We start from the raw sequence: 245,036 nt of genomic DNA on the forward strand, positions 1-245,036 counted from the left end.
TACTGTGTTTGACCCCATTTCGCCTTCAGAACTGCCTTAATTCTACGTGGCATTGATTCAACAAGGTGCTGAAAGCATTCTTTAGAAATGTTGGCCCATATTGATAGGATAGCATCTTGCAGTTGATGGAGATTTGTGGGATGCACATCCAGGGCACGAAGCTCCCGTTCCACCACATCCCAAAGATGCTCTATTGGGTTGAGATCTGGTGACTGTGGGGGCCATTTTAGTACAGTGAACTCATTGTCATGTTCAAGAAACCAATTTGAAATGATTCGAGCTTTGTGACATGGTGCATTATCCTGCTGGAAGTAGCCATCAGAGGATGGGTACATGGTGGCCATAAAGGGATGGACATGGTCAGAAACAATGCTCAGGTAGGCCATGGCATTTAAACGATGCACAATTGGCACTAAGGGGCCTAAAGTGTGCCAAGAAAACATCCCCCACACCATTACACCACCACCACCAGCCTGCACAGTGGTAACAAGGCATGATGGATCCATGTTCTCATTCTGTTTACGCCAAATTCTGACTCTACCATCTGAATGTCTCAACAGAAATCGAGACTCATCAGACCAGGCAACATTTTTCCAGTCTTCAACTGTCCAATTTTGGTGAGCTCTTGCAAATTGTAGCCTCTTTTTCCTATCTGTAGTGGAGATGAGTGGTACCCGGTGGGGTCTTCTGCTGTTGTAGCCCATCCGCCTCAAGGTTGTGCGTGTTGTGTCTTCACAAATGCTTTGCTGCATACCTCGGTTGTAACGAGTGGTTATTTCAGGCAAAGTTGCTCTTCTATCAGCTTGAATCAGTCGGCCCATTCTCCTCTGACCTCTAGCATCAACAAGGCATTTTCAGCCCACAGGACTGCCGCATACTGGATATTTTTCCTTTTCACACCATTCTTTGTAAACCCTAGAAATGGTTGTGCGTGAAAATCCCAGTAACTGAGCAGATTGTGAAATACTCAGACCGGCCCGTCTGGCACCAACAACCATGCCACGCTCAAAATTGCTTAAATCACCTTTCTTTCCCATTCTGACATTCAGTTTGGAGTTCAGGAGATTGTCTTGACCAGGACCACACCCCTAAATGCATTGAAGCAACTGCCATGTGATTGGTTGATTAGATAATTGCATTAATGAGAAATTGAACAGGTGTTCCTAATAATCCTTTAGGTGAGTGTATATATATATATATATATATATATATATATACATATATAAATATTTTTTTTATATTTAAAGATAACTATGTATAATTATTTCATCATTATGTATTGAATTATTGTTATATGAGGGGCTTTCTCAGCAAATATTTATATATGTGATTAATCGCAATTAATTAATCGAGACACCATGTAATTAATTAGATTAAAAATATGAATAGATTGATAGCCCTAATATATATATATATATATATTTTTTTTTTTGGTAATCAACATATTGCCACAAATGCTGTCAATTATATTTTAAGTTTTAATTTTCAGCCTCTAGTTTTAGCATATATATATATATATATATATATATATATATATATATATATATATATATATATGAGCACCTTTTAGCAATTTAGAACAAAGTGTTTCACAAAATATAAAATAAAAAAACACACATTAAAACACAAGGTAAAAACAAAAATGTACAAAGTAGTAAAATCAAGTTTATACAAATGAGTTTTGTAATGAGAATTAAAAAAATAAACAGATTCCGCAGATCTAACATCACAGGGGATCCATAATTGTGGGGCCTTCACTACAAATGCCCTGTCACCTTTAATTTTCTATCTGGATATTGGAACAGCCAACAGTTTATGACAAGAAGTAACAAGAAATAACTGTTTAATAAGGTCTTAAAAGTTCTACCAAATAATCTGGCACCAACCTATGTAATGCCTTATATGCAATTCATAACATCTTAAAATCATCCATAAAATGAATTGGTAACAAATGCAAAGAAGCTAAAACTGGAGTAATATGATTCAAATATCTATAACTGGGCTAAACAAAGCAAACACTGAACTTTTGTACACTCAGACAGACAGTTCACACAATCTACACATGTAAACCCAGTCAGCATACAGAGGAAATACAGACAGACAGACAGACAGAGAGACTGACAGACAGACTGTATACACAGAGAACAGAGCAAACACAGAGAACACACTCTGTATGCACAGAAGTATGTTACAAACCGGTGTGAGAAGCTTCAACACTTCTCTCCTGTAAACTTTGCAACCTATGGAACTGGCACAGAGCCCAGCGGCACAAATCACTTCACTGCTATACTGGAACACACTGCGCGCGCGTGTGTGTGTGTGTGTGTGTGGGGATGCAGAGCTGTGTTTTTAAACCCGCCCTCGAGAGGAATCTCCTCTAAAACCTCCCATTCTCCCCCCCGATCATCTCTCTCCGTCTGTACCTCTATCCCTGCTACACTATCCCAATCATGGACCTCGCAGCGAGGTGTGCGTTCCTGCTCTCCAGCTTGGCCGTGCTCGCGGCGCTCGATTTGGACGCGATCGATCCCGGCTATTATGTGGAGACCAGCGCTTCCTCAGAAGTGATCGACTATAAAGATCCCTGCAAAGCTGGTGAGCACTGAGAGAGATTTATTTACTCTGCTTTTAAGGATGCAAGCATTCGCGCAAGCCACGTAAAACTGCTGTGATACTGTGCGGAACTATAAAGTGTGCAACTGGAGATGACAGCGGAGACATGTAAAATAAACGGCGATAATGAACGCGAATTTACTTGACGCAAAGTAGAAATGTTGTTGACACAACGATGTCTTGAAGAGTTCGCGAATTTTTGACACGCGACAGGAAAATATCTACCAGGTGTTTTTTTTCTCTCTCTTTTGTCATAATCGCAGCCGGAAAATTTCTCTTTGTTTTTTGTTTCTGTTTTGTTTGCGAAAAAGTTTTCGCGAAAGTCTCAAACATTTCATTTTCGCACGATAACGAATAATTTGTGTTTATTTGAACTGTAGCGCAAGTGTATTCACATGAAAAAGTACAGTAAAACTTTTTATTTTTGCTTTTGAAATGCTTTTCTGAAAAAAATTCAGAAAAATCAGGGTGTTTTCAGCTTTGAAGATGTCACTGACCCCCTTTGCCATGTCACTGTGCTGAATGACGTAATGACCGGCCGGCTCGGTTTTCCTGCTCGCGGTGCGCTACGTCATCAAGAACATTGGATGACGTAGTTTCCCTATGACGTACGGCAACGTCATAAAGTACAGTGACGCAACCGTAAACTGTTATGTTTAGAAGGTTATGGGAGTGTGCTGCTAACTGCAAAGTGCACAGTAAACACTGAAATCTGCGTACTATTTTTAAATAGTACATTAAAGAATATGCATTGTGCTATAAAGGTTTAAAATAGTATGCTATGTTGTTGTCACGTGACCTAAGCAGGAGCGGAGCCAGGAGTTTTTCATAGTAGTGACCGGGCAGGGTCCAGCGATTAATCTGTAGTTACACATCGTCGGACGGGGGTTGCTAGTGGGATGGCCAATGGGGTGGCCAGGCTACTGTCCATGGTTACCAAGGCAACCTCCTAGCTCCCTCCCTGGACCTTAGTATATTCATATTCATATTTGATTTAGCGTGTGACATCCTGTTGTCATCTCGGAAATAAATAGGCTATGGTCATTTTGCATTTTTCATACAAATTTGTGTAAAAACTCTTGAAAAAGACTTGTGTGTAACAAAATTGCTGTCTGTTATACTTTTTGGTTCATTTGTCACATTAGAAATGTAAATTGAAGTTGGGAGATTTAGTATTGCATGTTGGAAACTACATATTGTGGTAACATTTCTACGCATACTGTACATTTGCATACCGGTTGCACAGTACACATTCTGTAAACATTAATACATTTTATGGCAAGGGGAAATGCTCAGCACGGTGGCCACGATATCATGGCTAGACCGGACTTGGACTGCCTATCCACATGTTCTAGGGGATAACTGTGCGCTGCTTGACCTGAATTTAGCAACTGATATCATTATGGTTTAGTAGCTCTAGGGAAGTAATTAATTCTTTGGGTCCCTAGAGAACCACTGACTATTTTCACATTTCGTGATGTCAGAACAGGTGCCCTTATTTTGTAGTTAATCAAGGAGAGGTTATTGAGTTTCACAGATTCAATGTTTACTATGAAGTAATGGCCTCACAAATCTGTGTTTAATACTTCTGTTATTTGTAACCTTATAGCTTTACATAAAAAGATGGCACTCCAAACATAAAGGTGAAGTGTAATTTTTCTATGTTAAAATACTATCCCAATTATATCTGCAGAGACAACTAAGGGTGTGTTCACACGTGGCAGGTTTGGGTCGATTAAAACAAATTCTATTGCGATTGTTCTGTTAGTGCGGTTCATTTAAACAAGTGTGAACGCTGCCATCCGAACCTTAGTGTGCACCAAACAAGTGGACCGAGACTGCCTGAATAGTGGGTTTGTTTTAGCAACACAAAATGTTTGAAACAGTTTATCATTATTTTTGCTATTCCATTTTGTGACACTAGGGGCACTGAAATCGTACAAATCAACTTTAACTTTATAGTTAGAACTATGATCAATAACTATACATTTTAGGTCGCAATGGGTTAGGCCTGTCTATAAATCTCTATTGTATGTAAGTTTTTAAAAGATTAAGCATATAAATATGCAATTGATGTACAGAATCTACTGTGAAATTAAGGATTATAACTTTAAAGTAGTGCTGCACGATTTGGACAAAAAGTAATTTTGCGTTTATTCCTTTATTGGATTCCTTTTCACCACAATTTGGTAATGTTTTGCCCATGTTCTTCAGTACAGCCAATAAAAGACTTGGACTAGTCATTAAGGGTTCACACTTGAGTCCTCTGAAAATAACTAAACTCTTCAGCTATCAAATAAATAAATAAAATAGTGAAACAAATAGAGACAAAGAGAAAAAATACGGTCTTTTTAGGATTAAAATAGTGATAGGGTCTCGGCCCACTATCAGTCATCATTATTTTTTGGAACCCAGCCAACTTGATTATTATATTATTGTAATAGCATAATATTAGATTGATTATTGTCATTATTATTTTTCAATAGTAATATATTTCTGTAATAAAATCTTAACTTGCACAGGGTATTACTATTCAGTATTCATTATATTGAAAAGAGTGTGTTCTACAGAAGAAAATCAGACAGGATTGGAGCGTCACAAGGTGAGTAGATAATGACAGAATTAACATTTTTGGGTGACCCGTTCCTTTAAATGGACGGAATGAAATTGAAGCTCACTTCATTCTTTCTCTCGGGGGTCACTCAGGAGACGTGTATAATCTCAGTGATCTTGGTCTCTATTAACTTGTCTGCTGCTCCTCTCCTCCTCCTCTCTCTTTCATCTACTCTTTTTCACTCTTTAAGGACTGGCTTTTTTCCTTGTCCTCATTTGCAGCTGAATAGGGCCCTTGGCTGTTCATTTTTACATTTTCACCCCTCTGAGATACAGACTTTTCTCTTAACAAATGGCTATAGGAAAATAACACTGCCCACCAGCTGAAATTGGTATTCCAGGCAGATTATTAGGCTGGTTGACCTGCAAAGACTCAGGGGGCGTCGATCTCATACTAGGATTAACTTCCTGGATTGTTCTGTCACTCTCTGTGATTCAGGATCTACAGCAATGTTAAGCCACAGCGAGTCTGTTTTATGTGCGATTTCTCACTATCACATTTAATGCGTCATTCAAGTTAGCTTAGCTAAGAGAAGTGTTTTTCTTTGCTGTCCCATACTTGTTTTATTTGGTACATTTTCTTTTTGTCAATTATTTTGAGTCAGAGTTTTATTGGCCGTTATGATGCGGTACTCAGAGCGTATCTTAGCGTTCACAGCTGTTCCCCCATGATCATTTCCTCTTATTGTAAACAAACACGATTAGTACATCAGTATTAAACAGTTTATCCTCTGTTTCAGAACAAAATGATTTTTATGAGGTGATGCCTTTAAAGGAATAATTCACCAAAAATGTGTCATCACAAAAATCTGTACTCACCCTCCTGTCGTTACGAAACCGTGTGACTTTCTTCTATGAAATGCAAGCAGAGATACTGTGAAAAATGTACTGTACGCTCTTATCCATGACATTATAATGTAGGGGGACCGAAGCTTTAAGGCCTGATAAAGGATGCAAAAGCATCATAAAAGTATCATAATAGTGGTCCATATGACTTGCGTGCTATATTCCAAGTTTTCTGAAGCCAGATGATAGCTTTGTGTAAAAAACGGACTGAAATTTAAGTTGTTATTCCCTCTTAATTCAAGAGCCGCTTCGACGGGATCATAAGGTCAGTGAACAAATCTTTCAGACTTGTTTTGTGAACCAGATCAACTGATTCATTGAAAAGATCCTGCGAATATCAATACATTGCTGCTTTTGTGAACTCTCATGAGTGTGCCAAGAATAGCTAGAACAAATATCAAGATTTTCAAGGAAATAATGACTTAAATTTCAGTCTGTTCGTAACACTAAGCTATCATATTGCTTCAGAAGACTTGGAATATACACTGCTTTTGCATCCATTCCGAACTTGAAATCTCCTGTCCCCATACACTATTAGAAAAATTATGTTTTTAGTGTTTCTAAGACAAAAGAAGGTCATACAGGTCTGGAACAATGCAAAAGTGAGTAAACAATGGCAGATCTTTCATTTTCCATTGATTTAATCCTTAAATTTCAAGAAAAATTGTGGGAAAGTTTCTCAACAATAATGAAAAATACTGAGGTTTGTGCTGCTCTTGATGGAGTATTGCCCAATCTTTCATTACCCCTAATATCTTAACCATGATGTCTCTCTGACCTGGTTGTATTTCAGTAAACATGTCAATAACCCTGGAGAAAGTGTCCCTCTCCTCCATCGGTCGTAGATCTAAGAGAGTTTTAGACAAGGACAGGGTTTTGGATTGTTTTGGACGGGGTCCAAGTGCCCCAGCTGTAGCAGAGATTATGTGAGCGGAGAGGTCTGTGTGTATAAGAGACGAGTAGGAACACAGATGTATGGTGCCTTGTTTACACATCATCCAAGCGCACAGAGACACAGTACAGTGTTCAAACTCAATCAGACTTTGGGTTAAAACATACAAATTGATCTGTTTGTTTTATTAGGTCCATATGAGCTCAAAGAATAAATGTGCCGATTTCTGTAAGAACAAATGTACAAATGAATCACGATTAGATGTATGTTCATCTTGTTAGTTCAGAATTCATTCAGTACTGAATCAGGGATTTGCCATTTTTTTAGGGCTGTCTAAATTAGTAATCTAATTAATTACATGATGTGCTGATTAATTAATCAAATTAATTGCAATTATTCACAAATACCAAGATTCACTGAGAAAGACCCCAAATAAAGATGACATAGTACATAATAATTAAAATAAATATAAATACAATATACACCAATCAGCCACGATAAAACCACCTGTCACCTGACAATATTGTGTATGTTCCCCCTTGCGCTGCCAAAACAGCACCAACCCGCATCTCAGAATAGCATTCTGAGATTCTATTCTTCTCACCAGAATTGTACAGGGTGGTTATCTGAGTTATCGTAGACTTTTTCAGTCTGGCCATTCTTCGTTGACCTCTCTCGTCATCAAGACATTTCCATCCACAGAACTGCTGCTCATTGGATGTTTTTTTGGCACCATTCTGGGTAATTCAGGAGATTGTTGTTTGTGAAAAATCCCAGGAGATCAACGGTTACAGAAATACTCAATCCAGCCCATTTGGCACCAACAAACCTCCATGCGATTATCTAATCAGCCAATTGTGTGGCAGCAGTGCAGTGAATAAAAATCATGCAGATACAGGTCAGGAGCTTCAGTTAATGTTCACATCAACCATCAAAATGGGGAAAACATTTGATCTCAGTGATTTGGACCATGGCATGATTGTTGGTGCCAGATGGGCCAGATACATAAAGTGGCTTTAGAAGTCAAAATATAGTTTGTTTTATTTCCATCATTGAACTTATCCCTATTATTGGCCAACTTTCGTCTATGCAATTTTTAATTGTTGTTCTATTTACTCTTTTATTTTCTTTTGGAGCATCTGTGTTTTCAGGAAGCTGTGTTAAATGTAGTTTGAGAGGTATTGAAACCCCTGGATTCTGTTGTCCTTGGTCCAGCAGTTTTTAAGCGTAAGAGCACATCATCTGTGGAAGACTGAGCTGCCTGATTTCATTGGTTTGACAAGGCGCCTGTACAGCTGGAGTCGTGTCCCCTACTGCCAAAGATTGGTAAAAATATCAAGGTGGTACATAAATCTTGAATTGCTCAGATGGTAGCAGCTTTCCTTTTTTACAGAATTTATAGTCATTTATAGTAACTGATCACAATAAATTAACAAGTTAAATCGACAGCCCTATTTTAATATTTTCATTAAAGGTGCACTCAGTAATTTCTTTGCATTAAAAAAGTTTAACTCCTAAAAGCATGAATTGTAATTTTACAATATATGTAGGAAATCATGAGCACTCCAATCATATCAGTAACCTTATAAAAGCTGTTTTATTCTACATGGAGAGGGTCCACACATGGGGGCTGCCATGTTAGTATCACATGACCAGCTGAATACTACTCACTTAATCTCAGTAACCGTCCTGTTATTTGACGCTTTCACTCACTGATTAAAGTAATCCTGGCTGACTGTGAATACTACATTTCTACAATGACATTTTAAACTGAAAACCTTTGATTTTATATGATGCTGCATTCAAGCCGTTAGGTGTCAGTGTAAGTCCAAGATGACACAAAGACAAAAGTTACTAAGTGCACCTTTAAGTTAAAGTCAACATGAAATGGCATTTGCAGTCCATTTTACTTCCATAATGTGACACATTTATTTATCAGTATATTCAATGAGGAAAAAAATGGCGGTATCTGATTTTATACATCTGGAATGTATTGAATCATGAGACGTGGTCGTTCGGTACCAGAATGCGAGTTCTCTAAAACAGTGCCTGAATAGCTATTTGGCTATAGGTTAACGTTACAGCTTGCGTGGCCTAGATGACATCAGTTGACAAAGAAAGTCACTTCAGTGGCAGAGCAAGTTATTATATTTTGATTAGGGCTGGTTATTTAATGTTGTAATTTAGTGCGATTTTAATTATTTAAAAAAGAATGCATTAAAAACATCAATTAATCCTGCCACCTTACCCAAACGTAAATGCAATAATGAAAGTACCTATTTTTCTACCATCGGAGCATGGTACATTTTTAAAAGTTTCAACTTAAAATTCTTTTAACTTGACAGAGCATCTTAAAAATTAGGGATGTGCTATGGTGGTCGAGAAATTGGCTAGTCTTCCAACAACTGACTAACTAGTCGTTTTTGTCGGTGTAGTCAGTTTTAGAATTTTATTGAATTATTTATATTGAAAAATCTTATTTGGGGACTTTCTCAGCAAGTATTAATATATGTGAATGTGATTAATTCAGGTAATAAATCGGCATGTGATGTAATTAATTAAATTAAACAAATGTATCGATTGGCAGCCCTAATTTGGATGAAAAAAGGACAAACATTTTTTTCTTTAGAATAATGTACACTGGCGGACAAAAGTTTTTGTCACCAAAGTGGCACTGAACTGATCACAAAGTATAGTCAGGACACCAAACAACACCATCTAACCTAGACAGGCCCCCATTTCCAGCAGCCATCACTCCAAAATCTTATCCTTGAATAAGCGAAATTGCTAATTTGGTACTAGAAAATCTCTTTCCATTATATCAAACACAGTTGAACGCTATTTGTTTTGTTAAATGAAGCTTAACATTGTCTTTGTGTTTGTTTTTGAGTTGCCACAGATGCAATAGACTGGCATGTCTAAAGGTCAATATTAGGTCAAAAATGGCAAAAAAAAAGAAATAGCTTTCTCTAGAAACTCGTCAGTCAATTATTGTTTTGAGGAATGAAGGCTATACAATGCTTGTAACTGCCAAAAAACTGAAGATTTCATTCAAAAGTGTACCCTACAGTCTTCAAAGACAAATGACAACTGGCTCTAACAAGGACAGAAAGAGATGTGGAAGGCCCAGATGTACAACTAAACAAGAGGATAAGTACATCAGAGTCTCTAGTTAGAGAAATTGACGCCTCACATGTCCTCAGCTGACAGCTTCATTGAATTCTACCCGCTCAACAACAGTTTCATATACAACAGTAAAGAGAAGACTCAGGGGTGCAGACCTTATGTGAAGAATTGCAAATAAAAAGCCATTTTTGAAACAGAAAAACAAAAAGAAATGGTTAGAGTGGGCAAAGAAACACAGACATTGGACAGCAGATAATTGGAAACGAGTGTTATGGATCTTATTGAGTTTTTGTAGGATCTAGACTGTAAGGTGTGCGAGAAATGCCCGACAAGACAGCCACATCTATGGCAAGTGCTACAGGAAGTGTGGGGTGAAATGTCACTTATTTTTCACGTTATTGGTGTCCTGACTATACATTGTGATCAGTTGAATACCACTTTTTGGGAAGAAAAGTACCAATTTCTTTCCATAAGAGCAAAATCTGTATATTATTCCAAACTTTTGGTCGCCAGTGTACATTGATGAATCATGCAATACAAGACCAGGGATTTGAAAGAAGGAAGTAAATAGGGTCTATTTTTATTTCATGTTGACATTCATTTTGAGAAATCGGAGTTGTGAAAAGACTTCTGTGCTTTATTTGGAGTTGTCTTCATCTGATACAAACACCTTATCTTAGTGCTTAATACACCAGACACCAAATATACAGTACAGACAAGCACTCAGCACAAACGTGCACACACCCGAAACTCTCACATGGCAACCGTTGTCCCCCGTTTCTTTCCCCAGCATGGTTTTAATAAAGCACTCTTTGACCTAATTCACTGGTGCACTACTCACCCTGAAATGTGGTGCTGCTTGGATTCCTTATATTTTCCTCTTTGGAGTCTGTCTCAAAGCTCTGCATGGAAAACCACAAGCGCTGACAGTTCAGCTGGAGCAACCAGCAGAGCCCAGGGACGGGGTCATGCACGCACGCCTGGTATCATCATACTCTCCCATAGTTCATAGTCACAGAGACACATTATTTAGGGGTGGAATCGAGAGTTATTTTGATTTTTTACTTTTCAAGGATTCCACATAATTTCTCACTTTGAAGCCTTTTTAAAAATTAAAACCATTTAGTGATTTTTAGGTGTGTGTGTGTGTGTGTGTTAAAGTATTAAACACTAATGCTGAAGTATGCTTTGTGATTCCAGTGTGCTGGATTGCATCGTGATTTTTCAGAGAGTTGTAATTGCGTGTCTTAGAGGTGATGTCATTTTTGGACAATAAAATACTTTCTACTTTCCCAGTTTAATATACAGATGCGACTATAAGTAATTCTTAGGTTGATTTCCTCAAAATGTGTAAACAATGTGGCTCTGTGGTGCTATCAAAACATTACTGTGTTTTTTTGAGCATCTAAACCAGCCCAACACTGTCTCAACCAATGGTGTGAGTTTGGAGCAGTGAAAGGGATACATGTTTGAATTTGGTGAAGTGTGTAATTTTTGTTTGGTGAATGGTGAAGTGTGTAATTTTTTTCTATATTAAAATATGTTCTCCTATCCCAGTTTCAAATGTGGTTGGGGGGTAAGGAGTTATGACTATTAAAAAAAACACTTCTTTTAGCTAATTAAGTTAGTGTTAATTCATGTTTTGCAGCACACCATGATGAATGTACTTGGCCTGGTTGTTGGGGAAAATCTCACGTAGTGTAATAGGAATCTCAGGATCGTGAATACTGAGGTGGCTGTATTTTTTTATAAAATGTGGATTTTTAGAAGTAACTAACCTGGAAATCCTCCCAGGAACATTGTGTGATCATCCATCTAGATAAATTCCCATTTATGAAATGAAATATGAATGACTACCAGTCACGCACAATTACTGTACGCTTCTCCAACTGAAATGTCTATTTCCTAAAAGGATTAGAGAGCAGTGTTGCGTAACATTGGTCTGTAAACATCATTTCAATAATCCAGCTTTAGGACAATAAATAAATACGTTTAATTTGTTAGACCTCATTTCCCTAAGCTTCAGGATTTACCCAATCTCTCGAAGTGTGGTTTTCTGTCTGTTCTTATTGTTTTATTGAGCCCATCACTGCTGTTGTGCAGTAGACATTTAGAAATGTAACAGTGCCATAGATTTATCCTTTGTTCTCTCCCTTCTTGCCCCCTAGGTAAGGATTAGGGTTAGGAATCAAGAACTGCTTGTTCCTCAGAACAGGTTCCATTTAAAAACATTAAGCATAATACTTGAACCAAATAATTTGTATTATGTATGAAATTTATGTAGCCTATATATGAAATGGTGGGGGGTTTCTCCCCAATTTGGCATGCCCAATTCCCAATGCTCTCTAAGTCTTCATGGTGGTGTATTGACTCACCTAAATCCAGGTGGCGGAGGTCAAATCTCAGTTGCCTCCACGTCTGAGAACGTCAATTCGCGCATCTTATCATATGGCTTGTTGCGCGCGTTACTGCAGAGACCTAGTGCGTGTGGAGGCCTCATGCTATTCTCTGCGGCATCCATGCACAACTCACCACATGCCCCACCAAGAGCGAACCACATTATAGTGACCGCGAGGAGGTTAACCCAACGTGACTCTACCCACCCTAGCAACCGGGCCAATTGATTGCTTAGGAAGCCTGACTGGATTCACTCAGCATGCCCTGGATGTAAAATGGTTCTTGAATTCCTGCATCATTTTGTGAGATTGTAGTGTAAATTTAATGTGATGAGAGAGAAAGAGCAGGCTTTTCGAAATAAGATAAAAAAAAGAAAACATATATCCAGTTAGAGAGAGAGCGCGAGACGGACGTCGCTGCATTGCACGTGTTTTATATTGTTTTAAATTAACTTACATTAAATCATCAAGTTTATGTTGACCCTTCAGCTGGTTCCTGCCTCCTCCTTGCCCGTCCTTTTAACGGTTACACATGGAAACGTCTAGGTTACGTATGTAACCTCCGTTCCCCGATGGAGGGAACGAGACGTAGTGTTGGAGAAGTGACACTAGGGGTCTCTCTTGAGCGCCAATATATGCCTCTGATCTATGAAAAAAGGCCAATGAGAAGTTGGCAGACGGTATTTGCATACCGTTGCGCGCTCTGCCGTCGAGGGTAGCGAGAGCGGATGAGCAAGTGGCGGTGTGACTAGTGGAGAGGGGTGCTCTCCACGATGACGTCAGCTCATCATGCACTTCCAGGAAAAACGGAACGAGGCTGTGAGCGGCGCCCGGACCCCAGGAACCAGTCGTCCAGCCGTGTTGGCTGTGGGGAGGATGGAAGGTTCCAATCCAAGCCCACGCTAGCGGCGGCCCGGGAAAGCATGTCGGTCATCTGCGCGTCAGCCTCAGCCTGGGCGTGCTGGCCCGAAAGTGGCAGCCCAGGGGAGTCCTCAGCGTCAGATACCGTGCTCTCCGATGCAGCGGCGAGCACATCCACTTCGTGCTCGAGAGGATAGGCAGACTGGCTCTGAGGCGAGCCGCTGTTTCCTCAAGCACGGACGGGAGTCAACGAGCGTGCCGGGGGGCGGGTGCTTTCTGTTGAAAGCAAGCCGCGACCGCAACGTTTTCATGGTCATGTTCTCGCAGTGAGAAAATGAACCATCCACAAAAGAAGCCTCTGTGTGATCGCTGCCCAAACACACGAGACAACGCCTGTGGCCGTCTGAAGCGGAGAGCACTCTACCACATCCAGGAACAACACAGGGGCGGAAAGGCATCTTGAGAAAGACGTGTCCTGAAAAGGACGTTCAACGCCGTTGTGTTTTGCTCTTTTAGAGGAAATTACTCTTTTAATAAAATCACTCTTTTGTGCAGAACTCTTTTCGAGTTTGTCTGCACTGTCGAAGCACCCAGGGGCAAAAATGCACAGCCGTGCAAGAAGGAGAAAGCCGCTGTTGTGCGCCGTCAGATCCAACAGCATGCAGAGCGTCAGAGGAATAGCACTTGGTGTGTGACTCGCAGAGGAATAGGAACTGGTGTGTGACTCGCAGCAAAATGCATACACGACCATCGGCTCCAAAGAAATTTTCTGAAGGTATTTTACGGGAGGTATTTGCCCACTTAAATACCCTTATGTCCGGGGGCGGGGTATGCAAATACCATCTGGCAACTTGTGATATCATATTAGCCATTTTGCCAACTTGTGATATCATAACACAATGATATCATATTAGCCATTTTCATTTTTGTGTTACCAAAAGTATTGTTTTTGTTTCATATCTGCAGTTTGTATATACTGTAATTAAGACTAATTATTGGATGAGTCGTAGCTAAATATAATTAGAATTGGATCTAGAATCTCTAAACGCCCGCAGACCATCTTATAGATATTGCATTATTGGGGCGCCTGTGGCTCAGTTGGTAGAGTGGGTTGGCCACTAACCGCAGGGTTGGTGGTTCGAATCCCGGCCCACATGACTCCACATGTCCTTGGGCAAGACACTGAACCCCAAGTTGCTCACAATGGCAGGCTAGCACTGCTGCCATTGGTGTGTGAATGTGTGTGAATGTGTGTGAATGTGTGTGAATGTGTGTGAATGTGTGAATGAGTCACAGTGTAAAGTGCTTTGAATACTGTTAATGTTAAAAAGGCACTATGTATGTGTTGACCATTTGCACACAAAACCGGAAAGTGCTTTCTTGATTTAGTAAGCTTTAATCTGTTAAGATGGCTTTACGCAACTTCAGAGAGTAAGGCCACATTGTTTCATTCCTCAAAATGGCATGTTAAAACAACACAAACACACATTCTGCAAATTGTGCAAAATAATAAGTACAGCTGTCAAATAAAATTCCTGTTGGTCAATGCTGCGAATTCGCCTGTTAAAGTTCACCAAACTTAAACTTCACGCGAAATCCGCAAGGGGAAATTCTTCGCCACCAGATGTTTAGCGCATAATCGCGCATGAAGATTCCCATTGAAATAACTGTATTTTGCCTGCAGGATTTTGCCGTACAAGGTAAATGTGAACGTGCCTTAAATCCAAGTACATACTGACACGTTTTCATTTGAAAACACACCGATTTCACTACATTTACATCTTTCTTCCACACTGGAACTTTTTTTCCTCCACCGAAAATGGAGCATTTCAAAAACGCTTGCTGATGATGGCATTAGGAAGCTGAAAAATGAGTTATCAAATGAAAACAAATTAGTGTGGATTTGTTCTCATGGGCAGTTCTTGGCCAGAATAACCTGCAATGTGGGCCAGACCTTTTGGTGTTTAGTCAAAGGTCTGGCTACACAAGACTATTTGAGAAGAGCGCAGTTTGCCAGCAGACTGTAGGTCATTCAGTGCATGCCAGTATGGGCCAGTCCTGCAGGTTTCTGCGTCTGTCTGCCAGCTGATGTGACTTCGGCTCATTTAGATCCCTCTGGCAACTCAACCCTCAATCATACATCACTCTGCTGCACGTCTGAAATCTGTTAAAACGGATGTGGAACCAGCACACAGTGAACTCTCACTTCCAGCTGTGCTTGCAGTGCATTTCAGACCTGATCTGCTGGGCTATCAGCTGAGTGTTTGCACACAGCTTGTGTTCAACTTTTGACTCTGATAAGAGAAGGTCAAGGGAGGTAAAAGAGTGTGGAAACTCAGGAGTAAAACATCTGTTTTATATGCATCTCCCATTCTAATCTTTATTCTGTTTTCTGTCAAGGAGGTTACTTCCTGTGTCTTGTATATTTTTCAAGATGGGATATATTGTACTCTAACGCTGCTCAATGCGTTAAAACTATCAAAATCCACAGTTTGACAGGAAACACTCTTCCTCTTCCAAGTACAGTGAGGTTCAAAAGTTTGATAATGCTTTTATATACAGTATATTTCATATATATACAGTGTGACAATATTACATATCTCTGGTGACCAACAACCCTCTCCACTTTTGATAATAAAGCAATTTGAAAAAAAGACATCATATTTATTGTTATACTATTCATAATAGAAAGTTTGAGGAATACGTAAGACATGAGGCTGGATGAGGCAAAGGGGATGGAATGAGTTCCTGGGTTACTAAAGCTCCGAGATATGCATTTAAGGGTTAAAAAGCATGTGCCGACTTCTTAGAAATGTTGTCTTTGTATTTTTGTATTTTTATTTCTTGAACAGATTTATAAAACAATGCCATATCAAATTTCTCTTCTTGTTCTTATTTAATATTTTGTTTTATATTACATACCCTTAATGTCAAAAGTTTGGACACACCAATCCTTCTTTTGAGGCAAGTTTTTTCAAAACTATAATATGCACATTCTGGGCATTATGGGTGTTCTCTCAACTAACTCTCAACATTCTATCAACCAACTTATTCTCAACCAAGGATGCTTTTTAAACAGTATTTAAGGAGTTCCCAAGTATGCTGGACATTTGTTGCCTGCATTTCCTCCACTATCCGCACCAATACATCCATTAAATATATATATATATATATTTGCTTACATTTTATATATATTCTCTACAAAGCTTCAAGCATTTAGATCAAAATTTAGGTAGTGTCTTTTTGTATTAATTGCCCAATAAGCACCTTCTCGTCCAACTTCCTTTTAAAGCAAATGACTAGAATAGAGCGAGAAAATTCACTCAAGGCACTCTTCACATAATTCACTAGTACGAGCCTGTTCGTCACCTCCGGCTTTACACCCCATTTGTTCAAGTAATGACACAGCCGGATCCAAAACAACATGAGTCTTCTAGATGTCTTCAGCATGTGTGTGTTTGTGAGTGAGAGAGGGAAATGTGTGTATACGGATGTTTATATACGTGAGAAGAGTGGATCGTAATCCGTTATGAAGTGATTTTGTCGAGGATGAAAGCATTGCTTCCTGAGGGAGATTTTTAAGCAGACTTGAGTGTTTTGATTCTGTGGGTGTTAGTATATGTGCAGACAGCTACTTTCATTCTGACCTGTGCTTGGCGATCTGTAACACAGGGTCACGGATTAGCCTTTATTTCTGTTACAGCGTATTTTAGCACTCAGAACTTTACCCTAGAGAATTGTTTGTTTTCATGCCTAGCAGATATCTTCCCACACATTTGTGTTGTTACATGCATTAATTACAGTATGCTACCGTTGCAGTCTATTGTAGTATGCACTTTGTTTCTACACATTCTAAAAGAGCTTACACAGTATTTTCAGGAACTTTACTAATGAGGAAAACTAGAAACTAAAGTGACCCCACAGATAGAAGTAGGCTGCTCTGAATTTGATAAATGCTTCCATTCTGTCTAATATTGGGGTGAGAAGGTACATTTAAAAAAAAAAAATGCAGTTACATTTACAGTAAAGTAATGGCAGCTGTGGTTGCCAGAAATTTACCATTAAAAAATATGGTGTTAATGGTTCAGGCTTTACGGGATGTCATTTTGATGCCCGTATATTTTACGGTTCACTACCGTTTATATTATTTAATTAAATAACCTTAAAATACTAACCTTCTGGAAACTTTCAAATGTATTGTTAATTACCATAGTAATTACAAAAGGCCACACTCTGCTTTGTAATTTTACCAGAGGGGGAAATTTTTGGTGTTTGTTTGTAATTTGTCATTTGATTGATAGAGTCACTGATCCATTGTCAATCTCTATTGTACTGTTTTCAGTCTGTTGTCACTACTTCCATTACCATAAAGGCAAGCATTTTAGAGAACAATTGAGTATTAAAATATGTTTCTATTTGATTCTAATGGAAAAGAAAAGTGACTACAGAGCATCAGAAATGTTTTTTTTTTATTTAATTTATTTTTAACGATTTTGACATTATGATCTGAGAGTAGGTTTTCATTGCCGAATCACTTTGTTTTTGAGAATTCAGAAACTTTTTATTTTTCTGAATTGAAAGTTAACTGATTGCTAGCAAACATGTTGTGTTACCAATTCCAAGCCTTATCCAACTTTTCCAAAAAAAACTAAAACAAAAAGAGAGAAATATAATTACCATCACATATCATTACATCACACACAATATCAAAACTACAATTGAAGGTTGAAGTTTAGTTTCTCAAGGTTTCATGTTGTTAAAGCTCCCTTGAAGAATCATCCTCAACTAGCGAATCAGTGCAGAGTAATTCTACTATGTTTAAATATGCAAATGTAATGAGTAACATTGTAATGAGTAAGTGTTTGGTTAGCTGTCCTCAAAGCAACCATTCACACAATATTCACACCTCTAGACTGCGAGCAAAATAACACAAAACAGATTCTACTTTAGTCAAACCCATGACCTGTATGACTAATAATGCAAAAGAGAAATTTGTACAAAACTTGGTCACACACTTGGTCTTTCCATTCATCAGGTGATTTGATCAGTAGCTTTTTGATTGACACATTAATTGGTTTGCTGTTGGTAGACTGACCGCAGCCACTGTTCTGACCCCCTGCTACCCTTCAGCAACTGTTTCCATTTAACACAGACATGCACATTTTTGTCTGCGTGTACTTTTATTTAATTGTGCACGTGCAGTTGTGCTTTCCCAACTTGCCGAAAATGTTTACAATGGCTTTTACAAAGCATTATTCATAAGATTTATGTTCTTAAGGGTCATTTTTTTATCCAGATTTAGATAAACAGTTTGCAGCCATTTAAACTTTGTTTTGATATATTTACTTTACTTACTTCATCTCTTTGTATTTGGAACTTTATGGACACCAATCCCAAAGATATGACTATTCATTACAAATAATTAAGCCTGACATCACTGCAAAAACAGCATAACGTTACATCTTGACTTTAAGTTTGAGAAGACTCTTATCCTCGCCTTGAGTTAAATGACACATACAGCTTGGTAGTGATAAAGATTTGCAGATTAGATTACATTCTGATTCACAAGCTTTCGATGTATGTATGTGAGTTAAACACTACTGGCATGAAGGAAAGATGGAATTTCTGATTTAACCAGAAAGAATGTGATAACATTTTTTATACAAATGTAAAATCTAGCATCACTTGGTAATGTTCGACCTCCAGCGTGAAGGCTACTTTCGCTTTCTGTGTTCACACTCCCTATTATTGAGTTAAGCTTGTGGTAAATCTAGACTTAAATATGCTCGTTTCTCATCTTTTCATTTCTAAATCAACTGACGTATATTGAAAATAAATGATGGGACGGCGAAGGAAAACACGAGTGGGGAGATCACTGCCACGATCAAAGGTTTGTTGTGAAATCCTAAAAGATGTGTCCAGAAAAAACGATGATAATCTATTTACATGTGGAGAGAAAATCTAAAGGTCAGTAATACATCTACTGTTTATATATATATATACACTGTATATCTCTCCCCTATTAAATATTTTGAATAATCATACCATTATTCTAATCTAATGCAACGCAATCTTAACTGTAGGCTATTATGTCCCATATTAAATTGAATTGAACATTTAACGACCTAAACCACCAACTGAACTTATCAACATGCTAATATTGCGTAGTTTGACTTACATCGATTGCCATCTAAATGTGTTTTAGGGCTGTAGGCTAATATATGCCTTAAACATTTGCAGATGAAGAAGCTCAGCAAACATGAACAGAGAGATGTAGATTTAAAATCTTAAAAAAATTCAAAAGCTAATATTTCTAAAAGTGAACTCTGCATTAGACATGTACACTCACCTAAAGGATTATTAGGAACACCTGTTCAATATCTCATTAATGCAATTATCTAATCAACCAATCACATGGCAGTTGCTTCAATGCATTTAGGGGTGTGGTCCTGGTCAAGACAATCTCCTGAACTCCAAACTGAATGTCAGAATGGGAAAGAAAGGTGATTTAAGCAATTTTGAGCGTGGCATGGTTGTTGGTGCCAGACGGGCAGGTCTGAGTATTTCACAATTTGCTCAGTTACTGGGATTTTCACGCACAACCATTTCTAGGGTTTACAAAGAATGGTGTGAAAAGGAAAAACATCCAGTATGCGGCAGTCCTGTGGACTGAAAATGCCTTGTTGATGCTAGAGGTCAGAGGAGAATGGGCCGACTGATTCAAGCTGATAGAAGAGCAACTTTGCCTGAAATAACCACTCGTTACAACCGAGGTATGCAGCAAAGCATTTGTGAAGCCACAACACGCACAACCTTGAGGCGGATGGGCTACAACAGCAGAAGACCCCACCGGGTACCACTCATCTCCACTACAAATAGGAAAAAGAGGCTACAATTTGCAAGAGCTCACCAAAATTGGACAGTTGAAGACTGGAAAAATGTTGCCTGGTCTGATGAGTCTCGATTTCTGTTGAGACATTCAGATGTAGAGTCAGAATTTGGCGTAAACAGAATGAGAACATGGATCCATCATGCCTTGTTACCACTGTGCAGGCTGGTGGTGGTGGTGTAATCTTGTGGGGGATGTTTTCTTGGCACACTTTAGGCCCCTTAGTGCCAATTGGGCATCGTTTAAATGCCACGGCCTACCTGAGCATTGTTTCTGACCATGTACCCATCCTCTGATGACTACGTCCAGCAGGATAATGCACCATGTCACAAAGCTCGAATCATTTCAGATTGGTTTCTTGAACATGACAATGAGTTCACTGTACTAAAATGGCCCCCACAGTCACCAGATCTCAACCCAATAGAGCATCTTTGGGATGTGGTGGAACGGGAGCTTCGTGCCCTGGATGTGCATCCCACAAATCTCCATCAACTGCAAGATGCTATCCTATCAATATGGGCCAACATTTCTAAAGAATGCTTTCAGCACCTTGCCACGTAGAATTAAGGCAGTTCTGAAGGCGAAAGGGGGTCAAACACAGTATTAGTATGGTGTTCCTAATAATCCTTTAGGTGAGTGTAGTTTTGATAGTCTTATATAGTTTTGATTAAAAAAAGATACATTAAAAAAGATACATTCTGAAATGTAATTTTTTCATTCACAGAATTATAGGGCAAGGTTCATTAAAAGAAGTGTAATAATTAATATTAATTATATTAATATTTAATTAATACTTTTTTGGTAATTTATTAATTTGATATAAAGGCATGTATTTTTTTCATTCTGGTAAAAAAATGTTTTGGTAATTTATATTTTTAATTTTATGTTTTTTTTTTTTTTTGTCTAGTAATTTATTTAACTGATCAAACCTAGAATAGGCTGCCGACATGTTTCATAAAAATAATTTAATTTAGTCTTTCTCTATTGTTATTATTACAATAAAGCTCATTGTAGCTTTTCCTCTTGTATTTTGTGTTTATTGTTCATTTAATACATCTTCTGCATAGAAGGTTGTGATATTTAAAAGCATACTGAAATAACTTTACAGTGAATAGGTAGTTAGGTGCTAATCTTTGCCATGGAGTGAACATGGAGTGGGATTTATCTAATCCAGAAGCACAGAGCGAGCAAGGAGTGGGAAGTGGACAACCCGAAGTAGAGCTGGAGCGGAGTGAGTAAAGAATGCTTTGAGTGTGGAGGGGAAATTGTTGGCTGTCCACTCTACTCGCATACTCTGTTCTGTAGTTAGTAGTTTAACTCTATTCCTCAGCTGTAGTGAGATAATTATCCATTCCGATCTTGGAGCGATGCTACCATACGTGCTTTCTGAATTATCCTACGTGCTTTCTGAATTATCCTACAAGTATTTTGTTGTCAGACAGAAAACACTGAGGGGGCCAGTTTCATTCTTTTATATTTCTTGGGAAACTCTTATTTTGAAACAGAACCCAGACTCTCCTATGCCATGTTAAAAATGTACATCTTCACACAACTTGGAAACTTGTATCAGATAGCAGCCCCGAGCGTGTTTGATTACGCCATCTGTCACGACTCTCATCTGTGATTGGTAGTAATGCTGAAGCTGTTTGTTTAACTCTATTTCTCAGCTATAATGTATTAGTAATCTGGGCGATCATGGAGTGAGAGACAATTACGGATGACGCATTACTGCGGATGACACAATTTGTCATCGTCAGCTCATCTAGCTCATAGCACTCACAAGGTAGTCCTTTATCGCCACCTGCTGGCTCAAATCTTTAATGTCAGTGGTATGAATAAAAATTCACACATCTAGCTGCTCTTTCACATTTAGAAACACTCTTGAAACACCTCTCGTCCAATCAGATTTGAGGACCGGAACTACTTAACTGTTGTATAACAAGTGCTAAAGTGGTACTGTCTCTTAATAATATTCATATTAATTAAATTTGAATAATATTAACTTACAAATGGATTGCATGGATCTCAGTCTTTGACCACACATTACACGAAACGAACCAAACCGAAGAGTAAAAATTTGGTGATCTCGGTGATGAACTTCTTCACCAATACACCACTAAATCATTTTCAGGATCATTCAAAGGAAGATCGCTATTTATCAGATAATCTATATTTTTATGCAGTCCTAATGACACATCCCAATCTGATATAATATAACTCCATGTTTCTTTATCAGTGTCCCATGTAAATAGCATAAAGCATTACTGCCCACTGATATGCGTGGATTTTTAATGCATTATAATGCATTCTGTACAGCAAACTCCCTAATAGTTTACAAATTTCTAAGGTTGCATGTTATATACCGCCCAGCCCTAATTTTTACTATATTTTCATCTGTGACTTTATACCCCAAAATAAGGCAATACGTTGCAGTCTTTGACAAACCAAACAAACATTAAGTAAAAAATAGTCATTCAAGTTTTAAAGGATAGATTATTATAGATTTAAAAAAATGTATGCTCTCTTGAATAATTTTTTCCTAATTAAATCTCTGTAATGCAAATATTCTCTGAATGTTTGACGGCTACTATAAAAAAAGCATCTGCTCCCCGAATAGATGTGCCAATCAAGCACAACGAATGACTTGTTTGTTTTCCAAATGGCAGCCGCCTTTTTGGTCCTGTGCCTTCTGAAGTTAATGCTCACTCAATCCCCCAGGCCGTCTATGGATCCATAACACTTTCTTCATCCCTGGCCTGGCCTCCCTCTGACAGTCCCTGAAGGCAACACAGCTTATTAAGGAATAAACACCATTCCCCAGTCCATGCCAGCAGTCTAGTCTGGAACACAAACTATGATTAGCCCTTTGAAAAGAAGTAGTCGTGTGAGCTTGTAGCTTCTGTCGCCCAAGGTTCAAATTGCAGAGTCAGGAAATGTCAAGGTAAGTACTCGCTAAGGCAGAACAGCTGTAAATGTTTTTACAGCAGAGAAGAGTAAAGGGGCTGCTGTGTTTATGAGAATCACCTATCCGCCCGATCCTAACACGAACAATACCACCATCTGGGTCTGTCCAGAGATTAAATTTGTTTGTGTTTTAAGAAAAGCGATGACATTTCCCACATGGAAATGTCCGTTTATTATTGTATATATATATATTTGATTATCTGGGTGAATCTCATGAAAACATGTCCACATGTCCAGGTCACATTTCTCCCCAAAAAATCTAAAGAAAAAGAAGCCTGTTTTTAGGATCATTCATAATGTTACTATTTAATGTGACATTACTTTTATAATTAAGCATAATAAATTCGAATTTCCAAATTCTCATTATGTCACGAACCCCGCTCCTCTGCCCCATCCCCGCTTCGTCGCACACACACTCACTCCTCGAGCTCGCACGCTCATTCCGCCCCCCTCGAGCTCTCACGCTCGTTTTGCTCCCTCGAGCTCTCACGCTTGTTTTGCTCCCTCGAGCTCTCACGCTCGTTTTGCTCCCTCGAGATCTCCTGCTCGTTAGCAGGTCTCTCTCCTCGAGCTCACATGCACGCTCCTATGGCCAGAACATTATGACCACCTGCACTCGTCTCAATCACCCCTTTATTCGTTAAACCTGTACTAGTCCCATCACCTGTCATTCGTTTCACCTGCACCACTCGTTTGTTCCTCTATAAATATCACAGCACATTCGTCTCCCGCTTGTTGGTTATTGTTCTAGTTTACCCCGCATCTTCGCCCCCCGCTAGTCTCGTCTAGTTTTGTACTCCTCTCGTTTACCCCTTAGCTTGCCAGCCCCCCTTGTTCCCCTGTCTTTTCCTCTTGCTTGTCTTGTTTGTATATTGATTCCCCGGCTTCGACCTCATGCTCCCTTTGACTACTCTCTCCCGGATTTGCCCCCTTGTTTATATCTTGATTCCCCGGCTTTTGACCTAACGCTCACCCTGACCATTCTTCTCTGGATTTGCCCTTGTTTTGTACTGTTGCCTGCTTTTATTTTAATAAAGCAGTTTTTACACCTACATTGTGACTGTCTCTACTTGTATTCGCTACACATTACTGTAATGCGTCCAGACATACTTGTAAAATGTAAAATGTTCACTTTACTTACAAAAAAAACCACAAAAGTCATTTTTACTATTTTAATAAAAATAAATAAAAAATAATTAATTGCTCCACATATCTGAAAATCTCAGCTCTGTCCGTCCTTTCAAAGCTAGTGAATGGTTTTCCAGAATTTTTAAGGTCCAAAAGCACATTAAGGCAGCATAAAAGTAATCCATAAGACCCCAGTGGTTAAATCCATGTCTTCTGAAGTGGTATGACAGGTGTGGGTGAGAAACAGATCAATATTTAAGTCCTTATTTACTATAAATCTCCACTTTTAACTTTCACTTTTACATCTGAAAATGAAAGTGGAGATTTAAATATATATTTAAATTAAAAGGAGATTTAAAGTAAATACGTTTTTTTTTTTTTTTTAATGTTTGTTGTTATGTATTATGTACCATAATTTAATTGTGATTAATCACAGAAAACTCAATTGATTCACAGCCCTAATATTTAAATAGTCATCATTTGTTTTAATTATTAACACATTTCTTGCAAGTTCTTTAAGACAAAGTATAAAGTAAATATATAGTAAAAAAATAAGTAAAAAAAAAGTTAATTCTGGCATTATTTTCATGACAATTATGCACATTTCCCCTCAAATGCTCATTATTTGAATGTGTAGTAGGATCAGTTCTTTTGGGCAATGGAGGAGTCAGGAGACACCAAAGTAAATGGAAATACTTAGAGATGTGGAAGGCCCAGATGTACAACTAAACAAGCGGATATGTACATCAGAGTCTCTAGTTAGAGAAATAGACACCTCACATGTGCTCAGCTGACAGCTTCATTGAATTCTACCCGCTCAACACCAGTTTCATGTACAACAGTAAAGAGAAGACTCAGGGGTGCAGGCCTTATGGGAAGAATTGCATAGAAAAAGCCACTTTTGAAACAGAAAATCAAAAAGAAATGGTTAGAGTGGGCAAAGAAACACATTGGACAACAGATAATTGGAAAAGAGTGTTACGGATCTTAACCCCATTGAGCTTTTGTGGGATCAGCTAGACTGTAATGTGTGTGAGAAGTGTCCGACAAGACATCCACATCTATGGCAAGGGCTACAGGAAGTGTGGGGTGAAATGTAACCTGAATATCTGGACAAACTGACAGCTAGAATGCCAAGGATCTGCAAAGCTGTCATTACTGCATGTGGAGGATTTTTAAATGAGAACCCTTTGAGGTTTTTTCAAATTGTAATTGTAATTGTAATTTTTCTCGTTATTAATGTCCTGACTATACATTGTGATCAGTTGAATGCCACTTTGGTGAATACAAGTACCAATGACTTTCCAGAAGAATAATCTGTATATTATTCCAAACTTTTGGCCACGAGTGTATATATTTTACTGTATTATAGTAAAAGCATACTTTAGTGAATTTGTATTTGAATAAGCATAAATTAAATGCAGCACAATGAATACTACTGTAAGTTATAAATAGTTTACAATTCAAATAAAATGTAATTGTTTTTTTGCATTAGGCCTAATGTGATAAGAATTTATTACTGAAACTGGGGTGTGCTTGATTATAATAAGAATCGTCACTTATAAGAAATAAGAAAATAGGCTTCATTTTCTTTACGATTAAAATATAATACAATAAATATAATATGACCAGGACATGTTCTCAACAGTGCAGATATACTATCTACTCTTTAGAATTAGAAAAATAAACTTAATGAGCATGCTTTGAAAGGCAATTAAATTTAACCAATATCAACAAGTTCCAAAGATTGAATTGAACACGGATTTAGACAAAGTGAAACTACAAACTCGAGCACCAACCAGCCTTCTACATAGACCACCTAAATAGACATCTCTTTATGAATGTGAATGGTGCATTTACATTTAAGGAGGTAGCACAGTTGTGGCCGTGACTGGTATTATTATGCACAGCAGGCCTGTAGTCTAAGGTTCATCTGCATTAATAACCCTATAAGCCACGCTATCCCACTCTTTACCTCAAAGATGCTGAAGGCAGAGAAATCTCTGATTTTGTGGGTGGTAGTTTTAAGACCTGTCTAGACCTCACGTGTAATACTCTCAGGTCATTGAATAGAAACCAGTCTAAGTAAAGTAGTTGCCAAACTGGCTTTTGTTAGTGAAAGTGCTGTTTGGAGCCAAAGCGGTGATTTGTCGAGAAGGGACAAGCAATGAAAAAGTCACAAGAACAAAAAGAAGCTGGAACTGGTGCTGCAGTACAATTAAAGATCCTCTTAAAGGGATAGTTCACCCAAAAATGAAAATTCTCTCAGCATTTACTACCCCCATGCCATCCCAGATGTGTATCACTTTCTTTCTTCTGCTGAAGATAAACAAAGATTTTTAAAAGAGAATCTCTGCTCTGTTGTTCCTTTCAATGCAAGTAAATGGTGACCAAATCTTTGAAGGTCCAAAAGACCTGTTGATACGCAATCCCCCCGCATGCAGTAGTGACGTCACTCTGTTTACATTTAATATATAATTTACCGTCTATAAATTTAATAACTTTTAACAAATTATACATCTTTTCAAAGGTCTAAGGGTTCAACATTGATATCCGATCTCTGTTTCACAATAGCAATGCTCCAGAAACAGCAATTTACTTATTTGTGCAGGAGTACAAATGAAAACATGCAATATCAAAACGGGACTTCATACATTTGTTATGAAAACACGATCGCCAGATGAATCCAGTTCAACACACTTGGGTCAACTGTCCATGACAAGCGTTCATTGAAAAACATCCAATAGCACTTCTTGTTTTAATGTATACCAAGTTTTGTGAGAATCGGGCAAACAGCCTAGGACGAGTTTGAAAAAGTAGCTTTTTCAAATAAATTGAAATTGGAGAAAACATTTCTTGTGAAATGGAAAATCAAGTGACCATATGATTGTGGATTCAGAGAAGGTGTACATTTTTATTGTATCCCATATGGTTCTGGAGTTATTAGAAAAAACATGAATTAGCTAATTATTGTGCCACCATGTGGCCAATTGCCACAAAAATGTATATGCGGCTTCATGTAGATACCCTGCTTGTGTATAGTAATTTCGATAACCCTCGGCCATTCCCAATATGAATTATAAGGTGCTGAAATTTGATTGGCCGTTGGTGGCCATTTTTGTTAATTTGTCGAATAAATTTTTTAAGAATATGTTAGCATTTGAACCAAAGAAGATTTAAACTTTGTCGCTTAAATGTCTGCTAAGTTATCACAATTGTTTAGTTGTAGTGCCCCCTAGGGGTGGAATTCTTAAAAACTTCGCTGATATTCTAAACGTTCTTGTGACGGAGTTTGCGTTGAGTAGATATTTATTAATTACTCAAATCACGTTAAACCGCAGGATCTTGTTAATATCTTCGGAAAGATTTGATGTATCAAAATGTGGTCTGTAGATGATCTATACCAAATTTTGTGCTGATCAGACAAACAATCTAGAAAAAGTTTGTTTTTAAAAATACTCTAAATGGTGGAAAATAGACCATCCTGCTAAGTTTGTTGTCTCCACAACTTACTGTCTCTGACTCCCAGACACTTTTACAGCAGAAAGAAAAAGAATTAAAAAAAGATGAAAATCAGTACAAATACAATAGGGTTCCAGCAGTTTCGGTTCCAGAATGTTTCCTTTTTTAACCACCACTATTACAGCCATACACATTCAGATGGATGCGTCCTGAGTGTTGCGTTTTTAAAACACCATTTCAAATTAACTTAAAAATGCATCTCAGTCTAGACCCCTGAATTCTGTTCCATTACGTTGCACACCGTTTAGGTGTTTTTGAATAGTAGACGCCCCCTAAGAAACAAATCCAATCAGGATCAGGTAAACCTGAAACCAGCTAAGATAAACAGGGCTTCAGTAATCCCCAAGTATACCCGTTCACAACCATTCTAGATTTGTAAGGTGAAGGCTTTTAGGCATTGTTTGATGAGATTCTGTTGTGCTTTATCTGTGGCCTAGTGCTCCGTTAAGCTCTTTTTCATCCCGTTTTTTAGAAAGTGTCAGGATTGTGATTTGCTAGTGAGGAATTTGATCTAGGGATACAGAGCGGATTTAAAAGGGAATCCCTCGGGAAGACATGGATGTACATACAACTTGACGAAGAAATCAATCAAGGGAGGTCAGCTGCCCATTTTTTGAATTGTTCTCACTGGTCTTGGCTTCTGATATAGCACTATTACACGCTAGATTAAGGGGTTTATATGAAGGATTGTTTCCATCTCTCGGGAGGGTGGAATTTAGAGTTTCTAGCAGACTGGAGGAGAACGCGTCTGTCTCGTCTGTTTGTGCCATGTGTCACTGGCATTCTCCCTTGAGATTGCGACCTTGCTGCTGGCCCTGGCACTAGCAGTATTGGTGCCTTTGGATTCCAGGTTTGTTAGATTAAAAAGGGTTGTGGCCTGGAAACTGTTTGTTTGTGTTTTCAGTCGCCAGCATTAAAGGGGGACTTTTCTTGTATGGTTGTTTTGAGTTCCTTTACATGCTCTGAAATACTCCAAAGCCCTTCAGCATTGTATTCTTAATGTATTTTATTTTTTTAAGAATTGATGTTTAGTTTCAGTTGTTAGTGGTGCTTGCTGAGGCAAGTTTAAGGTTAAGGATTTGAACATATATTGCCCTACATGTTGGTGCAACAGACATGAATAAAATGGGTGGGGCAGTGGTGGCTCAGTGGTTGAGGCTCAGGGTTACTGACCAGAAGGTCAGGGGTTCAAGCCCCAGCACCACCAAGATGCCACTGTTGGGCCCTTGAGCAAGGCACTTAACTCCAAGTTGCTCCGGGGGATTGTCCCTGTAATAAGTGCACTGTAAGTCGCATCTGCCAAATGCATAAATGCGTAAATGTAAATGAAAAAGTCCCATACGTTTACATTGAAATAAGGACCCGAGCCATATCTAGGGACCAGAATATCTCTATTCTCTATCACCTAGTACACAAACTGTGCACAAATTCAGCTGTATAGTCAACATTCACAACTTTTTATGATCAGTGGTTAACTTTCAAGATAATTCTTGCCTCCAGTAGTTTCCTAATAGTAGTTACGACATTATGATGGTATTCAGGTTCACTCATCTCATAAATACAATCAATCATACGACTTGAGAGCAGCGTAGCTCTCCACTATGTATTTTTGTATTAAATTGCTGTTAAAGTTTCCCAGTGTCATAAATCAGGTGTTAATTATTCTTAAAACAGCTGTTAAAGCAGTAGTAGAAGGCACTCACACATGGGATCAGTTACTTTTCTCAGTATTGGTGAGGATGGACCAATCACAGGGGTTTGTGATTACTGGATGAGGCATTTATTTCATGATCTTTTAGAGAGTGAAATGTGTCCTTGCGAGTCCACTTTCACTGGAGTTTCTTCATATAATCACTTACATCTGGTATCTGGCTCTTATGAGAATACATCTTTTGGAGATCTTTTGGATACATTTCATCCCCTGTTAGTGCTCACTTTCTTTCCCAATTCCATCTTTTCTTTCATTAGTTCATCTAGCTCATTCATAGGTATGGGAATTGTAAGGAATGTAACTACTTCTGTCCAAAGGCCCAATCAAAAGGCTACTACTGTCACGTTAATTTTCTATTTGAAATGGCTGAAAGCTTTCAGAGAAATTGGTGGTAACTTTCAGTGTCGGAACACCATAGATTGACTGGGTCACTGTGGTGGGCCATGACCTCAAGTTCTAGGGCAGTGGTTCTCAACCCTCTTCCTGGAGCCCACTCAAGGCTGCACATTTCTCCTCTTTTTCTCCCAATTTGGAATGTCCAATTCCTAATGCGCTCTAAGTTGCGTAGTGACTCACCTCAATCCTGGTGGCAGAGGACGAATCCCAGCTGCCTGCGCGTCCTAGACTGTCAACCCGTGCATCTTATCACGTGGCTCATTGAGGGCATTAACACGGAGACATAGCACGTGTGGAGGCCCACGCCATCCACTGCGGTATCTTTCGCACAACTCACCACATGCCCCACCAAGAGCAAACCACATTATAGCGATCACAAGGAGGTTACCCCGTTTGACTCTACCCTCCCTAGCAACCGGGCCAATTTGGTTGCTTAGAAGACCTGGCTGGAACTTTTCACTTCCTTAACCATTCTTATATTTTTGAGGAAATATCCTCGAAGCACCTTACTTCATTAAAGATAAACACTACTACTTTTAGGAACTTTTTTGTTTTGGTAGCTAGTCACTACTCATGCGTCACTACTTTTCAAATCAAAACAATCAGTCCTGTTAATGCAGCACAATTAACAATGTGATCAAACTCCATTCTTCTTCTGTCTATTTTCTTTGGAGTTTCTTGTCAAGATAGATGCTCTCTGCCTCTCATGGCTGTGGTTATCTGTGTGGATGGAAACCCTATCATTTCAGCTCTGTCAGCTTTTTTTAGATCAGTCTGTTTTTAGAGTTCAGTGATGTTTGTCTAAAGACCTAGATGGCTGCCCAGATATTTAGCTGTGATCTTTTTGAGAGATAGAAATAAGATTATTGAAGCTTAGTAACAAGTAATTGTTTTCCAACAAGTAGTAGTGTAATGTGACAAAACGCTATATTGCTACAAATACAAAATACAAATAAGTGAATTTTATGTGGTTTGCCGTACGTATCGCATCAGTTTCCTAGAGGCGCTACAACAACAATTACTTTTATTCCCTTACAAATCACAAGTAAAATGGCAGATTTCTGTTCGTAAAATTTCTGTTCAATTTTACTATAGCGCATGACTTGGAGGGCTATACATTTTAGCATTTGCATTACATAACCAACTACATTTGCAAGCTTGTTCAAAGATGACATATTGTGAAGTAGCTCAACTGTTAGAGCATTGCATTTGTGATGCAAAGGACTGGACTACGAGTCCTGAAGAGCAAGCAAGTGGACACATGAGCCGAAAGTGTCATAGAAACACCACAAAATGATGTGGTTGCTTCAGAAATTGCTTTTTAATCTCACGTTTCCTTTATGACGCTATTAGCTACGTTCATGTTTCATGGTAGTGAGATTAACCTTCAAAACAACCTTGTCTGTTTTTGTTCTCACATTTGCTTTTTATGACACAATTGGTTAGGTTTAGGTTTAAAGTTTATGATAGGGAGGATGTTTTTATATTAAAACCCTATTGAGCATTTACCTTAAAAACATCAACGTGTCATGAACCACGCAATATAATTCTGCCAAAATGTTTCCACAGACACGTAATTTTCATGAGATCCGGCAATGCTGTTTTTACGTCAAGCTATTAATTGTTTTCCTCTCTCTTAAGGAGCATTTGGGCGGTCTGATTCATTTTAGTGGTTTGTTTGGATAGTTTACTTCAATTAACAGTTTCAAACAACATTTTACACATTTCTGCAGTTGGATGTTTGTCAGTCACTTGGTTGCTACTAAGGAAATCTGTAATATCTGGAGAAAGCTATCCATTAGCATTAGCATTCCCAATTTTGTAATGGCAGTTCAACTGGTGCATGTCCTATGTGATTGATAACTCTTCAATAGTTGGGTGTCGATCCATGTATTTTGATGTGAATTTTGGGTTGTAGCATAAAAAAATGCTGGATGGAAAACCAAGATGCAAATAAAATCTCCATAACGTGCATAAAAACGTAATAATTTATTACATTCAATAATAGAGCCACAGTGCTTCAAGTGCCAATTTCATTTCTATTTCACACCAGTTTCCCCAGAAGTGACAATTTTGTTCTCTTAATTGCATGGTTTAAGAGAACTGCTGTATTTTTTTAATGGCCAACAATGGAGAAAGAATGGTATAATTCCGACATCTACTAGCTAAGGGGGTGACACTAACCAGGCAACTCATTTTTGCACCTGGTAGCTCTACCCACAGTGAAATTGCATTGGTCTAAAGTCCCGAAGTTCAAAGACGCTCTCTCAAGTGGATACATTTGAAAATGGAGATATTTGAAAACGATGACTTATTTGATGGGGCAGTCATGTAATTCCTTTAACCCCCAAAAAATCAAGATGGTGACCTATGTTGTAGCGGTGTTGTTGTTCCTGATATTCACTTTTGATACTTTGTAGTACCTTCAAATTGCATTCGTTCAAAGGCGATGGGACGTTTACTCGGAATTGCTGTTTGGCGACGGAACATGAGGACAACTGCGTTTCAGACCGTACATGGAATGGCGATGTTTTGCACGTTTCAATGTTTTCAAACATTTCAGTGTAGTCAAGCAACTTTTTGAAAGCGTTTCGAAGCGTATCAGGATCAATGTGGACGTAGCCTAAAACTTTTGTTTTAGCTAGCGGTTGATGGACTAGTGAGGGGTGGCGATTCACTTTACCGGAACATATTCAGGATGGATTACCATTCCAACGTGGTCACATGTGTGTGGTGTTTTAGTGATCTGATCACAAAATGTTTTAGACCCCATTTCCACCTTTAGCGCTGACCATTTGTGTTCGGATCACCAAAAACGCAAGCGGACATACAAATGTAAATAATTCATTTTTTAAATATGTTAAACATAATAACAATACTTTTTGAAGTTAGTGTAACCCAAGTAATGTACTTAAAAGTAATTAAATTCAATAAATGTTGTCTGATTACAATAATATAAAATGCAATCCATTACCCTACTTTTTCGCTGGAAACTTGTTGCATTGTGCCTGTTTAGAACACAATTCTGAACAGTTTCATAGTAGCTTCCCCTGCACTGGAATAATCATGAGTGCTATGTGCGTCACAACAATACCAATCTAAGTATCAGAATACTCAGACACAACACAGAGGTAGCAGACTGCTTAGAGAAAGAATAAAAGGCTGCATTGTCCTGTGCAGGAAGCTACAGGTCTCTGCCCTACTGCCTCAGGCAGGATTATGAGGTGGCTGTAGCTCTGTTTGATCTCTCTCTCACACACACACACACACAATTTATTTGCCCCACCTCTTACTCACTGCCTTCTGGCACTGACAATAAATCTGGTAAATGCATTAATTTTCATAGGCTTTTAAAAATCCCAAGCTTCAGGCCTCACACTTACACACACACACACACACACACACACACACACACACACACACACACAGTCATTGCCACAGGACATTTCATAATGAAGCAAATAACCCTGTGTTATGAGTCTTGTAAAGACAAAGAACGTGTGCTATTTTCCAGGTGTTTGCTGACTAATCAGTGTTTTTTTACCCAAGCAAGATACAGTACACAGAAGTATTTGAATGTCCATTACTGAAAGCGTTTACTACTAAAATGCAGTTCCCCGTCTGTCGCTCACTTCAGCGTTGTGTCGAAGAAGCGACACTAGGGGTCTCTCTTGAGCGCCAAATATGCATCTGATCTATGAAAAAAGGCCAATGGGAATTAGGCAGACAGTATTTGCATACCCCGTCCCTAACATACGGGTTTAAAAACGGAGAAATACGTAGAATTCATTCAGAAATTTTCTTCGGAGCCGCGTTGCAGTCAGCTGCGATTTACACACTTGTTCCTGTTCCTCTGATGCTTGCCTGCTGTTGGATCTACGGCGCATTTCAGCAGCTTTCTCCTTCCCTGCACGGCAGTGCAGTTTGCCCCAGGGCGCTTCAACAGTGCAAAAAACTAAAAGAGTTTTGTAAATGAGTGATTTTCTCTGAAAGAGCAATACGCAGCTGGCGTTGAACCTCCTTTTCAGGACGCGTCTTTGTAAAGATGCCCTTCCGCCCCTGTGTAGTTCCTGGATGCGGTCTAGTTTCGCTCCACCTGTGTCCCGAAAATCCTACCACCTGGCGGGGTCACCCTGTACTCCCCTCCAAGGCCTGTAGGACAACGTCTTCTTTGATGGCCAAAGCCTACAGCGCCGCTGGACACGCCGCTTCCTCCCTGCATGTCATGGCCCTCCTGCAAGTGCACCAGGCCAAGGCACTCAAAGATCTGCACGGGGGTAACCCTGATCCCGACGTGCTGCAGGAACTGCGCTCAGCGACCGTCCTCGCTCTCAGAGCCACGAAGGTCACAGCACAGTCACTCGGGCAGGCGATGGCCACACTCGTGGTCCAGGAACGTCATCTGTGGCTGAACTTGATCCTCCGCGGCGGTCACGCCGCTGGGGTTGATGCACATGAGACCACTTCAGCACTGGCTTCAGACTCGAGTCCCGAGACAAGCGTCGCGCTTTACGGTTCCTGATTGAGGGAATGAGACATTGTGTCCTCCTGGCCACGTCGCTGAGCCGAGCCACTGTAGTGGCCAGACCATTTCCGGCTCCTCAGAAAACTCCTGAATGAACTTGACGTATTTCTATGCTTTTATACCCGTATGTCGGAGGCGGGGTATGCAAATACTGTCTGCCTAATTCCCATTGGCCTTTTTTCATAGATCAGAGGCATATTCGGTGCTCAAGAGAGACCCCTAGTGTCGCTTCTTCGACACAACGTCTCATTCCCTCCATCAGGGAACGGAGGTTACATACATAACCTAGAAGTTTGTGGGGGCTATGAAACAGTCACGTTGCAAAATTTCTGCAAACACGTTTACTATGGTATTCTTTGAAGTACCTTGATTTGTCATTTAAATAGCCTACTATGATGCACGAATTTCATGGATACCAAGCTACAAAATTCGCCTCTTATTGGTACAGTGGCAAAAACAGACTAAAGGTCAGAGAGAGAGGGTGGAAAATGTTATACTAAATTGGTAAATGGTCTGCACTTATATAGCACCTTTTTAAGCCTTAACGGTATTCAAAGCGCTTTACACTGTGACTCATTCACCCATTCACACACATTCATACACCAATGGCAGCAGAGCTGCTATGTAAGGTGCTAGTCTGCCATTGGGAGCAACTTGGGGTTCAGTGTCTTGCCCAGGGACACTTCGGCATGTGGAGTCATGTGGGCCAGGATTTGAACCACCAACCCTGTGATTAGTGGCTGACCCGCTCTACCAACTGAGCCACAGCCGCCCAAATTATGTCTTTGGTGCAAGAAAATGTGTAGAAAGTGTAGAAAATGGCCCCATCTGTTCCATACAATTATAATTTGTTAATTCCGTCATTTCATACTTGTGATAATGAATTAGCTGCCCTTGAATTCTGTTGATTCTCCCATTCAAAATCACCACTCTTCTAGAAATGCAATTAGTCCTTGACGAGCCAATTAAACTCTACAAATTGCATGCATTTCCATGTGGGTCACCATTATCCTGTTTTGTAGATTGTTAAAAGTGCTGTAGTTATCATCAGAGCATGCTTTACTCCCTACAGCTATACAGCTTCCCTCTCTTCTGGTTGATTTATTCATCAGGGCATGAGTGATGACCCCAGCTTTAAATGGCATCGTAGATGATCATTAAAATATTATGAGTTGTCTATCAGCGAGCTGGACCCTGCAAGCTCCCAGGGGGTTGTTTTTAAATATCTGTTTGAAGATCCTGTTAATTGAGAGCAAGGAAAAGGTTAATGAGAGGGTATTTCAAACTATCTGCTACAAACATTCACGAATGCACCATTAAACAGTATTTAACGATGGTGTATGTAATATATATATATATATATATATGTTATCCTGAAATTAACAAATTACCTCTTTTGCATTTGTTTCAGTTGCCTATCTTGGAGACATTGCACTGGATGAGGAAGATATGCGCATGTTTATAGTGGACCGCATTGTGAATTTAGCCCAGAGAACGGTCATAATTCTTAATCACACCGATACGGGTAAGTCTCTCTGTATGTGCGAGTGTGTGACTGCATGTGTGTGACTGGTTTGCATAAATGTTGTGTCAGGCATAATTGGTATGAAGAGCCTTAAGTTATTAAAACAGCATAAACAGTCTGTATTTTGTATTGAAACACTCACTACAAACGAGCTGGGAGCTGACAAGATGACAAAACTGAAAGATCATTATGAAAGAAGTGTTTATCATGTTTTCACCCCAGAAAAGGAGGGAGGAAGGGAAAGAAAGAAATTAAGAATTGTAAAATATATTACTAATATATATTATAGTGGTATATATATAATATATATATATATATATATATATATATATATATATATATATATATATACCACAGTTAGTTCCAGTCCTCGAATCTGATTGGACAAGAGACGTTTCATGAGCATTGATGGTGTGACAGCATCAGCTCATGGACATTGTTTACATAGAACTGCGCTCCATGATCGCTGTATTACTAATACATTACCAATACTAGGAAATAGCTTTAAATAGCTTTAAACGGACAACTTCAGGATTAAGGCTCATGCTGAGAGACACAACATACTGATTTAATACAGAACCCAAGTTCTTACCTTTTATCAGAGTTTCCACATTGGATACATACTGTTTAAAATGTTAGTAATAAAATTACTAACGGAGGCTTGGACGCATCATTTACCAGCAACGGCAGATTCTGATTTGTCGCGTAAGAAAGTAGTTCCATGCGCAAATGCGTTTTTATGACCGTACTCGTGTTTTCCAAATTTTTTACAATGTACTTGTTCGTTGAACTGTTGTATATAAGCAATATCACACTCGCAATCGTGATATATTGTGATGTAATTACATACAGCACTCTGCCTGCAGCCGAATCACAGCAGTGCTGATGTAGGGCCATATTGCACTCTTGCTCGTGTGATATTGCTTAAATACACACACACACACCAATCAGCCACAACATTAAAACCACCTGCCTAATGTTGTGTAGGTCCCCCGAGTGCCACCAAAACATCGCCAACCCGCATCTCAGAATAGCATTCTGATTTTATATTCTTCTCACCACAATTGTTCAGAGTGGTTATCGTAGACTTTGTCAGTTCGATCCAGTCTGGCCATTCTCCGTTGACCTCTCTCATCAACAAGGAGTTTCCATCCACAGAACTGCTGCTCACTGGATGTTTTTTGCTTTTTGCACCATTCGGAGTAAATTCTAGAGACTGTTGTGTGTGAAAATTCCAGGAGATCAGCAGTTACAGAAATACTCAAACCAGCCTATCTGGCACCAACATTCATCCATGCAATTATCTAATAAGCCAATCATGTTGCAGCAGTGCAGTGCATAAAATCATCCAGATACGGGTCAGGAGCTTCAGTTAATGTTCACATAAACCATCAGAATGGGGAAAAAATTTGATCTCAGTGATTTGGACCGTGGCGCGATTGGTGCCAGATGGTACAGTGAGGAAAATAAGTATTTGAACACCCTGCTATTTTGCAAGTTCTCCCACTTAGAAATCATGGAGGGGTCTGAAATTGTCATCGTAGGTGCATGTCCACTGTGAGAGACATAATCTAAAAAAAAAAATCCAGAAATCACAATGTATGATTTTTTAACTATTTATTTGTATGATACAGCTGCAAATAAGTATTTGAACACCTGAGAAAATCAATGTTAATATTTGGTACAGTAGCCTTTGTTTGCAATTACAGAGGTCAAACGTTTCCTGTAGTTTTTCACCAGGTTTGCACACACTGCAGGAGGGATTTTGGCCCACTCCTCCACACAGATCTTCTCTAGATCAGTCAGGTTTCTGGGCTGTCGCTGAGAAACACGGAGTTTGAGCTCCCTCCAAAGATTCTCTATTGGGTTTAGGTCTGGAGACTGGCTAGGCCACGCCAGAACCTTGATATGCTTCTTACAGAGCCACTCCTTGGTTATCCTGGCTGTGTGCTTCGGGTCATTGTCATGTTGGAAGACCCAGCCTCCACCCATCTTCAATGCTCTAACTGAGGGAAGGAGGTTGTTCCCCAAAATCTCGCAATACATGGCCCCGGTCATCCTCTCCTTAATGCAGTGCAGTCAGCCTTGTCCCATGTGCAGAAAAACACCCCCAAAGCATGATGCTACCACCCCCATGCTTCACAGTAGGGATGGTGTTCTTGGGATGGTACTCATCATTCTTCTTCCTCCAAACACGGTTAGTGGAATTATGACCAAAAAGTTCTATTTTGGTCTCATCTGACCACGTGACTTTCTCCCATGACTCCTCTGGATCATCCAAATGGTCATTGGCAAACTTAAGACGGGCCTTGACATGTGCTGGTTTAAGCAGGGGAACCTTCCGTGCCATGCATGATTTCAAACCATGACGTCTTAGTGTATTACCAACAGTAACCTTGGAAACGGTGGTCCCAGCTCTTTTCAGGTCATTGACCAGCTCCTCCCGTGTAGTTCTGGGCTGATTTCTCCCCTTTCTTAGGATCATTGAGACCCCACGAGGTGAGATCTTGCATGGAGCCCCAGTCCGAGGGAGATTGACAGTCATGTTTAGCTTCTTCCATTTTCTAATGATTGCTCCAACAGTGGACCTTTTTTCACCAAGCTGCTTGGCGATTTCCTGTAGCCCTTTCCAGCCTTGTGGAGGTGTACAATTTTGTCTCTAGTGTCTTTGGACAGCTCTTTGGTCTTGGCCATGTTAGTAGTTGGATTCTTACTGATTGTATGGGGTGGACAGGTGTCTTTATGCACCTAACGACCTCAAATAGGTGCATCTAATTTAGGATAATAAATGGAGTGGAGGTGGACATTTTAAAGGCAGACTAACAGGCCTTTGAGGGTCAGAATTCTAGCTGATAGACAGGTGTTCAAATACTTATTTGCAGCTGTATCATACAAATAAATAGTTAAAAAATCATACATTGTGATTTCTGGATTTTTTTTTTTAGATTATGTCTCTCACAGTGGACATGCACCTACGATGACAATTTCAGACCCCTCCATGATTTCTAAGTTGGAGAACTTGCAAAATAGCAGGGTGTTCAAATACTTATTTTCCTCACTGTATATGTATATGTATATGCAGGGCTTATTTTTTTTCCCAATTTTCACTGTATTGTCTATTTCTATGCTAGGTTACAAAGTATTAAATGTTATTTTCCCCTTTCTCTTTTACATGATTCCTGATTTTATTTGAAGTGTGTAAAATAATAGACAAAACAGCATATATTTGATTTTACTGACCATCATAGTGGTTATTTGCCAATAATGGCCAACAATGAATATTGGCTTTTGTTGTCTATGAAAATCTGTTAAATCATAATTAAACATCAGTGTTTATTTGATGTTGGGAATGTTAGGTTCACTTTCCAATGAGACGAGTCAAAATAATATAGTGTCGGGTCAGTCGGGGTCCCATCGCAGGAGGAGGGCAGCGACATCCAGAGCTGAGAGGGTGTGGCCTGAAGGGGTCATTCCTTATGTCATCAGCGGCAACTTCAGTGGTAAGTCATGTACACACATCTGATTATCTCTCCATTTCACATAAAGAGATTAGATTTTGTGTCTGTAGCCCTAATCTCATTATGTCTGAGAGTGATATTTCTATGTACTTTATGTGTTTTACTTGATTTTTTAACCAGAACTGTGTTTATGTGTTTGTTATTGACCTCAATCTTACATGAATGAGCTTTTTATTGCGTAAAACTATTCTTCAGATTTTTGTTATTAGTTGCATTTGTTGACAGAAGTGTACCGGTACATGGATGCAGTTTGTGTGTATTTCGGGTTTCAGTCAGATTAGTCTAGAGATAATTTTCCTAGAACAGTGGCTCTAACCCCCCCAAACACTACACATATTGGATATCTCCCTAATCAAACACACCTGATTCAAGCTTGTTAGTGGAGACTCCAAGACCTGAATTGAGTGTGTCAGAAAAGGGAAATAAATCGCTCCACTTTGAATGATGCTTTCTATAATGATGCTTTCTAAACTTGAAGCGTATGTTGTGGATTGAACCGCATTAGCAGCCGGTCAAATGAGGGGTGCTTGTCAGAGCCAGTTGCGTTTCCACCGTGACTTCTGGGGCTTCATCGTGTCTCCTCCGGGCTTATTTGGGGCTTCCTTGGAGCTTCCTTGGAGCCAACAGCCAAATGCCAAGGCCAATTGGGGAAGTGTCAAAGGTGGAGTTTTGCTGAGTCAGTTCTTGCTTTCTATATGCAAAGACCAAAATAAGGAAACAAATGACAGTTTCAGTTTCCACCATGTTAATTTTCGAGGGCTACCTAGTCTTCATAGTCTGATACCTCAGCTTGAGCTTCCCTCTTACTTGTGAAATGGGTGGGATGTGTGCTGTTGGCACCAGGGCGGCGTATTAAGGGCGGATTTTAGGGCAATACTGTGGGGCTATTGGCCCAATGTTGGGAATGCAAATCGATTTTGGTCTAGCGGCTCAAGGTCTGCGGCCCGAGACTAGATAGCCCTGGCTAGCACTGGCCTGATAGTGGAAACTTGGCTATTGAGAGCCATATATCTCTGGGATTTAACCATATATGGCTTAAAAATGACGATACCAAAAGGGAAGTTTATTCTGAACTAAAATCAAAAGGATATTAAGATGTATTTTATAATTCTGTAGTTATATGCACTCCAACTTTGGGAAAAATAAAACAAAAAAGAGCTTTTCCCATTTGTGGACTCTCGCCATTGGCATATAATGCAACAGTGGTGCTGAAGTCAGCTGATTTTAGTAATAGACCTGCCTGTCTCTTTGTAAAAATAAAATGATGATGCTGCCACCTTTCTATGGTTATTGTTTTCCCTGTAGTTTTGCTCCAAAATCAGAGGTGAAAGTGTTTTATTTTGAGCCACCTCTAATAAATAATGGATTTGTCAGTAAAAAGGTATTTGTGGCATTTAATATTCAGAGTAACTATTTGCACCCAGGTGAACACCTGCCACACAGTGCGGCTATTTGCACCCCAGTAGTCTAGTTGAAACAGAAATTTATCAATACAAGATAAATGAAATATCCAATGAAAAATTTTTTGTTTACGATAAACGAGCCGCGGGCCGTAAGTTGCCCATGTCTGGTGGAGGGTGTCTGTGGGACTCTAAATAAACACAATAAACATGCTGCAGTGATGCCCCTGTACTGTGTGTTAGTATTTAATTAGGGGTATCCGGGGTGTAAATAACAACTACCTTTTAACATGTTGGCTTTCTTATCATTTATCTTTATCTTTCCTCAAAAAACATACAGGTAGCCAGAGAGCTATTTTCAGACAGGCTATGAGACACTGGGAGAAACACACATGTGTCACGTTCATTGAGAGAACATCTGAAGACAGCTACATCGTCTTCACCTACCGGCCGTGTGGGTAAGTGTGTGTGTGTTTGTGTCGTAACAGGCTTGTTACAGGATATGTGCAAGTTCATAGGGGTGATCATGAGTTGGTGTGTGTCAGTGTGTGAGAGAGTTTTCACAGCAGGAGAAGGAAACCTTTGACTCTTCCAGGAAGAAGTCATGCTTGCGTCTCTCGCTCATGTGGAGCGTGTGCTTTTTTCTTAAACTTCTCTTTCTTTCTTTCTTTCTTTCTTTCTTTCTTTCTGTTCTTTTCAGTCTCCTCCTGATTTATCGCCCAAGTGGTTTTCCTTCCTCTTCCTCTGATTTATTCCTCTATTCCCGATTATTTTCTTTGTATGCCAGCAGAAGGTTTTGTGTGTGTATATGTGTGTGTGTGTGTGTGTGTGTGTGGGCCCTCGTGTCTCGACCTAACAATTACTTTATTCTTCACTGAGGAAATAGCAGGCGATTTTGTGACACAGCACACCACAGGACTGTTACCTGAACGTTTGTGTTTTGTACTTACACAATGGCTCCTTGATGCTTCAATAGCATGTCAGAAGGTCAAACCCAGCTTGTCACTCACATCATTTTAGAGAACATTCAGACCCCTGGTTACAATGGTGTCACGTTAATTTCCTCATATCTGATTTTATCCCACAACCTTAAAAGGGCCATATTATGGAAAGCTAGATTCTTTTTGCTCTTTTGAAATAAAAAAATGTGTCTTACCTGAATACAGGTATCTATTCCATGTAATCATAATTTTTGTCCTAACCAGTCGTGAGCATGAAAAGTGGCAAGCGACAGGACATTTTGATGGTCACTTGGTTTCTATTTTTGCAGTGCCCCTCTGCACTCATGTAGGTCCCAAATTCTGCACCTCATAACTGTATATTTAAACATCACATACATTTTGATTGGCTGGGATTGTGCCATTTACATGTTCAGTGTGGAGAAACAAATTGCTTGTCACTGTAATCTTAGTGCATCACGTCTGGTTAAGACACAATGAAAGACATTTGTTGACATATTCTAACATTTAAAGCACAAAGCTCACTCCACAGTCCACCCATACCATATATGAAAATTAAGCTGAAAATATAGGTTCTTCAAAAAATTTAAGGTATTGACTAGGCATGGGCATTTAGAGTAATTGTGTAGTCAAGTAATCTAACACATAAAAAAAATATTAATCGAATATTCAAAATTTAGAATTTACGTTCAGCCATCATCTGCCTTCCAACCTTCATCTTATGACAAAAAATACCTCTATAATTAAACAAGATCTAGATTAAAAAAGTTACACATAGAAACATACTTTCCAAGTCTTCTGAAGTGATTCGAGTTGTGTTTTTACATGTCGAATATTTAAAGCTGAACGAGTACTCGATTAATCGGCAAAATTTAGGTGAGATAAGCAGTTTCTATATTGCTCAGAACAGGCAAAGGCACAAAGAAAAACCAAATAGCATTATTTGAGTGTTTTTACTAACTAAACTAAATAAATACTTTTAAAAGAGTACTCAATTAATCAGCAAAATTTAGGTGACGTAAGCAGTTTCTATATTGCTCAGAACAGGCAAAGGCACAAAGAAAAATCAAATTGCATTATTTGAGTGTTTTTACTAACTAAACAAAATAATTACTTTTAAAAGAGTACTCGATTAATCGGCAACATTTTGGTGAGATAAGCAGTTTCTATATTGCTCAGAACAGGTAAAGGCACAAATAAAAACCAAATTGCATTATTTGAGTGTTTTTACTAACTAAACTAAATAATTACTTTTAAAAGAGTACTCGATTAATCGGCAAAATTTTGGTGAGGTAAGCAGTTTCTATATTGCTCAGAACAGGCAAAGGCACAAAGAAAAATCAAATTGCATTATTTGAGTGTTTTTACTAACTGAATAATTACTCGATTAATCGATTACATGTGCACATCCCTAGTATTGACTAGTGATTGACAAATATTCGTTTTTTAATGGCCTATGCCGATTTCTAGAGCAAGGTGGCCGATAGGCTGATATGATGGTAACATATATGATATAAAATAATTTAACATGACAGTAAATTACATGTACTCCATTAAATGGCTGGATGAGCACAGTTTTCTTTCCTGTTTTGACATATTTCCAATTGAAAGAGTGAGTAACAACAGTCCTCTTCCCTTTTCATTAAAAAGTGAATAGCCTTTAGTTTATTTCACAACCTGGTAAACCATGATTTACTACTTGCTATTGCTAGTCTGAGTCAGGTGGTATTTATAATTTATGGAGATGGCACATTCCAATTCTAGAGAGAATTATCGGACCAGAATTTGAATACACCCCTGCGGACAAAAGACTACATTTTGAATGTGTTATATCTGCTAAAAGTTTATATAGTCAACTTATAGGAGTAAACTAGCACATATATATATATATATATATATATGTTTATACTGTATATGTATATGTCCTCAAAGCTAGATTAAAAGCCACAAAACTGCACAAAACAAGGTCTGAAAGAAAAAGCAATATTGACAGAGACAAATGTTACATGGACAGTTAGACTTGCAATTGCAGCCGAGCAGCGAGAGGAAACTGCATAAAAATATACCTCTGTGCATGCTGTGCCAGTCATTTTTAGTTCTGTGGAAGTACAGGGGGTCTTTATGTCCCACTGCAGACCATATGGCCACACAAATACTACTGTATATCTGTGTGTGTGAGCACTTGGGTTAGGATGGCGATACATTAAGCATTTTCCCCTTTGCAGGCAGCGGTACTTGCCAATGGGGTGCCCATGCATTGATGAACTCAGATGTATGTGTGTGTATTGGCAATCCCTGTCTGTGCTGTGCAAAGTTCAAGGCAGAGTTTCTGGAGCGATCCGCTGGGTGCTTCGTAATTAAAGAGTGTTCCATTGCACCCACACAGGCTGTACATGTGGGTCTCTGTGTGTGCGAACCGATCACAAGCAAGCAAGCTCTTGGCAGCTTTTCTCCCACATATCCCGTGCTCTTTCTGAAAGGAATTGTTTGATTGTGTATTTTTTGTACAAGACGTTTTGCTGCTGTGATGCACACACCCTGTTTCTACAGTATCTGGACTTTACAACACGTTTGCTCTGAGCAAACATACAAAGCAAACGATGCATGATATTTGTTTCATGAAAGTGTCCTGTATAAGTCCCATTTGGTTGATTCCCCCATGACAGGCCATCTGACTGTCAGTGGGCAGGGCAAAGGGTGCAATGACGGGAAAAAAGGCATTGAAGAGGGAGTCACATGCAAATGTATTTGGTCCTTGTGACAGGAGGTCAAAAATTCTTCAACTGAAATCAGTCTGTGCTACAAAATTTGAACCATTGCCCCCAGTGGCCGACTGTAGAAATGTTTTTAACAAATGTCCACAAAGAGGCACCAAAAGCGAGTTGTATTTTAAGTTGTTAATGAAATACAGTGAAGAGGAATCATATTTTACTAACTCTGCAACCTAACCCCAACCCTAAAGCTAACATTTAGTTGAGTTAAATTTTAACTTTAAAGGGAATATGCAACCTCTGAATCGTGCTTACCATTGTTTATGTGAACTCGATGGTGGACACGAAGTGGCCACAATCCTGGAGCCGGATTTAGTTCTTAAGAAGAAATTTCTTCATAACTACCATTTTCGTCTTCATTTGTAACTTAAGAGAAAAGTTACGAATATTTTGATTTCCTGAATAAAATTCGTAAGAAAGTTTGTATCTTTTCTTAAGATTGTTCTTAAGAAAAAATCTTAAGAAGCATTCAAATTCTCACATTTGTTTTCTTAAATATCGTCGTAAATAACGTGTTAAAGTTAGGATAGCCTCACAGTTTTCTTAAATTCTAAAAGTTAAGACTTTTTAAGAATTTTTCAAGAATTGTACTTAGGAACATTCTTAAGAACTTCTTATAATTTAATTTGTGAATCCGGCCCCTGGTTCCCCCGTGTCTCTGAGGTTGTTCGCACGGTAGCGCTAGACGTAAATGTGTTCGTGTTTGAATTGATGCAAAAATATATGATGGAGATGCCGCTTGTCAGTAATTCAGTAGAATTTGTTTGATTTCAGGGTACATGAACTTTCGGTAGCAACATGTCAATTTCTATGTGGTCATGCTGCAAAAATAATAAAATCACATTGAATCATTCTAACGTAGATTGAATGTTTTTAACCTTTTTATGTCTTTGTGATCAATAAAATAAAATGATCAGTCTGATCAACTGGAGGATATTAATTATGATGTTGATGAACCTCTACAGGTGCTGTTCGTATGTCGGCCGGAGGGGAGGGGGTCCACAAGCTATATCCATCGGCAAGAACTGTGATAAGTTTGGAATTGTGGTGCACGAGCTCGGGCACGTGATCGGATTCTGGCATGAGCACACGCGACCTGATAGAGATGATCACGTCAGCATCGTACGGGACAATATTCAGCCAGGTAGGACAGAAAGAAATTTAAAAACACTCACACACATTTAAAATATCTACAGTGGCCACAAAAAGTGTTTGGACAAAAAGTGTCTGAATGCCACTTTGTTTTCAAAGCTCAATTGTAATGCCAATGGCTTGTCAATAGATAACATAACATGTATTGATTTAGAACTGAAACTATCATGATGATATCTAGCAGATAGAGTCAATTGAGGCCAACGCTCCAACAACATGTGCAAAAGATGATTCGTGCCAACATTCAGAGAACGTAACCAGCTGTTACACCACATGCTTGGACCAACATGGCCCACTTTACTAAGCAAAACCTTTTCTGCTGAGTTCAGCACAAATACACCTGTGCACTGTATGTCTCTCATCAAGAATTTTGGCCAAAGTATTTGATGTGAAACCTTTGTTCCCCTTCTGTCGCTCTCTCCACGTTGTGTCGGAGAAGCGACACTAGGGGTCTCTCTTGAGCCACCGAATATACCTCTGATCTATGAAAAAAGGCCAATGAGAAGTTGGCAGTCAGTATTTGAATACCCCGCCCCCGGACATACGGGTATAAAGGCGAGGCAAATACGAGTTCATTCAGAAATTTTCTTCGGAGCCGATGGTCTTGTATGCTGTCTGCTACGAGTTACACACACCTGTGTATTCCTCTGACGATCTGCATGCTGTTGGATTTGACGGTGCATAACAGCGGCTTTCTCCTATCCTGTGCACGGCTGTGCATTGTTGCCCCTGGGCGCTTCGACAGCGCAGATAAAAACTCGAAAGAGTTTCTTAAAAGAGTGATTTTATTTAAAAGAGTAATTTCCTCTAAAAGAGCAAACACAGCGAGCGTGAACGTCCTTTTCAGGACGCGTCTTTATAAAGATGCCATTCGCCGCTGTGTAGTTCCTGGATCGCGATAGAGTGCTCTCCGTTTCAGACGGCCACAGGCGTTGTCTCGTGTGTCTGGGTAGCGATCACACCGAGGTTGCGTTTGTGGATGGTTCATGTTCTCACTGTGAGAGCATGACCATGACAACGTTGCGGTCGCGACTTGTTTTCAACCGAGAACAAGCCACTCCAGCTGCACCTCGCATTGGTCCTTCTTCCCACGGGATTGAGGACGGTGCGAGTGGCGCTGGAGGTGATTTGGGGGCGGCAGCGGGTGCGGCTCCGGCGGCAGCGGGTGCGGCTCCGGATTGGAACCCTCCATCCTCCCCACAGCCATCGCGGTTGGATGACTGGTTCCTGGGGTCTGGGCGCCGCCCACGGCCACACCCCCCCAGTCCCGTTCTTCCCGGAAGTGCATGATGAGCTGACGTCGCTGTGGAGAGCGCTTTTCACCTCTCGCAAAGCCACTCGCTCATCCGCTCTCGCTACCCTTGACGGCGGAGCGGTCCACAGATACACGGCGATTCCCCCGGTGGATAGGGCTGTTGTGCTTCACCTATGCCCCGGAAACCCTACCACCTGGCGGGGTCACCCTGTACTCCCCTCCAAGGCCTGTAGGACAACATCCTCGCTGACAGCGAAGGCCTACAGCGCCGCTGGACAGGCCACTTCCACCCAGCACGCCATGGCCCTCCTACAAGTCCACCAGGCCAAGGCGCTCAAAGAATTGCACGTGGGTAGCCCTGATCTCGATGTGCTGCAGGAACTGCGCTCAGCGACCGACCTCGCCCTCAGAGCCACGAAGGTCACGGCAGCAGTCACTCGGGCAGGCAATGGCCACCCTCGTGGTCCAGGAACGACACCTGTGGCTGAACTTGGTTGAGATGCGTGAGACCGACAAGACTCGCTTTCTCGATGCCCCAGTCTCCCAGTTCGGCCTCTTCGGCGACACTGTCGAGGACGTTACCCAGCAGTTCTCAGCGGTGAGGAAACAGACGGAGGTGATCTCCCAGATCCTGCCCCGCCGCAAGTCTGTCGCCTCGGGCCATGCCCCGTCTGCTCGCCGAGGGCGTCCCCCTGCGAAGAAACAAGCTTCTCCGCCTCAACCTGGGCCCAGCTCTCAGCCCACGCGTCGAGCGCCCCGCAGGAAGTCGACGGACCCCCTCGAGGACCCGGAAGGCTCCCAGTCGCTCCTGAGATGGACGACCCAGAGCCCAAGACATTAGCTCCAGAGATGGTAAGACTGCTCCGTCCCCCGGTGGAGGGCCGGGAGGAGAATTTTGTTTTGAATACATTTCATTTGCCACTCCCCTTAACCGGGGCAGCGGTACCCAAATTCTCAATAAAAGAGCTATTTCCTTTGCCTCTGGGTCATCTGGCCCGCAAATGCTGTTCTCACGGCACTCTGCCCCCAGATCTCAACAGTCCCGGCATGCTGGATGCGGCCACAGGTCCGCCTTCAGCCCCACGACTGACCCCCGGCCGGCCGGTTCTGACGGGTCCAGAGGACGCCACCATAAGACCTCCTCCTCAGTCACTAACCCACCCCCTGCCGGGTGCGCGGAGCACGGTAAGTGCTTCGAGTCTTTCTCAGCACCGAAGCCTCGGACGCACCCTTGCCTCCCGACGGCACTTTACCTGCTCCGCCACGGCTCACGGTATGTCAAAAATACTCGCCCCTTGGTGCCCCTAGCACGGAGATTGGATGCGTGGCTTTCACTTCCCAACCCGCCACGCTGGCTGGCCCGACCATCCGACTCGGTTATGCAATTCAGTTTGCCAGGCCCCTCGCCCTTCGCGGGCGTCCGCTTTACCGCAGTGCACGGCGAACATGCCCAATCCCTGGCGCTGAGATCGCTACTCTTCTACTCAAAGACGCGATCGAGCCTGTCCCTCCAACCTGAAATGAAGAAGGGTTTCTACAGCCCTTACGTTGTACTCAAGAAAGGTGGCGGCTTACTGACCAATCTTGGACCTGCGAAGTTTTAAACCGAGCACTGCTCAAACTCCCGCTCAAAATGCTCACGCTAAAGTCTATCTTAACAAGCGTCCGGCACCTAGATTGGTTCTCAGCGGTAGACCTGAAGGACGCCGTACTTCCACGCCTCAATTCTGCCGCGACACCGACCCTTCCTACGGTTCGCGCTCGACGGCCAGGCGTTTCAGTACAAAGTCCTCCCCTTTGGCATGTCTCTGTCCCCTGCGTCTTCACGAAAGTCGCAGAGGCAGCTCTTGCCCCGCCCAGAAGCCGCATCCGCGATACTCAACTACCTCGACGACTGGCTCATACTGGCCCACTCCCAGAGTTACTATGCGTTCACAGAGACCAGGTGCTCAAACACCTCAGCCGCTTGGGGCTTCAGGTCAACCGAGAAAAGAGCAAGCTCACTCCGTTCAGAGCATCTCCTTTCTCGGCATGGAGTTAGACTCAGTCTCAATGTCCGCGACGCCTCACCAACGAGCGTGCACAGTCGGTGCTGAAATGCCTTGCAAAGTTCAAGCCAGGCACAACGGTCCTCTAAAACTCTTCCAGAGGCTCCTGGGGCATATAGCATCCTCCGCCGCAGTCACGCCGCTGGGGTTGATGCATATGAGACCGCTTCAGCACTGGCTTCAGACTCGAGTCCCGAGACGAGCATGGCGCCACGGCACGCACCGTGTGATAATCACCCCGCGATGCCACCAAACACTCAAACCCTGGACAGACCTCTGCTTTCTACGGGCAGGGGTGCCCCTGCAGCAGGTGTCCCGACGCGTCCTGGTCACTACCGACGCATCCAGATCGGGTTGGGCGCCGCTTGTAACGGGCACGCAGCCGCGGGCCTTTGGAGAGGGCCCCGCGCTGGCATATCAATTGCCTAGAGTTGTTGACTGTTTTCTTTGCCCTGCGACAGTTCCTCCCGTTAATTCGAGACAAACATGTCCTAATCAGGTCAGACAGCACCACTGCAGTAGCGCATATAATCGCCAAGGCGGCGACACTCCGCCACATGTCACGACTCGCCCGTCGTCTCCTCCTTGGAGCCAGCAGTGACTCAGGTCGCTAGTGCCACTCACATCCCCGCAAACTCAATGTGGTAGTGGACGCGCTGTCACGACAACGCTTGCCCAGTGGAGAGTGGAGGCTTCACCCCAGTCGGTTCAGCTGATTTGGGAACGATTCGGCAAGGCCCAGGTAGACCTGCTTGCCTCCCGAGAGACCTCCCACTGCCCGCTCTGGTATGGCCGAACAGAGGCCCCCTCGGGCAGACGCAGCTGGCACACAGCTGGCCCACGGGTTGCTCAAGCACGCATTTCTCCCAGTGAGCCTTCTTGCACAGGTGCTGTGCAAGGTCAGGGAGGACGAGGAGCAAGTCACACTAGTGGCTCCATACTGGCCCACCCGGCCTGGTTCTCGGACCTTGTACTCCTCACTACAGCCCCTCCCTGGCGAATTCCCCTGAGGAAGGACCTTCTTTCTCAGGGGCAGGGCACGCTCTGGCATCCGCATCCAGACCTCTGGAAACTCCACGCCTGGTCCCTGGACGGGACGCGGAAGATCTAGCTGGCCTACCACCCACTGTCGTAGACACGATCAACCAAGCCAGAGCCCCTTCCACCAGGCAGCTCTACGCCCTGAAGTGGCGCTTGTTCACAAATTGGTGTTCTTCCCGGGCTGAAGACCCACAGAGGTGCACAGTTAGGTCAGTACTCCTATTCCTGCAGGAAAGGTTGGAGGGGAGGCTGTCCCCGTCCACCTTGAAGGTGTATGTTGCTGCTATCGCGGCCCACCACGACGCAGTAGACAGCAAGTCCCTTGGTAAGCACGACTTAATCATCAGGTTCCTAAGAGGTGCCCGGAGGTTAAATCCCTCCCGGCCAAGCCTGTTCCCCTCCTGGGACCTCTCGGTAGTCCTCGCGGGCCTCCAGAGACCTCCCTTTGAGCCACTAGAATCAGTTGGATTCAGGGCCTTCTCTCTCAAGACCGCCCTGCTGATCGTGCTCGCCTCCATCAAGAGGGTCGTGGACCTGCAAGCGTTCTCTGTCAGCGACACTTGCCTGGAGTTCGGTCCGGCAGACACTCATGTGATCGTAAGACCGCGACGGGCTACGTGCCCAAGGTTCCTACCACGCCTTTCAGAGACCAGGTAGTGAACCTGCAAGCGCTGCCCCGGGAGGAGGCAGACCCAGCCCCGTCGTTGCTGTGTTCGGTATGTGCTCTGCATACCTATCTGGACCGCACGCAGAGCTTTAGACACTCTGAGCAGCTCTTTGTATGCTTTGGGGGACAGCGGAAAGGAAACGCTGTCTCCAAACAGAGGCTTTCCCACTGGGTAGTAGATGCCATTTCACTGGCTTATCACACTCAGGCCGTGCCCCCCCCTTTGCGGGTCCGAGCTCACTCGACAAGGAGTGTTGCGTCCTCGTGGGCACTGGCCAGGGGTACCTCCCTGGCAGACATTTGTAGAGCAGCGGGCCACCCAACACCTTTACGAGATTCTACAATCTCAGGGTTGAGTCAGTTTCATCCTGTGTTTTCTCAGGTCCGAGCCAGTAGAGCTCGGTAACACGCTGATGGGCTGACCGGGTGAATCGCTTGCATATACGCCCTTTCCCTCGCTTGAGGTAAAACTGTGCGTCTTTTTTTCCCAGGAGATTCCACTCAGCTCGAATCCCTGGTCGATTCCTCCCTCATGGGTCCGCAGTTCGGCGGAGGAACTTGCCGACCCAATCCACTGCGGGTATTCAAATCTACCCTGTACTGGAATAGGTGCTCCACAGGGTGAGGACTCCTACGCGGACTCCCCTGTGTGTATTTTTCCGCGATACGGTCCCCTTACGAGCGGACCCGCGCTTTCCTTGGGTAGTTTCGCTGCCCTCCGGTCGCCGTGTGTAGCAACTCCCCGCTGAGGCTGGATCTACCACCGCCACTTCCACGTGTCGCCTAAAAACACATGTGATGTATTCACCACCTTACCTCCCCAGCTGGGTAGGGGTGGTCTCCGCAGGGTCTGTTCCCCCTGAAAGAATAGGAAATTGGGTAAGACCCCCTTCCCTCAGTGTGTGTAAGGGCCCCGGCTGTCTATTGCTCTATGCGAGAAACATAGAGAGAAAAGAGGCCCAGCCAGGCTTGGCCCATTCCAGGGTAACCAAAAGGATTCCGACGACTTTGGTGGGGCATTGGGGAAGGGTACGTGTAGTCTGATACAGCTGGTCGTCTGGCACGTAAAAAACACCTGCCCGCTCCTGTGTCAGACCACGTACACGGCTCAGCGCATGGCGTGATTTAAATATGACCCCTAGTGTCGCTTCTCCGACACAACGTGGAGAGAGCGACAGAAGGGGAACGCCTAGGTTACGAATGTAACCTCCGCTCCCCGATGGAGGGAACGAGACGTTAGTGTCCTTCCCGCCACGTCGCTGAGCCGAGCCGCTGTAGTGGCCGGACCATTTCCGCTCCTCAGAAAAATCCTGAATGAACTCTAGTATTTGCCTCGCCTTTATACCCGGTATGTCCGGGGCGGGTATGCAAATACTGACTGCCAACTTCTCATTGGCCTTTTTTCATAGATCAGAGGTATATTCGGTGGCTCAAGAGAGACCCCTAGTGTCGCTTCTCTGACACAACGTCTCGTTCCCTCCATCGGGGAACGGAGGTTACATTCGTAACCTAGACGTTACCTAACGACCCTAAAACTTTATGGTTGCAACAATATAATTAATTTACAGTTTATAGGTGCACTCAGTAATTCTTTCCTCATTAAAAAAGTTTTACTCCTTAAGGAATGAATTGTAATTTTGATGTATATTTGTGGCAGCGGGGGCGTGGTCAAGTGTCCATCTGGAGGGAGGGAGCGGTAAGGGTGCATACGCCTGAGCCAAATTATGACCAACATCTGTCTCTAATTGTAGTGAGATTACTGTGAAGCTGATATATTGTGTTTTGAAGAAACCAGCTCCCGGTGTCCTTCTTTGTTACACTGGTGCAGACTGGCGAGGGACTGGAAGATCTCAGTTAGCTGGGAAGTTTGTCAAATTTATTCCTGGGTTTCGGCACCAGTGTAACAAAGGACACGGGGAGCTGGTGTCTTCAAAACACAATATATCAGCTTCACAGTAAGGCTCTCGACCCAGTCTCTCTCTCTCTCTCGATCTGGCGCTGGCGTGGTCCTTTTATGCTGCTCTCCCCAATCTCACTACAATTAGAGACAGGTGTTAGTCATAATTTGGTTCAGGTGTATGCACCCTTACCGCTCCCTCTCTCCCGACGGACACTTGACCACACCCCCACTGCCACAATATTAAATCAGGAATTTCAGTAACCTCTTAAAAGCTGTTTAAATCTACATGGAGAGGCCTCCATGATATGATCACATGATGCGGCCCCCCTCACTCCCCCTTTGTTTTTTTGTTTTGTATTCATTAATTTCATCCTTTACAGGAGTTACATGCTCAGCAACTGACGTTATGCACTCATAGCAAAATCTGTGAGTGCGGTAAAGTTAGTTTGATGTTCAACATTCATTGGACATTCAGTTTTGCAGATGTAAGGGACCGTCTGAAAACTCCACTACGCTAAAACATAGGAGATGTCCACTCATTCATTCAATTCACATGCAAGTTATACATGGAAAATACAGGATATATTATTACAGTATCATCAATTATATAAATACAGTAATACATTATTTTATGGAAACAAATTACTACAATTCACCAAAGTCATATTTTCTCATTTTAAAGGCTGTAGTTATTTTTTATTACATTTTTTTAGTGATTAAGTGCATCAAAAAGCGTGCTCATTAAGATACCAGCAGACAAGATAATCCAGCACAAATTAGTGCATAAAAAGTCACCAAAATAAAGTATTTGAACCTCATAATTAAATACAAAATGAGGGGAAAAACTGCAAAAATGTCCACTTTTTGAAAAAAGCCTGTGACCAGCTATATACTACTCGCTTAATCTCAGTTACTGCCATGTTATTGGACACTTTCACTCATGAATTAAAGTAATCATGGCTGACTATGACGAGTGAATTTCTAAAATAGCATTGGTAACCAAAAACGTTTTTGTTTGAATGATGTGTCCTCCATGCCCATAGGTGTCAGTGTAAGTCCAAGATGACGTACATACAAAATTACAGAGTGCACCTTTAACGCTTAAGATGCTCATTAGATATCTAAATATCAAACTGAGTGACCTGTTCAAAATGAAGATAAGAAGTAGAAGGACACTTTTGGATGGTCAAGCATTAGTGGAACATGTTCATAGTTATAGTGGTGAACTACACATGGGGTTACTCTGCTAGGGTACATGTGTAAACCTGAGGGGAACTGACCTCTTACATCAACTGATTCATTGATATTGACTGATGATAGAATGGTGATAGACACAGATATAAGACTCATCATATTGCATATATTATTGTGCTTAACCCTTGTGAAAATGTCAATGACTGCCTTATTGTTTATAAAAAATGATATAATATTGTATTTTGTGACTGGCTTCTAAAAAAATGCCTGCAAACAGGAAATATGTTTCAGCTTTTGTGATTTATTGCCATGCTAACCACCCAAGAATACTTGGGAACACTTCCAGAGTGCATGATGGGTACACAATGTTCTGAATTTATTGAACGTTCCCTGAAACAGAATAATTTGTGAAAGCAGCCTTTTTGTTACAAATAAGCTTTTACGCTTCACTTCCTGTTCCTTTAAGATCTCATTCTTGGTTTGATCTCATAGGACAGGAGTACAACTTCCTGAAGATGGAGCCTGGTGAGGTGGACTCGCTCGGAGAGGTCTATGACTTTGACAGTATCATGCACTATGCAAGAAACACATTTTCCAGGTATGAGCCTGCTCTCAAGAGTATTTCACCCCACGATTCACTCTAATTTTATCCACAGGCAAGATTACTTTAGCATCTGCTATGCAGAAAATCACAACAAATGAAAATTCTGTCATCATTCACTCACCTCGTGTAATTCCAAACCTTTTTTTCTGTGGAAATATTTAGTAGAATGTTGTTGCTGCTCTTTTCCTTACAATTACTTAATATGATGACCACAGAGGGCTATGAATCTTCAAACAGGACACAAAGCACCATAAAAGTGGTCCATATGACCTGTGCAGGGCCGTAACCACCATAGATATTGAGGGGAGACAACAATTTTTTTGTTACATTGTTGTTTCTTCTGTTCTGCCTAATAGTTGTAGTTCAGCCACAGGTATTCATATTATATTGTGTTGAGTTATAACTTATGTCTATCAGTTTGGTTCTGTGACAATAGAATCTCTCCTACACACATGTCTTCTCTTCAGTTGTCTCAGGGTGACCTCTTAATGTGTCATCAGCAGTTTTGGGATGGTCATGGCTATCTGAGCATCTCTCTCCTCTTACATTTATCCTGCTGAGCTTTTACAACACAGCTATTGTGCTTCTCACTTGACAATCAGTTCTTCATAGAGAAGTCTGAGCAACTGTGTGCATGTGTGCATTTTGTACATTTTATAGGTTACAAACTGGTAATTACAAGGGTATCATGCTATAAATGTGTTTTATGAGGACATTTCTAGTGCCCCCATAATTCAAATTGCTTAAAAAACATACAAAATCAAATGTAAAAATGCAGAAAGTTTTTTGTGAGGGTTAGGTTTAGGGGATAGAATCTATAGTTTGTATACTATAAAAATCATTATGTCTGTGGAGAATCCTTATAAGGATAGCTGCACCAACGTGTGTGTGTGTGTGTGTGTGTGAGAGAGAGAGAGAGAGAGAGAGAGAGAGAGATGAAAAGTGTCAACACCGACTCTATCTACACTAAACAATTTCATAATTTTAAATGTAAAAGACTGAAAAATTGCTACAGTATAAAAACATTAATTTGTTAACGGGTAGTTACCTCAAAATATATGGTAACATTTTTAAATATATAACAATACATGTAGTTTTTAATTTTTTTTATGCAAAAACTAGATTTTCTCTATACTTAACAGTAAAAATATATATTATGTTTAACAAGAGAGTACATGTTCTTTTTACAGTAAATTATTGTTAAAATTACGATTAAAAAATAATAATCGTGTGTTCCCAGAATTCCCTGCATGACCTAGATCATTTCATTATATTTTATGGGAATAGTTTCTTCTTATTTTTAATATCAGTTATGCACATTGGGGTGTTCTATGTTATATTTTATGTAGTTTAGTTATTGTTTATTGTATTAGATAATTTTCACATGTGTTACCCTGATGGTGTTTAGTCACACTGAGCACTGTCTCTACATGTTTATTGGTCATTGCTCCTGGAAGAGACACTATTGATGAACTTCATGTCATCATGTGCCCTTTTGTAATTACTACGGTGAATACATTATAAAGTGAAAAGCAGATTTTTACAGTTTCAGAAGTTTAATATATAGTTTGTTATTTAATAATATAAATGAAGGTAATGCACTGTAAAATATACAGCCATCAAAATTACACTCCGTGTAGCCTGAAACGTGGTTACCGTATTTTTACGGGGAATTTCTGGCAATCAGAGCTGCAAGTTTTTTTTACCATTTACCAAATTTAACAGGATTTATTTTACAGTGTAGTTTCAAATCTATAGGATGATCCATTGGCTCGGTGTCAGCTTGTTTAATTTCCCCATATCTTTCTCTACATGGCTTTGTGCCACTAGTGGTGGGTGTTATGAGTCATTTTAGCCGTAATGGTATTTATCGTGATATAGTGATTTTAATTGGAAATGTAACAAAAAATGAACAAAATACATAAATAAATAAAAATATTAAATATTAATGTGGTAATGCCTATTAAAGCATTAAGCCTTGAGAAGCTATATATTACAGTGATTTTCAAATTGGTAAGGGTTGTTCTTACGCATGACGTGATGCCCCATTAATGTGGTCAAATAACTGTAATGCGTGGCATCATGTGGCTTATTGCTTCAATAAAATGTCAGAAACAGCAATATGCTAAAAGTCACAAATGCTTACTAAACAGGCCAATTTATTAGTAATAATAATCAGAATAAACAATTCTTTCAACAAGTAATATAGTTAATTAGCCTAAATGTACGCTGTTTAGAGTCGGATCTATGTATTTTTTAATTTGTGGATCTTGATGGTCACAACCCAAGAGAAAAGATAATTCACAACAAATCAATTTTAAAAATAATTTAACATTTGTAATACCTGAGTTAAAAGTATAAGGCTTGAAAAGAAAACGAATAATATGCCTAGTTCAGACACTAATTTCTGATTGGATGAGCCACATTTAACGCCTTTGTAAAATAGCTGATATACACACACCAAGTCCACACATCAGATGAATTCCAATGTGTTTTCCAAATTCTGATGTAGCAAGTTGTGACATTGCTTGGCAACCATAAATACATGTTTATTGTCTAACCTGGTTTTAAAAAGGTATGTGTAAAAGGGCTAAAAATAGCCTTTTAGCTTAGCATAAAGCTAGCTGTTGACATGCCGGCTATTACTGTTTCTGCTCCTCCAAATTCAAAACTCCTTTAGAGTGTACACAACAATTCTGATCGGATGTGGATTATCTCTGTTAAGCTTCCAAAAGGGAAAGTTCTTCAAAGACGTCATATCCACCTTTTCATAACATTGTCTGTCTGCTCTTATGAATTTAACACATCATTAGAAAGTGTTTCACCGCTGTTCAAATGCTTCTCGGATTGCATCATTTACATGGATAAATGTTTTCCCAAATATTAAATGAAGGAAATGACAAATTAAAAGCAAAGTAATCTCTTCAGTAATCAAAATACTTTTTGAAACTGTATTCTGATTACCAAAGATTTACACTGCATAACACAGAAAGGAAAAGCCTTCAAAATAAATGTTTGATTTAAAATAAAAGCTTGATGAGAGAACTGAACACACATTATAGCGACCATGAGTAGGTTACCCCATGTGACTCTACCCTCCCTTGCAACCGGGGCCAATTTGGTTGCTTAGGAGACCTAACTGGAGTCACTCAGCACGACCTGCATTCAAACTCACGACACCAGGGGTGATAGTCAGTGTCGATACTCGCTGAGCTACCCAGGCCCAACCTATTTATTTATATATATATATATTTTTTTTGTATCGAAATTAGTATCAACAATCGTGAAATTTTACTGGTATTGGTACCGACTTATATTTTATCTGACAACACTAGAGCCAATAAACCTGGGCAGGGTTTAAAGGATAGGGTTTATTATTTTATAAGAGCTATTACCAGCTTGACTTTTACCATACTACAGGCTCTTCTAAAAAGGAATAAATAAAAAAAAAAGAGAAACATCCTTTCATTCTGGCCCTGTGATGGACTGGCGACCTGTCCAGGGTGTCCCCTGCCTTTCGCCCAATGTTAGCTGGGATAGGCTCCAGCCCCCCGCGACCCTGTACACAGGATAAGCGGTTGATGATGGATGGATGGATGGATGGATGGATGGATGGATCCTTTCATTCTTAACATGTAGTTTATCTTTGAGGCTTGTCTTTCAAAGATAAAACTTTTCTAAACAGAAAAGTAATGTCTCTCTTTGGCGTAGGCTCCGTCTGGCGGTCCGAAGAAGTTGTACACGGAACCGTCATATCCTGCCGGAGATAGGAGGCAGGGGCGAGGAGCCTACCCCTGTGCAGGACGGGACTCAACTGGTGATGGTGGGGTGGTGGAGGTTGCAGTGTTAGTGTTGCACTGAAACAGCAATGTGATAGATTGTGAGCAGACTTACAGTATAAATCAATGGCTTACATGTGATTGGCTAGGAATTACCCAGCTAATGGTGCGATGATGTACAGCTGATAGTCTTCCAGCTGAACTTACATTTATATGGGACCGCATTTAAGATCATCTGTTTTTTCTCCAGTCTCGAAGTCCAACCATGAACAGACATGTAAAAAACTCATTCACATTTTGAATAAGCTGACAGAATGCTGATAAATGTGTTTACATGCAAACAGAAATAAGGGTAACGGGCAAACAATTGACAATAGGTTTGTGATGCTGTAGTGACAAGTTGTAGGCATTTAACTGAAACCTTAAACCTAGAGTATGTCATCCATTTGGCTTAAAATTACACTAACGCTAAATTTTTTATTTTTGTGCCCCAACGGACTGACTGACCTCTTTTCTCATACACAGACTCACACACACTTGCATACCCACTAAAACAATTTGTTTCTGCCAATGACGTCTGTGAAACCACACAGAGAATTATCCTGTCATTTGGCAAAGTACTGTATTATCACAGTGACTCCAGCTTTGAGCAAGGAACGTTGGTTAGCTTTATTCTAGAAACTATTTGAGATCAGTTTTGTTCTTCTGCATTTCACCTGGGTAGGGTTGCACCAGCTGTGCATAAGGTCTCATGATAGTTGGGATGTGAAGTTCACACTAAAGGCTTAGTAACTACTAGTTAGTTTGTAACGAAGTCAGTGTTTCATTTGGTTGTGCCACTTGTTCTTAAGGCAAGACTTAACTAGTAGGTCATAAGCTCTCTGTTAAGTAATGCGTTGTCATATAATATGACATTTACCTGTATTGATCCAATAAGCAGCCTGCAAATTTGAACACAGAAGTGTTAAAAAGCCAGTCTTTCAGTCTTATCTTGTTACAGTCTGCTCACACAAATGTCAGTTGCATTGAATTATGAATTATGTAACAAAAGTAGATTTCCACGCTAAACTAAATTTGCAGCAACTGCCCGCTCACATGACACACTGAATGATGCAATCAAGTCCCTACACTCTTATATGTTTGTATTTATCTGAATATTTTGCAATAAACTTAAAATATATCGTTTCTATACTTCTAATCAACAACTTTAAATCAATAGTTTTATGTTTCCATCATTTTTTATTTGATTACGAAACCTTCCCCAGCTATTGTTTACATCACTATTGGCTCTGCTAATGCTAATAGCTATGCTGCGTTCCATTCAGAATTTCAGACTTTGTTCTTGGAAAAGTGCCAATTGAAGTCTGACTTTTATTTTGGAAGCTCATGAGTTTTAGGGATGGGAATCATCAGGGATCTGGGAATATGATATTACCGTATATGGATAGCTGGGTATCAATATAATACTATTGAGATTCATTATATTTAGTGTATTGCGATTCAAAATAGTGATATATTGCAATCTTTTTCTCATTCTTATTATTTTTCTTTGGACTTTGGTGCTTTGCACAAATGCTGAACTTCCTGCTTTGACTTCATCGTAAAACCATAGAAGTAGCACATCCTTACAAATGAAATAAATGAAGGACTTTTATTCTTAGCTGTTATTTTCCTGAATGTCCTTAGCTCAATGTCAAGGTAACATGAGTCCAGGCACACGCCAACGTGGAGACGGCGATCAACCTCTATTTGAGAACCATCTGTTTCCTCTCCTTTTGTTCTCCTTTTCCCACTTTCTCTCTCTCTCTCTCTCTCTCTCTCTCTCTCTCCAGTTCTCTTGCCATCTGTTTCACTAAAATATTTAAACAAATTGCCATTTGTTCGTGGCTGCAGGATTCTTGGAAGAGAGTGAATACCTGGATAATACTTCAGTTAAGTGGATCCTATCATCAAACAACTTCAACAACTATGCTGCCATCCAGTGAGACATAGATGTAGAGAGAGAGAGGGATAGACTATTACTGGATAGTTTGTAAGCACCCATTATGATTTTAATAATAATTTCCTGACTTATCAGAGTACTGATGGTGTCTAGAGATTTGTTTACAACAAGATGAATCTCTAGAGATTCTTTAAATGAGAGATGGTCAAAGTGTCATGAGGGTTGTTATTAAGGTTTGGCTCTATATATATATATATATATATATATACACACACTGATGAACCAACATTTTCAAACTACGTGCCTTATATGCTGTTGGTCCTCCACGTGCCACCAAAACAGCATCGACCCCGCCAAGGCATGGACTCTGCAAGACCCTTTAAGGTGTCCTGTGTTATCTGGTACCAAGACATTAGAAGCAGGACTCCTTCAAGTCCTTTTAAGTTGCAAGGTGGAGCCACCATGGATAGGACTTGTTGGTCCAACACATCCTACAGATGATTAATCAGATTGAGATCTGGGGAATTTGGAGGCCAGGGCAACACCTTGAACTGTTCATTATGTTCTGCTAGCATTTCCCGAACAATGTGTGCAATGTGGCAGGGCGCATTATCCTGCTGAAAGAGGCCACTGCCATCAGCGAATACCATTGCTATGAAGGGGTGCTATGTGACCTGGTCTGCAATGGTGTTTAGGTAGTTGGCATTTGTCAAATTGACGTCCACATGAATGGCAGAATGCAGTGTTTACCAGCAAAACATTGCCCATAGCAACACACTCCCTCTACCGCCTTGTCGTCTTCCCACAGTGCATTCTGTTGCCATTACTTCCCCAGGTAAATGGTGCACTTATACATGGCTCTCCAGGTGATGTAAAAGAAAACAGGACTCATCGAACCAGGCGGCCTTCTTCCACTGCTCCAAGGTCCAGTTGCGACACTCACATGCCCATTATAGGTGCTTTCGATGATGGACAGGGATCATCATGGGCACTCTGACCTGTCTGTGGCTGCGCAGCCCCATATGCAGCAGGGTGCGATGCACTGTGCATTTTGACACATTCCTCCCGTAACCATCATTAATATTTTCTGTGACTTTTGCCACTTGTGTCAGACCAGACGGGATAGGCTTCGTTGCTCTCATGCGTCTATGAGCCTTGGGCACCCAACTCCCTGGTTTGTCCCTCCTCGGACCCCTGTCGGTAAGTACTCACCACTGATAACTGGGAGCACCCCACAAGCCTTGCAGTTTCAGAGATGCTCTGACCCAGCCGTCTGGCCATAACAATTTGTCCCTTGTCAAAGTCGCTAAGGTCTTCACTCCTGCCCATTTCACCTTGACTACGAAAACTGACTGTTCTCTTACCATCTAATCTACCCAGACCATGACATGTGGCCTTGTTAGGAGATGATCAACGTTATTCGCTTTACCTGTGTGTGGTCATAATGTTTTGGCTCATCTGTGTATATAGTATATGTTCTCAATATATTTGCTACGCTTCTGCTGCTAACATAAAATATGGAATGCTAAGGAACGTCGCCTTGTTGTACCAGCACAAAGAGGCACCAAAACACTTTCCCGGACTTTCGGTTTCATTGTACCACATTGGTGGAATGACCTTCCCAAATCCCTCCGATTTAGATAGAATATAGCTATTTAGCTATATTGTCCAGCCCTAGTTGTATTTACACATTCAAGATATTTGCTTAAGAGGCAAAGTGAGAGTGGTTCTGGTTTATTGCATGGCCACTACTAAGGACTGGTTTCTTTCTCTGATTATTCTAAAACCATCTTCTGGGAGTGTTCTGGAAAACTCAAACCCAGAGTTAATTATAGCACAGGGCAGATATAGAGCACAGTGAGATCTCATCCAGTGCTTCCTCCCAGGTCATTTCATAGCCGTCCATAATTTAAAAAATGGTTACAACATACTGTATGCTTAAAGACTTTAGAGTTCATCTTAAACGGCTTCTGTCATCTTTCAATCTTTTACTGATATATTTTAAATGAAAAGAGATGTCACTTGTTTCTATAATTCTATATTAGAACAAGGCTTTACTTTGCAAGAAGGTGATAACCTTGCAGCAACTTCTGATTAGTTGCTGTATCTGTCCACTGTCCTGTTGTTGTTTTTCCCCATCGTCCCTGTGTGTTTGGAGAGTGCTCATATTGTAAATCTCAGTGGGAAGGCAGGCTCTTTGATTTCACTTTTTACACAGTTTTTATTCTAAAGTTTTCACTGTGAGAAGTGGTTGAGCCTTCCTGGCTTTTTGCCTAGGGCATGTTTTCTGACCCCCTCCATTGCCCCCCACGAGCCCCCAACCCACCCCATTTTACCCACACTATTCAGGGTGTTTTTTTCCTTCTTCTTCAAACTGGTACTGGCAAGTTGCGCTAAAAGCAAATAAAAAACCAGCTCTATGTCCTCAGTGTGATATGAGACAGAGCTGAGTGCTCGTGCTCAATCTCACAGCTTCTGTTCAGGGGTGCGTTTCTATAGTAAGATGCATCGTTGGAGAAATAAACTTGCTAGCGACAACCGTTTCCCAAAACCATAGTAACTATATTCTATGGTTCTATATATTCTATAACTATACACATCCGTCGTTTGAACCATGTTGATTCAACAATATAGTGCATGCCATTAATGACATTAAGCAGGGGGTGGAGGACTAACTTCTGCAAAGATCAAATTATAACAGCTCATTTACATGTAGCTTCCCCAGAAAGCTGTTTAATGTGTGAAAGCTGCTGAAGACACGAATGTAAATGTGAAAGATAAATTGCTATAATAGTTGGGCTTCCCCTTACTTCAGACTTCGGGGTTCCCCCAGCGCACTTGAGCACATATGCACATGCACACTCTTCAAAAACATGTAAGAGCTTCATGTACGCATTAACATGGACACATAAACCGTGTTTTCTTACAAAAGCGTGTGTTAAATCGCTTTCTCTTAACAGCCCTTAAATGGCTGCATTCTTGTCTGTGTGACGGTTCACAATACTGCTATCTGCAAAACCCCAGAATAAGCAGGTTTTTTAAATGCATGTAAATGTGGTCAATGTGTTGATAGAATGAACGATTGTGGAGATGGGGGCATGGCCGAGCGATGTCTGTGGAGAGCGAGGTTGGGAGAGGAAGAGCAGTAAGGATTGACTTCTGTGGGGAATTATTTCTAACAGCTGTTTTGTGTTGCAGTGAAAGCTAGAGAGGGATATAATGGCAGTCCAGACTGCCGGAGGGGGGATAGATATGCAAACAGCAGTGTTTATGTGTGTGCTTTTGCTATACTGAAAAGCTAACCATTTTGTGTTACACTGAAAAGTGTTTAGAATATAGAGACCTACGTGTACAGTTTACCCGGCCTCACTTCCTCCTTCACAATCAAGCTAGAGATCTGTCACAACGATATAACTGGAATAAAAGATATAGAAGCCTCGGCCAATGATAGTCACACAGCAAACTAACAAGGAACTATGCTTCTAACCACAGGTGGAGAGCTGTAGTTCTAACAATCAACTTTGCGATGCTGTTTCTGAATAGTCATTGGAAAAATGGTTTCGAGAATTATGTTGGTAATAATGGAACTTGCAACCATAGTTGGCTAACGATACTTTTGGTAAACGCTCCCCAACTCAGTACACACAGACTTTCTCGAAAACCCATTCATGTCACTTTTTAAATAGGCTTCATCATATTTATGCAAAATATAGTTTCTGTTTTTCTTTTGATTTGGTGTGAAATATACACAAATCATGTTCTTGAAACACTCATAAACCCATGTCTGGTAGTCTGTAGGGTTCTATCGAAATGAGCGTGTCTCTTGTATTTGAAAATGTCTTTGTTGTGACTTGAAACATGAAAAAATACTTAATTAAATCACTAAGCCAGACTTTATCTTGAACTTATGGGGCTTATCTTGAACTGCAAAGCTTAGTGAAAATGTTTACTGTGAAATACGGGTTGTATATCTGTACTGATTTCTTCTCTATAAAACTTGTAGTTGAGCTCTGGAAAGGCCATCATTCCCTTATTTGAACATGCCTGCATTTGACTGGAAGGTTCCCATGGGAACAAACAAATGATCTGACCCTCCCTGGACAACACAGAGTGAAAAGCAAAGACGATAAACTAGCAAAAATTGCCAAAGTACGAAAAAAGAAGGGTGAGAAAAGAGACAGTTTTTTGATACTGAATCATTCTTTGTTGCACTGTGCAAACGCTTTTTTGCAGCCTTCGTTTGTAGAACTGGAGAATGAGACTTTTTGCAAAGCTCAAGCTACTGAAGTTTAATATTTAATATTAATATACAAGCTACTCAAGTTTCATATTTACTCTTGTACAGCTCATTTATGACCACATATTCTCATGATGATACGATTGACTTTTAAAGGAATGTTTTGCCCTCAAAACAAAAATTCTGTCCTATTCAAAATCTATTTGACAAATTAAATAATTTTCAACACATCGTTTACATTTATGTTTTTAGATACTTATTTGATGTTTTTTTCTTTTTGGAGCTTGACAACCATGATAACTGTGAACGATGTATGGCAAGAGCTGCAAAACAGTTCTTCTACTTTTGTGTTCTACAGAACAAATAACAGCATATGGGTTTGCACAACAAGAGTGAGTAAATGATGACAGAATTTTCAATTTTGGATGAACTATTGCTTTATGGAAGCCACAGTCCTGGAGTGTGTAAGCAAGAGTGCAGTGATGTCACATAGGAAGTTATTGTGGGTGCCAACTAAAACATTGAATTCAGGTCATGTTTTGGCTGCCAGCGTGGTGGTCACTGTCTTATAGCTCACAAAACGTCTTCTTAAGCGATCAAATCAATTTGGGGTGAGAACAGATCAAAATATAACAAAGTTTTCACTGTACATCTTGCCATTGCAGTCTCTAGGCACAATGATGATTTCAAGGTTGATTACATTTACTAGTGCTTGATGCATGCACAGAGCTCTAGATGGCACCATAGGAAGTGTGATGTCAAGATTTATAATGAATTGGTCTGGTCTCATCCAAAACCGACATGGATTAAACCACTGGAGTCTTATGTATTACTTTTATGCTTCCTATATGTGCTTTTTTGGAGCTAAAAAGTTTTGGTCACCATTCGCTTGCATTGTGTGGACCTACAGAGCTGACATATTCTTCTATAAATCTTTGTTTGTGTTCAGCATAAAAAAGAAAGTCACACATCTGAGTGTCATGAGGGTGAGTAAATGATGAGAGAATTTTCATTTTTGGGTGAACGCTCCTTTTAACACTACTTAGACAGGAAGGCGGATGTGTGAACACAACTTTGTTTAAAAGCCTTACAAACCTCTAAGGTTGATTGGCTTATCAGCATTCAGTAAGTACCTTCCTTGTTCCTCCTAAAAACTGTATAAAACAGTAAATTGCTTTCAGAAACCTCTTGACATTTTTGTGTGTGGTATGCATTTGCCAATCTGTATATGTTTCATTGGTGGTACAAGAGTGTGTCAAATGAGGCTGAGGATGATTCCAATCAACTTATCATCCATTATTTATTCTTATGTCTATTACAACTAGGCCTGTTTACACCTGGTGTCAATATCCATCTTGGGTGGTCCAATCACCTAAATACAGATGCAAACAGGATTTTGCGATCCAATCACCCAAACCACATTCAGAAGTGCTCACAAGATTGTTTTTCAACTTTGCACGCTAGCATTTGATCTACATGCACATTTTCAATATGCCTAACAACGTGCAGTAACACACTAGTCAGAAAATTATAAACCCTCTCCTCAACAAAATCCCATTACAAGTGGTCACTGTGTGGTCAAAGACTCATTTGAGACATACATTTATAGTAGGTGTAAACGGCAATCCGTCTCGACTTTGCTGACCACTTGTAATTGGATCACCCAAGGTGGATGTTAATACAATACCAGGTATAAACGGGGCTCTTGCTTTTCAGAAATTGTAATATAGTTTGTAGGTGTAGTGCTCTCTAGTTAAACTCAATGCCGTGTTACTATAACAGAAAAGAGTAGACGAACAATAGAAAGAAACTACAGTGAATGTGTCTATGGATAACACTGCTTTGCTTGAATCCCATTTGGCATGATGTATGCTCCATACAAATTATTTTGCAGCCTGTTGAATTATAACCACCATTGACATTCTTTACATCTGCAAAAACTTGTCACAGCAATACTTTAAAGCATTACCTGTGAGATAAAATCTCTGTTTACACTCAGAGACATTGAATGGACAAGAGGCAAGATGAATGATATAAAAGGATTATCATATCACTTGGTTTTTCCAGAAATATGTCTTTTGTGTTCGCATAAATTCTGATTAAAGTGATTTTTTTTTTTGTCTGCTAGAGGGATTTTCTTGGACACCATTCTGCCAAGATATGATGTGAACGGAGTTCGGCCTCCCATCGGTCAGAGGACAAGATTAAGCAAAGGAGACATCGCACAGGCACGCAAACTTTACAAGTGTCCAAGTAAGAGAATCCAAGTTATGTAAGCTTAGCAATTGTACAGAATTAAAGAAATGTAAACTTTTCCAAATGTCAACATCCGTCTGTACGACTACCAAAGGAGAAGCTACTGTGAGACTCACAATGGAGAAATGGTGGAGATAAAAATCGAAGTCATCAATCAAAAGGCATATAATAAAATATTACTCTCTGCCTCTTCATTAGGGCTTGCTGGAACACTCAAATTTAACTAGTTGTCCTAAAAAGTAGTCGACGGGTCAATGTTTACCTATGCATACTCTTTGTGGCTCTTTATTTCTTTGTTGGCAAAGAAAGAAGTTTGTCATCTGTCTTCGTTCCCAGATAAATCAAGAGGAGAGAACACTTGTTTTCTAGGATACTGCAACCAAATGGAGTACAAGGGGTCCACACAGTTGAGATGATGTGTGTGAAAAACTAAATTGTGCAAATCTCCATTGCTAGACTCATGCTGCTTCCCACATGTTAATAGTTTCTTTCAGCTTCTGGGTAATATATGATTAGTTTCTGGGCAGTTCGTAACAAATTTGGCTTTTACGTGAACACTTTAAATTAACTATCCCATATTTTTGCCCCCTCCAAATTCCACATTTGCCCAGTACAGGATATTTTCCAGAGCTAATCACACATAGTTACACTGGGATGCAGATTGTGGACAGATCAACTTTCCTCCTGCTGTCGCCATGAACACAGCAAATGCAGCTAAAGTCCTGTGATCCCATCGTGTTGACTGTTTTACTAATCAACTAGTTGCCCCTACTCTGCATTATGCATTTGTATTATGCACTACACTTGTAGTAAGGTCTGGGCAGCACTATCATGCAGCTTTTACAAGCTTCCATAATGAAGACGTGCAGTGATCTGTTTATTGGTGGAGCACATGACAGATCATTTGGGGGGAGCATTTCAAGGGTTCTCAGATTTATCTACAATTGATATGGTGCAGTATCTTGGCGACGGCCACTGTGATTCCCAGTTCGGGGGAAGGTAAACACTGGGCAAGCACAGGAAGTTTGTCATCTGTCTTCGTTCCCAGATAAATCAAGAGAGAACACTTGCTTTCTAGGATAATGCAACCAAATGGAGTACAAGGGGTCAAGACATTTTCCATGTAAACTCTACAGAGATGTTCAAACAGACACCACCAGAGAGTGAATGAGTTTAAGCTTAAATGCGGTGTCCAAACTGATCGTTAGAACTGTGAAAGGATTTTTTTTCCCAATTGAAAAAAAAACAAAAAGCAATTTTTAGTCAACATGAAATCCAAAATTGACCCTCTATAAACATTCCTTTACAAATCTGGAAAATAATGTTTAGCAATAGGTAAACTGCTTAGGCAATGATTTAGGCTACTGTTGGAGGTAATGCAGGCTTTCTAAAATGTTGCAGATAGTAAATTCAATCATTTAACACCAGTTCATTTCTGGGTTTCTACACTACAATTTTTATTTTTACTTATTTATTAAAAACAGTATATTTTAACTGTTAAAGTTAAAATACTCCCTGGAAAAAGGAAGGTGGGAATGAATGGAGAACTAAAGTAACCCTACAATTTTTATGCAAGTTTTAAATTATCACTTAAGAATACCTGAATGGAAATGCTGGATATGCTCATAAACTCTCAAAATTCCCTTAAAAGCATATGTGCTATGCAGAGGTGGATTCCCTAGAGTTTTGCATAATTCAAAATGTGCACTGAGGTAATGGATGTGCATTAAACCCATGATGTGTTTTGACCATTTGTGCACAAGTTATGGATTTTATGGATAGATTTTTGCACAAGTCAAAATGTGCATTAAGGTAATGTAAACAGTATATTTGCAAACCCCTGATGTGTTTTGAACATTTGTGCACAAGTTATGGATTTGTGATAGCTTGATGTGACTGACCCCACCAAAGGTTCAACCGTGTCAAATCATTTTTCGAACATAGCCCTTGACATTCTGAAGTGTCAAACCCACAGCTGGTCATTAAACTGGGTCCTCACAATCCACCAGAACATTATTAAGTTCGGGTGCTCCCAGGAATACAGACTCTGGTGGAGTATGGGCATAACAGACGTTTTGGCCTTAATTACATGAGATATCACACTCATTCTGCAGCGTCTCCTGGCAGCATTTAATAAAATAATGTAATATTGCTCCAATACCACAAATACAACCTTCCACGAAACAAGGAGTTCATTCAGCTGCTTCATCGTGGCAAGGCGGCCTCCCTCAAGATAATATGCACGATGTAGTGGATGGAAATGTGCAGAAACGATTTTTAGAAATGCACTTTAAAATGTGAAACATTTGGATAGAAAAACAGCTATAATTGATATAATAATCATTAATAACAAGGAAAAATAGATTTGAATAAGACGCCTCAGCAAATGTGAGTGACAAAAAGAGTAGTCCTCCACAATCCAGCGCAAACTCGTATTTAGGTCTTTCTCTGTTCTCTTTCTCTTTGCTCTTTCTTGGCCAATTTTCACAGCAGTTGAATTCCAATTAAATCACAATGGATTAAATTAAAATTACCATGCTACATGAATTTTCATTGACCACCCGATTTAATTGAATTTTAATGATCACATTGCAGAAAATGGGTAAATTGCAAATGCTGTTTCATGTTTCAAGTTTCAAGATGTAATAGAGAGCATACTCAAAGCATTGGTTCAAGAATGCATCACATGCAATCAGTGAATCTGAGATTTGAGTTCCTTACCACTTGAAAAAATCAGGAACCCATAAATAATCACAGTTGGGACAGTTGCTCATATAAGTTCTGGCTGAAGCATATTGGAGGAACCTTTATCACATTATGCTGTATCAATGCAGTGGTCATGGGTGGATAATCTGGCCACGCAGGATAGTATGCAGAAAATCACATGTTGGAAAAAATGGTGGAAGTGTGGCAGATAGCTTGCATAGCATTCCTTATGGTGTCTGTCACTTGCTGTGGCTTGCCAGACTGCTTGTTAATGGTTTCAAACATTGAACACACTCCACACTCGGCCTTCACTCTTTGCTCCATTTTTACATTGCTAAAAACCCATACATGAATTATAAAACTGCTGGTATTTTACCATTGCAATGTAATAAAAATACAAAAAAACTTTACACATACGTTTATAATTTATCTAAAGTGACTTTCAGCACATCCAAGTTATATAGTTGAAGTCAGAAGTTTACATACACCTTTGACAAATACATTTAAACTCAGTTTTTCACAATTCCTGACATTTAATTGTAGAAAATATTCCCTGTCTTAGGTCAGTTAGGATCACTACTTTATTTTAAGATTGTGAAATGTCAGAATAATTCTAGAGAGAATGATTTGTTTCAGCTTCTATTCCTTTCGTCACATTTTCCAGTCAGAAGTTTACATACACTTTGTTAGTATTTGGTAGCATTGCCTTTAAATTGTATAACTTGGGTCAAATGTTTTGGGTAGCTTCTCACAAGTTTCTCACAATAAGTTGCTGGAATTTTGGCCCATTCCTCCAGACAGAACTGGTGTAACGGAGTCAGGTTTGTAGGCCTCCTTGCTCGCACACACTTTTTCAGTTCTGCCCACAAATTTTCTGTTACATTGAGGTCAGGGCTTTGTGATGGCCACTCCAAAACCTTGAATTTGTTGTCCTTAAGCCATTTTGCCACAAATTTGGAGGTATGCTTGGGGTCATTGTCCATTTGGAACACCTTTTTGCAACCGAGCATTAACTTCCTGGCTGATGTCTTGAGATGTTGCTTCAATATATCCACATATTATTCCTTCCTCATGATGCCACCTATTTTGTGAAGTGCACCAGTCACTCCTGCAGCAAATCACCCCCACAACATGATGCTGCCACCCCCATGCTTCACGGTTGAGATGGTGTTCTTCTGCTTGCAAGCCTCACACTTTTTCCTACAAACATAGTGATGGTCATTATGGCCAAACAGTTCCATTTCAGTTTCAATAGACCAGGGGATTTCTCCAGAAAAAAAATATCTTTGTCCTCATTTGCACTTGCAAACTGTTGTCTGGCTTTTTTATGGTGGTTTTGGAGCAGTGGATTCTTCCTTGCTGAGCAGCATTTCAGGTTATGTTGATATAGGACTTGTTTGACTGTGGATATAGATACTTGTCTATCTATTTTCTCCAGCATCTTCACAAGGTCCTTTGCTGTTGTTCTGTGATTGATTTGCATTTTTCACACAAACTATGCTCATCTCTAGGAGTCAGAATTCATCTTCTTCCTGAGTGGTATGATGGCTGCTTGGTCCCATGGTGTTTATTCTTGCATACTATTTTTTGTACAGAGTAATGTTGTACCGTCAAGCATTTTTGAAATTGCTCCCAAGGAAGAACCAGACTGTGGAGGTCCGAAGTTGTTTTCTGAGGTCTTGGCTGATTTCTTTTGATTTTCCCATGATGTCAAGCAAAGAGTCACTGAGTTTGAAGGTGGCCCTTAAAATACATCCACAGGTACACCTCCAATTCAGTACACCGCCTATCAGAAGATAATTGGCTAATTGTCTAAAGGCTTGACCTCATTTTCTGGAATTTTCCAAGCTGCTTAAAGGCACAGTCAAATTAGTGTACGTAAACTTCTGACCCACTGGAATTGTGATATAGTTAACTAAAAGTGAAACAATCTGTTTGTAAACAGTAAAAACTTTTGCACAAAGTAGATGTCCTAAACGACTTAGTTGCCAAAACTATAGTTTGCTAATATGAAATCTGTGGAGTGGTTAAAAAAATGAGTTTTAATGGCTTCAACCTAAGTGTATATAAACTTTTGACCTTAACTATACATTATATTAGTTTGTGTGTTCTTTTAGAATCGAACCCATGATCTTGAGGTATTGCTAGTGCCATGCTCTACAAGTTGAGCTACAGGAACTACATACTGTAAATTACTAATATTGCCATTATATTCATGCTGTATAGCCAGATGAGAACTGGTTCCCTCAGCTGAGCCTGGTTACTCCCAAGGTTTTTTTCTCAACTAACTAATATTTTATGGAGTTTTGGCTTGCTCATTGGGGACCTTATAACAAATCATTTTTTAAAACATGATTTTCAGTCAAGGTTTTCATTTCAACTACTCAATGATGACTTTAAGACATCACAGATGTACATTAAATTAAATTAGAAATTACAGTATATTTTATATCTACTCTAATATATTTGATTTACACTTTATACCATAGCTCTCTGGAATAATTGATTCTGATCAGTCAATTGCAGCTAAATTATATATTTGACTGTTGTCCCATGCAACAGATTTTTCTGATTTTTATATCTTTTGTATGACGCCAGTCTTTTTTCGATCGCATGATAAAATAAACCCAAATCCATATTTCCTGTTCATTTATTTGGTAAGTAGCCAAGTAATATCTGTAAGGAGAGTGTATGTGTGCTTGCCATTACCTTATTTTTGCTATAATGACAAGCTAACTGAACAATATTCTTATATTAGAATATATTATATTATTTAAACTACTATTATTTAGGCCTTATATAAAGAAATGGCACAATTAATAAATGCTAAATTGCCATGTGTATTTATTTCGATCAAGTCATTTTTGTTGGTATAGTGCTTTTACAACACAAATCATTTCAAAGGAGCTTAACAGAAAATGACACTGTAATGTCTGAAAGTCCTGATTGAGCAGTTTAAATGAAAACATGATTGAAAATTATGCTTTAGAAATTATGCCTTTTTAGGTCCCCAGTATGCAAGCCGAAGGCGACTGTGGCAAGTAACCAATGCTCAATAAAATGGTAAAATTTCAGCTCTCAGCTGGGAGAGCCAGTTCCCTGGCTTTACTGCATGAATATAATGCCAATATTAGTAAGCTATGTGTAAATACAAGTCATGTATTATTTGAGGAAACTGAGTAGATGTTGGTGAGCAATGCTTAAAACTAAAGGATATTGATTGAACTGTAAGATCCATTCCGAATTTACTGTGGAGGTGCACATAGATCCAGCGTCCCTTTTTATTTGGCTGATGAAGGCTATAGTTGGCATTCATTTAATGCAGAGGTTTTCCATTTTAAGAGAGTGTAGTCCATTCTGTGACCAAGACGCTGCAAGCAGGGGTCAGTGAGGTGTGCCTCGCAGTCCGGCTGGAATCTTTTGGCAGTTCATATCCAGTGAAATCCGAGGTGCAAGCAGTGCATCCCTTGTTGTACGGTTGGAGTTGGCAGTAGAAGTCCATAATAATAGACTGAAGTGATGCAGACAGTGATGTATTTAATGGCTGGAATATTTGGTGCAGTATGCTGCTTGTGGATTGTTTTATTTAAAATGTATGTAGTGGCTTTTTATGAGATTTTCGTCCTTTGTTGTCTTTATGACTCACAGCAATGCTAAATTAAGGAATATAAAACTTCCATGGGTGTTTGTGTAGAGCTAATCACACATGTATAATGCGCACTTGCTAACTCCTTTTGAATGTTGACAGCTAATGATCTTTCCTTTCTTCTTTCATTTTTTCTTTCTTTCTTATTTTCTTTCCTTCCTTCTTATTTTCTTTCTTATTTTATTTCCTTCCTTCTTTCCTTCCTTCTTTCTTCTTTCCTTCTTTCTTTTTCTTTCATCTCTTTCTCTTTCTTTCCCTTTTTCTTCTTTCCTTCTTTCTTCTTTCCTTCTTTCTTATTTTCTTTCTTTCCTTCTTTCTTTTTCTTTCATCTCTTTCTCTTTCTTTCCTTTTTCTTCTTTCCTTCCTTCTTTCTTATTTTCTTTCTTTCCTTCTTTCTTTTTCTGTCATCTCTTTCTCTTTCTTTCCCTTTTTCCTCTTTCCTTCTTTCTCAATTCTTTTGTTCTTCTTTCTTTTCCTTTCCTTTTTCTTCTTGTTCTCTCTTTCTTTCTTATTCTTTCCTTCTTTCTTTATTTCCTTCTTTCTTATTTTCTTTTTTCTTTCTTTCTTATTTTCTTTCCTTCTTTCTTTCTTTTTATTTCTTTCCTTCTTTCTTTTTCTTTCATCTCTTTCTCTTTCTTTCCCTTTTTCTTCTTTCCTTCTTTCTCAATTCTTTTGTTCTTCTTTCTTTTCCTTTCCTTTTTCTTCTTGTTCTCTCCTTCTTTCTTATTCTTTCCTTCTTTCTTTATTTCCTTCTTTCTTTTTCTTTCATCTCTTTCTTTCCCTTTTTCTTCTTTATTTCTTTCTCAATTCTTTCATTCTTCTTTCTTTCTTTCTTCCTTTCTTTCCTGTTTTCTTGTTTCCTTCCTTGCTTTCTTTTAATTCTTCATAGGATGTGGAGACAGTTTGCAGGAGAGCAGTGGGAACTTGTCTTCTCCTGGTTTTCCGAATGGTTATTCAGCATATATGAACTGCATCTGGAGAATTTCAGTCACACCTGGAGAAAAGGTGAAGACACCAGAAGCTCTGATGAATCAGCTGAGTGAAACTGTTACAAAGGACGTATTTTGTGCCATTCAGTAAAAAGTGGTATTGGTCTCACATAGAGTTTCACAAAACTGATTCACAAATTCTTTGAGTCATCACTAAAATCCATTTTCAGATGTCTCGGTGTGGTATTTTACATGTTGTAATGCATATATTGAAATATTTAGTTAAATACAACTATATACTGTAACTGTTACTATTCTTTACTATTATAATTATATTAGAGTTATTTTAGTGTTTTTTTTAAGTATTTAATATTAATTTATATATACAAATTTGTCACCCTAACCGAGATCCTGATTTTATTTGTTCCAGATAAATAAAAATTGTAAGGCTTGTTTGATGAAAATATTCTGTCCTATGTTGTGTTATGATGTTTTATTCCCTAGATCATTCTGAACTTCACCTCTATGGATTTATACCGAAGTCATTTATGCTGGTACGATCATGTAGAGATCAGAGACGGATATTGGAGGAAAGCTCCATTGAAAGGTTTGAAAGAACCGTTGACACTTCAAATGAACAAAACATACAAATGAAAGTGAAGCTATGATGTTGAATTATTGTATTGTGCCTCTCTGTTCAGGTCGATTCTGTGGAGATAAATTACCTGAACCGATCATATCAACAGACAGTCGCTTGTGGATTGAGTTCCGCAGCAGCAGCAACTGGGTTGGAAAGGGCTTCTCTGCTGTTTATGAAGGTACTCTTAGTAGTGAGGTCCAAGAACTGACCAAACAACAATCAAATATTCTAAAATAAGTCATATTTGACATTTTTAACTGACATTAAAAAAAAATAAGTTTGGTGTGTTTTTGTTTCAGTTTTGAAATCATTAACTCTCAAACAATCGCTGCATCCTAATTTGCATACTTAAATGAACCATGTATTACATTGTTGATGGCAAATAATTTTTTTTGATGTAATAAGAACCCAATATTAAGATGCAGTACAATGACCCCATTTACATTCAATTAAGAAAACGGTTTATTCCAGGGTTTGTGCAGAAAGTGGCATTTCCTTATGTCATTTAAGGGGTTAAGAGAAACCAGTTTAACACACTTAGGTTCCTCTTGGAGAATGCGGCTCATGTGGCCATGTAAACACAGTGTTATTTTGATGGGTGTCGGAAGAGTGCGTGGAACAGATGTGAAAACTAACATCATAGGATGGAGCACAACGTTCAACATTTCTGGGAGTGCAATGCAAAAAGAGAAAATCGCATACACACTACAGTGGCAAGAAAAAGTATGTGAACCCTTTCTGATGCACCCCCATATTATGATGCTACCTCCACCATACTTCACCAGTAGGATGACTTGTTGGTATACGGTGCCCTTTATACTCCATATGTAGTGCTGCGTGTTCTTCCCAAACAATGCAGCAATGTTTTTGTTTGGAAAGCAGTGGCTTCCTTTGTGGCATCCTGCAATGGACACCATGCCCGTTTATTGTTTTCAGTATAGTAGACTCATGAACACAGATGTTAACTAGTCCCAATGATTCCTTTATTAAGTCTTTAGCTGTCACTCTAGGGTTATATTTGACATCACTGAACATTCTGCGGTGTGCCCTTTTAGGCATCTTGGCTGGACGGCCACTTCTAGGGAGAGTAGCCACAGTACTAAATCGTATCCATTTATAGACAATTTGTCTAACTGTGGACAGATGAATATCTAAGCTCTTCGAGAAAAATTTGTAACCATTTCCAGCTTTAAGCAAAGCAGTAATTCTTGATCGTAGGTCATCTGAGATCTCTTTTTTTGCTAGGCAAGGTCAACATCAGTAAAATAGAAAACTCAAAATGTTTAAGTGCTTTTTATAAGTCTAAGTAGCACTAACCCACACCTAAAAAAGATTGTGTTTGTTCATTATTTTAACTTAGATAACAATCAAACCAGATTTTAAGACAAATTTATGCAAATGCAGGTAATTCCAAATGGTTCACATACTTTTTCTTGCCTCTCTATAAGTTATACCAATTTATACACACCAAATTAAAGTATCAACTACTGTCCCTCACGTTCTTGTATGTGCGCTCAAGTATATTGGGGGAATCCCGCATTTTGACATAAGAGGAAACCCCACTGTTGCAGAGCAATTGTGCTGCAGGTCGTGATTGAAAGTTAAGGATACAAACACAGCAAATACTCTGGAATATCTGGAAATGAAGCCAAGCAACAGATAATAAAATAGTGAAGTCTTTCTTGAATGCCATATTTGTTATTTACACAAGTGTTGTGGGAAATTACGTTGCTGTGGAGAAAGCTGCTTACTGACTGAGCTGCATGTAAATGGGAGTTAAGAGAAAGCTGCGAACACTGTGCATGTAAACACATACACAGAGCGGTTTTCTAGCAACAAATGGATTTCTGGTGTCCATGTAAATGAGGCCAGTGTCATAAAATTGTCTTGAGACAGTTTTCAGATACCATTTGCTCTTGTGTGTAAATGCTAGGATATGGCTAAATTCAATAACTTTGTTTTTTTTACTTAAAAGTTAAATGAAAGATTTATGTGATCCCTAGCAACACCAAACAAAACTGAAAAATGTCCAGTTTTCAAAAAAGTTTTAAACATCCCTCTGTCTTCCATTAATCGAAAAACAGGTAACCTTGCCCGAGCTCACATTGATTGAGCCTATGTTAGTTTGTCCGGTCATGTCGGGGTACTAAAACAAGCCGATTACATTTTTGTTTGATGCCTCTATAGTGGCACCTTGAGCTTTTGATTAATTTGGGTAATGATATAGTACTATATAGGGTAACTACTCTATATATTATGAATAGTATGCAAATTAGGATGCAGCCAGTGAGATGCCAAACTGATAAAGCCATTGTGCAATCTTACAATCTAGGCTTTGTTATTCAGGCAGTAAGCAGACATTACGGGGTCACTGTCTGGGCTGAGAGGACTCCAAAATGTTGGAAAGTTCATTGTCAAATTCATTCATTATGAGTATTTTGCCCCTCAAACCTAGATCCATCCCTCATTGACATATGAATAACAGTGTTTCCATTAGGTGAACATTGCCGTTTCCAGATGTTTCTGTTGTAATACAATGTCCTTGCATATTTGTCTTGACTCTCAAACTCTACTTACTTTTTTGCTGAAAACATCTTAAACCAGCCTATGATGGTTTGCCAGTCTTGGCTGGTCTATCAGCCTGGGAAAGCTGGCCGGTTTTCTGGTTTTAGAGGGGTTTTGGCCACTTTTCAGCTGGATTCAGCATTTCAGAAGAGCAAACCAACTTATTCTGGTCTAATATGTGTTTTTCCAGCAGGGTTATGGTATATCAAGGTCAGTTTTACCAAAAAAAAAAGGATTGTGATGTTGAAGACGATGAAGACACTGTTGTCTTATTTCCTTGCAGCTATATGTGGTGGGGAAGTGAAGAAGGACAATGGTCAAATTCAGTCTCCAAACTACCCAGATGACTACAGACCCAACAAAGTGTGTGTGTGGAAGATTACAGTGGCTCAGGGCTACCATGTAGGCTTAACCTTCCAGTCTTTTGAGGTATGATTGAAAAGGTTATTACTGCTTTATAATCATGTAATTAATTGCTTATACACATATTATGTATATATCAGTGGAAAAAAAATGACTTCAAAGCGTAGTTTAGCTTCTGTCCCATTTGTCTGGCTGATTCCGATATGCCGTGTTGTTGTACTCGCCCTGAGTTTGGTTTAGATTGGCTGCTGTCGCTAGCCAGCTGGTGTAAATAAACACAAATCTGCCCATAATCCTTGCATTTGGAACAAAAGGCTTTTGTAGATCTGTTAGTTTAAATGAACAGGGAACATCATTCAGCGTCTGTGCCTATTCATTACCCCATTGCTTGCAGTCACAATTAGTTGCATATTTAAAAATGTTATGAGATAATTCATCAAAAAATACACATTCTGTCATCATTTACTAATCCTTGTGTCATTTCAAACACAAATGTTTATTTCGTGGAACATAAAAGCAGAATTTTTGAAGAATATTGTGGCCACTCCAACACAGTCTCATGGCAACTCGTAATAATTCATATGAGATGGCAAAATCACGTTCGATAACGTTGGACTTGGCTCATCATACAATAGTTTTGTTTGAGGAAGAGACAGAAATCGAAGCTCTTATTTACTCACAGTCTCCCGCTCTGCTGAAGCTCTCAAATATGGCGGTATTAGACTTTTGTCAATGAGATTGTGGTTTGACGTCAGTGTTGTTTGGTCATGAGACACATGAAAATCAATGGCTTCTGCCATCAATGGATTCCTTGCACAACTGCGTCTGCACTCTACGTAGTGCGGCTTAGGCGTTTCTGGGTAACAATGTTCAGCACACCTTAATGTGGAGATCTATTCATGGGAAGTCTAATTATTTGTACGTTTTAGGGTTATAAGTTGATTAAAACTATTTTTAACGTTATTGTGACTGATTTCGATTGTCTCTAAATATATTTTTCCCTTTATAAATGTGCACTTGGCTCTTGAATTTTGAAGACTATGTACACATTAATGTTAAGAATATTTCATCTCCTGTCTCTGTAAATATCTGGACTTTAAAATATTCTTCCAAACACTTATTTTAAGTGGAGTTTCGCAAACTAGGCAACTATGGCACATTGTAAATGCATATAACCGGAAACTAGAGAGCGGAAGTACGTTATGAAGCTCGGTGCAAGCAAGTCCATTGCGTTGCTGGTTTGTAGTCCATTTCAGAGCTTTGGTGTTAGTGAATAATGACTTAAATTTAGAATTAAAGGGGCATTGTTATTTTGAAGCTTGACAGCCTCCGTCCCCATTCCCTTTCATTATGGAAAAGAGTGTCGGGATATTCTTAAAAAAAATAATCTTTTGTGTTCCACAGAAAGAGAAGTGTAGAATATATGTATGGAGGAATTTAAAAATTTTTTGGTGAACAATACCTTTAATGTTATGTCTGGTACATTTCCTTTTTTACTGTAATCGTTTGTCTTTTCAATTGCAGATTGAGAGGCATGACAACTGTGCATACGACTACTTGGAAGTTCGTGATGGGAATTCGGAAAGCAGCCCTCTGCTGGGCAGATTCTGTGGTTATGACAAACCCGATGACATCAAATCCAGCTCCAACCAGATCTGGATGAAGTTTGTGTCTGACGGTTCTGTCAACAAGGCTGGATTTGCAGCTAATTTTTTCAAAGGTGGGATTTTGCTGTATGGTTGTTTGATATTTTTTTTTAATACTGTATATATTTATTATGGCTGTCTATCGGTTATTTTCACGGTGTTCCGATTAATTATTCGAATTAATAGCAATTAATCGCATACATAAATATTTGATGAGAAAGCCCCTCAAATAACAATAATTCAATATATAATTATTAAATAATTATAAATAGTTATATTTATATAAGTTTAAATTAAATATATATATTATACAAAAATAATAATACAGATAATTAAAATGCATTACATTATATTGGCACACAAATGAAGCATTAAAAAAGACAATAGAAAAAGTGGCTTTAGAATGCAATAAATTATATTTAAAATATATATATATATATATATATATATATATATATATATATATATATATATATATATATATATATATATATAATTTTTCTTCATATTATTGAACATAAGCCAATCATTGGCCTACAGGTCAAAGCAATCCATTTATCAACTGAATTTGTAAATAAGTCAGAGATTTATCATAAGGGCTTGTCTAAGGAGATGTCAATGTACACCTGCATCAGACGGATGCTTTTGGAGCATCTCGGTTGTGTTGCGTCATAAACGTAGCATTTTTAGGTCGTTATGTCAAGTTAAATGAAGTTTGAAACATAGAAATACATGTCTTGTGATCCCTGCCTTCGGATTTGCACTCCATCAAGCTGTTTGAATGTAAGAACATGTTCTCATCTTGTGTTTTCTGCTCTCGGTAAGTGTGGTTTGTTCTCTGGATAAGCTGCACGTTGCCTATACAGCAAGTTTTGCTTACTGCCCCCTGGAAAAACAGGTGGTACTCCATGCTTGACTTGCTCAGTTGGAAGGAATATTCCTTATTATGGTCCAGTGACATGATTAATTGTGTTTTTTAATGCATTATTTTTTATATAATGAATCACTCTTTAAATCGACAGCCCTAATATTGATATATATCTTTGGAATTTTTAGAAGGGTTATGATTGAACAAAATTATTTTAAAAATTCCATTACTAGTAATCAGAAACAGCTGAAAAAGTGCATTGGTGAAAAATGGCAGGAAACCGAAGCTCTTTATTATTAGTATCTAATATCAGCCAAATCCAAAATAATAATAAAATTAAATAGCTAATATTTGCTGATACCAATATAGTAACCAATATATAGTGCATCCGTAGTAAAATTCAATTAAAAACCAATTTCATTCTTACATGTATATGTTGTTTTATTTTTTCATTATTATTTGAGTGAAATAGCTCTTTCAATGGTTCTTCCACGGTGCTTTGAGACCACGTAATTAATTGAGGTCTGATGCTCTTGTTGTTGCAGAAATGGATGAGTGCTCTAGACCTGACAATGGTCGCTGTGAGCAGCGCTGTGTCAACACGCTTGGTAGTTACAAGTGCGCTTGTGACCCTGGTTACTGAGCTGGCCGCGGACAAACGGAGCTGCGAAGGTGAGTATGTGAATGGATGCATTGCTGGACACAGGCCAGATCCATACATAAAACGTTTTCAGTGGTAACAACACATGAAAAGTCTAGTTTAAAGAAGTGCTCAGCTTTATGGCACAAAAAGATCTGTTTTCATATTTCAGGATCTTAGGGAGACATATTAAGAGAACTTGTGATATATATATATATATATATACGTATATACTCTTGCTTGCTCTCTTGACATACCACCAACATCTGTGTTGTGCTTTTGGCTTGGGGCTGCCAACAGGTTATGAGCATTTCCCTCACATTGACATCACGCTTGCCAGGGTTTCCTCACCCTCCATACAGCAACTACAAAGAGATGTCTGTTTTCTGAAATAATTGTTGGTACTTTTTCAGAGCCAAGGTCCCTTTAAGGCAAGTCGGTTCACTGTGCGACCATTTGGTATATGGGGAAAGACAGAAATCTCCAAAATTTCGTTTTAAGTTTCAGTAACATTTTGAATCTCAGTTGCCTCTGCGTCTGAGACCGTCAACCCATGCATCTTATCATGTGGCTTGTTGAGCGTGTTGCCACAGAGACATAGCGCACGTGGAGGCCCACGCCATCCACTGCGGCATCTACGCACAATTCACCTCGTGCCCCACTGAGAGAGAACCACATTATAGCGACAACGAGGAAGTTACCCCATGTGACTCTACCCTCACTAGCAACCAGGCCAATTTGTTTGCTTAGGAGACCTGGCTGGAGTCACTCAGCACGCCCTGGGATTCGAACTCTCGAACTCGCGAACTCCAGGGGTGGTACCCAGCGTCTTTTACCACTGAGCTACCCAGGCCCCCCCGTCTAGATGTCTAATGCTAGGAAACATGTCTGATCAGGATCAAGTGAACCCGAAACAAGCCTAATTATACAGAGCTTCCATAAAGCCGAAGTTTGTAATTTTCTGCGCCGCTAGCGACAACAAACGGAATTGCAAAAATAATCGCTGTTTTCAAACAGATTCCAGAATACTCCTCCGTTGCCTATTGGTTGAACAAACAGATAGTCCTGCCCAAAACTCTTGCTAATGTTGCTGTGTTGGGCAAACAAGCAAAGGAATGTTTTGATAGCGCCACAGTGCTACATTTTTAGGTGAAATCAACCTACTAAACGGCTTACTAACAGTTGACTCTTCATATTAAGATGGGATATGAAAATTACATCAGTTTAAGACCAAATTATAAACTAGTTCTTTAAGCAACCCCCTTACTAGTCGATTTAGAAAATATGTTGTTGTGCATATATTAACTTCTAGAGTAAATCTGACTCAATAAAAAAGGCAATTGGCGATCTCCCATTCCCTTTTGTACAATTGGCCTGTCTCTATCATGTCTTCCAGGCAAAGGAAAGAAATATACAGTGAAAGTTTTGTGTCAAAGCATTGATTTCTTGTTAGAACTTAGATAAAGTGTTGAATAACAGCTAATGTCTCTTATTATGGTCTAGAGTCTAGGTTTAATATCTGGAAACGTGAGGCAGTTGCATGAACAGCACGTACCCTGCAGCTGCTATATTGAGCAAAAATCTGTTTGTGTTCAGACATGCACTGAGATGACTCAATGGCAAAATTGTGACAGACTGGAGTGCTTGCAAAATTATTCTCCATTAGATAAAAGGAGTGGTGCTGGCGTAGTGGCTAAAGCACAGGGCTTTTAATCAGAAGGTCACAGGTTCTAACCCCACGGCCACCACCATTGTGTCCTTGAGCAAGGTTGTTCCGGGGGGATTGTCCCTGTAATAATTGCACTGTAAGTCGCTTTGGATAAAAGTGTCTGCCAAATGCATAAATGTAAATGTAAAAGAAAGACTTGCCAAACACACCTTCCCAATGGCTGTAAAATCAGCAGTAAATCAGACATTATGATAGTGACTGTGTCTCTCATTCTCAAGGAAACAAATTAATGGCCGACAGTCCAGTGCAAATAGACAAAGATAGTTTTTACATGTACACAAATCTGAAACTTCAATGCATTGGCTGTCAAAAGGCATTTAAGTAGCATGGTGGTAACCATGGATACGGTCCTCCCCAAGCACATGTGTTTAGTTTGAAATCGCTATAGGTGATACGTTGGTTAATTTGGATCATACTGCACCAGACCAAACTCCTCTACCTGATATACTCCAGCCACAACATTAAACCACCTGCCTAATATTGTGTAGGTCCCCCTCATGCCGTCAAAACAGCACCAACCTGCATCTCAGAATAGCATTCTGATTTTATATTCTTCTCATCATAATTGTATAGAGTGGTTATCTGAGTTACTGTAGACTTTGTCAGTTCGAACCAGTCTGACCATTCTCTATTGACTCCTCTCATCAACAAGGCGTTCCAGTCCACAGAACTGGCACTCACTTGGTGTTTTTTGTTTTGGGAACCATTCTGAGTAAATTCTAGAGACTGTTGTGTGTGAAAATTCCAGGAGATCAGCAGTTACAGAAATACTCAAACCAGCCTGCCTGGCACCAACAACCATCCATGTGATTATCTAATCAGCCAATCATGTGGCAGCAGTTGCAGTATATAAATCATGCATATACAGGTCAGGAGTTCAGTTAATGTTCACATGAACCATCAGAATGGGAAATTGATTTGATCTCAGAAACTTGGACGTGGCATGATTGTTGGTGCCAGATGGGCTGGTTTGAAAATTTCTGTAACTACTATTGGTAAGGATTAGACTATTGTCTATTGAATACTGTGGATCACAAATCATTATACTTTCACCATAAACATCATTTGTCTTATTGTTTTTCCCATTTTCTTTTCATAATAGCTGCCTGTGGTGGTTTCATCACCAAGCTTAATGGATCCATCACCAGTCCGGGCTGGCCCAAGGAGTATCCACCCAACAAGAACTGCATCTGGCAGCTGGTGGCCCCCACACAGTACCGCATCACCCTTCTCTTCGATGTCTTCGAGACTGAGGGCAATGATGTAAGCACTAGGTTTTTGCCTGAGCTTGTGGTGGGTTTGTCTGGTTCATTTTAGCTGAATCAGTGTAAATCACTGCAGGGCTTTAGGGACTGACATCTCCAAATTACATTCATGTTTTTTCACTTGTACAGTGCTGATTGCTTATGGCACTGTTGCCCAGTACAGTTCAAATGATGAATGAACTGGCGACATATTTTTTTGGTAACCTTGTTAGTGTGTCTATTAAGATGAAGCTGTTTTCTGCTTTCATTTGTATTTATTAGCTCTTAAAAAATCCATTTATATTTGCTCTATGTTGTTGTTTGCTTAATGACTACAACAAAGGCTAGTATCTGTCTTTCTTGACTATCCTTTAATATTCATCATCCTTAATAATACGAAGCGAGTTTCCATGCCCTTTTTGAAGCATTTGCAATACATTGTTATGTAGGTTGTTTCCATCACTTCAATAGTACCAGTTTGATCATTTTTTTTTTTTTTTACTGAACACGTTCTTTTTTGTGCTGTAGACTTACATTTTTAAGTGCATAACTGTCTGTCAAAAATAGAGTCTATCTTGTAACAAATGCTTTAGGCCTGCCTACTGGCCTGCAGGAAGTTTTTTAGTTTTTTTTGTTTTAATATTCCTAACTGCAGTATTGACCAAAACAAAATAGGTATCATTTTAAAGCTTAGTAGCTGTACTTTACAATGCATGTAGGCTTTATGACCAAAACTGAACAAGTGCTTTGAAATTTACAGACAACTCAGAAGTATTCCGTTTTGATAATTGATTAAGAAATTGCACTGCACATATTATTTTAATCGGTAAAAACATCAAACTGATCAAATAGCCATGTGTCATATGTCGTTGGAAAGCTCTCAAATGTAGAATACAAGTAGCTCATATTTTCTACCATTACTTAGAGGAGGTGATTATCTTAAAACAAGCCCACACACAATGTAATCGGATGCATATATAATTCAATAATCCACACGAAGCACAATGTGCACACAGCACATAATGTGCTTTCTGGCTTACATTAGCTTTCCTGTAAAAGATGATTTTATAGGAAATTATGTAGTACATTGTACAGCTTCATGGAACGCTAAACTATTTGTATTAGGATTCAGATCGCTGCAACCAGAGGTGGAAGTTATCCAAATATGGGCTTAGATGATCGTTCACTCTAATTACATGTGGCAACCAGAAAATGGCAGCAAGTAATTGACACATACACAATGATGGCTCAAATGACACAGAATGAAACTGAATGAGATCTTGTTACTCATGCTTGCATGCTTTGGAAAGAGAGCATATCTTTAGTCATTGTTGTATTTGCATGTGTTTTGACACAACTAGTTTTCATGTACAGTTATTGTGTTTTTTGTTTTTTTCTATCATCGATAGTCACGTTTAGGTGACATGATTGGGAACAAAACAACGTTTTTCAGAGCTACTTTATTTACACCCTGAGATATGTTATGTCAAATCATTTTTTTTATTATTATTATTTTTACAGAAGTTTCTTAGGCTGAGAGTCTCGGGATTGATCATAATCTATATAATTTTTTCTTTACAATAATACCAAACACTTGACACTCCTTTTTTAAAATAAGTTATAAGCCTTTAAGTTTGTGTATGCCACTGAAACAGGAAATATTTAAAAACACGTTCAGAGCTTAAAGGGTTAACTTAATTTTGTGTAACAGCAGCTCAAGATGGTGCCGCGGATAGCTGCTTCGGTGTGGAGCTCTGTAGCGTTTTTGTTACTTTTGTTTGTTTGTCATGTTTTTATGTCACTCCCAATCAGTTTTACCAGGGATGAACTGCTGAATATTCGGCAGAGCAAACCTTATAATTATTCAAGCGTTTTATTTGACATCTTAGTTGGATGTGCAGCGGTGTTCTACAAGTGCGTCAAGTGCCGAAAAAGAGGGAAGCGCGCCGTTGTGATTGTGAAGCTTCGTCAACACGGCATTAGGACTCCCGCTCCCTTGCCAACAAAACGGATGAACTGCTTCTGCTCACTCAAACAAATAAGGACTTTTCAAACTGCGCTGCTCTGTGTTTCACAGAAACCTGGCTGAATGAAGCCATCCCGGACAGCTTGCTTCATCTGCTGTGCTTTTCAGTGTGGATCACTTTGCTGAATTATTGGGAAAACGAGAGATGGTGAAACATGCTTTTAAATCAGTAATAGTTGGTGCACATATGTAACAGCATTGAAGAAGATGTGCTGCTCCTAAATTTGAAGCACTCTTCATCCACTGTAAGCCTTTCCACTTGCTGCGGGAGTTTTCCTTGTTTATTCTGGTGAGTGTTTACATCTCGCCACAAGCATGTGTGAATGCAGTGCTGCAACAGCTGGTTGATCACATCACAGACACGGAGCAACAACACCCAGACTCTCTTATCATAGCATCTCAGATTTTAATAAAGCTAACCTCACCTGTGAACTGCCAAAATACAAACAACACATCACATGCCCCACCAGAGTAAGAAATATACCGGACCAATGCAACACCACTACAGGATGCATATAGCTCTGTCCCACGTGCAGCTTTAGGACTCTCTGATCACTGTCTGGTTAATCTTCTCCAAAACTACAAGCAAAAACTAAAATCAGCTAATCCTGTAGTAAGGACTGTAAATAATCGTTCAATAACGATAAACTTGGTTATGCCAAAGAGGATGCTTACAGAAGTGGGGATAAAATATTGCACAACAAGGCCAGAAACACACTGACTAAGGAAATTAGAGTGACTTCACACAGATCTTTAATAGATCACTGGAGCAGTATGAAGTTCCCTGCTGCTTCAAATGTTCCACCACCATTCCAGGCCCCCACCCCCAAAAAAATAATGACTACATAATGACTACACACCTGCCGCTCTCATGTCTGTGGTCATGCAGTCATTTCAGAGACTGGTTTTGGCCTACCTGAAGGACATAACTAGACCCCCTTCAGACCCCCTTCAGTTTTCTTACCGAGCAAACAGGTCTGTGGATGAATACCTCGACAGACCTGGGACTTATGCAAGGATGCTATGTGTGGACTTCAGTTCAGCCTTCAATACCATGTGCCAACCACAATCTTTCTGTGGATCAATAGCTTTCTGACTGATAGCCAGCAGCTAATGATACTGGGAAAAAATCACATCCGGGACTCACTATTAGCACTGGTACTCCTCAGGGATGTGTTCTCTCTTCCCTGTACATGAATGACTGCACTGCAAATGACCCCTCTGTCAAGTTCCTGAAGTTTGCAGATGACACCATGGTCATTGACCTCATCATGACGGTGACGAGTCTGCATACAGATAGGAGGTTGAACAGCTGGTACGGTCAAAACAACCTTGAGCTGAACACACTGAAATCAGTGGAGATGAAAGTGGACTTTAGGAGAAATCCACTCCCTCTTTGAACTGTTGCCCTCTGGCTGGTACTACAGAGCATTCAGCGCCAGGACATCCAGGCACAAGAACAGTTTTTACCATCAGGCCATTTTCCACATGAACAATTAAACTGCCTTCAGGACTCCCATAGTGTATTAATGCATAAATATGTAATGTACATACAGTATGTAAATTCACTCATATTTAATTTAATAACTGTACATATGCCTACATTGCACATATATTACCAATTGCACATGTACATACGCCATTCTATGTTATATGTTATTATTTTATTTATTTATAAAAAAAATGGTATGTCTATTTATACTCCTGCCTTGTATTATATTCTGTGTCATTCTGATTGTGATTCTGAAATAAGACAGAATTGTAAAATAAATGAATGCAGTAATCATGAATATTTAATCAGCATTTTACAACCGCTATTAGTCTGTCGAATTAGAGAATTTACCAAGCTGCAGGTTTTTCTGAGCATTTAATAGATTGTCTTCCCATTACACAACCTCATATAATTGCTTGGTAATTAAATTACCTGTCAGTTAATGTACTGGCACTGGTTTAATAGTGAAAGGCCCTTAGCATCATTCATTGCCTTGCCAACATTCGTTCCGAGAAACTATAACTTGTATTGAATGTGCACCATTATTACTGAAAGTTCTGCCAAGATTTGAATTGTGTTGCGATAAACCGAAATGAGATGATGTACTTGTTCATCCTGAAAGCTTTGAGCATTAATGGAACATTTTGAAAATGCTATTAGCTACTCAAATGAAAGTTCCATTCAGTTTCCTATTAAAACAATGGTCTTTATCCCTCTCTGTTTTTTTTTTTTTTGCATATTAGACTACAATTATTTTTTTGTCAAAAACAGAAGTTGATAGAACTTTCCTTTAACTAGCTTAACCAGCAAAGCAACCTTGATCCACCCAGATTTACCAGGAAGATTATGCTGGTTGACTGGCATTACCAATTAAACATGGCTAGACCAGAACCAAACAAGTACTAACCACCATAAACCAGCACTAACCAGCATAACTGCTGAAAACAAAAAGCCTGTTTAGACGTGTCTGGTTTGCTGATGTTTGAGGTAGGTTTGGGACACTTTTCACCTGGTCAGGCTGGAAGACCAGCTGACCGATCAAGTAAACCAGCTGAACATCAGCTAGGCCAGGCTGGGAGAGCAGCTAGACCAGCTCAGGCCACTTTCATCTGCTTTAGCAGGGTTATAAATTGATGCTAGGCTTATCTGGTCTTTTCAGAATGGTATATACATATATAGTTGAGGCTGCTCTAGATTCTGGCCTATGACTCAGGTTTACTCTATTCTGTGTAGGTGTGCAAGTATGACTTTGTTGAGGTAAGGAGCGGTCTGTCTGCGGACTCCAGGCTGCACGGAAAGTTCTGTGGTGCTGAGAAACCAGAGGCCATCACCTCGCAATACAACAACATGCGAATTGAGTTCAAATCTGACAACACTGTCTCCAAGAAGGGCTTCAAGGCCCAGTTCTTCTCAGGTGAGTGTGTGCATGATTAATTGTGTTTCGAGTCAGAGCGAGGACGATGTGTGTGTGTGTGTGTGTGTGTGTGTGTGTGTGTGTGTGTGTGTGTGTGTGTGTGTGTGTGTGTGTTTAACTGAGATTTGGTGCTGTCTCTTCACAGATAAAGATGAGTGCTCAAAGGAGAATGGCGGATGTCAACATGAATGTGTGAACACGTTTGGCAGCTACAGTTGCCAGTGCAGAAGTGGCTTCATACTGCACGAGAATAAACATGACTGCAAGGAGGGTAAGAAACACATGCTCATATTGAAATAGGCTGCATGTTTTACCTTGGTTATGGGGTTAATAATGTTAATTCCATTACTGGAGGGCCACTGTTCTGCAGAGGTAAGTTCTAACCCTGCTCAAAGCTGTTTTTTAGGTGTCTTCTGTGGAGCTCAAAAGAGATGTTTTGAAGAATGTACATGTTGCTTTTTCCATACAATGACACTTCATATTGACCACAGCAGCCCAGCTTCAAAAATGACAAAACTACCTTTTAAATCCCCATACAAATCGTCCATACAACTCTTGCAGTGTATTCCAAGTCTTCTGGAGCCATACAATAACTTCAAATGAACAAACTGAAATAAAAAATGTTAATAGCAACATTTTTTCCCTCCATAGCTCTTGAAAGTCATTCTCCATTCTGCATATTCAAACTGGTGTGTGTTATGACCTGTGACGGTATAGGATGAGACGGGTCACTGGTATACTTATAAAGTCCCTCCTTATAGTTAAAAGAGCCAATTGCATTTTTGATAGCGACATTACCTGTGTGTTTACTCGAGAACATGCATAAGCTGGAAACATATTGTGTTTTTTAGTATGATTTGAGCTAAAGAAGCACAATTTATGATACCATTACTATCACATTTTATTGCCAACTTAAAAGTATAGATAGTTGATCAAATCTATGAGTTGATCTTTGAACATGGGTTAAAGGAATGTTCTGGGTTCAATAAAAGTTAAGCTCAATCGAATGCATCAATAAATAAGCATCAATAATCAAAACAGATCAATATTGAAGTCCTTTTTACTATTAAACTCCACTTTCAAAGAGTTCTTCTTCTTTTGTTTTTCTGATTCACATTCTTCGTGCATATCGCCACCTACTGGGCTAGCAGGAGAATTTATATAAAAAAGGATTGAATATTGATCTGTTTCTCACTAGGGTTGTGCCGATGGACGATATCATCGTCCATCGTGATGGTTGACCAACATCACGATGTAGAGCCACCATCGTGATGCCACGGCCCCTTTTGCGAGTCTTGCTAGTGTGACTCACTAATCCTAGTCTCTTCTAACCTAAAAACTTTGCAGGGATTGCTCTGTAAATTAAATTGAGAATATAACTAATGCATATATGCTATTTTAAATACTGTAGTATATGCCAGAGACGTGACGTGTTAGTCTGTGAAAATACCGTGTCAGGCAGTTACACAAATATTGATCTTGACATTGTTAGCTTCTTGTCTTTTTTTTACATGTCTTACACTGTGTACATTTAGATTAAAATATTTTATGTTGAAGGCTACAAGAAAATAGCCTTTATGAATTAATTATTAGTAGTTGTAGTGTCTCAGAAAATCTTGCTCATTGTCACATAGCTCTTGGCAGTTTAAGATAAACCCAGACCAGCGAACGTCAAATAACTTTTGTCTGGTTAATACTTTTAAAGAAAAATTTCCTTGGCCATAAATCCATAATGTCAAATCAAATGAAAGAAACACGGTGAATATGAATAACACACATTTATTAAAACATAGAAGAACAAGAAATAAAGAACAAGAAAACGGGAACAACACTCCGACCGAAACTCGGCATTAACATTTCACTTATAATTAGCAGCACAATTAACTTCAGCACAGGCTACAAAATAAATTATGTTATTGAAATATTGTAAAGTGGTCATATGAACTACACAAATGAACGTTTAAAAAAATAATAAACGTTCAATACAAAATCGAATAGCTCCGCAACGGATGGCGAAAAATGCGTAAAGAAGTCTACTATCTTTCACCATAGACCATGTTTAAATTTCGATGTTTCTGGCCAGAAATACCAACATATTGACTTTATCTGGTTTTAATAAGCTGCGGATTGGAGTAACTACACTACCCGCTGTGCTGAAGACCCGCTCTGATGGAGTACTGGTAGCACACAGATATTTCCGTGCTAATCTTGCAATGAACGGAAACCTTTTGTCGTTCGTTTTCCACCAAGTCAGCGGATCCTCTTCCCCATCAATGGCCATTTCCTGCAGGTACATGGTCATTTCTGCCTCGACCTTTTGCTCATCAGTGAGCGTGGCTGTGGCTGCTCTCTTCGCAAGAAGGCTGCCCAAAGACGACTTTTTTTCTTAGGCGCAATATATTAAAAAGCCCGGATGAGTAGGCTACTAATTAGTTGGGCTAGTAAAATAACGAAATTATAGTTTTTCAGTAGAAAAAAATATCTATGTAAAGAGATATATTAAAATAAAAAGTGCTTAAAAGTGCACAACTCTTCTTAAGTGGAAGAAATATTTTTCCCCTTACGTGCAACCTATTGGAAAGCCGGATGAGTCAGTTGGGATAGTAAAATAACGAAATTATAGTTTTTAAGTGGAAAATAGTATTTATGTAAAGAGATGTATTAAAATAAAAAGTGCACAACTCTTCTTAAGTGAAAGCTAAGAAGAAAATGCTTCACGTGTCGTGCAACCTACTGATAAAGCGCCGACGAGTCGTTAGTTGGGTTAGTAAAATAACGAAATTATAATTTGTCATATCATTTTTGAAAATTATATGAAATTATATAACCCCCCCCCCGCCCCGCCCCACCGACGATATCATCGTCCATCGCGATGTTTTACTGTCAACATCGTCAACTGCCAATTTAGGGGACATCGCCCAACCCTATTTCTCACCCACACATATCATATCGCTTCTGAAGATATGGTGTAGAGCGGAGGAGGGCGGGGCCAGGCTGGAACAAGGCATGCCCGGTCCCCAATCAGCCTGTTGGGGGCGCGCAAGGTATAAAGGCGGCCAGTGACGACTGTTCGAGAGAGAGAGAGAATTACAGGCAGCTGCTCTGTGTTTTTGTTTGTGTGTTTTTAGTTTATTTCTTCATTAAACTATTATTTATATTGTCAAGTCGGTTCTCGCCTCCTTCTTTCCATTGAACTGCTTTACATTGGCCTGATTGGGGACCAGCCCGGCCCCGCCCTCATCCGCTCTACATATAGATTTAACTACTTTTGGACTCCATAGACTTGCATTCACAGAAGAAAGAAGGTCTTGCGGGTCTGGGATGAGAGTGAGAAAGTGGGTAAATGAAAATAGAACTTGGCTGCCAAATACTGGAGATGGAAAAAAGTGTTGAAATTTCAGACGGTGACATAATCCTTTGGAAATTGGTTTAGATATTTTTTTTTTAGCTGTTTCATGAAATCCTGCCGAATTACCTGTGTGTCTGGAGGGTCATTGTGCAGACTGCTGCTGTCTGAGTACATTTCAGCAGTCTGATTGTATTATATCAGCCATTAGCTCAAGACTGCTCAAAAATCTTCTCCATCGATTCCTGCTCACTGACACTAACTGGTGTTTGGATATTTTTAGAAAATGCCTTCTTGCTGTGTGCAGAATTAGAAAGATACAGAGAAAATGAGAGAGAAAGTGTATGACACAACTACAGTAAACTTTATCTAAACAGTTGTGCAAGTTTTATGCATAATATTTCAGCATAAAAACCTGCGTCTTATTCACTAATTACCAAAAAATCAGTTAAACAAGACGCTAACCAGCACAGTTATTATTGTTATTGTTAATTAGTATCATATTTTTCAGTGCAAACACACCTGCTGTCTACGTTAATAAGGCTTATTATAGGTTGCACCTTATCAGCACTAAATTTGAAACCTGATTTGCATAATTCTTTAAGTGAACCTGGTGCTAAAACAACACTATCAGCAGGTGCAATTCATTCTCAGTACATTTCCTCTCTCGTTGTTTGGAGTTGTGATGAGCAAGAGGGTGAATTAATATTTGTGTGTGCTTTCGAGTGTTGGAAGTCACATGTTATTGATCGTCAGAGGTGTCTCTTGCAGCCGGCTGTGATCACGCTGTGAACAGTGTGAGCGGGACCATCACCAGCCCCAACTGGCCAGATAAATACCCCAGTAAGAAGGCCTGCACCTGGGCCCTCTCTACCACTCCAGGACATCGGATCAAAATAGTATGTAATACCCACTTAGTACAATATCACTTCCTTCATAATTACTAAGTAAGGAATACTATATAGTCAGCCGGTCATTAGTGCAGTATAAAGCCTGACAGGGTGATCAGGATGCTGACGCAAATTGGAAAGATTACCAAAAAGGGGTTTATTTTGGCTGTACATTATCCTTCTTAATACATGACTACTTAACAAAAACAAAGGAATGGACTTCTGATATTGATTTGAGTTTAAATAATTCACTTTAGTGATCCAACAACAATATGAGAAACATGAAACTTGCTATTTAGGAATCGGTTGCCTGTGAGAGCAGTTACAGTGTTTTGCCGTCATTATATAAAGATATCTGACTGCGGAATGTCACAAATGACCAGTCAAAAACCGAGTAATAAAAATCATACTTGCATACTTGTGCACATATATTTTCTCCATATCATAGTGTATTTTCTTCCTTAACACATAGATGTATCATGACTGGACTAGAAAAAGTCCAGTTCCTGACAACGCTCTGTTCCAAAACCTAGTGAGCTGCCTTGACAGCCTTTTGCAAGCATCAGAGCCACTGTCCTGATGCAAAGGTTGCTCTAAACAGTAGGTAGCAAAGCTATGCTGCCTTCAAAGGCACCTCATTTGACTAAACTCTGGTGTTGCATGTATCCTTTACAAAGAAGTCAATCCCAGGGCTCAGTTAGTTAAAAATGTCTGTTATAAATATTCCAATATTTAATTCAGTTCTGAAAAGTTTCTATTTCACCCAATATTTGTGTGTGCAATGTATTTTCTATGCTTGTGTTATGCTTGAGTAACGAGGCAGACGAGGAAATGCGGATCCAAACGCAGCTTGAACTTTATTAGACGAACCAAAACAGGAAAACACAAAGGAACAACCCACGATGGGGAAATTAAACATAAAATAGTAAACTACACACGACGTGAGCAAAACAGGGGACTCGAGGAGGAAACACACACCGGGTTGACATCAAACAACGATCGACAAAGACTGAACAAAGACACGGGGTATAAATACACAAACAAGGGAAAAAGGGGCCAATGAACGAACAGAACTCAAACAAGATAAACAGGTGATTAACAGAAGCAAACGGCAAACTAATGAGGGCAGGTGAAAACAATAACAGGGAACACGAACGCTAACAGAGGACTATGGAGTTACATAAGGGACTAAAGTGAAAACTAAGAAGTGCAAAAGTGACAAGATGGAAAACAAGAGGGCAACAGTGAAACAAGACAGGGTAACCATAACAGAGCCCCCCCCTAAAGGATCGGCTTCCAGACGATCCTTAACAACAAATAACAAAAGACAAAAACCCACAAGAACAACATGAGGGCACCAGGGGCAAACAAACAGTACAAGTGGGCACATGGGCAGACAGGCAGACCAGGGGGGCACACTGGGCAGGCAGGAAGTCCGGGGGGGCACAGAGGGCAAGACAGGCAGGTCCGGGAGGTGCCAGGTGCAGACAGGAAGTCCGGGGGGGAAATGAGACAGTCCACAAGGGCACGAATGAAGGTGAGACAGTCCACGGGGGCACAAGTGGAGATGAGAGTTAGGGGGCCAGGGAGGTATCGACCGGGCAGGGACAGGTTTTGATGGTCTGGGAGCTGGCCACCGGGCAAGGACAGGTTTGGGGAACCTGGGAGGAGGCCACTGGACGGGGACTGGGTCAGGAGGCCAGGAGGGAGGACTCAGGACAGGAGCAGGGTCAGGAGGCCTGGGTGGAGGCCACAGGTCAGGGACTGGATCAGGGGGCCTGGGGAGAGGCCACGGGACTGGGGCTGGGTCAGGAGGTCTGGGGAGAAGCCACAGGACAGGGACTGGGTCAGGGGGCCTGGGAGGAGGCCACAGGACGGGAACAGGGTCAGAAGCCCCGGGAGGAGGCCACAAGACAGAGACCGGGTCAGGAGGCCTGGGAGGAGGCCACAGGATAGAGGCCGACTTTGGTGGCCTGGGAGGCGGTCGTGGGCCAAGGGCAGGTTCAGGGGACCTGGGAGATGACCACAGGACAGAGGCCGGTTTTGGTGGCCTAGGAGATGGAGTGGCCACAGGGGAGGCCGGCGGAGCCGCGTGAGGCGGAGCCAAGGAGGACCTCTGAGGCGGTGCCGAGGGAGGTGATGGCTCAGAAGGCCCAGAAGGCGGAGCTGAGGGAGGCTCAGGAGGTGGAACCGAAGGAGGCTCAGGAGGAGGAGCCGGGGTAGGCGGCGCCGTGGGAGGCTCTAGGAGCGGAGACCAGGAAGACTCTGGAGTCTCTGGGGACAGAGACGTAGGAGGCTCTGAGGGTGGAGCCGTCGAAGGCTTGAGTGGCTTGAGAAGCGGTGCCGGAGGAGGCTCGGGAGGCGGAGCCATAGGAGGCTCGGGAGGCTCTGAGGGCAGAGCCGTCGAAGGCTTGAGTGGCTCGAGCGGCGGAGCCATAGGAGGCTCGGGAGGCTCGGCGGGCGGTGCCGTCGAAGGCTTGAGTGGCTCGAGTGGCGGAGCCGTAGGAGGCTCGGGAGGCTCTGAGGGCGGAGCCGTCGAAGGCTTGAGTGGATTGAGAGGCGGAGCCATAGGAGGCTCTGGAGGCGGAGCCGCAGGAGGCCCCGGGGGCGGAGCTGCAGGAGGCTCGAGAGGCGGAGCTGCAGGAGGCTCGGGAGGCTCTGGGGACGGAGCCCTGGAAGGCTCGAGAGGCGGAGCCCTGGGTGGCTCGAGAGGCCTGGAAGGCGGAGCCCTGGAAGGCTCGAGAGGTTCGAGAGGCGGAGCCCTGGTAGGCTCGAGAGGCTTGAGAGACGGAGCCCTGGAAGACTCGAGAGACTTGAGAGGCGGAGTCCTGGGAGGCTCGAGAGGCTTGAGGGGCGGAGCCCTGGCAGGCTCGAGAGGCTTGAGGGGCGGAGCCCTGGCAGGCTCGAGAGGCTTGAGAGGCGGAGCTCTGGGAAGCTTGGGAGGCTTGAGAGACGGAGCCCTGGAAGACTCGAGAGACTTGAGAGGCGGAGCCCTGGAAGGCTCGAGGGGCTTGAGGGGCGGAGCCCTGGTAAGATCGGAGGGCGGAGCTCTGGAAAGCTCGGGAAACTCGGATGGCGGAGCTCTGGAAAGCTCGGGAAACTCGGAAGGCGGGGCTCTGGAAAGCTCGGGAAACTCGGATGGCGGAGCTCTGGAAAGCTCAGGAAACTCGGATGGCGGAGCTCTGGAAAGCTCGGGAAACTCGGATGGCGGAGCTCTGGAAAGCTCGGGAAACTTGGATGGCGGAGCTCTGGAAAGCTCGGGAAACTCGGATGGCGGAGCTCTGGAAAGCTCGGGAGGAGGAGCCCTGGAAGACTCGAGAGACTTGAGAGACTTGGGAGGCGGAGCCCTGGTAGGCTCGAGAGGAGGAGCCCTGGAAGGCTCGGGAGGTGCTGGCTCTAGGATGGGCACGACCACTGGCGCTGGCTCTTGGACGGTCACGGTTACTGGCGCTGGCTCTTTGACGGTCATGACTACTGGCACTGGCTCTTGGACGGTCATGGCTTCAGGCTCTGGCTCTTGGACGATCGAGGCTTCTGGTACTGGCTCTTGGACGGTCACGGCTACTGGCACTGGCTCTTGGACGGTCATGGCTACTGGCACTGGCTCTTGGACGGTCATGGCTTTAGGCACTGGCTCTTGGACGGTCGAGGCCGCAGGCGCTGGCTCAGGGACGGTCGAGGCTACAGGCGCTGGCTCAGGGACGGTCGAGGCTACAGGCGCTGGCTCAGGGACGGTCGAGGCTACAGGCGCTGGCTCAGGGACGGTCGAGGCTACAGGCGCTGGCTGGGTTACCGTGGTATGTGCCGGCTTAGGTTCGCCGGGTGCTGAGGGCAGAGTCAAGGGGGGTTTAGGGCATGGGGCTGCGGCAGGCGGAGGCTGGAGCACAGAGACCACTCCCTTTCTCCTCTTCCTCCGGGCTGATGCGACTGGCGTGGCTGGGATGCTGTTCCTGGTCAGCGTGGGTTCAGGCTCGCTGGCCGTGGTTGACGACGACTCAGGCTTGCTGATGGTAGAGGCCGTAGGTGCTGGTTCGCTCACTGTGACATACGTGGCCGCTGGCTCGCTCACTGTGACATACGTGGCCGCTGGCTCGCTCACTGTGACATGCGTGGCCGCTGGCTCGCTCACTGTGACATGCGTGGCTTCTGGCTCGCTCACTGTGACATGCGTGGACGCTGGCTCGCTCACTGTGACAGGCGTGGGCCCTGGCTTGCAGACCGGGGCAGGCGTGGGTTCTGGCTCGCAGACCGGGGCAGGCGTGGGCCCTGGCTTGCAGACCGGGGTAGGTGTGACAGGGGGGGCCCCGGACAGCTGAAGGGTCTCCACAGTGGGTGGAGGGGTAGGGTCCTCCTCCACGACGCCCACGGTGAGCTGTGAGCCGCAAACTAGTAGGGTCGCCTCCAGGAAGTCGCAGAGCGTCCAGCCGTGCGTTGCCTGTGGCAACCGCTCCCTCAGCGCCGTGTTCAGATTGCCCCGAAAGAAGGCCACCAAGGCTGAGTCCGGGAAGTCTGAGACACTCGCCAGGTTCAGGAAATCGTGGATGTGGTCTTCAATGGGGCGGTCCTCTTGCTTTAAGCAGAGCAGATGGTAGTTCGCAAGTTGGACTGCTGGATCCATGGGTGGGTCGATCGTTCTGTTATGCTTGAGTAACGAGGCAGACGAGGAAATGCGGATCCAAACGCAGCTTGAACTTTATTAGACAAACCAAAACAGGAAAACACAAAGGAACAAACCACGATGGGGAAATTAAACATAAAATAGTAAACTACACACGACGTGAGCAAAACAGTGGACTCGAGGAGGAAACACACACCTGGTTGACATCAAACAAGGATCGACAAAGACTGAACAAAGACACGGGGTATAAATACACAAACAAGGGAAAAAGGGGCCAATGAACGAACAGAACTCAAACAAGATAATAAGGTGATTAACAGAAGCAAACGGCAAACTAATGAGGGCAGGTGAAAACAATAACAGGGAACACGAACGCTAACAGAGGACTATGGAGTTACATAAGGGACTAAAGTGAAAAATAAGAAGTGCAAAAGTGACAAGATGGAAAACAAGAGGGCAACAGTGAAACAAGACAGGGTAACCATAACAGAGGGCAAACTAATGAGGGCAGGTGAAAACAATAACAGGGAACACGAACGCTAACAGAGGACTATGGAGTTACATAAGGGACTAAAGTGAAAACTAAGAAGTGCAAAAGTGACAAGATGGAAAACAAGAGGGCAACAGTGAAACAAGACAGGGTAACCATAACAGCTTGTTTAGCTTAGCTTAGTAACGTATTAACATTAGACTCTGCTGGAATCAGCTACAATATGAGCATTAGTTAAGTTAGTTGAGCACTATTTGTATGACAAGCGTTAGTAGAGCATTCCAAATCGGTCACTTCCATATGAGGTTAATATGTTGCCTAAGAAGATTGCTGCCTATGTAAACTGCAGACAGGAAGGCAGCTTGTCTAATGACTGAGCTTTTGACTCAGTTGTGTATATAGTACGTCTTGCGCTACAAAATTTTCATTCTTGAAATTGTTTCTCTGTTTAACATTAAGGCCGTGTCGCCATGCAATAACGTAATTTGCTGTTCAAAAATTAACGTGAGCAATTTGTTTCAGGCTTTCAACGAAATCGATATGGAGCCTCATTTGGAATGTGCTTATGACCACATAGAGATTTACGATGGTCGGGACGGGAAAGCATCCAGCCTTGGCCGCTACTGCGGCGCCAAGAAACCTCCACCGATCATATCCAGCAGCAATAAGATGTTCATCCGTTTCTTCTCCGATAACTCAGTGCAGAAGAAAGGCTTCGAGGCTTCCCATACTGCAGGTGAGCAATGACATCTTAAATAAATGAATGTGCCAGTAAGTATTGTGACTACAAGAGAATAGAGAAAAAGCACACAAGCAATAAGCCATCAGAGGCAATGAATGTGTCAAGAACATAGTACTGTAAATGTATGTAATTCACAACACAAGCTGCTTTTATTAAACAGGGATAACAGCATAAAAATACATTAATCAAATTATTGCATTATTAAAAATGTTAATAAATATTAACATTAACATTAATTAACATTAATAATGTTAATAAATTAAGATAATTCTTCCTCCAACTAATATAGTTAATTCGCATAAGTGTAGACTGTTTATGGTATATCAAAATATACTCTATAAATCTGCCAAACAACTGGGCAATCAAAAATCATACTATGAATGGTTCAGCTTTGTACAGATCAGGATGATTGTTGATGTTATTGATTGAGCATTGTTAATATCATTGTCTGGACATTTTTATTGATGATAAATGGTTTTAATGATTTGTAATGGTTTGCTACAGCAACTTGGCATATTAAACAGGTGCACAGGTACCTGTAATAACCTGCTGGGAATTATTGCCTGCCGCATCACCACTAGTGCCTTCAGCCCAGCTGCTGGGTCATCAGCTGGGAGCCACCTATCTTCAGTGTTTCACCCCATTAATCCCGGAACATCTCCTGATGGTGGGGCAGCAGTCAGTGGTCTCCCTGCCACCCCCCGCAGCTGGACACCGGATCCCCTCCAAATCCTCTCATCCTTGGCTTCCCATCCAGACATCCTTCCTTCACAAATTACTTCCAACCAGGGTTCAATATATCATAATACCTCGACACGACCATACACGCTAGCCCGTAGGCCAACTGGCATGAGAGGCGTACTCATTGCCCTACTGGCACTGGCAACGTATCTCTCTGTAACTCAGTGCCACTGGATCCGTATGGCATACTACCTTAGCACAAGCCCTCAACACATATCACCCAGGATCGCTATTCCTCAGTTTCCTACTTCTGAACCCCCTATGTCCTTCCTTCTTAAACATAGCCAGAAACTCAATTTCTCAGCATCCTCTCATCCTCTGCCAATTGCTTCAAATACTTTTTTAAAGATGCTACTATGATGTCATTGTCTCTAAATAGGTGCTGCATCGATGTTCCCAAATATCCTCAGCACTCAACCTCCACAGGGTAGGTGGCAGTCCTCCATCCATTTTCCCTGCACTCTGCAGCCAGATCAGAATTCTTCCTATCATAGGCTGTAACCAGACCCTCTTCCCATAAAACAGTAAGCTCAATCATTACTATTTCCCTAGCTGAAGTCGACCACAACACAACATCCGGCCTCAAGGGGTGTAATGGCAACCTCGGTTGGAAACTTTAGCTGCTGGCCAAAGTCGACCATCATTGACAATCATTTCCAGGCGCCAAGCTTGATCTGGCTTCCCTCTGTGCTGTGCCGTGTGTGGCACCTCCCTTTTTAACAAAATCAACACCCTGCCTCTTGGGATCATGGTTGCCTTTGTTTGTCTTTACTCTATGCACCTCTAGGATCTCTGCCAGCTTCCGCAGGACCTGATCATGCCACCACCTGTACTGCCCTTGTGCCAGGGCAGTCTTGCATCCAACCAATACGGGACCTCACAGTGGGGCCAACTCTCTTTTCTTCCAGCAGGTTTCTGGCAAATGTAAAAGGGACCTTGATGAATTTTGTCCTTTCATGCTGTGTATTTCTTCTCCACTGTCAGAGGCCTCCTCAAGGCCGTTAATCTAGCCCTTTTGCCATCCTACAATACATTGAAGCACTCCTTTTCCTGCTCCTCTGCCTTCCTCCAAGCCTTATGAAGCTGCCTCCACTCTTTCACAAGCTGAAGTATCTCCTTCTCTCTCTGACCCATCACTCTTGGACCACTCTTCCTTACTACTGTTTCAAGTCAAGTCAAGTCAAGTCAAGTGGTTTTTATTGTCGTTTCAACCATATACAGTTAGTACAGTACACAGCAAAACGAGACAACGTTCCTCCAGGACCATGGTGCTACATAAAAACAACAAAGGACCAACATAGGACCACATGAGACTACACAATGAAATAAAATACCTATATAAACTACCTATATATACCTATATAAAGTGCACGTGCAAACATGTGCAAAAAGTACAGGACAGTACAACAAATTACTGACAATGAACAGGACAATAGACAGTGCAGCGCCGACCAGTACTCAGTAGTGCAAAAAGATGACAGTTTCTAAAATGTAAACATAACATACTATGAGATAGTGTTCTATGCACATAGCAGTTATTGAGGTAGCAGACAGTTATAAAGTGACAGTAATTAAAGTGCAACTCAGGACACGTGTGTGTCAAACCAGTCTCTGAGTATTGAGGAGTCTGATGGCTTGGGGGAAGAAGCTGTTACACGGTCTGGCCGTGAGGGCCCGAATGCTTCGGTACCTCTTGCCAGACAGGAGGAGGGTAAAGAGTTTGTGTGAGGGGTGTGTGGGGTCGTCCACAATGCTGGTTGCTTTGTGGATACAGTGTTTTTTGTAAATGTCTTTGATGGAGGGAAGAGAGACCCCAATGATCTTCTCAGCTGTCCTCACTATCCTCTGCAGGGCTTTGCGGTCCGAAACCGATTTGTTTCACCAAATCTACCACAATATCGAAACTGATTTGTTTCACCAAATCTACCACAATATCGCTAAACATATTAGGCTTGGCCTCCACCATTCCAGTAAGGGCATTCTCCAAGGTGGAGCACAGGTCCTCATCTAGTCTGCTCCATGCATCCTTATCATTAGATCTCAGCCACTGGATTAGCCTCCTTCTCCCTGGTTTCTTCTCATTGTCATGAATTCCCTGTCTTGTCTATGGATTGAAGGTCATCTCTTCATGTGGCTCACCTTGTAGGATTGACCTGTCCTGCTGGCGGTACTGGTCTTCTTGGTGCCCCTCCACAACAGTGGATTCAGTAGTGCTGTGGTGCTCAACCAGGCTCTGTATCCTTCTTGTCTGATCTGATGCTGCAGTGCAAGTTTGTGTCTGGCATCTCCAACCACACTTCATCCTTCCTTGATGAATTCACAGGCCTTTATAAGTTGTTACATTCAACCACCCGTGGATCTAAGGATCCTTTGCTCATTATCGTTCCAGTCATATCCATATTGTCTGTCCTAATTGGTCCATCTTCCTTCTCACCTCTCGGAGGACTACTGGGCTGTTTTCCTTTAATTGTGCTCTTAGTTGGTAAGGGTGTCCCATGTGTACGGACCTGTGAGTAAGGTAACTAGCCTGCCCATGCCTGTACAGACTTTCCTGCTGTCAGCCAGTCTTTTCTGATCATCGTCCAGTCTTCCCTGGACTCCAACTGCCCTATTCACAATAGTCACTGGTTTCCCTGAAAACAGATACACAGGTAGCTGTAATAACCTGTAGGGCATTATTGCCTGCCACACCTCCACCAGTGCCTTCAGCCCAGCTGTGGGGTCATCTTCAATGTTTCGCCCTATTAATCCCGGAACAACTCCTGGTGATGGGGCAGTGGTCAGGGACATCTCCCTGCCACCCCCCGTAGAATATAATGTACAATTCAAGTAAAAAACTACATTTATATATATATATACTGTATATATTTTTTATTACAGGTGTGCGTACAAAGGCCCCAATTTTTTTTAAATACTTAAACATTTCTGAATTCCATTGCATTGGATAAAATATCCAAACCAAGTGCCATTTATTTGAACCCTTTAAGCTCTGAGCATGTTTTTAAAGATTCCCTGTTTCAGTGGCATGCCCTAAATCAGGGGTTCTCAACCTTTTACAAGCTGGGCCCCCCCATAGCCCCCCGCCCCGCCCCATGCTTTATTGTTGTTATTATTATTATTATTATTATTATTATTATAATTGGCAGTAGCACCAGACTTCTAATGTGAGCTTGCAGGCATTATTATTATTATTATGAGTAGTAGTAGGCCTATCATCATTACTAGGCTATTGCTATAGAATTATATGAGGTTACATGCTTTATTGTTGTTATTATTATTATTATTATTATTATCATCATCAGTAGGCCTATTATCATTACTAGGCTATTGCTATAATTGGGAATTGGCACCAGACCTCTGATATTAATTTATGCTTTATTATTGTTATTATTACTAGGCCTAATAGTAGGCATCATCTGCATTTTTACAGAAGCTTGCTGGTAGGTGATGTTAATGTGAGACCTGAGCCTGCTTTGCCTCAAGAAGATCCTCAATTCTTGGCTCAATGTTTGATAAACATAGCCTCAAATCACCCTCGATTTGTGCCCGATTGCGGTATTTCGTTTTGAGTACAGTCATTTTTGAGAATCCTGCCTCACACAAATATGTCGACGTGAAAGGAAGGAGAATCTTCAAGGCGACGTCACAGAGTTCAGGGTATTCCTGCATCAATGCTGCCCAGAATGACGAAAGAGGGCAGGAGCTAAAGAGTTCCTTCAGTCTACTGTCACTCTTCAGTTCAATAAGCTGTTCCTGCATATAAATTGATAGCTCGTTTGCTGTGCACACAAACGGATCTCGAACCCACGCAAAAGAGCGACAATCCTCTTTAAAGTACGTCGCAAATTGTTTTCTCATTGCTGACAGGTGCTCAAATATGGGAAGCCAAACAAACCAAAAGTGGCACGCGCCGCGCTGCCCATTGGGTGTCGCTAGGAAACACGTCCGCGCTGACGAATCGGCCGCGCGGCTCGGACCCTTGAACCGCGCAGATGACATGTCAGCGCGCCGCGAGCTCTGTAAACCCTGCTGTCTCGTCCCACTTTTGGTATGTTTGGCTTCCCATAGGTCTAGTTTTTGTGTGAAGGCGTGCACTTTGTCTGCAAGGAGCAAAATATGATTTTCGCGACCTTGCAAAGACAGGTTGAAATCAAACAAATGAGCGCCGTTTTCTAAAGTCTATGAGCGCAGCACACACAAATAAACTAAATTTACATACTGCAGTTAAATTTCAAAATGTGGTGTTTTTATATTTATAACATTTGAATACAGTTCAGCAACATACATCACACCGACCTGATCGACCAAGAGAGCTGACAATTGACCATCACTTAATTTACCATCACCTCACGATTGAAAATGTGACACTGATTTCATATGACAGTTCAACAAACAAGTTAATAATATTAAGTCACTTACATTTTAGACGAAATAATGACTGTTTTGGTCTATTTTAGCAGCGAAAATATATCCGATGAATCCAAACAAAGATCACAGCATAGCCATAGCGCATCTCACAGCAATACTCAATCGTGTTTTGAATGATTCAGTGTTGTGAATGAATCGGTTGAGTCAAAGATTCAATGACCCATTCACAAACATCTGTCTCATTCTTGATGAATCGGCCGTTTGAACGAATCGTTTGAATGAACGACTCAATGACTCGCTTAATGAAACCGCTTATCACCTGCATTTGCGCTCACTATCGACAAACCAATAACATTTGTTCAAAACTTTTTTTTTTTTATCAGTCCAAACACATTTTAATTTTTATTCAGGAGTTATGTATATACAAAACTATAACTTTTTATGACAGTAGTTTAGTGTGCCCCAATTTTTTTTTTTTCCAGTTTTTTCCCCTTCCATCGTAGCCTACTCGCGCCCCCCCGGTTGAGAACCACTGCCCTAAATTAAAGGTTTATAACTCGACAAACAAGAAAAAAAGATGGTCAAGTGTTTGGTATCATTTAAAAAAAAAATAATTTATATAGATTATAATAAATTCTGAGACTCTGGGCCTAGGAAACTGCTGAAAGGTCACAAAAAACTTGAGACAAAAATTCAAATGTATTCAAAAAAATTCTGATTTGACATTATATATATCAGGGTGTAAATGAGATAATTATGAAAAACTGCTTTTGTTTTGTTCTCAATCATCTCACCTGTAACTGAATAGAATTTTGTGTTGATACAACAAAGCAATCAAAAGAATTACAAAAATAATTGTAATCCTAGTGTCCAAAAACGTCTCCAAGGCTTTGATCACACTGCAGGAAAAATCAGATTTTTTTGAGTGTCTGTTCAATCTGCAAGTTATATGTGACCAGATCAGATTTTTTCTGCTCAGATGTGTTACATATACTTTGTCTTATTTCTCTGTTGCCCTTTGTCTGCCATTTTTGTCACCTTTGCATTCCTTAGTTTTCACTTTTGTCCCTTGTGTAGCTCCTTAGTCTCTTTGTTAGCTTTCTTGTTCACTTGTCATTGTTTAAGAACTACACTTCCCAGCATCCACCTGCCATCATCACTGCCATTTTGTTCATTGTTCTCACCTGTGTCTTATTCAGTCATCACACACTGTGTATTTAAGCCCTGCTTTTTGTTCACTCCTTGTCGTTCGTTGTTTGTTGTTAGCCTGGTTTGTGTTCCCTGCCCGAGTTCTCTGTCTTGTTCCGTCGTGTTTAGTTTTCAGTTTTCAGTTCTATTTTCCCCATTGAGGGTTGTTCCTTTGTGTTTTTCTTGCTTGTTTATTTAATAAAGTGAAACTGCATTTAGATCCGCATCTCCTCGTCTACCTTGCTGCTCAAGCGTTACAGAACGAACGACCCACACATGGATCTAGCAGCCTATTCGGCGAATTACCGGCTCCTTAGCCTCCAGCAGGGGGACCGCCCTTTGGAGGACCACGTCCACGAGTTTCTGAAGCTGGCAAACATCTCTGACTTCCCCGACTACACTCTGGTGGCATTCTTCCGGGGTAACTTGAACAACTCCCTGAGGGAACTGTTGCCGCCGGCGAAGCGTGGCTGGACACTCTTCAGTTTCGTGGAGGAGACCCTGCGAGTCAGCGGATCGCCACTGACGGTGGAAGTTCTGGAGGATGATGCTACCGCTCCTCCCACAAGGATACTTCCCCTCTCCGCCACGATTCGTCTCTCCACGGCCGTCCTGACCTACACGCTGCCAACTTCGTTCGCTTCAGAGCCGGCGCGCTCAACTTCGTCCGCCCGGAGGAGGAGGAGAAGACAGGCTTCTGCCTCCCGGTCCACGCCTACCCCGGTCTTCGAGCCAGGGCCCACGCCTGCCACGGTCAGCGAGCCAGGGCCCACGCCTGCCACGGTCAGCGAGCCAGGGCCCACGCCTGCCACGGTCAGCGAGCCAGCGCCTGTAGCCCCTGCCGTCCCAGAGCCAGCGCCTGTAGCCCCTGCCGTCCCAGAGCCAGCGCCTGTAGCCCCTGCCGTCCCAGAGCCAGCGCCTGTAGCCCCTACCGTCCCAGAGCCAGCGCCTGTGGCCTCTACCGTCCAAGACCCAACGCCTTCCGAGCTTCCTGAGCCTTCCAGAGCTCCGCCTCCCGAGCTTTCCAGAGCTCTGCCTTCCGAGCCTCCCGAGCTTTCCAGAGCTCCGCCTCCCGAGCTTTCTAGAGCTCCGCCTTCTGAGCTTTCCAGAGCTCTGCCTTCCGAGCTTCCTGAGCTTTCCAGAGCTCCGCCTCCCGAGCTTTCCAGAGCTCTGCCTTCCGAGCTTCCTGAGCTTTCCAGAGCTCCGCCCTCCGAGCTTTCCAGAGCTCCGCCCTCCGAGCTTTCCAGAGCTCTGCCTTCCGAGCTTTCCAGAGCTCCGCCTCTTGAGATTTCTAGAGCTCCGCCTTCTGAGCTTTCCAGAGCTCTGCCTTCCGAGCTTCCCGAGCTTTCCAGAGCTCCGCCTCCCGAGCTTTCCAGAGCTCCGCCTCCCGAGCTTTCCAGAGCTCACGCCTCCCGAGCTTCCCAGAGCTACGCCCTTCGAGCTTTCCAGAGCGCCGCCTCCTGAGCTTTCCAGAGCTCCGCCTTTTGAGCTTCCTGAGCTTCCCAGAGCTCCGCCTCCCGAGCTTCCCAGAGCTCCGCCTCCCGAGATTTCCAGAGCTCCGCCCTCCGAGCTTTCCAGAGCTCCGCCCTCCGAGCTTTCCAGAGCTCCGCCTTCCGAGCTTCCCGGGCTCGCTAGGGCTGCGCCCCTCAAGTCACTCGAGCCTTCCAGGGCTCCGCCTCTCAAGCCTTTCAGGGCTCCGCCTCTCAAGCCTCTCGAGCCTTCCAGGGCTCCGCCTCTCGAGCTTCCCGAGCCTCCCAGGGCTCTGCCTCTCAAGCTTCTCGAGCCTTTCATAACTCTGCCTCTCGAGCCTTCCAGGGCTCCGCCTCTCAAGCCTCTCAAGCCTTTCAGGGCTCCGCCTCTCAAGCCTCTCGAGCCTTCCAGGGCTCCGCCTCTCGAGCTTCCCAAGCCTCCCAGGGCTCTGCCTCTCAAGCTTCTCGAGCCTTTCATAACTCTGCCTCTCGAGCCTTCCAGGGCTCCGCCTCTCAAGTCTCTCGAGCCTCCCAGAACTCCGCCCCTCAAGTCACTCGAGTCTTCTAGGGCTCCGCCCCTCAAGCCTCTCGAGCCTTCCTGGGCTCCGCCTCCCAAGCCTCTCGAGCCTTCCACGGCTCCACCTCCCGAGCCTCCTACGGCTCTGCTTCCAGAGACTCTCGAGCCTCCTATGGCTCCGCCTCTCGAGCCTCCTACGGCTCCGCCTCTCGAGCCTCCTACGGCTCCGCCTCCCGAGCCTCCTACGGCTCTGCTCCCAGAGACTCCAGAGCTTTCTAGGGCTCCGCCCCTCGAGCCTCCTACGGCTCCGCCTCGTTTGACTCCGCCTCCTGAGCCTCCTACGGCTCTGCCTCCCGAGCTTTCCAGAGCTCCGCCTTCCGAGCCTCCTAAACTCTGCTCCCAGAGACTCCAGAGATTTCTAGGGCTCCGCCTCTCGAGCCTCCTACGGCTCCGCCTCCCGAGCCTCCTACGGCTCTGCTCCCAGAGACTCCAGAGCTTTCTAGGGCTCCGCCCCTCGATCCTCCTACGGCTCCGCCTCCTATGGCTCCGCCTCCTGAGCCTCCTACGGCTCCGCCTCCCGAGCCTCCTACGGCTCTACCCCCAGAGACTACAGAGCCTGCCAGGCCTTCGCCTCTGAAACCTCCCAGGCCTCCTGACCCGGCCCCTGTCCTGTGGCCTCCTCCCAGGCCTCCTGACCCGGTTCCTGTCCTGTGGCCTCCTCCCAGGCCTCCTGACCCAGTTCCTGCCCTGTGGCCTCCTCCCAGGCCTCCTGACCCAGTCCCTGCCCTGTGGCCTCCTCCCAGGCCTCCTGACCCTGTTCCCCTCCTGTGGCCTCCCCCCAGACCTCCTGACCCGGTCCCTGTCCTGTGGCCTCTTCCCAGGCCCCCCAAACCTGTCCTTGCCCGGTGGCCAGCTCCCAGACCACCTGAACCTGTCCTTGCCCTTTGTGCCCCCTTGAACTTCCTGCCTGCCCACTGTGCCCCCTTGGACTTCCTGCCTGCCCACTGTGCCCCCTTGGACTTCCTGCCTGCCTTCTGTGCCCCTTTGGACTTCCTGTCTGCCCTTCGTTGCCCCCTGGACTGCCTATCTGCCCTTCGTTGCCCCCCTTGGTCTGTCTGCCCACCACAAGCTTCCCCCCCAGTCAATGGACATTTTTTGTTTTGTTTTATGTTTCTGTATCGTCTGGTATCCGATCCTTGAGGGGGGGCTATGTTACATATACCTTGTCTTGTTTCTCTGTTGCCCTTTGTCTGCCATTTTTGTCACCTTTGCATTCCTTAGTTTTCACTTTTGTCCCTTGTGTAGCTCCTTAGTCTCTTTGTTAGCTTTCTTGTTCACTTGTCATTGTTTAAGTACTACACTTCCCAGCATCCACCTGCCATCATCACTGCCATTTTGTTCATTGTTCTCACCTGTGTCTTATTCAGTCATCACTCACTGTGTATTTAAGCCCTGCTTTTTGTTCACTCCTTGTCGTTCGTTGTTTGTTGTTAGCCTGGTTTGTGTTCCCTGCCCGAGTTCTCTGTCTTGTTCCTTTGTGTTTAGTTTTCAGTTCTATTTTCCCCATTGAGGGTTGTTCCTTTGTGTTTATCTTGCTTGTTTATTTAATAAAGTGAAACTGCATTTAGATCCGCATCTCCTCGTCTGCCTTGCTGCTCAAGCGTTACAAGATGACAGTCACATCTGCAATCGCATACACATTAGTTGTCATGGTAACTCAGCAATCTTGCCTATATTCAACATGCATGAGATTTTTGCGATGGATATTTTACCATTGATTATACTGTGTATAATCAATTTATTTAATATATATATTTAATTTGTTTTGGTTCCTGGGTAGTGTTATTTCCTAATTGCTTATGCCTCAAAAGTATAGAAAATGGCTATTATTCCACCACAAACTTTGCTTTTGTGACCAGGACAGTGATATTTTGAAAATTATTTATTTTCCAGAATATTCCAGATAGATTCAGTGCGTAGTAAACTTGGAGTAACTTCTAGAACTTTCCAGTGATATAAATAGTAGTATAAATACAGGGGCCTTAAGATTAAACTTTATCATCATTGTGCAGAGTACAGGTATAGAGCCAATGAAATGCAATTGTTTTTGCATATCCCAACTTGCTGGGGTCAGAGCACAGGGTCAGCCATGAAACAGCACCCCTGGAGCAGCAGATAGGGTCAAGGCCTTGCTCAAGGGCCTGTGCACTGCAAAAATCTCTTGTAATTTAAGTTATAAAATGTGTTAATTTTTAAAACTGTAAAAGTTTTTAATTTGCAATGTTATTGAAAATAATATACCATATATGAAATATGTTAGTCAAATACTAATTAGTCATGGGTGAAATACATTTATTTTTGTAGGATGGTACAGAGGGGAAAATAGAGCCATGAAATACACTATCCCAAGAATTTGGTGGGAACACACTGACCACACAAGCAAACTGCTACTTCTGCATGGTGGACCTTTCCAAATGTTGGACTGGCAAGAATGCCAGTGGACCTTCCTTCATCCATCACCATGGAGCCACACAGCCATGAGCTCCCTGTACCCCGGAGAGAGAGCAGCCGTCTTTAGAAGAGAGCAGCAAGTCAGAGAACGAGGAAGAGCTTTTGACATCTAGGCTCAAGCAGTGGAACTTTTTGGATGAAAGTGTGCAAGTTGCAAATCAGAGGAAGCATCACCAACCTTTTTCCAGCTTTATGGGCACTGCTTCTGCCAGAATGTGACCAGTCTGTTCGAGGCAATTGGAATCGCCTTTAACCAAAATGAGTGGCACCTCTTCATTGACAGCTCATCCATGAGCCTTAAAGACGTGCTGCTCCATAATGGTAAGTGCCCATCTCTTCCCCTAGCTCACTCGGTGCACCTCAAGAGGATTACAACAGCATCAAGACCTTGCTGGAAGCCTTGAAGTATGATGAGTATGGCTGAGAGGTCATAGGAGACTTCAAAATGGTGGCATTCCTGATGGGTCTCCAAGGTGGTTTAAACAAGTTTCCATGCTATCTTTGCCTTTGGGACAGCAGGGACACCAAGACACACTACCACGGGCGGGACTGGCCACAGCGGACCAAGTTCTCTATGGGGAGGAACAGTGTCAAATGGGAGCCACTGGTGGACCCCCAGAAGGTGCTGATGCCACCACTGCACATCAAATTGGGCCTTATGAAACAATTTGTCAGAGCTCTAGATAAGGAGTCGGCAGCCTTAAAGTATCTTCAAGACTTCTTTCCTAAGCTGTCTGAGGCAAATGTCAAAGCTGGTGTCTTTGTCAGACCACAGATAAAGAAGATACTGGAGTGCAATGAATTCCCCAACAAGCTCACTAGTCGCAGTGGTTCGGGGCTTCCTGGGCAATTACAAGGCTGAAAACTATGTGGAGCTGGTTGAGACTCTAGTGAAGAACTATGGCACAATGGGCTGTAGAATGTCTCTCAAAGTCCATATCCTTGATGCTCATCTTGATAAATTTAAGGAGAACATGGGAGCGTACTCTGAGGAGCAAGGCTAGCACTTCCATCAGGATATACTGAACTTTGAATGCCACTACCAAGGACATTATAACATGAATATGATGGGAGACTACATTTGGGGGCTGATTCGTGAAATCGATTTACATTATAATCATAAAACTACTCACATCTAAATCTTTTGTAGTCATTTTTGTATTACTTTAGTATAAATACATTAGTATGTTGTTTGTTTCTGACTTTATGTGAACGAAGACACATCCGCCGTTTTCTCATTGGAAATAGGTACATTTCAAAATATCACTATCTTGGTCTCAAAAGCAAAGTTTGTGGGGAATAATAGCCATTTTCTATACTCTTGAGGCATAAGCAATTAGGGAAAAACTCTTACTACCCAGGAACAAAAATGTTGTTACATTTTGTTCATGAGGGCATTGTACGAATATGAACATTTTTCAAAGACAACTGCTTAAAAATGGGAGAGGTGGTATATGCTTTGTTTGCTGCTGCTAGTGTTGTTGCTGCCTGTTTTAGTGGTGACATCCTGTATTTTGGCTGAAATTACAATGTCCCATACAGGACGCCTTTTATTTTTGGGTCCTGTATTTTAGCAGAGAGCGAAACATACCATATTGAAGGCTTTGTGTCCCATATTAAAGTACAAAAAGGTTGGACGGTGAGACGAGGACTTGCGTCCTGTGATGAAATGCTAAAAAAAAAAAAATTATGAATCAGAATTGATGAAAAAATATAAAAACTGGATAAAATGTTATATACAAAACAGAATAAAAACTTTGTCAAAGAAACAGTGTCCAGTGTTCACTTGCAATGGTAGTCCCAAAAGCAGTTCCTTTCATCTTAAAAGCAGAGACAGAGATTGCACTTCCTGCAGAACGTATTAGAATATCCTTTTTTGCAGTGTCTACAGCGTCCTCTTGTTGTCTTCACCGGGAAATGTGCAACCATGTCCCGGCGCACATCCGTTGGTGGTTCACATGCCCTCTTGGCTGGGACCCCATTTGGTGGACCCCCATAAGCTGAGGATGGTCTCTTCTGAGCAGTCACAGGTCTCTGAGGTGTCACTGTTATGGACATCAAAGGGCTCCCACTGGCTGAAGATGGCAACCCTCTCCTTGGTATGTTGACAGCCGTTTTTGTCAGGATGAGAGAGGATGCTAGTTGTGCCTGAAACATCTTTTTCTTGGGAATATTGAGAGCTTTGCAGTCCCGTTTGTAGAGGAGCCAGGCATTGATCACAGCAAGGATAATGGTGTGCCAGAAGATCTAACTGTACCAGTGGCGTGATTTCATGGGGAACTTGTATTTGGCTGCAAATCTACACTGCCCATATATTTGTTGTAAGCACCCACTATGCAAGGTCTCTCAACTTCAGTGTAGGATTTGGTGGCTTTGTTCCAGCATTGAATCTTTTGCACAGGTTCAGTGCCAGCAAAGGATGACACAAGTGTGACTGCACTGTTGTCATACCATTTGAAAGCACAGATGTTGTGGTTTGCCTCCACTCTGATGTCAAAGCTTCCTCTTCCCTTTTTCTTCAAGATCTTCTCATCTTCAAGGTTACAGTTGGGTAAGAGCATTTGCCTGGCTGTTCCCACATAATGAATTCCACGAGCAAGGAGCTGAACTACTAATGGGACACAGGTGAAGTAGTTGTCTGCGTAGAACTTGTAGTTCTGACCTTCTGGAAGCGTGGAGGCAAGCTTCATCACAACGTCACCTGACATTCCAAGTTCAGATTTGGCTCGTTTTCCATCGGCACTGCCTTGGTTCACATCAAAGTCACAGAGCATGCCAGAGATGCCATTTCTTACCCACAATTTGAAGCCCCATGGGTGAGATTTGCCTCGCATATACTGCTTAATTCCACTGAATTTCCCCTTGAATGGAATCATCATCTCATCCACAGTGTTGTTCTCTTTGGGTACCACCTGCAGGCATTTTTCTCTGAATGAATCAAGCCATGGTCTGAGTTTCCACAGTTTGTCTTTCTTCATGCTCTCTGGCATTGTTAGGATGTTGACAAAATGTAATGATGTCAGCAGAGATTGGAACCTGTGGCGTGACATCACATCAGAAACAGGGGTGTACCGCGTGTCTGACTCCCAGTACATACGGACACCAGGCATTTGCATCATCTGTTCAATTTCCTTGGTGTTTGTGTTTATAGTTGTTCCAGTCTTTTGAAAGCTGTACTGAATAGTGTGTTCTGTCAGAGCCTGAATCATGTCTTCTGACACAAACATCTGGAAGAACTCTAGTGTGGAGGGAAACATCATCACTGGTCTCGTCCGGACCAGAGAAATCAATATTAGGACTGATGAAATCATTTTTCAGCCAGCGATACTGGTCCCGGGCATAATTTGTTTAGTTGGTTGGCTTGGTTTGGTTGGCTTGATGTCTTCATCATCATCATCATCATCATCAGCTGGACAATCAGTGGGTCTCTGATTCTCTTTGTCCACTTCCTCGACATTTTCAACCACCTCCTCATCACTTGAATCACTGGTGTATGATTCAATGTCAACATCACTCTCTCCGTTTTGGATAGCATCAATGACATCTTGCACAGTGCAGTACACAACTCTCCTTGCTGGTGTCATTCTGAAATGGAAATAATAGTTAGAGTATGTTCAAATATAACTAATTCCAATGCAAATGAGTCCTATTTATGCAATACATTCCACTGAAGTCACACAATACTGTCTGGCTAGCCTAATGTGCTCTCTACTTAATAATCTAAAAGGAATATACAAACCTCCAGACCTCATAAATCCCCACTTTCCAGAACATTCACACCTGTCCCTGAACAATGCACCAAACATGCAACCCCCACATTCCAAAACATTTGCACTTGTCCCTGAACAACCATTCTCCAAAGCATTCCACAAACAGTATCTGCCTTGGGCAACAAGCAGATATTTGGGCAAACAAACAAAGTCCAGATAAAAAACAGTTAACTATATTTGACTGCTTACAGAAATAACATTGATTTAGAATTATTCAAATCTAGTCTAAACTGAAAATTATTACAAATAACACATTTATAAAGAGTGAATCATCAAATACATTGTATTTCTGTAAGTATTTATCCTATATCTGAACATTTGAGAAGTGTAATGTCTCCATGTAATGTGCATGGTGCACATGCTATTTTGACTACCATTTTCACCCAACGTTGTAAAGTTACAACAAAGAAAAATCAAAACTGAAAATCAAATTTGATGCATGCATTCCACAATAACTTAGAATATGTAGCTCATGTAATTACTAACAATCACAAAAAAAAATATTTCTGAGATTTTACTTACTCTAGTCGAATGAAACAAGGAGATGTGCTTTCAGGAAAGTTTGCTGGTGAAATGAGTTCAAAGCCTTATGGCCAAACCTATTTACACATTTACTATCCAATGGCATTGAGATGCAAGACAATAGGACCCATTGGCTATGTAAATGTGGTCTTTAAAAAAAAAACATTTGCAAAGGTGTTTTTGGAGAGCTAAAAGTGATGTTGTGATTTTACAACAACGGCTCTTACAGGGTTAAAGGGTTAAAGTAAGACAGCACAAGCTCACTTTACGTTACAGAGTTAACTTCTTTGTTCTCTCTTCTTCAGAGTGTGGAGGCCGTCTGAAAGCTGAGGTCAAAACGAAAGAACTCTACTCCCATGCTCAGTTTGGTGATAACAACTACCCCGGAGCATCAGACTGCCAGTGGGTGATCTCAGCAGAGAAGGGTTATGGCGTGGAGCTCATCTTCCAGACCTTTGAAATTGAGGAAGAGGCCGACTGCGGCTATGATTACATGGAGCTGTTTGACGGGGTGGACACCAAATCACCCAGACTAGGCCGCTACTGTGGATCAGGGGTAAAGCACAGATTTTTTGCACAATTGCCATGCCTAATACCATCACACCAGGCATTTTAGAGAAATAAGTTGAGAATACATAAATGATACCTAAAATTGTGCAGCTTCTATACTTTTAATTTTATACTGACTGAAGGACCTGTGGCATATTTAGGGACCAGAATATCATAGAGACATGGTGTTGGGCCCTTTTAACATGGGCCAGTAACCAACTACCTAGCAACCATCCAGAACACCCTAGCAACAACTTAACAATGTGCTAACCTTAGCACATTGTACACCTTAGCAACTGCATAGCAGTGTCTTGCAACCACCCAAAACACCATAGCATTGTGGTGGCATCTCTTACATTGTATTATCTTCAAAAAAAGATCATTTGGGCTGTATGTGTGATACCCAGTGTTAGAATCAATAAGCAGTCAAAGAGAGTGGGTGTATGAGAGTGTTTGCTCAGTATGCCACAAAACAGCATTTCATTTACTTTGTAAAATAAGTTGCTTAAGCAGGTTTCATCAGATGTTGTTCTGATACTGGCTTAGCCATTGGGCACAGCTTGCTTATTGAAAAGAGATTCGTTTGAGAGCATCTCAGACACTACACATTTGTCTCAATTATGTTTTGATTGCCTACCATTAAGGTCATGCTTTGAATACAAAGCAAATGATAATTCACTAACAGCAGGGAAAATCTCCCTCGAGCTACTCTGGCTTAAGTGTCCTGCCACATTAGGGTGTCACAGCCCAAATAACCCATTTAGACTTGGTTGGGAAATAGTCACACACTCTGTCGCAGGCGAATTTCATTTTTCTTTCAGGCCTTTCACATCAGCTCACAAGGCTCTGTAGGCTCTGTTCTAAACTCTTAGTGAGCAGCCTTGCTGTTTACTTTAAAGCTAGGGCTGGGGAATGTATTGATTATTTGAGATGATTTTGCTGCCGAAAAAATTACTCTACATTGTAAATATAATCATTAGCAATAATCACTTGTGAACGGGGAAAATATCTGAGTTTACATTTTCTGCTATTTCTTGTGTTTTTAGAACACCTGGTTGTGGAGACTGTCGCACCATTATTTGAAATATTTGAGTCTATTATTGTGGTCTGTTTCAGGCCACCTCCACTCTTACCCATTGTCTCTGTTTTCAATTTCCTAACATCCTCGTTTTACAAAATGTGTCTTTTCGGTGACTCTACATTTTTAGTCGAGGAAAACACAATTCTAGTGTGGATGAGAGGTGTAAACGTAGCTGAATTTATTTCTAAACAAATACATATTAGTGTGGACGTGGCCTCAGATAATGTCGCTCTCTGACTAAGGCCACATTCACACTAATCCGTTTTAGTTTCAACACTACATTTTCAGTTTCCTAATGTCATAATTTTTCAAAGTATGGAGACTGTTTCGAAATGCTTCATTTTTGGTGGAGGATAACACCAAACTTAGTGAAATTAATGTGTTTTCAAACAAAGCAAGGCCACATCCACACCAATCCATTTTTGTTTAAAGGTTTTCTGATTTCTAAGGTTTTCCAAAGTATGCGGCAATGGAGAGCTTTTTTGAAACAGTCTGTTTTTGGTGGAGGAAAATGCAGTTCTAGTGTGGATGAGAAGGGTACACTTAGTGAAATTCATGCGTTTAAAAAAATTACATTCGTTAGTGTGGATGTGGCCTAAGTAAGCAGTTCTTGGTCAGAAAATGCTGCAGTGTGGACCAGACTTGATGCCATTAGTCAAAAGTCTGGCTAAGTGAGGCTACAAGCTTCAATCATGAACCATAAACAGAACGAATGTCTGTATAAATTGTTAATAATTTCATTTTGACATAAATTGTTCCATTGACTTAAAAGCGCAATGTTATGGAAGAATAATTTTTTTTAATGATTTCCACAGATTTAGTTCTGGTTTTCTTTCATGAATAAGGCCCTATGAGTGTACTGACATATGTAAATGAATCACACTGGGGAAAATTAAAAGTCTGCTGGGACAAACATAAATGCACTGAAGTGGACAAAAATTTCAATCTGAATAATTAATATGAAAGTATTCTTATTTATGCTAACATTTTAATGCACAAGGTAATGAGGTTGGTTTAATGAATCAGGAGATTATGGGTTTCTATACAGTGTGTACAGCGGATTTTATACATATGTCGAGAGTGGTGGTGGCATATTGGGCTAAAGCACATAACTGTTAATCAGAAGGTCGCTGGTTCGATCCCCACAGCCACCACCATTGTGTCCTTGAGCAAGGCACGTTGCTCCGGGTGAATTGTTCCTGTAATAAGTACACTCGCTGTAAGTCGCTTTGGATAAAAGCGTCTGTCAAATGCATAAATGTAAATGTAAATGTGTGTGTACATGTTCACATCTGCCTTTATCTTCTTTTTGAATTCCAGCCTCCCGAGGAGATCTATTCCACCAGCGACTCCATTGTCATCAAATTCCATTCAGATGACACTATCAATAAGAAGGGCTTTCACGTGCGTTACACCAGTACCAAATTTCAGGACACACTCCACTCCCGTAAGAAGTGACCCTTAGTGGCCGGGAGGGGCCATGCAGGGCCTTGGGGTAGGCGAAGGGGCCCCAGGGGGAGGGCCTCGCCCATCGCTCGGAGCCCACCGGCCGCCAAGAACACCCAAACTCGACGGATCAGCCGCAAGAATGCCAACCGCACCTCAGTAGTTCACAGGGGCTCTGGCATCCCCTACTGACTGTGAGGAGTAAAGCCATTCTGCAGTAGACCTTGTTGTTTTTTACCTGTTTTCTATTTGTATTATTACTTTTGGGGCAAGATGTGAAAGGGGGGACGAGGGGGAACGTATTCAGTTGATGGATACTTAAGGGATCATGAGCAAAAACAAAGAGATTATGGTATGGGAGGGTGGGTGGGTAAGGTGTGTGTAGTTGACTTGATGCTGATCACCCCATGGAACCCACCCCTTTATTTGTATTTTTTGTCATGAGCCGAGAGTGTGCATTTGGAAAATATAAACCTTCGGAGGACCTCCTGCAGGAGAACTGAGCAGTCAACCCTCACCGAACCATTCATCAATACAAGAGTGGAAAGGAGAGATAAGTGGAAGAGTGGAGTAGGGCATTCCAGACAGGTTCCTCAAAGGATTTCCAACCTTGAAACATGGGCTGTTTTATGTTCGTTACTTGAACGAATGACATTGTATGTCAAAGAAATGCATTTAGTACAGTTAGCAGGACTTTTTCTCTTTATTCTCTCACTTTTTCTTCCATTCCAAGAATAAGGTCCTCTGTGTTAAAGCCTACACACTGAGTGTGTGGCAGTCCCAAACTCACCCAATGTGAGGCCCATCCTTAAAATGTTGTCTTGGTCACTGGCAAATTTAAGCGACGGCCCTAGAAGTACAGTCTTGTCAATGGGTTGCATTGTTTTCGATTGTTCAGCCAACAAAACACTGGAAACACGTTTTTCCATACATTTCAAGTGGATAAAAAACTAGACATAGGACCGTAAACTGGGCTGGACTGGTAATCTGGCATACCGGGCATTTTCCAGGGGCGGACTGGCCATCGGGAGAACCAAGCAGGCCGGTGGGTTGGCCGCGAAACGGGCCATATGATCCGACGAATTATGCAGAACGGACCCCACAACGGCATAGCAATATGCAGAAAAGGACAGAGAACACCCCCACCCCCTGCTCAACTTTGGGCCAGTTGCTATGTAAAATCCCTGGCCAAATTCTCTTCCCAGTCCAGCCCTGAACGTAAGACCTATTGAACTTCCTGTAAGTGTATCGTTCGTTTTAGGTCTAAGCTTGTTTTCATTCATTTCAAATTAAAGATGGCGTCTACTCTGACTAAAGCCCTAGGTATAATTCCATTTTAATGCGAACGCGAGCCTGTCAAAGTAAACTCCATTTAACTATGCACGCATACGCAGGCGGTTGGCGCATGCACGCTAGGACTGCTATGAGATACTGGACTATTTCTCCTCAGGAGTTAAGACCCATAAAGATGTCTTTTATATTCATTCAGACTCGAGTTATACAAATGCAGGTATCTCCAGACCTCCTCACACACACGTTCTTGACTTGCACACACAATGTGGTTGATTTTATTTACATTTCACAATGTTTAGCGGTGATTAGATCTTCTTTGAGCGCTTCTTTGTGAAAGAAACGGCTCAAATGTGAGTGCTGCCACCTTGTGGAACCACTAGTTTGTGCAAGTAACTTCAGCTGCATGCACATTGTGTGCGTTTAAAGATGCATTAAATGGTAAATGGTCTGCACTTATATAGCGCCTTTTTAGCCTTAGTGTTATTCATAGCGCTTTAGAATGCGTCTCATTCACACACACACACACACACACACACACCATTGACTTCAGAGCTGCCATGCAAGGCGCTAGCCTGCTATTGGGAGCAACTTGGGGTTCAGTGTCTTGCCCAAGGACACTTCGGCATGTGAGTCATGTGGGCCAGGATTCAAACCACTAACCCTGTGATTAGCAGACAACCCGCTCTACCACCTGAGCCACAGCCGCCCACCTAAGTGCTCGCACACTGCTGATTACGAGATTTGTGTCACCCGTCTGACCGAAGTATACTTTGGACTTAAGGTTCATTGTCTTCAGTACCTTGTTGTGTAACAACTTAGCCAATAAGTTTGTGTTGAATGTAGAAGGAATTTCATGTTTAGTGGTCTTTTGGTCTCCAAATGCCTTTGGATATTTGCTAGGTAGATGTTGCCTGCCCCTTTTACACTGATTATAAGTGCTCCCAATGGCGAAACTGTTGGCAAAACTGATAAGACTGAAAAGTGTAAAAAGGTCATTTCTACCAATACTGTGCCTCACATTGTGACAGTGAGTGTGAAGGAATGGTGCTATTACAAAGAAGCCTAACATTTGTTGTTGGACACTTGAAATCACTATATCAATATCTAATGACAAGTGAGGAAAAGAGAAGGGTATTTTGTTCAAAATATCTGTACTCTCCAAGCTGGTTTACCTAAGGAAGTTTTTCCATGCTCAAATCCAAAAGCCGTACCAAGTTTCACAGCTAGAATCCTTGCAGAATACTGCTGAATAGTGTGAGGTGTTCGTGCACGTCTCGCCAGTAAAGGTCCACAGGGGTTAGTTATTTGATCTGAAGTGTTACCGCACTCCAAGATTGTCCTGGTGAAATATGCAGTATACATCACTGCTGTCCTACCTCTCTCTCTCTCTCTCTTTATCCAGGCCTCCTTTTCATTTTATGACATCATTTCGCACACATTTGCCTTTGTGGATTTACCTAAAGCCCTTTTTAATCTCAGGTTCATAATATTTTCTTGTTCTTACCCTCTGAATCAATTAAAGAAACAAGATTTTATTTGTTTCAAAACTTTATTAGTGTTTGGCTTAAATGTGTCAAATCCAGGATGGCAAATAATCAGGATTCATGTTTTAAATGGAAATGTTTTAGGCTTGAACATGTTTTAGGCAATTGATGATCTGGTTTCTGTCAAAAGTTTTCAATGTCAACTTCCGTTTACGTTAAGCCACAGGTACTGTGCTTGGGACCAAACAAGTTGCTCAAAATAGTCTTGCAAGCTAAGGATAGTTAGCTGTCATGGTCTACCACTTTTCCTAATGCTCACATGATCAACCAACTTAAACTGGATTTTTTGTTTGTTTTCTGTCAAAAAAATATCTATAGCCAATTTAGCATCTCTGTGTTTGAATATGCTTTCTAGCATAGCTTTTTAGAGTAGAGGAGCACTTGTACATTAAAGCGCATCCTCCTAAGCATTATTAATGTTTTAATTGCATCTGTTATTTCCTGCTAGAAGTGTATTGTGTTAAGAGGGTAAAGTTGGAGACGCAAGCTTAAAATGATCTGTTGCACCACGTTTTCTGAAATGTTACCTCAGCATAACAGTGTATGCTTGATTTATTCACCCTGACCGGCCTTCCCTTGTTAGACTTGGTACATGTTTATGCATTTTATCATATGTATGTATGTAAATATGTATTAATGTATTCAAAGTACACTAAACCATAGATAACCGGATGAGAATTAAGGCTATGTGTAATTGCAGATAAAAGATGCAATTTGTTTATATTGTATAGCTAATTTTCACCTATGTATTGCACATAGTGTTAACAAGTGCATCTATTTCATAAAATGTTATTTTCATTTTCCAATGCTTCATGTCACATTTTGTCTTGTAGACTCAGGAATTATGGACTTACCATTTCATTAACTGAATAAAAGCCCAAATATACCAATTGAATTAACAATTAGCACTTTGTAAGAAAGTTGAGCTATGTTAGAAGCAAAAAGGTCTGACAATTCAGTGCTTTGCAAAAGTATTCAGACCACTGACCATTTCTCTCATATTACCGAATTACAAATGGTACACTGAAATTTCATTCTGATTGATATTTTATTTTAAAACACTGAAAGTCAAAATCAATTATTGTAAGGTAACATTGTTTTTTTTTGTTTGGAAATATTTTTATAAAAAACAAAAAACTGAAAATCTTGCTTGCGTAAGTATTCGACCCCCTTGAGGCATAGGAAGTGTTAGGTTTGCGCCACACAATGCGCTTTGAGTTTAGGTCAAAAAGCTCTATCTTGGTCTCATCTGACCACAAAACCTTCTCCCACATCGCAGATATGTCACTCACGTGCTTTCTGGCAAACTCCAGACATGTTTTCAGATGGTACTTTTTGAGTAATGGCTTCTTTCGTGCCACTCTCCCATACAGGCTAGCGTTATGCAGTGCTCTTGATATGGTTGACTGGAGCACCATTACTCCACTTCCAGCTACTGAACTCTGTAGCTCCTTCAAAGTGATGGTTGGCCTCTCTTTGGCTTCTCTCACAAGTCTCCTTTTTGTTAGAGCGTTGAGTTTTGAGGGACGGCCTTTTCTTGGCAGTGCCTGGGTGGTGTGGTGCAGCTTCCACTTCCTGATTATTGATCCAACTGTGCTCACTGGGAAATCCAAACTTTTGTATATTATATTGTACCCTTTACTTAATCTATGCATTTTTTTAACTTCTGTGGAATGCTCTTTGTCTTCATTTTCTTTCAGAATAACAGCCTGGCCAATGATCCTTCAACAATGGGTTTTTTATCAAGAAAATTTGAACTTTACCATTGGCATCCACCTGTGAATCATTAAAGTAATTGTGTCCTCGTTTGGGCAATTTCTTTCATCGGTGTAACCTGGCAACTTCAAAAGCACAGGGGTTGAATACTTATGCAAGCAAGATATTTCATTATTTTATTTTTTTGTATTTCCCAACAGAAAACCAATGTCACCTAACAATAATTGATTTTGAGTTACATTGTTTTTAAATAAAATATCAAACAGAATTAAATTCCATTGCACATTTGTAATTCAGTAATATGCGATAATTGGTCAGGGGTCTGAATACTTTTGCAAGGCACTGTATATATATATATATTTATATACAGTATATATATTACTGTTGATTTTTGAACTGAATACATAATGAGTACAGATGCTCTGAACATCTTGATGACCATGTAGATTTGCAAATACACCACATATCAGCACTGCTTTTGCTATATATCACACATCATCAATTAAGAATGGTCAACACAGTGCATTATTAATGCCTATCTACCGTTTCCAGCATTAAAAATTAAACAGAATCGATGGGAAGAGCTAAAGAAAGTCAAACAAGTTTTTTAGTAAGTGTGAAGTTGGTTAGAGATCTCCTAAGATGAAAGGGTTCACCTTATGCTGTAGAGTGGAAAACAGCGGAAGGATAAGATGGCCGTAGTTTTTGGTCTAAATTTATGTGAGAGACTCAAAGTGTAGATTGTGTAGTGTAGATGTCTATGTATTTTGAAATTATTGATTTAATATGAATATAATCTTCCTTTTACACCCATAAGGAATCATGTTGCTATCAATTAGAATGACTTTTTCATGCTATAATCTTATGAACAGCGTCATTTAGTTAATTTATGAACACATCTTTCTGACAGTTTTCTTGACCGTGCATTTGCAGACATTGCAGCTCTGTCATTCCTTACTGCCTTTACTTATTACTTCATTGAGTAATCAGATTACAAATTACTAAATAAGTTTTTGTTTTTGCTCTATTTCAAAATTATAGCTATTTTTCCTTGTTCATTGTCACACATAACTCACATTCAGCACCAAACGTTTCTCTCTAATAGTGACCGGTGTTGGATAAGATAAAGTAATGCACTGCCAATTACTAATAACTTCTCTAAATATTGTAATCAGATTATTATACTGATTACGTCATTGAAAAGTAATCACATTGCTAATTACTTTTAAGTTATGTTACTTTCTAAAGCACTTTTCCACTAATCAAATTTAAAACAATGTCACTTCAAATGTCAGAGAAATGCAAATATCTAATTTACTAAATAATTTGTAATCAGATTACACGCAACACTGATAATGACTAATAACTCTTTTTTTTTTTTTTCAAATAAAAAATTATTTTTTCAAAAATGTTTGTGTATCCCAATTAATGTATTTAAATGAACTTAATAGAAAGTCAGTGACTGTAATCTGATAACAAGAATATAAGATGCAATGTGTTAGTACTTTTAATACAAAAAATTGTGTAAGATTACAGTAATTCATTACTGTGTAATTAGATTACATCCAACACTGCTAATGAGATAATTTACACAAAGATACCTTTGAGGGTGAACTTGCCCTTCAGGCTCCACGCCCCGGTCCAAAAGCCTCTTCAAAAGTGTGTGTTGTTGGCGTTTCAGGAGGTGAGTAGTCTTTAAGAGATTAGTTCACCGAAAAATGAAAATGCACTCGTCGTTTACTCGCATGCCATCCCAGATGTGCATGACTGACTTTCTTCTGTTGAACACAAATGAAAATTTTTAGAAGAATATCTCAGTTCTGTAGGTCCACACAATGCAAGTGAATGGTGACCTAAACTTTGAAGCTCCAAAATCACTTCAGAAGACATGGATTAAACCACTGATATTTTATGGATTACATTTATGCTTTCTTTATGTGCTGTTCTCTAAACTTCATTCTGGTATGGAACACCCACTTTCCTTTATTGAATTTATTCCCAGTGAAATTGATTCAATAGATTCAAGTCCAATCAAATACATTTTCCCTTTTTAAAATCATGTTTCAGGTTCACATGCATACGTAAAATGTGTTGCAAAAGTCATGTCATGTTGTCTTGAATGCTATAACATGAATGGTTACTATGACTTTTGGTTACTTTTTAGTTTTACCACAAGCACTCACTTTGATCAGAGGAACCACCTAACCACATCAAGTCATAATGTTTGTGTGCAGAAAATTTTGTGTGCACTCTTTGTGCATCTTCTAATTTCCTGCATACAGAGGTTGTTCAGTGGAGAGCTTTTAGAAGCAAAATGAGTGTCAGTGGTTGAAAATGTAATGCAGCTGGTGTATTATTTCCAGAGTGCTAGTTAAGAGGTCACACTGAACAAGCCAACTGAAGGACGGCTTATCATCATTTTTGCATTGAGCCTGTGTGTCTCTGTATGTGTTTTTCAAAATAAAATCAATGGAAACAATAAAAAATGACATATGGTTAAGTGGATCCATTTGATGCACAAAAACACAAATGCAAGCAATGGTTTCACGTTTTTTTTATTTTGTTATCAAACCACATTAGAAGGACAACATTACTCTGTAGAACTCAAATGCCTTTTTTTTTTTTTTCACAAGAATCTTTAAAAAAGCCACCTTGTAGTTCATGATTTTAGTTTCATCATACAAAAGTCCTGGCAATGCCATTAACATTTCACATACAAACAAACAAAAGCTTTTCTGATGATGTTTACATTGAAACACAGCTAAGTGCCCTAAGGTAGTAAGACACTGTAATCAATTTAGACTGAAATTCATGGTTACATTACAACAAAACAATGCAATCTCATTTCTTTCATTACTGTAAAAAAATGTTGGCCGATGTCATACGTTAAGAACACTCTTCATGTTTTACAGGCCATGCTTCTTTTGCTTAAAGTCAACATGATATCAAAATTAAGCCTATTTACTTTCTTAATACACATTCCTGGTCTTGCCGTGCACAAGAAAAATAATCTTTCTTTAAAATGTAATAACTTGCTTCTCCTGAAACAACCTTTTTGGCTGACATCACCAATGCCGCCCAGGCAGGCAACATAATGTCAACCAATAGCCAAAAATCTATTTAGGTATTAGGGTTTTAGGCTGCTGTTTTAGGTAATGCAGTCTTTCTAAATTCTTACCAATAGTTAACACAATACTTTAATGGCAGTTAATGTTAAAGGGATAGTTCACCTAAAAATGAAAATTATCTTGTCATTTACTCAACCTCATGCCATCCCAGATGAGCTTGACTTTCTTTCTTCTGCTGAAAATAAATAAAACAATTTAGAAAAACGTCTCAGCTCTGAAGGTCCTTACAATACAAGTGAATGGTGACCAGACCTTTGAAGCTCCAAAAATCACATAAAGGCATCATAAATGAAATCCTTATGATTCCAGTGGTTTAATTCATTTCTTCCAAGGTAATATGAGAGGTGATAGTGAGAAACAGATCAATATTTAAGTGCTTTTTACTATAAATCTCAACTTACACTTTCTGAGACATACAGTGAAAAAGGACTTAAATATTGATCTGTTTCTCACCCACACCTATCATATCACTTCTGAAGACATGGATTAAACAACTGCCATATGAATGACTTTTGTGAATGCTTTATGTGATTTTTGGACCTTAAAAATTCTGGTCACTATTCACTTGCATTATAAGGACCAACAGAGCTGAGAAATTCTACTAAAACTCTTTCTTTGTGTTCTGTATAAGAAATAAAGTCATACACATCTGGGATGTCATGAGGGTGAGTAATTGATGAGAGAATTAAAGTTTTTGAGTGAACTTTCCCTTTAATGTTATAAATGCAATAATAGCTAATAACAGTAGAATTAAAACAGAAGCTCTCAAGAGTCAACTTAACCTTCAGCTTATATGTCCTGGTCAAAAATCCTCCTTAAAAGTGGGTGCCAGTGGTCTTTCGGGAGTGAAGTAATCCTCCAAACTCATCTGCAAACTCAAATTCAGGTTTGGCACTATTTTGGTAATGCCACTTTTCACAATCCAATCAATTTGCTATTGATTAAAAGGACCCCTGCATTCTTTTCAAATGAATATCCCGTTTCAATCTGAAATGCATCACATGGGTTGTGATTGCCATTTCATGTTGACTATCCCAAAGCTGAAATGTGGGCCTTCTGGAATTGATTTGAGCTTGAAATTCCAACACATAACATCCCACCACTACAGCCAAAAATGTCTTTGTCTTGTGTCATACAGACTTCTGTCTCCTTTACTGTTTTCCTCCATGCAAGATGAATTCACAGAATTAATATGTCTCCTGACACTTCAGGACCCCCTCAGACCTCTCAGAAGATCAGATGTGAGACATGTCATTCTGTACCCTCAAAGTCACTTCAGTTCAGGTCATGAATAAGATACAAAATAATGAAAGGTAATAAATTCTTTGTAGTCATACATTTACATAAAATGTAAGCCCATGACAGACTGATTCTCTTACATGGGACTAATTTCTGGTAGCAAATGCCTCAAACATCAATGTAATACATCTATGAGAGTTTGCTACCTTGACGCTGACTATTCATGAACTGGATTTCCCAATTTCTAACAGAATTTCCATTCCCCTTCTGTCACTCACTCAATGTTGTGTCGATGTAGTGACATTAGGGGTCGCTCTTGAGAGCCCCGAACACCTCTATTCTTTTGAGAAAAGGCCAATGTGAATTGGCGAATTAAATTTGCATGCCACTCCCCTGGACGTACGGGTATAAAAGGAGTAGGAATGCCCACTCTCATTCAGATTTATTCTTCGGAGCCGAACGGTTGTATATTTATATATAATAAGATTTATTGTATTCATATATTATTTAATTAGAATAACAAGTAAGGCCCAAGTATTTTAAAAAGTCATATGTGACGTTGTTTCTGCGACAACCCCAGAGCTCCGAAACTCACGTCTGAATTCACTCATTTCGTTCACTTAATGCCGAGATGTAGTGCACTAATTGCCATTCATTATATAGGTAATAGTGAATGTGTGAACGATTGCAGACACTGCCACTCTTGTTGCCACGACTGCCTCCTGCCCGCACATCTCAAACGCGGCCCGCGCACCTTGCTGTGCACACACAGAAAAGCCTACGTTAGAATTAGAGCCAAAATTTCCCTCAGCGTGCCGCCTGAAGTTGGAGCTGTGATTTTAATCTGCAAATATCAGCTTGTCTTGGTGTTGCATGACGAAACTATATTTTTTTTTACTGTGCGGAGTGAAGAAAGTGTTTCACTTTGAAGAGTTTGATGCTACAGCACCGATGAATTGAGTGACAGTCTGTGGCACCGGCTCAGCGCACGCAGCTGTGTGAACTTCCACTCTCGTAAAAGTCCCATTCAATAAATTACACATTAATTAAAATTAAACCCAGTAATGTAACAACAGTAACGCCACCCATTGTAAAGAAGTAAAAGTAAAAATTTTTTTTTTACATTTATAGTAAAACGTACCTCCTTTTAAACCTACTCTAAAAGTATTTTTTTTTCTCAAAAAAGTTACTCAAGTAAATATAACAGAGTAAATGTAGCTTGTTACTGCGCACCTCTGCCTAGATGTCCTTCCTTCCTAGCCCTGTGGCTCGCGAATTCGGCAGAGGAGTTCGCAGTCAGACCCATTGAGAGAAAAGGCCACGGCTGGCATGGCCTGCTCTCATGCTAGTATCTCAGGGATGTGGGGAACTACATGACGTATTTTTGGGGTGTTGGGTGAGCTTCTATAGGGACCCCTAGTGTCACTACATCAACACAACGTCAAGTGATAGACAGAAGGGGAATGTTTTGGTTAACCTCCATTACCTGATGGAGGGAACGAGACGTTGTGTCCCTCTTGCCACAACGCTGTACTAGCCGCTGAAACAGCAGGAACTTGTCTCGGCTCCTCAGCACAAAACCTGAATTAGAGTGGGCATTCCTACTCCTTTTATACCCGTATGTCCAGGGGAGTGGCATGCAAATTCCACTCGCCAATTCTCATTGGCCTTTTCTAGAGGTAAGAATAGAGGTGTGCGAGGCTCTCAAGAGTGACCCCTAATGTCACTACATCGACACAATGTCTCGTTCCCTCCATCAGGTAACGGAGGTTACGACAGTAACCAAGATGTTTCACCATCTTGCTGAAAAACCTCATTATCACATTCATAGTACAGTCATATACATGTCATCTCAACATATCACATTTGCTATGTGCACATTTGCACATTTGAATTTGCAGTCTGAATCAGCAACAGGTGGAATTTGCAGTGTGATTTTTTGATTCCAACATTATATCAGCATGCCAGGAGCAAATTGTAATCCAATCCACCAAAAGAGACCTCCAGAGGCGCCCAATATCAGGACAGCCAGAGTGGCTTTTAGCACTGCCCTAGGGGGCCGAGTAAAGTCGACAGGGCCCATTGTTGCTAGTAAAGCGGTAGTCACTGTGAGTGTGAATACGATGGAGATGGCTGTGTTAATGGCCACAATCTGACCAAACTTTGCGAAAGGCACAATGACACAAAAAAAGAGTGGAAAGGTAGATATCACTGTGGTAACGGCACTAGACACTATGGCGACCCCGACGTGATTGGCTGCTTCAAGGGTCCGTAGTTGCCGTTTGATTGATGAGTCCTGTAAGTCAAAGAAATGGAGATGAAAACAATGAATGCTCAATACCTTCTGCATACAGTTACTATGAAGACCATTATACACTTTTAGAAGCTACGGTTAGGATGTGATACAATTGGACACAAGTTTGTGCTATAATAGAGTGCAACAGTGCCTGTCCACCTTTTCAGCCATTTCACTCTGGAAGTATTTTCCAAATTCATTTCTTTCATAAGGATGTCATAAAATCCTTTAAAAAAAGAGTTCTAAGCCATGAACCAAACCAACAAGCCCCAAGGTGAATCAAAACAAAATTGGAGTGTGAACTTTAATTATATTCATTAAATAATTTTTCCTGAGGCAATGCACTACAATCCCGTGAGAATTATGTAATTAAATTAAGAATGATGGAAATTTATAAAAGTATTGACTTGGTCGGGTTGTCTAATTAATACATTTATTTAGTGTGATTAATTACATAAATAGTAAACCATTAAAAAGATGAAAGTGCTATTAACCGTGCATCCAGACCCATATGTCAATTTTGTAATAAAAGTACAAATTTTCCTAGCATCTAAGCAACAAGCTAAAAGTAAAGTGAACTTTGTGTTGTTACGAGCTGCGTCAACAGGGGGCAGTCAGCTTGCCTCAACAAACCGCACAAACAGCATATGGAGCTATATTTGTGCCACAATTCTGTATGCAAATGATTATATTTTGAGCATGCAAAATTATAATTTGAGTGCACAAAATTGTTCTGTGTGTGCAAGATGATATTTTGAATGCAGAAAAAACTATTTTACAGTTTTGTAAAGTAATTGTGGCAGCGGGGGCGTGGTCAAGTTCCCGTCCGGAGAAAGAGAAGCGGTAAGGGCACTTGCACCTGAGCTAAATTATGTCTAACACCTGTCGATAAAACGACCCACGCCACCAGCAGTCGGGAGGGAGAGTCTGGGGCCTGAACGATTGTGAAGCTATAAGAGTGTTATTGTGAAGCTGAAGAGTCACTGTTGTGTAGCCGTGAGCACTGCAGTGGGTCGATTAAAAATCCTTACCTGAGAGGAGCAACTCGCCTTCCGTGTCCTCCTTCTAAACCCTTTACGGTAATGTATCTTCTTGCAAATTAATTTATATAACTCCATTGTTTTTTGAGTGTGCAAGATCTAACTCACTCTCTCCGCATACCCACTTTATGTGTGCTTATAGCTTTGACTGTTGGCTTTCTGAACATGGTTAAAGCATTACAATGTGCTAGAATTATAGCCAATCAGAGATGAGGGGGTACATTTTAATTGGCTGGCTAGACCACTAGTCATATTCCTAATCCAAACAGGAGTAAGAGAAGAGGTGCTAGTTACGCAAGCAGCTCTTTTGTTGACTTAACTTATTTTATTGAACCTTTATTAAATGTTTTTCTTAGTCTGTACACTGCCAATAGGCTTACTAGCTAGCTTACTATCTGGCTAGCTCTCTTCTTAGTGTTTGGTTCACTTGGCTAGCTATCTAAGTCAACAATTTTTGTGAAATTAAATCAATTTAATCTTTTCCATGTGTAAACACTTATGTAATAGTGTTGGAACTTAATTGGACTTTCTATCACAGAGGATATTTTGTTTACAGCCATTTATTCAAATAAATGTGTCCAGTCAGCCATGAATCAGCAACCACTGAACCTTCTTTTTTTATTATTACCTGAAATATTAATGTATTTTATGTTATTTTTTCCACATTCTTTAGTGTATCCTCTCCCATTTTCTAAATGCCTATACTATAGGCGTGACAACAGCCCTCTGTGTTACCTCCCCCACATACCCCCAGAATCTATATGTGTTCACATCCATAGTGTGTTGATCTGTCCCAAACTGCCTTATGGTTTCATTGCAACTCAGAAAGCAATTCAATCCACAGGGGAGATTACATAAGGGGAGGATCAGATATTTGTATTTTTTTATTACATCATCCTCCATGATTACATGCAAACTGAGTAGAGAAGTGGAGTAATAGCAACGTTTCTTCATAAGACTAAAGTGAGAATGTATGGGTCAAACCTCACCCAAGTTGGAAACACTTTACTTGAAACCTGGATAATGCATTCTAAAGGTGTTCATGTTGTTATTCATATTGTATGTTTTATATATTATTTAAAATAAGTTATAATACCTTGTACCTATGGTTATTCCTTCAAAGAATATAATGCATTATGACACATGATATACTACACATGAATTTGGGCATTTATCATAGGTTTTAATGCATTATCCTCTTTTAAAGTATAATATATGATTATTCTGGAGAACATTTAACTGAGCATAAGGGGTATGAGGCATAATACTTTATTATAAACCTTAAATTATTCATACTGTGTGACCACTAACATGAACTCTTTTTGTTTTGTTATTATTAGGAAGACTAGCTTAGTATGCTTATTTGAATGACTTCCCTGGAGCACCTCAGGGTTCAGTACTCTTGATCAATGGCACAATGGTGACAGGAAATCCCAGTAGCTTAACAGTTCAAACATTGCCCCTACCTGGGATCCAACCTGTAATCTTTGGTGTTACTTGCCCAGAACTTGAAAGACCTCATGGAATTGCTTGGGGAGCACAGTTTCCACTCTTTGTTAACATATTTCATGCTGAAACAGCAAGTTTGTGAGGGACATACCAAAGGGTTCATCCATTTTTTAAGACATAGCCAAAAGGCTTTGGATACCATTATTTGCAACTAACTTGTTTCTGTTTTCTCAGAAGAGAAAGACAGCAAAACTTAATTTTGTTAATGTTTAGAAATACACTAGCAAATAGCATAGTGTATATAAACCAAAAATTCTAATTCTGATTTGATTCTTTAACTCCTTTGCACTAAAACAAAACGTTAAACAAAAATTGCTTCATATGGTAACATCTATATAAACTGATTTAACATCACTGAATCAACCTGAATACAATAGGTTACACCAACAAAACTCATTTTAATGGGTAGATAATGTAGAAATGGCTCCTTAAAATAATAATATGGGTTCAGTACAAGTTAAACAATCAATATGCATTATAAAATTGCTTACTAACCTTTTCTGTTTAAAGTTATAACCAATAACTTCACATACATTGTAAGTGCCCCACTGGAACCCAGATTTGTGCTTTTTTTAAAGAAAAGGAGGGGCAAGTCAAAATAATTTTTGTGGTAAACAATATTATGCCACAAATGCTGTCGATTGAGCTTAATTTGTACTGAACCTGGAATATTCACTCAGTTCAAGTGACTCTGTGCTGTCAGTAAAGCATTAACATTTTGACATACAGAGTCATGTGACAAAACATTGTGGTGCCGATCACAGCGAGCGAGTTTGTCTTTGGCCAACAAAACTATATCTGGTAAAATACTATCTAAGTTTTTACATTGAAACCCATTTGAGTCAAAAGATTAGTGTTGCTAGTTTCATACGATATGGAATTTTTCTAATTAGAGCCATTAATCGTGAAACAGCACACTTTTGCTTTTCTTTAGCAAAAAAAAACTCTTTAGAAATCCTATATTTACTGTGCATTATCACACTGAGAATCAATGGGTTCATCCAAAAACTGAAAATGTTGCTTTTAGAGGCTGTATATGGAGTTAGAATGAAAATAAGGTGCATTTCGAACTGTTCTGAGACCAGCGCAGCCAGACAGCACACTGAACATGAATATGAATAAACAACATAATATAATAATAAACATAATAATTTGATTTTTAAAAATCTGACTTTCTATAGCTTGGTATTATTAAAACAATTCACAACTTAGTCCTGCTGTACACATACGTGGACATACATTTTTAGGAAATCTATTTGCTCTAGAATTTTGTTTGCATGTTTATTAGGTGCTACTAGTTACAAATCAAAAAGGGAAATTAAAAATGCACATAGCAGTCACACTTTCAGAATACCAATTTTCAAAGTGTGCAACCACCACTACAGGAACGGCCATGAATATGAATATCCTGAAAATAGCCACTAAAAATGTTTTCAATTTAGCACCACAGAAGATATATTTAGACATATTTGTTAGGTAATGGGCAAAGGGTAAACATACCAAACTGCGATCAGCCAGTCCTAAGGTCCCAGTGTCTCCAGCCAGTAGATAGCCTTCCACAAGATGTAAGCAATAGTCTACCGAAGAGCCCACCAATATAGAGAGTGAGATGGCTTCTACTGCACCCATCTCCCAACCTAACCAATACATCATCGCCACCACCAGGCAAACCATTCCTGCAACATACATAGTTTACAAATATAACCAGTGGACAATAAGTCTAAAAATTCAAACAAATCAAAGGGAATGTACACAAATAGACATCAATGAATGCATGCGTTACTTGATCCACAAATGCACATTCAATCCGTCACAAGACTATTTTGTGTTTGATTTGGAACATTTTCCTTTTGTTTGCAAACACAAATTGTAATACATTTATAAAAACATGTGTCTCTACAAATCCCAGCACATTCATTTAATTTAGAATTTCACAGACACAAGATGAAGGGCACTTGTTTGTGGATTGTAAGATACATTTGCCACATTTATCAAACTGATGGATAAGTATGCACCCATTTGTTAATCATTTTGAGACTAATTTTATCCCATAAACAGAGTTATCAGCATTACATTTATGTATTTGGTATATTGTTCATTCAAGATGTACATTTTATCAGTACATGCATAACCAGAGAATCAAACCTATGACCTTGGAGTTATTTGCGAAAAAGTAAATCAGTTTATTATAGCGCCACCTAGAGTAGAGTGTGTGTGTGTGCATGAGAAGTGGATGGGGCATTGCCCGCCTAATTTTTCTTTGTGCCCCCCCCAGTAACTTCTGATGCCCCCCCACCCAGGTTGGATGGTGAAATGAGTTACAATAGCCTAACCTTGATGAAATTAGAGAATGGATCATATTTTCCAGGTCTTTGCTGGAAAGAAAAGGTTTGACTTTAGCAATATATCTCAGGTGGAAAAAGCTATCCTTGAAAATGCCACTAATTTGCTTATTAAAAAGTAATGATAAATCTAAAATCACTCCAAGACTTCTTGCATGATCTTGTACATTCGACGACAGAGGACCAAATGGGTGGTCAGGCCAGGTAAGGAGGACATGGAGGGAACTAAAAGCAGCACTTCAGATTTGCTTTCATTTAATTGTAAAAAATTGTTTGCCAGCCAATGTTTAATATCTTTGAAGCATTTAGGATGTCATCAAATGAACACTTTTTATCTGACTTTTTTTTTTATCTTAAAATTGGGAATTGTCAGCACAACAGTGATGCTGTGCTTCTAGAAAATAGAGCTCAGCAGAAACATTTTCAAAGAAAACCATAAGGGTCCTAAAATTGACCCTTGAGGGACGCCACATGATAAATGAGCTGCCAACCCTAAACTCGAGACGATTGAGATGAATGCTTTGGTCGATAGTGTCGAATGTGGCACTAAGATCTAATAAGACTAAGACAACAGGTGAGCCTGAATAAAATATAATTAGTAACCTTGAGCAAATATTATTAGTAACCTGGTTGGATGCTGAAATGAGACCCAGCATAAAGGTAAAAACACCCCCCAGAAATCTCATTCTAATACCAGCCCTTTCTGGCTCTCTTGTTTGTAACCAAACTGTGTGTAGACAGAACCGTATTTAGCACTAAAAACAGAACTGACAATTATATGCTTCATGAATGGCACTGTGAGAGCTCAGGTAATGCCCTGCAGTGTCATTTGTCAATTTTTAGAGAGCGGTTCTGTTGCATTCAAGGATCATCAAACCATTTTGGAAATCTATTTTCATGTTTTGTTTGACCCATGGGAGTGGGATGAGAGTCTCCTTTCATTTTGCATAATTTGTGTGTTTGTTCAGTCTGAGTAATCACTTGCAGTGATGATATTACCAGTTGAAAGCAAGTTAAATTACGGCCATGTTTGGCGCATTGTATTAACATATAAATGAGATGGGAAAAAAGCAGCACATTTCAAAGGCAATGATTTTTACAAACAGAGCATATTACCTGAGTCATCTAAATTAAATAAAACAACCAAACCAGGCATTTGATCACTATCCAAAAGGAGTATCTATGTATCCTCATTGGAATTTGTTTGGGCATAATTAATTAATCTCAGGAAAACATGTCCAGGTCACATATAACTGTAATATAAAAAATTAAATTAGAAGGATTTTGCACAAATAAAATGCCTATTTCAGGACCATTAAGAAATTTGACCTGGGTATGTTCTGGACAGGATTTGTGAGAATTCTAATGTTTAAATATATCAACACATCAAAACATCTAATGTTATATGTTACAACACAGTTATAAAAGACACATTTTTTTATACAAATAGAAGTGTACTCTAAATGATTGATAAATTGGGACAAAAAGTACTTCGAAACATGTTAGAATACATATGGTATGCCTTTTTTTTTTTTTTTTAAGAAAGTCCTTTAGGCTTCTTTAGTGGATGTACTAACATTTGCAAAGTACTAAATGTTTTACTAAAATGTACTAACAAAAACTTACCCAGAATGCTCAGCAGGATGGGAAGCAGCAGAAGTGGATGAGCCGTAAATACAGCTACAGAGGCTATGCAAATGGCAAGCGACAGCAGCAAACTGTAGAGGGCGCTCTCCACACCTAGAGTCAAGAGAAAGAGCAGAGAAGAGTTCAGGGGTCAATTTGATGTTATTCAATGTAAAATAAATAGAGAATCTAAATACAGTCTCAAACTTATTTTCATGTGGAGTGTCAAGTTAATGGGTACTCGTGTTAATGATGTCTGTGTCACAGACTAATCACTCTTAATTTGGTCATGTATTCAACCAGAGCCATTTTAATCAAAGCTCTGTTCATTTTTTCGCTCCCTTGCCTATAATTTCCATGAAGATCTGTTTCCAGTGTTGGCATGTCTGGAACCCATGCCTCAAGGCAGATGACGCTGGAAGTGAAGCAAGCTCCTTCTGCAGGAAACTCTCCCATTGGAGGAAATCAGAGTGAGTCTGAAATGAAGACTTTCCCTTGTAGGTGGTCTGGATTACAGAGATGATGAGACAAAAAGAAGATGCAGAAATTTTGCAATTGACATTACATGAGGGAATAGTTCATCCCAAAATTGTATTTCTTTACCGATATGCTTACCAGGGGCTTTTCAAAAAACGACCAAAACAAGTAGCTGATAGCTTTGCGAGGAACATATGAAAATTCAAAGTACTCATTGAAAATGTTCTCCTCCGCCATAGCTCCGAAATCTCATTTGTGCTTGCGATCCATTCAAAATATTTAAACATGTTACATCATGATTGGTCAAGAGACATGCAGTAACAAAATTAGTTAATTAACGGAGGTTCAGGAGGAGCATGTTAATTTTAATCTGACAAATCACAGCCCACGAGCAGGAGTGTACAAGCCGCTGATTACCCGCTTCCTGTGCAAACTCTCCTGACATGAGAGTCTTTCCGGCATTCGGACCCGCCCACTGCCTACGAACAGACCCAGGCAGTCGGATCATCAGATGCAACTTCGCAGCAAAGCATTCGGCTCCACCAAACAGCTCTTCCATCCAAACAATCTCATTATTCAACAAAAGCTGCCACAGCAGCTCTTTTGTTTTTAGCAGTATTGACTGCTACCACGTTAAGTGTTATATTTTTTACCCTGTCTTTCTTACTATGTTCCATTCGCGAAGCAGTTTATAGCATGAAGTTGCTACTGCAAAATGGCTGCTCCGGCTCTCTACGTTAAATGTGTAACAGCTCTCTACGACTGCTCATATGTTCTTTTATCTAAACTTGCCACCCAGAAACAGTGCAAGCTGCCTCCGCGAACCGGCGCCGTTACGGCTTCATGCACATAGAGTTTCATTTTTATTTGAAAGTGAGAGAAACATAGATCAACTAATCAATCCAACCACCATTTCAACCCACAGAATTTTTTATTAGGTTCTGCCTCACAGGTGATTCCTGTCAGCCTCATTACATCACCGCAGCTTGTTTAGGGTGTGCTCTATCCAGCGATTGTTCGTCATCTTCTATCATGAGTATCACAATTGTTTCTTCCTCCAAAGTGCCCTTCGGAGCGTGATTTATTCCATTCTGAACACAAGGGCATCATGCAACAGAGAACTCCTTCCAATCGAACGGAAATCTAATGACAACTTCTTTTCAAACCAATGCAGACATTTTAATGCACGCTCGCTGTTGTGCAGCACTCGCTCTGATCGTTCCACAGCGCACTACAGTTATACATGGCCAAATTTGTCTCCGCAAGAGGCGGAAAATGCGCCGCATCCCAACTCATTCATAATCGTCCTGCAACATCTTCCTCTAAGCATTATTGACATATATTAACGTATTGTACAGCAGGGGACAGTCATACTCCTAAGGAGCGAATGGCCTCAAGTGAATCCATCAGTAATGATTGCAAGTCCATTTCTCCTGCATATCAGAATGCAGCACAGATCCAAAGCTCTTATTTCTCAGATCATTTTACACTGTTTTTTTCATCTTGTTTATTAAGATGTATTGTATATCCCAGCACATTTCTTTTGCATTTCTGTATGCAGTGCAGAGCTGCAACTCAATGCATTCCTAGATAATTTCATGCTGTTCACACCTATTGCTATGCGATGCATTTCCTATGGAAGACGTATATTGTACCGGACGTGACAGTCATACTCCTAAGGAGCGAATGAAAACAAGTGAATGATGATTGCAAGTCCATTTCTCCTGCATACCTGTGTGCAGTACAGACCCAAAGCTCTTAATTTTTCTAAAGGTTACTAATATTTATTTTCTCTTCTCCCTCTCTAGACTCATGTCCCCGAAATGTTGACTGCATGCGTTTCCCTCTAATAAGCATTAGCAGTCCACATATTTTCCTCTCAAATAAGCATTAGCAGCCTGAAGTTACCCCTGTACCGGATCAAGTTCAGCCCACTCTCCAGTGGCCGTGGATCTAACTTTCTTAGGATTTCTTAGGGTTATGAAATGTGTATGTTTCACATAAATATGAATATTTTGTAATTTCTACAGAAACGCCTGAAATTGCACCATCCGAAAGGATTTCACCAAAATTACTTCCAGCAGGTCTCTACTAGAGCCCATGTAAAATCCCTTTGATGGGATTGTTCACAGGTTTTCCTCTTGCTTTTTTCAAGACTTTACCATTACCTTCCAAGGAGCCAAAGACGGTAAACATTTAAGTAGCTAGAAAGCACAACCGCGGTGCTCCTACCATTAGCTCAAAGCATCCCTAAGCATCACAAATGGTCTGTCCAGGTGCCAACTTCTGCATATTTCGAGCCTTACGACAGCTACCCGACTCTGCAAAGTAGCGCAAACATGCTGTACAGGTGCCACAACTGTGGCGTCATTCCTGCAAACGGCGCAAATGCACTGTCCAAGCGCTGCATTCATGGGCTTGTTTTCCTTTTATCAAAGTCTGGGGGCATAGCTCATAAATATATATACACATCGCAAACCACAACCCTGCAAAATCTGTACTCTGCACCACCTGCCATTCGAACACAGGGTGGGCTTTTCCGTTCTGACACAGTGAGAACCTATGCAATTTGGGCCACAGGTTCTCCCATTGCAGTATGAGCTCTCCCGTTCGAGTGCAGTGGCAGAGCAGTAATCTTAAAAGCCTTTTAGCTATTCCCGTTAACCTTCGCATTGGCATTTCCTTTGCTCATGGTCGAAATGAGCCTGACAATTGTGCCCTACTCGATACCACAGCAACAGTGCCTCTGCCATGACAAACGTAATAAACTTGTATTCTTAATTAACATTTTGCTTCCTTCAAAGCTGCATATGAATGTAATTTACAAGTTTTCCATAACTAACCTTTTGCTTCCCTTACAGACGAATATAAAGGTAATAAATTGACGTATTCCTAACTAACCATTTGCTCCCCCTACAGGTAAGTACAAATTAAAAAATTATTAATATGTTCTCCACAGGCACTACAGCGCACCCACAGGAGCCTCTTTACCATGCCCCCAAATACTCTAAACTCTGCTCCTGCTGGAGGCCCACTTACTTTACAGCCGCAGCAGCGTTTTACCATGCTTCTGCCGATGCCCTCTGTCTTCGCTTCTCAGCAGCTGCAGTTTGCATTACAGGAGATAGTCATCACCTCCTCCTGTTCTTCTCAAAGCATCATATTTTCCTGTCTATGGGTAGTCTATTGAGTGAGGCTACCTCTGCAAGCAAGCCACATTCTATAGCTTGCTGGTCTACCATTCGAATCGCAGTGTGAGCCAACTCTCGTTCTCATTTTCCCTGTTCGATTGCTTGCTGGGCTTAACTGTTCGAATGCCGTGAGCTCTCTCTCTCTCTATGGAGCAGTCTTCCATTCCAATCGCAGTGTAAGCCCTCCCTTTAGAATGTAGAGTGAGCCAATTCTCATTCTCATTTTCCCTGTTCGATTGCTTGCTGAGCTTACCCGTTCGAATGCCATGAGCTCTCTCTCTCTATAGAGCAGTTTCCTATTCAAATCGCAGTTTGAGCCCTCCCTTTCTAACACAGTGCCAGCCAACTTTCATTCTCACTTTCCCTGTTCTAATGCATGCTGGGCTTACACGTTCAAATACCATGAGCTAAACCTCTCTCTCTTTTGAACATTCTCCCGTTTGAATTGCAGTATGAGCCCTCCCTTTCGAACGCAGCACAAGCCAACTCTCGTTCACATTTTCCCAGTTCAATTGCTTGCTGGGCTTACCCGTTAGTTTTAACCTACCCCATTCTCATGCCATGAGCCCATCCACTTCTACGATGAGTGGTGTCTCCCATTCGAATCACAGTGTAGTCCTCTCGCCCAGCCATCGTACAAGAACGCATCTTCAAACACACTCATAAAGAGCTCCCTCTATAGAGATTTTGTGGGGAAGAACAGTTCAGAAGTATCTGCCAAGCCAATTTACCAAATAGAACAGTTTCTTGCTCGCTGTCCTAGTCATGGTACTGATCTTTCATCTTAATGCCTATTTGGGGGTAATCAGGACTCGAGTCGATTCTCAAGCTCCGAGCCCTCCAGTATACAGACAGAAAGCCAAATACATTTGCTGCTTCAACACAAGATCACATTAACATACGAACTATTGAATTATATTTGACACCAAATTTAGCACGAAGCATCATGAAGCGGCATATTTAATTATGCGCAAACTTGAATGAGATTTGAGAGCTATACGGAGGGAAAGTTTTTTTGAATGAATAATGACTTAAAGCTGAATTGTTTGGCAAGCCCTTTCGACATTTATTCATGCAGGACATGAATTCTATAAATGCAAATTATTGAGTTTAGCAATGGAATTAGTAAAAATTCTAATTTACATATACAATTACATTTGCAATTGTAAAAACGTTCAATCTTGATATATAATTACAGAATTTTACTGTGTTCAAAGGACTTATCCATTGTTTTACTCCCAATTTTGTAATATATATTGTGGTTTAATAGTACAAATGTTTTTATTCGTCCTATTTATTGTATTTATTGGTTTCATTTTTAAATCTCATTTCAACTCATTCTTATGTATTTATTCAAAGATTTTGTATTTAAGAATGGAGAGATGAGTATTTTATTTAAATAATGGTTTGTTCCAATTAGCAAAGGTGGGAAAATTGTGTATTTAAACCATCTGCCACTAGAGGGAGAGGAGGATATGGACGATGAGTGTTTGAGCACATGGACAATGTTGTAGCACTGCTTGAGTGCAAATATACTCTAGGTACTTCTGTTTAGAGAGGGGAGTAGGTACTGCACTTAGTACCAGAAACAGAGTCTCACCCTCACGCCCCCCCTCCCCCTCACAGACACACGTTATACATGTTACGCACACACTTTTACTTGTGAGAGAAAAACAGAGCCTTCATATCAGCGCACACTTGCATCTCAGCAGGGTTGAAAACAGTTGTTAAGGTTTACAATGGAAATATGGCACTCGTGTAAATACTCCGCTGTACTCCCACTCCTTAGTTGGTCCTCGTGGTTACTCACCTCAATCCGGGTGGTGGTGGACAAGTCTCAGTTGCCGCCGCTTCTGAGAACGTCAGTTCGCGCATCTTGTCACGTGGTTCGCTGTGCATGATACCGCGGAGACTCACAGCATGTGGAGACTCATGCTACTCTCTGCGATCCACGTGCCCCATTGAGAGCGAGAACCACTTATTGCAGCCACGTGGAGGTTACCCTATGTGACTCTACCCTCCCTAGCATCCGGGCAAATTTTGGTTGTTTAGGAGACCTGGATGGAGTAACTCCTGGATTTTAACTCGAGACTCCAGGGGTGGTAATCAGCGTCAATACTCACTGAGCTACCCAGGCCCAATAAAACAGCTGTGTGTGTGTGTGTGTGTGTGTGTGTGTGTGTGTGTGTGTGTGTGTGTGTGTGTGTGTCAATGTCAATGACAGAAGTTTAATTTTTAGGTAAACTATTCGTTGTGAAATAGTAATTCATAAAATAAGGCAGTGAACTCACAGATTCAAAAGCCATAGATATCCAGTGCACTCTACCACCCTGCATGCCAACTGCACCATGAGACAGCTGGCCTGGCAAGAGGTTGGGCTCAGGAAGAGAGTGACAGTCAGGATGGAGCAAGGGCAGAATGGAAGTGAGGCTATTACCTGCAAAAGTTAAAGGGATCACAGTAAAACAACGATCAACCACAGGCATTTCTGCTGGATGTTTCAATCTTACCTGATGGCAAACATTGAGCTCCACCAGGCTTCACCAGCTTGGTATTGGCACTGATAGATTTGCACAGCTGGCACAAATGCCCAATCTCATTAAAGAGATCAAAGTCTGGATCAAAGATCACACTTCCCTTTGAGGAAAAATATGCATAAATCAACAGAGCTTCAAAAGAAATGACCCTTATGTAGTTATGCTTTCTATTTGGAATGGACATGATAAATTATGAGTGATAATACTTACTGAGAGTAATTATTAATAATAACTGATGGACATAGCTGAAAATTTGTGTTGATGTTAATACTGTTTTACTGGTCAGATTAATCTGTAGCTTGTTAAAATGCTTTGTGCTACTGTTCATTAAATGGTAGAAACTTCTATCACTGGCTGATTACCAATTTGCATCTACTATGCAATTAAAATAGCACCGCATCTTAATACCCGACTCCTTTGTCACATGTTAGTGTTTGCAATTAATGGCTCCAAGCTAAAATAATTACCTTTAGAGGTCCTGCACTCACTGCTGATTTTAAACTACTAAAATAATTTAAAGTGAACTGTCCATTTCAAAGCACACTTCGAAATACGAAATTCTGTACCTACTCTCAAAAAATTTTTTTTGCTGCTTGTTCAGTTTACTTAATTAAATCAACTAAAGCAAGACAGTTTTAGAACATTTCATTGCAATTTATCCATTTAAATGTGTAAAATGGAACTTAATCCATTTAGTTGGTAGTTGGGACTACATGAATACGCTTTGTGGTGTTAATGTAGCATTGATGAAACTGGGCAGATGGGCCATTTCCCAGCATGCTTTGCATAGGACTCGAAAGGGAGAGTATAACCATAGTATTTGCGGTGTTATTATAGTTAACGGAAACTAAAACGAAAACTACCTAAAATCATTATCGTTAACTAAAAATGAAATTATTAGAAAAAACTGAAACTAAATTAAAATACTTTTTCATAACTCCAAAACTACATCTAAAAATTATCTTGAATTTATTTTCGTTTTTTTTACATAATATGGTGAATATGGACAAAGTGGGACAATTTTGGAAATGTTTCTTTTCTTAACACTTTTATGAATTATGATCCAAATGTCACATAACCTAAAAAATGCCCAATTCTCAATTCGCTCCAAATTCTCATGGTGGCGCAGTGACTCAATCCGGGTAGTGGAGGACGAATCTCAGTTCCCGCGTCTGAGATCGTCAATTCATGCATCTTATCATGTGGCTTGTTGAGCAAGAACCACATTATAGTGACCACAAGGAGGTTACCCCATGTGACTCTACTCTCCTTAGAAACCAGGACAATTTGGTTGCTTAGGAGACCTATAGGATTCACTCAGCACGCCCTGGATTCAAAGTCGCGACTCCAGGGGTGGTAGTTAGCGTCTTTACTCGCTGAGCTACCCAGACATAACCTAACATTATACCTTTAAATAAAGCTTAGGATGTCTTCTACCCTAGTCAAAAGCAAAAATTAAGAAATATTCAATATTGGAAGTAGAACCTTTGAAGATCCTCTTTTTAACAAATCCCAGATGTGTTTAAGCAGCGAAGTGGGACAAAGGAAAAATTATTCTTCAAAAAAATATATATATATTTGAAAGAAATGTTTATATTTTCTTCTACACTTTCACATCATAACATTACGTAAACTTGTATTTTTTTCCATTTTCTTTACCATTGCTTTTCCCACCAGTGGTCATGAAATGAGTTCTGCCACACATCCTATAGTAAAATCATTCATTTTAAACCTCAATAAGATAAAGGGATAGTTGACCGAAAAATGTAAACTCTCTTATCATATAATCATCCACATCCCATCCCAGATGTGAATGACTTTCTTACTTCTGCTGAACACAAACAAAGATTTTTCAGCTCTGTAGGTCCATACAATGCAAGTGAATGGGGTCTGAAAATCTGAAGCTCTAAAAAGCACATAAAGGCAGCATAAAAGTCATCAATAAGACTGCAGTGTTTTAATCCATGTCTTCTGAAGTGATCTAATGTGTTTTGGGTGAGAACAGACCAAAGTGTAACTCCTTTTTAACTGTACATCTTGCAATTGCCATCTACAGGAACGATCACAATTTCAAGATCGATTACACTTACTAGTACAATTCGTAAAGTGCTAGACAGTGCTGGGAAATATAGTCGAGCTTGAAATCATGATTGCAGAGAAGACAGCTGATTTCACAATTTAGAGTAAAAAGGACTCAAATATTGATCTGTTTCTCACTCACACCTATCATATTGCTTCTAAAGTCATGGATTTAACCACTGGGGTCATATGCATAACATTTATGCTGCCTTAATGTTCTTTTTGGAGCTTCAAAGTTTTGCCCCCTATTGACTTGCATTGTGAGGACCAACAGAGCTGACATATTCTTCTAAAAATCAATAAATCTTCATTTGTGTTCAGCAGAAGAAAGTCACACACATCTGGGATGGCATGAGGGTGAGTAAATGATGAGAGAATTCAATTGTAAATAACTCCAAACTCCAAAACTGGCATTTCTCTGTGCAGTCAGCGCCTCTTCTATGAGTTGCGTGAAGTGTCCCTATCTAAGAGGGGAGAGATTGAAACTGCACCCAACTGAGGAACACTCTGTCATGGGGATGCTCATCCCTCGAGCGCGCACTTGCTGCAGCTAGAATATAACGTGATGGCTTGTGAATTATTAAATCATAATATATGTCACTCTGCATTTCTTATCATGAAGAAACTTCCACTAGTTGGGTTTACCCAGTTTAACTTGGTTCTTTCAACACAAAGTGTTTGTGTTGAGATAACACGGTAATTTAACCCTTTAAGCTCGGATGGGCCCACGAGAAAAACATAATATTTGTAGATATATTAATAACTACAGTCTTGACCAACACAAAATAGGTATTGTTTGAAAGCTTAGAAGCTGTACTTTATAATGCATGAAGGCAGTATGACCAAAACTAAACAAGTGCTTTGATATTTGCAGACAAATCAGAAGTGTTCCGTTTTGATAATGTAAAAAAAAGCTGCACTATACATACACTCACCTAAAGGATTATTAGGAACACCTGTTCAATTTCTCATTAATGCAATTATCTAATCAACCAATCACATGGCAGTTGCTTCAATGCATTTAGGGGTGTGGTCCTGGTCAAGACAATCTCCTGAACTCCAAACTGAATGTCAGAATGGGAAAGAAAGGTGATTTAAGCAATTTTGAGCATGGCATGGTTGTTGGTGCCAGACGGGCCGGTCTGAGTATTTCACAATCTGCTCAGTTACTGGGATTTTCACGCACAACCATTTCTAGGGTTTACAAAGAATGGTGTTAAAAGGGAAAAACATCCAGTATGCGGCAGTCCTGTGGGCGAAAATGCCTTGTTGATGCTAGAGGTCAGAGGAGAATGGGCCGACTGATTCAAGCTGATATAAGAGCAACTTTGCCTGAAATAACCACTCGTTACAACCGAGGTATGCAGCAAAGCATTTGTGAAGACACAACACGCACAACCTTGAGGCGGATGGGCTACAACAGCAGAAGACCCCACGGGGTACCACTCATCTCCACTACAAATAGGAAAAAGAGGCTACAATTTGCAAGAGTTCACCAAAATTGGACAGTTGAAGACTGGAAAAATGTTGCCTGGTCTGATGAGTCTCGATTTCTGTTGAGACATTCAGATGGTAGAGTCAGAATTTGGCGTAAGCAGAATGAGAACATGGATCCATCATGCCTTGTTACCACTGTGCAGGCTGGTGGTGGTGGTGTAATGGTATGGGGGATGTTTTCTTGGCACACTTTAGGCCCCTTAGTGCCAATTGTGCATCGTTTAAATGCCATGGCCTACCTGAGCATTGTTTCTGACCATGTCCATCCCTTTATGGCCACCATGTACCCATCCTCTGATGGCTACATCCAGCAGGATAATGCACCATGTCACAAAGCTCGAATCATTTCAAATTGGTTTCTTGTACATGACAATGAGTTCACTGTACTAAAATGGCCCCCACAGTCACCAAATCTCAACCCAATAGAGCATCTTTGGGATGTGGTGGAACGGGAGCTTCGTGCCCTGGATTTGCATCCCACAAATCTCCATCAACTGCAAGATGCTATCCTATCAGTATGGGCCAACATTTCTAAAGAATGCTTTCAGCACCTTGTTGAATCAATGCCACGTAGAATTAAGGCAGTTCTGAAGGCGAAAGGGGGTCAAACACAGTATTAGTATGGCATTCCTAATAATCCTTTAGGTGAGTGTATTATTGCAATCAGTAAAAACATCATACTGATCAAATCTCCATGTGTCATATGTTGTTGGAAAGCTATCAAAGAGTAGAATGCAACCAGTCTATTTGTTTTACTTAGACAAAATATAGCGAGTAATAGCTGAGTATATATCTTTGACAATTATGTTGGTGTTGCGTATATGCCACATTTTCACTTATAACTTCACAAAAAATTAACAGAACATAAAATGTCACATACTGTACTTAGAGTAGATGATTATCTTTCAAACAAGCCCAAACAAAAGGTAATGCATAGATCATTAGATAATCCACATGAAGCACAATGTTACACATGGCACCCAGCAGATTACCATGTAAATGACACAAACTCATTGAGTCAAAAGTCAGTCGCTCTGTGAAATCCATGAACTAAAATCATGTCTCCGTGCTATGCATACCTTTAATCATTGTTCTGATTGCATGTGTAATTAGTTCTTCTGTACATGTATTATGTTGTATTTGTTTGGAGAGGCTTTTGGACACATGGAGACATTTTTGGACACTATGATGAATTATATTTGGATTGCTATAACTTTTGATTGCTTTGTCGTATCAACACCAATTTTTTCTCAGACACAGTTGACATGATTAGGAACAAAACAAAAGATTTTCTGTGCCACCTTATTTACACCCAGAGATATTTAATGTCAAATAAGAAAGAAAAAAAAGCATTTTGGCTGTATTTCATTTATATATATACACTCACCTAAAGGATTATTAGGAACACCATACTAATACTGTGTTTGACCCCCTTTCGCCTTCAGAACTGCCTTAATTCTACGTGGCATTGATTCAACAAGGTGCTGAAAGCATTCTTTAGAAATGTTGGCCCATACTGATAGGATAGCATCTTGCAGTTGATGGAGATTTGTGGGATGCAAATCCAGGGCACGAAGCTCCCGTTCCACCACATCCCAAAGATGCTCTATTGGGTTGAGATTTGGTGACTGTGGGGGCCATTTTAGTACAGTGAACTCATTGTCATGTACAAGAAACCAATTTGAAATGATTCGAGCTTTGTGACATGGTGCATTATCCTGCTGGAAGTAGTCATCAGAGGATGGGTACATGGTGGCCATAAAGGGATGGACATGGTCAGAAACAATGCTCAGGTAGGCCGTGGCATTTAAACGATGCCCAATTGGCACTAAGGGGCCTAAAGTGTGCCAAGAAAACATCCCCCACAAGATTACACCACCACCACCAGCCTGCACAGTGGTAACAAGGCATGATGGATCCATGTTCTCATTCTGTTTACGCCAAATTCTGACTCTACATCTGAATGTCTCAACAGAAATCGAGACTCATCAGACCAGGCAACATTTTTCCAGTCTTCAACTGTCCAATTTTGGTGAGCTCTTGCAAATTGTAGCCTTTTTTCCTATTTGTAGTGGAGATGAGTGGTACCCCGTGGGGTCTTCTGCTGTTGTAGCCCATCCGCCTCAAGATTGTGCGTGTTGTGGCTTCACAAATGCTTTGCTGCATACCTCGGTTGTAACGAGTGGTTATTTCAGGCAAAGTTGCTCTTCTATCAGCTTGAATCAGTCGGCCCATTCTCCTCTGACCTCTAGCATCAACAAGGCATTTTCGCCCACAGGACTGCCGCATACTGGATGTTTTTCCCTTTTAACACCATTCTTTGTAAACCCTAGAAATGGTTGTGCGTGAAAATCCCAGTAACTGAGCAGATTGTCAAATACTCAGACCGCCCGTCTGGCACCAACAACCATGCCATGCTCAAAATTGCTTAAATCACCTTTCTTTCCCATTCTGACATTCAGTTTGGAGTTCAGGAGATTGTTTTGACCAGGACCACACCCCTAAATGCATTGAAGCAACTGCCATGTGATTGGTTGATTAGATAATTGCATTAATGAGAAATTGAACAGGTGTTCCTAATAATCCTTTAGGTGAGTGTATAATATATATATATAATAATTTTCTTTCAGCAGTTTCATATGCTGAGAGTCTCAGAATGTATCATAATCTATATCATAATTTTTTTTTAAACGTTTTCTTTACAATGATACCAAACACTTGACCTTCCTAATATTCGTTGAGTTATAAGCTTTTAATTTTGTGTATGTCATTGAAACAGGAACTCTTTAAAAACACATTCAGCGCTTAACAGGTTAAAAAACAACTAATTTCAAACACATGGAGCCACGATTAAATGATTCAATCAAGTTTAGCGAAAGAGCTATTCTTTTTGTGTAGCAAAGACCTACCGTTTACAATTTCTACCAGTGCCATGCTATGTTCAACATGATATAAGATGCACTACTCCTCATGTTGCATACTAATTGGGATACAGCCACAGTGGTTTTCTGGTAAGTAACAAGCTGATGTTATCCTTGAGTATCAGCAATTATGATTGGACATCCCATTTTTTTCACACTGGAAATAATTGAATTCTGACTCACAAGGTCTCCAATAACATGGTTGTCTGAATGCTGAGTGCGGTTAACTCCCAGTATACCAAAAACAACAAACACCATGGCTCCAGTGTCCACTAGAGGGCGCACTGCTGGTTTACCACATCCACCTCCACTGCAGGGGTTAAATCCTGATGTTCTAGAGATCTTAACCTGAGTGGGGACTGATGAGATATAGAATATGTGGCTGATGTTAATGAAAGATTAAAAAAGTGTCTACTTTCCAAATAAGAATGTAAAAGAAAGATTAGGCGAGAACGGGGTTGGTTGGAATACATTTCTTGTCATTTGGAAATGACTGTCACAAATCATTACACATATTTATGATAGAAAACAAACATGTGTTGTTCTGTTGTCCTCGTTTAAAATAAAATTTTACTTGTTGTTCTGTTTGTTGCTTCTCTCTTAAAACTATATATTTTGTACACTTTACACCCCACAACCTGTGCCAACATAACCGTGACCATTAATTGACAAAAGTCAATAAATATTTGGTGACATAGAATGTGTTTTTTGGAACAAAAGCTTCCATTTGTTCCTACTTGTAGTATCTTAACCTTTGTTCCACAAGAGATATTCAACAAAGTATGTAAAGTGTGCCAACCAACCTCAGTCTCACCTATTTTTGAATGCAACATTTCAAGTAACGTTTATATCGTCTACAACACAATTAGACCATATAGACAGATTGAAAAACCTCAGATTTAGATATTTGAATCAGCTTTGGAGTTCTACAGTATTTTAAGACCCTTTTTGAATACTGACTTACATGAAATCTGATTAAATGTACAATCTCAAATACATTTTACAACAGAGATGGCCAATTTCAATGGGGTACCTGAAGGTATTGGGGCATAGAAACTGCCCTGATTGGGTCCATCAGGACCGGAGTTGAACACACACCCTGGTGGCCCGTCACAAACACGACTGGGGTATGGGCTGATCATGTGCTGGGCAAAATAGAGCTTCCTGCCAAAAGAGACAAATTTACACAATATAAAAAAAGAAACAGAAGATCAATGAATCTTCCAACACTCGTTGAGAACAAGTCCAGGTCATATTTTAACCTAAAATGAAAAAAGAAAAAGAAATGAGAACTATATTTTACTAAACGTATATTTTACAAATGAAATGAAGTTGTTTTTATGACATTCAGCTTTTTTGCATTATTTTCTTAACAGTTAAGCACATGTCTCATGACATCACGTCACGTAATGAAACAAAACAAACAAAATAATTCACATTACTGAAATGGGAGGAAACTATAATGCTATATTATCTATTCTAAATAGGTAACACTTTACAATAAGTTCCATTAGTTAGCATGAACTAACAGTGAGCAATACTTTTACAGATTTTATTAATCTTGGTTGGTTTTAATTTCAACATATAGTGATATATTTTTTAAATCAAAATATTGTATATGTTAACATTAGTTAATGCGCTATGAACTCACAATAACCAATTTAATTTTTATTAACTAATATTTACGAAGATTAATACATGCTGTTAAAAAAATGAATTGTTTATTGTTAGTTCATGATACCCAATGCATTAATGAATGGAACCTTACTGTAAAATGTTACCATTTTAATTGTAAAGTATTTATAGACCATGGTTAAGTGTCTTAAAATGAATGTCAAAATTCAATAAATATATAAATATAATAATAATAATCTTAATGCTCCTTAAAATAACCTTCATCTTTATGCAAAATATGTTAATTGTGTCATTGTTTACTCAATCTCATGTGGTTCAAAACTCTCAAATTACTTTCTTTCTTCAGTGGAACACAAAAGGTGATTTAAAAAATAAATAAATAATATATATATATATATATATACTGGCCACTTTTTTCATATAATAAAAGTAAAAGAGGACTAAGGTTGTAAAACTCCAAAATGAAATAAAAAATGCATTCTTATAGTATCATAAAAGCGATCCATGCAATTTTTGTACTATATTTCAAGTCTTTGAAGACACATGATAGCTTTGTGTGAAGAACTGAAATTTAAGCACATAAAGGAGCCAATATACTCCTAGCAAAATCGCAGAACGACCAGTGTAACATAATTTCATGTAAAGTTTGGCCAAAATAAATGTGTTTTGAGTTTGTTGAACTCTCAGGAAAATGTTGCACCAGTTGCGGATCACCATCAAACTGCCATTGGTCCATGTCATTGGTGGTTTGACCCAGTGCGCCACCTACTTTGAGAGCAACATTTTTGTTTTGTTCACAAGATTAGTCAACATGAACACACTGGTGTGCAAAGTTACCGAGCAAACTTACATAAATATGATGTCTACAAAAGGAACCAAATCTACTTAAAATGCCCATTCAAGCTATTGTTTGATATGCTGCTTCACTCATGTGACGTCTGCAGCCAAAAGCCATTCACAAATCTGCCCAAAGTAAGATATGCCTCTAATCATCATTCTTTTGTTTTTATTCTGCCCTTAACACTCTTTTATTTACCCATCTTTGCAATAGTATCAATGTCATCACAAAATTAATATTATTATGATCTTGTGTATAGTGCATTAGTGTCATGAATGCAGAATGTAAACATGACAAATTACACATTATATACTGCACAAACAGTGGCAAGAAAAAGTAATTCATTGCTCAAAAAATTCGATCTCATCTTCATTAAAGTCACAAGTATAAACACAGCACAATGTGTTTAAGCTTACAACACGCAAACAATTATAATATTTCATGTCTTTATTGAACACATCCTGTTAAACATTAACAGTGCTGTGGAAAAAGTAAGTGAATCCATATGGAAAAAATGCTAATTTATTGTCAGGAGTTGGAAAACCTGGCATCCAATTAATGAAACAAGATTGGATGTGTGGATTAGAGCTACTTTTGCTATTCAAAAGAAGCTTCTGCTGACGTGGACCATGCCTCACAAAAAAGAGCTCTCAGAAAACCTATGATCAAGATATGTTGCTTTGAATAAAGCTGGAAAGGGTAACAAAGTTATATTGAAGAGCTTAGATCTGTAAGACAAATTGTCTATAAATAGAGACGTTTTAGTACTGTGGCTACTCTCCCTAGAAATGGCTGTCCAGCCAATATGACTTAAAGGGGTTATGTCATGCTTTTTTTTACTTAATATCACTTCTAATATCAGTAAAGGATTTTGCACAAAAACAATCATTATGTAGTTCTAAATGACCTTTTCTCTCACTGTCTCTGGCCCTCTGTCTGAAACACTCAGTTTTCTGTGCTGCCCCTTTAAGACTTCATTATACATGCCAACTGTGTTATGATTGGCTAACATATTTTATTAGCAGCCCCCCTCCCCCACACACACAACACTCATGGAACTGTTTTCTTTTTTCTAGAATAAACAAATGAAAATATGCAAGCGATTTACCTGAAAAACTTTGTTCAGGCAATTGTTAATAACTATATGTCCCAATGAATGTGAAGCACACAATCAAACTACTACAGTTCGACTGAAATAACAATCTGAAACTGAACAATGTCAGCATGCTGATTCTCCCTATCACTTATATTAGGAATATGACAATTTTAGAAATAAAAGGTTTGTTGATACAGTAATGCACTATAAAGCTGAGAACAGTTAAAATAGCCCAGACAAATGCAAGCTGCGAATGTGAAGGGTTAATACATCTGTATCCAGCTTGACTGGACTGTTGGCCCATGTGTTCGCCTCTGTAGGGAAGTAGGCGTAAATACGCCTTCTGAAGGAAACACGGTGTCTCACCAATGATCATTGTCACCAGGTGATCATGAATGGGGATTGCCGTCCAACTATTATGCTGCTTAAATATGTGACAAGGGGCATCCAGATGTGTTTATATCTGCCAAAACACGGGACATTTTTGGTAAAACTAGACATATGAGATGCAGTCACTATACTACACATCTGCCTTTCGTTGCACTATGCGCTACATTTCTTCTTACAGTATAAAATAATTATCCCTCACATTAAAAGTTTGTGAGAAATTGTGCATTTCAAAAGGCTATGCAGAGATGCTAAATTTCCTCAGCCAGAAACATCCCAACATTTTCGACTCTTCCCTGGCATTGCGATCACTTTGTTAGTTCAATAACAACTACAGTAATAGTTCCTCTATGTGTAATGGAATGGCTGCACCTGTCCAGCTCTCTCCATGACACTCACTCGAGCTGTGCACCAGCGGGCGGGTCAAAGAGGTGATGATGTAAATGGAGGCATATGCAGATATATGGATGTAGAGAACGAGGCGTTTCTGAAGCTTGGTGTCAATAAATCCTCATTTTGGACTGGGAAGGAAGTTCTCCGTTCTGAAACTTACTGTATGTTTTTGTAGTAAAATTAACTCTTATATGTCAAAAGATCAAGGAAAATTTGATTCCTCATGACATGACCCCTTTAAAGGGCGCACAGTAGAATGCTAAATGAGGTACAAAATAACCTTAGAGTGACAGCTAAAGACTTGAAGGAATCATTGGAACAGCATACAAACATGATAACATCATACCAACGGTGAAGTATGATAGAGGGAGCATCATGATTTGGGGCTGATTTGCTGCTTCGGGCCCTGGACCGCTAGCCATCATCGAGGGAAAATTAATTCCCAAGTATATGGTAAATAGTCTGCACTTATATAGCACCTTTTTAACCTTAACAGTATTCAAAACACTTTACACTGTGACACATTCACCCATTCATACACCAATGGCGGCAGAGCTGCCATGCAAGGCACTAGCCTGCCATTGGGAGCAACTTGGGGTTCAGTGTCTTGCCCAAGAACACTTTGGCATGTGGAGTTGTGTGGGCCGGGATTTGAACCACCAATCCTGCGATTAATGGCCAAACCGCTCTACCAACTGAGCCAGGTATATCAAGATATCCTACAGGATAATGTCAGGGTGGCTGTGTTTCAGTAGAAGTTGGATGATGCAGCAAGAAAATGACCCTTAACATCAAAGTAAATCCACAACAGAATGGCTTCAAAAAACAAAATCCCCTTTTTGGAGGGGCCCAGTCAGAGCTCAGATCTTAACCCAATAGAAACGCTGTGTAATGACCTCAAGAGAGCTGTTCACACCAGACATCCTAAGAATATGGCTGAGCTGAAGCAGTTCTATAAGGAAGAATGGTCCCAAATTCCTTCTAAACGTTGTGCAGGTCTAATCCGCAACTTCCGAAAACACTAGGATTAAATCCTAGGGTTCACTTTTCCACAGCACTGTGAATGTTTAATGGGATGTGTTCAATAAAGACATGAAATATTATAATTGTTTGTGTGTTGAAAGCATAAGCACATTGTGTTTGTCTATACTTGTGACTTTAATTACGATGAAATCACATTTATTGAGCATATAATGCAGAAAACCAGCTAATTCCAAAGGTTTCACATCCTTTTCTTGCCACTGTATATTACTTTAAATCATCAGCGTGGTTAAAACCGCTTCTTTTACTGATCTCATGTGGATTCTATTTATAGAATGAGGAATATACAGTAGTCATTAATTACACACTTTAATGTCATATTAGTTGATGTTTTGCATGTAGTCTTATGTGTCCCCATATTTTAATGCTTCCCTAAACACCATTGCTTAGCTGCTCCGAACTTCTTTCCAGCACTAAGGGGAGAACAAAGAAGAACTTCGCCATGAATGTCATCGACTACTTTTGTGATACTTTAGTGGTTCTTGTGTTGATTGGAGCTTGCCCGCCCACGTCCTCAATCATATACATTTGGAACAAGATGAGGGTAAGTAAACAATATAATTTTAATATTTGTGTGAACTATCCCGCTAAGGTTTATAGGGTTAAATGTTGCTCAGTGGAGAGGTAGTTTTGCTCTGGCATGCACATAAAAATAATCTCAATCAGTCACGGGTTATCTCGGAACATTACATCTACTCCTGTTCTTCACCTGCTGTGCTGTTGCTCATCCAAAGCCACGTAGAATTCAAACTCTGATATCCAGTGCCGGCTACCATCACATGACCGTAGAGTAAGCATCCACCGGGGGCGGGGGTGATAGGCGTGAGACACACACACGGTCATCCGCGTGCTGAAGTTGCTATGGGGACTACTGTAGGCCTGTTACCGTGACAACACATCAATCAGTGTTTGTCAGCTCAGATGGAATGGGGCTATAAGGGCAATTGAAGCATGCCGAGGTGATATGAACACACATCACACACATAATGGCACATAAATTCCTCGGCGGATGATGGAATTTGGGGGCCGTGGAATAAATTGTCTACATTAAAAGATTTCATTTTTTTTCAGTAAAGCATTAGCAAATAGGCGGTAAGGGAATTTATTCTGTGAAGCGAAGGAATTAAGCAATGTAAAAAAAACATGTTTGCCAAACATAATTATGTTTTCAAGAAAATGGCTTGAAAATGCTGTTTCAAGAAAAACATTTCTCATAGCAAAAATGTTTCCTTTGGATAATTTACCCACAAATGAAAATTCTGTTATTGCTGTCCATGGAACATGGATTGGATGTCATGGCATCATCAATGCAGTGCTTCAATGCAGCTTTTTCTATGGAACTGAGACTGTCAGTCCCTAACATTCTGCCAAACATCGCCCATTGTTTTCCACGGTAGAAAGAAAGTCATGCGGTTTTGGAACAACATGAGGGTGAATAAATGCTCACAGAATTTTCATTTTGGGCTGAACTATTCCTTTTAATGATACATTACTGTATGTAAAAAAAACACTTTTAAATGATGATGTTCAAATGACAATAGACTAGATGTGTGTATGCATTTATTTATATATAGCTGTCCATTTGAAAATATAATTTGCATATAGACCTGAAAGAATGGGACATCTCCATGCCCAGTTGAGGATGCTTGCCAGGGTTTGGGTACGCTGGCACTCAGTGAATAGCGATAGAGAGTGACCGGTGAGGCCAGCTCCAACTTAAAGACATAGACTGTGAGAAAACCACCTATGAAATAACAGTTTCACACAAACAGTGTTTTAGTACAAACAGCAGTGCCAGGAGAACATCCAAATGTTTGTTTTTACTTTCCATTAGATTCATGAGGTTAATGCATACACTGTAGAAATGTTGCCCAAAAATTCAAGCATTATAAAACATACAGCTTTGGTGCTGGATGCTGATTGGTCAATACAACATTCGCCATGCTATTGAATGATATAGTAGCAGCTACAGTCTACGTGAAATACCTGTTCACTACTGTACATACCACTCATTGTGGCCAACTATTAATCTCAGTTTACATATTAGTTTCTACACAGCATATTCGATGGATGGATGGCACATAATGAATTTGCATAATAAAATAATATATTTTACATTTACATTTATGTATTTGGCAGACGCTTTTATCCAAAGTGACTTACAGAGCCCTTATTACAGGGATAAGTGCCTTGCTCAAGGACACAATGGTGGTGGCGGCTGTGGGGATCGAACCAGCGACCTTCTGATTACCAGATTACCAGTTATGTGCTTTAGACCACTACACCACCACCACTCCATATTAAGAATAATAAATTAGTTAAATAGTTTAATAGTAGCTGGTTCAAGCTAGCTTAGATAGTTGATCAAGTGGTTGGCACAAGGTTGACTTGGGAGACCATTTTATCAAATTGGTTAGTATGTTAATGACACTGAATTGAGCTATCTGAACAATAAACGACTTGCAATAACAGTGCTTGATCTTCACCAACACTATACAACCAATTACATCCCCCAAAAATGCAAGCACTGTTATTGCAGTGTTAGCTTATTTAGTGTCAGTTTATTTTTCAATTAGTACAATTTAGTGTGCTTTCTTTTCCAAAGACATTTGTCATTAATATCCTTCCATTGGTTAGAGCTTGTAGACCATCTTAGCTAAGCAGGTTGTGACACGGTTGAATGGTTTACATGATCTTAAACAACTTGAACCTACCAGTAGAGTAGAAAAGCAAACCTGTGAGTGTCTGTGCTGTGTTGTTGGGTGCTGGTTTGGTCTGGTTCGGGTGAATTATTGGATGTTTTCCTGAGGTAGAGCTGGTGGAGTCAGCAATGTTGTGCAGATTATGAGGTCGCTCCATAAAAACACCTGTAAGACGCAAAGAGGTAGGACAGGTCAGTCTGTTCCAGTTTCTTAAATGTCATGTCTCAAATTAAGTGCTAAAACCCTTGTAAACTTCTTTCTTTTTCGGAACACAAAAGGAGAAATTTGAGAAAATCTCCTGCTCGTTGTTGTCCATACCATGGCAGTGGATAGTGCCACATCCACACTAACACGTTTTCATTTGAAAATGCTTTTATTTTGCGTTTTGGCCTTCTGTCCACACTGAGACTGTGTCTTTGTCCAGCGAAAACAGAGCTTTTCGAAAATGATTACGCATTTGTTGTCATGTGACACAGTCAAGTCAAGTGATCCAAGATGGCAGCCCACGTTGTAGTGGCGCCGTTGTGCCTGCTATCCAATTTGATGGCATTGTTAAAGATAAATGTTACTTTGTACAACCTTCACATTGCATTCCTTCAAACGCAATGGGAAGTTTACTCGGAATTGCTGTCTGACGGCAAAGCACGAGGACAAATGCGTTTTAGACAGTACATGGAAAGGAGGCGGCGAGAACCGGCTTGACAATATAAATAATAGTTTCATATAAAACTCTTCAGTCGGACCTTATCCCTGTCGAGGGCTAATAAGCCTGGTTAGGGGCCGGGTGTGCATAATCCTGACCTGGCCCTAAATGTTTTCAGATATTTCAGCGTGGACGAGCAACATTTGTAAAACGGCAGTGATGTTTTAAAAACGAAAACGCAGCTTTCAAATTAACCGGATTAATGTGGATGTATTATAAGTATCAAAAGGACTCAAAGTATAATTTAGAAGTGTAATAAATATTAATATGTGACTCATGCATCGTTCTAAAGGCATACAATAAGGAATGGTGAGAAACAATCTTCTATTGAAAAGACATGCAGGCTTGAGTGAAGTTTAAGATGCCATTTATTTGATAAATGTAAAACAGAAAGTAATGTCTCTCTCTTTGGCGTAGGCTCCGTTCAGCGGTCCGAGAGAGTTGTACCCGGAACCGTCATGTCCTGCCAGAGATAGGAGGCAGGGACGAGGAGCCTACCCCTGTGCGGGACAGGGCTCAACTGGTGGTGGTGGGGTGGTGGAGGTTGCTGTGTTAGCACACTGAAACAGCAATGTGATAGATTGTGAGCAGACTTATAAAGCAATGGCTTACATGCGATTGGCTAGGAATTACCCAGCTAATGATGTGATGATGTACAGCTGCTGGTCTTCCTGCTAGAACTACGCTGCACTTCCATTGAAATCCGATATATTATTTAGTGAAATTTTTTAGCTACTTTTGCTGTCCAGTGCGCTTTTATGAAAGTGCACGAGAGCAGCAGTTCTCGCGGCCACCATTCGCAAGATGGGGCGTTCAAGCGAGAATTTGCTTTGTTATAGCTACAACCGGATCACTACAAAGGTATTCACAACAGAAAACAAAACACTGCTGCACATAAACCAGAGAATCGAACTTTCAAAGCTGAATAGGAAATGCATTTCTATGACCAGCCTTATTGTATGAACCGGATCTGCCTGCAATATTTCACACTCAAATTTAAAAGCTCACATTCACACATACTGTGGACTAATTGCAAAAGAACTGGTCTAATTTTTTCAAAGATCCCCCCAAATAAAAAAGACTCAAATTATTCATAAATAATTTTCTATGTATATATATATATATATATATATATATATATATTCTTTTTTATGTTTTTTTTATCACTGCTGACTTTATAACTGTATGTTAATTTTATAAACATGTAATTCTGGTTCTTTTAACACTACCTCACTTAGAAAAGTCTTATTTCATTCCACTAGATGGCAGCAAGCACTAGAATTTTTTTTTTCTCTATCACATTCCATCACAACATACAGATATGAAATGTAGGTGGCGCTCTAATGCATGTTAGCCCTCACAGATGTGCTCGTCCATAGACATTCAGTCTAATTTTCAGTTCGTGTGCCACCCTTGATATTTCATGTAATATCTTGGCCTCTGAGTGGACTAAAAGCTCAAGGTAAATGTTATTAGAAAGCTGAGATGCTGATGGTAATATATAATACATCTAGATTTTATTATCAATAGAAGAAAACATATTTTTATGATTTGTTTAGTATGCTTTTCATGCTGGATGGCATATTTTGTTCAGGACATCTAAGATAGAACATTAGATTATTCAGCCAATCAAGCTCACAGAAAAGTAAAAAATGGCTAAATTTTTTGAAAACTGCTTAAGGTAAAAGCAGATTTGACGTTTTTTGGTATTTGGGGCTTAAAGCAGCAGTGATCACTGCATAAAAGATGTTTGTATTTGATGAATTACAGAAATCATAATTCACTTTGTGATTCTTTTAAAAATCTTTCGAACTCTGGTATTGGGGCAACACAATAAAATGCACAGTTGCATTCCTGAGAATGAGAGCTTTCATTGGATATATGATATTTATATGCTATGTGAAGGACTTTTATTTTGTTTTACATTTTTATACCCCATTATCTCTAAGTGGTGCTAATTTTCAACAAGAATATTTTGAGGCCTTAATGTAAATCTGATGGTTATCTCATGTTTATACCTCATATGCATGACTTACGTATACAGACATTTTTACGTTTAAGCATAAACGTTTTTTGTGATATAGCACCCCCCTTTGGAGGCTTTTCAATCAAAACAACAAAAGCTTGTTTGATTTTACATGATTAAATTATAGATAAACTGTTCCGACTGAAAATAAAACGTATTTAGACATTTTCTGGTTCTCAAACGTTAGTGGAACATGAGAGGAATGGACTTCATACATCCACAAAAATAACTTTGACAACAGCTTGTTTAAAATAATTGCAAAAATGGCTCAGTTAGTTACGTGAAAAGGTCTAGCATCATTAGTTTGCAGATTAACTAGTTTCACTTAGTTTAATATTGTTAAATAATGCAATGACATTCATATGTTTTTGAATGTAGCTTCAGTTTCCAAATTCTTTTTGGGGCCACTATACTTCATTGTACTTGCCATGAATGAAAGCTCTGTAACCTCAGCATAAAAGAGTTTAGGCAACTGTTTTCTGTGACCCACTGGTGTATACTCAAAGTTTTTACAGTTTTATAGCCGCACCCGAACACATGTGGCATGAGATCCCCTGGGCGCTCAGGTTACTGCGCAGATTTAGCAGTCTCTGCAGGTTTGTGTCTCGGTGGAACAGCACAGGAGCGTGACTAGCCGGCCGCAGTAGACAAGAGCACCACACGGATCCCAGCAGAACTAGAGCATACACCCCTGTGAGAGAGTGAACAAAAGCAAACAAATGAGGTCAAAGAAACATATTTTAAGACCCTTTACAGCGGCACATTGGTACAGGTACATTTGGTATTGTTTATTGTTCATCTTATTCTTTTGATTCAGTTTTTTATTCTGTTTGGGTATGGCAGCTCATTAAAACAGTTTGGTAAAAAGTTTAAAAAAAGTCACACTAATTAGGGAGTGTCTTAACATTCCCGATTGCAATTTTAAAGGTTTGTAACACAAACTCTCTAGCGCCACCAACAGCTCAAATTCTGCATGTATTTTAGCTTAAACTCTTCAGGAATCACCTAAAAACAAAAATCTAATTTATCTTCAGTCATTCTAAGTTCAATGATACCAGTGCTATCCATTTCTGTCTGACTAGATTTTCAACCTAAAACTTTCTGCCTACTACAAAATTGGGGTATAATAAATAATAAATAAATAATCCACAAACCATATTGATCAAAAGATAGCAAAATCTTTGGCATACCAAACCATTTCTGTGTTGTGCAATAACACATTTAAGGTGAGGACACCACTATGAAGTGATGCCCTATCTTCTTTCATTGAGCCTTTTGACATACACTTCAAATGTTTAATTGCCATAATCCCACACAGGAGCACTTGGGTGGGTAAAATTCTCTCAGAAAAATTAAAATTCAATTACAAATTTAAAATAGCTTAGTTTTAATACATGATTCCTTAATATATTACTGGGGTCATGTGGAATACTATGGATATATATTTTTCAAGGTCAACTATACTGTACGTAATTACACCTTTTTAAAAAAAAAAAAAAAAAAACTTCAACAAAGCATGTCCAATCTTCAACAAAATTGACAAATTTGGTATCGAGAATGCCAAACAGGATGCACGGGTGTATCTTGGCAATGCTTTAGTAAATGTAATTGCCACTATGCTTATGTGCTCTGTAATGTTTCAATAAACACAACAAAGTTTCCATGATGGTTTTTGGGTGAAAAACAGACCAAAATGTTACTCTATATTCACTATAAATCTGGACATATGCAGTCTCTTTGGCACATTCATAATGCATGCTTCAAGTGCAAGGAAGTGTAATCAAGCTTCTCTCATGAATGCGCCAATGACACTGCAGATGCCAAAATTTATATTGAAAAGTAGTAACATTTTGGTCACTTTCTCACCAAAACTGATCGTATTGCTTCAAAAGACATTGATTAAACCTCTCGAGTCACCTTTATGCAGCCTTTATGTCCTTTCTGGAGCTTTCAAGTTTTAGACCCCATTAATTTGTATTGAATGTATGGATATAAACATTTACATATATCATCCAAAATATCTTTGTGTTGCGCAGAGGAAGAAAAAAGTCTGAGACAGCATAAAGGTTATTATAAAGAGTTTATAGAGTATTATTATTTTTGGGTGAAATGTTCATTTAAGATTTAGCAAATAGGTGATTTTTAAAGAAAAATGTAAGTTCAGTAGTTCGCAAGTTAATGTAATGCTCGAAACTTGACCTGAGATCGAACCCCCCGCACTAGTTTAGATATTGATGGATGGATAGATGGAATTGGGGAGGTGGAAGGATGCAGGAAGCATCGTCATGGCATGGAGGTAAGCATTTATATACGGTTACTCTGGCATTGTGATAGGTCGGATTAAATGAACTTGCTCCTCCCGAACTTTGTTAAGGAAACACCATTTCAGTAGTATGCAAGTTAATGTAATCCTGCAGTGAGGATAGCGTAAACATATGTGGCTTGCTGTCCCTGGCGGAGGGCTCAAGACTTGACTTGAGCCGAAGCCCCCCCAAAAGAAGTCAAGAAACGGAACATCAATTTGCTGGCATTGTAGCCTTGTGAGATGCTGAAGTGATGTGTTGGAAGGAATGAGAGGAACCAAGAGATGGGCAGAAGTGTCAAAAAAGATAGAACAAACAGAGCCATTAGCGGAGGGAGCCTCACACTATAGGATCTGCTTGGGGGATAGGAAACCAAAAGGTGCAGGATAGGGAGGAATTAGTGTGTTAAATTAGGCTGAAACACTGAAAAACAGTGGATGCGGTTGCTGCCGCATAGAAATGAGCTCAGGAGAACCCGAGCTGCCCAGAGCAATTCGTTTGATGGGAGGTGCCCGCACAGCGAGTGTGTGTGGGGCTCGGTTAGCGTGCGAGCATCCTGCAATCAAACAGGGGACATCACTGCATTCGAAACTGGAAGGACCTCACAGCCGTTTGAAAGGGATAGCCCACGATACAAATAAGCGTGAGCATATAAAAATAAGCTCACACAGCATTTGCACAGGAGGACTACCACTGCAATTTGAATAGGAGAACCCTTGATGTATGTGTGTGGAAGGGCCTTTGCAGCAGTATGGACAGGAGGGCATCCAGGTTTGCAGGGGTGGACTCTCGCAGCATCCAAACGGGAGGACCCTCCTATGTTTTGAAAGGGACAGCCCTTGGATGTATGTCTGTGGGAGGGCCTTTGCAGCAGTATAGACGGGAGGGCTTATGGGCCGGCCGGGGTGGACCCTCACAGTATCTGAATGGGAAGGCCCCCAAAAATGTCGACAAGGCAGTGCGAGCAGACCCCTACCTATTAGGACAAGGTGCACTTTTTTGATTTGTAGATAGTTTGTACATATGTAAAAATTATATGCGTCAGATGATCACCGGCCATGTGAGCGGATTTGCTGATCGGGTAGACCTTTTTGCGCTGCTGTGGTTGCAGCGCTAATGCGGAATGAATGGGTGGAGTAAGAGTTTGCTGGAATGCCAGTTTTGAGGAGGACTGATTTGAGATGTTTTTGGAACCAGTTCCGAGATGCTGCATGGTTGTTGTCGTCCTTGAAGAGCGGGTTGAGAGGGGATCTAGTTTGTGAATGTAACATGGTTCTTTGGAAAAGGAGGCGGGAACCTGACGAAGCATCAAAGTAATGTTTAATGAGACATTAAAGCAAAGACAAAACATAAACACAAATGCATGCAGGGCAGCTGCCATTAGCTCTCTCTCTCTCTAGAAATATTTGGGAGCATTTCCAGGAAGTCCAGTAGGTTTGGAGGGTCCGCTGAGAAATGGCTTGGAGAATGAAGTCTAGAGATTTCTGATGGAGGGTTTTGAGTGGATGATTTAGAGGAACCTAATTTCAGAATAGGGAGGAACTGGGGCCTCTGGAGCCAATGATCTGAATCTCTGCTAAAATATTAGTGCGGAGGGTTTTGGAGACTTGTTGAGGCTCTGTAGCTGGTGTGTTTGAAGGCATGGCGAGAGGTTTGGCTGTTTGTAGAGTGAAGGTGGGAGGTCAAATTGAAACGGGGTTAAGGGGAAAATAAATTGAAGACGCAGTCACTTGCGGATGCAGCCTCATGCTGGGTTCGGAACTGGAAAGAATGAAGTTAGTTTGAAAGTTAGAATAGGGGTATAGTGAAGAGGGGAATGGGTTTGGAGCAGTAGATTCCGGCAGAGGCAGCCTCACATGGGAACCCACTCCAGGAGCTCATGAATAGGCAGGTATGGAAGAAAATACATTCGAATAGGGAGCAGATTGTTCTGAAAGAGCAGAGATATTAATGGGAGCTGTGGAAGTAGAGAGGTGGGGCTGACCAGAATATGTATTAGGAAAACCTAGAAATGGGTGAAGATTTTATTGTGTATTGTGTGGTAAGTTTTCTGGAGGCTGAGACAGCGACCAAGTATTTGTGCTGTGAGGCTGGAGGAGGAGAAAGGAAGGAGGAGGAAGCTCGGCAATACCATATACTCTCAATATATTTAATATTTTCAAAAAAAAAATCAGAGTATGTATTTTAAGAAACTAAATATAAAAACGAAATGTTGAAAAATTGTTGAATTAAGTTTTTTATATATACATATACACACGCACACTGCCAGGCCAAAAAAAAAAAAAGTCACCATTTGGATTTACGCTGGTGGCCAAAAGTTTGGAATGTTGCCGATTAAGAAGGAAATTGGTACTTCAATTCACCAAAGTGGCATTCAACTGATCAAAAGGTATAGTCCGGACATTACTGATGTAAAAATCAGCACCATCACTGTTTGAAAAAGTAATTTTTTATCAAATCTAGACAGGCCCCATTTCCAGGAGCCATCACTCCAACACCTTATCCTTGAGTAATCATGCTAAATTGCTAATTTTGTACTAAAAAATCACTGCCATCATATCACTGCTGAAAGCTGCTTGGTTAATTAAATGAAGCTTAACACTGTCTTTGTGTTTTTTTTAGTTGCCACAGTATGCAATAGACTGGCATGTCTAAAGGTCAATATTAGGTCAAAAATGGTAAAAAAGAAACAGCTTTCTCTAGAAACTTGTCAGTCAATCATTGTTTTGAGATGATTGGTGTACACTACAGTCATCAAAGACAAAGGACAACTGGCTCTAACAAGGACAGAAAGAGATGTGGAAGGCCAGATGTACAACTAAACAAGAGGAGAAGTACATCAGAGTCTCTAGTTTGAGAAATAGATGCATCACATGTCCTCAGCTGACAGCTTCATTGAATTCTAACCGCTCACAACAGTTTCATGTACAACAGTAAAGAGAAGACTCAGAGGTGCAGGCCTTATGGAAATAATTGTAAAGAAAAAGCCACATTTGAAACAGAAAAACAAAAAGAAAAGGTTAGAGTGGGCAAAGAAACACAGACATTGGACAACAGATAATTGGAAAAGAGTGTTATGGATCTTAACCCCATTGAGCTTTTGTGGGATCAGCTAGACTGTAAGGTATGTGAGAAGTACCTGAAAAGACAGCCACATCTATGGCAAGTGCTACAGGAAGTGTGGGGTGAAATGTCACCTGAGTATCTGGATAAACTGACAGCTAGAATTCCAAGAATCTGCAAAGCTGTCATTGCTGCACATGGAGGATTTTTTGATGAGAACTGTTTGAAGTAGCTTAAGTTCTGAAAAAAAAAAAAATCTAATTGTAATAGTAATTTTTCATGTTATTAATGTCCTAACTATACATTATGATCAGTTGAACACCACTTTTGTGAATAAAAGATTGATGAAATCACTGGAATTGAGTTAAAAACTGTCCAACATATTATTAAAACCTGGAAGGATAGTGGTGAACTGTCAGCTTCATGGAAGTCACATCATAAAAAAATCAACAATATAACTTACGGATATGTTTAATAGTGAAAGTAACACAAGCATAATGAGACGAGAAATTACAGGATTGGGACTAAACAGCTGTGTGGCCACAATAAAGCCACTTGTGACTTTAATCACAGAGGCTAATTAGAAAATCTACTTTAAGCATAAAGCTTTGACTGTGGAGCAATGAAATGTGGTCTGATGAGTCCAGATTTACCCAATTTCAAAGTGATGGGTGCGTCAGGGTAAGAAGGGAATCACGAAGCGATGCACCTGTCATGCATAATGCCCACATTACAAGCCTGTGGAGGAAGTGTTATGATCTGGGGTTGCTTCAGTTGGTCAGGTCTAGGCTCAGCAAAGTTATGTGGCAATAAAATGAAGTCAGTAGTCTACCTGAATGTACTGAATGACTGTTAACTACTTACAAAGATTTGAATGGTCTAACTCCACAGTACTTAAGTGACGTTCTATCACGCTATAAACCATCACATTCATTATGATCACAATATTCTGGCCTGTTAATAGTTCCTTGAATATCAAAATCCACAAAAGGAGGTAGATCCTTTTCATATTTGGATCCTAAACTATGGAATAGTCTCCCTAACACTGTTCGTTACCCAGACACACTCACTCAATCTAGACTAAAGACTTATCTATTTAGCCAGGCATACGCCTAATTTATCCATCAACTCACAATTCACAATAATCACGACCCTGCCCTGCCCTCCACCCTGTCACATTCCTCCACATCACTCCCTCGTTCTCTCAGGCAGGGGAGCCCCTGGCATGACGTACAATTGCATCTATGTGAACTTCTGCCATTAATCCAGGATGAACTTCAAAGACATTAGTCATTACTCTTACAGTTCATACAAAATCTTTGTTTTAACACTGGCCCTTAACACTTACTTAGTTTACAAATTTAGTTATCCCATCAATGGATTTTTTTCTTTCCTGACAGCACAGGCATATTCCAGGATGACATTGCTATGATTCATCTGACTCAAATTGTGAAAGAATGGTTCAGGGAGCATGAGGAATAATTTTCACACATGAAATGGCCACCATAGAGTCCTGACCTTGACCCCATTGAAAGTATTTGGGATGTGCTGGAGTAGACTTTATGGAGTGGTTCGACTGTCCCCTCATCAATACAAGATCTCGGCCAAAAATGAATGCAACCCTGGATGGAAATAAATGTTGATGTTGCATAAGGTTGTCGAAAAAATATCATGACGAATATGCGCCGTAATCAAAGCTAAAGGTGTCCAATCAAATATTAGACTATGGCACAGGGCCACAGACCGAGTGCTGTAGGTAATCACTGCAGTGCTGATTAAGGGCCATATCACACTCTTGCTTGTGTGATATTGCTTATATAACAACAGTTCAATGAACAAGTACATTTTAAAAAATTGGGTTAAACGGAGTACGGCCATAAAAACGTTCTTACTTGACAGATCAGAATCTGACGTTACTAGAGAAGCCTTCGTTAGTAATTCAAAAATGTCACTTTAGAACTAGTATCACACTTAGGCTGCTTCTATCAAGTTATTGGAGAAACAAGGATGTGTGTGTGTGTGTGTGTATGAGAGAGAGAGAGAGAGAGAGAGATTCCTCACTATTTGGTGGTAGCTGGTGCACGAGAGTCATTCACAATAGAAACCGCAATCTCCACTGACATTTTGAACAGTATGTCCTCTCCAATGTGGAATCTCCGGTAAGAGGTGAATTAATCAGTCTGTTGTGTCTCTCAGCTGTGTTGATCCTTAATGCTGAGTTTGGTATTTTATATATATATATATATATATGTGTATTTTATATATATATATATATATATATATATATATATATATATATATCAGTGATTCTTGAGATCAGGGACAAAACATGTCCACCAGATGAAACACAGTTTGTGGGTAAAAACTTTACTTAATATTACACATACTCTTAACCAGAAGACTAAAAAGGATAATGAAAGCACAACTAAATTTCATGTTGTTTTATAAATATTTTTAATTCTAAATGATATGATATGTGACCAGTGTCTGTAAAAACCCTTGTCCGGAAGCAGGTGTCATTACATTACAATAGCTTAAAAACAATTAAAAGTAATTTTAAATTAAATGTTATATTTATTATGTGTAAGTAGTTCAGTAATTAATTTAATGAGAATCAAATGTTACAACTGATAAACTGATTTTAATGTAGTTTTAAGACGTTTTAACTTGTGTCCTGGGTTTTTGTCAACACCGTCAGACCATTTTTTTAAATAAAAAAAAATCAGGAATTATTGAGGGCAGCTAAAAATCTGAGGACCCCTTTATCACTTCCTTGTTCTTTCAAATGCCTTGAGACCACTCTAGCTCTGGTAAGTTTTTAATATTCTTTTAATTTTATACCTACTTGTTAATACTTTGCATGTCACAACCATAGTGTGTCAACACCATAAACAATGTAATGTAAGATTTGTATGATATTTTCTGTTATAAATGCTTAATTTAAGTAAAGTATAAAGGTTACAAGCAATGAATGACAAACAAGATGGCTCCTGTGAGAAGCACATGTGTTATGAGAGGAAACATGGTATTTTGTCAACTCCGTTAGATGTCAACACCATCAGGATTTGTGTCTGACGGTGTTGACACTTTCTAAGACAGTGTTGACAAATGCCATTATGTGCATTATTCCTCATTTTAGTGTAGTTTACTTCAATGATATTACTTACCAAACATTTGATATTACTGTTGCTCAGTTTTATGTGTTGAATTTCAACCAATTGCCATATAGCTTCATGTTTTGAATTGAATCTCATTTTCATAGCCTCTCGAGTACTTGATATGTAATAAGGTGTTGCATATGATTACCCATCATTTGCAGCTTATGCTTATCCATCAGAAATGTATACTGACCGCATAATGGTATGCATTTCAGGCTAGAATGGCTAGGGAGAAGCTATCAGTGGAGGAACGAAAGAGAAGGAATAGGGAGTATCAAAAAAGAAGGCGAAAAAAAATTGATAGCCAGCCTGAGCTGAAAGAAGAGTTGCTTAGAAATGAGAGGGAAAGATGGAGAAATAGGGTGAAGGAGGGCAAAATAAAAAACATCAGTGATTTGGATGAAAGAGAAAAGAGGTATAAGAGAAGGTTTTGGAAACAAGCACAGAAAGAGTCAAGCGAACGTAAGAACAAAGCACAGGAAGGCCAGCATGTAGACACCCCACCACAGAGTCCTTTGGACATCAGTTTTGAGGAGCCAAGGAGTAGTAGACAGCTAGTTGCTGGTGAAAGGGAAAGACGCAAAACTAGAAAAAGACACTCCAGAGAGATTAAAGCACTGAAAGACAAACTTGACAAGTACAAAAAAGAGAGGGACAAGCTGAGAAAGCGACTTGAACGTGGAAAACGTATTCAAAATGAGAAGACACAGGACTCACCTCGAACCAAAACAGAGATGATGGTTCAAGGGTGCCAACTCAGAAATCCTTTAATCAAAAGATCACTGCTCTTCCACCATGCAATGACTGCAGAGCTGAGAAGAAATGCTCCTCGTACCCACAGAAGAGGCAAACTTGCATCCCAGCATCCAAAACTGTCTTTGTCTGGCCAAATTCTCAAGAAGTATCGCCTTATCCACAGGGTTCATTAGTTTGGCCTGACTTACAAAACACTGACAGAAAAAATACCAAAACAAAGGAAGCCTAGGTTCCTCCAGACCATATCCCTAAGTGTTCACAGTTTTTTGGAAAACAATGCAAGGATGACAACAGACAAGCAAGACACCATTACCAGGAAAAAAGTAAAACGTCAAAGGATGATTCTGACCGACACGATGCAAAACCTTCACATTGCATTTGTCCAGCAAAACCATAACATTAGACTTAGTTACTCGTCCTTCTGTGCATTGCGTCCATTTCACATTACATCTCCAAGAGCCTCAGACCGAAAGACATGTCTGTGTCTGTACCATGAGAATGCAACACTGATGCTTGAGGTCCTGAAGACATTCAATGCTTTAACAACCAGCAAACTTGGAGAGAGTTTCCAACTTGTATGTTGTTCTCCAGCAAACGAATCTTGTCTTTTACGTACCTGCACCCGATGTCTGAACAAATGTTCAGTTCTTTCTCCAGAGCAAGGGAAAACACAAGTGGAGTGGAAGCAGTGGAAGCGTATTGAGGAGCGAACAGAAGATGTAGCTCACTTTCACACCAAACTTGTGAAACACACTGGCACTCTTTCAGAGCTTATGATTCTCTACCAAGACAAACTAAGAAATGAGACAACCACCCATGTCCACTCAGTTCAAAATCAAACCAAGGAGTACAGGAACATTATAACAAATTGTGATCAAACCACTGTTATTGTTCATGGTGACTTCTCTGAGGCCTGGAAATGTAAATTCAGCTCAGAAGTACAATCCTGTCACTATGGGCAAAACCTCCCACAGCTCACACTTCATACAGGCATGTTCTACACCAAACATGAAAAGGCAGGATTCTGCACGGTCTCAGAGTCCAAGCACCAGGATGCTGTAGCCATCTGGACCTATATGGATCAAATCCTGACAGCCATTCATGCAAGATTTCCAAAGATTAACACTGTTCACTTTTGGTCAGATGGTCCAAGCAAACAGTATAAAAATAAGAAGAACTTTCATCTCCTCTGTGCTGTCCCTCCCCAACTGGGATTCAAGAATGCAACGTGGAATTTCTTTCCTACATCACATGGCAAGGGTGCCCCAGATGGCATTGGGGCAACAGTTAAGAGGTGTGCAGACAGTATTGTGCTGAGAGGTCGGGACATTGTGGATGGCAGAGCATTTTATGAGATGGTGTCCAGCAGCCTAAGTGGTGTCAAGCTACAATACGTTACCAGTGATGATTTTCAGTCCTATGACACTCTCCTCATGCCACCCCTGAAATCCATCCCTGGAACAAGGAAGATTCATCAAGTTGTAGCTCAAGGGAACATCATCCATTGTAGAAACATTTCATGTTTTTGCAGTGAGCCACAGATTTGCCAGTGTTTCAGTCCTGTTATTCACACTTTGGATGGCATCCCTCAGGACCCAGATGAATGACCCAGTCCTCTGGCGATGCTGATTGAGGCCATGGAGAAAGAGCCTAGCAGAGAACCTGAGGGCACAACAACTGGGATAGGCCCCGATGATACTCAAAGTGGAGACTGGCTTGTTGTCATGTACGAACAGAACTGGTGGCTGGCTAAAGCCTTAACAATTGACCCAGAGCATCAAGATGTTCAAGTTGAATTTTTTCATCCTCATGGGCCAAATGTTTGTTTTCAGAAAAAACAAGGACGGCGGGATGTCTGCTTTGTGCCATTTACAGATATTCTAGTCAAGCTAAATGAGCCATCATCACCCGTCCGTACAAGCAGCACCAGGGAGATCTATAACATATCAGCAGAGGTCATGGATTTCATAGAAGAGGAACACTTAAACCGTCTGTTGCCTGGTGTTTAAACTCCATCAACTACCTTGAGAAGTCAAATGTTACGTTTTTTATGACAGTTTAGTAATAGTTTAAAGGTTTAGCTGTCATTTTGACTATGGATGATTTGAATTAGTTTATATACTTTATAAGCAGCATATATTTGAAGATGTTGTGGACTTTACGAAGGGGGTTAATTTCTTTTTATATTGCCTGTAAAGTCCCTCTACTCCCATGAGATGAAAAATTGGTTATATAATGTGTTTTCTTTATATCTTGCAATGTTACCATATTTGTGAGATTTCAATGGTCATTTTGAATGAAATATTTTTGTTTCTTACAAATTTGTCACCACCGTCAGTTTTGTGTCAACACCGTTGATGCCTTGTTAACTCCGTCAGATTGACATATTGTTGTTATTGTTTGTAAAGATGAGCTGTTTTGTTCCCTCAAGAATATTTGTTAATAAAATGGTTGCATTTTCAAAGTTATTATGTAATTTGTATGCTTCTAAGTATCACTGTTCATTATGGAAATTAAATGATAAATTGATTAATCCATACAACCTAAACCGCAATCATTAAACATTTACTAATCTAACTTTTAAAAGGTGATCTGATTAATTTAAAAACATTTTTATGTGAGTAAGACAATTAAAAACCACTAAGAGTCAAACTATCTGTGATCATTTAATTAAAAATAATTTTATAGAAATTTTTATGTGTCTGATGGTGTTGACAAAAATCCAGTGCTGATCCCGCAAACCTCTAATTTATAAAAAAAAATTAAAACTGGGAGGTTGTTCCAAAACATGGTTACATAGCCAAGCCCTTATTTAACAAATATGTATACGCCGGTTTTTAAAATAATGAAGATTTTTTTTTTAGAAAATCAAAACCTGTTTTTTCCCTGATCTCAAGAATCACTGATATATATATTTAGATATATTTTTTTTAAACAAGTCAAATACAATCTTTTGCAAATTTGCATTATGCATGAGTCATGACTGTGCATTGTAACTGCCTCTATAAGTCTTTAATTATACGGCCTTTGCATTAACACTGCTCAGGCAGCTCATGAAATAAGAGTAAAGAGAAATGTTGACCTGGGGAAAAAACGGGCACTAATTTAGCTTATTGATATGCATGAGGTGGCATAAATATGCATTTAAACAATAGACATTTGTTGAAATTGCTTGGTACACTCTGCCATGCAAATAAAAGCGTTATTGCACTGTTGAATGCACATAAGGGATGTAGTTCAGAGCTCTTTTGTATTAACTATGAACAGATTGACCTTGAAAATAAGAAACACATTAAAGTGAGTCTTAAGCAAAAAAGCCAGGAACTTTTCATCTTATTCATGCACATATTATGAATACATTAGCTGAAAAGTAACAAGCATATATTAGTGTTTTATGCATTTATAAGGAGTATTAATATACTATACAATGCATTATACATTATCTAGCTATCTATCCATCCCTCCATCCATCCATCGATTTTTTTTATAACCTTTTATCCTATATAGGATTTGGGAAGTGCTGGAGCCAGGACTGTACATTTTTACTCCATTGACACTGACATTTTTGATAGTTATAGGTCTACTCCTGAAGCTGTTAACAATTATTCCTATCAGACATGATAATGAAGTTCAGAAATGTTGTCAAGGCACAGTAGGTACTGTAGTTTGCTCACTAGGCATTGGAACACAACCCATGGCTTTTGAGATAACTCCATTGTAATCAAAATGTGAATGTGCTCACCTATAATAGCTTTACGTTTCTCCACTACTGGTTCTGCCACCCAGTGTCTCAATGTCCTCTGAAGGTGGGCACTGACAATCCCTACACTGCCCTCAGTGGACAAATCCAAGGGAGCGTCTACAGAGAGAGACAGTAAGGCTGCATCCGATTCTGAGTCACACAGACCTGAATCAAAACAGAGAACAAAAAAATATTTGTCTTCACAATCTTATAAAAACGTGTATTGAAAATCAATCACTAAGTTAGTTCTGTCAAGTCACGTGAGTCAAGCTCGTAATCAGCTGATGCTCAGCTGATCATGAAGTCCACAATACAATTCAGACGTTCGGTCCTATTTAAGTCCTCCATTCATTTGTTCATCCATTGTTTAGCTGTCTTTCCATTGCATGGATGCAAACTGCACTTGACACCCTCCTCCATTCCGAGCTTCACCTCTGTATGGCACCTTGCCTTTAGTTTCTCTATATCGAGCTTGTTGTTTTGTGCTCTAAAATGTGTCATTCTGCTTTGTTCTTGACTGCCAACTTGCTAAATAGTATCTGAAGTTCTTGTAAGTGTTATGCAAGTGAACAATTGTATCATGTAGCCTTGTCAGAATGTTAAAAAATAACAACAATAGAACAATGTTGTAATAATTCTGCTGGATATGTTCTGTTACCCCTGGGGGTTTTTATTTGCTGCACTATGTTCTGTCCATACATGACTGCTTGGATGGGCAGAGAAATTGCCCAGAACAGATCCATACCCCCTAACACCAACAGATGCTTCACATGTCTATAAATGAATAAAGTATTCAAGTATTCATTTGACAGAAGTGGTCCTGATTGAACTTCTTTCTTTCCCTCCCCTCTTAAAAAAATCACGTCTCATAATTCGTTTTCTAATTTTCCAGGACAGTCTTTTCTCATTAAATATCTGTGTGATTGCTCAGGCCTCCGTGATGGACCAGGGAATTGTCTGTCTTACCTGGTTCCATTTCTACAGTTAGTAGAGCAACATCATCCTCATCTGAGAGAGGACTGGGGCTGGTAGACAGTTTAGTTAGGCTGTTCCACCTGTAACAGATATATTTTAATAACCTCAATATTAATGAATGAACAATAAAACAATTATGATGTTATGTAGCTGTGAGATCAAACACAAGACGTTCAAGGAAAATAAAATGCACATTTATCAAAAGAAGACACTGTAAATCATTTTGAAATAGGCCAGAAAACCTATAGTAACAGTTTACCATTTGGGACAGGCATTGTGACGGGCAGCTCCACATTGGGTCCAGATGCAGAGAGCAGCAGGCATTTGAAAGGACACCCAAAGCCAGCAGCAGCTCACAATGAGGGACATGAACAGACCAAAATCATGAACCGCCGGGATCTAACGACACATGCAAAACAGCATCAGGCGTCAGGTGTTGTCAGAAATGTTACACTTCTTTTAATGATTTAAAATTAATTAGCCATTGTGATTCTCATTACGCCAACACCGAATAAAACATGACGGTTAGGCTTAGGGATGGGATTAAGTTTTTAGGGGTAGAATTAATAAAATATGCATTCCTCTTGACTGTTTTTCATTCTTTACTGCAAAAACTACTCGCTTTTGGTGCCCCTCTGTGGGCATTTCATTCCAGAAACTGGAGCTCATACGTGTTCAAAAACACTATTTGCATCGTCCACTGGGGGCAGTGCTTAGAATTTCAGTTTAGCTCAAGAAAAGTTCACCTACTGTTTCCGAATTCACTGTGAGATCAGTCTGGAAGTTTTTAAAGAGGGTAATTTTATTGAAATCAAGGCCTATATATATATATATATATATATATATATATATATATAGGTGTGGAGATGGGGTCATGGCAAAGCGACGTCTATGGAGATCGAGGCCGGGAGAGGAAGAGGAGTAAGGATTGACACCTGTGGGAAATTATCTCTAACACCTGTTTTGCGTTGCAGTGAGCTTGAGAGGGGAAAAAATGGCAGTCCAGACTGCTGGAGGGGAGAGAGAGAGACACGTACGCAGCTGTGATCATGTGTGTGATCATTTGTGCTATGAAGAACAAACTGTGTGTGTTTATGCTGAAAAGTGTCATTAATAACTAATTACATGGACTGTTCACCTGGCCCCTGCTTCCTCCTTCAAAACTGAGGAGATCTTTCACAATAGGAAACATCAAAAATATTTAATAATTTATTACGCAATCACACTTCTTTCAATGTTTTAAAATGAATTAGTCATTGTGATTCTCATTACGCCAACACTGACTAAAACATGAGCTGGTGATAGAAACATAAAACCCCCATGGTTCCAAAAGCTACATGGAATAACTTAGGACTTCTCTGTAGAGATAAAGAATCATTGACTGTATGCTTTATATGTTATTGCAGCTTATTTCATCATTTGTGTTTATTTATGATTGATGTTAGATCCTGAGCTTCAAAGTGATGAACAACAAACAGGAGGTCACGTATGAACATCCAAGTTCACTCAGACACTTGGCAAATTTTGTCATACCCTCTCAAATCCAGGTGACTTTTTAAGTGTTAGAGATCTGCATTATTTTATATATTACATATACTATATATTATATATAGAACTTTAAGGTACAGAAGCAAAAAAAAATGTATAACTAAAATAGCTAAATATCAAAGAGAGGGTGTTAAATGTATTATTTGAACTAAGTTATTTTTTTAGGTCCAAGAAACTTCAGTGAAAAACAATAATCCAACAAGAGTTTTGAATATGGCCACTTTAGAAAAACTAAAACACAGGTCAAAATTTTTAAAACTGATTTTCAGGACATGTTTATTCTGCTTCATTGACTGCACCTGTGAGAAGGTGTTTGCAGCATATGCTGCTGCCGTTGTGAAGGACGTCAAGAACGTGGCTCTGCCTGCTGTCTTTACTGTGTAAATCATACGCTGCATTGAACAAGTCAGGTGACCTGCCTGTCTGAAGGTACTTATGAACACAAAAACATCATCCACTCCTAGAGAGAGAGAGAGAGTAAGAGAAAGAAAGAAGCTCTAAATTAAGATGGTAACACCAAAGTACATATAAATGTTATATGTTGAAAGCTGACAAGGTCATAGTTTGATTATTTATTATGATCACCAATGCCAATGATGACGAAGGCTGCTACCCCATTGAGAATACCAAGGTATTTCACTCCAAACACCACATGGTACAAGAAGAGTGCCACGAGACAGCTCAGACCAATGCTGGCCAAGCCAAAGAATGTTAGAAACACTGCAGAGACACAAAATGGGGATGGAGCATAACGTTAGGTAAAGAATTAACACTGGTGACTTGAGGGAATGTTGGTTAAGCTACTCTGAAATGGTAGTTTGCCAAGCTACTAGCTACTCATAATTTAGTTAAACTAGAGTTAAGCTACACTTTTTATAAGGTAGTTAGCTAAACTACAAGCATGTAAAGAAAGGTAGCTAAACAGATTGAAGATGTAACATGATCAGATGGAAAGTTGGCCTGTTGCTTCCGAATGTTCCAGTACCCTGGGATCGGCCCCATCATGCTGAGTTACTGACAAGCGCCATTGCCCATCAGACATTTTTGCATCAGTTCAAATGTGTTGACTTTCTCCTATGGTGCAACTGAAAGTGTGTAGCGTCAGACAGCAATGTGGAAGATATGGGTTCTTGTTCCACATTGAAACCAGGGAGTATTAGACCTTATTCAAAGCATTGCCATCTTTGATTTTTGACAGTATTGACAAAGAGGCTGAGAGGGATAGACACACACTATCTTCAGTGGGTTTTACAGTTGTTTAAAGTGTTTTTGGATCATTCCGCTGACAAAACATAAAAAATATATATTTCCAAGGACTTTCAGCAGACAATACATTTGTGAGTTGTGGAAAATTAAATGTGATCTACTGCAGGATATTTTCGATAGCTTTTATACAGTGCACGTTATTGAAGAGACAGTAAGTCTATCTCCACAGCCTTATTTTCATTCCCATCAAAAATCAAAGCTGGCACTACTGTGAATAAGGTCTATTACCTGATACCACACACATAAATCAACCAGATGTCCAGTTGATGTGTGTGTGACATCATTTGCAAAATGTCTATAAGAAGTATTAAAAAAAAATGATGTCTCGGATGTCAACAAGACATTCAGCAGATGTCTTTGAGAAGTTTATGATTTAGAATGTTGGTAAATCTGATCTTTTTAAGATAATAAGCAGATGAAAATTAGACTGTGATGCTTTCCAGAGATGTCATGTGCTATCTGGGTTGCATTTTCAAAATGAGCGACAACTGTGTTTCGGAGGTTCCATTTTCCTGCTAACATTACATTTGTACTCCACAAGGTTAAGCTTAGGGATGGGGTTAAGGTTTTAGGGGTAGAATTAATCAGCCCCTCTGTGGGCATTTCATCCAGAAACTGGAGCTCATACATGTTCAAAAACACTATGTGCGTCGGCAACTGGGGGCAGTGCTTATAATTTCAGTTTAGCTCAAGAAAAGTCCACCTACTGTTTCCGAATTCACTGTGAGATCAGTCTGGAAGCTTTTAAAGAGGGTAATTTTATTGAAATATAGGCCTATATATAGGTGTGGAGATGGGGGCATGGCCAAGCGACGTCTGTGGAGATCGAGGCCGGGAGAGGAAGAGGATTAAGGATTGACACCTGTGGGAAATTATCTCTAACAGCTGTTTTGCTTTGCAGTGAGAGCTTTAGAGGGACAAAAGGGCAGTCCAGACTGCTGGAGGGGAGAGAGAGAGAGAGCCATGTACACAACAGTGATCGTGTGTGCAATCATTTGTGCTATGAAGAATAAACAGTGTGTGTGTGTATGCTGAAAAGTGTCATTAATAAAGAATTACATGGACTGTTCACCTGGCCCCTGCTTCCTCCTTCAAAACTGAGGAGGAGATCTTTCACAATAGGAAATATAGAAAATATTTAATCATTTATTAAGCAATCAAAACCATTTTTATCTGGCACAAAAACACAAGGGTCTTAAATTAGAATGCACAAAAAGTTTTTGGCATGTTTTCTAGTAAATAAAACTTTAAAAAAACTTTTTAAATCAAGATAAATTTACCTGAGAAGAAAACTAACAATATTTGTGTCATGATTCACTGTTGTCTGCCCTGTGTTTTCCCCTTGTCATCTGTCCCGGACTACACTTCCCATAATTCCCTGCCCTCATCACTGCCAACAGCACTTCATTGTTCTCACCTGTGTGTCATTTAATCGTTTTCCTTTGTATATTTAAACCCTATTGTTTTATCATTCATTGTCAGTTGTTGTATGTATGTTCCCTGAATGTGTTCCTGCCCGTGCCCTTCGTGGATGTTTTCTCTTGTTTATATTTTGGTTCCCATCGTGGATGTTATAGTTGTTCCCTGTGTTTTGTTATACCACGAATTACCTGGTTTATCTTATGTTTTCATTAAAAGCTGCACTAAGATCCCACTCCTCGTCTGTCTCATAACAATTTGTAATGTTTGGTAATGGAGTAAGAAAAAAAACTTCAAGGGAAACCCCCATTGGCAATTAGTTCCTTTATTTTTAAGGATTAAAAGGGCTGCCCCTTAATAGTCAACCAAACATTAGCCGATTTTTATGGTTTAGTATTTCTCTATAATGTAGAACAGTCTTAGCAATGTTACTTATAACTTACTTTATCAGCCCTGGACCTCAAACCATTTTCTCCCAAAAATATATATATTTAAGTATTTACATTTACATTTATGCATTTGGCCGATGCTTTTATCCAAAGCGACTTACAGAGCCCCTTATTACAGGGACAATCCCCCTGGAGCAACCTGGAGTTAAGTGCCTTGCTCAAGGACACAATGGTGGTGGTTGTGGGGATAGAACCAGCGCCCTTCTGATTATCAGTTTACCAGTTATGTGGTTTAGATCACTACACCACCACCATTGTGTCCTTATTTCATAAATGTAAATATTTTTATTATAGATATTCCTTTATAATAACTTGTATTAACAGACATTCCCCTTCTATCACTCAATTGACGTTGTGTCGATTGTAGTAACACAAGTGGTCTCTTCTGAGAGCCTCGTGTACCTCTGAACCAATGTCAAGTTGGCAGACAGAATTTGCATGCCCCGCCCCCGGACATATGGGTATAAAGGGGAGCAGGCGAGCGACTGTCAGACAGATTTTTTCTTCGGAGCCAAACGGTTGTGTGATCAGCAAGCTGTGTGTCACGACTGCTTCACCGACCTCTGCAAGAGAGCTTTTTGTTGGATCTGACGGCAGACTCCTAAAAGAGTCTGCCGTCAGGTGTATGTCACTGCTATCACAACGCAGTATACGGCAAGTCCCTTGGTAAGCACGACTTGATTATCAGGTTCCTTAGATGTGCCCGGTGGTTGAAGCCTGTTCCCCTCCTGGGATCTTTCAGTGGTCCTCTCAGGCCTTCAGAGACCCCCATTCGAGCCGCTTGATTGACTGCCCTCCTGATCGCGCTCGCTTCAATCAAGTGGGATTAGGACCTGCAAATGTTCTCTGTCAGCGACACTAGCCTGGAGTTCGGTCTGGCAGATGCTCACGTCATCCTAACACTGCGACAGGGCTATGTGCCAAGGTTCTTACAACCCCCTTCAGGGACAAGGTCATGAACCTGCAAGCGCTGCCCCGGGAGGAGGCCGACCCAGCCTCTTCGTTGCTGTGGTATGTGCTTTTCTACATGGACCTAACAAAGGGCTTTAGACCAGCTCTTTGTCTGCTTTGGTGGATGGGGGAAAGGGAACGCGGTCTCCAAACAGAGGTTATCTCATTGGGTTGTTGATGCTATTTCCCTTGCCTATCACACCCAGGCTGTGCCCCACCCCCCTCCTGTGGGTTCGAGCACACTTTACGAGAAGTGTGGTATCCTCGTGGGCACCTCCTTAGAAGACATCTGCAGAGCGGCAGGCTGGGCAACACCCAATACCTTTGCTAGGTTCTACAACCTCAGGGTTGAGTCGGTCTCGTCCCATGTTTTGTCAGGTCCGAGCCGGTAGAACTCGGTAATACGGAACAGCCCACCGGGTATTCTGCTTGAACCTTGCGCCTTCCACCAAGGTGATCCAGTGCGCATTCTCTCCCAGATTAGCCAGTAAGCTCTCGCTTCCTGGATGCTCTTCCTCCCTAGCCCTCTGGCTGCAGATTCAGCAGAGGAATTTGCCACCATACCCACCACGAGTCGAGTGCTCCGTGTTGGGCTTGGGCTCCACAGGCAGCCCGCTTCAGGCAACTCCCTGTGACGTATTTTTTGCGGTACGGTCCCCCTGCTGGCAGGACCCGCATCTCCCTTGGGCAGTCCCCGCTGTCCCCCGGTCCCCGTGTCTGTAGCAACTCCTCCCTTGTCAGGCAGGATCTGCCACCGCACCATGTCCACTTGTGGCTTGACAACCCTGTGTGTATTGTCCACAAGTTACTTCCCCCCAGTCTGGGCAGTTTGTTGTCACAGCAGGGCCTTTTCCCCCTGAAAGAATAGGAACGGGAAAGGATGCCTTCCCAAATGCGTCTATTGCGTTAAGATAGCCCCAGCCGCTTTTTAACTCTATGACGAGAAACATAGAGAGAGAAAAGGTCGCGGCTGGCCAGCTGGCTCCCTTGCAAGACACGTTTTAGTGGGGGCATTGGGGAGGGTTACGTGCAGCTGATCCAGCTGCTTCTAGCACACAGTAGCCTGCTTGCACCTTGCTTGGCGGTCACGTAACGTGGGAAATGCATGGCATTTTGAAGTGGGACCCCTTGTGTCACTACAATCGACACAACGTTGAGTGAGTGACAGAAGGGGAACGTCATGGTTACTGTTGTAACCTCCGTTCCCCGATGGAAGGAACGAGACGTTGTGTTCCCCTTGCCACGTCACTATCCCTACCACTGTAATGTGCAGTAACTGTTTTCTCGGCTCCCCAGTGAAAATCTGTCTGACAGTCAGGTCTCTGACTGGTCTCTGGACAGCCCTTTATACCCATATGTCCGGGGGCAGGGCATGCAAATTCTGTCTGCCAACTTGACATTGGCCTTTTCTCAAGTTCAGAGGTATGCAAGGCTTTCAGAAGAGACCCCTTGTGTCACCACAATCGAAACAAAGTTTTTTCCTTCCATCAGGGAATGGAGGTTACAACAGCAACCATGACATTATTACATTCTATAAAGCTTAAAAGATTATTAAATCTGCAGTGCTGCCTTTTTCCACCTTTGAAATCTGCTGCTCGAAAGAACCCGGAAGAGGTTTCCTGCGGTGTGACGTCAGAGTAATTTAATCTATAATTAGCAGTGTTACTCGCATCAGTGTTCCCAATCCTAGATTGCTTTGAGCCTAAAAACTAATTTAATTATAAAGTATATTTTAAATACATATTTAGAAGAGCCAGCTAGCACCAGCTATCCAATCTAGCAAATCTAATACAAACATCTACTGGCTTTCTGCCACCACTTCCTGTGCATGCATTGCAATGTTTGCAAACAATAGGATTGGTCTATAGGACTAAAGCGAGAAATAGAAAGACCATTTGAAATTATTGCTATAGGCATTTTGAAATATAAAGAGGGGGATAGGGAGATGGAGGGATGCCTGAAGAATCATCACCAGAGCAAGGGATGCAGCTGCTTAGGATATCATTGGAATAAAGTGTCCAAAGGGGGTAAAAGGGGTAAAGATTCCAAAAGAAGTAGGGGGATCTGGCGATCTCGCTATGCTATGGGGCTACGTGAAGATCGGGGAATGAATAAAAGGATTTACGCTTCTAATTCATGACAGATACCCTACCCACTCCGTTCCTGGACCTGCAAGAACAACAGCGTGCATACACATAAGGCTGGCTGTTCCTGGACCTGCAAGAACACCAGCGTGCATACACAAATAGCTGGATGTTCTGTCACATTCTCCAGCACTGGTGACTTTTTAACAAATAACAGACCTTTTTAATTTCACCAAGGCTTTTTGGCAACTGTGGACACCTTACAAAAGTATAAGCAATCAGAAAACTGCAATGCTATTTTCTTCTGACAATAAGCATTTCATGCTTTTATCCTTTTAAATAACTTAGTGTTGTAGCACACAAAATGCGCTAAATGTTTCATAACAAACAGTTACAAATTGGCACCGAAGGTGATTTGATCTATTGTTTTCAAGAGCTCTCCATTGCCTCTCTAAAAAGGCAGCACATTGCAAAAGTGAGCGTTGTGCAGTTGACGAGTAAATGAACCCTGAAAGTTCATGTAAGGTTATATGATAAACAGATAAAGCTCAATTTGTACAGATGTTATGTTGAGTGAAGATTTGTCATTTTTCAGGTTTTCAGAAAAATATAAATGTAAATGTAGTGTTCCATTTTCTGCTTTCCAGACACTTGTTGATGCAGTAGCAGTGAGAAAATAATGCTAATTTTAGGAATGCCTGGACAAAAATAGTATAATGACCTGAATATACCCAGGAAACCAGCAAATGGCCAAATCAATAAGAATTACTTGATGAATTGCAGGACAGCTAAAGCCACAGCTGGTACAGCTTGAAGCCTGCATCTACTGACAATCCAAAATAGATTAGCTTGTGCTTTTAATAGATTTGGTAGCTGAAGTACATGCTTACTGCTGTGTCTAATTAAGTCATACTGCACAGAATTGTGATCTCATGATGTCTCAGCAATATCTGGGCATGTTTAAGACATGAGTCAGATTGATTTCAAAAGCACTTACAGCTTATCAGTTGAAACAAGGCACATTGAGTATTTTGTAGATGAAAAAAAAAAGTCTCAAGTACAATAATTTGATATTGAGATTTACTTCACAAATGTATTAGTATATTTACACTCAGGGGATGGAGGAATTCACAGAGTATAAAATCGCCCATAATGAAGAAAATAAGCACATAAGATAATACTGAAAATGTGACCAAATATTTTGTGCTGTATGCAATTTGCACTTCACCATAATCAATCTTTCTTTTCTAGATCTCAAAAAGAATGACAATTACTTAATACAAATCCTCATGCTGCAGAGCTATTTAAGTGCATTTAGTACCTGGTTAAACTGGATTGTGGGTGGTTAGTGAATAAGATGCATTTTTCTGTGCTGAAATACCATGTGCACAGGTATAGCGCAACTGTTTAGTGAGTTTGGCCATGGATGTGTGTACATGTTTATAGAACAAGTAGTTCTGGCTCTAAAATCAAATTAGATGAGTTATGTTTGAAGCTGTCATAAAATACCTAATATATGCACCTGTGAACAAGTTATTAATTAGTGTTGGGGCTTGTAAAAATCCCTAAACCTAAGTATTCAAATTTATAAAAGTGATGCTTGCCTCATCAAACACCACTGGTTATTAATTGAACATTGGCGTCTCTACTTTGCATCATACAAAACCTCTTAACCACAATTAAATCACATGGTCTCTTGTGGCTTATTTCTTTCACCTAGAATGGTCATTGAGTATCTTACCGGAAAATGAGGTTAGAACGTACACAAGGACAGTGATGCAGCCGCCACTGAATAGAGCCAGCAACATGTCACTGTGGAAGGTTTTCCGTACCTCATCATCAAATAACTCTGTGCCCCCGTACAGCACCTTCACTTTACTGAGGAAACAAGAAACAGAATAAATGGATGAAAGAGATGGTTAGACAAAGAAGAGCACTGGATATATAGCAAAGGAAGAATGGATGAGGAGGAGAGAGGAATGAGACAAAAAATATAGATGGGCACACATTAGTGGATAGCAAAATTCTTAATTACACCTTTGGGCTTTTAAAGGACTTATTACAGCATCAGTGCTAAACTGACTGTCTATTCCTCATCTGGCCAATGGCTCATTTCTAGACCTCCTACCATTGTCATCCAAGTAATAATGATGTGTCATTTGAAGAGCATCATCCAAAGAGCCTTACAATGACAGTCTTGACAGCAGAATGTATATTAGTAACATTTTTGCAGATGTAATGAAACCTTTAATGCTTCATTATCCCTGATTCATGGCTAGGTTTGTTTGGTTCCGAACTCAGTAATCATACTTTGGGGGTTTTATTTGCAAACACTATTGCCAAAATCGAAATCTAACAATGACTGTTGTCATTGGCACTAATCAATACTTAAGAGACTTAATGTCCCAACGTGTAATTAGTCATTTAGTATGGTAGTAGTCGTTTGACAGACTATCCATTTGATAAAAAAGTGAATTCACTTATTACAGGGAAAAAACCTCTGGAGGAATCTGGGGTCAAGTAACTTGCCGGACCAGTTCATGCAGCCATCAAACCAGGATCTTCCCATTACCAGCCCTAAGCTTTAACCAGTACACCATACCCAACCCCCCAAAAAAAAAAAAATCGCCAAAAAAAGGGAATTGAATACCGCTCTTCTGTGTGACATGCAGAGATACTATCCGGTTCTCTCATAAGAGGGGTAGGGATCCAAAAACAATGTCTAATGGCCCACAAGCTGTTGTTGAGATGTGTTTGTTATTTCGGAACTGCACTTACATTTATGAACAGTGCATTAATGGCACATGGCATTAAGCCCAGACAAATATCCCCAGCAAGTCTCATTATCAACACCCACCTGGTAGATTGTAGAGACAGGATGTCAGCATACTGCACCACAAAGTCTCTGAACCGACGTCTCTGTTCTAGCGGCCTGTCTTGGAGAGAGTAGAAGGAGGGAAGAGGAGACCCAAAATGGATTTCACTGCGAAGAAGAGAGGACTGAAGCTTGTCTGGTGTGAGTGACTCATCCACGTACCAGTAAAACTGGGGGTGGGTGATTGCCAAGCTCAAGGCACCTGCAGAGAAAGAAAACTACCCTGAGGGAATTTGATCAAAAAGACATCAGTTTCAGTTTGGGCTAAACTCTGAAGGAGGCCTTTGAAGATTAAAAACCCACCATTTGTTTATACTCTTCAATGCATGTGTTAGCCAGTTTTAACCTTGCTGGAAAACCAGGGCATACCAGCTTTTGGAACATGGTTCCACCTGGTCCCAGGTTGTCTACTAGCTCAGCCAGGTCCAGCTGGTAGCAGGTAGTCCAGCTAATCAACCACCTAATCCAGTTTGGACCAGCTAATGTCCAGATTTGACCAACCAGTAACCATGCAAAAGCCAGCACCTTATTCTGGTTTTACCTGGATTTTCCAGCATGGAATCAATGTATATTGACTCACCATGTACATCAGCTAGATCAGGTCCCATGCCATCATAATAGATCTTCCCTGCATGCTCACTGGGGAAGAGATATGACAGAACAGAGCTCGGAGGAGCACAAAAGGAAGGTCCCAAGGGTAAGTCTCGTAGAGCCTCCAGTGGCTTCCAGCAGAACTGCTGAAAGTGTGGATGCTGCATTAGAAGTTTCTCCACATGGTGTATGGTGAGAATGCGTTCGGGGGTGAAGATATTGTTATCCTTGTCCCCCTGAGCCACAAACACTAGTTCTATCCTCCACAGTGCCTGGGTCTGGAGGTAGGAGTATCCTGCAAATCTTTGCTTCCTGATTAAAGGTGTGTTGGGTTTACTGCAATCCTCGGCTACATGGGAGTTGGCTCTTAAAGTTATTTTAGGACTTGTGTAGTTTGTCTTTTGCTCTTTCATTGTGCTATTTTTCTCATTACCAAACCATTTATTTTCATTTTGTACCCTTGTCTCAGTCTGTCTTGTTTCCAAGATCTCTGCAGGCTTTGAGACATTTGCCATTTCAGATACATCCTTTCCTTGTCTGTTTGCCATGAGCAACAGAAGGTCCCTCAGAGCAGTGGCCTCAAAGTCAAATCCCTCAGCATCACGCCTGTGCCTGTCCCAAGACCCCAACTGATTTTTCAGTGCAATGGTGAGAGCATCAAAGCGTTCAGCAGAGTAATGACTCCTAACCTCAAATGCGCTGTAGGAAAGGTCAATGTCTAGTGGTTCACAGCGAAGGAACATAAAAGCAGAGAGAGCAAACGGAACCAGAAATCCTGCCGCAAGAACCAGCCCACTCGCCCAGGGCTGCGTGTACACCCAACCCAAAGCCCACCACACCCCTCTACAGATTTGCTCTCCTCCTCTGGCTTCTTCCACCCCTCCATCATCTTCCTCCTCCTCGTCTCCCTCCTCTTGCTCTTCAAACTCGCTCACATTCCAGGTACCTTGAAGCAACAAGGGTTCGTCTTCAGAGTCCATGACAGCCACTGCCTAAGACAAAGACACAAAGTGCTTAAATTACTGCCTTACAGGCCTCAAGGTGCTCTGGTTTGATCCCAGACATGTGAATACTGCGATAAAGTGCAGTTGATTTATGAAGGAACCATAAGAGAGTGACAGGATATTCTCAGATGGCCACAACAAAGACAAGGACACAGCCGTTAGCTCTGTCTTTCTGTGTGTTATAGTGGAAAGTTTGGCCTCTGGGTAGTGAGTGGTGAAAGGAAATTAAAGAAACGGTGAACTGAGTCTCACAGGGTAGCAATCATGCTGGAAGATGGTTTGATCTCTGGTATTAGATGCTTAACCCAGAGGAAGTTTTTACGTGTGAGTAAAATATTTGTTTCCCACTGAACTATGAGCAGGTTTCATAGTAAAGGAGACTTATGTGTACGATGGATAAAGACTAGGTGAAAACAGTTTTTTTAGGTGAAAACTGCTAAAAATTTCTGGGTTATATTTCTACCCAAAAACTAAATAAAACAAAAAGAAACTCTATTTGGAATAATATTTTTTCTAATATTTTAAAGAAAACGAAGCCTATAAAACCATTTTTTTTTTATTGTGACAATTTTCATGACACCCATCCCCAATTACAAATCTATTCTAATTACTGAAAAAATATATAAATAACTAAATGCATAAATACATGAATAAACAGTTATTAATAAACAAATAAAATGCTACATTTATATAATGATAAATTCTATAAAGCGTACAGCATGACAGTATATGTTGTACTGAATTTAATTTATGATTTTAATATAAATAAATAAATCATTGTGTGATCATCTAGATAGGATGATGTTCATTACTGTATTACACTATTACAGAATATTATTTTTTTATTTTTATTAAATTCATGAGAATTTTCGGGGATTGTGCTTCATTGTCATTAAAGCTAGGGTGTGTAATCCAGAGAGGCTAGCAGTTAGCAAGCTAGTTTTGAAAACATAGAGTCCGCCCTCACTTCAGAGGTGTCTCCAAAGCCACGCCTCCTCTATCACACATGAACACACACACACACAGAGCAGAGTCTAAGCGCCAGACGATTTTTCATTGTAGAAGTTTCTAACAGGGTCTTTCTTTTCTTGTTTCCTTTTACAGGTGGTTCAAGAGGAACATAAGTTAGCTGCGGTTCGCCTTCCATTCTCGCGCTCGCTCTGCACAGCGTGAAGGAACCCAGGCTGATGACGTGATTGTCTGCACGAACAAGTTGCGTGGCGGGCGGTATGCAAATATAGATTGACAGACAGGAAGGACATCCTATCATTACATTCGAACCGATAATTTTGTATTATTATAGTCAGAGGGGTCTAAACGTTTGAGACCACTAGTTAAAAACCTTCTAATTTGCATTTGTATAATTTAAAATGATAAATAGTTTAATTATATCGGGACAAAAAAATTTAAATTAACTAAATAATTTGCAGAACATGACAGAAAATGCTGATTCAGGACTTTATTCAAATACAATTTTTATTTACAATTAAAATACATTCATTGTTTACTCACTCCTGTGTTGTTATAACCCTATATTCTTTCTTTCTTTTCTTAACACAAAACTCATGGTGCTCAAGCGGAGGAATCCACAATTATTAATGGATTAGATTAATCTATATCTAATATCTCCTATATACAAATTCTATACATGTTGCTACTCCTTTTCATAACTTGCATTGTTAATATCTTGCCATATAATTTTTATCTCGTCATAGTCTCGTCAATAGTTTGCTTTAATAAAATCGTTTAATTATCATCATGATGCACCTTTTTCGTCTCGTCTACTTTAGCGTTGATGAAATCAAAAAACCTTCATCAACGAACATTTTTGGCAGTGATTTCTTTGACGAGATTAACACTGGTACTATCGACCACTTGTTTTCTATTTTCGACATCGCATGGAAACTCCCTCCACTGTGAATTGGCACCAGTCCAAAAACTTAAAAAAAATAAGGCTGGGTATAGAAATGCATAAATTCTTCAACTACAAACTCTTCAGACATGTTTAGTTCTGTTCACTGTTTTGTGTGCAACTGTGTTGTGTTCTGTGGTGTGGTCAAGCGTCCGTCCGTAGAGAGAGAAAGCGGGAACCAGGGGAATAAAGCCCATACCGCTTTCTCTCTCTACGGACGGACATGGAACGTGCACAGGAGATCAAAGGTCACTGAACATTTTCACTAAATAATACATTAGATTTGGGTTTATTTCTCACCAACCTTATCGTATGCTTTCATAACAATCATGAGTCTCATGGAATATTTCATTAGACTTCTGAATTATATGTTGCATTTTTTTAAAGCTTGAAGAGGTGGTCACCACAAACTGCCATTTTATGACATCACTGAGTACAAACTCTCTTAAGAAAAAGAAAGTCATATAATGTGGGTTTATAACAACACAGGGGTGAGTAATCAAAGACTGAATTTTAAGTTTTGGGTGAATTTTCCCTGTAAGTATTTGATATGTCCAGAATTTTCTAAAAGAGCATTTTGTGTGCTTCAATGGATGCAAGAAAATATTAGCTTTTGTACAAATAAGTAAACATGGTCAATATCACAATTTTATTTGTAGAAATAGTGCAAAATCTGAAATATTTCATATTCATTTTACATCATCATTTTTCTTTGTTTTATTTATTTATTTATTTCAGGTTTAAAGATTTTCACTGTGGATTAATTTGGACAGACCAATGTGGACAGAGAGAGAGAGAGAGAGAGAGAGAGAGAGAGAACATCTTTTCCATTATATTCAGCCTGTTAAAAAAAAAAGGAAGAACACATATTTCGATTAAAATGAAAAGGAACTAATTTGTACAGATGAGGATACATATCTGTGTGCCATCTACATCCCCCCACATGAGTCACCCAATTATAATGAGGAGATATTCTCCACATTACAATCTGAGTTTATTCAGTTTCAGTCTCAGTCCTGATAATGGGGGATCTGAATGCAAGAACTGGGAAAGAACTGGATTATATTAGTTCAGTTGGAGATAAGTATATTATTAACAATACAAATGTAAATCAAAATAAGCGTTCCACTAAACCACGTCAGAATTATGACAACACAATAAACAGAAATGTAAAACAAGTTCTGCATCTCTGTAAAAGCCTGGGTCCCTACATAGTGAACGGCAGAACGAAGGGTGATTCTCTGGGCCGATTTACCTATACTGCTCGTCTCAAGGTAGTGCACAGTGGACTATGCCATCATAGATCTAGACCAAAACAAGATCAATTACTTCACTGTGATGCCACAGCTACCTTTCTCAGACCACTGTCACATTGTCATGAGTCTGAAAGTCAGCCAGTCTTCTACCCTCTTCAGATCAGAAGTCTAAACTGTATCCCCTCCCTACCAGACTCTTCTGAAGAAAAGATAGTCCAGCCCAGTATGAAGCTGAACGCCACAAAACTCACCACATTTGGAAAAGATGAGAAAAGCATCAATTTGGCAACAAAACAATTGGCTAACATTTATTTCACGGTGAAATTCCAGCAAATTTTATTCACGATTTGCCAGCAAATCGTGAATAAAATAAAGCTGAAAAGGTTTATTTGATAAAGAACGTCAAATGTCAAGAAAAGAACTACAATTGTATCAAATAAAAAACACAGAGACCTCGCAAATCAACTAACACAAATCCATCTATCAACAAATGCCTAAAAAAAGTTATTGCTAAAAAAGCAAAAGAGCCGAATATATGACAACAAAGCTCAACAAGATTGAAGAAGCTGTTTCTCAATTTTATTCTGGAAATTATGGAACAATTTAGTCCAAAAAAGAAGAACAAATTCCCATCTGTGTCTCAAAAACCTGGACAGAACATTTTGAAAACCTTTATACACAAAGTGAACTAAACCCCACCCAAAAAAAGACCTGCCAACATCAACTTGAATACAAAATATAGGGTCAATTAAATAATTTGGTACTCTGTGAAAGAATCAAATCCCTCAAAAATAAAAAATGTAGTGGATCAGTTGAAATTTGAAATGAGATGTTGAAACATGGCAGCCCCAAACAGACCGAGGCCATTCTCAAATTATTCAATTTGGTCTTAAAATCAAGACACTTTCCTGAGAATTGGACAGAAAGTCAAATCACCCCAATCTTCAAACAAGGTGACAAATTTAACCCGTACAACTATAGGGGCATTTCAGTGAGTAGCAACCTTCGCAAACTATTCTGTTGTATTATAAAATGACAGATTAACCCAATATCTCCAAGAAAACAAGACTTTACAAAACTGAAAAATTGGATTCATGCCAAAACTGATCATATCTACACACTTGTACACAAACATGTCCACCAATCAAAACAAGGAAAAATATCATTGATTTAAAAAAAAAAGCCTTTGAGTCAGTTTGGCATAACGGACTCTTCCTAAAACTGATTCACAGTGGAAAAGGAGGAAGGTTTATGATTTAATAAAAGACATGAACAAATCCAACAAATGCTGCATTCAGATATACAACAGATGAACTCATTAATTCAGGCAGAATAAAGGAGTTCGTCAAGGCTGCAGCCTAAGCCCGACTTTATTTAATATTTACATAAATTAATTGGCCACAATGCTTCAAAACTCTTCTAGCCACGGACTCAATCTAGACGATAGAGAAATCAAGTGTCTTCTATATGCAGACAACCTACAGTACTGCTGCTCTCACCCCTCTTTTTCACGCAATCGCGTGAAAGCCTCTCAATTCTAGAAAATGACTGCAGTAACTGGGCCTTAACAATAAATATGGACAAGTCAAAGTGTCAAGTCAAAAGTGATAATTTTTCAAAATAAAAATAGCCTTAAGACAAAAAAAGATATGTCTTTACACTTGGGGGGAACAATTCTTCAGCTACCAGACAAGGCTCATTGGGCATATTATAGAATAAGAATATCACTATTTAAATTTAACCACCCTGTTAAACTGTGGCTGAAATTGTTTGACAGTGTCATCAAGCCCATACTTATGTATGGCAGTGAAATCTATGAGACCTGACAATTTTCCACCTTGAATTCTGTACAAATATCCTGGGAGTTCACAGAAGTGCTTCTAACCTGGGCTGTCGGGCAGAACTGGGCAGTTTCCCTCTTTTGACTGACATTCAAAGAGAGCCAGTAAGTTCTGGTTCCACCTATCAGACTCTTCCCCAGAATATCACCATCAGTGTGCTTTTTTACACAAAGCAGCCCTCCCAGAGTGTGACCCTTTAAAGTATTTATTGGACAAATACCAGCTAAATTCAGGCAGGCAAACACAAAACAACCCAAGAAGAACACCCCCATTATTGGCACAGCAAACTCAAAGAAACAAACAAATTGAAATACTGTCAAAAAAATAAAAAAGAATATAAATCGGCATCACATCTGACAAAAAAGAAAGACTACCATTACAGAAAAATTACTGACAAAGTATTGAGCGTGTAAGCACAGTCTGGCTGTAGAGACGGGTCTGCACAGGCAGAACTGGACACCCAAAGAGGGAAAACATGTTCCTGCATACTGCACTCAAGGAGTCATAAAGGATGAACTTCACTTCCTCACTGAGTGCAGTATATATGAGGTCATCAGACACATATTTTATATTCATAGGACCTGGGGTCACTAGACCCCTTTTACTGGGGCACGTGCCCCAGTATAAATCTGCTGTGACCCAGTAAAATCTCAAGTTTGAGTTTTAACAATTTACTTTATTTGTCAGTGCATTCATTTAGATTGATAATCCCAGATCTAACTAAATGCAATGCAATATCCCACTCAATCAACACATGTAAAAGCAACACAGTTTAACTGAAAACACAAATCTGATGCATGCGCGCAGAAATCCATGTCCGTGTGGCACGCGCCTGTACACTTGCTATAACCAATTCCACTGGATCGCGCACAGCCACACACACAAGTCCAGGGGCCGGTTGCACCAGCTATGTACGTTACAACTTAACCAAGTTGTGGCGTAAAGCTGGTCACAACTTACGCACTACTAAATATTTGAGCATTGCTATGTATAAACAAAATATTTACGGAAGACTCCGCCAAGGAGTAATGGTTGGAATAAAGAAAATAAAAAGGGTGCACTTTAAGCTGTCTATGTGTTCGCGGGCATATATCTGAAACACGTCACAAAAAATTAATTGAAACTCCGTGAGTACTCATCACACAAACATGAAACATATGTCTAAAGAAAGATTAAAATGTCTACTTTTAAATAAAACAATTCAAATATAAAACAAATATTCTTCTGCAATGTAATCTGTATGAAACAATGCAATGTACAGTTTCTCCTGGCTCAGCTCATTATCCATAATGTGATCACACCCACGGGCAGAGGTAACTATTCATACAGTAATGTGCTGAGGCCATCAATGCAAATGGTGAATGCCCCCGACTGTTCCTAAAAACATCAAGTTCATTCACATTATTGGCTCCTGTAGATGGACATAAGAAAATTATTTGGATGAAGCAGGGACAGGAAAGCAGAAAGGAGAGATGAGTTTGAGGGAGGAAAGACTTGATAAACTACATCCTTTTATGGATTTCTCGCCACTACCGTTCACCCCAACAGTGCAGCCGCGGCCAGGGGGAAGCAGAACGACGGCCTTCTGACCCGGTCCCCTTCCTGTGGCCGCCTCCCCGGCCTCCTGACCCAGTCCCAGTCCTGCGGCAGTCGCCCAGGCCTCCAGACCCAGTCCCCAACTTGAGGTCATCCCCTTGGTCTCCAGACCGTCCCCCAGATCTGCTCTGGTCACCTTGGTCTCCTAGCCGTCCGTCTGACCTGCTCTGGTCTCCCTGGTCCCCGGCTCCATCTTGGTCCTGCCTCCCTGTCTTTGCCCTATTCCCCTCATCCCCTTGCCCCTTGTGCCCCCCTTGGACTGCCTGTTTGCCCCTTGTGCCCCCCTTGGACTGCTTGTTTGCCCCTTGTGCCCTCCTTGGACTGCCTGACCTCCCGTGTTTAACCAATCCCCTTCACAGATGTTTGCTCCTGTTCATGTTCTTGTTTCCCATCATGGATGTTTTATTTGTACCCGTGTCTACCAGTTATTTTTATTTCTTTATTTTCATTAAAATCCTTAGCTGTACCTAGATCCAACTCTCTTGACTTCTTCCCAGTGTTACAGTAGGCATAGTGGGTCAAGCAAGGGAAGTTTGTATAGTGCATTGTGTTGCACACTTCTTGCACGCAGCAGGCTTTCAAGAAAGAAAGAAAAAAAAAAGCTATATGAGTAATGGGGGGCCTGTGCCCCAGTAGAGATTTATGTCTAGCAACACCCCTGCACAGATACTGCCTGAATTCAGCATAGTGAGTAATATAGAGAAACTCTCAAATGTTCTAGGAGAGAAGGCTGAATGTATAGATTTAGCTGTAGAGTTTGTGTTCTCCTATCATGATCTGAGGGATCTAAATACTGAAAGTGTCAGTTTAATTTACTGTTACTCATTATTTTCTGTAGTTACATTATTTACATGTTGTACGCTTACCTATATGTTGTTTTAAGTATGTAATAAAACATTTTTAACCCTTGTGCATCAATTAAAAAAAGTTACACTTAGGTCCATAATGGACAAAAATGGCCATGTCAAAAAAGTGTCATAAAAATATTATAGAATAATATTTTTTTCTACTTTCACTGACTTATATTTTAACCAGCATCAGTTCTAATCATAATTACCAAACATTCATTTATTTTCAGAATTTTAACACTTTAAACGCCGGTTTGTTTACATAATGCCACTGTTGTTTTTTATAAAAAATATAATAATTTTAATTATTTTCAATTTAATAAATGCTAAACAGAATTTTTTTTATTTTTATTATTAGAGCCTCAGACACATACAAACCACACTCTGAAATCCATACCAACATACTCACACAATTATATATTCATAATGTATCTAATTGGCTCTATAATGAAAAACAGCAGAAAACAACAACAAAAGCGATAATATGCCAAACCTGAAAAAATGGCACGATCTGGTAAAAAATATTTAAAATGTAAATTTTGAAGCCTTGCCAACATAATGAAAGCATGTTAAAGAAGATTGCATAATTTTATAGTTAAATGGCACTGGGATTAAAAATCGCAGTTTTAATGGGTTTCAATGTGCCATTTTTGTCCAAAACGACGCTAAGAGGGAGTATTTTGTGTAACTAGTGCAAAAAATATTTTTTTAAAGAAAATAGGGTGAAATATTAAAATTCCAATAAAAATACACACCTGTGGAAAATTTTATGCAGTTAGCATTAACACAGACAAAGTTATCAAAAAAACAAAACTGAAAAAGCCAAAAATGTCCACAAGGATGCACAAGGGTTAATGTATTATTTGTATTATTACTAGGGCTGTCGATTTAACTCGTTAATTCCATGCGATACATTTTATTAAATGCAAGCTTGTAGTACCACCTGTTTACTCCAGAGGGCAGTAAGTGAAACTTCAGCTGTATGGCAATACGCAGTTTATACAATGAACAAAACAACCCTTCAGCAGGAAGCACAACACAATCGTGCGTTACGTTCTTGCATTCAAAACACTTCATGGAGTGCAAATTCGAACTAAGAGATCTCAAGATGTGTTCTAAGTATTAAACTATATTTAACTTGACACAGTGACCTAAACATTTTATGTTTATGATGCAATGCACCCGAGACGCTACACAAGCATGTCTGAAGCAGGTGTACATTGACGGGTCCTTAAACAAGCCCTCACAATACATATCGAACTGATTGAAAAATTCACTTGTGAAATGGATTCCTGTGAACTGTGTGCCAATGATTGACTTATGTTCAATAATATGGTAGTAAACAATACATTGTATTCTAAAGCCACTTTTTGTATTGTCTTATCAATGATTAACTCTTCTGCCACAAGAATGTAATGCATTTTAATTATCTGAATATTTTTTAAATATTTAAAGATAACTATGTATAATTATTCATCATTATATATTGAATTATTGTTATATGAGGGGCTTTCTCAGCAAATATTTGTATATGCGATTAAATGCGATTAATTAGTCGGGACACTGTGTAATTAATTCAATGAAAAATGTTAATCGATTAACAGCCCAAAATATTTCTATTACAGAATGCTTTGGCAACACTGTACATTGTAAGCAGTTATGCCATTAAAGCTCATTTGAATTAGAATTTTGAGAGTGAGAGAGAGAGAGAGAGAGAGAGAGAGAGAGACAACAGGGACAGAGAGCCACAGATAACATGCTATCAGCGGCTGACACACAGTTGGCAGTGTCACTGAAAATTAAACCATTCAGCTCGTCTAAGCCTGCCTAATTGCCGTCAGAGTTAAAAAGGAGCCCAATGTGAGACCTGCCTAATGTACAATACAGCCTGAAGCAGCGTGAAGCTCAGATTGTACAATTTAATTTTCAACACAGACTGCCCACGGAGCCCTTGATACAAGCGCAAGGCCAGGAAGCCACTGACTCCCTGACAGAGAGAGAGAGAGAGAGAGAGAGAGAGAGAGAGAGAGAGAGAGAGAGAGAGAGAGAGAGAGAGAGAGAGAGAGAGAGAGAGAGAGAGAAAGTGAGAGAGATTGAGATAAAGTGGAGAGGAAAGAGGAGCTAACAGGTATGGATACTCTATTCCTGTATCTCTGTCCCGCAGAGAGCCTGCAGATTGTGCTCTTGGGATCAGATGGCTGACGGTGGATCGATGTTTGATTTAGGCGTTGAATAAACCCACGTGGAAAACTGATAAGCTGTAGAGACAGTTATTAGCATTTTAAGATAAGAGCTTATTAGAAGTCACCTTTCAATCCACAAATAGGCTCATCTCAAGTGTAATCTCTCTGTGGGGTCTGTGAGGTGTATACTTCATTTCTGTGTACTCACCCGTTATAAAGTCTCATAGCTGATATGTGTAATTTCTGAGCCACTAGCGTCATCAAACAAAATCACAAAAATATTCACTGATTTCAAACAGATTCCAGAAAACACACTTTTGTGGTCGGAGGGGTCTTGTTTTACCCATAAGGGATTTATTTTGCGATAACAACCAGATGACTGTACATTATCCCAATTATTACACTAACCAAATCAATTAATAAATTGGAATAAAAAATGTATTTGCTTTGAAATTATATGATTTTGTGAGAAGAAACAAATCACTGAACAGCTGTTTGCACCTCTGGTTTGCGTCAAAGATCTGATGGTGTTTATTTTGGCATTACTGAACGTCTCACTGCTCATTATCCAGCTTATTACATGACTAATTGCCAAAAAATAAAGGGACATGAAACACTGATTTGAGTGGAAATAATTGTATTAGCTTGTAGAGATCGCACAGTGACTCGAGATGTAGGAAAGATTGGCCATTGAACAATCAGAATAGAGTATTTCAGAGACCCATGTAGTAAGGTAAATAATCTTCTGGTGATTTCTTATTCCTTCATTTATGTCATGCATGAAAAGTTGTAATGCTTAAAAAAAAAAAAAAAATAAAATAAAAAAATAAAAAGTGATGTAATAAAATACTGCTATGGAAAATGTGCAACAAATTGGAACATGAATTGTGTTCATTATTTTGAGAAATGTGTCTCAGTTTTGAGACTTGAAGGAATAATTTGAGGTATTTCCCCTATAGATTTAGTTATAGTTTTGTTGTTTGTTTGTTTTGTTTTTTTCATGCTGAGGTTTTCCATTCAATTGTATTTCTCTACAAATGAAGATGGTTATTTTGAGCAGGATATTTCGGTGGCATCTGAAGTGTATGAAAGTCAACATCTGCCTTCATAGTGGGCAGGAAGTTCAATATATCCCTCTGCAGGGGACACATTCATTAGGCTGAGGATGCATTTTTGAGAAGAGAAAAAAAGACAGACAGTCTCATGCCAATTCATAATAATTTGTACTAGATGGTGAAATTGGAAGCTATCATACAACTTGGCATGTGTGAAAATGTACGACTTTTAGATTAACCAATCATTAACACTTCCCTTGTCTTGTTCCAATCCCTAATATGTTTTTTTCCCCCCGAAGTACACAAAAGATTTTTAGAAGAATATTTCTGCTCTGTAGGTCTATACAATGTAAGTGAATGGTGACCAGAACATTGAAGGTACAAAAAGCATATAAAAGGCAGCATTAAAGTAATCCATACAACTCTAGTGGTTAAATCTATATCTTCAGAAGCAATGTGATAGATGTGGTGAGAAACAGATCAATATTTGAGTCCTTTTTTACACTAAATCTCCACATTCACTTTCACATTATTTTTCTTTAATTTGTGGGTCACACTCAGAAGCAGGTCAATATTTAAGTTGTTTTTTTACTATAAATTCTCCTCCCTGCCCAGTTGATGGTGATATGCAAAAAGAATCTGAATCGCAAAAAATGAAAAGAAAAGAAAAAGAATGTGATAGTGAATATGGAGATTTAGTATAAAAAAGGACATAAATATTGATCTATTTCTCACCCACAACTATCATATTGCTTCTGAAGATATGGATTTAACCACTGGAGTCGTATGGATTACTTTTATGCTGCCTTTATATGCTTTTTGGATCTTCAAAGTTCTGGCCACCATTTACTTGCATTGTATGGACCTACAGAGCTGAAATATTCTTCTAAAAAAATTGTTTGTGTTCAGCAGAAGAAAGAAAGTCATTCACATCTGGTATTGCATGAAGGTGAGAAAAATGTTGAGAGAATTTCCATTTTTGGGTGAACTAACCTTTAAGTTTGGGTTAGGGGTTAAATTACTCGCTTGTTGGGACGTTTATTTTTCGATATTAGAGTAAAAGTCATATGTTTTGTACAAGGCAACTTGAATCATGCCCATGAAACATCTTTTATTAAACAATGGGTGAGTTGTTCACTCTTAACCTTATTTTGTGCTGCACCAAAAAGCCAATGATTGTGTTAACAAATAGGTTTATTGTACATTTTCAATGTGTTTTCTAAAGTTTCCTGCAAAATCACATTTTATAGAGACAAAGGGTAGTCATGATTTCAATATCCCCAGATGACCTCCAATCCATTTGTTGCGTCAACCTTGATAACAGACAGCTTAAAATGCGATGTAAGATGTTGCATTTTGACATCTCAGGTAATGAGGCCCATTATTTACAGCGCAGCAACGTTATGCATGCTTTGCACATTTGCCATACCACAAGATTAAACATTATTTACAATCTGTGGTTGGTCTAATAGGTGTCCCCAAAGTCAGAGGTGTTGCATAATATCAACTGTGGCATTAAAAACACTAAAGACTAGAGGTAGACTGATATATCGGTTAATCGGAGCCAATAATGGCTTTTTAGAACCATCGGTTATTGGTAAAATTCATGCTGTTGCTGATAGCTGCCGATCATTTTTTTAAATAATGTTTTATTCTTCCGTGTTCCTCTGATAATTAAATTTTTTAAGGGCATGCAAAGCAAACATCTTGGTTACTGTTGTAACTTCTGAGGGCAGTGGTGGCTCAGCGGTTAAGGCTCTGGGTTACTGACCAGAAGGTCAGAGGTTCAAGCCCCAACACCACCAAGACACCATTGTTGGGCCCTTGAGCAAGGCCCTTAAACCTATCTGCTCCAGGGGTGCTGTATCATGGCTGACCCTGCACTCTGACCCCAGCTTAGCTGGGATATGTGAAAAATAAATAATTTCACCATGTATATGCAGAAATGTATGTATAACATACATGTATAACATACATGTGACAATTGCTACATATATATATATATATATATATCTGGTCCCTGATGGAGGGGAGAACCTTGTCGATGTAGTGACACTAGGGGTCGAATTTGGGATCCCCCAAACACTTCTGATATTTAAGAAAAGGCCAATGAGGCCAGTGGAATTTTCATGCCACTCCCCCGGACATACGAGTATAAAAGGAGACGGCTTGCAACCACTCATTCAGGTTTGTGCTGAGGAGCTGAGACAGAGTCCCGGCCAATTCACCGGGTAGTTCAGTATTGTGGCAGGAGGGACACAACGTCTTGTTCTGTCCATCAGGGAACGGAGGTTACAACAGTAACCAAGATGTTCCCTATCTATCACTCACTCAATGTTGTGTTGATGTGGTGACACTAGGGGTCCCTATACAAAACGCCATAACCAGCTGAACTGTGCTATGTGGATCGGCAGTGCAGGTGTAGGAAGGCTGCTGCTTGCCTAGTAACAAGTGCACACAGCCCCATCGTAACCTTCTCAATGCCTCACATAAGTCGCACAGTACCTCGTACCCAAGGGGGGGACAAGACATATGTTTTTACCTTTTCTCTCTTTTTTTTTATTATTAAAAATTAGCTTATCTTGCTCCGCGTACCCACCATAGGACCGGTCTGTGACAGGAGGGGAGGCGTCACATCCCTGATCATGGGTGTGTGTGTGTGTGTCGCAGCTTGGTGTGCATAGGCGGGGACTCGCGTCCTCAGTGCCCCTGCTGCGAGTGTTTGATGTACGACTGTCGTGACCCAGAGAATGAGGAAATCGCTCTTTCGTCAGGCATGCGATGAAATCAAAACAATAGGAAAAAAAGATTCTCCTCCTGACCCTTCACCGGGGGATGGAGTGAACTGTGAACCACCTCCTGGCTTACAGCAGGTCTCCTCACCCCTGGGTCACCCATCTCAGGGACGCTTCAAAGCCTTCCAGGGTTCTTGGTGCCAGCCCGAGGGACGGGGGGCATCAGCTTCAAGCTGGGGGCTCTACGCCAGGGCAGAGTGGTTGGCTCATGCTGTGGTGGAGCCGGTGTTGCTGCCGCAGGAGGACACTCTCAGCGACGAGCAGACGGGGTGCGGGATCTTGGCAAACCATAGAAGAATCACACCAGGGCAGGATGTGCTGGATGGCCTCCATCTGCTATTTGACCATCAAGAACTGCTGGGCAAAGTCCTCGACAGTGTCGCTGAACAGGTCACCTTGAGAGATGGGGCGTCAAGAAAGTGGACCTTGTCGGCATACCTCATCTCCACAAGGTTAAGCCACAGGTGCTGCTCTTTCAGTGCCTTTGCCTGTTGGAATTGCAGGGAGGCCATGACATGCAGGGCTGAGGCGGGCTGTCCAGCGGCACTGTAAGCCTTGGCCATCAGAGACGAAGTGCCCTTATAGGCCTTGGACGGGAGCCTAGGATGATTCCACCAGGTTGTGGCATTTTGCGGGCACAGGTGCACCACAATCGCCTGCTCTACCTGCGGAACCTCCGCGTACCCCTTGGCTTCCCCTCCATCGAGGGTAGAGAGAGCAGAGGAACTCGAAAGCTGGGTCCAGGCAGTAAAAGGTACCCACCAGGAATTTGTGAGCTCCTCATGCACCTCCGGGGAGCAAGGAACTGGGGCAGACCGCGGCTGTATGCAGTGCTCTGAGCCCAGGAACCAGTCGTCCATTCCAGCCTGACGCTTGCGACAGCCTGGGCAAGCATGGCCACCAGCTCCGTGTCAGAATGCCTCAGAATGGGCGATTGCACCAGACGGTGGGAGCTCAGCAGAGTCCTCAGCTTCAGACTGTAACACCCCACTATCCGATGCTGCGATTGAAACCTCATCCTCCTCCCGAGCCCCGAATGAGATGTTAAGCTTGCCCTGGGGCGAGCTGCCTAACTCATCCATGAACACGACCGGCAGAAACGAGCGTGCTGGGAATGGGAAGTCCGTGGGGATTCACCCAGTGGAAATGCTCCCATTGAAGTCCCCAAATCGCCCCCAGCACTAACCGCATCGGCTTTCTAAAGAAAGAAAGCCTCGACTGCAATGTTGCCATGGTCATGTTCTCGCAGTGAGAACATGAACTGTCCACAAATGCTGTCTCAGTGTGCCTATGACCCAAATACGTGAGACAGCTATCGTGGCCATCAGAGGCAGAGAGACTCCATAACTGCACATAAACGGAAAGGCATCTTTAAAAAGACACTCTCTGTCAGTGTCTACTCTTTTAGAGAAATATACTCTTTTATAGTATGTAATGCGCCGTATATCCAACAGCCATTTTTACAGTTTCGCTTTCAGAGGTGAATGGAACGCTGGTGGATTTTTTTACACCACTCAGCTCTGAAGAACAAATCTGAATGAGTGGTTGCAAGCCGTCTCCTTTTATAACCGCATGTCCAGGGGAGTGGCATGCAAATTTCACTCGCCAATTCTCAGTGGCCTTTTCTCAAATATCAGAGGTATTTGGGGCTCCCAAGTTCGACCCCTAGTGTCACTACATCGACACAACGTCGAGTGAGTGACAGATAGGGAAATGCGACTATATGAAAACGTCCCTCGTCAGCAAACATATTGTCTCCAACTAGATATATTATGAATAATTAATTTGGTAAATATTAAATAGAGAACATTGTAATGGAGCCAAGTCTTCGTCATTTCAAAATAAGAGTCCTCTGTCTGTTTCAGGCTTGTTTAGTGTAAAAAGTCCCATGTTATGCACCCAATCTTTTTCTCTGATTATTATTGGGAGTTTGGTTAAAAAATACACAGCATCTGGGATTTTACTGATTTTGGCCTCTATGTCTATGCCGACTAAGAAAATGTTGTAACATTCTATGAATCGATTTTAAAAAATATAGGCCAATTAATCGATTATCATCGTTTCCACCATCTTAGTTGTTGTATCTGCAAATTGTTCGACCTCTACCCAAGACACTGTTGTTGACCACAGCAGACTTGTGCATCCCAGGTTAATGTTTATATTAACAACTGAGAACCATGATGCTCCATATTGCAGTGGTATATTGATGTTGCCGTATATTTATAAATGTATTGAGCAGACTCATCATGCACAGAAGACTCTTTGATAATCATACTTATAGATTAATAGTGCTGGGGTTCTGGGATCAAAAATATCTATATAATACATTTTAACTAAAATTATTGTCAATGTACATTTATCTGCCAGTTGCATGTGTTATATGGTTGAGAAGTGTTTGGGGGTTGGTGTGGGGTTAGGGGTCTAAGACTATCTATTTATAGATGTAAATATACAAATATATTTCTAATATAAAGGATTTATTCCAATTTTTCCTTTTTCTAAAGCTGTACATACGTAAAAAATGTAAGATGTTTATATGTCCAGATTGTACAGTACGTTTCAGCATCTATCCAAATGTACAATAACATACGTTGACTTTACGCACAAATACCTACGAATAATAATGACATCAACCTGGAGATGAAGTCACCAGTTATACCAGTGGCATTGTGAAAGCTGCTTTATTATTAATCTGTTATTTGGGGTTCTGTACTATGTTAATTATGCCTTTTGAATGTAAATGCTAAATAGTCTTACTCACGATTATGTTTGTAATAGTACGCAATGCCTCACTCCATTTTATAATGTATGGCCGTTATCACAGGAAAACTCAATGTGGTTTCTTTTACTGTAAAGAAACGCAGCTCTGTTATGCTGTCAGTCTATGTGAGCCTGTCGGCAGCTCACAATTATTTATATCTGCTTTATTTCATCCTGCGTTTGGGCTATGGACATGAAAGATACCTCAAATCATGTTGATGAGGATAGCTGTGCTGTTACTTTTCAAAGCAATCAGACTCATGATGTTCACTTAGTGAAAAAAGTCCCATAGGAGGGACCCAAGCCATATGTAGAGACCAGACTATCATAGAAACTTGGAGGTGGACACTTTTGAATTGTTCCGGTATGTAACTACCAAGCAATAATCTACCAACCATCCCGAACATGCTAGCAACAGCAAAGCAACACACCAAAACACCTTAGCAACCACATAGCAATGCCCTGACAACAACCCAGGGCATCACATATTGTGACTGCCAGTTTAGCACAGGCAAGTTAAGAGATCTGCCAAATACTTCTTACTTTATCTTGGTAACCCTCCTATTATAAGCATAATAGCTTTAAATTATAAGGAGTGCTCTACTATTTGCATAGGGCTGGCTGTTTTAAAAATGGTTAAAAGGCAAAAATTGCATTGTCTTAATTAATCTCTCTGAATCAGGTGGAAAACAGCCTATAGTTATCTCCAACCGAATGCCGTCTGGGACTTCATCCATTGACTGTAAGCGTGCATGCTTGCAGAATTGAAACACTGGCAGATATAGCATATCATGAGCTCATTAATTATGGCTGGATTTGCTGTTGTTGTGCTGTCATTGCTGGTCCCCATGCGTGAAAGACACCAATGTTCTGTAGAGGCAGCTGAGAAATGGGCCAGACCTATTCAGTTTTACCTGTTTGTTTTTTCCATCTCCCTTATGTCTGGAGAGAATGAAAGACAGAAAGAAGGGGAATAAAACGGAAAAACAGAAGGCTGTCTAAAGCAAACTCACTGCAAGCAGCCCTCGTGTCTGCTTTAGCGTCGTGATCTGAAATTTCATCAGCTAACCAAAGTGAAGATTCAAGGCCACTGTTCAATTTTACAGTGTTACAATGTCGCAGTCGTGATCCACTTTATAAAGCTACTGTATATGATGACATTATTGAAACCTAAACTAACCAAAATGCACCAAAGCCGAACTATAGAAGGAATAGGTCTGTCATCATGTATTCACCCATATGTCTTTCTAAATTGGATGACTTTTTTTTCTTCAGTGGAACTCAAGTGGCAGAACTTTGAAGAATGTACTGGTCTATCTTTTCCATACAAATATAATGAATGGAGAATAGAGCTTAACAACTTCACAAAGGAGGCAAATTCACCATAAAGGTATGATAAAAGTGCTTGTTCAAAATACCTTCAAAACAAACAGAAATGTTAGTCATTATTCACTGAAAATGTCACATTTGCCTTAGCAGTCATTGGCGCATTCATTATAACTCATGAGAGAAGTAGCCATGTTTAATTTGTGAATGAATCACAGGCGGGCACCAAGCACCCACGGAAAAGCACAAGATATTCCCAATTCATTTTCTCTATCTGCATTTAAAAAATATATTTGATAAACATTTCTCAGCTTAACCCAAACCAGAAAGCTATATTATTAATTAACGACATTAAAACATTTGAGTTGAAACAAATAATTAAAAAAAATCGAAAAAAGCAATTGTTAATTGGGAACTTTTCTGACTGGTGTTTTGGCAGGAGATCTGGAGCCAGAGGAATTCTTTGTTGGATTTTATGGGACACAACTGCAGATTGAAGTCTTGAATAATTAAATAATCAAGCGCACCGCTACAAGGAGGAAAAAAAAACTTTGTAATTGAGCAGGCTGAGCATACACAATCTTATTTTCCTTCCCAGGGCCGTAGCTATTGGGGTGAAAGGTGATAATGATTCTAGGGGCCTAAAGGTCCAGGGGGCCCCACAACAAATTCTGAACTGTATTTTTTTAATAGAAAAGGGGCGGAGCCAGGAGTTTTTCAAAGGGGTGGCTAGGCAGGAGCAAGCGATCAGTCTGTGGTGGCACAGAAATGTTCGAGCAGAATTTTCAAATTGTCGGACTGTGTGTGTGTGTGTTTGGGGGAGTGGATACAATGACACCCAGGATGGAGAGGTGTGGCGACTTTGGTGTGTGCACATGTTAAATTTGTACAGAGATGATTTCCCCTCTAAAGAACCAAGTTGTGCCAAAAAATTGCCAAATATATGACTAAAACAGCAATTGCGAGTGGGGGGCCAGTGCTTCGGTCCATGGTGGCCACCACCTAGCTCTACCACTGCCCAGAGCAAAAAACAGTCTGGGGTCCAGGTTACCTTGCTGTGTCCCTGTTCCTTCCTGTTACTTATGATAAAAATTTTAATAGTTTATTGGCATTTGTAGCATACGTGGAAGTGCTTATCTCAAATTACAAAATATGATTTTTTTTTTCAAATACAATTGTTTTAGACTGACTGTTCAAACTACATGCTATGTAGCGGAGTGAAGATTTATAGTAAAAAATTCAATTTCAAATTCAATTTTAATCTGTTTCTCTACCAAACCTATTATGTAGCTCCTAAAGATATGGATTTAACCACTGTACTTTCATGCTGCCTTTATAGGATTTTTGGAGCTACAAGGTTCTGATCACCATTCACTTGCATTGTATGGACATACAAAGCTGAAATATTCTTCTAAAAATCTTTATTTGTGTTCAGCAGAAGAAAATAAATTCATACACATCTGGGATGGAATGAGGGTTAATGATGAGAGAATTTAAATTTTTGGGTGTACTATACCTTTAAATTATCAGACACGTAGGCGCAGGCGTAGATATCTATATTGTAAAAGTAAAAAGAATTTCAGCTGACAGACATTGGCTACTCCATCAGTAAAGCCTGTTTCATTCTGCGTCTTCCGGGAGTGAGCTGCCGACAGGCTCACATAGACTGACAGCATAACAGAGCTGCGTTTCTTTACAGTAAAATAAACCACATTGAGTTTTTCCTGTGATAACGGCCATACATTATAAAATGGAGTGAGGCATTGTGTACTATTACAAACATAATCGTCAGTAAGACTATTTCGCATTTACATTCAAAAGGCATAATTAACATAGTACAGAACCCAAAACACAATTTGCAGAATACAACCTTCTTATATTGTCTGGTTTCAGTCAGATTTACTGAACAGAAATAGTGTGTGTGTGTGTGTGTGTGTGTGTGTGTGTGTGTGTGTGTGTGTGTGTGTGTATGTGTGAGCGTGTATTTATCACTTTGTGGGGACCAAATGTCCCCATAAGGATAGTAAAACCCGAAATGTTTGACCTTGTGGGGACATTTTGTTGGTCCCCATGAGGAAAACAGCTTATAAATCATACTAAATTATGTTTTTTGAAAATGTAAAAATGCAGAAAGTTTTCTGTGAGGGTTAGGTTTAGGGGTAGGGTTAGGTTTAGGGGATAGAATATAAAGTTTGTACAGTATAAAAACCATTATGTCTATGGAAAGTCCCCATAAAACATGGAAACACAACATGTGTGTGTGTGTGTGTGTGTGTGTGTGTGTGTGTGTGTGTGTGTGTGTCAGCCAATAGCTGGGTTTCCATCAACGTATTTCTATGCACATTTTAGGATATTGCATAAAAACGGCTAAATGGAAACAACAAGATTTGAATAAAATCTCCAAAATGCACATAAAAAACGTGGTGGGTAAATTATTTATTCGATAAGAAGAAATGCGCATAAAATGTGATGTAAACTTCACTTGTGTTCGGATTTCGAGGGGAGTTTTCATGAGGACAAGGGCGTAGATTTGGCTTGAACTTTGGGGGGGTTGCAACATGAAGCATTTACCCATGTTTCCATTGATCAGAGTATAAATAATGGGGGGCGGGGGTTGTACTTTCTTGTTTTGGTTACCTCCCCCTCTGGAATCTACTCCACTGCATGAGGACATACATCAGTCACAGAACCAATGTGTTACTGCATGATAAGAAACCATAATAAAGTGCGCAAAGAAGGCATGACAAAAACAGGTGTTTGTCCAAGATACAGTTGATTTTTAATCCAAGCACAAATGCAACATTTTAGTGCAGTACCTGTTTAACTGTGCTTCAGATGTGTGCTTCAATTCTATGTCACTGCATGTTGATGCATTTGCTTGAGGCAAGAAACAAGTAATACACAGGGGTCACGAGACGTATAAGTTGAATTTCCTTTAACGTAGCGCTCTTGGCGTGACTATAATTCACACAAATGTTTCTGTCAAATCAGTATGCTGTATCTGCAGACATGATGTTGCTTGGACATTCAGGCTTCACGTTAGTGACACGAGTATGCAAACAAGCAATTTTTTTATTTTTAAATTTTTTTGACGAATACTTTTCCATGACAGGGGCACTGAAGTGGCCAATTAGATTTCAGCTAGGGCCATTGTCCCTTTGGCCCCTTCCCTAGATCCGTCCCTGGATAGTTTATGGATATTTTTCATGAGGGCATCCAAATATGATCACTTTCTTCACAGAAAACTGGTTAAAAAATGGGACAGATGGCATATGCAATGTTTATTGCTGATAAGGTTTAACTGACCTGTTTTTGCAAGACGCCCGTATTTGACCCCATACAGGACGCCTAACGTCCCATATTGATGGATTTGTGTCCTGTAAAAAAGGGACTGACAGCGAGACTCTTCAAGAGGTCTCCCATTCTTAATTGAAGCACTCAAAACTCTCAAGTGTCCCGCATGGCTCGCAGTCTGGGTGTGTTATCGCACCTTAATGCATCTCTTTGGGTGTGTGAAGACAATGTCTGTGTTATTTTAAAATACATTTTCACTGCTTTGTCTGCCCTGTAACATACCTGAAATAATGGGTGTGTTTCATTCAGAGGTGATCATCCCTATGCCCTCATTGACTTTACCTTCCACTGTCGGAGGGCTGAAAGATGTAATAAAACGGTCATTCTAAATTCACATTTTATTTTACTTTTTGAAAATTCTCTTTTAACCATCATACTGTTTTGCCATCATTATAGTTTTCCCTTTGAAGTGCACTGTGAAGGCATCATTTATGCTGTTTGGAATGCAGTATATGTCTTATCATCGCAACACCTGATGAAAGAACTCGTCGCACACAACGAATTATGAAAAAACACATCAAAATCCAACCTGACACCCACGGGCAGAAACATAAATCGGCGCCTGTGGAATGAATTGTTGTTTTAAAACATATCTTTTCAACATCCAGTTCCCAAAAAGAATCCCCGACTGATTATTTCACAAATCTGACTGATTCAGTTCTCAAGCTCAACTCACTGACTCGATCTAGTCGAAGTGGTTCTGGAAGATTAGCTATCAGCGGAAAATTACTTGCATTTTCAAACAAAGAGATTAGAAGTTCAGAATCCTTGGAATAAAGTGCACAAGCAATATAGATGACTTTTACATCACTTTTCCAGTCTATTTACATTCTTATATATCTTGAAAGCTTCAGTCCCTTTTCATTGTAATTACATGGAAAAAAGTGACCAGGATATTCTTCGAAAATTGAAATTCACAAAATGTTTTCCACAGAAGAAAGAAAGTCACATAGTTTTGAACTGACAAAAGGCTTAGGGAAAAAATGCCAGAATTTTCATTTTCAGGTGAACTGTTCCAGAGACTTCTTTTAAAATGAATGGGAGAAATGGTAATGGCCAACTATCAACGGGTGTAGAAAGGAAGTCCCGACTTACATTTAAAAGAGCCAATCACCTTTAAGATACAGACATTGCCTATGAATCAACACGAGAACGCACATGTGCATTAGCTATACAAAACATTAATTTATTTTTTTTTTTTTTTGTGTAATTTGATGTAAAGAAACACAATTTATGATATGTTGTCGGTTTGTACTGCTGATTTGACATTTGTTCTTTAATCATGATCTTGACCAACCATTTTGGAACTTCCATTCTTTCCCAATTCAGGTAGATAGGAACTGCACTTCTATTCCGCTTGTTTACATAGAAAAATAGCTGCCGAGAGCATTTCAAAGATGGCCGCTGAGTGGACTGACTTGCTGAAAAAGTCTATTAAATGGCACTGTCCATGTTTTCATAGATCTAGTTTAAATATCCCATTCCTTCTTAGAAATAAATATAACCAGTTGCAGTGCATGTATGGATTGAAAATGCAATATTTTATGGTGCACCAGTGTACAGCTGTAATTCAATATTGTCAGAGATAAGACTTCAACAGAGGTGGGACTTATTGTTGTTGTTGTTTCTTTCTCTCTCTCTTTTGCTCTGGGTGGTGTGTGAGTGCTGATATCTTAAAAAGATTCTGCATTTAATTGACAGTGCAGTCTGAGCTGTTATCAGCTAGACCACAGCGTTTTGTTTGGTGAGGTTGTGAGGTACAATCTCACGTAGCATTGTGTTTTTGCTACACTGTGCGATCCCAGCATGTTCTCTGCGTATCACATAACTGCATTAGCATGAATGATTGACAGAAGAGGATGAAGACACAGCAAAACTTTCAGATGGTGTCATGGTTTGGAAATTTATGATAAGAAGCTCACTGAATGAGTTAGGTAACCAGCTTCATTTTTCGAACGTATTTAGTTGTTCATTTACATTACTTTTTTTTACATTTTGTTGTAACTGGGCTGCTGTGATGTTTTAATAATGATGTGATGTTGTGCGCAACCATTAGCATTAATTCTGGTTCACATCGAAGAATATTCTGGCCAAGACACAACCCTTAATGCTGTAAAAAACAAATCACAAAAATGTTGCTTCAAAATGTTTTTGAACATTTGAAAAAACAAAGTATTCTCCTCCCGGCCCTCCACCGGGGGACGGAGCGGTCTTACCACCTCCGGAGCTAACGTCTTCGGTTCTGGGTCGGCTGTCTCAGGAACGCTTGGGAGCCTTCCGGGTCCTAGAGGGGGTTCGTGAGTCAGGGGGCGTGCGCCGCCTGCGGGGTGCTCTACGCTGAGGCTGAGAGCTGGGCCCGGGTTGAGGCGGAGCAGGAGCTGGTTTCTTCGCAGGGGGACGCCCTCGGCGGGCAGACGGGGCAGGGCCCGTAGCGGCAGGTCTGCGGCGGGGCATGAAGTGAGAGATGGCCTCCGTCTGCTTCTTCACCGCGGAGAACTGTTGGGCGAAGTCCTCGACGGTGTCGCCGCAAAGGCCAATCTGAGAGACAGGTGCGTCCAGGAAGCGGTTCTTGTCGGCCTCACACATCTCGACCAGATTGAGCCAAAGATGGCGTTCCTGGACCACTAGGGTGGCCATCGCCTGTCCGAGTGCCTGCGCTGTGGCCTTCGTCGCTCTCAGGGCGAGGTCAGTCGCTGAGCGCAGTTCCTGCAGCACATCAGGATCAGGTCCACCCCCGTGCATGTTTCTGAGTGCTTTGGCCTGGTGGACTTGCAGGAGGGCCATCGCATGCAGGGCGGAGGCAGCGCGTCCAGCCGCACTGTAGGCCTTCGCGTTGAGCGAGGATGTTGTCCTACAGGGCTCGGATGGGAGTACGGGGCGGCCACGCCAGGAGGTAGGGCTACCGGGGCATAGATGGTACGCAACTGCCCTATCGACCTGGGGAATCGCCCCATATCCGTGGCGCTCTCCGCCGTCGAGGGTGGTGAGAGTGGAGCGGGTGGCACCTAGACGGGCGGAGAGCAGGGCTCTCCACGTAGATGTCAGCTCGTCATGCACCTCCGGGAAAAACGGGACCGGGGGGATGCGAGGACCCGAACGGCGCGCTGCCCCCAGGAACCAGTCATCCAACCGTGAAGGCTGTGGGGAGGATGGAGGGTTCCAATCCAACGCTCTGTTGAAAGCAAGCCGCGACCGCAACGTGGTCATGGTCATGTTCTCGCAGTGAGAACATGAGCCATCCACAAACGCCGCCTCGGTGTGATCACGGCCCAAACACACGAGACAGCGCCTGTGGCCGTCTGAAGCGGAGAGCACTCTACGGCATCCAGGAACAACACAGGGGCGGAAGGGCATCTTGAAAAAGACGCGTCCTGAAAAGGACGTTCAACGCCGCTGTGTTTTGCTCTTTTAGAGAAATTACTCTTTTAATAGGAATTTACTCTTTTAATACACAGTGTGTGTGTGTGTGTCTGCGCTGTCGAAGCGCTCAGGGGCAACAATGCACGCCGTGCAATGTGAAGGAGAAAGCCGCTGTTGTGCGCCGTCATGATCCAACAGCATGCAGATCGTCAGAGGAAACAGAACGTTTAAATTGGTGTGTAACTCGCAGCAAACTGCAGACAGACCATCGGCTCCGAAGAAATTTTCTGAATGAACTCCCGTATTTGCGCCGCTTAAATACCCGTATGTCCAGGGGCGGGACATGCAAATACCGGCTGCAAACTCTCATTGGCCTTTTTTCATAGATCAGAGGTGGATATCGGTGCTCAAGAGAGACCCCTAGTGTCGCTTCTCCGACACAACGTGGAGAGAGCGACAGAAGGGGAACATGTGAAGCAACCAAACCACATGTTTTATGCGCCATTTATGGGTGGGTAAATCTAAAATAGGTGATACTACAATTATAGGCTGGTGTGAAGAAAATGCATTCAAATTATGGTGTAGCAAACATTTGTAGTACAGAAAACCCAGAAACAAATTACGAAAATATGTGTAAACTTTGTAATCAGAATTTCTATAATTTCTGTTTTATAAAATGGCATTACTATACATTACCTACAGCTTTGCAAAAGGATTTTTATGTGGCTCTTATCATTGCAGTTTCCAGGTAAAATGAACACTAGCGGCACGAAAATAATTATGACATTTATTCTTCAACTTAAGTAAAGTAAAACGGCTGAGAACACTTACATTTACAATCTTGTGTAAGCCTAATCAAGTTGAATGGTAGCTCAACTGATAGAGCGTTGCCGTTGCGACGCAAAGGACCAGGGTAGGTGTCCAGAAGAGCATGCAAGTAAACACGTGAGTTGTAAGTGTTGTAAAAGCACAACAAAATGATTTGGTTGCTTCAGCGATTGCATTTTTCGTCTCACAATTGCTTTTTCTGTCACTAGTTAGGTTTTGGTTCAAGGTAGAGAGGTATGTTTTGTTGATTTAAACTCAATAGAGCTAAACCTTAAACACCTCATTTGTTTTAGGGTCACAGAACGGAAATTTACTGTGTTCCAGTCAGTCAATCTGATTGGATCTTGCGATTTTCACTAGTGCTTTCCAGTTTTGAATGCAATTTGCATCAGATGGTCAGTAAACAGTCCGTGGGAGATTTGTGCACCCTGACTACCAGAAACTGCACAGCCAGTAGATCCGATTGGAATTTGCCAGTAAGAGAAAACTATTGCGATTTTTTAATATGCATCAGACGATCTGTGGGCGTGCCCCCTAAGGCTGTGACTAACAAAGCAGTAAAGTCTCTTTGTTCCATGCTGGAAACTCTCAGGCTGTTTTCAGAGTTTGCTGGAGTGTACCCCTACATCTGATCTCAGCGCTTTAGTCATTCCCCCGAAAGGTTTAAAGTTAGACTTTCAGCTTTAGAGAGAAACCTTAAGGCCATGGCAGACTGATGGATGTTGTGGAATCAAATCTCTGTCAGGGTTGCGGCCTTGCAGAGAGCCCTACACTGTCAGACCAAGCTTATTTTCCTTTCATATCAGAGAATTTCTGCTTTTGAAGTTGAATTTTTCTATGTGATAAAAGGCTTTGAAATATCGAAGGTTATCTGGGAGTTCACTGTTCAGTACTGCATTTTTTAAAATAATTTAAGCAAAGATAACAGAGACATGGCCAGAGTTTCCTGAATCAAACATGGTAAGATAGTTACATATGATTAATGACAAATGAAGATGTACAATACTACCTAATAATAGAATGTGAAACAGAACACATTATGCAAAGAAAAGGTTAGTATAGTAATGTCATCTTGGACATAAAAATGGTTATCAAGCATTTTTAATTTTGTGTAAAAACACTTAATTGGCAGTTTGTGAGTCAAGAAAAGGATGTTACAAAAAAAAAAAAAAAAAAAAAGGGAATGGTGAGCAGGGACAGAGCAGCTTAGTTATTCTGCTAAATATGTCCCTTTGAATTATTACAAAAAAAGATAGACATTCGGGTTTGGAACAAAATGAGGGTGAGTAAATGAAGACAGAATTCTGAATTTTGGTTGAACTATAACTTTAAGAAAAAAGATTAATGTGAATGGAATAACATTATGTTATCAGAAGAAAAGAAGGGGAGGGGGGGCTAGGATTATATCATCCTTCCTTTTTCCTCTAATGTCTTCCAGCATGGTTGTCAATAGCCTAATAAAACTAAATTCCTAAAGCAGGATCATTTTCAAAATAACAAACATGCAGATATTTTTTATGTGTGACTGTTATTGTCTGCAAACAGATGTTAACTAGGTTTTTTGTTGGCATTTTAGAAACAGTGGTGGGGTTACATCATACTTGTTTACATTTCATTTAAAACAGTTATCCATTTTAGCATAATTATTTTATTTAAATCTCCTTATATTGCACAATGTATTCCTAATTTGTTTTCTTGCAGAAATGGAAGTGGTAGTTCTGTGAGACAGACTCTGGATCTTTACATATTCATTCAATTCAGGCATCTCATCCATTCACCATCCAGCCTCTGCTTTACACGCTCTGCATATCTCTCTGCCATCACTCATTATGCCTCCGTTGATTTTGTTTTTTTGCTATCAATGTTCTCAATTCTCTGTTCATTGCACTCTTTATACTGGATCAATATGGCTTTTCAAGCGGCAATGTTTCATTTTCAAGAGTGCTTGGTGCGTGCCGGTCTTCGTGTTCAGTGTGAGAAAGATTGTATGAGTTTTTCCAACATGGCAAATCATGGGCGAAAACAGAACTAAATTGTGTTTTTCAACATTTCAGAAGTTGGTATTACAGTTTCACATGTCATTTTCCCTTAGTTTCTTTGGTAAGTGCATCTATTCTCACCATTTTCTCAAGGGCCATATACACAACACATGAAGCCTTTTGTCTATACTTCAATGTAATCACAGTGCTCATGCTATTTGCTGAGTCCATCTCCTAAGCAGCACAAATGTGTTGTCTGGGTGCCGCAACTGCTGTGTGTTTTGTGGCCATGGGACTGTGGTGTGTTTTCTGCTATTGGCTCAGTACATCTCCTAAGTGCAAATGTGCTGTTCAGGTGCCACAACTGCAACATGTTTTTTGGGCCGTGTGACTAAACATCCCATGGACCCCATCTCCTCCGGTCCACTAAAAAAATATGTTTACCTTTTCAGGGGTGTTGCTGCTCACCTTTCCTCAGTGTTTATAAGCTTCGCAAAAGCCTTGGTTTCTTTTGCTTCATATAACACAAATGATGCGTACCTTTCTGCATGGGCCAGATTCATCGTACACCATTGTTTATCCTTCTACAAGGGTATTGCACAAACGATGCTAACCCTTCTGCAAGGGCCAGATGAATTGTTTACCCTTCTGCAAAAATACGAATTGCACAAACAATGCTCACCCATTCGCAAGGACTTATCAATTATCTTAAACTAGTCTACCCTTCTGCAGGGTATAGTAAAATAGTAGTATGTTTATACAGAGTTATACAGGCTATTGTTTGCATAATGAATTTCAATTTCTTCTTTCAGGTTTCTTCCTCGCCTTTCCAAGACCTGGTTGTTGTTCTGAGTCATATTCAGTGTTTTTTTTTATTTTCCTTATGGGGTATAGGTTTTAAATTAGGTTCTACTTTTTTGGGAGGTATGCTCCTCTCCCCTGCCATCATTGCCTTACAGCAGGATCTGACGGTTCTAGCAAGTATCTGAGAGCTGAACCGTAGGAGGGGTCTTAGGCCAAAGGAAACTAATTTATCACTATATTCATATTAATTCTAAATTAACCGGAGTCTTTCTGGTAGAAACAGAAGTAGTTCTGTCAGGAAGACTCATGATCTTTACGCATTCATTCAAATCAGGCATCTCATCCAACCACTATCCAGCCTCTGCTTTATAAGTTTGGCACAGCTGTCTTTCATCGCTCATTATGCCTCCAATGTTTTCACCCCTCACCACCCTATCACCACCAGTTTAGGTTCTGTCCTGCCCTAAGGGTAAGCTCCTCTCCCCTTCTGTCATTGCCTTCTGGCAGAATCTGGCTGTTTGAGCAAGCATCTGATCGTTGAACCTTAGGACAGGGCTTAAGCCAAGTAAACTCATCACTATATTAGTATTCATTCTCAATTATCCTGATTCTTCCTGGTAGAAATATATTGCTGTGTTTAGAATTCTTTACAGGAATGTTTTGAGTTCAAATTAAGCTTTTAATTTTTATGTAAATCATTTTCTGGTATCCTTGCATGCACTGTGTGAAAGTTACTGGGTTTACAAGCTTTATATGGTCATGACAGGAGTTGAAGTATTGGGTGTAACTTTGCCCAGACAAGGTTTGAAAGCAATTCTCACTCATTATCATTTTCCGCGTTAATAGACAGCATGCTACAGGTGCTGTCCATAGAGCTTTTATTTTATTGAACCTGGAACATTCCTTTAAGTTTAGGGATGCTGATTTATTTGTATTTATTTTCTTTACATTGATTTTGCAAAGTTCTTTCATAAAGAAAATTCAGCAGAGCATCTTCAGTCATCAATATCAATACAGTAAGTATTATACAAACCCATACAATAATATTTCTTTTGAATTAAAACAATCAGTGTGTAATATTGTCCCAAGCATTTTCAGTGCTTTGTGTTTATATAAACTGAATCTCACATCTATGTGGCAGACTATATAACCTTTGCATCAGATGCCAGCTAAAAATAGTCCTCCCTCTCTACCTCTTTTCTTTCTTCACCTGCCTCTGCTCACCTATTCCACATTGCTTTAGTATGAAATATCTGCCTCTTTCTCGGTTTCTCTATACACACAGTTCAGTTAGAATTAGATTAGTGTGTAACACAACCGTTTATAAGAGAACATTCAGTCGTTACTGTGAAAGCATCTTTTATGAGTATTCCCCAGAATGAACAACAGCGAATCATTCCAGCAGTCTCAATTCAAACCAGGAAAGTTCACAAGCATAAATAACCTCCTGTCTGGCTGCGAGATGTGACAGCTAAGACTCAGTGTTAGGTTCTCTCATGGTGGCATAGCTGCTCGGAAAGATTATTTACCCAATATCTGTTAAACATGACAGAGTGCAGTATATTGTGTGTGTGTGTGTGTGTGTGTGTGTGTGTGTGTGTGTGTGTGTGTGTGTGTGTGTGTGTGTGTGTGTGTGTGTGTGTGTGTGTGTGGCAGGGAATGAGAGATAAACTGATTTGAGGGCAGTGGAGAGCCATGGCAGAGCATGCTTACAGATCTGTCCACCAGGAAGTGTGTCTATTAGATCAAATGCTCATAGCTTTTACTGGATGAAGGAATGCAGAAATTGTGGTACGCATCAGGTGTGTTCCTGAGGATTCAGACTTACTGTATGTTTACTGTGTGTGTTCATACATGAAATGAGAAACAGATTTTGTGTTTTGTCTAAACCAGCCAATCTGATCTGGTTTTGCTTCAGGGCACAGATTTTACATTGTACATAAATCCAATACAATACCAAAACGACTGAACAAAGTAAGCAATAAATGTATGGAGCTAAACAATGACTAAAGCATTTAAATCTGAATTTTGTTTATTTGAATTCTAGACGTGACATTTCACAAAACTAAAGATTTTGGTGGCATGTTTTATAAATATATCATTTTTAACAGCAGTTTTGCACCATGTGACCAAGTGAGTCTGTTTGGTCAGTGCAATGTGATTGAAACTGGCTCACACCGTGCCAATCACTAGGTTGTGCAAGTAAATAAGACAGCTTTTAACTGTCCAGTCAGTCGTGCCCCACTGTTCATTGGCTCGCTGTTAAATCGAGCAGCACAGCTTTTTCGTTCTTTTGGGGTTTCGTTTTGCTTCCTCTACAGTCTTTTATTTTTTTTAGAATTCAAATGAATAAAATTCAGATTCAGTTACTTTAGTCATAGTTCTAGCTTCATAAAAATGTTCTTTTGAAATAAATATTGAAATACATTAATATTACCATGAGCTACATCCAACAATGTGCCAAATTATAATCATGACAAAAGCTGAATAGAAAAATGTACCATATTCATTTTTGAATGTGTCTTGAATTTCAATGATTTCGAGCTCTCAGTAGCCAATAATTCATTGCATTAAACAAATTGTGGTTAGGTGGATGAAATTACTTACAGGTATTTCTGTTAGCACAGAGTAATGAAACATTATTGAATAGCACAACATTTTGTGAACCTGTATTAATGTAGACTGGGTCATATTGTTAGACCTTATATAGATTTGTCATGGCTTTCGAGGATGTGGGAACCCAGACAGCACATTAGATGTTTTTTATGTGTGTTTCATCTAAAAAGAATCACATTCTAATTAACATGATAAACATCTTAAAAAGAGCAGATTTACATCCACTCTAAATCATAAATGTCTCAAAGAAATCTATTGAATGTCTTTTTGACATATGAATGGAAACATGTTATGGTGGTTTCGCAGATGAGCAAAGAGTAAAAAAACACACACACAACAAATAGACGTCTGGTTGATGTGCGTGTTCTATAAGGATATTTTGTGCAACTTGGCATCTGGCATTTGGCTAGCTTCCACCAAAGTGAATTCGCGCCAAAATACGGTAGAATTTGATTGGATGCAGAGCCCTTGACATTAACAAAAGAGAAAAGGTGTGTTTATACTGTAAATAGCTATAGTTTTGGAGAAAAAATGGTCCTCCAAAGGGAGCTAAATCTGACAAAACCTCTTTTTGGATGCATTTGAGGAAATCACTGCTGGAATGATCATTACTTATCTGGCTGAATCGAAAAGAAGACATTGGCCATACAGCCACACCAGCAAAAACCAGGAAAGTTTCACTGGTGACCAAAATAGCCACCAAACCAGCTAAATCACCATCAAACCAATACTAACCAGCTAAACCAGCCATAACCAGCATGGAAATATATTGCTTGTCTAAGCTTAATTGAATATATATATTCACAAATAATGCAAATACTCTTTTTTTAAATTGTAAAAATGCAAAGTTTTCCATTAGTGGAAGGATTAGGATGTGGGTTAGTGTAATTTTATAGTAATTATAATTAGCTTTGTACAAAAACAGTATGAGAAGCAGCTTTGAAGATGCTGAATGGTGGAGATGAAACCATCACCTTGGTTATCCAGGTGGGAGAATGACTGGCACACCTATTTCCCTTTTACTCATTTCGCTTGAGAATATACACCAAAATTACCATTTACGTTTAGAATGAAAATCACAATGGGATGAAGGATGCTACTATGAAATTAAAAGAAGTCTCTTACCTGAGTCAGAGCTTGTCACTCTGAAAGATGTCAAGCTTTTTTGGACTTCCTCTGTACCTGAGAGTGCCCGCTACAGTGAGAGCACTTCAATGTAAACACCAAACTACTTCATAAAATCTTAATGTGGTACTGTATAAGACTCCTTATATTTTGTTAACTCCTAAACATTTATTGCTTGCTTTGTGTTGCTTTGTTTCTCTCTGCTATACTATATGTTGTTGTCCATGCGACCGTCACACTAAGTGAGAGCGTGGTCTGCCTCTCTCCTCAGTGCTGTTGCTCAGCTTTGTTCATTCCTCCATCCAAGCCGACACATCAGCACAAAATTGAGAAGGGATAGACAGAGAGATGTATGTGAGATATATGCACAAAAAACACAGAAAACCTTTATGGATGGTTCATGTTATTTTAGATTGAACATACATCACTGTTTTGGAATATTCTGTTAAAAAATAGTACACTAATATGAAGATGTTGTACTATTAAATTCATATGCATACCCCCTGTACAAATGAGGATGGTTTAGTCTCAACTAGAGAAGTAAGAGAGAGAGCGAGAGAGAGAGAGAGAGAGAGAAAGAAAACTATGAACTATGAAAGAAAGATAAGAGAAGCCCTATCAAGTAAAACTAAATGTGAACATCTTAATACCAATAATGACCATAATTATATGTGGATTCCCAATGATGTAACAGATTTTTTAAGATTTACCATATGTAAAAGTTTATGAGTCAGCCACTGAAAACCCATCATTTTCAACCACTATCTAAAGTTTAAAATCTCAAAAGTATTATTTTCTCCGGCTGCATTCAGTCTCTGTCACACACGCTGGGTCTCTCACGCTGTATTGTTTATCACTCTGGTTTAGATGACAATAAGTGTGCATTTATGGGCGATGCAAAGATATACAGTACTGTAGCTTACCTGTATCTCTCCCTCACCTGCCTCACCACTTGCAGGTGAAGTCTCCATGTTCTGGACAGTAAATCCACACCCATATTTATTATGCCTAGGACAAGCATAGCACGTAATGAATAAAAACAGTTTCTGTGCTAGGATGTGCAGTCGAGTCGAGCGTGTATCTTCTGGAAATTTGTGATGCAGCCTTATGCTAATATGCTTTAAATTATTATTTTCACATCAATCTAATCTTCATACCCAATAATGACAAAGCAAAAAACTGATTTTTGATAATTTTTTTGATAACTATTCAAAAGAAAAAAATTAAATGTCGCATTGACATAAGTATTCAGACCCTTAACTCAGAACTTAGTTGAAGCACCTTTGGCAGTGATTACAGCCTCAAGTCTCTTTGGGTATGATGCGAAAATTGGGTATTATGCTTTGCACACCTGGATTTGGGGATTTTCTGCCATTCTTCTCTGCAGATCCTCTCAAGCTCTGTCAGGTTGGATGGGGACCATCAGTTGACAGACATTTTCAGATATCTCCAGAGATGTTTGATTGGGTTCAAGTCCGGTCTCTGGCTGGGCCACTCAAGGACATTCACCGAGTTGTCCCTAAGCCACTCTTGCATTGTCTTGACTGTGTGCTCAGGGTCATTGTTCTTTTGGAAGGTAAACCTTCTGCCCAGTCTGAGGTCCTGAGTGCTCTGGACCAGGTTTTCTTTAAGGATATCTCTGTTTTTTGCTCCGTTCAGCTTTCCTTCATCCCTGACCAGTCCCCAAGTTCCTGCCACTGAAAAACAAACCCCACAGCATGATGCTACCACCACCATGCTTCGCCGTTGGGATGGTTTTGTGCAGGTGATGAGCAGTGCCTGGTTTCATCCAGACATGATGCTTGGAATTGAGGCCAAACATTTCAATCTTCATTTCATCAGACCAGAGAGATCTTTAGGTGCTTTTTTTGCTTTCTTGCACTGAGAGGCTTCAGTCTGGCCTCTCTGCCATAAAGCCCAGCTCTTGGAAGAGTCCTGGTTGTTCTAAACTTCTTCCATTTAAGAGTAATGGAGGCCACTGTGCCCTTGGGAACATTCAATGCAGCCAAAACAATTTTGTAGCCTTCTCATGTCTGTGCCTCGACACAAGCCTGTCTCTGAGCTCTGCAGGCTGTTTCTTTGACGTCATGACTTGGTTTTTGCTCTGATATGTGTGCCTTTCCAAATCATTTTAAATCAATTTAATTTACCACAGGTGGACTCCAGTCAAAGTGTAGAAACATCTCAAAGATGATCAGAGAAATGGGATGCACCTTATTTAAATTTCAAGTGTCATAGCAAAGGGTCTGAATACTTATGTCAATGTGATATTTCAGTTTTTCTTTTTAATACATTTGCAAAGTTATCAAAAATCTGGTTATTGCTTTGTCATTATGGGGTATAGAGTGTAGATGGGATTTGATGAAGGGGTCTGAATGCTCTCTGAATGCACTGTATGCCAATTTTTGCCAGAGGAATTGGGAAGAAAAATTTGTGAAGTTTCAGGAAGTGAAAAAAATCAACAACAACAACAAAAAATAATAATAATATTTAAAAAAAAAAAATGCACTTACATTGGAAGTCCATGGATCAAGGTTTTGCATCAGAATAAATGTTTAAAAAAAAAAACATGTTTCAAAGGTATACTCACAAGACTTGAACATAAACATGTTAAAAGGTGACTAGTGTAATAAAATACCTTTCTAAGTCTTTTATAATATTTAACAAGTTAAAATGCTCACTATTTGGCAAATATTGCATGAAAGTTGCCTTTTTTATTCATGTTGTTATAACTGCATATCAATGCATTTATAAATGTGTTATTAGTAATTAATGAACTCCTTAATATCAATTTTATAAACAAAGTGAATATAAATGTAAAGTGTTAGGCACCCCACATTTAAAAAAACCCTGATTTAGCAACTTTACAGCTCAAATAATTTCACATAACTGCATTCTGCTTTTAAACCTTCCAATGCATTTTCCCCAAAGACATCCATTGTTAGTGCATTACTGTAAACACAATTTTGGCTTGTTTGTACAAACTGAGGGACAGGTCAAAATTCTTGTCTGTGGTATTCGATAGCGTGCTTAAATTGTTTTGAACCCAGTACATTACCTTTGAAGCACAAATGATGTTAAGCGTAAAGTCAGAGAGGCAGACACACGGCATCCATCACAATGCTAAACAGCAGTGTTTGGTAGAAGAATGATATTTAGATCCCTGATGGCTTTTTTTAATTAAAGAAACTGCCATTGTGAAGGAGGGGGAGATACAACGACACCCCGAGCATCTTCCAAGAATATAGAGCAGGCATTCTAAAAACAGTGAATCCCTTCATTTCACAGTTAACCTTCACATTTAGAAATCAATAAATTTTCGTAATTGTGCCAGCAAAGGTCAGAAAGTACCCAACGGAAAAGTTTATTGCTCAGAGGTTGCTCTTTCATAACTCATGAGACGTAATTGAGTTCTCAGTTATTTTTCATTCAAGTATCTGAAGTTTCTCCTAAAAATCCTTAGGAGAAATAACACCAGACACAAATACAATAGTTTAAAATGAATATGGATAAAATAGCTCAGATTGTTTAATAATGGGAGAATTTGCTGAGATGTTTGAGTTCACATCGAGATCTCACACTTTTGATTGCAGACTTTGGTGTCTCAATCTGAGCACAGTTTGTTGTTGTGTATCAAAATCTTATTAACTTTGTATTTATTTATAAGGATGATGGCTTTTGTCACATAAACAAGCTTTGAAACTATAAAAGTTGCAACATCAACAAATATACATATGATATTTTGAGACATTTGCAAGAAATATGATAAAAAGTGATTAACACACTTCATCATATTCTCTGTTTGAGAGAGGCTGCATGTGTAATCACCTCCTCTGCTTGTTTAGTGTCTCTGCCATGCCGAAATGTCTCCTCTCTCCGGGATGTAGTTTGTGAGGCTCGGATAATGATGGAATTGCTATTAGCTCTCTGAAATTGCATGGAGAGTGGGAACTTGTTATTAGGGCAGAAAGTGGAGAAATAGAACGGAGGAATATGGAACCAAACACTTTTTCTATTCTGTGATTCAATGTTTTACAATATAATTTTTCCATCTTTGATACTATTATGGATGGAATAGTTTTTTTCAGAGGGTAAAAGTCTATTTTTAACTTATCCCCAAAAAACTCTTTATTATAATAAACATTTTTAGACGTACACTGATGAGTCAAAACATTATGACCACTCACAGGTTAAGTGAATAACGCTGATCATCTCCTAATGTCAGCATGAACAAAGAGAAAGATGTTAGTGACTCCAATTGCAGTTTTTAATGATGAAGAAGACAATCTACAAACAGAAACAGTGCAAGGCTTGATAAACAAAAGAACAACTTAGCTCAATGCCACTATAGACAAGACTAGACAATGAGTGAGGAAACACAAGGGATTATATACAGACATGGGAATAACAACACAAGGAACAGTTAGGAACACTGATGTGAAATGCTGGCGGAAGAGTTTCAGAAGAGGCGGACAGAGCCGCTAAAAGAGGAATCTCAGGAGGAGTGGAGACTCAGAGGGTGGAGTCGTGGAACACTCAGAGGGCAGAGTCATGGAAGACTCAGACGGAGAAGTTTCCTTGGTCAGGAGCGCTGGCAGCGACTGGGAAACGGTCTTCATGGCCGTGGGCACTGGCAGTGACAGGGAAATGACCTCTGTGCTCGTGAACACGGGCAGTGATGGGGGAACGGCCTCCATGGGCACTGGCAGTGACGGGGAAATGACCAACGTGGTCGTGAACATGGGCAGTGACAAGGGAATGGCCTCCGTGGCCATGGGCACTGGCAGGGGAATGACCTCCATGCTCATTAGCACAGGCAGTGATAGAGGAACAACCTCCATGGTCGTGAGCACAGACAGTGATAGGGGAATGGCCCCCATGGCCGTGAACACTTGCAGTGACAGGGGAACGACCTCCGTGCTTGTGAGCACAAGCAGTAACAGGGTAACGGCCTTCGTGGCTGTGGGCACTGGCAGTGACAGGTGGGCGACCTCTGTGGCCGTGAGCGCTGGCAGAAACTTCTTCTCCTTCTCCTCTTCCAGATGGCCATAAGCACTGCTGTGGGAGGCTTGGAAGGTGGAGCCTTTGGGAGGCATGATGAAGGATGGCGGAGCCGTGGAAGGCTCGAGGGGCTGAGCCATGGGAGGCTCGATAAAGGAAGTCATAGCCATGGAAGGCTTGAGGGGCTGAGCCATGGGAGGATAGATGAACGAAGGAAGAGCTGTAGAAGGCTCGATGGGCTGAGCCATGGGAGGATCGATGAAGGAGATCTCCAGAACCACTAAGGCTGGGGAGAAAGTGGTCTCAGTTGAAGGGAGCTTAGAGACCACTGGAACCAGATTAGACACCCATGGGACGGGCATGGCTTGCAAGGCTAGCTCTGGGAAAGACGAGACTTGCAATACTGAGTCTGGGACGGTCGAGGCTTGCAACACTGTCTCTGGGACAAGAGAAGAAGACAATCTACAAACAGAAATAGCACAAGGCTTGATAAAATGCATGTGCATTACTCATGGAACATTATAAAATTCCTCAAAATATATTACAGTTTATTTCCGGTATTTTAGTGGAGGCATAGAGATGATAGAATAGTTTTAAAGTTACCAATTCAGTATATTTTCTATTACAAAGTATTTTATGCAACCAGTTAAAATATTTTGTATATCATAACATTATTGTTCTAACAAAATCTAGTCCACTGTCAAACGCAACACTTCACATGCCCACAAAATGATGCTTCATCATCACAGTTGTAGTAAAAACATTCAGTGAGTGAACCGATTGAATGAACAGAATGCAAAAAGGGTGTTGTTTTACTCACAGACAAAAAGCTGTTTATTTGTGCACAACATAGAGTAACAGATGTTATGAACAGATGTGGCTTACATGAAACATAAAAAGAATATGAGAAACTGTTACTTAAAGCAAATTATCCTGTTTTAAACAAGTCCAAAACACTGTGATACGACAAGTCCAAAACACTGTGATACGATGTGTAGATTCTGAGGTACTGAAATCTTCACTGAGTGCGTTTGACATCTGAACCAGCAAATGGTGGCCGGGGCGGCTGCTCCCGGGTCCTGGTGCCTGCCGGATCCAACCTCTGTCACTGTGACTTATGTATTTATTCTTCTCTTCATCAACAACGTGATTTTGACCAGGTGCGACTTTATTTCCGGAATATACCGTAAATATATAAGAATTACAAAATGTATTTGCAAGAACAAATCTACAAATTGGAAAAGACACAATTTAGTTGGTTTTTCATTATCCAATTAGTGCTTTTGGCATTTGTGACCTCATTATACAGCCTACCTATGTTACATGAGTTTTGTTGCATAGCCGAATTTTAATCATTACGGGTTCACGCTACTAATACAGACAGAAAACATTATTGAAAAGGAAAACTATCGACGATGGTAATGTGGGGTAGTGTTTCATAATCGTAAAAATTATGCCGCCCATGGCAGAAAAAAGGTTGGGAAACACTGACCTAAACCACAAAGAGTTAATCTGCAAAAAAGCATCCAAAAGAAAACACACCGCAGTATATACCGAGATGACTGGGACAACGTCAAACTTTTATCGGCACTTAGTAAGGAAGCATAAAGAAAGGTAAGCTAGGTTTATGTGATGCTAGCAATGCTAGCTAGCTAATGTTAGCAGTCTTCACCCCTCACCCAAAGAGATTTAGCAAGTATTGGCTATACATATTAGCATATTTGTACAGTAGCCTATTTACTGTTTTTTAGGGCAAGTTGCTTGTCAGCTATTTGGCACATGAAAAAATTTGCATTTTAAATAGCTATGTGGTTAGCAAATTGCACACATTTGTACAAGGCTTGTTGTTGGTTAAAAAAAGACAGAGAAAAGTGAAGACTTAAGTATTAAATATTTGTTTATATACTTATGCTACTTGATGGATTCTAGGTGAAGAGTCATCCAGAAAACCTAAACCATGCTTGCACAAAAATTTTATTGTTTTAGGTGGATGGTAAAACTTGGAAAAGGAGTGTTGAATAAAGAAGGTTAAGTTGATTTCAGCCCCTTAGTGTTTGTATGTATTTGTTTGCTCATAGAATCAAAGGAAAATTCACACACATAAAATTCACCTCTGCAATGACTTTTGATTATTTTATCAAGATATTTCTCATGGTACACTGACACACACACACACACACACACACACACACACACAACGTGTGTGCATATATATATATATATATATATATATATATATATATATATATATATATATATGGCAATAAAGATGTGAATGAAGAGGAATCTTCATTTGTGTTTTTATGGGAATGTGGATCTTTCTGATCAATTTAAGGAGGTGTTTTGCCTGTTCCACATTTTATCGTAAGTGTGTCATGAATTGTGGGACTCGCACAGGTCTGGTCTTGGTCTTGACTCAGTCTCAACCCCTCAAAGTCTTGGTCTTGACTTGGTCTCAACCCTTCAAAGTCTTGATCTTGTCTCGGACTCGATACACTCTGGTCTTGGTCTTGAGATTTGGTCTCAGTTTAGGTGATCTTGACTACAACACTGCCCACATGTGGGTTTATGTTTTCTCTGTTAATCGTTTTATGTAATTTTGAGTGTTACCATGGTTCAAGGAGGGTGTACCTGTACGTTGGGCTGGAAATATCAAGGATTAATAGTGGTGTTTTCCTTATTGTATCACATGTTGTTCTGAAAGCTTAAAGAAACAAATGAAACATGGAATGTAGGCCGTCATCCGTGCAGCCTGAACGAAACACTCCAAAAAGTGAAGTGCTGCAGTTTCGTGATGCACGAATGGCTTGTACGCACTGCACGAGTCTGTTGGGTATACTGCAGTCTCGTTACATTTGAACTCTTTGTTTAGCCTCCCTTTCATGAAAACATACTGCATGATCATGAGGAAGGATTACATCAAGATGTAGATTGGAATGCATGTGCGGAATTTCATATGAATAACATAGTCTACCCCTCTCTCTTTGTTGCTGGCGTGCCAGTGATTACCTCTCTGCGTGCCAATGCTGGCATGCGTGCCATAGGTTACCGACCCCTGGTCTACTGTGTTATAAATCACAGAAAATCATTATGATAGTTACGGGAGGAATTTGTCACAACACACAGAGCATCGTACCCTGCTGTGTATGGGGCTGCGTAGCAGCAGACCAGTCAGAGTGCCCATGATGACCCCTGTCCATCGTCAAAAGCACCTACAATGGCCTCGTGAGACTCAGAACTGGACCTTGGAGCAGTGGAAGGTTGCTTGATCCGATGAATCCCATTTTCTTTAACATTACATGGATGGCCATGTACGTGTGTGCCGTTTACCTAAGGAAGTAATGGTACCAGGAGGCACTGTGGGAAGACAACAAGGTGGTGGAGGAAGTGTGATTGTCTGGGTAATGTTCTGCTGGGAAACCCTAGGTCCGGCCATTCATGTGGATGCCAATTTGACACATGCCATCTACCTAAACTTTGTTGCAAACCAGGTACACCCCTTCATGGCAATTGTATTCCCTGATGGCAGTGGCCTCTTTCAGCAGGATAATGTGCCCAGACACACTGTACGCATTGTTCGGGAATGGTTTAAGTAACATGATGCCCTGGCCTCCAAATTCCACAAATCTAAATCCAGTTGAGCATCTGTTGGATGTGCTGGACCAACAAGTCTGATCCACTGCAGCTCCACCTCGCAACTTAAAGGACTTGAAGGATATGCATTTAATGTCTTGGTGCCAGATACCACAGGACACCTTCACAGGTTTTGTAGAGTCCATGCCTTGGCGGGTCGGCGCTGTTTTGGCTACACGTGAAGGGCCAACAGCATATTAGGCAGGTGGTCAAAAACATTTTATTTCATCAAAATACAAGGCTACTTTTGAATGAAACTCAAAAAGGAAGCATGCTTTTCGACAACAGAATGAAGTTATGGTAGTTATGGCATCTAGCAGTATAGGCTAACAGGTCAAATGCTAACCAGTTTAGCAAGCATCGCTAATTATGCATTTCTAAGTGTGTATTAACACTTGGCAGGTTTGATTAGATTAAAACGAGCTCTGATACGATTGCTCTGTTAGTGCGGTTAATTTGAACAAGTGTGAACGCTACCATTCCAACCTTGGTGCGGGTCTCGGTCCGCATTCAAACGAACTCTGGTGTGGTTTGATTGATACATGAATGCAATATGGACCAAAGACGTCCAAACTGACCAAAAACAGGAAGTAATTTGCCTAATACTGATCTCAAGCATTCCTCGTTTTTCTCATCATAGGAGCTATGTTGCCCGTTACAGTTTGGTACAGGCATCGGAACCACCGTCAGCCGTCCTTGCAGCACATCTTCGTTTGTCTGTGCAACGGAGGAATTCCTGGCACTGTTTTAACTCCTTTACACATTTTATTAGCTCTTCATTTATTCTCAGCAGGTAGAAATAACACCATATATTCATCTATAAATAAAACGAGTGCATTTCGCCCAGCAGCCAGCATTGTTTTGGATGATCAGCAAGTTCCGTCAAAAATATACATCATAAAAGCTGTCCAATCAGGCTGTGACTTTTCCTGATGCCTTTAGTTTTGTATCGTTAGGTTCGGTGTTAAAAATACCAGTGTGAACGTTAAGCGAACCATGACTAAGGGTATCATTTTCTTTTTTGGTCCGGATCAAGAGGACCAAGAAAACCGATCTACAAGTGTGAACACACCCTAAGACTTCAAAATCTCCTGTGATTTTGAAACATGGTAACATTTAAAGTAGTGTTCCCTTTGTTAAGGGTTTATAAAGGGGTAATAAGTCATTTACCAACGCATTATAAATCATTTTTATACAATTATTGCAACATGCATAAAAAAGGGCAATTTTCATGCAATACATGCCAAATAGTGGGGGAAAGGTCCTCTGCAAAAACACTTTTAAGATCTTCATGCTCATTCACAGCATGTATCATATCATAAAGCCCGATGACCATTCAACATGAACTTTTATGTACAATTTTCTAATGTTAGCAACTTCCTAATAATTGTTTCTCAGGTGTCCATTTTACATTAAAGGTACGTTTTTGTAGGTTACTAATGTTGAATATGTGTTATTATAACATGTGAGGTTAAATGGCTCACATTTTAGCAGGTATTGCAAGAAAGCCTCCTTTTTTATGCATGTTGTAATAGTGCCATATCAGTGATTTATAATGCATTTTTATAAATGACTTATTAGTTATTATTTAACCCATTTATACTGTAATCCCTTATCAAAGACAATCTTAAAGGAGTAGCTCCCCCCAAAATGAACATTCTCTCATCATTTACTCACCCTCATGCCATCCCAGATGTGTATGACTTTCTTTCTTCTGATGAACACAAACAAAGATTTTAAAGAACATTTCAGCTCTGTTGGTCCTTACAAAGCAAGTCAATGTGTACCAAAATTTTGAAGCTCCAAAAGCAAATAAAGGCAGCATAAAAGTAATCCATAAGACTCCAGTGGTTAAAGAAATATTCCAGGGTTCAATACAGTAAAGCTCAATCGACAGCATTTGTGGCATAATATTGATTAAAGAGGTCATGACATGGTTTTTTTTATTGTATTATTATGTTCCCTTAGGTGCAATTATAGTATTAATATATTTTTTTTTAAGAAAAACTTTTAAAATCTAGTGATTTATGACCTTTTCCCACCCTGTTTCTCATCCTCTGATTCAAACAGTCTGTTTTGGGGGCGTTTTCCATTTAAGACTTCAGTGTTAACGCCCACTGTTATGATTGGCTAACGTCAGTGCCTATGTATCAATTATTGACGCCTCCAGCCAGAACAATATGCAAGTAAACTAAGTAAAAACACTGTGATTATTCATAATGAATGAAATTGCACTTTAAAAAGTAGTTTAAAGTTTAAAATAGATTACTTACAGTTTGCGTCGTCGTTGTTCCCAGAATAGTCGGCACGGACTTATCTTTGAGCAACAGTTTTCTGGCAAAGCCAGCATCATATTGAGATTTGTTCTCAAAACAGTCATCCTTAAAATGTACAGAACAAACGCTTAAGTTAACACTGCCATGACTGGGTCGTCCGCAAAAAATAAACTGCATCCATTTTTCCCTGACGTCTGGATCTTTTGGTAGCTTATTCAGAGGTTTTGTTTGACCACAGCCAGGAACAGCACATCTGTGTGGCATCGTAATTTTCCTGTGCACAAGTAGTCTCTGTCAGAGCTCGCTGTCCATCGACTGAACACTTGTGAGGCGCACGGCGATACGAAATGAGCGTAGTTGTCTTGCGCTTAAAGCGTAGTTATCTTGTGCTGGAGGCGGTCATATGCAAACGCTGGTACGTCACTTCTAACCGACACGTCACTTCTAACCATGAATCCAGAACGAGCTGTATTTTGAGCTTGATTAAATAAATGATTCGTTTAGAATGGGGAGGACGTCTTAAAATATTAAACTTGCAGGACGTTTTAATGATACAAAGACCTCTTATATACCAAAAGATCAAGGCAAATTTGGTTTCTCATGTCATGACCCCTTTAACACAAAAATTCATTTGGACTTTTCTGACCAAAAAATAAATATTGTGTGGAATAATTGAAAAGAAGAAGATTCTGAACTATTTCTAGGTCACCTAATTAAATGTAAGTAGATTTGACATTGACCTTGTTAACTCCCTTTAACAAAGCGTCAGGTTTTTTGGCTGCACAAAAGAATGCTCTTTAGAATATTCTCAAATCTAGCTGGATATCATAATCATTGGTTTTTACACAAAGAGTGCATGCTGTCATACAGCAAAAGGGGGACATAGAAAATACTTTGAATCCAGAAATTCATTGTCAATCCAACTTTTCACTCAACTGTTTGTTATGCTGATAATGCAGTTTGTTATGGAAGAAAAAACTATTACATTTACCAGCATGTTCTCACCATCTGGCTCTTAGACTTTTGAACCCCACTGACAAGCATGACCTTTTGCTGCTATATCATTATGACTGATGGATCTCATGGCAAACATCCCAAAATCTTTGTCCATGGCAAAAACAAATAAAAAGAGCGAATGGAGAAGCGGGGCGAGGAGGGATTTGACTGAACTGGGACATTTGGGAGAATTTATGCATAAACGTGCCCAGCCTTTTCCAGAATGGATGCTAAGGAAGAGAAATTGCTAAAGTTTCCAGTGTGTATTTTTACTGAGATTGCCTTTATATCTCTGTTCTCAGACTGTCATCTGCTTTAATAACTGATACCTGGAATCCAATGGCACTCTGAGCTGATAGATGGATGTAATTTGAAACAGACCTATAGAAGACCTCACCACCACTGGCTGTGTGCATTTATAGAACATTGAATTTATAGGAATAAAAGTGATTGGAATCCATGGACTGCAGAAATAAAAACGTTTATAGGAACAGTCGTTTGGCTGCACCAACCAGCATATATTGATGTTCAGTTGATTTCTTGCCACTGGATTCAGCTCAAACCATCAAGTCTCTATTTTATACTGGTCCCTAGATATGGCTCAGGACCCTCCTTCAATGTAATTCTATGATAGTTTTTTGACCTCAAGAATCTGTTTCTTTATATAAAAGACTTTTGTTGGTTTCAGGGTCTGCTTCTAAATGTAACTCCAACAGATGTGATTAATTGAGAATCTCTTGGAACATTTTGGCTGAACTATTACATCTGATTGACTGTGGAAAACAAACTTATTTTAATTTACCCAAGATCAGGGACAAGCAACTAATATTATAATTAGCATAATTACACATTCTGCTTGTGTAAATGCCAACAAACAAACTGAACAGGATATGTGAGCTTATGAGAGGGTCCTATTATTCTATACTTTGTCTTCTTTTATACACGGCAACTCTGAATATCTCTCCTGACTGAATCTGCTTTATAAATTTCATATCCACCCAGAGTAATCTAAGCATCACTTCTCATGCCTCAGCGATGATATTAAAAAGAGTCACTTTAGTTTGACGGCTTCACATTCTAATAAGATCTCCAAGTCTCTCATCTGACATTAGGATAAAGCAGTCTGAAAAACCATCGGTGTATTAAAGGAATAGTTCACCCAAAAATGAAAGTTTGCTGATATTTTACTCACACTCAGTCCATCCAAGATGTATCTAAGTTTCTTTCTTCATCAAAAAGAATTTAAGACTTTTAGGATTTCATTTCAGGCCTCGTCCTCTAAACAATGCAAGTGAATGTGCTCCATTTTTGACAGTCCAAAACGCATATTTATGGTGCATCAAAATAATCCAATACTTTAAATACAAACGTTTGCTTCCGTACATCTCTTCCGTATGCTCATTTGAGGGATGACGTAAACTCGTTGGAAAGGAGGCATGAAGCGCATCATTGTTTACAATAGAATCTTGCACAGAGCACAGACCAAGCGCAGTTCACAAACTAAAACAGTCCAAAATAATTTCAAAATATTATAAAATATTATTTAAAATAATTTCAAAATAATAATAATAAAAAACAATGTAAACAATGATGCACTTCCTGACTCCTCCTACATGTGATGCGTGACCTTACCAAGAGCTTACATCATCCCTCTAATGACCGCACATCACAGAGATGTATGAAGCGAACATTTTGTTCTTTGTTTTTGGTAGCTGTGGATTAGACCTGCACAATTCTCAGAAGGAATTTTAGACTATTCTTCCTAACAGAACTGCTTCAGCCCAGCCATATTCTTAGGATGTCTGGTGAGAACAGCTCTCTTGAGGTCATTCCACAGCATCTCTATTGGGTTAAGATCTGGGCTCTGACTGCAACACTCCAAAAGGTGGATACATTTTTTTTTAGGCCATTCTGTAGGTCATTGTCCTGCTCATCTAACTTCTACTGAGCATCAGCTGGTGCTTCATTATATTGTAGCATATCTTGATAAACTTGGGAATTCATTTTTCATGATGATGTTTTTATGTTGGTATGCGGTCCCCTTTTTTACGCCATACATAGTGCTGCGTGTTCTTCACAGACAATTCAATAATAGATTCATCAGTCCAGAGCATTTATTTTTCAGTTGTGTTGTGAAGTGTCAAGGTGGTCTTTGGCAAGTTTTTTTTTGGAAAGCAGCTTCTTCCTTCTTGATGTGCTGCCATGGGCACCATGCCTGTTTAAAGTTTTTCCTAGTAGATTCATGAATAGAGATCCCTTCCAATGATCCCTTCAAGTCTTTAGCTGTCACTGTAGGGTTCTTTTTTTTACCTCATTGAGCATTCTGCAGTATACCCTTTGAGTCATCTTGGACACTTCTAGAGAGAGTAGCCACAGTACTACATCATCTCCATTTATAGACAATTTGTCTGTGGATGGATGAATATCAAAGCTCTTCAAGATAACTTTGTAACCTTTTCCAGCTTTATGCAAAGCAGCAATTCTTGATCGTAGGCCTTCTGAGGTCTTTTTTTGCGAGGCATGACCCACGTCAGCAGATACTTCTTGTGAAAAGCAAACTCAAAATGTTTGAGTGCTTTTTATAAGTCAAAGTAGCTCAAACCCACACCTCCAATCTCATTTTATTTTTGAATTTTTTGTTTTTTCAATTTTCTCCCCAATTTTGAATGCCCAATAACCAATGTGCTCTAAGTTCTCGTAGTAGTGTAGTGACTTGCCTAAATCCGGGTTGCCTCTTCGTCTGAGACGTCAATCCGCACATCTTATCATGTGGCTTGTTGTGCGCGTTACAGCGGAGATGTAGCATGTGTGGAGGCGTCACGCTATTCTCCGTGGCATCCACGCATAACTCACCACGTGCCCCACCAAGAGCGAGAACCACATTATAGCGACCACGTTACCCCGTGTGACTCCACCCTCCCTAGCAACCGGGCCAATTTGGTTCGAGACTCTAGGGGTGGTAGTCAACGTCAATACTCGCTGAGCTACCCAGGCCCCTAATCTTGTTTCATTAATTAGATGCCAGACTTGCCAACTCCTGACTCTAATTAGCTTTTGTTGACACCATTAGCCTAGGGGTTCACATACTTTTTCCAACCTACATGTTAAATGTTTTAATGATGTATTCAGTATGTACAAGAACAAAACAATAATTTGTGTGTTATTAGTTCAAACAGATTGAGTTTTTTCATAACTGTAATTTAAATTAAAACAGATTTTAAAGGTGCACTCAGTAAATATAGTCCAAAACACCTTTTGTCAAATCCTGCAAATATCTCCTCTAGTCTGCTATCTGTCTGTTCTGTGTGTGGGCTGAAACAAATCTAGTATTTGTACACAGCCCTGGCTCTGTAAATGGGACCAAAACAAAGTGGATCAGACTGATCCACACGACACTACTCCAGCCAGTCAGCAACAGGGGGTGGTTCTTGCGTGTGCACAGGATGGGGGGTGGGGGCAGAGCAAGAGGGAAATTCATTAGAGAGTAATGGTGAATCTGGCTGATGCGAACTTTCTAAACTCCAAGGAGGACAAATTGCTGAGAAACAGGCTAAGAGATAAAGGTTAGACGAATATAAACAAAAAAAGAAGGATTGTGATTAGTCGTCGCCAAGGCTGTTCAGTGGTGAAGAGACCTCCGAGAGGCAAAAGGAATTCATTTGTATGCATGAATTGGGGGGGTTGGGGAGTGCAGGAGCACTAAACAAGTGTGGTTGTTTTGGCATTTGATTTTGAATATCAACAGTGTTTCTCAGGAATCACTGAGTGCACCTTTAAGACAAATTTATACATGCATGCAGGTTATTCCAAAGAGTTCACATACATTTTCTTGCCACTAAGTATAGCGTGCATTTCATTTAGAAGTGATCAACCCTATACTCTATTCCCTTTGAAGACTTTGCCATCCACTGTGAGAGCTTTGAAAGGCTGAAAGGTGTGAGGCTCAAAAATAACATTTATTCTGAACTCTGTTAGAAACAATCTCACAGCATGGCTATCATGATTGTTCTCCCTTCAAAGTGCCCTTCGGAAGCTGTCAAAATTTATGGCCACAAAAGGATTTTTTTTTTTTTTAATAATCCACCGGTCTGTCTTTTCTATGCAGTTAAAATAAAGGGAGACTGAAGCTTTCAAGTTTCGAAAAGGGAATAAAAGCACCATAAAATTATATTAAAGTGGTCCATATGACAAAAAACAGTTGTGAGAATCATTCAGACTGGTTTTATGAACCGGATCAAGTCATTTATTGAAAATGCATCTTTAAAAATGCATCTTTTGTGCTCCATGGAAGAATGAAAATCAAACAGGTTTGATTGACATAAGGGTGAGGGAATGAAGACAGAATTACATTTTTTGGGTGAACTATTCCTTTAAGCATCTAAAATCAGATTAGAATTGTGTTATGAAGTGAAAAGAGATTCATTTAACAGTCAAAGTTCATGATAATCTCTCTCTTCACAGACACAAAGTCTGGTTTCGCTAGACTTCTAATCTAATTTTAGTTGCTAAATGCACAATGAAGAGAAGATGATATTTTATGCTGGCATATCAAATAGCTGTTCTGGTGTATGATAACGAATGTTGTGCTTGTACTTTTTTTGCCTAGCAGGAAGTGACAAGTCTCTGCATGAATTCTATCTGACTGTGGTGTCTTTCTTTGCTTTCTGCAGAGTAACTCCAGTGGCCTGTGTCCTCACAGGCAAATGAAGTTATAACTGCATTCATTAGCACTGCTACAGCCCACAGGCTCTATAATGAACTACTTGCACTCTGAATACTTTTTGCATTTGGAGGTTTTGGTTGTATCCTCAGTACTATGCAAAGAAATGGCAGCATTGGCACATAAAACACATCCAACACATTGCATCTGAATATATTAAACTGTTCATCTCAAGCATAACAGTTAGCACTCAGCATCATAAATCATCAAACAGTCATGATATTTGAAATATTCATGAATGAAATGGTTTACTTACGTTTTTGATCGGGTTCAAGTGTTTTTAACTGCCCCATTCTTCAATTCAAAACATTTCCTTTGAAAAGCTTGAATCGTATTTTGACTATTCACAAGCAATTCACGCTGACATGAGCGAGAAAAAATGTGCACACATAGTCCAAAGCATGGTGAAATGATGCACACACATACTGGAGGCGCACTGAGGTGCACATCGGCAGAAACACTTCAAAATGGTCAAAGGCTTCATCTAGTTCATGTTTATATTATATACACCAAAAATTAAAAACAGTGCAGATGGGCGAAAGAAGGTGTCCTTGATGTGTTTGTGCTCAAAACAACAAGAGGCAGCAGATGAATGAAAGAGAATTGCTTTTCCCTTTCAGAGATGTAACTTGACACTGCGTCTTTTAAAAGTGGCGAGATACATGGCAGCTGTCAAAGACATTTGTGTAGTGCATGTTTAAATACAAAATCATTCAAAATAGTCCAGATGGATCCCCTTTGGTGTTCAGGAATAGTTAGCAATAAAGGGACTGCAAGGGAATGAAAAAGAAAATATTAAAAGGGAACTCAAACTATTGTGTGGGAACGCAAAACTTTCAGAAACATTTCAGAAAATGTTCAGGTGGTAGAGCGGGTCGGCCTTTAGTTTATATTATATTTAACAAGAGAATACATGTATGTATGCAAGGTTGTATGCAAGGCAATAGGGGAAAATTCACTTTTAAAATTATGATTTCATCTTGCAAAAGCTAGTGACAATGGTAACCACCAAACTCCAGCCAAACAACCCCCCCTCTATTCTTTATCATCTCACATTAGCCTTCACTTGTCTGTCTAATGAGGACAAGTAAAAAATAAAAATCAAGATTTGAAGCAATGTACATATAAAATGTACAATGTTGCTAGGATTGAACAGTGTCATTTTTATGAAAAAACGATACAAAACGCAACAATGGTGACAATTAACAAACATACTGTAAAGGGATATAAATGGGCAAGGAGGAGGTGTGAACCGGCTTGGCAATATAAATAATACTTTAATGACAAATCAAAAGACACAAACACATATGATGGTCATGCCCATAAACGATCTCTCGCACCATCTTCCGCAGTCGGCCTTTATCCCTCTCGTAGGCTTGATTAGCTTGATAAGGGACCGGGTGTGCAGAATCACCACCCGGACCGCCCTCCGCCCTGCCACACATACTTTTACGTAAAAAAGTAAAAGATGAACATTAAAATACAAGTAACTTAGACTGCAACAAAAACAACATAAAAATAAACCAGTAAATTGTACAAAATATAAGTAATTTCTTCATGCTGCAGTGCATGCTGGGAGTTTAGCTGTTAATTTCAACAGCAGTAGATAGCATGTAATTTGACAGGTATATGCTGCAAAATTACAGTTGTATACTGTAGCTGTAAAAACAGCATCTAGCTGTGAATTTCAGCAACAGCACGACACCGTTAATTTTAAAGTAACTTGCTGGCAATCATGCTGCCAGTTCTTTACAGTTTTTTGACAAGAAAATCCTTAACAAAATGATGTTAAAAAAACAAGTTGGGTGTTCCTAGAAATCCCTGCATGACCCATTACATTTCATTATATTTTTTATAATTCATTATTCATATATTTTCATTTCATTATATTCATTTGGATTTTTGTTGGTTGTTCACTTTAATTAAAATGAACTAAAGCAACATAATTGTAAAACATTTTGTCTTAACTTAAATTAATTACGTAAAAGTCAATTCATTTGTCAAATTAAAGTTTACTTAATCCATTTGAGTAAGTTCTACATGAATATTTTTTGTAACATTGAGGAAACTGGCAAGGGGATTTCAATTTCCCAGCATGCTTTTGAAGGGGACTGGATGGTGTAAACAAATGTTGAAACTAAGTGTTAAGTTGTGAATTTTTGAGCAAGATAAGAATAAATGAATTTGAACCAATATAAGACAATTAATTAAACAAACCTTAGTCAAGTAATACAAAGTAAAAAAATCGAATTTCCTACTGTACCTTTATACTGTTAACAATACTATACATCGTACTCAGTGTTAAAAGAGCCCAAAGTACAAGTCATGAAACATGTCAGACATTTGCCTCATCAATATATGTAAAATGGATTGGTAGATCTGTATTGTTGAAGCTGCACACAGTATGGTGCATTAATGCTTGTCCCAGATAGGTCCATGTACTGCATTTACAATGTGGGCAGAGCCATCACCCTCCTTCAGTCACCTTATCATAATTCACAACAGCTTATGTGCATATTTGCTTTATGTGTTGCAATTACTTCTCAATAACAGCCTCTGGAAAGCGATGGCATGTTATTCATACGTGATTAATTGCTCCTGTCTTTCCAGACGTGTTGGTGCATTGCATTTCTATGGGATGTGAGAACCAGATGAGTTTTATAAGAAAACTTCACCAGGTTAACTTGATTTTTGATCCTCAAGCAGTTAAGCTAATTAACATCTTTGAAATGCCGACATTAGGCAAATTGCCTGAACTTTGCTATTTTAATGGGTTAGTTTGGGGTTTAAAGGGTTAATTATGTCCTCCTTTACTCATTCTCAAGTCGTTCCAAACCTGTATGACTTTCTTTCTTCCGTGGAATGCAAAAGGAGATGCTTTGAAGAATGTCCAAGCTGCTCTTTTCCATTCAATGAAAGCATACAGTGAACACGGGCTGTCAAGTATTCCTTTTGGTAAACATCCCCATGATTTACTTATATGGGTTGATGGTCTCCTTTGAGTAGCTCTGCAATTTTAAAGAAAGATGCTACTGTTTTTCTGCTTCAAATCGAATTTTTCTACAGCTACACAAAATACTTTTTTCTCTCTGCATTTCTTGTTACTGCCCGTGGGCACTCGACTAAAAACCAAAGCTGATTAAAGTTGGTAAAATGTGTTTCTCTTTGCAGATATAAAACACTTGTTACTTTTTCCATTTCAGCACAGAAAACTGCAAAGAAAAAATCAGTTCATTGTGTAACTATAACAGGAATAATGTGTGATCTGCAAAATACTGAAAAATCTCTTCTATGGCTGCTTTCAATAATGAGAAGGAGGGCTGACTTTCATTTCATTTTAATGATGTTCGGAACAGCAAATGCTACATCAACATGTAGAACAAAAATCAAATGGCAGGCAGAGGCTTCGAGGCATTTGTCTAGTTGGCATATTTCAAGACAAACTCTCACATGTACAATTACTCTTGTATAAACACACATGGATGCAAACACATGCTCGATAGGAAGGTTTTTATATAGTTAAAATACACTTTTCTCATTTTCACACTTGCTGACTATGACAGAATATATGGCACATTGGTAACAGACATGCTACTGGACTTAAAGGTTTATTGTATTGTTAATGTATTATGTTTTGCATGTTTATTGTATATTTTGTATTTTATGTGAAACTCTTATTGCGGCCTTCTTGGCCAGGGCTCCTTCGTAAAAGAGATTTGTTCTCAAAGGATTTCCCTGGTTAAATAAAATAAAAAAATAAAAATATATATATATATATTAGGGCTGTTAATCAATTACAAAATGTAAGTGAAGTAATTACATGGAATGCTGAACAATAATTCAATAAATAATGATTAAGTACATTTAAATAGTTATATTTATATCATTATAAATAAAACGGATATTATAAAAAATATAGATATAGATAAATAAAATGCATTACATCGTGGCACATGAGTAGAGCATTAAAAAAGACGGTAATACTTTCCAATAAGGTTCCATTTGTTAACACAGAACTGTTAATCAGAAGGTCGCTGGTTCGATCCCCACAGCCGCCATCATTGTGTCCTTGAGCAAGACACTTAACTCCAGTTTGCTCCGGGGATTGTCCCTGTTATAAGTGCACTGTAAGTCGCTTTGGTTAAAAGCGTCTGCAAAATGCATAAATGTAATTGTAAAATGAACAATATTTTTACAGCTTTTATTAATCTTAGTTTGTGTTAATTTCAACATACTATATAGTATATACTACTACATTTCTCAAATCAAAGTTGTGTTTGTTAACATTAGTAAATGCATTATGAACTAACACGAACTTACAATCAACACTATTTTTATTAACTAATATTAACAAAGATTAATAAATGCTGTAAACAATATATAGTTAACTGTGTTTTCATGATACCTAATGCATTAACTACTAATGCATTAACTACTAATGCATTAACTACTAATGTATTAACTTCTAATGCATTAACTACTAATGCATTAACTACTAATTCATTAACTACTAATGCATTAACTACTAATGCATTAACTACTAATGCATTAACTACTAATGCATTAACTACTAATGTATTAACTACTAATGCATTAACTACTAATGTACTAACTACTAATGCATTAACTACTAATGCATTAACTACTAATGTATTAACTCCTAATGCATTAACTACTAATGCATTAACTACTAATTCAATAACTACTAATGCATTAACTACTAATGTATTAACTACTAATGCATTAACTATGAATAGAACCTTACTGTAAAGTGTTACCAAAACCAATTCAGAAATTGGCTTTAGAATGCAATATTTTGTTTATTTCCATATTACTGAACTCATTGGCCTACAGTTACACAATCCATTTTGCAATTGAACTCGTCAATCAGTCTGAGATTTATTATGAGGGCTTTTCTAAGGATGCGTCAATGCACACCTGTGTCAGATGCTTTTGGAGCGTCTAGTCGTAAACATACACTTTTTAGGTCGCTGTGTCAAGATAAACATAGTTTGAAGCTTAGAAAAACACGTCTTGAGATCCCTGCATTAGTATTTGGCTCCATCAAGCTGTGTTTGAAAGCAAGAAAGTGTTCTCATCTTGTTTTGTCTAAATCATGTGATGACCATATATTACGCAAGACGTAAAATGTACATATGTAAATGATTTGGCGTGAAGAGCAATTCTTTAAAGGTTTAGAACCATGTTTTTTTATTATTATTGAACTAAAGATTTAACAATTAGTATTTAATTACTAATCATTTATCTATCACTAACTGAACTTGTCAGACATTAAGACAGTGGGGGATTTCCATGTAGTTATTTTGTTTTGTAATTAAACTGCATTATTGAACAATGTCAAAGTCCAAAATTATCCTAGCAATAGCAACCATGGGTAGGTACTTATCTCTGCACTTTATTATAGATCAGGGGTTCATTTCCATTCTCTCTCTCTTTCTCTCTCACACACTGCTAAATCATTTCTCAGTGCTCTTCTAATCGCTGTAGGCTGACTTTTCTAAACGGAGAGCATGCACTTGAATAGAGGTTGAGATTGTCACAACAAATACCAACAACACGTCAGCTCACCAGACATTAGATTTATAGAATATCCGTATGCACAAACGTCCAACAGATGGCATGCAGGTCAATCATATTACTTGAAACGTAGGGGGGGCACTAGAACACAGATAAACATGAGACATCATTTACGACAGAGCTGGTGGTTTTTATGTCGCCAGATGTGGAAGAATGTCACTGAAGTAGACTACAAAAGTTGCTAAAATTGTTGCTAGTCGCTAGATGGCTCTTTTACTCGCTATGGGGGTTAAAAAAAAATAGCTAAATCCAGCGACAAAGTCGCTAAGTTGGCAACACTGGTTATCTGTATAACTGCATTGCCCAAACAGCAGAAGTTTTGTTTACTGCCCCCTGTAGAAAACTGGTGGTACTTTAAACTTGAATTGCTCAGATGGAAGGAATAGTCCTTTATCACGGTCCGGAGACCTTTTAACGCATGTTTTTATATAATTAGTCGCACTGAATTAACGTGTTAAATCGACAGCCCTAATATATATACAGTGAGGAAAATAAGTATTTGAACACCCTGCTATTTTGCAAGTTCTCCCACTTAGAAATCATGGAGGGGTCTGAAATTGTCATCGTAGGTGCATGTCCACTGTGAGAGACATAATCTAAAAAAAAATCCAGAAATCACAATGTATGATTTTTTAACTATTTATTTGTATGATACAGCTGCAAATAAGTATTTGAACACCTGAGAAAATCAGTGTTAATATTTGGTACAGTAGCCTTTGTTTGCAATTACAGAGGTCAAACGTTTCCTGTAGTTTTTCACCAGGTTTGCACACACTGCAGGAGGGATTTTGGCCCACTCCTCCACACAGATCTTCTCTAGATCAGTCAGGTTTCTGGGCTGTCGCTGAGAAACACGGAGTTTGAGCTCCCTCCAAAGATTCTCTATTGGGTTTAGGTCTGGAGACTGGCTAGGCCACGCCAGAACCTTGATATGCTTCTTACAGAGCCACTCCTTGGTTATCCTGGCTGTGTGCTTCGGGTCATTGTCATGTTGGAAGACCCAGCCTCGACCCATCTTCAATGCTCTAACTGAGGGAAGGAGGTTGTTCCCCAAAATCTCGCAATACATGGCCCCGGTCATCCTCTCCTTAATACAGTGCAGTCGCCCTGTCCCATGTGCAGAAAAACACCCCCAAAGCATGATGCTACCACCCCCATGCTTCACAGTAGGGATGGTGTTCTTGGGATGGTACTCATCATTCTTCTTCCTCCAAACACGGTTAGTGGAATTATGACCAAAAAGTTCTATTTTGGTCTCATCTGACCACATGACTTTCTCCCATGACTCCTCTGGATCATCCAAATGGTCATTGGCAAACTTAAGACGGGCCTTGACATGTGCTGGTTTAAGCAGGGGAACCTTCCGTGCCATGCATGATTTCAAACCATGACGTCTTAGTGTATTACCAACAGTAACCTTGGAAACGGTGGTCCCAGCTCTTTTCAGGTCATTGACCAGCTCCTCCCGTGTAGTTCCGGGCTGATTTCTCACCTTTCTTAGGATCATTGAGACCCCACGAGGTGAGATCTTGCATGGAGCCCCAGTCCGAGGGAGATTGACAGTCATGTTTAGCTTCTTCCATTTTCTAATGATTGCTCCAACAGTGGACCTTTTTTCACCAAGCTGCTTGGCAACTTCCCCGTAGCCCTTTCCAGCCTTGTGGAGGTGTACAATTTTGTCTCTAGTGTCTTTGGACAGCTCTTTGGTCTTGGCCATGTTAGTAGTTGGATTCTTACTGATTGTATGGGGTGGACAGGTGTCTTTATGCAGCTAACGACCTCAAACAGGTGCATCTAATTTAGGATAATAAATGGAGTGGAGGTGGACATTTTAAAGGCAGACTAACAGGTCTTTGAGGGTCAGAATTCTAGCTGATAGACAGGTGTTCAAATACTTATTTGCAGCTGTATCATACAAATAAATAGTTAAAAAATCATATATTGTGATTTCTGGATTTTTTTTTTTAGATTATATCTCTCACAGTGGACATGAACCTACGATGACAATTTCAGACCCCTCCATGATTTCTAAGTGGGAGAACTTGCAAAATAGCAGGGTGTTCAAATACTTATTTTCCTCACTGTATATATATATATATATATATATATATATTATGCAAAATATATTTCCTTGTTTTGGTTTTGGGGTGTAAAATCACCCTGACATGTTCTTGACAGGTGTCATGAGTTAAACCTGTACATTGGAGACTAATTGGTGTCAGTGTTGATGTGCAGATTTATAAACCCACCAGCTTCTGAAGCATTTCTGTCAAAATCTTACTTCACTCTAGCAGTCTGACAAGTGACACTGGTCTTTTAACACCTCTAAACTACACATTCACAGGGTAAAATGACTGGAATATATCTTAAAAATATGAGAAAGAATGAGTCAAATGAGATCTAATTTAGTGTATAAAGATTGAGGTTGTGAAATATGATTATTTTTACTCATTCCACTTTTTTTCTTCTGTAGTATTTTCTTCTCTCTTTCACCTTTTGTCTATTTTGATGGCAGGAACCATAGTGTAACGTTCCGGTGTTGTCTGCCCTATGTTCTCTGTTTTCACCCATCACGTTTATGTCATGTTTCCTGGTCTGCTCCGTGTTTTCCGTTTCACCTGTCACCGCTCCCATTCCATGTCACATTTTCCCTGTTGTCCGCCCGTAGTCTCACTGTCCGAGCGTGAAACTGCAATTCCCACAATTCCTGGCCCCTCTCACTGTCTGCACTCTTCATTGTTCTCACCTGTGTCTCGTTGAGTCTTCATTGTGTTTGTGTATTTAACCGTGTCTGTTTCTCCTTTCCCTTGTCGGTCTTTGTTGTAAGTAGATGCCCGTTTCCTATGCTCCCATCATTGTTTTCGCTGTAGTTATCCCCGTGTATGCCTTCCGTGTTATGTTAACCCTTTGTTTGCCTTTCGTGTTTTGTTTACCTTTTCCCATCGTGGATGTTTCTTTTGTTGGCGTTCTTTTTTGTTGCCTTTATTTTTAATAAAACTTGCTGCGTTTAGATCCTCGTCCCGAGTCTACCTTCACCGTCATTCGTGACAGAAAACTCGCACCCGAGGAACCACTCCTCGTGTTTCCGGCTGTCGAGCCTGAGCCCCTGCCTTCCCGGATCGATGAGCCAGCGCAGCCAACTTCTTCCGCCCGGAGAAGGAGGAGAAGGAAAGCCCCCGCTCTCCAGCTCACGCCTGGCACAGTCAGCGAGCCAGCGCCCGCGCCTGCCACGGTCAGCGAGCCAGCGCCCGCGCCTGCCACGGTCAGCGAGCCAGCGCCCGTGCCTGCCACGGTCAGCGAGCCGGCACCTACGCATATCACGGCGAGCGAGCCAACGCCTACACACGTCACTGTGAGCGAGCCTGTCGCCCCTGAAGTCAGTGAGCCAGCGCCTGTAGCCTCGACCGTCCCTGAGCCAGCGCCTGTAGCCTCGACCCTCCCTGAGCCAGCGCCTGTAGCCTCGACCGTCCCTGAGCCAGCGCCTGTGGCCTCGACCATCCCTGAGCCAGCGCCTGTGGCCTCGACCGTCCCTGAGCCAGCGCCTGTGGCCTCGACCGTCCCTGAGCCAGCACCTATAGCCATGACCGTCCCAGGGCCAGCGCCAGCAGCCATGACCGTCCCAGGGCCAGCGCCAGCAGCCATGACCGTCCCAGGGCCAGCGCCAGCAGCCATGACCGTCCCAGGGCCAGCGCCAGCAGCCATGACTGTCCAAGAGCCAGTGCCAGCAGCCATGACGTCCCAGGGCCAACGCCAGTAGCCAGGACCGTCCAAGAGCCAGCGCCAGCAGCCATGACCGTCCCAGGGCCAATGCCAGTAGCCAGGACCGTCCAACGGCCAGCGCCCCTCGAACCTTCTAGGGCTCTGCTTCCCGAGCCTCCCAGGGCTCCGCCTCTCGAGTCTCCCAGAGCTCCGCCTCTCGAGCTTCCCAGAGCTCTGCCTCTCGAGCTTTCCAGAGCTCCGCCTCTCGAGCTTTCCAGAGCTCTGCCTCTCGAGCTTCCCGAGCCTTCCAGGGCTCCACCCCTCAAGCCTCCCAAGCCTTCCAGGGCTCTGCCTTTCAAGTCACTCGAGCCTTCCAGGGCTTTGCCTCTCAAGCCTCTCGAGCCTTCCAGGGCTCCGCCTCTCAGGTCACTCGAGCCTTTCAGGGCTCCGCCTCCAGAGCTTCTCGAGCCTTCCACGGCCCTTCTCCCCGGGCCTCCTACGGCTCCACCTCCTGAGCCTCCTACGGCTCTGCTCCCAGAGACTCTTGAGCCTTCTACGGCTCCGCCTCCAGAGCCTCCTACGGCTCAGCTCCCAGAGACTCCAGAACCTACTAGAGATCCGCCTCCCGAGCAGCCTTCGGCTCCACCTCTCGAGCCTCCTACAGCTCTGCTCCCAGAGACTCCTGAGCCTCCTACGGCTCCGCCCCTAAAGGCCCCTACGGCGCCACCTTCCTCGGCTCCGCCTCCAGGGCCTCCTACGGCTCCGCCTCCCGAGCCTCCTACGGCTCCGCCCCTAAAGCCTCCTACGGCGCCACCTCCCTCGGCTCTGTCTCCAGAGCCTTCCCGAGCTTCGCCTCTAGAGCCTCCTACGGCGCCACCTCCCTCGACTCCGCCTCCTGAGCCTCCCACGGCTCCGCCTCCTGAGCCTCCCACGGCTCTGCCTCCTGAGCCTCCCTCAGCTCCGCCTCCTGAGGCCCCAGAGCCTCCCTCAGCTCCGCCTCCTGAGCCCCCAGAGCCTCCCTCAGCTTCGTCTCCAGAGCCCCTTGCAGCTCCGCCCCCAGGGTCTCCTACGGCCTTGCCTGCACCTCCTTCGGCGCCACCACCCAAGTCTTTGTCTGCTTCGTCTCAGAAGTCCTCCTTGGCTCCGCCAGCTCCCCTAGTGGCCACTCTTCCTCCCAGGCCCCTTGAATCAGCCCTAGCCATATGGCCACCGCCTAGGTCACCTAAGCCTGTCCCTGTCCTGGAGCCACATCCCAGGTCCCCTGAACCGGCCCTTGCCAAGTGGCCAGCTCCCGGGCCATCTGAACCGGCCTCTGTCCTGTGGCCACCTCCCAGGCCCCCTGAACCGGCCCTTGCCTTTCGGCCAGCTCCCGGGCCACCCAAACCTGTCCTTGCCCGGTCGAAACCTCCCTGGCCTCCTAAACCTGTCCCTACCTGGTGGACGCCCCCCAGACCACCTGACCCGGTTCCCTTCACCCACAGGCCACCTGACCCGGTTCCCTTCACACACTCCCAGAGACTGCTTACCTGCCCTCTCGGCCTCCCTGGTCTTCCGGTCTGCCCCTTGTGCCCCCATGGACTGTCTCATTTCCCTTCTTGCCCCCGTGGACTGCCTTTCCCCCTGTGCCCCCATGGACTGCCTAATTGTTCCGCGTACCTCCTTACTCTGTCTTTGTGTGCCTTGTGTCCCCTTTGGTCTGTTTGTTTTTCCTCCCTTCTAGCCCCTCTCGCCCTGTACATCTGTTTATTCCTGTTGGTTTTTCCCTCCTGTCTCTTAGGACCGTCTGGAATCCGGTCCTTTTGAGGGGGGATTATGTAACGTTCCGGTGTTGTCTGCCCTATGTTCTCTGTTTTCACCCATCACGTTTATGTCATGTTTCCTGGTCTGCTCCGTGTTTTCCGTTTCACCTGTCACCGCTCCCATTCCATGTCACGTTTTCCCTGTTGTCCGCTCGTAGTCTCACTGTCCGAGCGTGAAACTGCAATTCCCACAATTCCTGGCCCCTCTCACTGCCTGCACTCTTCATTGTTCTCACCTGTGTCTCGTTGAGTCTTCATTGTGTTTGTGTATTTAACCGTGTCTGTTTCTCCTTTCCCTTGTCGGTCTTTGTTGTAAGTAGATGCCCGTTTCCTATGCTCCCATCATTGTTTTCTCTGTAGTTATCCCCGTGTATGCCTTCCGTGTTATGTTAACCCTTTGTTTGCCTTTCGTGTTTTGTTTACCTTTTCCCATCGTGGATGTTTCTTTTGTTGGCGTTCTTTTGTGTTGCCTTTATTTTTAATAAAACTTGCTGCGTTTAGATCCTCGTCCCGAGTCTACCTTCACCATCATTCGTGACACATAGAGTAGCCTAACCTTTACCCCGTGTCCTAACCAGGTCCAACAAAAATGACAAGGTGTGATAAAGCGACAAGGTGCTTTCACATTGAAAGTGATTTAATTGCTGGTCATCGATGAGTTTGTGTATTGTTGGTTGCTAGGCAGTATTTCTTCTTGACCAAGTGTAAATGCCCTCCAAGACGCATTCAAAATGCCTCATGCGACAGAGAGCTGCTCGGAATTGGCCATAGCACTTAAGGACAAATAAGTACATTGTTTTTATATCTATTTTTGATAAATTTAATTGTATTACTTTCACCATGTTGTGACTTATTTCTTTTGCATTGTGGCTTATTTCTATTGTGTTGTGGTTTTTCTGTTAAGTTGTGTCTTATTTACGTTGTGTTGTGGCTTATTTCCACTGTGTTGTGGCTTATTTTCATTGTGTTGTGGCTTATTTTCATTGTGTTGTGGCTTAATATTTTTGTATTGTGGCTTAATTGTGTTGTGTTGTAGCTTAAATTCGTTGTGCTGTAGCATATTTCCGTTGTGTTGGGTCTAAATTTTGTGTTGTGGCTTAATTTCATTGTGGCACATTTTTAAGTGTTGTGTTTTAGGCTCATTTCTATTGTTTTGTGGTTTTTCTGTTCTGTTTTGGCTTATTTCCATTCTTCTGTGGCTTTTCCATTGTGTTGTGTCATATTTCTGTTGTGTTGTGGCATAATTTAGTTGTGGCATAATGTATTTCTATTGTGCTGTGGTTTTTCCATTGTGTTGTGTTTTTTCCATTGTGTTCTAGCTTATTTGTTTTGTGCTGGGACTTTTCAGTT

The 245,036-nt window shown here is 40.4% G+C and overlaps 2 protein-coding genes across 2 annotated transcripts; one reads left to right on the plus strand and one right to left on the minus strand.

Moving 5' to 3' along the window:
• The first annotated feature begins 2,377 nt into the window (after positions 1 to 2,377).
• Positions 2,378 to 120,597, plus strand: LOC127620823 (bone morphogenetic protein 1-like). Its single transcript, XM_052094078.1, is given in 21 exon segments — positions 2,378 to 2,595; positions 35,894 to 36,007; positions 39,364 to 39,507; positions 41,266 to 41,383; positions 45,621 to 45,799; positions 54,405 to 54,510; positions 66,603 to 66,727; positions 73,972 to 74,087; positions 74,516 to 74,618; positions 74,713 to 74,829; positions 77,500 to 77,645; positions 79,104 to 79,299; positions 80,639 to 80,733; positions 80,735 to 80,765; positions 83,565 to 83,725; positions 88,458 to 88,638; positions 88,784 to 88,909; positions 92,756 to 92,883; positions 98,505 to 98,718; positions 114,116 to 114,366; positions 116,761 to 120,597. Coding segments are annotated over 21 exon segments (2,934 nt in total). The 5' UTR covers positions 2,378 to 2,450; the 3' UTR covers positions 116,899 to 120,597.
• A 4,556-nt stretch (positions 120,598 to 125,153) lies between these two features.
• Positions 125,154 to 216,081, minus strand: LOC127620822 (protein dispatched homolog 3-like). Its single transcript, XM_052094077.1, has 21 exons — positions 215,965 to 216,081; positions 183,312 to 184,314; positions 182,714 to 182,933; positions 181,598 to 181,734; positions 174,273 to 174,407; positions 173,987 to 174,147; positions 172,399 to 172,538; positions 172,131 to 172,219; positions 171,165 to 171,329; positions 158,672 to 158,833; positions 155,447 to 155,578; positions 154,319 to 154,455; positions 153,421 to 153,590; positions 148,355 to 148,485; positions 147,505 to 147,680; positions 140,798 to 140,924; positions 140,579 to 140,724; positions 134,966 to 135,125; positions 134,620 to 134,733; positions 132,167 to 132,327; positions 125,154 to 128,102 (listed from the first exon to the last, which is right to left on the minus strand). Exons 2-21 carry the CDS (start codon positions 184,300 to 184,302, stop codon positions 127,758 to 127,760), a joined length of 3,999 nt encoding a protein of 1,332 aa, XP_051950037.1. The 5' UTR covers positions 184,303 to 184,314; positions 215,965 to 216,081; the 3' UTR covers positions 125,154 to 127,757.
• Positions 216,082 to 245,036: the final 28,955 nt, after the last annotated feature.

Source organism: Xyrauchen texanus, chromosome 27 (genome assembly GCF_025860055.1).
Source record: "Xyrauchen texanus isolate HMW12.3.18 chromosome 27, RBS_HiC_50CHRs, whole genome shotgun sequence".
NCBI lineage: Eukaryota > Metazoa > Chordata > Actinopteri > Cypriniformes > Catostomidae > Xyrauchen > Xyrauchen texanus.

Bases quoted from the DNA above. Each gene is read 5' to 3' on its own strand.
- LOC127620822 (XM_052094077.1), bottom strand. From the start codon at position 184,302: ATGGACTCTGAAGACGAACCCTTGTTGCTTCAAGGTACCTGGAATGTG. The intron at 181,735-182,713 runs GTGGGTGTTGAT...TTGTTTCCTCAG, and splicing joins CTGTCTCTACAATCTACCAG to TAAAGTGAAGGTGCTGTACG. The intron at 174,408-181,597 runs GTAAGATACTCA...GTGTCTCTGCAG, and splicing joins CGTTCTAACCTCATTTTCCG to TGTTTCTAACATTCTTTGGC.